The 273166-nt window shown below is 40.4% G+C and overlaps 12 protein-coding genes across 32 annotated transcripts; 6 read left to right on the forward strand and 6 right to left on the reverse strand.

Annotated features, from left to right (window-relative positions):
- Positions 1-271: 271 nt before the first annotated feature.
- SEC23A (SEC23 homolog A, COPII coat complex component) lies at positions 272-28541 on the reverse strand. Of its 4 annotated transcripts, XM_082761643.1 has the most exons (22): positions 28369-28541; positions 27994-28161; positions 26394-26763; positions 22463-22704; positions 21129-21186; positions 20799-20885; positions 19938-20174; positions 19756-19835; positions 18901-19045; positions 18412-18570; positions 17507-17622; positions 15634-15757; positions 14428-14508; positions 12213-12302; positions 10905-11011; positions 9732-9885; positions 8889-8966; positions 8483-8644; positions 6831-6917; positions 5192-5347; positions 4543-4608; positions 272-761 (listed from the first exon to the last, which is right to left on the reverse strand). In XM_082761643.1, the coding sequence occupies exons 4-22, from the start codon at positions 22681-22683 to the stop codon at positions 672-674; spliced, it is 2298 nt and encodes a 765-aa protein (XP_082617769.1). In that variant the 5' UTR covers positions 22684-22704; positions 26394-26763; positions 27994-28161; positions 28369-28541; the 3' UTR covers positions 272-671. The 4 variants fall into 4 exon arrangements, with proteins under 4 accessions (XP_082617769.1, XP_082617771.1, XP_082617772.1 ...); XM_082761645.1 differs by lacking the exons at positions 26394-26763; positions 27994-28161; positions 28369-28541 and adding an exon at positions 26218-26300; XM_082761646.1 differs by lacking the exons at positions 26394-26763; positions 27994-28161; positions 28369-28541 and adding an exon at positions 25945-26164.
- An 896-nt stretch (positions 28542-29437) lies between these two features.
- Positions 29438-37227, forward strand: GEMIN2 (gem nuclear organelle associated protein 2). Its single transcript, XM_082761647.1, has 10 exons — positions 29438-29620; positions 29952-30036; positions 31252-31341; positions 32963-33022; positions 33196-33306; positions 33901-33945; positions 34684-34752; positions 36063-36173; positions 36379-36437; positions 36766-37227. The coding sequence occupies exons 1-10, from the start codon at positions 29499-29501 to the stop codon at positions 36803-36805; spliced, it is 792 nt and encodes a 263-aa protein (XP_082617773.1). The 5' UTR covers positions 29438-29498; the 3' UTR covers positions 36806-37227.
- Positions 31368-42927, reverse strand: TRAPPC6B (trafficking protein particle complex subunit 6B). 4 transcript variants are annotated; one of them, XR_014317618.1, is made up of 7 exons: positions 42628-42807; positions 42474-42541; positions 41452-41569; positions 40719-40802; positions 40144-40237; positions 38731-39576; positions 31368-31811 (listed from the first exon to the last, which is right to left on the reverse strand). XR_014317618.1 is itself a non-coding variant. In XM_082761649.1 (7 exons), exons 1-6 carry the CDS (start codon positions 42706-42708, stop codon positions 39545-39547), a joined length of 477 nt encoding a protein of 158 aa, XP_082617775.1. In that variant the 5' UTR covers positions 42709-42808; the 3' UTR covers positions 31368-31811; positions 39528-39544. The 4 variants fall into 4 exon arrangements, 3 of the variants coding, with proteins under 3 accessions (XP_082617775.1, XP_082617774.1, XP_082617776.1); XM_082761649.1 differs by having other exon boundaries at positions 39528-39576; positions 42628-42808; XM_082761648.1 differs by lacking the exon at positions 31368-31811 and having other exon boundaries at positions 37287-38879; positions 39528-39576.
- A 565-nt stretch (positions 42928-43492) lies between these two features.
- On the forward strand, positions 43493-93679 carry MIA2 (MIA SH3 domain ER export factor 2). Of its 4 annotated transcripts, XM_082760473.1 has the most exons (37): positions 43494-43689; positions 43921-43992; positions 44789-44857; positions 46410-46482; positions 46578-46672; positions 48721-48796; positions 50525-50680; positions 50767-50905; positions 51924-52070; positions 61636-61769; positions 63063-63149; positions 63478-64642; positions 65153-65392; positions 65527-65627; positions 69023-69154; positions 70813-70834; positions 70939-71027; positions 71385-71456; positions 72214-72324; positions 72668-72739; positions 73149-73253; positions 76889-77011; positions 77604-77727; positions 78449-78495; positions 78721-78811; positions 79975-80113; positions 81632-81733; positions 82940-83000; positions 83352-83387; positions 84339-84406; positions 85083-85165; positions 85517-85648; positions 87570-87728; positions 89095-89226; positions 91642-91718; positions 92111-92336; positions 93133-93679. In XM_082760473.1, the coding sequence occupies exons 1-37, from the start codon at positions 43577-43579 to the stop codon at positions 93282-93284; spliced, it is 5022 nt and encodes a 1673-aa protein (XP_082616599.1). In that variant the 5' UTR covers positions 43494-43576; the 3' UTR covers positions 93285-93679. The 4 variants fall into 4 exon arrangements, with proteins under 4 accessions (XP_082616600.1, XP_082616599.1, XP_082616602.1 ...); XM_082760474.1 differs by lacking the exon at positions 85517-85648 and having other exon boundaries at positions 43493-43689; XM_082760476.1 differs by lacking the exons at positions 43494-43689; positions 43921-43992; positions 44789-44857; ... (4 more) ...; positions 50767-50905; positions 51924-52070 and adding an exon at positions 56312-56416.
- A 3400-nt stretch (positions 93680-97079) lies between these two features.
- Positions 97080-114854, reverse strand: FBXO33 (F-box protein 33). Its single transcript, XM_082761428.1, has 4 exons — positions 114235-114854; positions 108963-109073; positions 103198-103883; positions 97080-99465 (listed from the first exon to the last, which is right to left on the reverse strand). The coding sequence occupies exons 1-4, from the start codon at positions 114837-114839 to the stop codon at positions 99194-99196; spliced, it is 1674 nt and encodes a 557-aa protein (XP_082617554.1). The 5' UTR covers positions 114840-114854; the 3' UTR covers positions 97080-99193.
- Positions 114855-116373: 1519 nt separating this feature from the next.
- On the forward strand, positions 116374-133965 carry ZNF410 (zinc finger protein 410). Of its 2 annotated transcripts, none has more exons than XM_082762349.1 (10): positions 116374-116510; positions 117175-117370; positions 125533-125668; positions 125964-126197; positions 126503-126694; positions 127526-127685; positions 128544-128725; positions 131452-131541; positions 132679-132804; positions 133339-133965. In XM_082762349.1, the coding sequence occupies exons 2-10, from the start codon at positions 117206-117208 to the stop codon at positions 133521-133523; spliced, it is 1470 nt and encodes a 489-aa protein (XP_082618475.1). In that variant the 5' UTR covers positions 116374-116510; positions 117175-117205; the 3' UTR covers positions 133524-133965. The 2 variants fall into 2 exon arrangements, with proteins under 2 accessions (XP_082618475.1, XP_082618476.1); XM_082762350.1 differs by lacking the exon at positions 116374-116510 and adding an exon at positions 117016-117086.
- A 241-nt stretch (positions 133966-134206) lies between these two features.
- Positions 134207-143079, reverse strand: FAM161B (FAM161 centrosomal protein B). Of its 7 annotated transcripts, XR_014317655.1 has the most exons (10): positions 142948-143079; positions 142761-142832; positions 141683-142245; positions 140519-140856; positions 140000-140127; positions 139541-139708; positions 138948-139047; positions 137388-137518; positions 136943-137227; positions 134207-135678 (listed from the first exon to the last, which is right to left on the reverse strand). XR_014317655.1 is itself a non-coding variant. In XM_082762344.1 (9 exons), exons 2-9 carry the CDS (start codon positions 142802-142804, stop codon positions 137050-137052), a joined length of 1563 nt encoding a protein of 520 aa, XP_082618470.1. In that variant the 5' UTR covers positions 142805-142832; positions 142948-143079; the 3' UTR covers positions 136143-137049. The 7 variants fall into 7 exon arrangements, 3 of the variants coding, with proteins under 3 accessions (XP_082618470.1, XP_082618469.1, XP_082618471.1); XM_082762344.1 differs by lacking the exon at positions 134207-135678 and having other exon boundaries at positions 136143-137140; XM_082762343.1 differs by lacking the exon at positions 134207-135678 and having other exon boundaries at positions 136143-137227.
- Positions 143080-143128: 49 nt separating this feature from the next.
- COQ6 (coenzyme Q6, monooxygenase) lies at positions 143129-151565 on the forward strand (the record flags this gene model as incomplete). Of its 2 annotated transcripts, none has more annotated exons than XM_082762347.1 (12): positions 143129-143381; positions 144662-144796; positions 145554-145612; positions 146004-146127; positions 146576-146706; positions 147063-147170; positions 147272-147334; positions 147534-147641; positions 148066-148268; positions 149259-149374; positions 149757-149923; positions 151060-151565. In XM_082762347.1, the coding sequence occupies 12 exons, from the start codon at positions 143129-143131 to the stop codon at positions 151087-151089; spliced, it is 1497 nt and encodes a 498-aa protein (XP_082618473.1). In that variant the 3' UTR covers positions 151090-151565. The 2 variants fall into 2 exon arrangements, with proteins under 2 accessions (XP_082618473.1, XP_082618474.1); XM_082762348.1 differs by having other exon boundaries at positions 146112-146127.
- ENTPD5 (ectonucleoside triphosphate diphosphohydrolase 5 (inactive)) lies at positions 143434-173235 on the reverse strand. 4 transcript variants are annotated; one of them, XR_014317659.1, is made up of 15 exons: positions 172378-173028; positions 169219-169496; positions 168069-168148; positions 165940-166083; positions 165484-165559; positions 163894-163929; positions 162912-163000; positions 160200-160279; positions 158584-158645; positions 157050-157151; positions 156324-156464; positions 155920-155976; positions 154751-154866; positions 154416-154566; positions 143434-143748 (listed from the first exon to the last, which is right to left on the reverse strand). XR_014317659.1 is itself a non-coding variant. In XM_082762352.1 (15 exons), exons 3-15 carry the CDS (start codon positions 169478-169480, stop codon positions 154480-154482), a joined length of 1332 nt encoding a protein of 443 aa, XP_082618478.1. In that variant the 5' UTR covers positions 169481-169496; positions 172378-172577; positions 173099-173235; the 3' UTR covers positions 151771-154479. The 4 variants fall into 4 exon arrangements, 3 of the variants coding, with proteins under 3 accessions (XP_082618479.1, XP_082618478.1, XP_082618477.1); XM_082762352.1 differs by lacking the exon at positions 143434-143748 and adding an exon at positions 173099-173235 and having other exon boundaries at positions 151771-154566; positions 172378-172577; XM_082762353.1 differs by lacking the exons at positions 143434-143748; positions 172378-173028 and adding an exon at positions 173099-173232 and having other exon boundaries at positions 151767-154566.
- Positions 173222-183306, forward strand: BBOF1 (basal body orientation factor 1; the record flags this gene model as incomplete). Its single annotated transcript, XM_082762355.1, has 8 exons — positions 173222-173515; positions 174373-174438; positions 175199-175342; positions 176275-176355; positions 176739-176809; positions 177210-177354; positions 177783-178282; positions 179072-183306. 8 exons carry the CDS (start codon positions 173222-173224, stop codon positions 179178-179180), a joined length of 1410 nt encoding a protein of 469 aa, XP_082618481.1. The 3' UTR covers positions 179181-183306.
- On the reverse strand, positions 182223-191994 carry ALDH6A1 (aldehyde dehydrogenase 6 family member A1). Its single transcript, XM_082762346.1, has 12 exons — positions 191909-191994; positions 191699-191761; positions 190639-190713; positions 189129-189290; positions 188463-188541; positions 187615-187917; positions 186854-186975; positions 186420-186609; positions 185527-185708; positions 184074-184253; positions 183845-183943; positions 182223-183582 (listed from the first exon to the last, which is right to left on the reverse strand). The coding sequence occupies exons 1-12, from the start codon at positions 191972-191974 to the stop codon at positions 183478-183480; spliced, it is 1626 nt and encodes a 541-aa protein (XP_082618472.1). The 5' UTR covers positions 191975-191994; the 3' UTR covers positions 182223-183477.
- A 190-nt stretch (positions 191995-192184) lies between these two features.
- On the forward strand, positions 192185-237406 carry LIN52 (lin-52 DREAM MuvB core complex component). The gene is made up of 6 exons (XM_082762354.1): positions 192185-192218; positions 192292-192366; positions 192448-192485; positions 192833-192899; positions 193907-193990; positions 232464-237406. Exons 1-6 carry the CDS (start codon positions 192200-192202, stop codon positions 232517-232519), a joined length of 339 nt encoding a protein of 112 aa, XP_082618480.1. The 5' UTR covers positions 192185-192199; the 3' UTR covers positions 232520-237406.
- The last annotated feature ends 35760 nt before the right edge of the window (positions 237407-273166 follow it).

Below are 273166 nucleotides of genomic sequence, written 5' to 3' on the forward strand. Positions count from 1 at the left end.
TATTATTTTTATTTTTTCATTTGAAATTATTCATGTGGAAAGTAAGAAAAATTCTGTTCCCAAAGAATCAACTATAGTAAAAATGGGGAAAGGAAATATTTGAAGTTAAATACTCCTAAAATAACTAACGTGAAAAATAAGATCACTGCAGAAAAGTTCAGCAGCCTAAGTCAAAAGACTGAGTTAATACTATTTTTATAACCTTTTTGTTGCTTCTTTGTTCACTTCGTGCTCAGATTGAGTAAGGAACAATATCATATGGCAGTCTGGAAAGCCTGACATCACCAAAGATTTCCTTTATTGTTCAACGTGCCTTTGTAGTGCAAAGCAGAATCAACCTCAACCATTTAAGAAAAAAAAGAGAAAACACATTTCAAAGTTGTTATAATTGATCTCAAAGTAATTATAGTATCATGGTAATCAAAATGACTGTGTTTTTTTTCCCTGTAATTATAACTTAATCTACTACTTCTCATTTTTACAAACTGCAGTTCACATTAAAACATTTGCCAATAACAAAAGCTTTTCTTTGAAAACAACACTGTTTTACATCTAGTCAGGCAGCTTGTGCATATCAGAGCATTCTGTCAAGAGAGACATGGAAAAGGGCAAAGGAGAAAAAGCTGATATATGGCTACAGCTTATCTGTGCCTTTCATACACTACAGAATCTCAGGCAGCACTAGAGACAGCAAGTTTCTTCAGATGATCCATAAATACTTGCAAGCTGACATCATCAGTAAGAATGGGTGCTCCAGACTCCTATAAAAGAAAACACGGAGAATGGGTTATACACATTGTGAAGAAAAAGTATTTTAAGGTACAATATGTTCCATTAAATAAACACCTCTGCAGTGTTTATTTAACTGCATACTGCAGTTTAGAATGACCTTCAAAGCAGATCATTGCTGAAGTTCTCTGACAAAAATAAGTACGTATTTATTTAAATTTTCATGTTTACATAAATTCAGGCATAAACCACAGCTAGGACATGAGGAAATGGCCTCAAGTCGTACCAGGTGAGGTTTGGACTGGATATCAGGAAGAATTTCTGTACAGAAAGGGTGTTCAGGCCTTGGAACAGGCTGCCCAGGGAAGTGGTGGAGTTGCCATCCCTTAAGGTATTTACAAGATTTAGCACTTAGGGAAATGGTTTAGTGGTGGACTTCGTAGTGGCAGTTGATGGTCAAATGATGACTTTTTCCAGCCTAAATGATTTTATGACTACACCCTTCCCATATTAATGCAGAGAGGAAAAATATTTACATCAATCATACAAAACTCGGTGTTTTTGACAGCTCCAAATCCTAACTTACAAATCTGTAAAAGTAAATAAAAACTTCTGTACCACAGCTCCCCTGTCATTCCTATCACAATGGCGCAAAGGTGACAAACAAATGTGCAAGCATCACAACTAGTAAATCAGCATTTGCCACTGAAACTCAGACACATCAAAATGGGGAAAGAAAAAAAAGTCCACTGAGAATCTGATCTGATACTGAGTGAGGGCCAACCAGCTTTTTTTTTCGAGGAAATCTGGGTTAATCCTTTCCTACAGCTCTGTGCAATCTGAAGAGGCACACACACATCTGAAGGTCATGCCAATGCAAAATCTGAGCACAAAAGATGAAAGCCATTTTGGAGGTATTTTTGTAACTTAATTTTTCTCCCCAGAACTCCAAAAAGTTCAAAATGTTCTTTTTTTTTTTTTTTTTAATTATCTTTAAGCAAATTTCCAATCTAAATACAAGAGTAAAATTACATAGTAACTCTCTTCAGTCATTTGAAACAGATTGTCATTACTCCCATTTACAGGTGTATGAAGAATTCCTATAAATCTCAACAAACCAACCTTTTCAAAGGTAATAGACACCCATAATTCCAAATGAAATCACAACTATCTAAACTTTTACTAAGTGCTTCAAAACAAAGACAGGAAATTCTTAATGAGGATGAGCTTCTTAATGAGAACTGGCTAAAGCTGCTTTTCAGTTAATGGCCAAGGGACAAATCCAGGAGCAGTAAGATTTTTTACTTCACTACGTTACACTTGATACACTACATAGCAACTCTGAGGAAAGACCCACTAAATTGTCTATCAACGTCTGGAGGAAGGATATGAAGAAAGGATGTTACGCTTCCAATGCTGCCACATGCTAAGCCTGAGCTCTCCTTGTTTAAGAAGCCACAAGGGAATTACAAATAGGTTAATTCTGTGGCAGGATATGATTTGCCACCTTGTGTCTTATGCATGGAAGCAGATTGCATCATCTTCCAGAATAAAATAAAAAAAAAAAAAAAAAGCCAATGGAGCTGTTAGATATCTAAGAGATTTTTCCCACAGTGACTGCTGGTGGTAATCCAAGATATTTAAAACACACAAACTCTGATCCTGAAGCTTAACACCTTATTCAATACATGCACACAGGCTGCTGCCATCACCACTGCCAACAGCAGTAGCTTTGCTCTGAAAAACTAGGAACCCTTCATTCTAGTAAGTAAGGAAAGAATGTTTTATTTGCACATGGAATTCAAAGAAAACCAGCAAGGGCTCACTGTACAATGTACGAGTCTGAAAGGCAGAAAAATTAGCTTTGATTTCACACAGATAACTTTAAAGTTAGTTTTCTGTTCATTTAAAAATTTCAGCTAAGGCATATAGTGAGAATGTAAATGTAATTAATAGCGATTTAGTGACAGCTAGCTGGGCATCTGTAAAATTTGTGCCACTGACCTCCTCTTTCACTTCAAATTAAAAATTCCCCATAGTTACCGACACAAAGATTAAAGGAAAAAAAAATAGAGCTGAAAATAAAGGTATGCTCAAAAAAATGCTATATCCAATATAATCTGAAAATTTCAACTGCATCTTCAAAGACTGATCAATACACACTTTCAGAGTAAACAAAATAGAGCTGTATGAAATGAGTTTACCATTATTTTCTGAAAATGGTTTAAATATCATATAAGGCATCCATCTGCTAAAGCTTAAAAATCTTTACTTACAATATTAAAAACTAAACTAGTCAATTCATCACCTCCTGAAACATGGTTTCAATAGCATGTGGGTGCCCTCTTCAGGTGAATGGGGACTAACATTTTTTTTTCTGTAGACTCAGTTATGAGCAGAACACATAAAACTACATGAAATAATTCAGGAAGCTCAGGACAAAAATAAGAGCAAAACCAACTCTGTTTAAAATTTTCCCCAAGCAGTTATATTTTTCATTTCTCATTGATTTTTACTTAGCTCATCTTTCTTCAAAAGAATAAAATAAAATAAAAGCAGCAGGTTATTATGTAGAAAACACATTACAATGCCTCTGGGGAGATTAACACACAATTCCTTACGTTAGCCTGAACTGCATTATTTCCAACATTAAAGGGAAAGCTGCTTTTTCTAATACGCTTCAAAAAGTCTCACTGAGACTTGTCCAGCATAAACAGTTTTCTTAGAGATCAGTAATTGTTTTGAATTTGCATTTACATTTGGAATACCATTTAATTTGCTTAATAATTAAATGAGCAGAAAGCATTTGTCCTATACCATTAGAAACATCAAAACTTCAGAAATTTTCAGGAAACAGGGAAAAACCTTTCAAACTACATGGTTTGCATGTATGTTGTGGTGGGTACACAAAGACCAACAGATTGCTGGCTACATTATCATCTTTGAAGGCAAAGGAGTTTTAAATGGGGCTGTCCCTGACTCAGTACAAGGTTTTCAAGCATTTTCACTCTGGATCTTAGTGCTCTATCGCACCAGAAGTTTCATTAGAACCAATACATCTCTATGAAAATGTACCCTGATAAAACCAAACTGACAAAAATCACTTCCATAGAATTGCTGCAGAGCCCTTTTATTCGTGACTTGAACACTGTACGCCCTTTACAAAAATACTTTAAAAGTGCAGTTAATACGTAGATCCAACTGTTTGATGCCATTATATTTTCATGAGAAAATGACATTGCACCAGTATTCACCCACAGCAGTGTTTCTCTTCCCACTATAAAAGCTAAATTTGGAAGGAGAACATTAAATGGGATGCAACATTTAAGAACACAAGCTGCCATAGAAAGTTTAATTTTTGAGCTTATATGTAACTTCCTTCCCAGAGACAAAAATCTGAAAAGCCTGGTCAACTGGTCCACAAAAATTCTAGGAAATGTCAGTACGTAGGTACTGGCGTATTTTTCAGTTCTTAAAAGAAGTTCAAAATTTATTTCTTCTACTGCAAAAAAGTTCTTCAGTCTTCATTTGTGGTAAGCGCCCTCATTCTAAGGGCCATATCTAAGAAAGATGGCTGGACATGAAAGTAGCCTAAAAAAAGCTTAAAAGAGAAAAACAGATCATTTTTGTGTGAAGAAATGAAATCCCTTCTTCTTCAGAAATCTGGTGGTATTAGGCCATAACTGCATTTTCTTTCAGTTTGAAAACTTGGCATTATTACTTCTATGTAAACAATGTCTCACTTGATTTCTGAAATATGGAGAAGGAACATAAAATTATGTCTACAAGCTTCATCAGCAGATTCATACTTACCTGTCCCCATGCATACATATTGTTGTGAGTCTGAGAGGGATTTACTTTCGAGAGCAGGAAACGAGCCTTTTAAAAAAAAAAAAAAAAATAGCACAGGCAATAGATTAATCTTTTCAAGCACACATTTCTTACACATACCAGTTCTTATCTGTCAGTAAAAACAAGCACAAGATGCCTAGCTAGAAGAGAAAGTATCCTCTCAATAAAAGCCGTTCTCTGGATTCCAATTCCACCATAATGCAGAATTGCTAACAGCTTCTCAAAGCAGCAGGAAGTAATTTTTCTTTTTCTAAGTACTAGCTAAACAAATCTGAACTTCAATAAAATATTAATTAAAAGTATCAAAAAAAAAAAAAAACACAATACTTCTGTTATTAATCCAAAGACAAGTACTATTTTTTCTCCTACACATATTACACAAGGAATCTGAGAGTCTAAGACAGTATGGCAAAACCAGTACAAAATAACAGGATTCACAAATTAGATGAGAAGATATTAAATATCTGGCTTTGGTAGTTTTAAAATTTCAGATGTTCATTTGCAATGTATACATATTTTTAGCAGAAAAATGCATGCCTGCTATAAAAAAAAAATAAAAACATTATTAACACATCACTTTCCAGATTATATAACATACACTTTACTATACCTGGCTTCCTCCATGCTCTGTATCAATATATCTGGGCATTGGAAATCTAGAGTGAAGAATTTCTTGGGCATCATCTATTGGAGCTTGAAGCAAATGATGAAAGTTTTCATATTCTGGCATATCTTGGTAACCTGATTTCCGCCACTGAGCTATGGTCTGGGAATAGGAGGAGGAAGTTTAGAACTGATTCACCAATCTTTCTTAGAGAATAAACAGGGTTCTTCAGAGAATGTGCCATTGCTGGCCTCTATTCCATCACTCATCGCTTTCTGCCTTAGAGTATATAAGGTCATTTTTTTAAAAGCCTCAATAAATATTGGCTCTAATAAGGTGTGCAAGCAATATACTACTAGTTCTTTTATTTTTTAAAACTCTAGAAACGTGTGGTCTATCTATGCTTTTTTTTTTTTTCATTCTTTGTATACTAAGCACTTACTCCATGAGGACATGGTATTATTTATAGTTCTCTAATATGTATATCTATGACACATAAGAAATAAATATTTATACTGATATTTATCTTTCATGGCCTATAGTGCAGCCTCCCAACCTTTTAGCAGTAAAACTGGCTGCTCAAGATTAACTCAGTGATATGAGCTGTTAAGGAAAACTTGGAGGGAATCTCTAGGGGTTCCCCTTATCTGCTTGGCAGCTGTTTTAAGGTAAGGCTCTTACTCCTGGCTCCTAACTAAACTACACTGCAGCCGTGCCTGTACCTGGCCAGGTACCCCACTTATCCAGACCCCTGCTTGGGGACTTGACTTCCTGGCCTGAATTCTGACCTGCCTGATGCCCATCAACTTGTGATGATCTGGCGAGATGGCTGAACTCGCTATTGTCTGCAATTTGTTCTGCTGCCTTGCTCAGGGACTGTGGGGCCAGGTCCTTGCTGGTAAGGCCTCAGCCTGCCGTGTGATCGTGCTCAGCTTCTAGCTCCCCTTTCCTCAGGGAGCAGCCCACCTGACGGAAAGAAACCCTTGCTGCTTTCTGACACCATCTTACAAAAATGCAAAGAACATTTTTCTACCTAAAAAGTGTTGAAGTTTAGTTACTATTTTAAAAAGTGCAGCTATGAGGACACGATCCAGAACAGTATTTCCCAAACTCTCTGCTGGGAACCACTTACAGTTGCAAAGTAGTAAAAAAACAACAGCTCAGTTCCTCCAGGACAAGAAAGTCACGTGCCTTTGTAGTTACATTACTAGGGATTGTGTATCTACTCAGCTGCCAGGAGGAATTTCATTCCTCTAGGACAGCACAGATGAAGGGAGTCCCTAAAACATGGCATTCTGTCTCCTTATCACAGAATACTTCAGAGGTGTAAAGTAAGTGAAAAAGCAGGGGTAGGAAGAAATAACATTCTCAAAAGCTTGAAAAATATTGATGTAGAACAAATAATCTGCATACTGAATTCACCTTAAACCTGTCACAAGAAACAGGACTAGACCAAAACAGCAAGTAATGCCAGGTATCCACATACAGGCACATTGGCAGACCACCGAACTACAAACAATAATCATGATTTTGGTACTTCACAGATGAAGTCAAGCATTGAAGTGCTTTAGAACTGGGGCTTGACTTGCACAATTTAGCACTCCTACAGAAAAAGGAATATTTATGTAAAAGTGACTAATCTTACCTCTCCGTGATAAATAAGGATCTGGAAAAAGGTGTCCATAAGAAGAATGCGATCTGGTAAAATGCTGCTGCTATCCAGAAGAACAGGCTAAGATTTAAAAATAAATAGCAAATTACCAACTGATGCAAAACTGAGCAATCAGATGGCATTACAAGCTCTATGAGTAAGTCACTGAATCACAGAATTTCTAGGTTGGAAGAGACCTCTAGATCGTCGAGTCCAACCTCTGACCTAACGCTAACAAGTCCTCCACTAATCTTAGGAACCTTTTCAATCACTTACTAAAGCTCCCTATTTGCTCATTTTCATGTTACATGTCTGCAACCCACACAATCTCATTGTAAAGTTATCCACCTTGATTCTGAATATATAACTTCATTAAAGTAATAAAAACAGAATTCATAAACTGAGACTTCTCTCATTATTAAGCATTTTACTAGCCTAAGTACCTCCACGTTTACCCACGCAATGCCATTAACTTTAATGATATTTCAGAGTGTAAATTTTCAGTGGTTATTCACATATGGAATTGGGGGTAGATTTTGGCTTTTTGGTTTTAGTCTTGTCCTTGCAGCTATTATTACTGTGTATACATACATGTATCTTCCAATGCTATATACGGTAAATATTGATGGTTTATGAGATCTGATTTAGCATCTGAAGGTTTTAATCCATGTTCTTAAGGGCTGTTTTAGTATGTTGGCATTATATGACTTTATTGAATCAATACCATGTGATTCAGTTGTATCAATCATATTAGGGAAAACAAAAATATTCATTATTCCAACAAAAAGAAAAAATAGATTTATTACATATTGTACACTGAGGAGTCAGCTACCCCTTTAACCAAGTGGGAGCTTGATCATGCTTCCTTTTGCATCACCCATGTGAGTAACTTTTATTTATACATGGAAGAATGATCTCACACTTCTGAGTATTTGTTCATAAACCATCTCAATACTTTAATTTATATGCCACTATTCAAAGTCTTCATCTGCACGACATAGTCTAAAAAAATCCTAACAAAAGTTGGAGTCGCAGCCTGTCAAGATCCTTATATATTGTGTTTATTTTTACTGTCTCACAGTTTCCTCTCACTCGACTACTACTACCCAACTACTTTTGTTGCCTCCTATCTTACCCTTCTTTCACAAGTTTCTTTAAAGATCATCTTTTTATTTTAGGTTTATGCAGAATATGCTATGATACAGTCAATTGGGAGGTTCTGTACCAAATATGGTAGCCACATCAAAATTAGAAGCTTTGGATGAGAGCATTAAGGTGGAGGGAGTTTTATACATTTCAAATTAAACAACTCTTCTTTCAAAATCTACTGTAAAACTACATTTTTAAATAAAAACATTTTTGTCAATGTTTACATTCTGGCACCACAAAAACAAGAACTGCTCTCAAAAACTGAAGAAAAAATTATCCCTTAGTATAAAACATTATCTCTTAACAAAATGACTTATAGCCTAAAGACTGCTACATCAGAAGTCTTAGATATACCTCATTCATAGTTTGTTCTTTATAAAATTAATATTGTTTCTCAAGTAATAAATTATAAAACAATACATTTTATAACATGTATAACAATAAGGACAACACGTCTCTCTCAAAACAGGATCTTTTAATCTACATATAATGGATACCTCTGGAGGTCCATTGAAGGAGTAGGCATAGAGAATTGGCTGAACCATGATAAGTGACTGGGTTAGATCTTGACGCATAAAATGGTGACGATAGTACGAGCTCTCATCTGGACTGTTGTTAAAAACTTGTAAGAAAGGAGATCTTCTCAAGTGAAACATGAACTGCAAAACAAACATAATTTATTTGAATATTCACAAAATACAGTTGTACAAGGAGAGATTTTTTTTCCCACAAAACAAAGTACTTTTGAATTCCAAGTACCACAGTAAATCTGAATTCCAAGTCACAGAAACACAGAATGGTTAAGGCTGGCAGGAACCTCTAGAAATCCCCTGGTCCAACCCCCTGCTCAAGCAGGGACACCTAGAGCAGGTTGCCCATGACCAGGACCTTCTTTCTACTCACCTGTGGGTAAAGTGAAAAGGTTTCTGAAAATCTGAAAGAGCTTGGATCATCCTTGTGATACTCTCCGAATTTCTGACACTGGAGTAAAAAGAAAAATGTAAGTAGCTTGATCATGCCATTATTGTAAGTTTTTGGTTTTTAATAGACATATGATTTGAGGTGCCTACACTTTGTAAGGAAACCTGGCAAAAAAAACTGACATCAGTTCTTTTCTTACCAAGCAGTGATTTCCTTGCACATGGAGCTTTAATCTTTTTTTTTTTTTTCTGTTTTTTATTTAAATCATCAAGGAGAGTTAGATGATTAAACACCCCTAAAGAATGTTGGAAATTAAACTAATAACTTATTAATAAAAAATAACTAATTACTTATTAATAACTTAGTTATAATAATTACCATTTAAAAAAATAATTGAACATTTGAAAATAAATAATGGTTTTCTAGTGTTTTGGTTTTTTTTTTTTTTTTTGGGGGGGTGGGGTTGTGTTGTTGTTTTGTTTTTTGCTTAAAATACTTAATGTACAATATCGCTAGAAGCACCAGAAAGTACAGAAAACTTTAATTGCTGCTAGCGTCATGCTAGCTTTTCCCTCAGTTGCTGGCAGTGACCAGCTGCTGAAGACTGAGGAGATATTAATAAATGGACTAAAACCAGAGATGTTCTTGCATCATTTAAAATAGAAACTCTCAGTTAACTCTTGTGGAAATGTAGCCTTCAGTCCCACTGCCCCTCCCAGCCCCAGTCCTACTTTTAGGAAACAACCACTGAACACTAGTCATTTAAGAATTATATTGTCTAGAGATGAGAAACCAATTTAATTATTTTAATAGAGTCCTTTTTACCAGTCGTATAAGTTGTCTGTCCAGCCATCTAAGAACATCAGGTCCCTCTTCTGTTTCTGCTCTATACACTGCCAATCTAGCCATGAGAATTGCAGCAGCCTCCTGGTCAAAAGATGCAGCAATGTTTTGAATCTGTGTCTGTGCATCTGCCCAGCTGCAAAATTAAAATACATATATCTGCATCACAATGAAAGGAAAGGTGTCCATATTCAAAATATCCCTTCAAAATTAAGGCAATGAAAAGTGTTAGCAGTTTAACGTGTAAACTGATGCTGTATCTTCAAAAATCTACCAAGTATCAATGAGCAGCCTCTCAGTTAACTTATTTTTTTTTTTTTTTTTTTTAAACTAGAGATGTCCCTTATCTGCAGAAATGCCATGGAAGAGAAAGCAATGACAATTATAAAACAGTTATTGTATTGAAAAATTGACAAATTATAAAAAGTTAAGTTACAGAAAACACTGCAAAGCTAATCACACATTTCCACACTAACAGCTTTCTTGTATACGTGTTCTGGAATCTACTTTTTGTTCTTCTCAGTTTACAAGGTGTACTGTTTCTCTGTTCTTTTACCTTTCATTAAGATGATTTTGCTAATACAATGAACATTAATGTGATACTCCAATTAACATCAAGGGTATTGCTTTTTAATAAACTGAGTTTTCCAACAAATTACCAATTAATAATCTCCTTCATCTTAAAGGGAACATCATTTGACACTGCAAAATGCCTCTATAATATTAAAGATGACTTTCCAAAATTAAGTAAATTGACTCAAGGAAGCTGCAGGTAAAGAACATGTAAATTCACACAGAAGAACAGGTATATTCAAAGCCCCTGAACTGCAACTAGCACTCACAAACTAAGGTATGAGGTGATGTTTATCATTCCTTTAGTCTAACCATTTCCTCAGTTTAGGCCACAGAATTTCACCCAATGTTTCCTCTTCGTGTTACCCCAAATTATTTGGATTACTTCAGAGCTCTCCCATAGCACGATTACACAGCCACTGCAAGCTCTTGGAAAAGAAACAGGCCACAGAACAACACAGTTGACTGTGTTGCATCCAATCGAAACAGTTGACTGTTTATAAAATCTGAAGATTAAAAGGCAAACACATATCCTCTTTTTCAGATACGATTCATCACAGGAAAAAAAAAAAAAAAACATACTTTCTGGCAACTGTGGTCACTCTGATACGTCTCTGTCCACTGGAATGCTGGTACTGAGTCACAAACTGGATTGCACCACGTCCTCCTTGAGGAATTGGAGCATTGTGCTAAGAGTGGAAGGAAAAAAAATACATGGAGGAGACTTTAAAGATCTTGCAGCATAATTTGAAAATTGATAAACACATTATTAGAAAATGATAAAGTTCTTAACAAAAGGCAGCTGTAATTCTGCATATGAGTTGACTGATGCTTTTATCGTACCAAGTATCTCTACCAAACATGGCATGGAGTCTGTCAAGGCATACCAGGAGCAGTTGCTGCCCCCACCAGATACCCTTCGAGGAACAGATGCTCTCTCCTTCCACATACCTACAGAGATAATCCTTTCAAAGGGACTGTGTTACAACCGCTCATTTAATTTGATTGTTTGAATGCCAAGTGATTCACTAGAATCACAGGACAATGAAATTGATACTATTCTAAAAAAAATTGACAAATTATTTCCGTAAAGCAACATCAAAACTTGTATATTTGAAGTTTCAGTTTACACCTGGATCCCAAAGTCTATCAATCAGTAGAAACGCAGGTCTGTATACTGTCAACAAGGTAAGTCACTTCAAATAAGGACAGTTGAAATCAAATATGACATACCATGACCAGACCAGTTTGAGAGTTAGTAATAAATAAGACTAAAATAAATATACGAAAAGCAAAGCAAGAATTGGCTAAGGTAAGCTGAAGTTTTAAAACCTACACCCTTCCAATAAAGTACACAATAGGGTATACTAAATATATGGAGATCATAATCAACACACTACTTCCCTAGCAGCAAACATTTGGAAGAAGGGACAATACTAGAAGGGAACAGTACATTTCCTTGTCCTGTTTTTTATCCTGTTTCCCAGTAACCCCCATGGGAGAGAGGAAACCTGACTGTATGGCTTCGCTGAAACACATCAGGGACAATCTTTACTTACTTTACTTACAAATTGAGCAATAAAAGCTTAATTAAAATGTAACATTATGGAACAATTACCTTGTAACTGAAACACTAGAGAAATATTGAAAAATACTTTAAAATAAATGGATTACAGTACTTTCATATGTTCCAACTGACATATTTCATTAAATAATACTCTGAAAAGAAAGATTTGGGCTTGGATTATCAGCAACACAGAATAGCAACATCAGTCATATCCCTGCTGCTGTGGTTGATAGAATGACAAAAAAACCCTACTCATAGGTTTCAGAATTCACATAAAAATCTAATTATTGTGCTTACAAGAGAAGTAGACAAACATGTAATACCTGGTTGACCACCTCAAAGTAAAGTGCAAGTGTTGTAGTAGGATTAAGTCCACAAATCTTCCACTGACATGTACCTCCTGTTCCAATCTCCTGTAAATAGATTTTATATAATACTTTATAAAACAGAATTATTGTTGTGTTTACACCACAGCATCTGGCTATTACAGGTGATGTTTTACAACTGTTCTGTCACAAGTTTCCTCCCTGCTCATTCTGCCATCTTCTCAGACAAAGAGAACACTTGTAACAGGGGAGAGAGAGAGAATGGGAAAATTGTCAGAAGCAAGAAAATCATAGAGCACTTGTGCTGGGAATTGAGGATTAAGCAAGGCAGAGATATCTGTGCTGAAAGAAACTTTAAGGGTGTATCTGATTAAAATCCTAAAACAAGGAGAAATACTTGTACATCAAGGCTGTCCTGAAAGTATGTGACAATCTCCAGTAAAATCAACAACCTTTAAATATTTTATGTATTTTGAAAGAATTAAAAAGAGTGATACGTATCATCATACAATCATACAAAGATTTGAGAAGAAAGAAGGTTAATTTGTTTTTCTAAAAGCAGCATGTATTTCAGGAATTCTTACATCCCTGCTTCAACTTCCGTTATGGTAGAGATCAGAGAGACTGAACGGCTCATTCATGGTTATTTTTTTCTTATTACTTGGCTGAAACAGGATTTGTATTTTATATTAAAAAAAAAAAAAATGGCAGCTTTCCATTTAGTGAATCACTTTAAATTACAACATTAACAACAAAAAATGTGCTCAAGTGAAACACCATTTCCAATGCACACCATCATGAACTTCTAGTAGGTAGTTTACATTTTAAGTATATAGTCACATAGTCTCTAGTAACTAATGGGGTATCTGTATACATATAGTGACCTATTTGAAATGACATTTCCTTTTTGTCATCAAAGCAATACAAACATCCAGAGAAACCAATTTTAGAAAGCCAAATCAGTCATTCATATGCGAACAATCAAAAATAAACAAAATATACATTCAAGGAAAATTATATTGTCAACAGTTATCACTGTGCTTGTACTCAAAGTATTAGGGCTAAATCAGTTGTCCAGTTACCATCTTAAACGAGCTGCATATACTTATATTTTATTCATACATTTTACCTCTAAATATTAATTCAGATAACTTCAACACAAGGTTTTTGAAATAGATATTAATTATGATGTAACTGCAAAGCAACACATACAAATTCACAATTAAATTTTCTATTACTCCCTATAATTTAAGTATGTGGTTTAAATATTGAGATGTACTTTGGGGAGGACTTTGGAATTGCTTTGGGAAGGCATTATAACTTTTATTGCAACATACACAATCATTCAGAGGATGATGCAAGAAAATCTGTGCCAGATCACTGAGAGAAAAAATGGTTAATTATATTGAGATTTTTAAATTCAAGAAGATGTAACCACAAATACAAGAAAAAAAAAATCAGCTATGAAAAATGCTTGAGAGTAGGCCACTTGTAAGCACTTGCACACTGTCAAGTGCTCTATTACGCAGAGATTTTTAGGAACAAAAACTGAGACTTTTGAAATTTAAGACATCTGTTTACTTGTAGGATTTTTTTTTTTTTTGATTGCTAATCAAATATACAACTAAACTGCAATAATATTATTTGATAAGAAAATAAGTGATTATTTAAGTCTGTTGTAAATTTAGAGGAGTTACTTCAGGAGCCTGTAATAGCTGGATACTCCGAGCAATTAATTAAATGAATATTTGGTGACATAGCTATATAAATAGGAGTGGGGAGTAAGATAAAGGGGATGTTCCCATACTTGTCTCCTCCTGTTCTCTCAGTCTTTCTAAAGAAAATATTTTATGGCTCTCTGTTTGGATAAAAGGATAAGCTTTCATTTTAACAATAAAATCACTCGCTTTTTATTTGGTTCCTGCTGTAACAGCTTATCCATACCCATTTTAAAGCAACCAATCAACTGACAAACATAACCAAGTAACAAGGGACCTGCAAGGTTTAATACAACTCAAATCTAATCTAGCAGTGAACATGAGCTTACCCAAAGAGCAGCCCTTGAGTGCATTTAATTTAAAATTCTAAAACATGAACACAATTTATTCCACTTATGGAAGAAACTCAGCCTCTCTCTCCTCAGATCTAAAAGTCCTAAATCTGACTTGTCCATAATGGAACATTACCTTCAATTTCAGCAAAATTCACTTACGTTTTCTGAGACACAAGGTCCCTTAGAATTGAGAGAGACACAGGGCCCAATAGCTCCAGAAATCTTTACTTCTCTTGAAGTCTTCAAATTTTAAAGAAAAACATACATTAATATGCCACACTAAGAACTCAGATTTACTTTACCATTAATTAATTAAAAACTCAATGCATATCAGACTTTTTATACCTTTAGAAAAGATTATACACGTAATGCTTGATACATTTAGAGAAATTTTTCACGTGCTCACACTGAACACTGAATTATGTATGTTTGCTTTAACATGAAATAACAGCATGAATGTATATTAAAATATATGTTTATAAATAACAGAAGTTCTTCTCTGAGAACCTAAAACACATAATGTTCATTTTCTAGAAAAGTCATTACAATATTCAAAAGACATTAAAACTCGAGACTTGTAGGATAAGCCTGTACATATCCCACAGTGAATTCATACACAGAACGTGTGGATCTTCTAAACATATATATCTTAAAACAAAATCCACTTATTTACATTCTTCCAGTGTAATTTTCCTGTTTGAACATTCCTCTATAACTGAGGCTCTGTTACCACATTTCCCAGGATCATCCAACAAATTTCACAATAACACTCATATGAAAAAGAGTTTGATTATTTGTCCAGGTAGTTAAAAATTAAACAGGCTTTTGCTGAACAAGAAAATAGTCCCATATTCTTCTACAAGGCACTGTTGCAATACAATAAAGATAATGGCAGCCTACATCTTAACCTAGAGCACATTCAGTTCTAACCTCCTCCCAAGAGAGAAGATAAAAATGAACATTGTTGAAGTGCCCAAATGGATTCTGATAAGGATGGAAAATTAAAAGAAAGTTTTCCTGCACTATATAAAGAACCTGGATCTAATCCAAGAAATGCTCACTATTGATACTAAAATCTAAGCACATAGCACTGTGAGTTTCTAACACAGACTAATTTTAGTTCAGTCTCCCTTTCAGCTGTCATTGAATGCAGGGTAAAAAGGAATTAATGTTTTATCTAACTCACATTTACAGAATCATGAAACTGCAAAGAGGTAACGAGGTAGTAACGAGGTTGGCTGTGTCCAAGCCAACCATGAGGAATCTCTTAATTGTGTTCCTAAAAATTCCTTAAAGGACAGATTCTGAAGTTCACAGCCATTCTACGCCACGGTTTCCCTAACACGTTGCATTTTTTATTCTTACCTTTATTTCTAATGTGCCACCAAATCCCATTTTAAATTGTCCTTGCATATCTTTTGTGAATACTCTCTGAAAGGTCTGTTTGAATAAAGATGTATTGAAAGAGTCTCCCATTACCATGTAGCCTCTAGACAAAAACATAAAACAAAAAACAAGAACTTATGTGCAAAATAATTGCATGATAACTCATCTATTTTAACCTAGGATTTATATAGCTTATTTCTATTAAAGCCTAAGACAGTTCATGGTGAGGTATGTTTTTGTCTTCTTGACTATCATGAAGTTAATACTCTGCTAAATGTTAGGGATGAATTTAAGTGAGCTTCTCATCCAAACAGTAAATTAAGGTCACTGTGATTATAATATATAATAAAATCTTTCACTGGGAAAATACTACATTGGACTTGAGCACTACAAATATCTCATAACCTTCTCATGCAGTCAGCTACCTAATTCTAACATTCAATATTCTGAACATATTTCCACACCATTTTATTTTGTATATGCACTCATTCAGGCTTAAATCTATGCCTAAAAAGCATGATTTGTTTTTATGTTTAGCAGTCTTCTGTGGATATTGCAATGATTGCCACTCACCCTGAAATATCATATACTGCATTCAGGAAATAATAATGGGAGATACTACTATTATTCAAGAATATTAATGAATAACATTCTTAAAATCTGTTAATAGGTCAAAAGAAGTCTGAAAGAAGTTATAGAAGTTTTCACAAATTTTTCTTCATCTTACTTGAAGATGGAAGACAACAGACATGGGCAGAATCAGAAACCCCTCCCTGTAGGTAGAACGTAACCAAATAGAAAATTGGAACAGCTATAGAAGGAATAGTCAAACTACACATGAAGCCTAGTTTTGCTGTAAGAGCAGAAACAGGGTATGGTGAGTCACAAGAGCAAAAAATAAGAGCAAAATTACACTAATATACAGAAAAATATAGCTTGAATTTAATGCAGAAAAGTCAATGCAAAAAATAAGTCATATGTACAGGTAAAGTCAACACAGAGCTCCTGAACAGTGGAAACTCCCATGTGAAGGCTATACATACGGCTCTGAAAAGAAACTATTCAGCACTGGCTTGCATGGTCAAGCTGGCCTGAAACTCAGTGTGGAAAAAAAAATATGGAAGAAGAATTTGCAGGATTTACAAAATGAATGAGGTGGTTAGAATACAACCAATGGTCAAAAGCTATCCCAGGCTGTAGATCTGCATAACAGAAAGGGAGAGTGTGTCATCCACAATGACAGGAAACAGAGGAGTGGTTCAGGAGAAAGACTTGAATTGCTTTGATCAGATTAAAATGAACAGATGGCAAGACACGCTGGAGGAATATAAGAGCATGTGTAAAACACAGAACTGGATAGATGAGCAAAATTCAGGAGCAACAAGATGCATCAGTTATGCAACCTGATAATCACCTGAGACATCAGTTGAAGTTATGTGCAACAGTATCGAGAAGAAGGGTATAAACAAGACAGAAGGAATAACAGAGTTTTGTACCACTCTGAACAGCAAGAAAAAGCATAACAGGTCCTTATCTTTACTGAAACCTAAGACTTACATACACACACACACCAGTACATCAGATAAAGCGTTTAAGATAGTCACGTTATTTAAGCCTCAAGCAGATCATACAAAAGAAAAACAGTACAAAGCCTGCTGATAAACACACAATTATGGTGACAAATTTCAGCACAAATGCAACCGTCACAGTAAAACGGAGTTTAGAGGAAAAAAAAAAAAAAAAAGCAGAATGTTTTTGCTAAGTTTTCCTGTTAAATAATTCAAAAAAGTAAAAAAAAAAAAAAAAAAAAAAAACATCTTCATATGCTACTTAAAAATGAACAGGCACATACCCAGTGTAGTTGGGACAACACTTCATCTCCAGAAGACCAGTCTGATCCAATGCACATGCATATATGTCAACAACATGACCATTTGTTGCAGCCCGATTAGCCAGGGCTTCAAAATGCTAAATCCAAGATGAAAATACAGTTCATAGCAATTTATGACGTGAACGCTCATCTTTACATTAAATCCTAGACTCCACAATTTTCTCTAAAACATCATTATCTGACTTTACTCACATCATATCCTAATAAAAGACTTTTTTTCCTGAATTTTAGTCTGGAATTTTCAACATCTGTGTTTTATTTTCTGACCAGCTGAGAATGTGACACACCCTAGAAGACCAATTGTTGCTACTTAAAGTAAAAAATGACCTTGATTTTTTCATTTTCAACTGTGCATTAATGACCAGTTCTGTGATTTGGATCTAAATTTACCTCTCTAATCTCAAGCATTTACAATGGCAGGTGCCCATGACTGAGCTAATAATTTGGCTTTCATTATAATCAGTCAAGATTAATTCAATAGGTTTTGGATGAAGTTCACCTGCCCAAATGTACCTTTAGGATGAAGTGAAATTGGCCTAAACACTACTGACTAACTGTCCTTGAAACTACAGAGATGCTCTTGAGGCTGTCTTAGAAGCAGACAGCCTCACTCTAGATTTAGTAACATGAATCTGCTCCAATGTAAATCAGGGAACTACTCCAAAGAACTTTAATAAGAGCTGGACAAAGTTCTAAGTCAATATACTGAAATTTTTGGAGAAGTTTCTGTTGACATCCAGAGACATTTTGACAAAAACACGCAATTCCCACCTTTGCTACCACTGCTAACAGTATCTTACAGTGCCAGGCAACAAATGTTTACTTAAAAGTAGGTACGTAAAACATCACCCATTATCTTCTCTTACCTTTGTGCCCTTTTTAACATATTTAGCATTGTCTTTTTCAATGTCATGCCAGGATCTTATAGGTAACTTCAGTTCATCCCCTACAACCATCCCAGGTCCTTGTGTAGCTGGTCCTCCAATGAACATCATTATACGTGCGCCGGTGTTAGGGAAAGTGCACTGCAGGAAATCACAGACAAATGAAACCATCAGTTTTTGAACTGAAAAAATAGCTATGCAGGTCTTTACCACACTAATAGCATTCTAAAAATAATTGTATTTTTTTCCTCCAGAACCCTACATTCCTTACTAATTCAGCCTCAAACTTGCCTCATTAAAATGTATATTTAAACACCTGCAATATGCTATGCATGTATGGGATGATATTCATCAGAATCATCACACAAATCTAATATGCATCAATTACTAAAGTTTTTACATATTGACTGGGACAGCTTTTCTACAAGATATCTATTTACATATTAGCTCAACTGTAGTTAAAGCTATTACCTCAAGGAGTCCTACAGCTATAGAAAGAGCCACTCCAGAAGAACGTAAGGGCCTTTTCCCTTGTGGAACGGGCCAAGGATCCCGCTGCAGTTCACCCAAAAGATCAGTAAGATTCATATCAATCTTCTGCACTGGTTGCAAGAATCTGGTAAGAAACAGACGGCATTGATTTAGATTGTAATTTTAAGATAAAAACGATACCAGTTGCTCACCCGCAACAAAGAAGACACATATTACAGTATGAGACATTCTAGTCTGGATTCAGAGCAATGCCTCTGCTTCACCAAGAAAATGCAGTTTTCAACACAGAGCTTGTAAAACAAAGATTTGCTGACTTAGAACTGTAGCCACTACCCAGAAAGAACCATACCTAGCCAAAAGAACACAGCAGATAATCACCTAAGAATCTCAAAAAGACTTTCTCTCATGAGAATCAAACATCAGCGGACAATTTCCAGCTGAGAGACAACAGGGGAGGGGCAAGGAGAAGAATACAGAAAAACGGAAGAGAAAACTGGACATAGTTTTCGACATAAAAGACAGGCATTAAAGCAGTCATTAACACCTTCCAGCATACCAACCAACAGGGACACAGGATTACTATAGATCCGTAAATAACTACGTAACACAGAACATTTCCAAAATGTCATCTAGATAATTTGACTACCACACCTTATGTCTTTTCTTCCCAGTACAAACTGCCAGGACAGAAACAGGCTACAGCCACAGGTTTCCAAGTGAATTTGTGACCAACCAGAAAGTTCAACTCTTGGTTGATTTTTTCCATTATCACATAACTTAAATTCTCCAATCAGTGTAGCCAAGATGAGTTTTTAAATGTTTTAAGCACATTACCTGTTAGAAGGTGGTGGCTGTTGCACTTGAGGACCCCGGCCGACTTGTGAAACAGCTACTTTTGTCAGTCCTAGCATTTCCTGCAGTCAAGTACATAAGATTTCAGTAAAAAATTTGTTCACAGACTATTTGAAGTTCATCATCATCTCAATAACTTCTTTTTCTTTGCTTTTGTGTGTTACCTGAAGCTGCTTTGCAGAAAGGTCCTTTGTTCCTCTGAAGACATAACTTTTGGAAATTCCTTCACAGCCAAGCTCATGAACCTGCACCATTCGCCCGAAGGTAATGAGACCCACTAATGCAGTTGGTGGCAGAAGACTAAGTGACATTTGCATGGATTCTTTCAGAGCTTGCAAGTCTTCGTCTTCCATGCATGTGTCCACAACATAAAGAAATATCAAAGGCATCTGAGGACCTCGCTGTAAGAAATAAAAATATCATCACATGAAAAACAGATCTTGCAACATTTACAGGATCAAAAATGAACAAATAAAGTACACAATATGTAAGTTTTGTTATTTTATTCATACCAATAATGTCAGTGTACCATCTAATTTACCTCCCTCCTCCCTCTCAAGTAGTAATCAGTATCCAAGGCTGAAGGGGAACAAAATCCAAATCATAATAAACTCTGCACAAAAACTAAATGAATACTACGAAAAAAAAAATCCTTTGTGTTGAAATTGTTCAAGATAGCAGCAGCAGTAAGAAAACCCTTAGCACAAACACAAATTAAACTCCTAGTTTAAGAAGAAACTTAAAGCAATAGACCTAAGAGAAATATTGTCTTTAAAAGAAACCAATTTTTGGTTTTTTTTGTTTTGTTTTGTTTTTCATTTTTTCAAAAACAGCAGTCTTATTAGCTATCTTTGTGTTCTGATAAAAACTTGTTTTCCATTTCCAATTGATGACAAACTTTCAATCTACTAACAAGCACATATACTTAGTCATTAAAATGCAGTGAAGAAATAAAATCAAAATTAATTCATTTTGTATACTGTTAGCTTATAGATAATATTAAAGATTTTATTTAATGACTTTACCTGTACTACATATTCAATGCTAGAGAACTGAGGCAAAAGTTCAGCCGGCTGATTCATTTCAGATATGCCAGCATAGGTAGGAGGAAACTGCAAATAAAAACAAATATTAAGCATAAACAGAAGATTAGAACTTCAGCAAAAACATATGTATGGGCTACTTGCCTCTACAAAAGAAGCTCACTATTGTTTGCATTGAGATTTTTTTAATGACATCTCTGATGATATAGTTACATACTAGTGTTATCACTATCAATTTCAGTTCACAGCTATTATTTGAAAAATGAGAATTTTTCACTTTTACTTTACAAAATGAATGTTTCATTTTCTTACCTGATTTCTCTGGTAACAGAAGTTGCAAGCCCAGAGTTTTGCTCGATAATCCACTTGGCTGTAAAAATACAGTAAGAAAAGTTTAGACTGTATGAAAAATTTGTTTTCTTCCAATGACCTTAGAATACATTTGATTTTTCAAAAACATACTGGCTTTGAAAAAGCTTCTTCCTAAATATCCCCATTAAAAATTCAAAATAAAATTCAGTCTTACACACATATGAGGCAAACTGTTGTCTTTAGAGAGGAATGACAGTCTTCAAGAAAAGGGAGCAAGTAAGAAACTTACAAATACACAGCCAGCACTTTTATTAGACCTTTTCTGCATATTGTTAGGGAAATCATTCTAAGCCTCTCTGTTTTTGCATTTTTCTCTTTTCTGAGTTTATTCCCGTTAAGAGTCTGGGACTCTGCTGTATATTAGGGCATATATATTATGCCCTAATAAAAAAAGGTTCCAACTTGACAGCTATTTCCCTTGTGCAAAAAAGATTTTTTTTCCAAAGGGTGAGCCCCTTTCAGCTACATCTTTGTTTGCATTCAAATAGCTTTAAAAAATGCAACTTGTATCTTCATGCCATACAGATATCTTACAAAGTCCTATTCACATCTTATGGGAAAGAAAATTTTATATGTTTTCAAGGTACACTTCTTGCTAGGAGACAGGAAGTATATTCTGTCTAAAATAGCAAAGGGTTTTAAACCTATCATTACATCTTTCCATAAATCCAAGCATGCTGTAAACACACACAGCTCTATTAAGATCAAATGAGCTATGCTAATTCTAGGGGCTGCAGATTAGCTAGCCTGATACACTCTGATTTTACCCTCTTTCAGGCCTGCTTCTGGTGTATTTATTTATTTATTTATCTATTACATCTTATTTTAGCTTCTGTTTTGGTAAGTTAAATCACCCAGCCTGCTTGGGTCTACAAATTAATTAAGGTTAGTAACAAACGTCATTTATTTTACTTGCAAATTAAACTATACCAGGGCCGAATAATTACAAGTAGATAGCACAACTTTTCACCCAAGTGATTTCCTAGAGGTGAAACGCAGTAATATACTAACTCACAAGACACATATTTCCAGAAAAAATAATGTACTGAAGTACGCTGAAACAATTAGTTAAGTGAAAGCCATGTTTAAATTACGTTACACCTTAAAAGTTTATGATTATAGATTTTCACATCTAGAAGTCTGAACTGTATACAGATGTGAGGAATATTTGAACTCCAGCTAACTGCATCTTCTGCACAGTTCAACTGGCACTACTCTAAATATTGGTTTGTTATTGGAAAGATATTGACATAACATAAATACATTAGGTTTACCATAAGGGATTCAGAACAGCTCGACACGTGGTCCTACTGCACAAAACTGGCTCATACTGAATAGGAGGCAAGTCTGGCCGCTCTTTCAGTGGTGTGAAGAGGGCAGCCACTGGGACTACCATTCTTGTGGCTTCAAGACGACTTGAAGGCCACACATTCCAGCTGAATCTAACTCCATCTCTGTCCTCATTCTGCTGGATAAATTCCAGGAAGGTTGTCATGGTCAGCTTCTCTGTTTAGCGCTAAAATAAAAAGATAACCATAAGCAGAATGTGGAAATATAAGCATTGCAAATACTAAATAGTGAATGTACTTGATGGCAGTGATCTTCTGATCAGTTCTTGATTTAAGCAACAAACGGGCAAGAAATGTTATAACTAAAGCAATAACTCTAGGGTAGGTCAGAGCAGAGAATATACAGAACTTCAACATGCTATAAAAAAGACATAGGGAAAAAAAACACAGTGCTTTAGACCTTTCGCTAATCTATTTAATTATTAATTCTGCTCATTCTTGAAGAATCTTTCATTCTTGCAAACTACTCCAATTTCTTTTAGAAATCAAATAGCAAAAAAAAAAAAAAGTATTTCTACTCAGTGTTACTACATTGTTTCCTGCTGTAGCAAATTTTGTAAGAATTTTATAACCATACTTAGCCATTTTCAATAAGCAACATATTTGTAAATATAAAGGAATAAAAACTGATATAAAATGATACTCCACAAGGGTACATTCCTGTAGCAATGCTGGGAAATAGCTCTACAAGAAGTACACATACCATATCCCACTACATTATTTATCAAGATGTGCCTTCAGCAATTTTTTGAACTCAAACTTAACATTTTGGACAGCAGCCTAAGGTTTTCAAGACTTTCAGCAACAGTAACTCAGAAGCTGGAGCACTGGGGAACAGAGATACATCTGAAAAGTTCAACAGAAACCTGTGAGCATATGGGGAGGCCAGCAAGCAGTGACCCACTCAAGAAACTCAGCTATGCTCACACCATCTCTCAACTTCTGCTGTTTGTTTCACAGTACGTTTTAGGATACCTAAGTTGTACAGTTTCTTTTCCAGCAACTATAAACCTCCACTACCAAATCAATAAGAATTTACTGTAAAAGTCTACGTGAACCACCTAACAGACAGTCTGGGATAATACTCCTAGGTCTCAATTTAGACTGCACTAAGTTAACGAACAGCTTTAGACAGGCAGGCATCCTCCTGCATGGGGATGTAAATCAGGAATCACAAGCACGCTGACCTTCTTAGCCCAGCAATTACACGAGCTGTGGCAGACTCCTATAAAACTCTCCACTTCTAAAGACCTAGCTCTCTTTGCAAAAACAATGTAATGGCATTAGACCATTTGACCTTTAGTTTCCACAATAATTAAAAAAAAAAAAAAAAAATCAAGTAAAACTTCAATCTAAAAACTTAAGAGCTTCAATCTAATGATGACTTGTAACCAAACAGATTATTGCCATGCATAAAACAAAGAGAAACCCTACATTCCACAGTTAAAGCAACAGGGAATTAATCAGCTGTTAGCATGTCATGAAAGCTACAAAGAGCAATCAAAAAGCTACAAAACACAACAAACAAGCAAACTTAACTACAAAGTATCTCCTCTCTTGTAGTTTTCCACTAGTCTCCATGCTGTAACAGAAATATTATGATAATATTGTCTGTCAACACTTCCATGAGCAGGTCACCTCACTGACACTAGCAGAAGATCCCTATGTCACAGTACTACAACACTGGAAGCCAGAGCATTTGTGCACAGGAGCTTTTCCACCACTGTTACTCACAGAGCTGCAAGGCCATCAGGCAAGGAACAAAACTGAACAAAAACAAGGAGAGAGTAATACCCAGAAGCCAGAATTAGAACAGAGGGATCAGAGAATGAAAATAACTCCACTAAGGTGGAAAAGCCAGCCTGGTATCTGAAGCAGATGGAGAATGTAATAGGTTTCCTAATACATCAAAATCCATCACTGTTCTATGCAACAGGTGAAAGAATATTATCCCTGAGAAATGGGATAGTGGTACAACAATACGTATGAGGAAACAGCCTTAGCTATAAGCACAAACCAAATAACTGAATCATCTCTCCTTTTAAAATTATCTCCTAAAACCACTGAGAAAATTGCAACTTAAGAGACCACTTCAGCAGTTTCATATGAATCTGCTACAAAGTCCACCAGCTCCAGCTCCAACATGAATTCCCAATTCCTGTGCTGGACTTTGAAGTCTCTTCTCCACGTTAATCCAGCTACATTTGAAACGGCTTTACATGAACGTTATTTTTACTAATCAGTCACTGCACCACAGAGGGCAACGTACAAACACCACTGTGCAGTGACAAATGAAGTACACGTACATATATGGAAAAGAGTTATTGGATTTAATAAGTTAAATACTGTTACTTTCTAACAGGCATTACCTATTCAGAGGGCAGAACCTCCTAATAATCAAGTTTTCCTCCACCTTTTCTTCCATCCTTTTCTTCCTTTCCAAAAGCCATGAAAACTTAGATATTTGATCTTACATTTTCTGGGATAGCTGCGAGGATGCGTGATATGAGACCAGAAGACCAAACCCTCCTGATCTACCTAACAAAGGCTGCATCTGCCTGAGAATCACAAAACACATACTGCCCACCTCGGAAAACCACAGAGAACTGATTTTCAAAGCAGCTGAACAGCAAAAGCTCTGTGTTGGGGTGTCACTGCTCCAGCTGGGCTGCAGGATAAGACACCCAGCAGAGACCAGCAGTCCTTCCTGGCTTGTTTCTTCCCACTGCTGAGACTGTTCACCTCCCACTCCTGCACCACAGCAAGTTCACCCTGTATCATGCTCGAAGAAGCCACACCTGAATTGCATAAAAAGTCACAAGCTGAGTATAAAGGTTTCATTCTCAGGTAAGTAATAGTATTGATGCAATTACTCTGACTGGATGCAAGAGTGCAGTTAGGACTTTCTAACCACTATACATATCAAACACGCTTGACACACCACTCAGCAAGGATAAAACTACCCTATAGATGAATGAACAGTTTTGAAATACCTTACTTTGAAATCACATTATTTTAAATAGCTATTCTAGAAGTACAAACACTAATGATGCAGTTTCTTCAAAACAGGTTATTCTAAATGCTCCTGCTTCAAGCTCAGCACCTTTACCCACCACTTATGAACGTGTCCCAATACCAAAATAATATCCACTAATCCTTAGAAGCACATACAAAACCAAAACATTTCTCTCTACAGCCATTAGCACTTCAGATACAAATCTATTCCAGTTCCAAGAGGTCTGTATGAGGAGAATGATTTAATACGTATCGAAAGCAACCACAAGCAGTCAAAGTGACAACATAAGTATCTAGTTGTCACATATTTACTCACACAGGGTCATCAGCCAAACCTACCCTCCCAGTTCTGTTTGACTTTTTATAAGCAATCTGAGTACATAACAACACACCTAAAAAATAATAAAATAATAAAGAGATCCGAATGCACCAGGGCCAGCCTGAGCACGACGTCTGTGTATCTTCAGCCGTCTCTCAGGGCACCACGGTCAGTCCCCGGGCAGCGTCTTCCCCCACCTTCCACCTCAGCGGGTGCCGGGGCCCTTCCCCAGAGGACGCCGGGGGGCTCCCGGCCCAGCAGCCGGCCGGGGGTTCCCCCCAGCCCCACAGAGGTGCCCCCGCTCCCACCGCCCGGCTCCAGCCCAAGCCCTGCCGTGCCCGCTCACCCCGCGTCCCGGCCGCCTCCCTCACGCAGCCGCGGCAGCGCTGCCGACGCAGCCAACATGGCTGACGGGAGGGTCCCCGCCACGTCAAGGGGCAGAGAGCGGCGGGACGGGACGGGCCGTGACGGGGGCGGGCTGAGCTCCGCCGCTCCCCAGCCCCGGGCTGTGCTGCGCCTTACCGGCCTCAGGGGCTGCTTGTTTTCCAAGTATTCGGCTTGCAGCTTTCTTTTAAAGATCTTCCTCTGAAGTGCGTGTGGGAAATGTTGTATCCATGCTCCCATCCGCCAGAGGGAGTTTCGCCTTCTCTCCCTTTCACGCGTGGCACCGGCTGGCTGAGGCACCTCCTGTCCGCACCTCCACCTGCGTGTGAATCTACCTCTCCGTTACCTCGCCCTGCTCGTCTTCTTTTTTTTTGCTAGGGTCTGGCATAAATCCTCAGGACTGAGCCAGCCAAGGTGCTGAGAGTCCCTGAATTCACTCTGTGTGACACCCATTTTCCAAGTGTTTGTGTCAACTACTTAATCTGGAAGGGTTTTTTTATCAGATTCCCTGAGGAAAAAAAAAAAAAAGTGTATATATATACACACACACACATATATATGGTGTTTTTCATCCTGACATAATATTTCTATCTGACATTTTGAAATATTTAGAAATAGAATGTGTTTATTTAATATCTGCACAGAAAGCTTCATGTAGCCTTAACTTGGCTCTTTTTTTTTTTTTTTCCCACAAAACCCAAGTTATAGTGATATCTAGGTCTCAGGGCTTTTTAAATAAGCCTGCCACAAAAGGCTAAAACAACAGCTTCTGTCTTTCCTGAGAAATCCTAGTGACAGTGATACAGACAAGAGGGAGGACTGAGAAACATCCTGCTGTATATACCATGTCCTCCCTCACTGTGACTCTGAAAATGCTATGGCCATCAACCAAATAACGACTAAAACATCTTTATCCTAACTTATTACATGTCAGATATTTTTATGTAGAATTTCTATGCCATTCCATCTCTGATATTGTTTGCCCATCCTCTTTAGCCTAGAAACATGAGCAGATAAAAATAATAATTAAAAAAAAAAAAAAAAACTTAAAAGGAAACTTTTCTTAAAGAAAACTTTAAGAAAACTTAAAACTTAAATTTCCACGTCCTCAAATCTCACTCCCAGCTGTGGGAGTATTAAACTGATAAACTGAAGACCGCCAAGGACATGTAACCTCCTCAGTTTGGAAGAAAAATAACAGCAGGATGACTTTCAAACAGATGCACTGAAAGTAATTCAGTGTTTTAATTTCAAGAGTAATCAAGTACTGTGTTGAACGTTTTCAGAAAAATGCAATGAAAAGACACAATTCCCAAAGTCAGAACTTTAGGAGGTCTAAGAACAACAAGAAAAAAAGAGACAGCTGAAACATTTGAAAATGCTTAAAAGGGAAGAAGGAAGAACTGGAAAGTTTAGAGTACATATAAAAGGTATACAGTATTTTTAATCAGTCATTAGCACAATTAAATTTCATTATATAGTGACTCAATCCAATGTTTTAAATTACTTTTAAGTCTTGCAGCTGCCATGATGGCACAAACCACAAAAAAGTAAAGAGAGGCAATAAAATAGAGCAGAAAATTGGGTCCTAATACTGTATGTACACATTCTGAGAAAATATATTATCTCCCATTATTAGTTTGTACAGAAATAGTATTTTATTTTTCTTAATGAAGATTTTTTAGTTTATGAGTCAGATTTTTTAGTCAGCAGTGCATATCCACTGACGGCAACTCACCTTTTCTTTGGGAAAGTATTCTTCCATAATGCCTAGGCAGCTGAGAAGAAACAGTATTCCATTCCAGTTTCTTTTTCCTCTTCTTCCAGTGAATCATATTGACTAGCCATTGCATCAACATTGTGGTAAAACTTGTAAGTAACAATTTTGTTGATCTTGGAAGACTATCTGTAATAATTTAAATAGTTATTTGGCTTAAACAGTATCAAAAGTTCCAGAAAAAAAAAAATCTCAATACAGGAAGTATATTTAAAGTACATTTGTATCTCTGGCATCTTGTTCTGTTCATAGTTCTTGACTTCACAACAAATAAAAAGAAATAAGTTCTGAATATTACCAAAGTTTTAGAAGATAATTTTTTACAGCTTGACTCACCAAAGATTTTTTCTTGACTATTGGTCAACCTTCCCAAAGAGAAATCACTGTGGTTTTAGGTTAGCAGGTTTTATTTCAAGTGATGGCTACAATGGTCACATACTCCACCAGGATGTTAGATCCGGAATTCAGCATTAAATCTCTTTGTTACACGTACGTGGTTTTGGAAACACCTTAAAACAAACAAAAGTCATCGGAGAGGAGGAGTTAAGGTTGATGATTGTTCAGAACTATGTTAATACAAAGGAGAAAAAAAAAAAAAAAAAAAGCTACTGCTTCTTAAAACTTAGAACTATTTAGAGCTACTCTGATCTACTATATGGGTGGTGGGTAGCACTAAACTGATCTGGCACATTATTAAGAATTATTAAGGAAAAATAATATACAATTTGAAGTTTTGCATAGCAGAATTTGAAAATATACAGTCCAAATTATTTAAACAGTTACAGCATTATTCTTCTGCTTTTCATCTGGTTTGCACAGAGTAACCCACTGTTGTGCTAATGGTACCTCAACTTTCACTTGGGATATGGACACTGACAGGCAATAGTATTTGGATAAACCCTTACAGCAACAAAATGAAAGTTTGCCGGAGTCTTCCAAAACTCAGCCTACACTTACAATTACAATTAACTGTTACAATTACGGTTAACTGTTAGACAAATAATTTCAACCATAGATTGCAAAGCATTTCAAGGAAGGGTTAATTCTTATTACTACCACTTGTCCAGAGATGGACTAAGTATTAACGGGTGAGTTTGACAGAACCATTTGCCAAAAGTAAGGTATTTGAGAATGAAAGCACAGCGCCTGAAAGGGGTTGTTACAGGTTTACAAGGTAGCACAGGAAGATTTGACGGGCAGTGAGCTGGCACTGCTATTTTCTACAGTGCTCTGGGGCTGAATTCCTTCGGTGTGCTACCGGGACTCGCAAGCCGGGGTTTCCTCAGCGAGCAGCCCCGAGGGGTCGAGCGGCTTCTAAGGGCCGGCCCCGGCCCCATGCCGCCGGCTCCGGTCAGGCCGAGGCCCCGCCGCCGCTCCGCCTCCCTGAGGGCGCAGGGCCGCGGCTCTCTCGCGAGAGCGGCCGCTGAGGAGGAGCCGAGCGGAGCCGAGCGCGGGCGGCCGCAGCCATGGAGTCGGCGGTGGAGGAGCTGATGCCGCGGCTGCTGCCCGTGGGCGACTGCGACCTGCCCGAGGACTTCGACCCCAGCGTGCCGCCCAGGACCCCGCAGGAGTACCTGCGGCGGGTGCAGTGAGTGGCGGCGCCTCGGGGGGCGGCGGGGCTGGGCGGCTGTGGCAGCCGGGGGGGGCTGCAGCCGGCGGTGCTCGGCTGGCCGCTGGCATCCCAAAACCTGCCCGTGGGATGCGCGGTCCCGCTTCGGGGCGGCTGAGGAGTAAGCAGGCTTCAAGGACGCTAGTGCTGTCGCGTGTACAGCCAGTAGTAGTTCGTTTGTTGTTTTTTTTTTTTTTTTTTTTTCCGCAAACTTCAAGATTTGTGCAGGTGCCATATCTCGGGGATATTCAGTATCTAACCACCTGTTGCAATGACGGAAAAAAGGCAGCACTACAATTTGATTTTGTAGGATTGAAGCGGCTCGGTGCCCAGATGTGGTCGTGGCACAAATAGACCCCAAAAAACTGAGAAAGAAGCAAACAGTGAACATTTCAGTAAGTCTGGGCTCTTCAACACCTTTTGCTTTGTTTTAAGGAACAAATAGAGGGAATTTGTTAATATTATATGTGTGTGTTAATTTGGGGGAATTGTTGGCATAAGTAAACCAATAGCATTGCTAGATTTTTAAAACACACACAGAATGAAATTGAATGAAATTGAATTTCTGGGTTTGAAGTTGACTGAAGTTGAACCTGTTGAATTCCTGGATGACAACAGTCTGTGTAACTGATTTTAAACTGGTAATATCCATCCATACCACCTGATGTACAGCAGACATTTACAGCCTGAAGAAATCAGATGTTGCATTACATTTTACAAAAACTTTATCGTATCAGCATAAGGTTTGGAAGAAAGCGTGTATTTGAATTCTAATATATATCTAGGGTGAGGTAGTAAGGATAGTAAATACACCTAAGATTTACTGAAGTTGAAATTCTAGCACCAATTTTTCCTTTTTAGTAGAATATTTTATTGAGATTTACCATTACAAGTAGATTTCTGTTGTCATGTTGACCTGTTTGTCTTTTTTTAATCTGCTTTCAAATAGTTCGAGTGACCAAGTGTGTCTGTCTTTAATAAAAACTGTGTCATCTGAAATTTAACTATTCAATTGCTCAATAAAAGTTTCTAATACTGGTGTATGACTATGTAACTTGCAACCATTCTCATAATTTTTCTCCTCTCTTTGTAATGGCATTCCTAAAAATTTGTAAAAAGACTAAAAAGACTTCTTTACATTAATTCTCTTGTGCTAATCTTTAAAGAGGGTGTATCTACTCAGCTGTCAGAGTTAATTTCCTAAAACATATTTTTTCAGTCTTTTGTCTTGCTCAATTTATTATCTGAGCAAGTAGAACTTCTAAGATTTGTAGCATCTACCCAAGATAAGGAAACAGCACCCTTCTTTTTATTTACAGGGAAATTAAGGCAGAACAAGTGCTAAAAAGATGACCTTAAGTAATTCTTTGACAGCACACTTTGAATGCTTGGTTTTCCTTCTTTTGCATATGAAGAGGAGTCAAACAGGATAAATTTTGTCTAGACCAACTGTCAGATCAGTCTTGCATGTTCTCCTGAAATTACCTTTTTTTAAGTGAGTACTTAAATCCTATTTTTATCTGCTGGTAAACTTGACTAATTCTCTTGTTCTTAAGAATTCTTTTTATAAAGCTTTCTTTACACTGTAATTATTGCCAGTGTTTCCTTAGATTTCCGGATGTCAGCCTGCTCCTGAAGGATACTCTCCAACACTCAAGTGGCAGCAGCAGCAAGTAGCCAATTTCTCAGCCGTTCGTCAGGTACAAAATGGTGTGTGTGAGGGAGAGTGGGGGGATGTTTTCAACTTGCACTGTCTACATAGAGCACGTGCTTTTTTGGGAATGACCTTATCTCTTATCTAACACAAATTGTAACATTTCTATACTGAAGTTGTTAGGCAACTGTATTAACTTCTGAAAAAAAATATGAGTATCTACTATGAGACTTTTAAATTTCTGATGAAACTTCTTCCTGAGTGTCATGTTTAAAGATTTAAAAAAAAAATCTTCAAACACAGCATAAATGTCTGTGTTTAGACTGAATGATACAGACTAGTTGAGGGAGGACAGAAATCACTGATGTTTTGCAGTTACATTAAAACCTAAGCACTATCAGGAACGTTCTGTAAAACGCAACATCAACTGAATAACAAGTGGATTCTAATGCACTGTGAGATTTGTGTACGTAGAACACACAGTCCGTTTGGGATCCTGTTGGAATTTGGGGGAACCTGTTATGGGGAGAAATACCAAGTTGGTAAAATGTTATTTGTAAGGTTGCAGTATTAGTGCAGACTTAATCTTTCCTATTGCATTTGTACCTTGCTTTATCCACAGTTCAAACAGGGTGAAATGCAAAAGATAATAACGACATGTAAAGTACATCTCCAGTACTGCTGAAGGAATGTTTATAATGCATTGATACTGAATTGCACTGAAGCTGCTGTGGCATTGAGCTTTGTATGAGCTCATTTACCGTTTTTTTTTTCAGGGAGATAAATCAGTGAAGGTGGAGATGTGTGCTACCGCATCTATATTGCAAACACTAACTGAACTAACTGAACTAACTCCTATTTCTACAAGGTGTTGCGTTACATACTGTGTATTAGGCACAATCTTAGAGTTTAGCAGAGCTAAAGAAATGGACATCTAAAGACGCATTCATGCTACAGATATTTTTTTATACACAAGTTGTCCTCTCACCTGTACCAAAATTAAGATGAAATATGAGACTATCCTAGAAAATACTTAAGAGAAAAGGGCATCAAAAGTCACTTGTCACATAATGCATCAGGTGTTGTTACTTACAGCATTTTTAGAGGTCATTTTTACTGCTAGAGTAAAAGTTGGGTTGGGTAAAAATATTTCCAGTATCAAAAGTTTGCTCTGCAATACAGAAAACCATCAAGCAGGCCAATTTCTACGTTCTAAATTGTTTTACATGGCATCCCTGTCAGAGGAAATATACAAGGAAAGTGTGTTTGCAATTCTGTAGGCATCAGATACAGAGCACTGTTTGAAGCAGGCTATTGGCTTTGTTTGCTCTTTGACTAATCCAGTGTTGTTTTTTTTTCTTTTGGTAATAACAAGCATAAGAAAAATCTGTAAGACTAGTAGAGCTTACTACTTCAATTTAAAGCTTTACGCAGCAGTCTTAAAAAAATCCTTCAACTTTAACATTACTTCAAAAAAGCCTTTACAAGTAACAATTACATTTATATTAAGAAGATTGAGGAATATTTAGCCAGTACTGCCTTTAATGATGTATAGAACACCATAAAAATACTTATTTATGAAGATTAAGAACAATGAAGAGCAATTATGGCTAGGAGATAGTAACTGTAAAGTTAAACTGTGATTTGGCTTTGTTTTAATTACTCAGAGTCTGAACAAGCACAGAAGTCACTGGCGGTCACAACATTTGGACAGCAATGTTAATATGGTGAGTAGAATTCATAACAGTTCTGTGTTTTTTCTAGTCATTAAATTTAATTGTGTTTGGTTAATCTTGCTGTACTGTTTAATGCAACAGCTTGTGAATATTACCATGTTAGTTCTTCAGTGTCTTCAAGACAACAATATTTCACAGTTTTAATTTATTTTTATTTACTTCAGCCAAAATTAGAAGATGAAGAAGGATGGAAGAAGTTTTGCCTGGGTGAAAGAGTCTACTCAGAAATAGAGTCACGATCTGATAATGAAAATCTAGGAATTGATTACATGAAGGTGAGTATAGGAGTTCCATCTAATTTTCAGCTGCTACTTTCACAAATAACTACCAGGAACAATGCTACTGCTTACTACCAATTTGTGCTAAGTAAAAGGCAGACCATCCTGCGAGCCCAGTTAAGACCCATTTTTCTTCCCTTTTAAGTGGAAGCAGAGTGAAGCAGAGAACAAGTCTATCCCTTCAGTCAAGAAGTAGGAAGAGTTCCCTCATTTGTTCCTAGCTAAAACACACTTCCTAGCTAACTGACATGAACAGAAAGCTTTTTCCACAGTCTGCTTTAGTGTTTTGTGAATGTGGTTTCTGTGCTTGTATGTGCTACACTATGAACATGCCCTTCACTGCATCTTTGTTTAAAAAAAAAAAAAAAAAAAAAAGCTTTACAAATAACAGCAAAAGCAGTGTTTTGATATCAAATTTGATTGGACCTTATCTTAAACTCGCTTGAATATTTTTTCCATAAGTATCAAAGCTCAGAATAGAATTCAAAATCTTTACAAATGTCTGAATGTCACATTAAAATGCCATTTTTAATTTAGAACTAAAATGCAGAAACATTCTTATAAATACTTTCCAACCTGACTTTTTTTCAGGTGGGCTTTCCTCCTTTGCTGAGTATTGTAAGCAGAATGAATCAGGTAAGCCTACCTCTTAAAATAGCATAGTGGCCTAAGTTATTACTTCCCATGTTCCCTCTGCTGCATAAATCTTACCTATTTTTTTCAGTGTTAGAGGAAGTAATTGTTTATTATAACTGCTATTCAATGTACACTTACAAGGAAAACACTTGATCTCACCTTTAACCACAAACACTTACAACCATTCATGGTACACGTTCACTAGTAAAATTGTATTTTCTTGCTGTAATTGCTCTATAGAGCATTTCAGTGTTTGAACTGCTGTTGAATACCCCTTTAGGGGCTTACAGTATTTTAAGATTTCTCCTTTAGTGTTTTAAGTGCAGTTCTTCATGCTGATTGTCAACTCTAACATACATTGCAAGACTAGAAGAAACACATTTACTCTGTTGCTCGCTAGTCACCCTTACAGAGAAACAGTCAGTCTGTCTTTTTTTCTAATTTGTAGTTATTTATCCATAACTTTTTATTAACACAGAAAATTGCTTTATATAAAGGTCTTTATTTTTCAAAAAGCTTTTTTCAGGAACTGCTGCTATAACACTTGCTTCACCCTTAGGTCTAATTTCAACCTGAACTAAATACCATATAGAATTACATTTAAGTGGAAATGTGTAATGTCCATATTTAAAGACAAAAATCATGGTTGTTTTTATATAGTATAATACATTGGGTAGAAGGATAGCAAAACAAAACTTTGCAGGTATTAGATTGTCTCTTTCTGTTCCTCTTTTGAAGGCAACAGTAACCGGTGTCTTAGAATACCTGATAATCTGGTTTGGAGAGAAAAAATTTACTCCTGAACTGGTAACTATTTAATTTATTCTAACTACTTGCATGTGATTGCTTTAAACAAGGGATAAATTGTGCATTGTTTTCCCTGAAGTTATTTTATTTTCTAATGAGATCTCTAGATGGATGTACTGTATTCAGTTGCTTTCAAAACTCACTTGATTAGATACTAGGTTTAACATTCACACAACTTTTTGGAAGGCTAATTGAAAACACAACAGATTCGGATGTTTTAGGTATTGCTAAAACCCCTCCGTTTCATTTGTTTTCCACACTAACCTAATCTTCAAGGTCAGAGGAGTATTAGTGCTGTGGAGAGAAGAGGGCCAGACTCTAGCAGCTTTGAGTCTGACCAATTTAAGTTGTCAGTGTGCTGCACGCTGTATTTGCCAACATCTCCATTTTACAGTTGGGACATGCATGGTAGTCTGCAGTAAGAGATGCATTTAGTCTTCCCATGCGCAGCACAGACCAGAAAGCTTATCTGTGTTAGCATGGAAACATCTAAAACATCATGGAAAAATCTAAAATCTAATTTAAAAAAGAAAAAAAAAAAAAAAAAAGAATGATGGGGTACAGTACCATGTAGTTGGCCAAAACTAGATTAACTAGCTGTGTAATGTCATCTTACCTACCGAAGACCTTGGTAGGTGCATCTCATTCAGTACCACAAAGTAAATGAGTAATAAAAAATTACTTTGATAATACTAAACACAGTTTCACTATTTTTGAGTTACTTAAAAGCTTTTCATGTTCTGTCTTTGATTCTTAGTTTATTCTCATAATGAGAGCCACTAGACACTAGAATTAGTTTGAGAAGTTAGACCGACAGAATTTAGGTTTGTAGGGATGTGGTAAAATTCAGTCAAGTATAAACAAAGAATTCATTTTCACAGTGGTATAAATCTTAAGTCTGACCTAACAGCATTAATACCGTAAAGATCTGGCTTTATATGTTCACTCTTCAGGAATATTTTTCTATAGTTTGTGAAGTTAAAAATTAATAGCTATGTAATAATCTTTAGATGTTACTAAACGCTTCCTTCAGATTAATAGTCGAAGCTGTATTAATTTATATCTTACTCCAGAAAAATAGAAGGAAATCCAGGACTGCTGTTCACAAGAAGCTTATCTATAGCCATGAGATGCTACGCTGCAGTCTTTAATTTGGCTTTCAAACTCTTCAGTTCTGGCAACATTTAAAGGAATCTTCAGATTCAGGTTTTTGAGACCTACGCTCCAGACCTGCTACGTATAACAAATTTCCTTGTGTAGAACTTAAGAAAATACCTGTAATTAAAATACTCTTATTTAAATTCATACAGGGTAGGTGGTTTTATGCATTGTTGGCATGCCTTGAAAAGCCTTTGCTACCTGAAGCTCACTCCCTTATTCGACAGCTGGCAAGACGGTGCTCAGAAGTCAGAGTACTAGAGGTAAGATTTAATATTGTGCAGAGGACTGTTTCAACTTAGCAAACTATTAAGAAAACGATTTTTCAAGTCTTGGTAAGTAATTTTTCACGTCTGAAACCCGCTTGAGAATGAAGGGATTACTACAAGCACATAACACAGCAGGTAACTGTTTTTCTATTGGACATGGTTATCAGCAGAACTGTTTTGGTATTTGTTTCTCTTTCAGGAGAACAAGAAAGAAGAGCAAGTATCTGCTCTGAACTTGATAATCTGCTTAGTTAGCAGGTAATGCAAGTTACAGATCTAAAATGTATGTCCAGAATGAATGTGTGATTACCCTTTTCCTAACCCAGATTCCTTTAAAGTGGAAGTCCATCCAAGTTCTCTGGGTGTATGTAGCAAATATACTCAGCTAAAAGGACTTAGGCTAAACCTGAGGGTAAAATGAAGCTAAGTAAAACGGTCAATTTCCTTGGATGAGCTCCCTGAACCATGAAGCTATAAATATGACAGGAAAAATAAGATCTAGAAAGCAAGCAGTCTAACAACTCAAAGCAAAGTAAGGAGTAAGTTGCATTAGAGGTTCTCACCATATTCCATTTCTCTCCACTAGGTATTTTGATCAACGTGATTTAGCTGATGAACCCTCCTAGACTGTTTTTGGAATACCAACTATTTTGTGTTGCTGTGGTATAAAGAGCGTTACCAGACATTGTGCAGATCAGACCTGAAGTACAATACAAACCCTTCAGAACACCCTCAATGTAACAACATATTTGGCACAGCTAAGAATAACTTAAGCTGATCTTTAGCATGAGATTGTTAGTATCTCCAGTATCATCATCATAAAATGGTCAGTGAAGTGTTTGTCATCATTTCTCAAGCTACTGTCTCAGTAAACTACATTCTCCATTAGAATTTTCTACCATCTGAGTGTTCCTGTGGACACTGCCTTAGATAAAGACTTCTAAGTTTAAAAAAAAAAAAAAGATGTTACATTACAGATGAATGTTCTTTATCTAACACACACCCCTTGAGGGCTTTTTTAATAAAACTGAAGCATATTTTAAGTGTTCTTAAATATTGTGGCTGTTCTCATTCTTCATAGTATTTAAAAACTGCCTTAGTATAAAAGCCTACACAACTAGGACTAAATCTGATTTTTCAGGCATCAATTCCTGAGCTTAAGTTCTGCTAAGCAGTTCAACTATAGCCAGTGACTTATTGAAACAATTATTTTAGTAAAATATAAAAGACTTCTTGAGTAATAATACTTATTACTTCTTAGTAATAAGCTACAGAAACCTGGGAAAACAGCACAGTTGTATTCAATGCTCTTTAATAGAAGCATTTATTAAACAGAAGGAACAAATTTATTTTCTGTTTAGTATCTTGACAAACATATTAGCTCATCATTTTGACTTGACTTCATATATACTTAACATGGAGTGATTTGCCAATATCAGCATCTTCTTCTGGTAAAATCCAAGGTAAAAGAACTCTGAATTCTGCTGGTAACAGCAGACACTATACAGTATTGAATTTCACAATATACAGGAAGCAGATGTCAGTTAAGTCCCTGACTATTTAAAAAAGACAGATCATTAAGCACAACATGTTATTGATAAACCTTTAATGCATCTTGAAATTATTGGTATTGTTCACAGTAATCTCAACTATCAAGTGAAAAATTAAAGTGCATTAATAGCAACTATAGGAGTTTTAATTCTGGAGAAGCAAATTACAAAATGATTCTGTGTGTTGATACTGAATATCTACCATGTTGCATAGGCCTAAAATGGGCCTTTGAAGTGTCCATCTATTAGGCACAGTGCAAGTTAGTCCCTTTAGTAATAGTTGTAGCATGTTAAAAGCAGGGTGAGTTGGCAACTGAAGAACCCATTAAATGCACTCAGCAAGAATTAGCTAATTCTCAAGCCTTATAATTTCAAACAAATCTGAATGTGGACAACATTCAGGTGGACAACAACCACAGCCTTCCTGTAAACTACCCCTATAAGAGCCCAGTATTTTCAGTCACACGGCTGATCCCTGGTTACTCTTATCTTTGCTAGGTCTATAAACAGTGGGACAGATTGAGTTTGCCTTCAGATGTTTCCGAACTGTTAAATTTTTAAGTTATAACTATCCTGAACTAGCATTCACAGTACATGAAAAGATCAGAACTTGGTCACATATTAAGCTCAAGTATAATAAGCCCCTGATTATCATGTTTATAATATACAGCTTGTAACAGCTATCTGGAAAAAGCTCAATCCATTATAAACTTCAGACCTCCCTTAGAGATTAAGAAAGAACAGCTTCCACTGTTCCTGCCCAACCATGCAATTGGACAACATACACTTATTCCAACACAGAAGGTAGTTAAAACAGACAAAAGTTTTGTTCAAATATATTATTTTGTAACTATCTTGTTAGTTACTGGTCTCAAAGCAGAAACTGATTCAGTATCATGAGGCATTCTCACATTTTGAAAGTATAAGTCCTGACCCTGCCAGCAGAAAAGTCTTACAGCAAAATTCATTAAAAAGTTTAAACAAGATGTTTTCATGCTTACCTACAGCAAGATATGTATTGTTATACAAATCTTGTAACAAGTAGTATCTAGCAAACCCCAATATCCTCAAGAGTCTTGGTGATGTCTTTATAGCTTCTTGCAGGCCTAATCATCTTCCTGTACACACTCATTACAGAAGTGAGTTGTAGCTAGCAATTAAAAACAATTATGTTAATATTGAATTTATGCACAACAGGCTAAAACAAATTGCCATCTTTGCTGAGTCGTAGATGACCTTGTTTGTAAAATTCTGATGCAAAAAACAGATTTTTAGGTAGGGGGGATATGCTGTTATTGTTGTTGAAATAAGTGTTCTTTCCTACTGCCCTATGTGAGTCCTATAAAAGAACTAATCCTCCATTGAGCACCATTAATGAAGGCTGTAGCAATAATTGCTTCCTCGGAATAATAATAAAAAAGCAATCACTGCCTCACAGTTAGGAGTGCATATGCAAAGGCAGCAGTTTGGCATTCATGTAAGGTGACACAAAACACAGTTTCTTTTTCCAATTGAGCCTTGATTGTTTTTCTTACTCAGTTCTTAAAAAGTGCCCATGTTTTGGTAACAGAAATCTTTTGTTGAAAACTTTTGAGTAGACAGTTTTTACCCAGATAGACATTAATACCTTGGTATAGAATTGATTTCATACCAAGATACGAGGATAGCATTAAATTATTTTGATGAACATTTATTACATGCTTGGGAATTCTCCTGCACATTGCTATAATTTACAAGCTACGTACAAAGCTGAACCAAGATACCAAAACCACAGACAAAGGATTTTTAAGGTAGATACCCAGATTTGAATGTGCCCTACATCTTCTGTATCATCACCTGGAATTTACCTGCAAAGAAAAAGCCAAGTTGGATCAAAGTATCAACATTAGATTTATTTTTCCAAGTGATTAATACCTTATAACAATTTTGTTAAAAAAATACTACAGAACATTTAATTCTTACAGCTCAGTTGTGAAATATCTAGCCATGATTTAAATTTAACATTTAAAATCAGCTCTTATTGAACAATTTTTTTTAAGTTGTTGCATGTCCCACACTACAGCAGTTTTGTCAGCTAAGTTCGTATTTTTTTTGCTAAGCCTATAGAAATTTTCAAATCCATCTTAATCAGCTTGTGTAGTCACAACAGATTTCAGTTACTACCCTTCTTAATGATTTCTGTAAATAAAAAGCACATATCTAGTTGTTTTTATCTTCAATTACTCCAATAGCCTCCAGTACCCTTACGTATCTGATGCTTCCAAACGCAAACGTAACTTTTAAATTTGGTTTTCCACTTAATGTCATGGAGGTTCACCATCCATCAGTATTATCGTAACAGTAAAGCACAGTCATCAAGTCAGTAAGGAAAGTTACCAAGTGAGCTAATAACCTGAATACTGAGAACTACTTACATGCAGGCATTGATGAAACTTCAGCTGTTACAATACTCTTTATTCCCAAATTCGATAGGCCGCCTCTGATTAGTCCACAGGTAAATGCTAAAAACTAAATAAAAAGTCACATTTTAAAGAAGTTTGAAGGGTGAAGCTTGTTGCAAAAGGTTGGAACTAAGTAATGATTAACTGAAGATTTAACATTTTGACATATAAAATTATGGAGGTTTTGCTATCCTCTATCAGTGCATTGTGACAGTGGCAGAAGTTTCTCCCTAACTGCATGCAAAATACAAACACCAGTTCACTGACTTTCCACCTGCAGTCAAGCCAGCTCCCACCATCAAGTAACTCAAACATGAAAACAGCAAGTTTCAAAATCGCTATTACTGTTTCTTGAGACATAGATCAAAAACACTGTACTGAAATAAGGTGCATCTCTAAAATTAACACAGTTTTTGAAGATTTTTGAAGACTTAAGTTCAGCCTCCCTTTTGGAGAGTTTGTATCCATCCAACTACAAAATTTCAAGCTAATAAATCAAGATTATTCAAATTCAACTCATAGATCCTAAGGATAAAAATAAAGGGTACCTTTGGTGCATGTTCTAAATACTGCTTTCCTGCAGACATTTGTGTCAGGAGTCGAAATTTATTATCCTGAAGGACATAAATACCCTGTTTAAAAAAAAAAAAAAAAAAAAAAAGGTTTTAGTAGAATATCCAGTAACGCGTAGTCTGCATTTTACCAATCAACATCACCAACAAGCAAACCTTGCGAAGTTTTTCAGCTGTTTTGTATACAGTTATATTCAGCATATCCAGCAGTGTATAACTAAGTATCTTAACCACTGAAAAATGAAAATATTCTTCAAAATAAAAATGACTTAAAGGTGGCCATTTAAATGCATTTAAATGCAATCCATCCTATTTAAATGCATGTTAAGGCAGCAATATCATTTTCCCACACTGGTTTTCTACTGAAGTGTATTGGGAGATGCATGAAAAAGTTCCTGTATGTGTTAATTAACTGTAAGCATTACTGTCCTGTCAGTTTCTAACTCCACAACAGTACATATGAAATTGACAGCATTTAGTCTTTTCAAACAGTGGCAATAACTAAATCATAAGCAATTATTAAATTGTATTCTCCAACTATACACCAACATGAACCTTAACAAATGCTTTTTAAAAATATATATAAATAAAGAACATTTGGGGTTTCTTATCAGGTAATTAGTTTTAGAGCAAGACAAACACAAAATGCCGTAGTAACTCAAAACAGTCTTACAGATTTTGTCACTGAAATATTCTATATCACTCGTACCTGATGATTGGTCCTGAGGTTATCTATTTGTTTTTTGAATACAGTTGTCCAAAAATCTTTGCAAATGAACTTCATAATATCTAATTCATCTTTGAATCTGGCAGTATCTTTTGTAAACCTAAGAGAGAAGCGAGAAACGTATCAGTAATGAAGGTACACCCAACAACTTGACAGTGTCATTCTAGCATTGCTCAGCTTTCATCATGTATAATAACTTAAGAGTAACAAGGTGTTATCTTAATATCTGCAGCAATACAACAGAAAAGATGTGTTTGAATTACATGATCATTAAAGACAGAGAACACTTCATAATGTTTATTTTCAACTAACTATCAAAACATACAGCTCACACCTCCACTACTGTGTGGAAGGTCTCCTTCAATACTAAAAGGAGCACTAAGACATAGGAACAAACATGTAAAACTTGTTCCAGTTTCCTAAAAAGCAACCTCTTTCCCTTGTTCATTTCAGAATTCTCCCCCTGCATCCTCCTTGAGGATCTTCATGTGGCACTAAAGCTTCACTTTAGTCAAGGAAAACATGACTTCAGGAGCTCAGGATCCTCTACACAACCCCTGACCAAGGGCACTGAAGTGAGGTGTGCAGCAAGTCACTGTGCACCCTGAAAGGGCCCAGGGAGATAAGGAGGTTGTCACAAAGCTCCAAGGACCGAGTGCTTTAGGGAAAGAAAATCCTGGAGTAGCCATTCATGAAATTATGTTTAAAAGAGAGAAAATCATGAAAAAATCCTACCAGAAGTAGGAAACACGCCGAACAACTAGGCCTACAAAGAAAAAGTGCACTTATAAAGGATTATAAATAACCGTGAGCCCTGTGTGATTGCTTTCATGACAGAAACACATAAAAAAACGTGGTGTACGAGCAGGGGCGCCAGCAGGAGCGAGGTGTCAGGAGGCGCACAGCGCCAGCCCAACCCTCGCTGTGTCTCAGGGAGCGGGCAGCTCCTGGCCCCTGCAGGCTGAGGGGGGACAGGGCAGAAAGCAGGCGGGGGCCTCGCTCACCTCTCGATCAGCCCCTGCCCGACGCGGAAGCCCATGCTCTCCAGCTTGGTGGTGCAGCGCCCGTTCTCCTGCAAGACACAAGGCGTCAGCCCCGCGCTCCCCGCCGCCGCCCGCCGCCGGCCGGTCCCTGCAGGCGGTCCCCGTCCCCGCTCACCCCTTCGCCCTGCTCGGCGGCGCGGTACAGCCCCGCCACCATCTCGCTGTGCAGCAGCAGGAACAGCGTCTCGTCCGCCATCTCCGCTCCCCCCTCACGCACACCCGGCGCCACAGCAACGGCTCCGCCGCCGCCGCTGCCGGGCCCCTCCGAGCCGAGCCGCGCCGCCCTACCCTGCCCTTTCCGGCTGCCGCCCGGCCTCCCCAGCGCCGCCCCGCGGCCGGACCGGACCCAAGCGGAGCCGATCGCCCGCCGCCGGCACCGCCTCAGGGCACGGGGCTGGGAGGGTGCAGCGAGCGGGGCGCGGAGCCCCGGGGGGAGCCCGCTGCTGAGGGGGGTCAGGAGTCAGAGAGAGACGGAGACCGCTTTTTATTACTAATAAAAATGTACGCTTATGGTTTTTATTATTATTTTTGTGCGTGATTTGGGGTGGTTTGCTCAAAAATGGATTCTCGAGGCCCACGGGGCGCTGAGGCCCGCTGCAGGCGCTGAGGCAGGGCCGAGCCGCGGACACGCAGCCCGCACCGCAGCGCCATTGCTAGGGCTTGCGCCCCAGCCCGCCCGCCCTCGCCCTTCAGTAACGCCCGCTCTTATTGGTTCGCCCGGCATGGCGGCCTCTCAAGGGGAGAGGCGATTGGCCCCCGCCACGGGAAAGTGACGTTGTTGCTTCTCGTTAGCCGGGAGCGACGTCGCTCTGGTGGGCCCCGCTCGGTGATTCGTAGAGCTGGCGAGATGAGCCTTCCTTCGATTGGCTCACCGCTCCGTCAATCCGCCTCCGAGCCCTCTGATTGGCGCGTGCGCGCGGCGGGCCTCCCCCGAGGGGCGTTCCCTTTCCCCTTACGCCTTTCTATTGGCTGCGGGCGGACCCTGCGGCCTGGGCGGGGCCTCCCCGTTACCCAGCGGTGCCTCGCGCTGAGCCCCGGCTAGGCCGCGACGCGCTGCGGGCGGGATGGCGGTGGCGGTGCGCGCGCTGCAGGAGCAGCTCGAGAAGGCCAAGGAGAGCCTCAAGCACGTCGATGAGAACATCCGCAAGCTCACGGGCAGGGACCCCAACGATGTGAGGTGAGCGGGGCCCGGGGGGGCGGCCCGGGGACAACCCAGTTGTGGGGGGGTCCCTGAGGGGCCCCCCGGTTGTGGGGGGGGCGAGGGAGGTGATTCCGTGAGGGGCCACCCGGGGGGTGCCTGAGGAGGGGTCCCGGGGAGGCCCCGGTGCCCGCTCCCCGCGGGTTCTGTGGAGGGAGGGTCTCCGGGGGGCTCCCGGGCAGAGCCCGCTGACGGTGCTGTCTCCCACAGGCCCCCTCAGAACAGACTGCTGGCCCTCTCAGGCCCTGGTGGAGGTAGAGGGCGAGGGAGCTTATTGCTAAGGTAAGGAGCCGCGGGAGGCGGCCGCCGGGTTCCTTTATCCTTCCCTACGGCGATGGTTTGCTCTCTTCCCCGGTCCCTTTGCTCGCTGTGAGCTCTGAAGAGTCGGTGTTTTAGCAAGCAGGCACGAAAGCTGGGTGGGAGGCCTCCAAGGGCATTTGGAGTTCTGTATCACGCACTGAAATTTAAAGGATCCTCTCGTTCTGAGTTGCACCAGTTCTGAAGCCTGTTTTTCCCGAAGCTTTCAGCCCTTTGCCTGAAAATTGAGGTGGAACTTCGAAATGAGGAGGGGCATTGTGTGGGGTATCTGGGACGTTGTCTGTTTGACACATCTCTGTAATGAAGGAATTGATAGCTTTTCTAGGAAGAATATAAAGAGTTAAAATCAACAGGAATTTCAAAGCAGTGATAGTAAAAGCACTTGTGTTTTGTTGTGGATTTTCCATTTTTTTTCCTCCTCCCTCTCCACCCCCAGTAGAGTGAGAATGAAGGACTGATTTTTGTTCAGGGATGCCTACTTAATGCTTTATGTGGTGGATTTTTTTTTTTTTTGTTAAATTTCAACATTAGATTGTTGTATAGGTCATAATTCTGAAATTTGACAAATGGGAATACTTGAACCTAATGGAGCTGCTTCTTTGAGTGTAGCTACTCATTTGAATAAGTGTAGAAATTCAAATTTAAATTAGTTTCTCAACAAACATTATGTTTAAATACTTTATTGTAGCAATTGCCATGTGATTACAGAGCTGAGTAAAACTTATGGCTTGTTCTGAGGTCAGGAGTGGTTGTTTTTTAGGCGTGGATTCTCGGATAGTGGAGGAGGACCCCCAGCCAAACAGAGGGATCTTGAAGGCGCATCCAGTAGGTAGGTGCAAAAACTGATGTAGAGAACTTGTGTTATTAGAATGAGAGTTTATAGCAGTAAACTTAAATAGCAGTTCTTAATTCTAAATATCTTATAACTGCTGACTTTAACATGTAATCTTTGAAGAAGACAGTAAAAGACACATGAGAAATGTTTTTTGATTATAGCAATTGTCTATGGTGAAATCTTTCCAAATCCTATGGCACTATAAAGATTCTTAGTAACGTAGAGATTAGAGTGTCAATATATAGATATAATAATTCAAATACTCTTGCACAATGGAGATGAGACGTAAATGCACAATTTAGTTTGCACCAGATTCAAGGCTTTGTGCTGTCTTTAGAATCACTGGGGGAGGGAACTGTGTGGGGAGTTCAAGAGCTTTGTGTGTTTATAATAGATTCAAAATTCAAAGGTGTTAAAGTCTTCCACTTGCTTTAATGAAGAGTGCTTTTCTCCTGTGTATTTTCTCTAATGCAGTGGTAAAGCAGTTTTTGTCCCTTGTCCCTCCTACTGATAAGTCCCCTTTTAACTTACTAGACCTTTTTGTTGCAGGCTGTAGTGTATTGGGCAGAGTTTTCTGAATATACTTATGGAACTAAGTGCCAGATTCTAAAAGCGTGATTAAAAACTTACGGAATTCTGTTTTACTTGGTGTACCATCTGCTTACATTTTGCTTAGTAGCCTGGATTTGTTGTACAGTAGACACAAATCGAATCATTACTGAGGTTTCCCTTTTGCTAACCTTAATGCGTACAGTTTGACAACAGACTCAGATTTCAAGCTTTCACAACTGGATGCAAATCCATCGACTGTGGCTTTGATTATAGTGAATTGCATTCTCAGACCACTTACATGCAATGGTAGTTCTTGAAAAAGCAAGGCTTGCATTTGAATTTGAGTTATACAAAATGAATATTTTGAAGTGGCTTTACCAGTAATAAAGGGCTATGCCACAAAGATGAGAGTGAAGGCTGAAAATAACTTTTATTTACAGATTGCCTTGTTGTTCTTTGTTTAAAAACTTCAGCTTTTCCAAGTACTCAATTCCCAACTAAGTACTCTGTCTGCCCTAACCCATTTTCCAGGTATTCGGGTAGATAATTTCAGTAGCATTTTGAATTTGAAAAAAAAATCATACTGACCTCTTTATCTTAATGCATTTAAATACTTCTTATATTTTCCTTACACAAATAACCATTTTAGAGATTCTGGAAAAAAAGAAAAAGGGAACTATTCAAAAGTTAAATAAGGTCGTAATGTGGGCTCTTCCTTTTTTTAACTTCACTATGCAAATTGGATCAAGAGTTAAACCATTTTTTCTCATTTGTCACAATCTATCATTTTTTTTTTTTTTTTTTTTTTTTTAAACACCAGCAATAGATCCTGTCTGCAAAAGCTCTACTTACCTCCTCGCTGCTCCAATGACAGATTTTACTGGAATCATTGGTTGTACTAACTATACACGCTGACTTGTATTTTCTACTGTTAGAATAGGTGCAGTCCTTAAAATATGTTTTCCAATGACCACTAATGCTTTTTCCTCCCCAGGCTGGGCGGAGAACGCCGGACAAGACGAGAATCACGCCAAGAAAGCGACGCAGAGGATGATGATATTAAAAAGGTAATAGGTGACAAAAGGGGCTGTACAGAAAAGAAAAAAAAAAAACATGCTTACCTGGAACATGAACTAAGTAGTTTTTGTTGTTGCTGTTGTAGCCTGCGTTGCCATCTTCTGTTGTTGCTACCTCCAAAGAGAGAACACGTCGAGACCTAATACAAGATCAAAATATGGATGAAAAAGGAAAACAAAGGTATGTAGAAATTTCTTGTAAGAACTAATGGTGGTGCTTCTAAGTGGTAGTCTAGAAAATAGTTTTAGATTTGAAAAGAAATATACAAATGGTGTCATATATCAAAATACGGGGTTGAAGAGGAACCAAAATGGTATAAATTTGGTTTCAATTAAAAAAAAAAAATAGTAACAATGCATCATTCATTTCACGTAGTTGGCAGATAGCCTGAGGAGCAGAATCTCTAAAGGAATACATGTAAGTTTGCTAGTGTTATTGTAATGGGTCATCTTTAAGACAACTTCATTGGCAACTTAACATTTTGGAGAGCTATAATAGGAAACAAAACGGGAATTTGAATCTGGGGACATCCACTCTGTTGTGCTTTGCACTGTAGAAAATTCTGTAAGCGTGTCTTGGAAGTAACCAATTGTTCCTCAAGTACCTAGAGAACCTAGTGAAGATGCATCTTAAAAGACCAGTTATAAAGTCAGGACAGGTGATTCTTCAGTACTTATTTTGTTGACTGAAGAAAGCTTTGGGGTGTGGGGTTTTCCTTTTTGCAGAGTAGTTCCATCATGTGTTTCTTTTCTCTTAATACTTTCAGGCTTGTTTTTGTGCATACAGTCTGGCTTTCCTTTTGCCTCCTTTTCTTTAGATTATTCCTACTTATATAATTTTTCTTAGATTTTTTTTGTGTGTGTTAAGGTAGCTCACTGCTAAAGTTCTTATTGAGATGTAGTTGTGTTGGGAAGAGGTGCTGGAGAAGCAAGCTTGCAATTGTATCCTACATCTTGGACTCTGCCTGCTTCAGTCTGCAGCTCACCTTGTGCCATATTACCTTATGCTTCAAATATAGTGAGGGCTGGAGTAATGAACTATAGCAAGCTTCTCTGATAAGGACCAGAGATTAATTTGTACAAAAAATGGCACTTAAGTTGATTTTTTGCAGTTTACAACATAACTAACAGACTGTTGCTTCCATCACCTACTCCCAAATGTTTTCCTTACAGAAGGATTTCAGAATCCTTAGTGGACTTCATAGAGTTTCTGGCACATAAAGTTTGTTTGGAATGGCAGGTTTTAGCATTTTCCATTTCAGTAGTCTTCTGGGTAGATAAGGGTAAAAAAAATAACCACTTGCTCTGTGTATGACTTATAGTAGAAAGAGGTTCTTCAGGAGGACAGCATCCAGTGGACTCTGGTTTTGCTCAGGTCCATCTGGGATGTCATACTCTTGCCCAAGTAATCCATAGCTTTCCATTCTTTATCCATTATTATTTTTGTTTCTATTAAAGTACCTTTACCTCTCCATGCTAGGTATGTACCACTGCAGTTGAGCTTTGTGGTACTGAGAGAAGAGAACCCTTTTCTTTTTTCTAACTGTGTGAAAGGTCAAGGCAACTACTAAGAAAGTCGGCTTCTTGCTGTAAAAGCACTACTTGAGGTTAAATAGAAAGAAAGAGAAGGTGAAATTCAGCAAATTAGTTGTTTGAAAGAAAGGAATTCCTTAAGAATTTTACTTTAAATTTTCTCAAAACAACTGATAACTTGATGAGAGCAATTGTGGTTTCATCCGACAGTTCAATGTCTCGTTGTATAAGATATTATTAGGTAGACTGTGGCAGATAATCTTTTGCTCCCTTGTGGCTCCTTTTCTCCTTAATCCTCTTAGTGGGGTGGGAGTGTTCTTCCTCACACTGTATTTACTCAGTCTTTTTGTCAGTTCTCGCGTTTTGGATTTTTTTCATATTTACTTAGTGTTGTTTTTCTCATATGTGAAATGTGCAGGCTCCTGATTTTCCCAGTGCTAAGTGTGCTGCGTTACGAATAAGAGCTGTGTCTTGCTCTTAGGCAAAACATGATATGTCAGTGTAAATTATATCTTCAACTGTTGGCACAGTCAGTTTGTGTTCTATTGCTAGCAGCCTTGACTGGTACTAAGCCTTTAAAAATAAACATCTCTGAGGTGGGAAAGTTTCTTTGATTGTGTATACAAAAAAAAAATCTTGGTACTTGAACTGAAACTCAAACTTCTTTTTGTTGTGTTTTGTTTTTTTTCCCCTCAGGAATCGACGTATATTTGGCTTGTTGATGGGCACTCTTCAAAAATTTAAGCAGGAGTCCACAGTTGCTACTGAGAGGGTACTTATTCTTAATTTCATCAAATTTTTGATTGTAAATAATAAAGCAAAGTGGTGTGATTAAGCTGCTTTAAATAGGAATGAAAATTCCTGTGGTGTGGGTCACAGGTGTAGCAAATTGCTAAGAGTGCAAAAGGGTTTTTCTTTTCTTTAATTTAGTGGAATTAGGGGTGGGAAAGCAGGAAAGGCATTCTTAACATAATTTCATGACCTTACAATGCCTTCTGACCATTGCAGAAGTGGTAAGGCAATATTTGGGGTTTTATTTATTTATTTCAGTTCATCTTTAAAACATTTAAAATACAAAATAGATTTTCTTTTTTATTGACATTATTTTAGGAACATTTCAAAATAACCTGGAATTTAATCAGGTAGACTACTGTTCGTAGGCTATTTCTGTGACTAATGGTATTGCTGAATCAGTGCCCACCCTGATGTGTTCTGGGTGTTTAAATTATAGCCAAGTATACAGAAAGGCATGGCATTGTTATGCCTTCTGTTTGACTACAAGTGGCTGTTTGCCCCATAGTACAGATAATAAGCATTACTCTTTTTATAAATGAATATATAATTGTACAGAAGCAAAGGTTTTGCATAGCTTAGTGGTAACTTCAAAAAAAAAACTTACATCTGGGATGGTGGTAATTTTATTCTTAGTATGACCTTTTGAATTGTGAAGGTCATTGTATTTCTTACAGTTAAACTAAATGGATTATTCAGTTAACAGTAACCTATAGATTATAAACAGTGTTTTAAATGTTTATGGAAAAAAAAAAAAACTACTTTCAGCGGTCTTGTGGAAGCAGACACAAATCTGTTTAAAATCTCTTCTGTGTGGCTTTAGTGTAGCTGACTTGCAATGTTGATATTGATTACCCCCAGATTCAGTATTTGGATATCCAACTGCTTTATCTAACTAGCACTGCAGTGCTTGAAGAAGACCAAAGTTCTTTGTTGCCTGTTTGCCTTATAATAGGAAGCTATTGCAAGAGATGGTCTGGAAATACGGAGTCCTGGTATACTTCATATTAGTTTGTTTGCATAAAAAGATTTTGAGGAGTTCCTCTTCATTGCAGCATATTTCTGAGAATGTGTTGCTTTCTTCATACATAAAATCTTGCTATAAGTCAAAGTGGAAGCCCAAGGAATTTTATGACACAGCTGTTTTTTGTCCAGGCACTAAACTATATATATAAATTTTTAGGCAATTATTTTATAATCTGGACATATGGCTGTCTAGGACATAGAGACAGGACACTCCTCCTGCATTACAATAATATAATTAATATCCTCTAATTAATGACAACAGTACTCAGAGTATTTGCAGTGTCATTTATTTTGTTGGTCACAAACATCAGCCTTTAGCTCTTCATTTGCTTATTGTCTTTCTTCCCTCCAGGCAGAGTTCCTGAAATCTATTTTTCTCTACCATTTGAAAAAAAAAATCTTACAGGTCATGTTGAAAATTCAAATCCACAGTGAGTGATAGAAAGGCAGATAGCCATAGGGGCACATTAATTTATAGTTAACCACCACAAAAAAATTACGCACCAGCAAACAATGGTGCTCTTCCTCCATTACATGTAATTTAGTAGACTTCCTTATTTGTTTTTTTTTGTTTGTTTGTTTTTGTTTTCTTGGAATGCCCTTAAATAATTTTAGTTAGACCAAACTAGAATGCTTTTCTTGATTTAGGAAAAATATTAAGGTAGTTCTTTATTTATCTTAGCAAAAAAGACGACAAGAAATTGAACAAAAACTTGAAGTGCAAGCAGAGGAAGAAAGAAAGCAAGTTGAAAATGAGAGGCGAGAACTGTTTGAAGAAAGACGTGCTAAACAGACAGAGCTGCGGTTACTGGAACAAAAGGTTGAGCTTGCTCAGTTGGTAAGTCCTAGTTTTGCTCTCAAATCTTTCTCTTGTTTAGAATGTATTTTCTTTGGTGTCTTAAGGTCTTTTCTTTAATTTCTCAGCAAGAAGAATGGAATGAACATAACGCCAAAATAATTAAATACATAAGGACAAAGACAAAACCTCACTTATTCTACATACCTGGCAGAATGTGTCCTGCTACACAGAAGTTGATGGAAGATTCACAGAAAAAGATGAATGGTAAGTGGTCTTTAAGATACAAGACTGCCTTTGTTCTTGCTTTCTTTTGGTGTCTGCACAAATTTAAGTCTTTGTGCTTAGATACAGTAATTTCATGCTCAGGACAAAGTATATATTCTTGCATGGATGGTCATCATAAATAACAATATAACTTTTTCAGTGACTTAATTTTGTTGGTTGTGCTCTGATTCTCTTACAAAAAGTCAAGAGGAATATACATAAACTCAGAAGTATGTGTTTAAAATGTCCTTATTGTTAACTTTAGTATCTAGGTGTATGCCAGTGCAACAACTTCCATTTTAAAAAAGGCTGTTTTGATGGATTGGAGACCCGAGGAAATGCAGGTTTCTTTATAGAGGGCTGGGAAGTTTTGTCTTGAGCACAGTACTAGAAGTTTATGATTAATTTTTTTTTTTTTTTTTTTTACCTTTAATGTGTGTTCATTTCTTTGTTTCACAGGACGACTATATTTTCCTTTTGCAAAACAATTTAAAACACTGCGGGTGATGGTAGTCCTGTTGTTCTTTTGATTAAATGGAGCTTATCTTTTTTTTTTTTTCTTTAAAGAAGTTTTCTTCATTGTCTGGGATGGGGGATAAAAGAAGCTAACTCACCTGTCTGAATAGCTTACATTATTAAAACTTTCTGAATGTCTAATCTGCTTTCTGCTGATTTTTAGTGTCCTTTGATCACCTTAGGAAGAATAACCTTTTTATATACCAGGGAATGTAGGTATTGTTTTGACACACTGTTGGAGTGATTTTATTGAAGTTTAAAAACTGTTAGCTTAGATTTAGGATTTTACTGTTCTGATACTCAGCTAAGACAATTATTCAACTTGCTTTGTTTTATTAAGTTAACCAGTGGTCTTCTTCATTATGCATGAATGGCTTGCAGAATGAATAACGATGCAGTTCTTAAGTTAAAACAATTTGATAACTTATTAGCTTATAGTTAAGGAGAAAATAGACTTCAGCTTCTCCAATTACCTGTCTGAAACTGTTATTTTATCCCCCAGCACTATTTGAAAGCAGGCGCAATGAATTTGCAGAGCAGATTAACAAAATGGAGGCCAGGCCCAGAAGACAATCTGTGAAGGAAAAAGAACAGCAGGAGGTGCAGAACGAAGAAAAGAAGCAAGAACAGAACAAGGAGCAGGAAGAGGGTAAGGTGGCTCAGCAGGTGGAAGAGTTGGAGACAGGTAATCAGCACAATGATGTAGAAATGGAGGAGGTAGGGGAGGAAAAGGGAAAAACAGGTTCAGGGCATAGTGATGCAGAGAAAGAACAGGAGGAGGAAGAACAGAAACATGAAATGGAGATTAAAGTAGAAGAGGCTGCTGAGGTGAGGGAAAATGACAAGCAACAGGATGGTCAGCATGAAGAGGTCACAGCTGTAAAGGAGGAAAATGAAAATACTCAGCCAGTGGATAATGAGCAGGATATGGTTGAAATCAATGAGGCAGATAGTGTAGAACCTGTAGAAAATGAAAATGGCAAAGTGGAAACAGAAATGGAGTGTGATGCTCAGCCAGAAAAATCGGGTAATGCTCTTTCTCCTGAGAAGGAGAAAGGTATCAAAGCAGAAACTGAAGCTGAAACTGAAGAAAAACAGGAGAAGGCGTCTGAAGCTCAGCCAGAATCTGTGGCTGAGGCCCCATGTCAGCCGCAGTCTGTGCCACTGCCACAGTCACCTCAGTTGTCTCAGTCCGTTCAGGATGCAGAGCCCCAGGCAGACAAGGATGAAAATGCTGTCATGTCTGTAAAGGTGGTCGAGGCACAGACAGAGCAGAGTCAGACACTGAGCATAGAAATTAAAACTAAGACTAGGAGTAGAAGCAGGGGTAGGGCAGGGAACAAAACTAAGAGTCATAGTCGTAGTAGCAGCAGCAGTAGTAGCAGTAGTACTTCAAGCAGTACTACTAGTGGGAGTAGTTCCAGCACTGGCAGCACTACCAGTCGGAGTAGTTCCAGCAGCAGCAGCACTACAAGTGGAAGTACTAGTAGGGACAGTAGCAGCAGTAGTTCTAGCAGTAGTGAAAGTAGAAGTCGGAGCAGAGGAAGAGGTCATAACAGAGACAGAAAACGCAGGAGGAGCGCAGATAGGAAGCGAAGGGATGCTTCAGGAGTAGATAGAAGTCACAAGTCCTCAAAAGGTGGGAGTAGAGATACAAAAAGCTCAAAGGATAAAAGTTCAAGATCTGACCGAAAGAGATCTATATCAGAAAGTAGTCGGTCAGGCAAGAGAACTTCACGGAGTGAAAGAGACCGTAAATCAGACAGGAAAGACAAAAGGCGTTAACAGAAGAGACCAAGCTTCCTTAGCCTAATCTTTGCAGCAGAAGATTATTTGAGTTGAAAGGATTCCTTATAAGGAGGAGGAGAAGGCTGCCTTAAGAATTGCATGCTGTAAAAAATCTTTTGGAAAAATGCAGACTGTTTACCAGGCATTCTTGTACTTTTTACATAATTTTGTAAAAGGTTACCTACCAAAATTATGTGAAGTTCCTGAAAATGTAAAAATAAAAGATTAACACTCCTTTGCATCTTTTTTTTTTTTTAAATATCCTGTACTCATTAAGATCCTCTGTATATTTTAATAGGTAAATCTTTAAGTTGGTGTGATCACTTCTTCTGTATCATAAACTGTTTTTTTGTAGAAATAAATGTGCATTTTAAATAAATTGAGATGTCCTGTTGACACTTAAATTCCCCTTTTAGATCATATGTAAGGAGGCAGTGTTGCAGGAAACTTAAAATTTTGCTTTTCCCCTCTATTCCTTGCAAGAATGGGAATCTTAAGACTCCTCTAAAGAGAGTAATCTCTCCAGTGCTAGATAGGAAGGAAAAGTATTTGCTTTGAATCTATGCCTTTTTGCTTTCTTCTGTAATCACAAATTTTTATTCAACTCTATGTTCCAGTTATGAAACTTTTTCCTACCCATAGGCAAGCAGTGATTAAATGTGAACACTTTATGCTGACCAAGATAGCTCATGGCAGTCTGGAATACCACTCTTACCTGCCTTCTGCAGGTCCTTTGGTAGTGTTTGCATCTATGTTCTGGAGGTAGTTACTATGTTTAATGATGTCCCTTGCTTTGATGGACAGTGGAGGAAAGACTTCAGCTTGCTTCCCAACAAGGAGTCTCTTTTTTATTTACAGTCTTATCTTTGATCCCTTCATGCCACTAGGAATAATAACATTGCAGTGTTGGAGTTACCTGGGACTACCTAATAACTAATGTCGTGTGTGTGACAGAATGTTTTCTGAATGTATTTAATACAATACAAAGTGGTATGGTGTTATCTATGAAGGTGAATACTGTTTTTATATAATTTTGTATGGAAAACAATAACATCTGTTGCTCTGTTCTGTACATGTGCAAATAAATGTGGCTTTGTAGACTACTTTCCTGATGCCCATGTCTTTTTCTCTAAGATAGGTGTACTGCCTTTGTACAATTAAAGATTGTCGTACCATAGGTCTGTATCTAAAATCATTCTTAAAGATTGTAATTAATGCCTAATAACTGAACGTGAAGCACTGTTATAATCTGGACTGTCTGGGCAGTAAGAGAATTAATCTGATGTGCCAAACAACAGATCAGGAAGTCCTGGAAAGATTTCAGAATTGAAATGAGCAATAGGCTGGCTTTAATGCATCAAATGCCATGTGTATGCCCTTTTTTTCCTGAAACACGGTGTACTTCTTTATAGTTCTAGTTTGGGAGGATGTTAGTTTTTGGACTCTTCTTCTGAACTCAGAGTAGTGACAGACTTCTGAAGTGCTGAACTTCCTGGCTTACAGAAGTGTGCCTAGCAAGGGATGAAGTGAAATGTTCTCTCATGACAGATTTAAACAGTGTGAAAGCTCTTTGGGTTTTCCTTCTCTCAACCAGTTATGTTACTCATTCTTCAGTCCATTTCCTGCTTTGATATCCTATTTGCCTCTGCAGCTCTACAAGTGAGATTGCTTTTCACTTCTTGTCGGTAGGCTTCAACCATGCTTCCCTTCCCTTCAGGGGAAAGTGGTAGATTAATGTATTTTTGTTTTTTTGGAAGCAAAATGTTCAAGTTTTTTATTAAGATGTTAAACACAGTGGTTTACCATTGGGAAAAATTCTTACACTGAGTAGTTGAGTAAATGTCACTGGGTGTGAAATGTGAAACATACGAATTTCAAGTTGCATTTGGAAATCATTTTAATTTACTTGGTTGTTGATATCCCTAACAGTATGTTTTAAGGTTTCTTACTCTGAGCTTGAGTGATCCAGTGTTAAATGATACCTTTTGTAGTTTTATTGTACAGGTTTTAATAGCTAATACCGTAATTATACTAGGCTGGAATATAGAGGTATTTATATATGTATGTAATTATACTAAGCTGGAGTAGGCGGCTGGTCAGAAGCTGCATAGGTTTATAATAAGTGTGGTGGGTGCTGGTAACTAAACTAGGGAATGGATTGATTACATTCAAGTTTCTTGTTTCAGGTTGTATTACAGGCAGGAATATATATTTGACAAGGTGAAAATACAGGAATTTTGTTGCCAAGTTACAAAGCAGGTGATGTATTTGATAGTTTAATGCTTATTTGAAGAAATTTAACTGCCATGGTTACGCTGTGCTGTAAATAGTTTTGCCAAATCCAAGCAGCACAGTGCAACATATAAATGTCAGTGTATGATAAATTTATAAGAACCAAGTTTTCTAAAAACTACCTATATTCCAACCAATATTCTGTTACAGTAGTGGTATAAGATAATACTGTACTATTAGCACAATACCACATAAAGACCCTTGTCTTTAAAAAGCAGTTGTATTTTTAGTAATTTAGTTACACTCAATGTCACTTCATCTGAGCCAAACAATTTTAAAGCATTGGATAGAGATGTGTTTCCTCTTACACTGAAACAAAGTTGTGGATAATACTGAGACCCTGAGTACAATTTCCTTTCTGTTCCCAGTCTATTTCAAATAGCAGTAGAAATGTATCAAATGAGGTCTTAAAATTGAATGTAATAGTTTTGTGTCTGAGAATTAAGTGCAGATACCATCCAAGTAGGAAATTACTAAAATGTTTTATTTCACTCCCACATAGTGGTGAGTAGAGATCAATGGAAAAATACCTTGGTCTCTTTTCAGTCAAGTAATACAGAAAAACAATCAAAGAGGCAAAAAACTAATAATGAAGTTGAGATGTTTTATACGAGTGGGTAACATGTAAGATCTATGCGTGTCTTGTGGAGTGCTTGCATCAAATTGTCCACTCTAGCTTTAAATGAGAATTTAGAGGAGTTGGATTGGTGTATTTTGTTACAGTGCTGTTATACTACATGTATGTGCACTGACTATACCATTTACCTGTCTCAATTTTCTTCACTCCTGGCAGCAGTAAGCTGGAAGTCTCCAAGAATGTGTTTTTCCACGATGTTCCACGTGGAGTCCTTGTCAGAGTAGATTTTATGCAGATTGTTCATGAACTGTAAGCTGAAGCATGACTTTGCATAAAAGGTACACTTCTTCAAATTTGTTCTTCTTTATTTGAAACTTACATGTTTTTGTGCTTAGAACAGCTTCATTGTAAGTAAGGAAATTTGAAAGTAATTTTTCTGGAGAAAGAAGGTATGGGTAAACTTCAATAATTTCCAAGATCAGTAAATTTGCAAATAGATAACTCCAGCATCGTTTCTTCCTAAGGAAATGAAGGTCTTGTGGTTAGGCCACAGTTATAATTCTGGGATCCAGATTTAGCTGCTCATTTTGTAATAATTGCTGTTGCACAACAGGACAAACATCTTCATTTTGTGTGTCCCAGATCTTTAAAATGAGCTTCCCTGCTCAAAGAAGCATTTCTAATCCTATATGTATTTATGATGTGATCAAATGCTGCAGCAGTGGTGTATATGCATAACATAGAGATCTGTGTTTTGGAGAATACAACTTTGCTCTTTGCCTTTTTTTTTTCCCCCTTCATCTGAGTTGCGTAGAAAATCCCTGTTTTACACAAACCTCATTCAGGCAGTTCTTATTACGTGAAGCCTTTTAATGTATAGCGAAGCGTGAGGCATTCAAAGCTTAGGAAAGTACTATCAAGATTCAAAGTAGTACATCACAAGTTCCATGATTTTCAAGTAACACACGAAGTTGTCATGTTTGCAACCCTTTTTGTAATAGGGAAGCAATAATGGCTTTTTCTTACAATTTATTACCCTGGCTAAAAATATGGTTTAAATTTGAATAAAGAATGTCTGTTACATGTTTATATTTAACTAGAAGAAGAGTGAGTGAACTAGTGTTTCTTCTCTTCCTTTGTTTTACTAGATTTTAAAAGATAGTTGTCATGCCAAAAAGTGTTTTGTTTTGTTTTGTTTTTAAAAAAAAAAAACAACATGAGATTCCATATTAAAGTTGATCTGCATTTTAATGCAAACATCTCAAGTCAAGAGAACTGTGTTTCAAATGTTTTTTGTTATGAATTGTATCCTTCCATGTATTTGTGCAATATTATACACAGTGAAACCTTACATTCTGTATGTAACCTTTTGGTGCTATCATAAAAATATAATCAAAACTGTATATACTGTTATAAAATAGCTGTTGATTTTTATGTACTTAAGAGAGTTTGTATCTGCTTATGATCTCCTTTGGGATCTCTATGGTTCATGCAGATCCTGAATGGTCTAGGAAATGCAACATCTCTGTATTTATACAGGATCATATCTTGAGTCATTCAGTGAGCCATACTAATCAGTTGATTTAAATCAAACCGTTAATTCTGACTTGATTCTTCTGTGAATTTTAGTATGTCAGAAGGAATTTATGACATGTCAAGACATGTAATGTTATGTATTTCTAGCTTAATGCTTAAAGTTACTAGTTACTATACTACCTATAACTAAAGTTATAAGCTTAATGCTTATAGTTACTAAGATTTCCAACAAAATAGTTTCGTTCTAAGGAAAGCTGTTCAAATTAGATCTTTTTCATTAGCATTGTTTGTTTTTGCATATATAATAGTCTTCACTTCTGTTGCTTCAGTTCTGCAGAAGTGTCCAACTTCTACTCACTAAACAAATAAAGTGAAATCTTGCTCTACCTGCTGTAAAGTTTTCAACTTTGTCCTTTGGGAGGCAGCTATGATAAACCCCCTGTATCTTTAGCTTTGACTTTAGTGCAAGGGTGATTACAGCTTACATTTGTATAACATCTGCAAGTGTGAGTTTTACACCCTGAAGAAAAGAATATTTGATATGAATGTACTTTGTTATTGAAGTTGTATTAGAGGAACAAATAAAAGAGAGAGAGAACACTGCTAATCAACCTTTCAACAGCTTCAAACCTAGAATGATGATTGTTGAGACTAAGCTACACAATAACCAGGGCCCAGAATAATTTGAAAACTGCAGATGTAGATGAAACACTGCAATTCATCCTAGCTACTCCATTTATAGCATCTCCATACAAAGACCTGAGAATTTGTTTGTGTGTCCATATGAAGAGTCAGCCATTCTGAGAGCTATTTTGACAAATGTAATGTGTAGATCTCAAGGTGTGGGTCCTTCAGTTTGCCCTCTGACACAAACTTGCTGACCTATGTAGTTTTAGATGTTAGAATGTCTGGCTTTACCACTTTTTGTGAATCACCTCTTGGTTACCAAGGCCAGAAAGGGACTATTAAACTTTCTAAGACCATGATTGTTTTTTTGCCTTACGTTCCACGGTCGGTATTCAGCATTATGAAAGACTCTTCTGACCAGCTTATAACCTTATCAGGATAAAAATTGTCCTTTTTTTTTTTTTTGATTTTTGTATGACACTTGGTAATAGACAATCCCTCTAATATAAAATTCTTCTGTAGTTCTTCCTACTCCCCAGTGTAATTTTTTATATATTCCTTCTCACTAGTTTGTCCTACTCTGTACAGTTTGGGGAACCAAAAACTTGTCCATCTTTTCACAAATGCAAAGAAACGGCCTGATGTTTCAGCTGCCTGGCATTCTATTTTTCCTCCCCTTCACCTCCTACAGATAAACTTGGAGGACCTCAGGAAAGGTTCTCAGGCACTCTAAGCAGCAGAAGAGGAGTGGAGGAGAGAAATAACTGGGGATGGGACTCCATCAAAACTATTCCGGGGAGAGTGCTGGGGTACAGATCTATCATGCATTTGCCCTGGTGGGTGCGTGCAGCGGTTCTCTGGTGGATTACCTAACAGCAGGGGCAGCTGGCGTGCTGGGTCATAGGAGAGGCCCGTCTGGCTATCAGGTCATGTGGCAAAGGAAGGGGACAAAGTGTTAGATTGCAGCTGGAGGACGTCATCTACTGTGATTTCTTTGTTTACAGGACATTGCTGGTCAACGCGTCTCTGGCTGCAGCGCACTTTGTGCCCTCTCTCCCAGCCCCCTGTAGGCGATTTGTTTGCTGGCTCATAGATAGTGAGCATCCATGTCTGGCAGGTTTGGGTTGTGGAGCAGGAGAGAGGGGAACTATGCTGCAAGTAAGATACAGCTTAGGTTCACGGAAAGAAAAAGCAAAGCAAAGTCTGTGTGAGTCATGCTCAAGACAGAAGGAGGGGCAGGATTGCTAGGAAGCATACATGTATAACAGCAAATATTATCAGTTTGGGGGGGAATATGGTTTCTTGGGATGCTATCAGGAACGGCGAGGGTAGAGGCTACCCCATGTCGGAGAGCTGGAAATGAAAGGTGAAGGCCCTAAGATGTATCGTGCATAGTCGACCAAGGATGTTTGGGGCAATGCTGTGAAGCATTTGAAGCAAAGCTTACTTGTAAAGCAAATCATTCTGTAGGATTGCATTTATAGTGTAACTTCATATCTATATAAGCTGTGTACAACTTCCTGCACAACTACCACTTTAAAGCATAGCCTGTATTTGAGAAAATTATTTATAACTCCGTTGGGTAATAGGTTGCTTAGAAACAGAAGGTATTTCTTATAAAGCAGGACATATCTGCTTAGATTTGATGCATTGCTCTGTGCTATATGATGTGGAAATGATGTTTAGAAATGGTAGTTCAACTTAAAAACGGATGTTAAAAATCCCATAATCCAGAAAAAAATATTAGAATTGATATTGAATTTCCCTGAACAGAGCCTTCTGTAGACTTGACAGCAAAAATCCTCTCTGATGGTGGCTGAATTCTTATGTGGCTAAAACTAGTTTGTTTGTATTCAAAACATCAGTCTAGCTATCAGAACTAAGTTAATTATTAAACACATGCGTATAATCAGGACAACTGACTTGGCAGATTATTAGCAGAGTTAGCATAGTGTACTTTTGCTTTGGCAGATGAGAGAAGGGAAATGGGATTATAACTTCAGTTGCGATTTTTTTTTGTTAGGCTAAGAAAAATAATGTAGAATATTCTTGTACTCTGCAAATGAATTAAGTTTTCACAGTTTCAGTGCATTCTAGATTTACTCAAAAATGTCAAGAATATTGGATCAGAGAATTTTGCTCCTAGTAATTTCATTTATAACAAGTCTGCAGAGTACAAAGGTACTTTCAGAATGGAAGAAGTGTGGAGATCGGGAATGTGAGAGTAAGTAAAAATCTTTTTTCTAAAGGATTTTATATATATGTAGCTATTACAGACCGTGATGTTGAGATTAGGAACGAAGCACTGAATGAAAATGAGTAGCCATAGAAAATGTTTGTTGTCTATATACTAAGTTTATGAAAAAAGACTTAAATTTTTCAAATGACAAAAAAGATATTCCTGAAAAACCTACTTAAGGGATCGTGTTGTGCAAGTATCTAAAGATTGACATTCAGTTAAAATGAAAAACTCTTTAATAGCTATTTTTTCTCAGGTTTCCTCAAAAATTCAGCATAAAACAACTTTAAAGTATTTTAACTCATTCCTTACAGGGAATTAATTACAAAGGTAATTAAACGTACATGGTAGTCTATATACTAATAAAGAACATATTTTTTGTTTACAGTAGGTTCATAACCTACTCTCCAATACGGTATTTTTTCTATTCTAAGCAAACTGGTGTTTTTTTGTTTGTTTTTGTTTTTTGTAATCCTTCTCTAAAGATACTGTAATGTAGCTTTTTCTTTAACATGAAGAGCAGTAACTAGTTATGGAGTTCCTGGGGATTAAATAGCTCTGCAGGAAGTTGTCAGACCAGCCCCTGAGACACCGGGGCGGGGCGGGGGGGGGACACAACAATAAATAAAGACATTTCCATACAGAATGCTGAGAATTCTACAGAATGCTCCTGGATTTATTTCCTGTTGAGCCATTCCAACTTCACCAGGTTCTGGGTGCTCAGGGATATCTGTCTTAGGGCAGCACGTGGAATGGGCACCAAACTGATTAGAGCACATCAGTAGAGGTTTTTATGATAGATAAACCATGATTTTTATGATAGGAGACAACTAGAAGGTGGAGACAACTAGAAAGCAAAGTCATTCAAATTGAATTGTAAATTTTGTTTCTGACAATGTGTTTAGGTTTCTGCTTAACTATTTTATTTATAATATTAATAAATTCAAAATAGCAGACAAAATCCCTGCAATTACAGCTAGATTTAACTTGCAATTTCTGAAATATAATATTATAAATGTGTATATATATATATATATAAATATGTATATAAATTATATAATGTTTATCTATATAACACACTTCTTCAATAACATATCTAACTTCAGACAAAGTGGCTACAATACTTACTTGTTTCTTTCTTCCTACATATTCCAGCGGCAATGAGCAGAGTTCAAGCCACTACAGACTACTCGGGGCCTGATTGCCGGTATCTTAACTTCAAAACAGGGGAGGAGATAATTGTGTACTCCAAACTTTCCAGGAAAAATGAAAATTTGTGGACAGGAAGTGTAAGTACTTAAATCTGATAGACTTTCTGCATAAATAATTTAGATAGCATTGTAATAGCAGTCTGCTTGCTTCTAGGGATATTCCATCTTTTTTTAACATTAACCAGTTGTGGATCAACATCGTGTTTGGGAGATGGGTCATTGTTGATGTCTTTCTATAAAAGGGAAAATTAAATCTGTCCATAGATTATTCATGGAGAAACAAAGTCAAGATCAGAATCCAAGTTTTCTGACTCCTTCATCTAATCATTTGGCTGGAATGATTACATCTCTTTCCCTTAAAAACCTTCAGGTCTAGTGAGCCAGGTACCTACCTACAGGTCTGCAGGTAAGGAGATTTTACAGTTGCTTGATCGGCAATTCAGGATTGGGACATGACTTCACAGTTCAGTGCTCAGGGAAAGTTCCCAGAGAAGTTATCACACACATTTAATGGTTTGGAACAATTGACAATGTAGTTAGAACAGCTCTGAAGTTATGCTATAGTTAAAGTTATGGTATAGATAAAAGGCAGTGGATGCACCAATCCAAATCCAACTGCTGGTAAAACAGTGTAAATGTTTCAAAACCAGAATACATCAGTTATGATGGTGGTTTTTATTTTGTTTTGTTTGTTTTTCCCAAATGATGTATGACATTTATTGGTTAACAGTGGCATTCTGTCATTCCTTCTGCGTCTTAGAGTATCTTTGCAGGTACTTCATTCCTTCTTGCTGTCCAAGGTGTATTCCTCCATTAAAGGCTATGTGCAGTGCTTTGTTGTAAAGCTAGTGGTTGGTTTCATTGTCAGACTGACTCTTACTTATGTTGGCATTATTCTTTTGGCCATTATCATCTATTTATGTTCTGCAGTGTTGTCTTCATTGCCATTTTCTCTTCAGCAGCACCTGGTCTCATACCTGGATTTCACATCGTACTTTCCTTGTAACTTTTTATGGGTCATTAGTTATTAAGGTGTTATTGTTCTCTAACTTGAGTAAATGGAAATTTTGCATCTGATCCTGTTAGGAGCTAGCAGAGACCATCTGTGTACATAACACTGTGCTCAGTTAAGGACTGTTAAGACTACAGAAAATAATAGTTGGAATAATATTCTTCTTGCTTTCTGAAGTAGCAAATGGAACACTTTAGTGAAGGAAAAATAAATCATTTTTAACCAAAAAAAAAATGAAGGAGGTGGAGGACAGTCCTATAAACTTACTGTTTGTTCATACTTTTCTAGCATATATGCAAGCATATCATATACTTACCACTACCGTGTAAGTGCTCTCACTCCTTTTATATTTCTTACAGAAAGGAAAAGATTTTGGATATTTCCCAAAAGATGCTGTGAAGGTTGAAGAAGTTTTAATTGTAGAAGAAGTTGAAGTGCTCACCAAGGTAAATCAACATCACCAGATTCTCCAGCGTAGTTCACAACTATTGAAAATCTAATACCCAGTTAGAAGCTCAAGTTTCAACATATATTTTTTTTCAGATAATTCAAAACATGGTTCCTTTCTTATTGCACCATTTGTGTTCATTGTTCTCTAAGATAACTTTTTATCTAATAAATGTTATAGAAGCATTAGGAATAATATAAATACAGTACTTTGTGTAAGACTATACATACACACAGAGGAAGAGAGTAAAGATGCTTTACTTTGTTACACAGCACTGTAGAAAATTATATGTTAGAGCATTTTAAAAGTTAATATTGTTCTTTTAGGAAACTGATTTCCTTTGTCTTGATGGAGATGAATATGTTTTTGAAAATGAAGACAGTGCATTACATGACCCCAACAAAGAAAGTGAATATTCAGCATCTGATGCAGAATCAAAGCTGCAAGAAAATGAACTCTTAAATCATATAAGAGACTCCAACCAAAATGAAGAAGGACTTGAATCAGCTTTTGGAAATGATTCCAAGGAATCTCAGAGTCAGGAGGAGTCTGCAAGCACAAAGCTGGTTACTGAAAATGAGAATAGAAACGAAGACGCTGAGCAGCCAGAAATTCAAAACAGTCTCCCATTAAAACCCATTCCAGCTCAGTCTAGTTGGATGGTTTCCAATATTGCAGGATGGTTTACCACAGGAAGTAAAAATGATGAAGAGAACTTAAAAGCAATTACTGAATCTTTAGAAGAAAATAGTTACCGAGGCAGAAAAATAGTAACTGCTGAAAATGAGTTAGAAGAGACAAATGATAAGGAGGAACAAGAGCCTGTAGCATCTGGTTGGTTTCAGGGTGGACTGACGGACTTTCTGTATTTTGGTAAAGAGAAAGAGGATTTTGGTCTTGTATCAGAAAAAAATGATCCAGAGAGCCGTGATGTTTCTGGTGTGGATGGACATCCCGATAATGAACATGAAACAGCAGTCACAGAGTTATTGATAGAAGAACAAAATAGTGAAAGCCAGCAATACCAATCAAATTGGTTCAATTTGGGTTTAAGTAATGTTCTAAATTTTGGGCATACTGAGAAAGAAACAATTGCTATGGAAGATCAGCAAAGCAGAGAAACAGAAGATAAAGCAAGTAAGAATGAAGAAATGCAGACTTTAAACCAGAAAGAATCACACATGGACAAAGAATCAAAGGAGACAGTTAAAGCAGTGACAGATGAAGATGAAATGTATACAAAAGAAATAATAGATTCAAACAGTAACATGCCAAATGCTGGGGAGATACCAGAAAGTGTGCATACTCTTAGTGACACCAAAAGCACCTCAAGTAGCATTGGATCATATTTTGATATACTAATTGGTGGGAAAAAAGAGCCAGTTGAACCTTACGATTCAGAACAAGAACTGATATTGGAAAGGCAACTGCTGGAAAACACTGAAGCTAAAATGAGAAATCAAGAGTCAGAAAGCAGCTATGGCCATTCAGGTTGGTATGAAAATCTGTAATTGCTCTATTAATTATAAAACAGACTGTGCAAGATACAAAAACACAGAAAATGAATCTGAGCTCTGGAAAGTATCAGAAAAAATTTTACCCCAGAAGCCCACAAAATAGAAGATAGTTTTTAAAGAAAAAAATATCATTACAGCTAGCTTTCTAAAACCCCTCAAGCTAGAAAGCCAGGCTGCTGTTTAGAAGGAAAAAAAAAAAAGAGCATAATATTTCTTTAATATTTATGTACTGCACTGCAATACCAGTTTTGCTTTAAAGCTCTGTCCTCCAAACTCCACTCTGAGACGATGATTTGAACTAGCATAGCTTAAATTATAAATCTGCAGCACATTTTTAATCTAACAAAGCACTCTGATGCTTTAAGTTGAGGAAAATGTTTAAAAAATGTAAGATCAAAATCTCAGTGGAGGTTAATGTCTTGAGGGGAAAAAAACTGTGAATGGGTAGTTGAATCCTCTAAAAATAAACATTATGTCCTTTCAGAATTATTTGCAGGAATAGCCAGTAAACGAAAACTTCTAGAAGAAATGCCAAAGGAGAAATATGTAATGAATGGAGCTGTTGACGGTGAATGCAACAGTGATCAACATTCAAATGGAATAGTAATTCCTTCAGTAAATTCTGAAGAAAAAATACCTAGCTCAGTAGATGATTTACCACTTGATGGTGAAAAGCCTTTCTCAGATGACGTTTTCCAAGTTCAGAGCTACATCCCAAGTAATGGTATGTGAAAAACATCCTAATTTGAAGGAAAACAAATTTGAAATCTCAAAAAAAAAATAGTTGGAATTGTATTAAGCTGACCACTGTAATACAAAATCTTCTTTGTTTGTTTGTTTTCCTTATAAACAAACCAGAAGGAAGCTGGATATATCAGATTCTTCAGTGCTTGGATGCTCTTGAGATTAAGGAGTTGATAAAGTCTGTATTTTCAGCAATGACAAGTATTATCAAAAAGGTAAGAGTTCTTTATGTGATAGTATTTTGGAAATTGGTGCAAAATTAAGCCAGTTGTTAGCCATGTTCTGAAATGCACTTCTGACAGAGGAGAGAAGGAAAGAAAATTTATTTTTAATAAAACCTTTGCAGTCCCCTTGCTTCTAAGAATATCTGATACTAAATAAGAGAGCTGGAAAAAAGAAAATGTCAAGGCAACTGCAGTTCATCTGCTTCTGTTTGCAATTCAGAATCTGATGAACTCAGCCTTTTTTGCCCTCTTCCTCCCCACTTTTTTTTGCTTTAGGGAACCATGAGTTTCATTAATAGTTCTCATGGCAGGACTGATTTGCATGGCCTTAGAAAGCTTGGTTGGGATAAGTAAAATAAACAGAATACTTCCATCACTTTTAAAAATATAATTTCAAAGCTTTGATTTCCAAAGATTCACATCAGCCATGACCGCATTAAAATATTTCTCTAAGGAAATATTAAAAATATAAATATGATTTATATTATGATTGTTATGGGGATGTCTTAAATATCAAAATGTAAAATTTCAGTTACAAGGATAAGATTTTTTTCTTTAAGATGAAAGTCCTTAGGTTGCCTAAATACACCCTCCACAATTAGGTTAACCTAATTAACCTATTACTTGGTTAAGGTACAACTGGAAAGAGGAAGTTTTAGTCTAGCCTCTCTCCACTATGACCTGCCTATGTCCTCTGCTAGGTGAGCAGAAAGCTCCTTTCAGAATTGCCTCATCTGCTTCTCCACCTGGAAATTAGCCTCTTTTCTGCCACTTTAAGCTAAGGCAAGTTTGCCTCTCCAACCCAGCCCTAATTTCTATATTTCTGCTAAGAAGGAAAAAAAAAAAGGGGGGGGGGGGGGGGGAGGAGGAGGAAAGGGCATTCTTCTGTGTTCAGCTGAGGAATGTGTGGTATGGTTAAGGGGTGGAACAGAGAGGGGACTTCTGCAGGAGACAGGAATTAGAGATAGGATAAAGGTGAAGCATGGTAAACAAGACTGGAGGTGCCTGGGGTGGAAGGGGTGAGTTTCTGGAAGAGACAGCTTTGGAAGAGGAGGGGAGAGTTATGATGGCCTTGGGCTCTTGTGATTTAGGTGAAGGGAGATGCTTGAGGATGGTGGAGCCAAAGGATTGATACCAGGCAAACACAGGGAAAGGAATTCAGTGGAAACCTCATGGAGAGAACTTATATGGGAAATAATGTCTGGGAAGGAATAGGTGAGAAATATGTACAGGTCTGCTCTGTACTCTGCTAATGGAGTGAAAAGTCATGAAAGTTAAGGCCTTCTAGATGAGGAGATGATTTGGAGTGAAACTGGAGAGGGTGGGCTTGGGGGGGAATCAAAAGCAAATTAATTAATGAAGTGGGATTAAGTTTAGCACTAGGGACAAAGTGAAGGGGACTTTACCAGATGTTAATTTCACAAAAAACAGTGTTGCCAAGGGAATGTGAGAAAGGGTAGACAATGTTGCACTATCCCCTCTAAACAGAAGGGTAATATCAGATACATGGTATCTGGTATATATGGTAAACTTTATCAATGTGACACTTTGGTTTTAACTTTGTTTGGGTTGTGTGATTGAAGTTTAAAAACCACGCCTAATTTTACCCGATTTCCAGGTAAAAGCAGACTTTAATAGATTTTGGCCAAGTCACAGACTAGGAGAAAAAAAGCTGAAGGGTTTTGCTTTCTTTCTAGTGAAGCAGGCTGGATTTCAATGCTCATCGACAGTTTGCTGCTTTGGCGACTCTCATTTTTGTGGTGTTTGATGTGATCAGGACAGGCACTTCCACCTTCTACCTGTCAGTTTGTTGGCGGTAGTTTCACATGCAAGTCATTCACCTTGCATTGTGAAAACAGACTTAGCATACGTACGAAAATAAATCGTAGTAAGTTTATGTGAAAAAAAATAAGATAAAATGTAATTAAAAACAAAAACTCATGGAGAATGAGGTGGCCAGGAGCCCTGTGCCGTGTGGCCCGGCGGGCGTGCGCCGCCGCCTGTCACCGAGCCACCTGTTGCCCCTCCCCGCGGTGCCAGGGTCACAGGAGCGGGGACAGCGGCCAGGGCGAGCTCTCCGCCGAGGGAAGCGGCCCAGCCGCCGGTGTTTTTATTTTTGTAAGGCTGTGGTGGTACACGGGGCAAATGGAAGGAGCGGAGGTAAAGGTAAGCCTCGCCAGCAGCGGCCGGCCTCTCACGAGGCGCCGGGGCCGGGCGCTGAGCCCCCCCCCCCCCGTGACTCTCTCATCGCGGCCCAGCCGCAGCGCCCCCCTTCACGCCGCAGTGGTTCGTCCCGCGGCGCTGTCCCGCCCGTTCCCCTTTCTTCCTTTTTTCCTCCCCCCCGTGCCCCGCGGCAGTGGTAGGGGCCGGTTGCCAAGCGGCGAGCCGGAAGGGGGCCGAGCCGCTGGTGGGCCCGCGCCGCGCCAAGATGGCGGCCGCCGGCCGCGGGGGCGCCCTGGACTTGGCGGCCGCCGGGCTGTGGCTGGGGCTGCGGGACGCGGCGCGGCGCTGCTGCCGCTCGGCCCTGGAGGGGGCGCGCAGGGTGAGTGCCGCAGCCCCTCAGGGCCGGTTGCTGCCCGCTGCCTCGGCGCTGGGGAGCGGCGGGGACCGGAGGGGACCGGAGGGAGGCGGCCCCCGGTACGGCGTCGCCCCGGCCTGCCTCAGGTGGGGCTGGCGGCGGGTGGGGACCGAGAGCACGCCCGGGTTTCCGCACGCCCTGCTGCGCCCCCCGGTTGTCCTGAGGTAGCGGTGGGCTGAGCGATTTGTGAGAGGAACGGGGGCTGAGGCTGCGTGGCGCTGCAACACGTTGTCAAGTTGTTAAAGCCGCGCTGCACGTAGTAAATGGCACCTGCCTGAAGCAGGTTGTGTGTTTGCTTTGAGAAAACAGCGATATCCCTTTACGTACAAAACGCGAGTGGGTGTAAGTGCTTACAGCGACCGACTCATTGACTGTGCGTTTTAGCGTGAGGTTGGTTGAGCAGATCTTCCTACTAAACAATTTTTCTAACAGCAAATCATAAAATACTGGCTGGTATTGACTATTTGAGTACTAAAACGTAGACAGTCTGAAGAAAGAAATACCATAATTGGCAGGTTCAGAAGGAGAAGTACTCAGCGTTATTTCATCATCATCATAATATCTTGTTTAATCTCTACTATTTTTTCTTCACTTACTAAATGTGTACATTAAAAATCAAAAGCTTCTGTTAACCAATTTCATGGAGTTTTTGGAAAAAAAAAAGTACAAGCCTGTACTTACTGCCTTGTGTATTGATTTAATTTGCTTCTAGTGTCTATTTCCATCACTCAATAATGTCTGTTTGCATCACTCAGTGTTAAATATGAAATTAATCTCCTTAGTTAAAACTTTTGATTTTATTTTTCAGGCTGTGGCTTCGCTGCCAGAAGAGATGAGACCTGGTCCTGATCTGTATGGTTTTCCTTGGGAATTAGTGTTTTGTGCTGCAGTTGTTGGAGCCTTTACAATTTTCCTGTTCCTGTATAGAAGTTATCAGTCAGTAAGTGTTCAAATTGAAATTGTTAGTGTTCAGGGTATCTAATGCTTCGGAACTTTGAATCTGCTGTGATTTAATTTGGATTCCCCCTAAAAAGGAGAAAATTTGGGAAGTAGCCTGTTCTGTCAAGATGGGAAGTGTTTGGATGTGTAGCGAGTGGCCATTGTCAGTAGAGGAAATGAAATAAAACTCAAAACAGTAAGACTTCCTCTTTCTTTCCCTTTTTATATCTACCCCAGATTTTAAAAGTCAGTCCTTAAATTATTTCCATGGGATGTGGAGATTTGATGGATGTACATATCGCTGTATGTACTGATCTGACTGTTCTGGCTATAGCTAGATCAACTCAGGTTTTCCCAAGGTAACTTAGCAAAAGCAATCTGGATGGAGTCCCATCAAGGCAGGTATTTTAAAACATTTCAGCCAGTGACCTTGATTCTGTTTCTTGGAATACTGAACTGATTTTGCTGTCAGTTTGTGAGAATTAAGCTGATGTGTTGGAGAAATGTAGTACTGAAACCTCTTAACACATACATCAGATGATATTTTGAGGTATGGGTTGGTTTCAGTCATGAGTGGGTAAGGATGTGAGCAATAACACCTGCCTACCAAACTCTCCCTACTAAAGAAATGTATTCAGTGTCCATAATTCAATATTTAGTAAACTTCTTAATTTTTTTGCATGCTCTTAAGTAGTCAGAGGGTGACTTTTTTTTTTTTTTTGTGCTGGGTTTAATGATACTTTTGTTTGAAAATAGGCTGCGTAGCATTTTATTTTTTTCAGATAAGAGCAATTGCATTTTTATTTCAGCTTCTAACGTCTCCTTAGATCTGGAAAAACAACACTTATTCTGCAGCAGCAATTCAGATTGTCTGGAAGGGGTAGTCCATATTTGTTTAAGCTAACAAATCTGTAATTTGTGTTACTCCTTGTATCTCTTAGCAGTTTGTTTTGGTTTTTGATTTTTAACTATGTTTCATTGCTTTAGATGCTTTGAAAGATGAGTTTCAGCTGATACTTGAGTCAAGCAGCAACTCTAGTTAGTGTTGTTTTCCTCTCATGTGTTACCTGATCTATCACTAAGGCCCAAGATATTACAAGTTACTGACAGCTTTTTCAGTTATCCGTACTTAAAACTGCACTGAGTGGTCTTCTGAAGAATGAATAGTTGCTTATTCAAAAGCAGTGGGGTTTGACTTTTTGCTTTTGGGGTTGATAGGATAGGCATAATTGTGTCTTCACTCTACCCTTCTTACTTGGTCTCCTTGTCTTTGAATAAGAAAGAAACAGGGAAAATCAAAGACTCCTTATATGTTAGAGACATGATCCAGGCCCAGCCATGAGAGGAGTCTTTTGTTGTAAAATCTTTGGCCCAGCCAACTTCTGCATCTTTTGTCCAGGCCATTTGTAACAGGCTTTGTCCCGTAGTTTGATTCTAGGGCACTAGACCTCATGCTGCAGCTGCTGATTTGGCACTTCCCACAGAGTTGTACGTGGGAAGTGTTGGCAATAGTGGGTTGTGTGACAGGAACCTGTATTTATATTCCTTAAATTCCATGTTTAACCTGATCATAGAACCATAAACTAAAAAACTTGTTCTCAGTTACTATGCAAGAGTGATTAATCAGACGTTTTCAAGTATTTATTCTTTTTATTTCAGGTTAGAAGTCGACTTTATGTAGGTAAGTTTATTTTTCATAGTTTGGAGCATTATTATCTTAAACTCGTTTTTTTGCTACTTGCAATTATGTGAATGCTGCAACATTTCGTTGTCTATTTGTTATAGGAAGGGAAAAACAGCTTGCCAACAAAATTGCTGAACTAGTTGAAGAGAAATGCAAAATTCTTGAAAAACTCAGCCTTTGCAAAAAAGAGGTAATATTTCTCATTAATTGCTTTCACATGTGTCATTTGATAAACTGATCCAATTTCTGTATTTGAGTTACTAAACTTAAGCCTGATTCTGTGACTAAAAAAGGTTTAAAATTTTTAGAAGTAATTCTTTAAATGCTTTTTATGTCAGTGCTTTTTATTGTGTATCACATTGTCAGTGTGATCAAGGGTTTTTTTTATACCTCTCTGATAACGTACTCAGGCTAAGATTGTCCTGATTTCTGGCAGCGTATATTTGTGAGGTGATGGCTATGTTTCAGACTAGAACATCATTATTTCTATTATTTAGGCACTTTTTTTTCCCGATGTCCATTCTGACATAAAGTTTTTCTTTTTTAGTTTGAAGATCTAGAATCTTCTCTAAAGGACGACAACATTACAAAAGAATCAACAGATGCAGCTTTTTTTGAGGTAAAAAGATAAATAGAAATTATCTAAGCAATATAAGGCAGTACTTCAGGAAAATACTATGCACATTAAAAACATAATTGCGTAATTGTGAGGATTGGTTTTCTAATCCTGCGTTACTGAAAATAGCACAGAAGTAAGACTAACTAAGAAAAGCTTTTGTTACAGCTGAATTAAAAGCAGAATGGAAACAAAATGATTGATATTAGAGTAAATGACATTTTAGACAATATTTAATTACTTAAACAGTAAACTGTTCCTGTTTCTAGCAGAGAGAGCACTGCATTAAATACGTTCTCATGTGATTCAATTCAAGTTTATTTTATAAGCTACTGGAGCACAGTTTAAAATTACCAGTGCTTTTCAGTGACACATAAGGAGAGAATAGCTTCATGTTTTAAGTAATAAAATCAGGTGTAATTACATTGCTTATATCCCCCAAGCTTATATTCGTAAAAGAGTTCCAAAAAAGTGAATCAAATACATCATAGGCTATATAATATCAAATCCACTGTATAAAAAAACAGATTTATTTTGTTCTGCAACTCAGGCTGTATAAATCTAGTTGTTACATGCTTTGTTAGCATACAAGAGTCTAGAGAACTTTGAGATTTATCCTTGATATTGTGATGTTTGTTAAATGTACTTTGTCATTTTGCATTAAAATGATATTTAAAACGTACTTATATTCTTCCTACGTAGTCAGGTAGGAAGTAAAGTCAATGTCAAGTGTCTTAACTGTCAAAACAATTTGATTTAGGAAACGCATGAAAAACTGAACAAGTCAAACTTAGAACTCAACCAGGCAATTGCAGATCTAGAAAAAGAACTGGAAGAAGAAAAATCTAAGCAGACAGAAAATGATAACTTGGTGAGAATAAAAATAATCCTGTCTTTGTTGCTCTTACTCTTCTTACTGTTTTTTTTTTTTATTATTCCTATGGAATTATACTGTCTATTGTCTTTTGTCTATTGAGAAGACAATATGTATATATTTTTTTTTTTTTAAACAAAAACTGTATTTCCCCTTTTGGTGTCTTCAAACTCCCTGTGCCGTACTGGCAAAATAACACCCATGTGAGAAAATGTTCAGAAAAAGAACTCTTTTCCCTGATTTGGCAGTATCAACCTTCTCAATTTGAAAAATAAAGTAGCTTTAGCCTGGACTTTCAGTCAAATCTGTGGAAGCTATATTAAAAACTAATAATTTTCAGGTGGCTGAAATTGAGGAAAGATTGGAGTCTTTAGAGAATGAAGCAAAATCTGTTCAATCACAAGTTGATGAGGTATGTCTGATTTTTATCATTTGTTTTCAAATCTCCATAATTTCTCTATTTTCCATCTAGTTACATTTTTAAAAATTTGCCTACTAAGTGTGCAGAATTAATGTGCTCTGTAAACTAAGAGATGTGCTAAGGCTTCTTCTTTGTGATTTGATTTAACAACTTTTAATTTCATGTAGTGATTGGCATTTAGTGGGGAGTACCTTTGTCTTTTCTTTACCCTTTTAGTCCACAATGATACAGTGTTGCAAAACTTCAATCAACAAAGGCTGTTGAAACTGTGGGAAAAATGTGAGAATGTGTATACAGTAAGGATAGAAAAGTTAAGAATGAGTACAGCAATACCATGGTGCCCCTGCTTGTTGTATCTTCACTTACGCAGTTGAAACAATGCTTCTTTCTTTCAATTTAGGCCAAGTCCACCCTAAAAGTGTATCAGATTAATACAGAGAGACTCAAGACATCCGTTCAAGATGCAGTAGATGAAAACTGCCATCTTCAGGAAAGTGAGAAACAAGTAGGTTCTTCCTAGTTAAATTCCTTAGAAATTGTATATTTTCATCCAATGCTGTGTAAACATGACTTTTGTAAGGAGCTCATTCTCCGTGTGTTTGTTAACACTCCCTGAGTGTTCTAGTAAACGGAATGAGGAAGAGGACATGCCTTTAAAATGAAGTTCTGTAGAAAAACTTTGTCAAAGATAGTCCTATATTATTAAAAAACAAAATTAATTGTAAAGAAACATCCATACAGATCAGTGAAAAAGTGAGCATGTAAGTAATGTGGGACTGAGTTTTGCTGAGACCTAAAGGAAAGCAGAGAGATTTGAGCAAGTCTCCAGCTAGGATCCTCTGCATTGGCAGAGAGCAAATGTTTGTATTTGATACAGAAAACAAAACAAAAATGAAGAAATTGCAATGTATGCAAAAGGCAGGTAGGAAACTACTGTAGTGTCACTATAAATAAAATAGTGGAAAGTCAGATCAGTAATATGAAGATACAGAAAGGACTGTTACTTCCCAAATTTTAGCTGTTTTCCTTAACGCTGTAGCTAGATCACAGAGTGGTTTGGGTTGAAAGGGACCTTAAAGGCCATCCAGTTCCAACCCCCCTGCCATGGGCAGGACATCTCCCACCAGACCAGGTTGCTCAAAGCCCCATCTAGCCTGGCCTTGAACACTTTCAGGGATGGGGCAGCCACAACTTCTCTGCACAACCTGTTCAGTGCTTCGCACTCTCATAGTATTTCTTCTTCATATGTAATCTAAGTCTTCCCCCCTTTTAGATTAAAGCCATTACCCCTTGTGCTATTGCTACACTCCCTTACAAAGAGTCCTTCCCCAGCTTTCTTGTAGGCCCTTGTAGTACCCTTTAGGTACTAGATGGCCACTGTAAGGTCTCCCTTTGGCCTTCTCTTATCCAGGCTGAACAACCCCAACTCTCTCAGCCTGTCTTCAGAGGAGAGGCATTCTAGCCCTCTGATCGTGAGAATAGATCCCAAAGAATGCTGGTTATTTTTAAAATGTTCAATGTATGCAGTAGTCATTCGGTGCAATAACTTTGTTGAAAAAAAATCTCAGAACATTAAAAGTTAAACAGAGTGTTTCATTTTTATGAGTACATGCTTCTTGTCCTGCCTGATGGATGATTGCTTTTGTTGTCTGAATTGTATCAAGGAACCTACCTTGCAGAGCTAGAGGCACAGGACTTTTGGTTTTGTCCTTTCCTATTGAAACATCTTTATATATCATTATATATCAAACTTACTGATTCAAGGGGTAAAAAAAAAAAAAAAAAAAAGAATAATTTTCTATTGGAGGAATATTCCAATTCTGCACAACTCTGTTCTCAGTAAAACTTTTTTTAAAAAAAGGCGGGGGGGGAGGGGAAGTAGAAGATGATGTAAAGTCTCAACAGGGTTTTGTTTTGTTTTTCCTGGTAAATTCTTGGTTTTAGACAGAAATAGTCTATTTCTTTTTGTTAAAAAGATTATTCTTTTTTTCCTCCACTTAATAGGGCTTACAACGAGGTAGTACTGAATGATGAGAATTGCCCTACATTTTATATGCAATAATTTTCTATCAAGCAAGCCCAGGAAAAAATCAGGAAAAACAGCCCCCAGGATGTAAATAACTTGTCAGGTTCCTAGATAAATAAGTTTTTTTTTGTATTCCTTCCAGATAAAATAACTTGGGTATGGTAGTTCCTTAACCACATTGTTTAGGATGAATTTCCTGCACTTTGTCATTAACTGAGCTTTGTTGCAGTGTTAAGTAATTTGAGAACATTTGTATGTGTTGTGTTTTGCTCTGCTTTTTAGTGGATACAGAACCTGGAAAGAGTTGATAGGACCTGATATCTGCTTTGTTTGTGTTTTCTTTTATGAGGTGGTTGTAAGCATGTAAATTAGTTTACTGTGTTAGAAGATCTATATCCCTTTTTTCTTTTTTCTTTTTTTTTTTTTTTTTGAAAGATGGAATTTCACTTATGCTCAAAAGGTAACAAAGATGTTATTTGTTTACAGAACTTAGAGTGCTTTCTTCCTCTGTCCATTGGCACTAATGGGTCGTAATCTTCTGGCACATCATAGCTTAACCATTATAACAGATGTGCTCTCTCAGATTGATGTGTCAGAGAAAGGATTGGGCCTTTTAGTTTGAACAAGGGAACTGTTAATGAACTCATAGACTTCCTGCTTTATGTGTTTTTTTCCCCCTCCATTAGGAACATCAGAAATAAATGCTGCTTTAGCTCTTTGCAAATCCTTTCTTGTAATTCTTACAGGCATATAAAGTCAGGTCAATTTATTTTCTCTTTGACTTCATGTAGAAGGACTCTCTTAAGGTTTAGTTTCCCTTTGAGGAATGACATTTCATGATAAATGTAGTTGCTTGTGTGTGTCTTCTGAGCAGCATTAGCAAAGAGAGTGTTTTTGCTTTATCTGTAATTTCTAGTTTGATGCTACAAATTCATATATGGCTTTTACTGCTCGAAAGGTGCAATTGTGTGCCAAGTGGTGTTCATCCAATTCTAGTCACATACTTTGTTTTACACCTTTCATTTTATCTTTGATAACAAGTGTCCAGACTTGTTTGTCTACTTGCATGGCAGTTCCCCTGTTTAACTCCCATTTTCTGGTTTTATTTTTAGTATAACTTTCACTTACGTTGCTCAACCTAGCTATTCCTTTCTGTCCACTCACTGCTTTTAAATTGGTTGCCCGTTGTACAACTTTGAACAAAATTCTTTTGACATTCTCTTAAAACAAATAGTTCCCCATGTTTTTGTACTGTATGTTTTATCTTTAAAATTTGCATGCATATCAGTTTTTTCTTACAATGTGAAAGCATGGTTTACTTAGACTAATTTATTCCAGTGTTTTTTTAATAAACTAAGTGCTTACATGTGCTAATTGCTTTACTACTGTAAAGTACTTTTGTGAAATGAGATTTTACTAGGGAATATCTATCAAAAGTAACCTTGGAATATGCCTGTTGTTTAGTTAACCACAATGACAAAGATACATACCATTAAGTAGCGATTACATGCAGTTGCTGTGACTTTAATTAATGGGAAAGCTCTTTAAAATAAAATTTTGAAATGTCATTAAGAAATGTGGAGGAGAGGAAGGGAGATAGTGTAAATGTACAAGTCTTGTGAATTTAAGCAGCTGTCTGAAAAGCTTCCAGATTTTCCTTACCTCCCCGACCTCTCCTAGGTTGAGAAGACAGGTATAATTTCAAAAGTGTATGTGCGTGTTGGGGAAGGAATCTTCTCCCCTCTGTCTGCTCCTGCCCAGTGTTCATAACTGTTACACAAATTGTCACTTTTTATATGCGTTGCTGTTGTCACATCGTGTGATTTTAAGTGAGTGGAATAGTAAATGAACCTTTTTGCTATTTTTTTAAATGTTCTAGCAACTAATTACAAGAGAGTTATTGTAGTTATATCAACAGGACAATAACATAGAAGTCTTATATTTGAATCTTGAGACTGTCTTGTAGTCTTCCTGTTTAATTCATATTGTAGGATGAGAGGTTAAAATTCTGCTTTTGTGTATGTAGATAATATGCACAACAGGCTGAAGTGTTATTCATCCTTGGTTCTATGTTATAATGAATAATCACACTAATCTAGTATTTCCCTTTTTAGCTTTTAAAAGAAGCTGAAGGATGGGATGAACGATTTAGTGAACTAAATGAACAAACAAAAATGTTTGAATCATCTAAAACAGATATAGAAGAAGTATTGAAAAATAAAGAGAGTCAAGTCAAGGTAAATGATGACAGGTAGCACTGAATCGTATTATTCAGTCTGATGCTAAACCATTAAGTTTCAAGAAGATCTAACAAACTCTCCTTTTCTTAGTATGTGTTAAGCTGTTGTTTTTTTTTGTTAGTGTGTTTGATGTGTCCATCCTCAAATGTCTCCTTTCCTGCTAAGCAAAAAAAGGTTGCTTAGCAGCACAGTGGAGCAGTCTGACAGCCTTGGAAGCCCACAGGCTAAACAAGACCATAGCACTTTTGGTTCTAATAGAGTATGTACTCTTTTGGGAATTTGGAGCATGGGGTTTGGGGACTTACTGTCATGTGTTTGGGCATACCATATATGCCCAAGCCCTGTGAAAAGCCTACTTACTTGGGTATCTGAGGAATCTTTGCCTAGAGCATACCTGTTAACCTGCAGGTATATGTTTTAATGAGAAGACTAATGTTGGACATTTGGAGTCCTATAGATAAGGCTTGTTAAATCTACTAAGGGAAGTAAATTAAGATCAGGAATCCTGGAAAAGTAATTGGGAAGCTAACCACATTTTCATTGTTTATATTTATTTTACTGTTCTTGTTTTGTGTGGGCTTTTTCTTAGTCGCTGACACAGTACTTGCTGAAGATGAAAGATTGGAGTTCAGCAATCAGAGATGATGATGACACTGAAGATGATCACTGGGACACTGATATAAAGGGTGAAACAGAAAATGGAGAGCATTTAGGTATAATATGTTTTAATAGATGTTTTAAAAATAGAGAACCAACAAAATTCTAGGAGAGTAGAAAGATCAGCTTTTTAAAAAATGGGTTTTTAAAACTCACCCAATTTTATTAATGTCAGACAGTTAACTGATGCTTGGAAACCTCTGGAATAGTAGCCTGTGCTATAGGGTAACGTGGGTATAGATAAAAGTGTATGCATTGTCATAGGGAAATGTAAAGACTGAGTGCTCAGTCTCTTGCAGGATGTCTTGGCAATGATTTTCATGCATTTGTAGATGGAAATGTTGCTTTGGTTTCTTCCCAAAGCTCCTCCAAGCAGTAGCCCTGTAGGTCCATAGAGCCTTATTTCTGTTTCCTTGTCCTTATGCAGCTGTTGCAAGCAGTGTAGTAGAGGTGGGGATATAGATGTAGGTCCTTTCAAAACAGCAGCACAGAGTAGCCTTTCCTCCTCCTGATTCTTGCTGCAGGTTCTTTTTTGTTAGTGCTGATTGTACAATAGCCCAGTAAGTCCTACAATGTGTGTTCACCATCTCACTCTTAATAAGTGCATTCTGAACCTATTTAGAAAATAGGCAAGCCACCAATTTAAACTATGCCTATCATGGCATGTTGGGGATTGCATTTTTTATAAGAGCAAAGTAAAATGATATGTTTGAGTAGTAAGCTCTGTCACAAACCTTTCTGTGCTTTTTATGTGACGTGTTCTATTCTGTCAATCAGATGATCAGCAAAAACGAACTGTAAAGAAATTGATCTATGCTGCAAAGGTACGTGAGTTTAAGAAACTTGTGGATGGAAGGGGGGGAGGCTAAATGTACTATGTGCAATTTCTTATGGTAAGTTTAAGTGCATATAGATACATGTGTGCACTTAAGGGTATCAAGACCCAGCATTTTTTGATACTTAATTAAATATTTTTCCATACAAACAGTTTCTAATAATCTTAAGTTCCTTTTTTTTTTTTTTTTTTTTTTTTTTAATTTTGACTGTAGTTAAATGCTTGTTTAAAGACCATGGAAACAGAAAGAGATCAAATGTATTCAAAATTGTCTGATGAAAACAAAGCCAAAGGAGAACTTACAGGTAATTAAATGATGTTACAGGCTGTCTAGTTTCGACTAAAAACTGATTTAAGTTATATTAATAGATGTATTCAATGTTTAAAATGCCTGTTTGAGTTGCTTAGCTATTTTAAATATTTGATTCTAGAGGTAAAGCAGTCAAAATATAGTGATTTTATATTATAAAGCACCATTTGCAAATTTTATTGTACCCTGTTACAGTATAGAAGTTATATAAAGATTAGCAAAGTGATGTTAATAAATATATAATACCTTTACATAAATGCTGGACATGAAACAGTGGGGTTCTACTCTAAATTTTAAAACTCTATTAAAATTTGTAGTTTAGTTGTAGTAGGTGGAAGCTGAATAATTAGTAAAATCAAAAATACTGCATTTAGAGAATCAAAGCTAGAAGTATTTTTCTCTAATTTTTCCTTTGTTGTGTAGGCTACACTGAATTAAAATTTATAAAATGAAAACACTGCCACTTCAATTAAAAAAAAGTCTGTAACTACCAATTGCTTTTATAGATAATAGCCATCATTTTTGAACGTACTGTGCTTTGTTATTTGAATGATGATATGCTCTTTTTTAATGCATGAAGGTCATTTAGCCTGACTCGTTTTCCAAATTGATTTTAACTCTCTCTCATAAAGGTATTCTAGCTTACTTGAAGTTTTATATCTTTTTTGAAAAGAGGCATAAGAATAGTAAATAGGAAGGAAAACAGGACTGATTTTAATTCGGATAGATAACAAATCTGAATTATTCCTTCAGGCTACTAAGCAAGGCTTTGTGTGGCTAAATCTGCAATATAATGGTAACGATTTTACTCTTTTAGAGTGGAATAATTACAATAATAAAAGCTCCAAATTAAAATTGTGAATTATAAAACTGCAGTGTCTAGAGGAGCTATGCCATTTAGAGGGAAAACAAAGACTAGGCATTTGCTCAGAGCTGCACTTGGTAGAGAGAATAATGCTGGCTTCCCATCAAAGGACCAACACTGTTTCTCAATCTTTATAATTTACTGAAATGTATCAATACATATTACTGCATACATTATTAAATAAGTATAGTAGCAGAGGCTTCTACAGACTTTTTCTGTCCTAAAATGTTACAAATATTTTAATTTTGTAAATTGTATGTTGTTCCCAATATAATTATCTCTGCATTTGACAGAGCGTATAGAAAACCTCCAAAGTGAACAAGTTTCCTTGCAGTCTGAAAATGAACGCTTTGAAAGTGAAGTTCAAAAGCTTCAGCAGAAACTCAAAGTAATGACTGAGCTTTATCAAGAAAATGAAATGAAACTACACAGGTGCTGTTTTTTCTTCACTTTTATGTTCAATCCTTACTGTATGAGATTCCACGCTTTTTGATTTGGGTGGCTGAAAATTATTAGAAATTTGAATACTGCTTTCCAGAGTTTCCTGAAGTAGGGAGTAGCAGGAAGACCCTGTTACATTGCACCTTCATGTGCATTTATGATGACAGTAAGTTTATACTAACTGTTACCATGGAAGTAGTGGTATATTAAGTTAGGACTTTTCCACAATTAAGTATAGGGAAAAAAAGATAACATGAGAAGTAACAAATCTTTAATCTATGATGTAAGGTGGGTGAAGTTGGAAAGCTTGACTTCTAAATTGAGGTATGATATAATACATGTATCAAAGTTGCTGAAAGAAAGAAAATCAGTAGCTTCTTTAACTATGGGGTATATTTTATATAGTAAAGGGAGCTACTAATGTCTGTGGAAGAGTGGCGCTATATGTAAAATTAAGCTTAAGAGTGAAAACATGGACAGCTATTATCAGTAAGCAATGTAGAACCTGTGTGATTTTGTCTTTCCTCACTAACAAAGACGCAATGTGAAGGCTGTGCCATCTGTCTCCCAGTAAGGATGTCAGTAGGTAACGGGACTTGCTGACCAAAATCAAACGCAGAAGGACTGGGGTGGGATGGAGCATGTAATAACTTTGAGAAGTGTGTGTGTCTGGCTGTGGTGGGATCAGGAGGGAATAATTTTAAGGCACAAATTTACATTTTTATTAGCCAGAAATTATTTTTTTAAGGAGCAAACATAATCTTGAAGGCAGCAAGAGAAGCAATACAAGTCTTGATTTTGTACTGAGCGGTATGCAGGATGTTTTTCAAGTGTTGCTTTCAATGATAATCTGCTTTGTAGTTTGTGTAATACACAGGTGACTGTCATCCTCATAGATGCAGCAAAACCCCAGATCCACTACCTTAACATTTGATTTTTATAGGGGATGAGGGATAGAATGGAACTTAATGAAAATAAGTTATTTAAAGATACCATGCTGAAGTTCAGCAAACACATGCTTCTTGTCAAAGACTGCAAGAGACAAAAAGGAGTGGAGAGAAGCTGTTGTGGTGGAGATAGCTGAATTAAAGAGGATATTAGTACTAGTGGGACATCTTTTAAATAGTTATTGAAATAACACTGAAAGATAGTGTAGTTCTGTGTGTGGTTGTACATTTTTGCAAATATTTCCATTTGCAATACTAGCTCCCTAGGGCAGTAATATTTTGCAAAAGGAAAGCTGGAGTATTTGGGAGCTTAAATTGTCTTCCAAATTGCTTTTAGGAATAGTGATAATGCTTCATTAAAAACAAAGCAAAGCAAAAAATAAACTGAATAAAGACATAAAAACTAGTTCTGTTTATGCCGTTTTATATGTTACCTCTAAAGTTCTTTATCTGGATAAGTATCATCTACACATCGTGCCTAAATAATTTGAGAATTTTTTTCCTGGACTGCCAGCAGAATTGTTGACTTAAAATTAAGATGAATTTATTAATTTTCTTAAAGGAAACTGACAGTAGAAGAGAGAGAACGCCTACAAAAAGAAGAAAAGCTCTCTAAAGTAGATGAAAAAATTAATCATGCTGCTGAAGAACTAAACAGCTACCGGTAATTACAAATTTTACTTACTATTATGACTTTTAAAGTGAACAGAAGGCAGTAGAGAATAACACCAGCTTAAGTGAATGTGTTTTCTTCCAGATTCTTTGGTTTGCTTTTTTTTGTGTTGTTATATGCCAGTAGGTGTGTAATAATACATACTATTAGAGTTTCTGTTTTATTAAAAAATATATATAAAAAATAAAATGAGAATGGAAGACCACTGAGAGCTTTTCCATTAGAATGCTGTTTGTATTGAAATGTTAGCTTTAATGGAATGGTAGAAGTGGGTCTCTATCTAGTTCCCTTTAGTGAACAGATTAAAAATTTAAAATAAAAAAAGAAAGTTAAAAAGAGAATACTGTAAAATAAATGCAACATTCAGCTTTTCCATAGATCTGAATATATTTGTTGTCTAGTTTTAGTATTCTATTTCTGTATCTCTAAGCTTTTAAATAGTATTACTGTAATGTGGGAATATTTTCTGTAATTGTTTTGTAAATGTTTTGTGTTACACTAGCTGTGTACATATGGGCTTCTTCAGTAGCTTCTTGAGCTACAGCATAATTCTTTGATTTGTAATATGTATTTCCTGTCTTCCTTCAGTGTTCATGGGAGTATTGACACTTAACGATACGGATCAGAAATGCTTCCTGAGGAGCATTCCTCTGGAATGTGAAGCCCTTGTGGACATTTTTCAGTATTCATTTAGGAATACAGAATTCACTCTTTTTGATTTACTCGGAATGTGTCTTTGGCCCACCTGCTGAGAGGGTGCAGAACCTAGAAAGTCTGTGCACCAGGCAGCTGGCAACTAGGTGGCATCATACTTATTGTGGTCTTAAAATAACTTGAGTGCAAGTACCTGTCCCCCAGAACCGACTGCTAAACTGTAACGGCATGAGGTTCTAGCCATGTCACTACAATTGCTGAGCTGGGTAAACCTGGCTGTTAGGACATACTGTAGGGTGATATCCTTCATACTGGAAATATATCACAGACCACTGAGCAGTTGGGGAGTGGTTGACTAAGGATCACGTGGTACACAAAAATGACTAGCAATGGAAATTCTAGGCTTTAGGTGATGATACTTCTAGATACAAAAATTATTTTTTGAAAATAATTATACTTTGTGTTAACCATTGTGTTTACCATATTTAAAATTATTTTCCTCAGCATTTTATTACAGTGTCATAAATCCTGTTTTTGTTACAGACAGCGAGCAAAAGATCTCGAAGATGAGTTAGAAAGAACCATTCGTTCTTATCAGAATCAGGTATGTCTTTATGTTACTTGGCATTGATGCCAAGTAGGGATGGATGTTAATGCAACTGAAATACCACTTTCCATTAGGTTGTTGTACTGAATGTGGCTTGTTCTTTTGTTTTGTTTTTCTCCTTGTCTTTTTCTTTATTACCTATTTTATGTCATCTGTTTTTCGTAGACTTACTGTCTTAGTAGAAATCACTAACTTCATTTAAAAATAAGTTCAGTTTAAGTTTACATGTCTCATAATAATTTACCTACATATTACATTTATGAATGAGAGCATATATTCAATCTTAAGTTTTCTTTTTCAGATGAATAATACACTTCGGTAATGATCTAACAAATATCTTTTTCACAGATTACTTCACATGAGAAAAAAGCTCATGATAATTGGGTAAGTTCCAAACAATAAATTTACTTAATTCTGTATGTCAACTATTGTCTCACTTTTCAATGGTCTGAATAGCTTGGTCTGTCACTTCTAAATTTGTTATTAAACACAGATCATCAAAATTAACCTGTTACCTACTGATTTCTTGCAGAAATACACAAAAGCATGTTAAAAATACTTTTGTCATAGAACAATTGCAATAATTGAGTGAGCTCTGAGCTCAGTAGAATTGAATACTACAATATTGTTTGCTATAGCACTAAATCTGCTTGAATAACATGTTGCCATTTAAAAAGTGCGTGGCATTTTGCTAATAATAAAAGCATTTGGCCTTGCTTTGGTGCCATTTTAATATTTTTCCTGGATGTACTCCATTCTTTTTATCTGCTAATAGAAGACGTTATGTCCTGCGAGAACAGTATGTTCCGTTGACAGCTTCCTAAGAATGTTGCTACAAAATGCTTTTTTTTTTTTTTAACCTTTTTTTTCCAAACAGGAAACTTTAAAATATCTCCTGACTAATACATTCTTCAGTTTCACTGAATGGTCTGTGTGAGATAGTCCTGTCAAAAGTTATGGCACTTCATGGTCATAATATTACAGATTTGAATTGTATTATTTTAAAAATAAAACTTGCATATGTAAAATTGGAGATTTTAAATCTTGTATGTGTTCCATAGATGCTTCAAAGCAATGAATTTAATTTCTGCAGTGTTAAGAATCTGCAGGAAAACTGTATTGTTTCCCAAAAAATTGGGTAGTAGAACTGCTAGTGTCATTTGGTGACGTTTTGAGACTGTTTCCTATGCTTTCTATATGAGTCATACATAATGAAAATACAATCTGAACACTTCAGATAGAAAAATGTATTGGATCTAGGAGCTGTCACATTTATGAAGCATTTAATTAATAAACAGCAATATCTAAGCATCTGATTTTTGTTCTTCTTGAAAGCTGACAGCCCGAGCAGCTGAAAGACACCTCAATGATATAAGAAAAGAAAATGCACATAACAGACAAAAGTAAGTGCAGTCCTCATCTGATTCTAAACAAATGTGATTTGTAATGTGAATATGTTTTGGATTTATGCAATTTGGTATTTTCTAGCCACATGTTAATCAATGGTGAATGAGACAGAGCAGAGAGCAGTGCTCTGCTGTAGCTCTGAATGAGGGGGAGTCATTTGAGGATTCTTGTAATGATACTATGCAAGAAAAAATGAACTATGTAAAGCATTGAAATATTTCAGAAAAGAAACAGAATGTAGGTCTAGGACTCCAGGGTTTTGATGGTACTGGTTTTTTTTAATAGGCATGTATTAACCAGAAGTCATGATTACTAAATAATCTTGCAGTTCTTTAATTCAGAAGTTTATACTGAACTAGCAGTTGAGGTGTGTAAGGGGGAAACCTTCAGATGTACAGCTAACTAACACTTGAAGTGCAACATATTCATGAGAATAGTGTTGTGCCTGGGAGTTAGGACATCTAGCATGCCACTTCAACTTATGAATTATAGCTTACATGCAATAGCATAAATACTTAAAGGAATTCTTAAATTCAGAGTTCTGTGATATCTCGCCTTTTTATTTAAGGAATGATATATATTTGTCTATTTAGCCCTTTTAGTAGAAATGTTACTAGTAAGCAGTGCAGCCCAGTAAAATTTTTGCATTTCTTTTTTGTTGTTTGTTTACAGATTAACAGAAGCAGAATTTAAACTTGACCTTTTAGAAAAAGATCCTTATGCTCTTGATGTTCCAGTTAGACCGTTTGGCAGAGGTACAGTGTTGAACTGTAAAATAGACTCTAATTGTTCTGGTTTCTGGTTTTGTTTCCCAAGACAGCACATATGTAGTCGTTTGAAAACTATCCTGGCCATGTGTATGTAGTAGTCATTAAAAAAAAAAAGTTACTCTAGGTCCTGTCAAGTATTTTGTTGAAATTAAGAGTGTTGGCAGTATTGCAGCATTGATGAGAGGAGAGTGGAATATGACACACATGGTAACTGGAACACAGTTCTTGTTTCACTTATACAATCTATTTTTAAACTTCACCTGAGAAGTTAATTACTTTATACAGTTTGCTGAACTAAGTATTGTGAACTTGAGCATTTTGTTTTAACTGTTCCAGAGCATTCCCCATATGGACCCTCACCAATGGGCCGGCCTTCATCTGAAACAAGAGCTTTTCTTTCCCCTCCAACTTTATTGGAGGGTCCTTTAAGGCTTTCACCTATGCTTCCAGGTGGAGGAGGAGGAAGAGGTACAATTCTTAAACTTGAAAATCTATCTATTCTGGATTTCTCTCTCCTCTGCTATAAACCTGTCACACCTTTTCCTCTTGCTGGTGACAAAAAGTATTAAAACCACCAATTCAGTACAAACAGGTCCTCAGACAAACTCTTCCTGTTTTTCAACTTGTTTCTAAAGCTGTCTAGTGTATACCAGCACAACGGAAAGTTTTGTTGGTACTAGTGGATTAGTCAGTAGATTGCTTTCAGAAGCATAAATTGAGAAAAGTGAAAAGCCAAGCTTAGTCATGTTTTATTTTTTGGACAAATGCAGTTCTGCTGAAATAAACTTCTGATTTTAAAGTAAACAAGTTAATTAGTTTTCTCAGGAGAGAATGTTGATACTTCTCAATTGTCTAAAGATGGAGAGAGAAGAATGGGGAGTTACATACATCAAAAAAAACACAAGACACATCGACGTATGAAAAATGTTTCTATAGGAAGTTACTGATTCAGTAATGTTTTCCTCCCCTTGGTTTCTAAATTTAAGGTAGTCATTGTACATGGAGGCTGTTTCATTCCTACTGATGAAAGAGAACAGAAGGGTAAATGTAAAAAGGAGTAAAATGTAGAGTTTGAGAAGTAGGTGAAATAAATCCATAGTGTCATGGCTGATAAGGGAAGGAAACACTACTCCTTTGTAATTTTTTTTAAATGGAAACAGTGTTGATGAATGTTAGAGTAAGGTTCAGCATCTATTACAGATAATGAAGAAGCTACTATTTAACTTAATACCGCTGTTAAATCTGTTGGTACCTATATTTGCTTCACAGGAAATACATCTAAATATGTTTCATCTATAAGGATGTCACTAATCAACATTGATTTTTAGAAGACTGTTTCTTTACTTTAATTCTCTCTAAGTGGTATACCCAGTTGCATATGAAAGTTGATTCACATTCTAAGTCAAGAAAAAAAAAAAACAAAAAACTGAGATCAAATGTTCAACCATAGCACACATACCACATGCAGGTAAAATCACATATTTGATAACTGCTTGCTTGAATAGAGACAGTATGTAATGAAACTGAGATGTTATATGAATCTTTAAAATTATAACTCAGCTGTTACTGGTGGGTAAGAGTGAAAACTGGATTTCAAAATGCACTCTTAGCAAGGAAAGAAATTATGCAAAGACGTTACTGTTCACTTTGCAATGGAGCACTAATCTAACTTGGGAAGATTAAACAAATGATGTGTTTAGTCAATGCTAACTATAGAGCGATTATAGTGCTTATCTCACTTTGCACAAGATAGAAAATGGCTTCAAATACTAAGTTGGATTTTAGGGTAGGGAATTACAGAATGATACTGGAATTCTGCATTTATGCAGACCAAATCTTACTTCAAAGGAAACGTGCAATCTGAAGTCACTCATCACATTTGTCTTCCACTTGCTTATATGTTGACCTGGTCTTCTCTATTTTTTTTTTTCTTGATTAAAGAGTTAGAACGAATGAGAATAATCTTGAATGTAATGCAAATATTTTTTTCAATGAGGTTGTTAACTTTGAGTGCTAATTTTTAAATTGATGAAGTCTTGTTAATGACAATTATTTTAGTACTAAGAATAACATTTATCATGAAGGCACCATTTTTATTTTTTTTACTTCAATGAACAGAAACTCTTAAAATGATTACCAAAAAAATCAGGTACTGTAGGCTACGCTCCCATTGAACTACATTTTTTTTCATTCCAACCAAACCTTTAAACACTTCTAGTAAGTCATCAGCAGCAAACAGCTGGAGATTCCTGGGGAGCTGTGCACCTCTCATGTCTTGAAAGTGTTGGCATTGCATGATATATTTTATTGTTTTCAGGCTTAATGAAGAAAGACACGTAATGTAGGATTTGAAAACCAGAGTAAATAGTTATCTCATTTCTTCAATTAGGATCCAGAGGACCAGGATCTACTGTCATGTATGAAGCTAGTAATGAAAGAGGAGAGCTGAGTTCTGATAGATTACCTGATCCCCACAGACCACCATCAGATACTGGATCCCTGTCTCCTCCTTGGGACAGAGAACGCAGGATAATTCTGCCTCCACCAGGTATAGAAATCTGCTTAGCTACTAGAATAATGGAGTTTCTGACTTGCAGCATAATTTTTTTTTTTTTTTTTGCTTAGCAATATGAGGTGTTTTCTAGGAATGGCATGTGCAGTCACACTGATAAGGTTTTTTAATAGTACAGTTTTATCCCCTTCTTGAATAGTGCAGTTCATTTGCACTTCTTCTGTGCTGTCTGTTAAATGTATATTGATCCTAGCAGTGCATAATCAGCTGCTTAGTTTCATCTTTTACTAGGGGCTTATTTAGTGCATCAAAAGAGCTGTCTAGGCTAGATGATGAATGAGAGATCTGAGAAAGTCATAATTTTTAATGGTACATTAGCTTAAAAAAAAAAATCCCCAAAGCTAGCTGATTTTTTAATGTTTCTGCTGGTAGTAGGGGAACACCATGGGACAGTCATCCTGGCTGAAAACGTGCTGTTTAGTACTTATTTTCATGTCGATGTTGCCTCTTCCATAAATAACAACAGGAACAAAATAAGTCATCGCTCTCACTTTAGATAAACGTGTGTTACGCATCATCACTCAAGGAAGACATAGATAAAATGAAAAGGATACTGATGTTCTGAAGTAAACTGAATTCAGGGGAGGAAACAACCTTCCTGTGTACTTGTAATAAAGAAGCAAAAATACTACAATAAAAAAAATAAAAAAAAACAGGTGAATGTACTTCAGTTTTCAGATGCAGCAAGCTATTGTAGTTGCTGTGCATCTGTGTGTAAGCCTGATCATAAAACTCAAAATTCCCTCAGGATGCAGTTTTCCATTTGTCAGATCTCATCTATTTACAGGATACTGCAGTCCTGTTTTCTTGTCCAGAGCTGTGTTCTTATCCCATCCTTGCCCAGCATCTGACTAATACTCTTTGCCTTGTAGCTGCATAATTGCTAGATTCAATGCAAGGAGATGGGAAATGCAGTAGAGTGGTAAGAAATGTCATGGGAAACAGCACTCCTACATTAGCATGGCTTCAAATGTACAGTAACTTATTTTGACATGAGCCTTCGTTGCTGTGCTGAATCTTTGTTTCAAGGTCACTTATGTAATCACAACATAAAGAATTCTACTGTATATAAACCAAAAATCAGGGAGCTTTCTCTTTTGCAGCTCCTGAAATGTCAGTTTACTCCAAATGTAAGCTGTATATATGAAGGTGGGATTCCTACGGTCTGTTTTTTTTTTTTTTTTTTTAATTCTAGGATTGTTTGCCTACCCTGGTTAATAGTCACTTAGAATATTTACAGGAGCATAAGATATCCAGATAATTTTGCTGATATAAAATTACGTGAAATGAGGTAATAAATCTTCACTGACTTGTTTTGTGACTTTTTTGTTTTCAATGATAGGTGAGCCCTATTCTGATGCAGTTCTTCCTCCTCGAAGACAAGAAAGATTTTTCCCTAATCCTCCAAATACTGGAAGACTTTCTGGACCAGCGGAGCTACGAACGTACAACGTGCAGTCTTTTGATAAAACAGGTGGGAATTGCTTTACCTGGCTTCCATGACATGATCAGGAGTCTCAGTATAGGGTGACCATATGTACTAGGCCATGGGAGGAGGGCAGTTTGACAGCTACCCCAGGCCTGATATGTTCTGTTGCGCAAAAACATTTTAATACCTGCTGGCTTTGATGCAGTCTTTCACTGTTCTCAGCAATTACAGGCTCTTCTATTGGGTGGATGGAATCCAGTGAATGGTAACCGTGAGGTATTTTCATTGTCCACCTTCACTGATCTGGGTATTAACCATTCAGACATGGCCTCCCATATCTTGTGGTTCCTCCCATGAAGCTCAACACAGTGTTAAAGTTTCACAAACCCTTACTTGCATTTCTGTGTCATTTTTTATAAAGTTAGAGTAAATGAAACTGAAAGAACAACAGCAACATTTTCAAGTATTCACTGGCTTTGAGTAGAAAGTCCTGCAGCCTCCTTCAAACTGTTTGTAATACTTTGAGCTTTTTGTAGTTCACAGTGCAGTTGCCCATCAATTTCATCATGTTTCACTGTCTCATTACCATTTGAAATGGCCCAATTTTGTAAATTCTTGTTTGTGACACTGAGCAACACACAGACGCTCAGAGACAAAGTTGTGGTGACTTAAACCTTATCACTAACAATTTAAGAGCTCAGAGTCTTAATACTCATTAAACAGTTTTCATCATTATTTAATGCCTACTAAGTGACGTGTCTGAGTCGTCAGGAATAATGAAACCTTTAAACTCTTGACAGAAACTGTGCCAGGCAGTGTTCAGGTACACGTGATTAGTAGTAAGTTGCCATCTTTGCTGCTCAGTTCCTGGCAATAGAAGAGAAACCCTTTGTTTACTTGGTGTCATAATGTCAGAATGCTGAATTCTGTTTTGAGGTAAAGGTTTAATAGGGAATTGTTCTCTATTGGAAAATTCTGTACAGTTTTGTTCCTGTACAGCTACTCACCTTCCTACCACGTTCCCCAAGCCTGTCTGTTTCACTTCTGCTTCCTACTTCTTTGTATTCCATTGGGGAATTCCACTTTCTTCAAAGTGCCTGGTTGCTGACTGAAGGACAGGAGGCGCATGTGGTCTTTGCACTCAGTTCTTGCATTCATTTTTACCCATTTATTTAGCTGCTAAAAATAAGCTGCTTTTAAAAGTTTTTTTCTTAAAAAAAAAAAAGCTTATCTTCTTCTTGGGCAGTTCAAAACCAGCTTAATGGAAACTGTTTTGGATAACCTTGCTGCCAAAATTCACATGTAATTAAGCACATGTGAATGTTGATTTTAGAGGCATATAATTTCACTAGACTTGGGTATTTGTAAAAATAAAAACAAAACCAATACACCATCTGATTTCTGAAGAGCAGCATCTTGCAGTAGTGAAATCCAGACTCCAACTCAAATTAATTACGATTTCTCAGCAAGATGATCAAAATGTTATTTTCTGTGAGCAAGATAATCTGCATTTTCCTAAGCTGAGGTAGGTAACTCCAAAAATTTGAGGCAGGTACCTGGAGAGCAGGAAACTTTTTGTCAAAGGGTTAAAGTTTGACAGATTGTGAGCAACTTGACAGATTTAAAATGGAAAGTGTTTTGCAACTTAAGTATCAAGGCAGGAATATTCTCTGCATGACATAAGTAACTGAAATTCTTCAGATTGTTAAGTAACAGTATTTCTAACATAAGCAATGTAGGCCTGCTTGAAATGACACAATTTAGGTTTTTGGAAAGGACGTTTCTGTTTATTGAGAAAAGAGCTTTATTGCTTAAAGGAGAAGAGATGCAATTAATGTAAATGAAATCTATCACTTGTTAGCAGTATTGTTCTGGTCTTACGCTTTTTATTATTAGTGTCTTTGTTGATGCTGAAGTTTAAGGAAGCAGTATTTTTTCAAATCTCAAAGTGCTGAGTTTTTTGTTGTTGGTTTGGATTGTTTTGAAGACTGGAGTAAATTTAATATGTATCACTAGTATATTTATATCCACTTTGATTCTCCTCTGACAATTCTCTTCAATATTTTTCTCCATTTGTTTCTAAAAAATAATTGTTCTCTGGGGGTAGGTAGAGGTAAAAACACTGAAGTTCATATTTTTCTCTTCATTTATAAAGAGTACATCAGTAGGAAAATGCATCTGTAATGTGAGAAAAACATACTAAAATGGGAGAAAAAACTTTATTTGAGTTAAGGATCCATACAAGAAACTTGAGTGAGAGCTATAGCCTGCGTATATTCATGTGCAACCTGAATGTTCAAGCATAGCTTTGTGTTCCTCTGTTTTCTTCCAGTCTGCCTGCACAATAGTTGCTTCATACAGCAGTATATTTATTTTTCTTGCCTGTATCTTCTAATTTAAGACAAAATGCTGGTGATGGGAAGGTGAACGTTGAATAACTTGTTTAACTTTTGCATACAGACGGACAAACATCTTCAGAAAATAGCCCACGGACAGAACCAAGTGGAAATGGGATGAAAGATCATTCTAATCTTAGTGTAAGTAGCTAACCAGAAACCTGATCTAAAGAATCCTTAATTTTCTGCAAAGTATATAGGAAAGTTTGTCTGTGGTACTTGGTCATGATTTGGACTGCACAGTGCAATGTAACACATAAAAATGAATGTAGACTTTTTATCAAAGCAGGTGCTGCCTTGTGAGTTAATTTTGAGATGTTGCTAATGTAATCCCCATTGCAAATTAGTTAAGGCCTGATTATGAAGCTATGGCCAGTGCACAGAGGTAGCCTGCTCAGAGTTAAGCTGTTGGGAGCTAGCTTGTAGCTAGTTCCAGTGGCAGCATGCATCAAAATGGACCTGATGGGATTGAAGATGCTCCCTCTCCTTATCTCTTTCCTAAAGCTAACTTCTCTGTTCTTGTTGTGCTACAGGACTCACTGCCTGATCAGCCACTGGCCTCTGAAAGCGAAGCAGTCAGCTCAGGGTTTGCTCCTCCACCTTTCCCTCCTGTCAGACCTCCCTTAATGCCTATGGATCCTAGAGGACCTTTCATGAGACGAGGACCTCCATTTCCTCTCCCTCCTCCTGCTGGCATGTACGGACCACGTGAATGTTTTCCAGTACGAGACTTCGGGCCACCACGCCCTCCAATGCCAAGTATGTAACTTTAGGGAGCATTTACTTCATATGATCATGAGTTATCACATGGGGTGAACACTTAAATCGTTACCTGCACATACTACTACTCAGTTCAGCTGCAGAGAGCATCTGTGTGCTGAAGGTGGTGGTGTGTATTTTCATCTTCTCAGTTGCTCACAGTGATAGTGCTTTTACAAATATTACTGTTAGAAAACAGCATATAAATACCGTTCAGCACCTGAAGGGTTCCTTTTCTCGCATAGTAAAGCAAGTAGATGCGAGGTTGCATCATACGTAAGTCTTAGTGTGATAAATCTTTAAACTCCATATCTTTAAGGTATGCTAACGTTCATACAGAGGCATGCATTTATGACATACCTGTTAATTGTTTCACCTTTCACATTTTTGGAGCAAGATGAAAGTATCAGACTGAAGGGCTTCTTCCTGGCTCTTGCTGTTCTGTGATTGACCTGGGAAGAACTGAGCTCTTTATCCCCCACAGCACCTGTGGGGTATGGCAATGAAGGTCTACCAGGTCATCATCACACTGAAGGTGGTGGCCACAGAAGCCCCTTACCAGGCACTAACTTGGCTACTGCCATGAGCCTGTCACAAGATCACTAGTGAGAAAAATATCACTTTGTCCTTCCCTTCCTAGCAGCTCTGTCTCACCAGAGCACCTCATCTAACATAGTTCTAATTTGTGACTTCTATTTCGGGAGGCTGTTGCTGAGCAATAAGATGCGTAGGGTAAAGAAGCAGGTGTGTGTGCTGTTTGATTGTTATTAACTGGGCTACTCTCCTTGTCTCACAGTGAGAAATCCTTTCCCAATGAGATCTTTTCCTCACTATCCGCCTCAACGACCTGGATTCTTGCCTCCACCGCTGCCTCCTGAAAATAGAATCGAGCCACCTCAGTCAAATACAGCAGCTGTAGAACAAACGGACCCACAGCAAGAGACCTGACAGTCATTTGAACAATGTCTGTATTCTGCTAGTGGCATTTTCCCTTACATTAAGTAACCACTGTTACTTAGGTATATATATAAACTACTTTGCTCAAATTGAAGCTTAATAGAGAAGTCTCAGGATAGTATTTTGTAAATAAAGAATGAAATATAACTATGAATATTGTGAATAAGTGATTTCCATTGTACAGTAGTCATTTTAAATTAAGTATTTCTAATTTGAGTAATCTCTTCAGAGGTGTATAAAACTAAATCATGAATCATCTTAAAAGTCCAGCTGCTTTGTGCTTGTCTAGCTGTACAGGGACTCTGCATGCCAAGTGATGCTTGCTTTATGAGTAGAATGTGAAAAAATTTGAAACAATAAATGTCTACTGAAGATGATGAAATAAAGCTTCCCTTGCAAGTTCACTGTTACCATGATACTATAGAAGTAGTTGAGGAAGTAAAGAGGAACTTACATAAAAAATATATATATATATATTTTTTTTATAACTGCATGTGATGCTTCAGCACCACCAGACTATTGCCTTTAGAGATGCCTAACCACAGCAAATTGAAGCCCTTAATTAGCATGTTTTTTGTTTGCTTTTTCACTGTCTCACCCCAAGTACAATTAATAGTGTTTAGATTTTAATATTGCCATTAGGGAAGGTGCATGGGACAAAAAGACACATTAAGTTTCCAGTCCTCGCTCTTCCAATTCTCCAACTCTGGAGAACCATCAGTATTTATCAACAAAATGGCTGTATAGTGTAGTGGGAGACTTATGTAACCATGCTCATCCTAACACATTACAGATAATTAAAAGAGCAAGGAAAAAAGTAAAATTCCTTTCTTGTCTAAAGCAAGCATACCCCATAGACTTAACAAAAGTAAAGCAATAAAAGTAGTCAAGAATATGCTGTTAGAGCAAACATGCATTTAAAACAAGCCCAAAGATACAGAAGCATCGTAGAAGCTAGAAAAAGGTTTTAGACAAGTGCCCACACATAAGTTGTAGTGTGTGCTAGGCTTCACAAAGGACGAAGAATCAAACAACAAAGAAAGCAAACTGCAAAATTGATAATCTTGTGTCTAGAAGTTTGGTATGTCATTTAGTTCTCCTCATTCCTATTTGCTTCTTACCCTGTGATAATGGCTGTTGAAGCAGGCCCAGTCTCTGCAGCCAGGGCACAGGCATTTGGGTGAGATCTGGACAGAGCCTCACTCTAATTTTACCTGCCATACACTCTAAAGACTTCTGTTGGAAGCTGCTGGCTGTTTTGTCAGTTTGTTTTGTTTGAGACCAGCATGCTTCAGTTTAAAAACCACATAATTACTCACAATGCAGTCATTTGGTACAGAACCCTTTAAAAAAAACAGAAGGAAACTGTTTTTAGACAAGCCTCCAGTTACAGTAGCAGCAGTTCAACTGCCATCCCCCCCTTTACACACACAAAACACAGTTTTTAAATATAAACTTAGTGTGTACACTTGTTCTACTCTCACAGGCCACGACACCCCATAATTGGAAGTTACCAAAAAGCTCCAGAACACTTTTTTTTTTTTGTAATTGCTGACTCAGATCAAGTCTGCCAGCTGAGCTTTTACTTTTGCAGCTCAATACTCCTCCTCTTAACCTTATTTCCCTGTTCTTATTTCAGCTGCAGAACTCTTCCACAGCTCTTTATTGCCCTTTCTTTCTTCCTAGTTTAGTCAGAGGTATTTAGAAAAGCCTTTGTACTGAAGCTAGTCACCAACAAATTCTGGCAACTGCTACTTTAAAGGCTCACATATGTTGAAATTTTTAACTGCTGTTCAGCTTAGCTCAGCTGTTGCATCACTTTTAGCCAATGATTTGCCTTCTGGAGTCTCCAAGTTTGCCTGCCAGACTTAACCAGGACCATACTAGAAACTATTGAGTTTTTACCCCTACCCTTACATCAGCCCCTAGAGGAACCAGAAGAGCAAACTACCAGCTTGACCCTGTCTGTAGGACATGGTTGATAGCACAGAAGCGCTTAGTTTGATAACACCACCACACTTTAAAGGGTTGCAAGCTACTTACAAACGTAACTACATTTTCTGAACAAGTACTATATTTTCTCTGTATATGCTGAATATTTGTTCTAGCTTATAATCAAGTTAATTGTCTTCAAAATACAATTCCTCCACCAAAACACTGTACTCTGAGCCCAGAATGATATTGGGAGCTGCAGGCAAACAAAGTTGCCAGAACTAAGACACATCCTGCAGACAGAATGAAATAATTTCAGATACTCTTTTTCCAGTGACAGCCCAGCAATAGATACCATAGGTATGCAATAGGAAGTAGGGCAAAGTAGCCCATAAAATAGGTTACAGAAGCTTGACTGAGCAGGATCAAGCAAGCGTGTATGCAGGAAAGCCCCTGCTCCCCCACAGAGAAAAAGCAATCCAGCTTTAACAACTGAAGGCTTGTGTTTCAAGTTCTTGCTGCTAAATCTAGAATGAAGCAAGACTAACTTGACATTGCTGTCTGCTCAGGAACAACAAAGGGAAACAAACAAGTTCCATTTGGGATTATGCAAACTCAAAGCAATTCCACACAGCTTGTAAGACCCCACTCCAAATACGATTGTGTTTTCCACATTAGGACTGCCTAAGTTCCCTAACACTTGATTGTAAATTGCTTCAGTTCAAATCCCTTCATCCCAACATCACTAATCCAAATTACTGTTAAAAATGCAACCATCAACAGCTTTTACTTATTGCTAAGAAACAGAACAGTTAGACGGGTATTTAACCCTGCTCAAGGTATGTTTCACTCACTCACACCTTACTGGACTCCCCATACTTGGGAAGCAAGTGTTTATTACAGTAATCTGTATGTTTTAAGTATAAAGACTCTCTGTACCTAGAACACAAACCTTATCCATTCTTTAGACTTGCTTCAAAGTGAATGTACTGACATCCAGTACTCACCCTGGGCACCCACAGAGATGGCCTATTTTAAACGGAGTGAGAGGCCTGAACACCCCGTACCATAGCCAGGAGGGGTGTTTTTCCTGCCCCCACCCTACCTTTCAATATTAAGTTAATTAAAAACACAGCAGAAAATAGGCTATATGAAAAAGAAAAATGCATTTAGGTAACAAAAGTAAACAAGGTACTTCCCAACTGAGGTAAATCCTGCAGCTATCCATAGAAACACCGTAGTCTGCAGAGGTAAAATTAACATCCTGCAACTGTTTAAACCAGAGGATGCAACATTTTTAGGAAGTTGCACGGAAATGGCCAGAGATGTGGTCACTTTACAACCCCATTTAAGGTCCAGATGATGCTGAACAATCCCTGTCAGATATAACTGCTACATAAACCTCCCTCAGGAGGCTGAGCCAGCCCCAAAAGGCACCATGATCCAGTCCTGTTATTTCACTTTACTGGAATATAAAGAGCTATAATCATACATACCTTATCTTTATTACCCACCGCAAAATCTACTCGTCCTCTCTTCAATAAGTCATTAAGCGTTGTTGCTTGCCAGATCTACAAGCTCTAGGAGACTCCTTAAACAACAAGGAGCGCAATCCTCATGCTCGGTGGTGGTTTGAGCTGTCATAAAATGAAGTTCAGAAGCTCGAGTTAAACCTGTGCTTGGCACGCGCACACCGAACAGCCACTCCGACAAGTCTCACAGCACAATCAGCCATTGCAGGGCACAGCAGCTCTTGGGCAGCTTATCAGCCATCTGCAGTTTTCATTCAGAATACACAGCTACGTACTCTGAGTACAGAGAAAAGGTCAAACTGAAGCGTTGCGGGTATTCATAATCTATTTAATAGTGGGACACCAAAAGAAGTACTACACATTTTTCTAGCGCACATTAGGTTTTGATTTAAGCAATTGCAACGGATGCAAGAATTTCTCAAAATAGTCTTCTACAATCCACATTTTACCGTATCAGTCTAGTAAGTCATACCGTGATATACTCTTTGTGCTATCGGGTCTGGTGGTCTGATCGTTACCAAAGCATCCTTCCGCCCCCCACCCCTCCCCACCCAAAAATAAGTTGACAAAATTCAGCCAAGAAATTACTGTATGACATTTTAGACTCTTCCGTTGACCTAAACACAATGGGAGCTACCAGTTATACACAACTTATGAACGATTGCTGCATTTTAAGTCTAGAAATTCTCATGCTGATACAACAAAAATATTTTATACAGTGATCAATTTTTAATGCTTTATTCATTGATTAAAAGAATATACATTTAACATAAACCATACAACATCAGTCATCAATTCAAACATTCAGCTGGTTTCCTTACATTTTCTGTCAGGAGTTTATTTTTTTAATCTGATCACATTTATAAGATAAAATCTCACCACATCTGGCATATACACACACTGTGCCAGTGGATTCACTCTACTGATGTACATATAAAATCCGCATGGTATGTGCTCACTGGAGACAAAACAGCGCACACCTGTCAAAAGGTCATTTTAATATAAGATGGTAAAACCATTTGTAAAACACATATAAACTTTTTCCATAAATAGAATCATATCTGGACATCTGTTGCATAAATTGTGTTTTCCAAAGCTTACAATATAGCAGCCAGGTCTCAGCACTGCTGGGCACCCACGTTGGCCACTTACTTTATTATTGCAGACTGTCCTTTAAACATTAAATGCACAACATTCGTACCACTTAAGACTGGGGTCAGGTGGAAGTCTCACAGAGACCACGTCTGTACCGCGGTTGCCCTGAAACAGTTAAATCGGCTTTTAAAGCCTCTCAGATATAACAAGATTTTAAAACATACTTCATGGAATGTTCTTCATGCATCATAGCAGCTCATACCTGTGATAGAACAAGCTTTGTATTTGTTTCCTTTCCTTCCTTTACATTCACTATTCACAGTGAAACAGGTGCATGTTTGTTAAGAGTTCTGAGGTTGCTGACTGAGCCACAGCACAGCTGTGTACCACAGGTCGAAATTCGACCTTATATATTACAATCTAGCAGTATCTGGCTGGCCAGAAGTTGGCCTGCCCCTGCCAGCATGTGGGCACTTCTTCGTTTTTAATCTATTCTTTGGCAGCTGACACAGGCGCTGACAGAGAAAATCCAGTGACTTGGTTGCTAGGGATTTCACGACTAACGTTTGTTTGCAGGTGTATACCTTTGTATTGAAGTCTTCACTGTTACGCTTTTACCTCATCGGAGCGCACATTCTTGGTTTTTTTCTCTTACACTTTGGCCCAAAGCTAACTTTTAAGGAAGATAACAGAAAATGAGAATAAACTAGGACGAGTTTACAACGAATCTGAAATACTACAGCTTATGGAGTGCATCTGGAAGTGCAGGTATCCAAAAAGCTAGTGTTTCGCACCACTGCTTAACAGAGCTAAGAAAAACGGACATCGGCAGCAAGTCATGCTTCGTAAGCTGCATGGGAAATGAAGCAAGGTGAGAGTCTAAGAATGAACAGCCCTGGATAGACTTCTCTTCCTTTTAAGCCTATTAAGTTGCACACTACCAGATTAAGCAATGACAGCAGAGAAATCTGCTGGGCTATGGATATGGATATTAAAAACAGTTGGCTCCTGAGCGCAGAACTCCGATATAATAGTAAAATCATTCAAAACACAGTTACTCGATAAAAGTAAAGTTAGCCGGCAACCTCAGACAGCCTTTGGCTGTATCCCGGTAAGGTTTGGTAGACAAGTCCATTAACCGTGAAAACCCTAAACACTGCCACTTTCAGCTTCTAAACCAATACCCGACTACGTTCTTTGATCAAGAAGTAGAATACACATATGTAATTCTATATAGCTAATACTGATTAAACACAGCACAAAAGGGGTTAATTCACGCTACTGAAAAAACATAATAGGACCCTACTTGCATATGTAACCACAGGAATTGTAAATAAGGAGCTAAATGCCTTCACTGAAGCTTTGCATCTCTCTGTAAAAATGACGAGTTGGCTCAGTGAAGACACTGAGCAGTTCTATGTCCATCACTGCGTGCCAAGGCCGACCCAATCCGAGAGATACTTGCTCAATGAGATTATGCACCGGATCCACGTCCTGATCAGCCAGTTCTCCTTGGTCGAAATCAATGCTTTCTTCTGTGACTTCAAGAACTTTCAGATCAGAGCCACGAAGACGAGCAATTGCAATAAGATTATGAGCCCAAACTGTGTAACCTATGGGGAAATAAAAAAAAAAAGTTGCTCTGTAACTTCACTCAAGGCATTTTTTACACAAGTATTTAATGCCAGAACATCAAAGCATCCTTCCCAACTTCTTTCGGCATCTTCTGTCTGGCAGAATCATCTTCTGTCTGGCAGAATCCTCCTCATGATTTTTTTTGTTGTTGATCCATTAAGAAAAAAAAAAAAAAAACAAAAAAACTCCATTTAGATCTTAAATAAGGAAGTATCAAAAAGTTTTTTTTTAACAAAGCTTTTCCACATCTATTTTTTTCCACCATTTGTACCAACTTCTTTGCTACAAAGTAAGTTGTAAAAACAACTTCAAGCCTTCTGTGATCTACTTATTTATAAGTCAAAGAAGGGACTAATCAACTATTAGTTATTATACAACTATATAATCAAGTTGTATCAACTACTCAAGTTAATATATAAAAGAACCACTTTAAAACTGTGTTTCAGCTATAAAAAGTTAGCTTTTGTTGCATTAGAGGTGGACTTAATAGAGGAAAAAACAAACAGAAGCCTCTCCAGGAAATAGGTCATACCAGCACCAAAAAAAATAATCTACATATATCTTGTTATTCTAGCTGGAATTAAACATAATTATAAGGCTTCCCTCTCTTCCCATTAGCATATTAGCACCCCTTTTTCAAAACACTCGCAGCTACCTGCTCTTTTCCAACAGTTTGCTGTATCCTCGCTAAGGCAAATGTTGAGCTCCTCCCTGTCCAGGCACAACGTAAACTATTTGGGAATTTCCCCTATTTTGGGAGCTCTGCAAGCCAACCCTTCCCTTGCAAAAAAAAAAAAAAAAAAAAAAAAAAAAGGCTCATTTCTGCCTTCGTCATCATTGTCACAGGCACCATGCCTCCTGGTGGAGTGCCCACTCGGAGGCTAAGGCAAGCTGCAGTCTGCACAGAATCTGAACTGGGAAAGTTCACTGCTGAAGGAATCAACAAGGCAAGTACCACGCTCTACATGCTACTGAATCAAAATAAGACAGCTAATTAAAGAATGAGAAAAACTGAAGTTAAAGGAATAGATTAAAGAATTTTTCATTCTTTTTCCTACTTTTTTTTTTTGTCGCTAAGGTCTCCTGTAAATATGCTGCTCAAGGTACTTTTTTTTTTTAAACAAGAAACCCTGCAACACCTAAATGGCTCATTTCTAGGATATTAACCACTAAAAAGGTATGAACTCCTGTGATTTTCACTGGCTGATACTTTACCTCTAGCACAACAGTCACGGAAGATGAACCTGCAAGGTTGCAGGATATTAAATGCAATGGAAAACTGCACCTCTATGAATTACATTCCTAGCAGACTTGGAAGGAGCTCACAACACCTTACAGTTGTCTTGACTTTTTCCTTGCTGGTAAAAATGTCAGCTTTAGTTTTGCTCAGGGACAGAATACAACAGAGGATAGGTAATACAAGATGTTTACAATACAAACAATCTTGGAACCCCACACAAAGTGTCCTTCTCTTAAGAAAAAAGGAAAAAGGGCTCCAGCATGTCTGGATGGGGTGGCTCCTGATTTATAACTCCTGATGCCTCTGGCTATCCTATTGTCCCCTTCTCATCCCAAAAGACCGCACACTCCTCACACTGCTCCTTCATGCTGCAACAAGTATTGAATACCTTTGACTCTGCCCCTGAAGATGGGTTCCTTGGTGGAACGATGATACGACTTCCCACAGGAGACAGGAAAGAATCGTGAGCTATCCAAGGAGAGCATCCTTAGAACATTTTCTTCCTTCCTTCTTTGGTCACTGCCAAGTGGCAGCCAAAGCTATCTGCAAATTAAAGACTTCTACAGAGCAAACTAAAAGCATAAGAGGGAAAACCAAAAACCTGTGGAAAATATTGGAAACTGAAGAACAACCATTTCTTGTCTAAATATAGATGAAACCTGTGCCCTTACAAATAGAGCAAGTTATGGCTCCTCAAACAAATACACCTATTTGGTTTTGCTTTCCTGAAGAACACTTGATGGTATCACAAAAATACAAGTAGCACCAGAGACCACTGCTTGGTAAGTCTCAGAAAATACAGACGTGAGGATAAGATGCTGTACTGAAGAGTCACAGCATTCTAGATCTTTCCTCCCAGCCACATTTTTCTCACCATAACTACTCAAGAAGAAAGGTGCTTGTGCTACACCACCTGAGAAGTCACATTCACAAATTAAAGATGAGGCGTTTATAAGGAGCTTTGCTACCTTCTACAAGGAAATGGGAAGAACCTGGATTTCAAAATCAGAGCAAGGGTGATGTCTGGCTGTTCTCTCCTCCAGGTATACAAAGAAGCTCTCCAAAGAAGGAAGATGCAGTAAGAATTATTTGATTACATAGAACTGCAGAAGATGTTTGCTTTCCCAATGCTCTGCACAGAGTAATATATCCTACTGAATAGACGTGTTTTGATATTAGAAGATACTTACACTTTATGATCAGGTATTTTATCATCTTTTAAAATTTGGATCAGATTAGAAGAACTTCCTATGGTAGAAGGATAACTTAAGTTTTAGGGTGTTTGTTGTGTTTGATTATTTTCTTTCCTTTTAAAAAGGTCCTAAAACTTTTATCCAAATGTTAAAGAAACTGTTAAAATCTACTCTTTACAAAGTGGCACAGTCATATGTCAATCTGCAAAGTCTGTCAGTGAAACTATAAAGGGGAGACCACTGGATTGATTCTTTTTCTCCACTGATTTTCAGTAGAAGACGGCAAAAACCTTTTCCTAGCAGATACAACAGAACCTTCTGCCTTCAACCGAGATCCAAATGTACTATCTCTGCTGCTGCTGCTGATCTCTCCTGTTTGTGCTGAGTAACTGGGAATTCACTCCTGCAAGCTGCCTGAGGAAATGGGCACTCACTCTCACACAGCAGAGCACGGAGTCATCACTTAACTCCTTCATGTAGCAACAAGTTTGGTCTCGGTAAGCCAATTCCAGCACAAAAATAACTACTCTGCATTATTTCAGTTTCAGGTGCCTCACATGTGCCAAATGATTCTATCTTCTAACAAGTACTGTAGAGTTCACAGAGCTGAATATAAATGTGCCATTATTTGATTTGCAATTATACAGCAAATAGGTGGGATAATCCTAGCTCTGTATACTAGTGAAACCAATGCACTCAGCAAGGCAACCTCCTCTGCATTATTTTATTTCCCCACTCTTCAAGTAGAGAAGTCTCAAATTTTGTTCACCACCTTCATCTGCTGCCAAGGCCTTACCAAACTGGTAAGAGACTTCCTCCCTTCAGCCCTGGGGCACTTAACCGGCGTTATTTACACAAACAGGAAGCACAATTATCTAATCTTAACAGCCCATGAGCTCAGTACCCACAGCAGGCACCTACAGTGCTCACGTTCACATGCCTGGCCACCTGGTGGAACGGCAGAGTGCAGGCCACTTCCAGGACAAGCCTCCTTGAACGCCCAGTTCTTCATTATCCCCTGTTCTGTGAGCAGCCTAACAAAATCCTGAGTGACCTCTCATGAAAGGTTAGCAAGCTACAAGAATGTTTAGAACACATACACAGGAAAAAAAAACTTCCTATTTTCAAACAAAAATACCAGTAGAAGGTACAACAGCTTGTACAGGAACTGCATAGCAGGCTTCTGAACAGCATTCTTACTAAAACACATCACGAGAAAGGATGAAGCATTCTAAGGATATCAGTCACATACTAAGCTTGTGCAATGTATTACCTACCATGAACAGCTAGGAGAGACAGTCTTGTGCACCTCCAGGCTAGTAAGACAAGTGGATCTTCATTCCGGTTGTCGCTAAGATCTGGGAAGCCAGACATATCTATCACATCATTCATTAGTATAAAGTGAGTGAGGAACTTGTCATACTGCCTGGATATGAGGTCAACAACAGCTCCTGAAACACAAGTGATGTAGCTGTCAAAGTGAATCCTCTCTAGGGGGATACTGGGCTTAAGAATCCTTAGCATATCATCACTCTTGACATCAAAAGCCATTATGTAGACCCGAAGATTGGTGCTGTTGCGCGTCAGCGCCTTCCAATTCTCATCTTCTGGCATACTGTCCAATGACTTGTGCATTATGGAAACACTGTGGACCAGGAGAGACAGTCGATGCAAAGGCACATGGTTGCTATCAGCCAGGACTCTTGCCATTTCAGCTGTAAAATCACAGAAATCCAAAGCGAGTGAACGCAGATTCACAAAACGCTCCAATTCGACTGCAGTGATAAGAGTGGTGTTACCAGGGATGTGGTTGTCCAATAAGCTCAGGTGTTCCATGGTGTTGGCTATGGGGTTTGACAAGGAGGCCAGTGATGTGGGAGTTACTATTTGCAGCATGAACCCACAAGACAGCCATTTCAATTGCCTGCTGTTGCCTAATATCTCTTCAAACAGCTGTTGTATTCTGCAAGGAAACAAAACAGACAATGATGCTGTTAGACATGGTTTAGTCTTACCAATTGCTTACCACTCTTTTTATTTTTTTGTTCAAGAATTAGTCTTCTTTCATTTATGGCCTTATTCTGCAGAAGCTGCTACTGTTGGAGTTCTTGTGAACTACCACAGTTAGAACCTAACACACTGCGAACTTCCCACTGTGCTTTAATCACCACTGCACTTAAAAGGTTAAAAACTGAAAACTGTCTTGAAAAAAAATAAGTACTTTGCTTTTTCCAAAACAGTGGTGCACTACGACCCTTCATTTCATACTTCTCAGCACAGATCCCAGCACGCACTAACACCCTCCCACATACACGTTAAGGTCATGCAAGTAAGAAGACCTGTAATGCATTAAAAACAGTTCTTAATTTTTTTAAAACAGCTCTTCGTAGTTGCTGACCTCCCTAGTATGGCAAGTTCAATATGGAAAAAATAATTTTCATTGAAAAGTTGGAGAAGATTGCCTTTGAACATATGTTAGAATGATAGAAACCAATTGCTTTATTTTCCTCACAGGGTAAGGAACAAACACCTAAGAAGATTCTTGAAGTAACTCTGAATGTACAGCTGACTGGATTCTCATTGTCAACAGCTTCAAGTTTTACCGACACAGCTTGGACATGGGAACACAACAAACCCAGATTACCAGTGCCAGAATCACTTGGGACTGTTGGAGTCCTCATGTGATTTATCGCACTGTATGATTATACCATGCTCACTGTGATGCGTCCCACCTCTCCTGCCCAATTATTGTTTTAATGCACAAATGTTCTTAAATTTAGCTATTTAATTCAAGAATGCATGAAAAGTATTTTAAAGTAAGAATTTGAATAAACAACAATAGCATGGCCAAACCCTACCTACTTCCTGGAAAGCAGTATTTTTTCAATCTTCATCCCTCACCTACTGAGGCTCCAAAGAATCCTCTTGCCCCAATGACAAGTAATCTTTGAGCACGTACATTTTAGGATGCATATACAGACATATTTGATCTCAAACCCCAGCCAGCCAGAAGGAACACCCAGCATTTAAAGGAGGCAATTGAGCCAGGCTACAACAGGTTCACAAAACTTCAAGGAATACGGTAAAAAATAAAAAAAATCTAGTACAAAACTAGCAGAAATCTTTGTGCTTCAAATTTTTACAAAATTGTTATTCTTATCCACCTATCTTTAATCAAGATACCATCCAGACAAAATTAAAGGCTCTGTATCCTGACTGACAGCAGAGAAACTAATACCTTAAGAGGGATAGAAAGAGAGTTGTAATTCTCAGAGATTTCCTCACATTTCCAAACACTTGTAACTTTGACCTCCTAAGCCAGAGGTGGCTTTCTGTCTTTAGTAACCCTCAGGGACCTCACTTCCATGAATTTACCTAGTCACCTCTTTAAGAGGAGCTTTTGCAACTGTAAAAGGCCTGCCTTTTCTTTGTACGCAGAACAGTTGGCGTGATTGTCATTTATCAGTTATATATCTCAATAGTTTCCAACATTTTGCCTAGTACAGTCATCAGGTTTATATACACTGCAGATCTTCTAGATTGTCTCCAAGTATTTTTTATTTTTTTTTTTATTTTTATTTTTTAATTGAGGACTGGCAACAAAAATTAAACAGTTTTAAACAACAGGTCAAGAATTACAAATAACGCATTTTTGCTATTTTACTCCTAAATTTTTTTGGAGTTCAGATGAGAGCTATTTGATCCTGGCAATGTTTGTTTGGGGTCTGTTTCTGGCAAAGCTTAAATTTAAGACAGATCCTCTGATGATCACTCAAAGGAAAAGGTTCTGCCACAGGAACCTCCCTAATTTCTCCCACAACAAACAGAGTCTCTTCTCTCCCTGCTCTCATTGCAGCAGCTTGGAAAGGTGATGTAACATTTACAGCAATGGAATCCTTTATTTTGTAATAGCCCAAGTAATCAATCATAATAGGAATTTTTTAATAGATGACAACTCAATTTTGACATGCTCAGTAGAACATCTATCATCTATGCCTTACTGCACTAAAATTTTGTTTTAATTGTGCTTCTGTTATGATTTAAATAATTAGGCTCAGAGGAGTACTGTTTGAGCACTCTTCTTTCAATACAACTTAAACTATGAGAAATAATACCAATTTAATGCTAAGTTCGCACTGACGTATTTATGCTCATATTTAGACTTATGCTGGTAGGTTACCCGTCCATATATCCTAGGAAAATTTTTAAGACTCCTTTCCCCACCTCATTACCAATTTAATAAAAATAGATAAGAGACTCAACACATCTGTGTAGAATATTCAACAATGACTGGTTTTTGGTTTGCTTTAAATATCTGCTTTATGTGAGGCTGGACAGGAAGAACGATAAAACCCACCAGCTATTTATTCATTTCAACAAGTTTTGAATACATTTTTCAAGCACCTAATACGGGTTTTCCCTCCCCTGCAAATTCTTATGCGAATCCTATTTTTCATAAGCAGACTGCATCTAACAGGAGTCTGCAAGAACAGCTTGAATTGTGTCAGTTTCTAAAACACATTAAGTGAATTCTTACTATGATCATAAAATAGGTGTTAACTTCTAACTTTCACTTGAACTACCTAGCTCATAGTACAATATTCACTGTAACATACACAGGACTACCTTAAAGCTCATTTACAAAATTGACATTTTAGCAGGGTTTAGTACATAGAACACAAAATATGAGCAAAGCTCAGCACGTGCAAGACAGCAAGATAGCGTAGTGATACCTCAAAAGTGTACTTAATCAGTCCCCTTTGCTCCTTGTAAAGAACAGTTAATGGGATGTTCCCCATCAGCCTGAAACCTACCACACTGGGGAAAACTACCTCAGCAATAAAAACCTCAAAATAAATTACTGTTACAATTAATGCCAGAGGTGGCACTTTCAGGCAGAGGACAGACCAAAGGCTGACTAACTGTTTAAGCCCCAGAAGTCCTGACAGGTACTGAAGTACCTTGATGGCCCCAGACAGGAAGCAAACCTATTAGTAAGGCCCATTTGTTTAATTAAAGACCACCAATCAATAAGTTTAGTTTAATATGAGGAGCTAACCTGCTTCTTTTGGAAACCAAACTATCTAAGCCACGTGGATCAATCATGGAAACATTTCAGAAAACAAAACTTTTACACATATACCCCTTGCTCAGCTCAAGACAAATGCATTGTTTCTGATGAACTTCCACACAGTAATGAACTGAGGTCTAAAGAGAATTTTAGGAAGCATCCAGGGACACATACACAATACAGAAAGAGAAAAAGCATTACAAAGCCATATATTGTACATGCTGATCACTACAAAAGGGTGATTTTGGAAACATAATCCAAGGCCTCCTCTCCCCGAGAACAGCCCTTAGGACGTTCCCCCTGGCAAAGACCAATGGCTCTGTGCTGGCTAAGATTTCACCCATGGCCTGTGACACTCATCTCAATGCTTCGGACTTGAGGAAGTGCTGTGTTTTCTTCCCTGTTTGGACTATAGGAAGTTCCTGAAACAGCTACTAAGGTTTACCACCATTTGGGTTCCTAAATCTTCAACCACCAATAACATTGCCTCCATAGGTTGCCCAGTATTTTGCAGTGTTAGCTGTCAGCACCCACGTTTTTCAACTTCAGAGATGCAAACACCTTACATCTTCTTAGTCTTGCCTTCTGCACTTGGGATTTACTTCCTGAAGTATATGCTGCTAATGCTGATGAACTTGAGAATGCTGAATAAAACACTGCCAATTTTCTTTTAATTTAGAAAAGAGCTAGTGGGTCCCAAAAGACACTGCTTTATTCTAGCAAAACAAACATAAGCAAGGTAGCATTTATTTGCTCATTCCAGAATGTGCAAAGGTCAATATTCATGTAAAAAACTAACCTTGCATTAGATAGTTATTTTTTTTTTTTACAGTTTATGGCTATGAAGTATGCATAGTAATTTTTGTTATTTGTTTGAAGAAATATTTGTGTGCTCAGCTGAGTAAACATCTGCTTAGACGGTTCTCTTTAAGCCCCTTGGCCATGATTTGATTATGTATTTATGTTTTCACAAAGGATATGAAAATGGGGCTTTTACCAAATTGGCCTATTACCTGCAGGCAGCACTATAATACAAATCTTAATTTCAAAATGAATAAGTTAGAGTAATTTAAAGAAAATGGGATAACAAAGACACATGTCTGCATTCACATTGATGTCCAAGTTTAAGTCAGGAGCAAACATTTAGTTTGACATTTGCATTCACATATGTACATACAGCTGATAGTATATCTAGGCTAGTTCTCAAAACCACTTAAAAATAAACAGTAACAGTCTAGAGTGGCTGTACTTACGCCTCTCTGCAGCTACTGGGAAGAAGATATTTAAGCTGGCACAAATTAAAGTGATCTATATGACAAGTTCTGGAATTACTAAAACTTGTTCGCTTAGTTAGCATCACTCTTCAGGGGCAACTTATTCCAGAAGTCAGTAGCTTTTTAAACTGTATTTCACCACTTCCAAAAAAAAACCACAAACTAGTTATTCAAAGTAAAGACTGTAATGTAATTATGGCAAGCTAAAATACAACTCTGAGACTAAACAAGCATGCCGTGAGCTAAGATCTTTCAGGAATTCTACAAATACCTAACCTAGTTTTGTGACATAACTTAAAATAAGTTGTCACTGCTTATGTCCTCTTTCAAGTTTACTTCCTACACATATTTCACAAAAATTGAGGACATCGGATTACTTCCTTTTCTCGTTTTTTCACATACAACAATTCTAGAAGTGCTGGTAACAAATCCCTGTTCCTCCTCCTGTTTTGTTTTCATTAAGTTAATATTGTTTCTAGAACACAATGAAAAGAAGAAAGAAGAGATCCTCACCCTGCTGAGAAGGGGAAAAAACAAGCCACAAAACCAGACTACTTCATGAAAATACTAGAAACAAAAAATCAACTCAATTTAAGAATTACATTCTAATCCTATTAAAAAAGCTTTCTCAGTTACGTGTTTCAGACAGGAAAAAACATTATTTTAACATACTTGACAATTTATAAATATAACTTACTGCTTAATCTTTTTGCCATCAGGGTCAACCTTTCCGAGGTATGTATTTGATATACTTCCGTGCTGCTGCAAAATGCTTATATCCCCAAAGAGACTTAACTTCTGGAGGTTCCTATGAAACAAAGAAACAAAAAGGAATCTTTATACAAGGTTAAAGCAGTGTAAGGAATCATTCTGGATAAAACAAGCACAGGCAGCAAGAACACATTATTGCATGGAACATGTAATGTCTTCTGGGAAGCATCCTTCTGCCCTAGAGTACAGGCACGTATGGAACTACAGGAATTGAGGCTGAAGCATAAAGGGGAAGAGGGATATACAAAGTGCTGGATCCAGCTGTAAAGCAAATGCCAGTTTTTAGTGACCACAGAGGAGTATTTTCAGCAAGCCATCACTATCAAGAAGTTTTCTAGCAGCACTTTCACATACTCTTAGAACATGTGTGTTACATTTCACAGATGGAAACATCAGATACCTACTTCTTTTTAACACTTAACACCAAGCTTAACACCCAAGTAGAATTCAACTGCTAGAAAACCTGCCTGAGCACTTATATATGGCAACTGGGTTATAAATGGGGGCCCAAACCTTCCTCAACTGAGGTAACACAAACTTCATGTGGAAGCTGAGCAAAAGCTCCTCGCCCCCCGAACAGTGTTTGATTTCTATCACGCTGAAGTAGGAAATATCAGAACAGCTTCTATCATCAGTCAACAGAAGAGAACAACTGGTCCACCATGAGACAATTTAAATTTCTAGAAGGAATACCTAAAAAGTGAAAGAAGAACCTCTAAGTTTACCCTGGACTTGTCTCAGCGTGCTAGACAGTCAGTTTCCCTTTCCCCAGCACAGTTTGCTTCTGATTCGCATCTTTGCTATCCCCTAAAAAAAGATCAAACAACAGATATGAAAATGATAGCAGTTTTAGAGGAGCTGTTTGTGGCTTTTTTTTTTTTTTTTTTAAACTGACTACACATTGTATGCTAATACTTCAGACCGGCTTTTAGGAAGATGCAAAACAATCACAAATCTCAAAGCTAGGGAAGCTCTGGTGCCAGTTCGCTGCCCCCCTAGTACGAGCAGATGTTCTACCAACAGAAGAAAGCTGTCAAGTAGTCAAGCTTTCAGTTTAAGTATGAATTGTAGGCTATAATTGGTATCGATCATAAATAACCATTTACCTGTTTTGAAGTATTAAATAACCATAGACTAGTTCCCTGAAATCTCTCTGCTGTCCCACCTGCTACTTTTCTTCTACAGATGAATGAAGATCCACAGGCTTCCTATCAAGTCAGACAAAATCTAGGAGTTGCTCCAGTATTTACAGCCATTTCAGAAACTCTAACACTTCAGTGTTTTAAATACAGGACTCCTGTAGTGATACTGGAATATAACTGAGCCCCGACCACTCGCACAATATTTGATAAATCTGACTCAGCCAGTGTCTGATCCTAGCTGAAGAATAAGGTTGGCAAGGAAATCTGAAGACACTGGCAACACCACCGGGAGTATCTTGTGCTTTTCTGTCGCCTACAGCTTTTGAGGAAAGTCTGGTGTGGCAGGGAAAGCAGCAGAAGCATCCACCTGGTGTGCAAGGCAGTGCTCACAGCCAATACTATAATTAGGCTTTTATCTTCTGATCTCAGGGACTTAAATCTGAGAGCTCAGACAAAACGCAACCTTCAGAACAATTCTGATTCACCTGCGTATTCACATCCCACACAGGTTTTGTTTGGTGCCACCCAGACCCCAGCGAACGTTGCTGCAGATGAATGTCAATTTTAGAGCTACTGAGCTACAGGACAGACAAAACACGATTTATTGACACCCTCCAGGTTTCCTACATCTACCTGACTGCTATTTGTGCACTACAGAGACCCAGATAAAGTTTTCCACCTCAAAACTTGGCCAATTAAAACATCCAATTATTGTTCCATGCACAGCACAGTTGTTAGCACCACAGTCCAAATCAGTATTAGATTTTTGTTACTATTTGTAGTACCCTATAATCTCCATGGCATTTGGCTCACCTCTCATCCTTATTTCATGGGGTTAGCGAAGTCCATTGCTGCTTAAACAAATTTATTTAGGCGTTAACTGTCATCTTTTGCTGAAAGTCATAGTGGCAACTTAATCCTACATTCTGTGTATAACCACAGCTGGGGAAACATCCTCTTTTGTATTTAGTATTTTTATTCAATATTAACCATTCATTTTCCACTAGCTCAAAAAGCATACTACAGGTACCAAGCCTCTTACTATGCTCCTTCTTCAGGTTTGGTGGGTCTTTATGAACATCCATCCTCCACCTTGCAATGCAAAAGGAAGCACAAAGGGCCTTGCTTGGATTCAACAGGAACAAAGTGCTAAGGCACATATTGCGTTATCAGATTCCTACCCCAATTTCAGCTGCCTGCTTAGGATGACAGAAGCGAGTTATTAGAAAGCCCCAAACACAGATGCAGTCTCCTCTTCTGAATGATTCACACAATTCTGGCAACTCCAAGGTAGATACCGTACTTCACTTAAACTCCCTGGTTTACTACAATCTGCATTTTTGTTTCCACAGCACAGATCAAACAAATCTCACAAACGAACACGCTGCAGATGAAAGGGGGGAGGATCAATACCTTCCTGCCCTCCTCTTTAAGCAGACAGAGGAGAATCTCTACTTCAGGCCTTCAGAGTTACATAAAAGAGCAGTCTACAGCTGATGATCAGTCCCTGCCTATTAGCTACTGTACACACTGAAATGACTCACGGAAAGTTTGTCACCCTCCCACCCGCCTTCCTGAACTTAGTTTTGAAAGACCAGCTTGTGAAGGCACAGATGATTAGGATCCCTTAAGAGCCAGAGAGAAACAACTTGTCCCTCCTGATATTGTTACAGAAACGAGGCACCTCCACTTTTTTTTTTTTTTTGTAATAGGAAGTAGAATATCAAGTGCTTAAATAATACATTTTTATTTTGCTTCGCTTGCTGTCAACAGAACTGCTTGCAGAAAAGCTAGAGATGGCTATAAACATCACGTTAGTACACTTCAATTAAAGAAATTACAGAATTACAAAACTCATCTTGGTTTCAGTGCTATTAAAGCAGTATTTAGGAGTAATACTCTGTCACTTGCAGAACAAAGTTTGTGTTGATTTGAGCTCTACCTCAAATGCATGAGGGACCTTGAATGTACCTTTGTGGATGCTGAGTGCCAGCAGAAATACCTATCATAGTATTATCAGGTGTTTTGAACTGCGTGCCTGCAGCTGAGTTTACTTCCTTCATTCCATCAGAATTAGTAAAGACTGCTCCAAAGTATTTTTCTAGAGACTTAATGTGCAGAGTTGATTAGAAATCAGCAGCTTTGTACTCTACAGAAAGTACTTTTATTAGCAAAAAAAAAACCCACCACATCATCATTCCCCTGTACCCAAGAGGACATCCAGAAATTGCATTACTTCTAGTCATTACTTTAGTCTTCTCTTAGGTCCTGTGGTATTACAAATCCTCAAGGAATTCTACAGTCATTTAAAGAACATTTTTCCTGAAAGGAGGGGGTTGTTACTGTATTGTTTAATAATAGATTTAAAAGCCTACAACAAGATTACACAGTTAAGAAACGGCACACCATTTCACAAAAGCAGATTTTTTCCTCTCTAGTTTGAAGTGCAAGATGGAAGTTCTTTGAATTTCTCTGCCAAAAAAAAAAAGCTATCACAGAGGCTGACAAGAGTTATGAAAGAATCATCCTGTTTTAAACTTAATTCCGAAAGGAATGCATTTACTGTGATTCAGCCACCGGCCAAGTTAAAATGCTGCTGTTTCCTTTAGTTTGGAAATTACAATCCCTATCCCATGTACGAGAAGACATGAAGGAATTAATCATTACCCTTGTGATGCAGAGCAGAGAAATGATGTGAGCGGCCTGCAGTCACTCCACAGATAAAATGAAAAAGCATCAAGGCAGGTGACGATGGCTCTGGCTTAGAGGTGAGAGCCAAGCAGCAACTTGGCACCTTACCGTTCCTTCCCACCATGTTTCAATCTTAAAACCCTACCTGAAAAGCTAAAGCACAACGTTCTACACACAAACTAACCAGTTGCCTTGCAAGGAAACAAGTATCAAACTTAAAACCTTTAGAGAAAAAAAAAGTGTTATTCAAAATGCAATTCTGAGTAGACTAAGTGCTTAATGTAAATCCCCCACGCGTTTTTCAGTTGCTCACCAAAAAAAGACCCCGCTGTAATGACAAGGTACTGTGTGTTCCCCAGTCAAACCTTATTCATTTCAAAACAAAAGAGCAGCGTGCAAGCGATCTGAAGACATCAGGAAAGTACAGTAATGCAAAATCCTATCCAAGTTGGTGACTTTCCACCTCTATCTTACCGCTGAAATTATACTCATCTCCAGAGAACAGGTAGTGGAGAAACAACTACTGCTAGTATTTTGCTGCACTCTCAGCCACGCTGTACGTACAAAATCTGTAAAAACAACTCCAGAAAGCAGTGTCCTTGCAGAAGCTGCAGATAAGACCGCAGAGAATGCAGAAAGTAAAATATGCCAGGAGCCTTCGCACAACACATTTGACAGCCTTGCATTTTTGTGAGGCAGCGGAAAAAAAAAAATCTTTTTTTATTATTATTTTCCCCTGTGAAACTCCTAGGGGACACCTCCTGGGGATTTCAACCTTCCAAGTCCATTTGGCAGAATTTGCCTATGATCTGATCGTCGCCAGCACCACTTAAACACTTTTTTCATTCAGGACGTCAGTCAGACTTCCCAAAAATACGACTGTTAGGCAAAAGCTCCCCCTGCAAGGCAGGAGAAGGCTGGCGGAGGCGGGTGGGACCCGCACCCCGAGGACTCACAGGGCAGGGACTCCAGGCGAGCTGTGGCTTAGGAGCAGCTTTCGGAAGCCAGCCCCAGCAGCTGCCCCTGGGGAAGTACCTGCGGGGCACAGCGCCGGAGAGGAACTGAAAGCGAGACCTCACACAGCCCGTTTGCATCGGGCCCAAACGGGCGAGGAACCGCGTTTAAAGCCCTCTGGGTGCGCTGCAAGCCCGAGGAGAGGGCAGGGAGGCCCCGGCCCGCTCCACAACCCCTCCACAGGCCTGGAGGAGCTGGGGCTGCCCCTCAAGCATCCCCCTCCCACCCCCCCAGCTTCCAGCGGGTACCAGCACACCCTGCCCCTTCACCCTACGGCCGCAGGGGTTCGGGGATAAAAAATAAAAATAAAAATAAACCCTTTTCTGTGAGAAACCCCCCCCCGGGCGCTACCTGTTGTTGCGGACGCTGCTCAGGACGCACAGCACCAGCTCCAGGTATGTCCGCAGCAGGTCCAGCCAGCGGGGGCACAGCGGCGGCGGCGCCTCACCGCCTCCCCCCGCCGCCGCCGCCGAGGCCGCCGCCACCACCGGGCCCTCACCGCCGCCTCCTCCCCCCCCAGCCCCCGCCGCCGCCGCCGCCCCCGTCACGGCAGCCCCGGGGGAGGGGGAGGCGCTGGGGTAGTTGTCGGCGGCGAACTGGACGCGGAGCTCGCGGACGAACCAGCCGCACTTGCGCATGAGGAACTCGAGGCGCGGGCGCTCGGCCGGCGAGACGCGGAGGCTGAGGCGGAGGCGCGGCCACAGGGCCGGGTAGAAGAGGCACTCCCGCCAGTGCGAGCAGGCGGCCGAGGCCCGCAGCCGGTCGGGGCCGGCCAGGAAGGAGAAGATGTGCACCACCAGCTCGCTGGGCAGGGAGCCGGCGCCCACCGCCTCCCCGCACACCGACATGCCTGCAGCCGGCCCGGGCCCTGCTGCGGCGGCGGCGGCGGCCACGGGCGGCGGTGGCGGCGGCGGCCCCGGCCTGGCCTCGGGCTCCTGCGACAAAAACAACAACATCAATGACAAGGCGCAGGGGGCGGGCGCCGGCCGGGACGCGGCTCTGCCGGCACGCACCACGCCGAGATGGGGAGGGGGGAAAGAGGGGGAGGGCCCGGCCCGGCCGCGCTTTGTGGCTGCGGGGAGGGATCGGGGAGGCCCCCGCGGGCGCGGAATGGAACGCGCCGCCGTTCGAATGGCAGGCGGGGCCGGCCCAACGGCCTGCGCGGTGCGGGGGGGGGGGTTAACCCCTCGCTGCCCGGCTGCCACACAGCCCCGCCGGCAGCGGGCGGGGGGCGCGTGGCGCTGCCCTCAGGGCGCTGGAGGCGGTCGGGGGAGGGAGCTGATTGCGATCATAACGCATAAACTGTGCGGTTTTCATCGCCCAGTAGATGCAGGGGGGGTGGAGGAAGGCGCGGGGCTTGGCAGAGCAGCGCGCTGTAGGGAAACGCAGGCGTGAAATGAAAATGAAATGAAAATAAAGGCGCGCCGACACGCACCGAGCCCGGGCTCCCGTCTGTGCCCCAGCAGGGTCCCGTTGTGGACAGATTTATCCCAACCGACCCTGCAGTAGCTCCAGCTCGTTCCTCCGGGGCTGGCTGCTTCCCCCGCCTCGCAGCAGAAGTGAAACAGAGAAAAGAAAAAAGAAAAAGAAAAAAAAAAAAAACAGCTTCGTTTCCATTTCCTCACGTCTCATCACGGGGAAACGTGACTGAGCCTGGTTTCTCTGACGAGAAGGAGGGATCCCAGCGGGGCAGCTGTTACTGTGGGACTGAAACCAGAGGAAATTCCCCACTGGATAACTCCCAGCGGGGCCAGGGCTGCTCCTCGCACCTGCCTGCATGATCTGGACCCGCACAAGCTCCTCGTGCAGATCCCCTGCTCAGATTAGGCCACGTTTCCCCAGGCAGGCAAGATGCTGGAGATGAAACCTCCGAAGCAGCTGAACTCAGCTGGCCTGGAAGGATGCAAATGAAAGGAACCTGTGCTCCTACACGTCTCCTTATTTTAATACCTACTCAACAACTCCCCGTCGCTGAGCTCATGACGAGTCAGCGCACTTTCGAGACTACCCAGTGTGTTAATGTAGCAGAGTCAGGCTTCACAGCTCGCTGCCCTGGGCTTGCTGAAGCGACACGGCGAGAAACTGATCCGTGAAGCTGGTTGGGCTGCACGGGGTCAGCACACGCGTGCCGGGATGATGACTGGCACAATGCAGGCAGCTCCCTCGGCCGTTCACTCAGCTCCAGCCCATTGGGGTCACGTTGAACACTCAGAGCTGTAGGTTCATTTTTGTAGGGTTATGTGAATAAACGGGCTAAAGCTTCAGCTCGTCACAGCTGAAGGCTGGGTGTGATGAATGCCTCATGAGTGGCTGCGTGAGGCCCCTGAACCGGTCAATCTGCACGGCCATGAGGCACCAGCTCCCTGGCTGCTGGTTCGGGGCGTTACAGCAGTTCCCCGAGCCTCGGTCTGCAGCACCGTGCTTCGGCTGGGCGGGGAGCAGCCCGCGGCAGAGAGGGACGGATAAACCCTAAAAAAAGACGCCTGTCAGCGGCTCGCAGGCCCCGGCCCCCCCCCGAGCACCGCCCCGGGGCCGGGGGCCGGGCCGGGCGGGGGCCGCCCCCTTCTCCCCGCTCCTCGGCCCCTTCCGGGCGGCGGCCGCGTCACATCCGCGCGGTGGAGATGCCGGTAAGGCCGGGGGGGGCCGGGGGCTCCGCCGGGACCGGGGGGGAGCCACGGGGGCGGGACGGGGACCGGGGGGGCGGCCCCGCTAGGCCCCGGCTGCCCCCCACAGGGCTGCCCCCGGGGCTCGGCGCCGCCATGCCGGGAGCCGCCCGCTGCCCGGCCCGCGGGGAGGGGGGGCTGCAGGGGCCCGGCCCGGGTCGCCCGTTATGTCGGGAAGGTGCTCGCTGCCTTTGTGGTAAGGGCTGGGAGAAGTTCGCCAGGGAACTCCTCAGCGGCAGGGCAGGGGAAGCAGAGGCTCCCCGCTGACAGGCTCGGTGCCTGCGGTTACCTCTCAGCAGCCATTTGGGTAACCCCGCTGGGGACGCAGCCTCCCCCCCCCCGCCTCGCACGCTGTGTGATTTTTCAGTCGATTCCATAAGTTTGCAGGTAAACGCTTCGTTTTCCTCGCTGCAAAGTACATATTGCAAAGAAAAGGTGGGAAATAGCCTCTGACAATGAGTTTCACGCTGTTAGGATGTTATTTTGCTGACTCAGTAACAGAAATGCAGGAACTCGAATGAGTTTCCCCAGTACTTCAAGGTACATTCTGCAGTTATGTGCAACACCTGCTGACTTTTTTTTTTTGGTTCTTACCTCTACATTCGTGTTTGTTGTTTTATCATTTTAGGTTAAACTGAGTATTTGCACAACACAGCTTCATGCAGGAAGACCACCATACAGTTGTACGCTTAGGAAAATATGAGAATAAGCAGGGAGTGTTCTCTCTGAATTTAAAAAAAAACAATCTGTGCCTTGCTGAGGACAGCTGCAGGAATCGGACACTTGAATCAATGTTATCGGATGAGTTAGAATCCAAACCAGAGGTGAGCAATTATCAAGTGGGTTTGGTTCCCAGAGAAGTTTATGGGCAACAGCCAGGAAAAAGTTTAGTGAGACTACTCAGTTTGCTGCCTGGATAGTAATTCTCAGTGTTGTTTTTATTCAGTGACATTTTCTAACACCATTTGAATGGTAAAAAATTAAAGATTATTGCAGGCTTTCCTCCTTCCTCTCAATTTCAGCCAATACTGTTGCCTATTCTCAGGTTACATTTTTTTTTTCAGTATTACAATGTGTTTTTATTTCTGTTACAAGAATAAAATAAATTACTGTACTGACTATTTCTTTCCCTCAAACCAAATTGACTTTATTCAGTTTTGGGGAGTCTGCATTATTTTGTTTACATCAGCCAGTTCTGTTTTTTGAAGTCCTCATGTTTCCACTGAGGAGCTGGCAAGAAGCAGTGGAGGGTTGCACCCAGGGGATCCTGGTTGCTCAGCGTGAGGCTGCTGTCCCCCAGGTTCAGCCAGCACCATGCCTGAGCAGGAATGGCAATAACAAATATATGTGCACATGAATGTGCACAGTGCACACACCGCTGGCCACAAAGAAATACATACACAACTGAGGTACCTTTAATAGCTAAACACTAACAGCATAAACAACACCAAAGGTCTTTCTTGTAGGTTAATCAGGCTTAAAGTTTGTTAGCAGAACATGTCTGTACTCTCAGTCAACTTGCACACATACTCACAGTCACAGATGTCTTCAGCCTCTGCCAGGCCTGAAGTTCTTCTGGTAACTGTGCCAGACCCACAGCTTTTTAGCCAGCTTCTGCCTGGGATCTTGAGTCTTTCTAGACTGCTGTTTCCTCCTATTCACATTAGTTGGCTGAAAGTTCACTAGCAGAACACTCTCTTGCAGGGGAGATATCAGGAAGAGTGTTTAGTAAGTAGATAGGAGGAAATTCAGCAGGCTAACATAGAATTGGATTCTCTTATCTTCTCCTTGCCCACAGTTCTTCCACCACACACCTACCTTGATTCCTCCTTTGATCCTCCCTCTGAACATTGCATAATAACTTGTTTTACACATCTTGTTCTCCCTGTGGCATCCTATCCATTTGGTCTCTCCCCTGAGACCTGTTCAGATAACCTAGTAGGCTGTTTTCTTACAAGTTTCTTACATTTCACTTGAGCAGTGGCCCATTGATCAGTATCTGACTTCTAGTCTTTGTTACTCTTTCTCTGTAATTTGCTAGATACAAGTCTGCAGTTTGTTACATTCAACACAAAGGTGTCTTAAATTTTTTGCTTCTCCCATTCCTCTCCTTTGTCTTTTAGGCAGAATAGCCATTAACCAGCTATCCTTATACTCCCAGATTTAAAAGTGCAGAGGACTGTATCACTCTCTTTGCTTGCTTTTATACTTCTCAGCTTTACCTCTTCTGAAGGCTGTGGTCCTAGAGCAGATGACTTAGTACTGCTTTGAAATCAGCTTTAGGGAAGTTCGCAGGTGGAAAATAGAACTGGTTTTGTCAAGTCTTCTTTCATTCTTCAGTCCACAAGCAATGTAGCATGTATCTTAAACTGCTATTTTAAAGAAAATGATGATTATATCATTATATTATATATGCTGGTAACTCATCACAGCCTAAATAATGTAGTAAGGCATTTCCTTCTTAATAAAGTCCTTCCAATTACACCATTCAGAAAGAGTAGCTGCAAGCTCACAGTAGCACTGCATAATCTCAGTTTGGTGGGCCACAAGGAGGTTTTTTCCCTTGCCTTGTGGTTGAATTCACAGAAACTGTTGTTGAATTTTCTAAATGATAAGGTGGGAAAACTTTATGACCTCAGTCTATGAGGGGGTGGATTCCCTTAGATTATTTCTGACAAACAAGAGGATGGAATATTTGGAATATATGAGCAGGCATGTCTTCTCCCAGCTTAAGGTATTTATTTATTAGGTGCGTTTACCTAATAGCCCTATTTTCACATAGAGTTGCATTTTTCTTCCCAGCAAATGCAAATAAGTCATTTTCCAGTAAGAACCGACACGATGCATGAGAACTACAGTGGTTGCAGAGGCTGTTCTTTCCGTAGATGCTGTCTTCTGATTTATGTTCAATCAAGAGCCTCAATCTTCATCAAAGCTTGATCAATACTATAAACTGAGATTCATTTTTATTGTGAAATACCAAATCCTATACACACCCTCTTCCTTGTTCTGATTGTGAAAGTTGATTACTAAGTTAATGCCATTTTCCATTCATTTGAGGTGAAAGTGGTGAAATGATACCCCATTTATCTCTTTCCCAAATAGCAGTTCCAGCATCTCTGAAAGTTTGTCATAATTTTTTTTTATCATCTGGTGAACCATGGCACCCTAATTCTCGCAGCCACAGATACCTTTCTTATAGTCTACTATGTGAAAAAGGTATTCACTAAGATTCAATTGTATTTACACACAAGTAGGATCTAGAATAATATTAACCAAGGCACTACAGATGGATTGCATAAGCTTCTTTGGTACTCTTTTTATCCCTAAAGAAGTCACTAACATATGAGCAAATGTTTAATGCTTGCACAGAGGTGGATCTTCCTTTGATGAGCAATCACAGAGCTGCTTGGAGAGAGTTTATATGGGCAAATGTATCTGCCTTTTCTTCTGAATTCCCTGCCCCCAAAGCTGCATTGCCTGCATTCCTCAGAAAGCCGATAAGATCTGCATTTTGCATGTTTTAAGCCTTCAGGGTGATTCATTACAATTGCAAATATTTCCAGGCACCTCCACCGCACTGGTCAACTGCAGAACTGCAGCGAGCTTTCTGCTTCCTGCGTAGCATTACCATAGTTAATCAAGTGAACTTAATGTAAATGTTATTTTGACCATTTTGTAGTGGTTTACTGGCTAAATTTAGAGCAGAAGCAGTTTCAATTAAGAACATCATCCCTGCTGTTCTGGGAGTGTAGCCTGGCCCTCTGTGGGAGGCCAGATCTGGACCTTAGTACTGGGCCAGCCTTCCTTCCCTTTCCCTTCCAGCCACCCCCACCACAAACAAAGCAGCTGTCTGCCACTTCTTAGCATATGAATCATCTGATGGAGGGAGTCTGTTGCAGAACATCTGTCCCAGACAGCTATATTTTTGTTTCTCTACTGTGTTGTGGTTTTTTTTTTAAGGGCTCCCTAAGAGGGATTCCCAGTTCCTTTAAACAGATTTTTTTTTCTCTCCTCTCTGAGGTCAACAACATTATCCAAGCCTTCTTGGTAACATAAGCATTCTGCAATGCTTGTGGTGATAGACCTTGAGATCTTTTTTTTTTTAGCCAACAGGGCTGCCGATTAAGTGACAAGAGCCAATAAATATTTTACATTTAGTACATACACTGTCTGTGTTAAAGACATTTCAGAGTTAAGTGGTGTTTCAGAAAAAGGGAAGGAGAATATATTCAAGAAGGTGTTATGGCAGAGACAAAAATTCTTCCTAGGAAGATGTAGCTGAACTTTGTTCATCCTGTATTGAGAGAGTCTATGAGCCTTGGAGGGACAACTCACATCTGTCCCATAAGTTTGAATCTACACTGTGGGTGCCCTTTTGCAATTATTATCAAAATTCACATTGAATTCTAAGGGACTTCTTTTGTGCAGATCTCAGCCGTAGAGTAAAGCCACTTTACACCTCTAATGATTTCTTTCATGGTTTGGTAATACTCTTTACATTCAGTTTCCCTTACTATTCCTGCTCAGGTACCGCAAAACATTCTGTGGGTTTGGTTACAAACTAATGCTTTGGGCATATTTGCAGAAGAATCAGTCCCCTCCTTTCATAGGTATTCGATATCCACCATCTCAGGAATACTTAAAGCCCGTCTGGATCTTGTCAGTGATGCCAGATACTATACAGTTAGAAAATTTGCTGAACTGTTGCATCCAGGAAATTCCTCCCCTGCTGATCCCTTCAGATTAGAGACCCCTAGACTGTTCCAAGGTCTGGTCAGAAGCAAGGCTGAACCTGCTCCCATGCATGCACACAGACAGGTACAGCTATAAACACTAATACAAGTGGAAGGACAGTACCTTTACAGACATCCACAAACATGAACAGCATTCACGTGGAGCAGGAAGATCACAAACAGCCTAATCCTCTTCCTGCTCATCAGGTAACCAGGCTTGAAATCTGCAAGCATATCATGCCCTCTTTCAGCTGACATACTCACATTCATGGATCTGTCCAGTCTGTCAGACCTTGAGTCCTTCCAGTATCCATATCCAGCCATTTTATTATATTTTTTTAATCCAGTCGCTGGTCAGGATGTTGAGTTTCCGGATTGTGATTTCCTCCAGTTCACGGGCTAGTCTGACTTGAAGTGTATTGGACAAACTCACTTGGAAACTATTTAGGAGCAAGCAGTGTTGGAGACGATGGGATGAGCTACCGTCATGAGGCACAGCAGTGTCCTGACCTGTATGTAGCCTGTTAACATGCAGTCAGCCCCTTTTATCCCCATCCCTTCCCATTCCCCATGGTTGTTCCTCCCCTATCCACCTTGATCCCTCCCTTTCCCCGCCTTTGAACCTTCCCCTAAATATCTCAGTTTTTCCACATTCCCACATCCCCTGCTTAAGGCATCCTGATAACTTTTACCCAGTCTCACAATTCCTCTCCTATCCCATAAGAAGCTTGCTGTTTGCTGTAAGACCTGTGCTGGTAACCCTTAGTAATGTTGTTTTCCTACCTCTTAAAAAGTTTCTGGTTGAGTTTTTTCAAGGTCACACAAGTCGTTCACACTCAAGCCCATCCATCAGCATCCCATGTGTTCTTTCTTTGTTACTCTCTTATCTGCAGAGTGTCAGAGGATGTGCATCTACATATTTAATTACCTTCCTGTTCCTTATTTGTCCTTTTTGCTGAATAGCCAATTACCAAATATTCTTGCAGTTTCCTGTTTACTTTCATCTGTAAAAACAACTTAAAAGACAGTTAAGAAAGCTGCACATAGTGTTTGCAATGATCTCCCCCCCCCTCCATATTTCAATTGCTCTAATTATCACAAAAGTTTTTGGTGATTTTGGGGAGGGAGGTTTCTGAAAGTACCTAGCTGTTTAAATGCAAATGTCACTTTTTTATTTTCCCTTTATTATTTGATGTAGAATTGGGAGGGGTATACTTAATGATTGGTTTTAGTTTGAGAGTTTTTTTTTTTTAATTGGGTATTTTAATAATGAGGATGATTCATGGGCTTTTATTTTCTTCTGCTTCTTTTGCCCCTGTAATTCTCCATACTGGCTTCTTATTACTTCGGGATGAAAATTAGAAGGATCCCTTTTCTTTTGGGTATCTGTTTTGTGGCTGCTGCCTTTTGCTTCTCCTTAGTGGCTTAATGTTGATGTGTGGGAGTGGAGGCTTTAAAGCAAAGGAAAAGTTCTATCCAAGACCATCTGTATAAAAATAGAAAAGTCCATAAAATTTGTATTTCATGGTAGAATAGATAGCCGTTGGGATCAAGGATAGCTTTTAAATTAAAGACAGCCCCATAATTTAGAACCATTTTGCTGCTTATAGGTTTTAGTTTAGCTTCTTCTTGTTGCTGTACTTTGCTACTCTTATTTCCCTTCTCTTTTTTCTTTTTTTCTCTCCACACTGTGTTTTGTCTTAAACTGGAATGCAGGCTCTTCAGGGTTAGACTCTTACCTCCTACATATTTTTTGACAACACAAGAGTAGCTCCCTCTTCTGACTGGGGCTTCTGGATAATCTTATAGTATATCTAATGGAAGGAAAAAAAAACCAAACCATTAATGTTTCAAAGTGCAGTCTGGCTCATGACCTGGTTCCATGTGGCTTACCACCATCTGGGTGACCTCAAGGTTTAATATTTACCTTTGCAGTTGATGCTGAAGACAGGTTGCTGCTAAGGGAGGTGAGCTGGGAGCAGGGGCTGACTCAGCCCCTCACCGACCAGGGCACGTTCCTGAGCACCTGAATACAGCAGGCAGAGCTGGGTGCTGGTAGCAGGGCCCATCGACAGGCCCAGGTAGGGCAAAGCAGTGAACCTGGCCCAGCAGCCATCCAGGGAGCATGGCCTGAAGCAACAAAGGATGGGGCTGAAGCAACTGCTGTAGTATTGGTGGGAGTCCATCCAGAAGGAAAAGCTAGAGACACAGCTGGAGACACAAGAACTTACAGCAGGGCTCAAGAAGCAAGTAGGACCCCCAGGCTGGGCTTAAATAGGCCCATGGGGGGGAGTGCTCCAGGGTGGGGGGAGTGCTCCAGGTGAGACCACTCAGGGCAATTAAGGCCCTGGCAGCAGTATTTCTTAGAGGTAAAGCTGAGGAAGCCTCAGTATTTCCAGTGTTTTTATGTGAGGAAATAAGCATAGAGAAATCAGAGCCCAAAGGAGCTTGTTTTCTTTGTAGTTTCTTAGATGGAACTCACTTGATCCTGGTGTAGGAGAGGCTCAAAAAGCTGGTATTTAATGTAGAAATAATTTGGAATGGGGTGCCAGTTTTTCTGAAAGTTAAATGCTAAGACAATCACAACATGCTTGTACAAAATAACGATCAAATGACTAGCAACTCTTTTTTTTTAAGGAAGTAGCGTTGTGATTAAGTGAACAGAGCGTGCCTTTTTTTTAATTTACTTTCTTTTGAACCATCTCCCTGCACAGACAATTCCATCTGGGCTCTGCATGAATACCTGTTAAAATGTGCAACAATGAGGGTAGTAGCTTTTGAATACCTAATTTGGTGCAGTTTCCTTCTAAATTTCTCTGACTTCTAGCTCCATTTTGAATTCCAGGTTCCTTTTTTATAACTCAAAGTTTTCATGAGTTAGCCAGAATTAATTTTGACACTGGCAGAGCTGGTGATGTTAAGAATAGCAGAATCTGCTGGACTGAATGACCTGCACATTCCTCACCTCCTGGGCCCATTAGGATGAGAGCTGCTCCCTCTTTCTGGTCTCAGATCCAGCCAGTAATGAGGTTTAGCACAGTTTTCAATAGGTACACACACAAACAGATTACCACAGGTAGGATGCTGGCACCTTCCCACATAAACACAGACGGCAGAAGTAGCCTGATCCTGTTTCTAAGGGTTGCTGCTCAGGGAAAACCTTTCATGGGTGGCTCCAATACCTGGCCCCACACCTCTCATCCTACTTGCCAATTAGCCTGGCTTGGCGTTCACTATTATATCACACACAAACACACATACACACTGGGGAGCGTGATCCCGTAGGAGATGGTTGTGAACAATTTCATGAGCAGACAGAACATACCATGATGGTTAGGCCCAGAGTTTGGCCAGATCAGTGAGTTGACCGGCTTCCTGCTTACATGTAATAGCCTTCTTTTATCCCCCTTTCTCCATATTCCTGCGTTTGTTCTGCCCTGATCCACCTTGATCCCCTCCTTTTCCTGCCTTTGGCCTTTTCCTTACACAATTCATGAGAAGTCCCCGAATTTCTTGTCAGGAAGCGCAACCCAAAGTCCTGTACCCCTTTATTCAACAGCCCCTTTTACTTTGTATAGTATTCTGGAGTTTCTTCTGGTGAATCCCCTTAGTGGTTGGGTTTCACACTAAGGACAATGGCTTTAATTGTTCACCTTTGATGGCTTTAGCCGTGACTGATTTGAACAGACGATGCTGTTTGCCCCCCCTCCTCTTGTCATCCCAGTCTTGTTCCTCTGATCATTATCTGCCAGTTTTGAATAGTCATTAGCTAGATATCCTTGTGACTTTTCTCTTGCTTGCTTTTTTATTTAAAAGGCCAACTTTCTTTGCTAAGTGTCTAAAGCCAGTACTTTAAAAAAAATACCTATATCAAAGGCTGAGCATGGAAAACACTTACCTGGAAGGTGAGAGTGCAGTAAAGTATTGAGTGAAAAGATGAATTAAAAAAGAACATATGAGATAGCGTAAGTAGCCTTCAGTATAGTCTTCAATGATCTAGAACGTGTTTATTTGATAAAGAAATGAGACTTTAATCTGTATTTCTCAAATGACAAATAAAATTAATACATTCTTCGTCGTTAATGTAAGCTGAAAAGCTTCCACTTACTTTGATGGTAATAGTTGTCTTTTGCATCTCCTACAAGAGACGGGTAGAGGCTACTCCTACAAGGAGGGGATAATGAAGTAGGTTTAGTACCTTCTTAATGATGTATGCTACTCTTCACCTAATCTTCTACATCTCTTTCCAGCTGCTGGTTCAGTTTGTTCAGAATACTTCTATTCCACTGGGGCAAGGGCTGGTGGAATCGGAGCCAAAAGACATCACCTGCCTTTCTCTCCTTCCTGTTACTGAGACCTCAGAATGCAACAGACTCATGTTGCCAGGTAAAGCCTATGCAGCAGATGTCTGTGAAGATGCTGTTTATAAAGGTGTTTTTATTTCTGCGCTGTTGTGTGTCATCCCTGCCTCTTGCTGATAATGCGTTCCAACAAGTTCAGAAGGATGACTGAAACTTTTCTAATTAACAGTGAAGTCTGATTAGTTAGAAATTTCATTCTTCACCCAAAATCAGTAAAGCATTTTGTTTTGTTTTGTTTTCTAGGAAAATAATTCATAGGTATCTATTCATCATAGTATTTTCATACATTTTATTTTCTTTGGTTTGACTTTCTTCGCTAGATGATGAAAGAGATCTCACTTCTCCAAGTCACACTAATTCTTCCAAAGATGTTTCTTCATCTGCTGTCTTGAGGAGCCTGCAGGTAAATGTGGGTCCTGATGGAGAGGAAACAAGGGCACAGAATGTACAGAAACCATCTGAACTTCTGTCATCATCAGAGACTTCCAGTTTATTGCAAGACCTCCAGCCCAGTGACAGCACTTCATTTATTCTTCTCAACCTAACAAGAGCAGGTAATTCTCCTTCTGTTTGTCACCTGGCTGGATATGTCTCAGACAACAGAATGCAGGAGATACAAGTACATCTCTGTCCCTGCTGCTTATGAAGGGAAAAGATCACGAAATTTGCTGGGCATTATTGGATATTTCAGCATCATTTAATCATCAACAGCTTCCTCCAATGCAGAGGTCAGTGAAGACTTTTTCAGTGCAGCTATTACATCTGTGCCATGAATGCTAGCCTTTGGGAAGCAAAAGAACTTTCCGTCTTCCCACTATTACATTATAATTCTGTTTCATGAGCTTGTCTTTTTTTCTAGGGCTGGGCTCCCCAGCAGAGCACTTGGTATTTGTTCAAGATGAAGCAGAAGATTCTGGGAACGACTTTCTCTCTCATGATAGCACAGACAGCAGTACACCGTGGTTTCTACGAGTGCAAGAATTGGCCCATGACAGTTTAATTGCTGCCACTCGGGCACAGCTCGCTAAGAATGCCAAAGCAAGCAATAATGGTAGGATATCTCCTGATTCTGTCTCAAAAGTTGAGTGTTCCACACAAGACCTCTAGTTTCATCTTGTTTCTTCCTGTGTCTTTCACTCTCTCTTGCTCTTAAGCTATTCTGATGTGTCCTCAAACTGTCAGTGACAGAGAGTTATACAGAACAATCACGTAATTTTTCTGTAACATACGTAGGCTCCTCAGTTTTTCTCAGGGAATGAGCTTCAGTGGAGCCAGCAGTCCCCTTGTTCTCTGGTACATGTAAAGCATATCTTCTTTCTGACTGCAGTTGTTTGTATTTCAACTTTCATTTTCACTTTCAAGTGTATTTTTAATGCATACTGTAACTCAAGATTTCTTCTTAGCTCCACTTGGTTTCAAGATCAGCTTTCTGAAGAATACATAATTGGACTTAGTCACATACTTTGTGACAACTATTTCAATAAAGAATTGCAAACAAGTGCAGTATCTCTTTTTTACCTAAGGTGTTTTTAAAAGTAGTTATCCTGGCTGCTACTTGGACGGTTGCTATTGACACAGAGACTATTTTTACATTTTCTGATGCATTGGCTTTCTATTCTTTTTGTGATAAGCCTCGTCTGGTAGTGGCTGGTCTGATATGGATAACTTGCTGGCAATAGTTTATGGGCCTGGTAAGGTTCACAAATCCCTGATCCCTGTTGTGGGCTGGGTAGCTGTGTGTAGGACATAGTAAACAACCAGTAACCAGGCACTTATCTACTTTATAGTCCTGTATCACATATGATGCTGCTTTTATCTATTAAATTTGACACATCTTAGCAATACGGAACTTTTTCAGATTTTGGTGGGCTTTTTCTTCCAGGTGAAAATGTTCATCTTTGCTCAGGAGATGGGCAACCAAAAGACTCTAGCCCCATTCCTCATTTATCTCGTGTGGAAAGGAAGCTGAAGTGCACAGTTGAAGGCTGCAATCGGACATTTGTATGGCCAGCTCACTTCAAATATCATCTGAAAACACACCGGTGAGCAGAATAAAGCTATATGTTGTTCTGACTTTGATAAAAACATGCTCTATTTGGGACAGCATTATTTTTTGACATCAGCAAGCTGTGAAAACCTGGTATTACTCTTAGAAATACTAGGCCCTTTGCTTGCCTCAGGTGGGTTATGTTGAAACATTTTGGCCAGATTTAGATTATTTTCTCAGGCTCTTGTTAGTGTTGGATTTATAATATTTGTATTTTAACAGGTGTTCAGTAAAGACAATTTACAGTAGCTATGTGCATACATTACTCCTATGGTACAGTGAGCATTAGAACATGTGGGATGCTGTCACATTTTATATATCCATGAACAGAGTTGCTTGTTCTAAAAAAAAAAACAAAACGACCATCATCTTTTCTGGCTGAGAAATGATCTGTCAGTAAGGTAGATGAGAAGCTTGAAAACTGGGAAGGACTCCAACAGATATGTGTCCATCATCTTGTCCTGAGGCAGGGCCAGCAGTAATTGCATGTGTTATATGTACACATTTTTGAACCTCTAGTGACTGAAAATCTATGGCCTTTGTGTATAATCTGTTGCACTGCTTTGCTACATCTTTCCAGGTCAATGTACATCTTTTCTAGGCAAGGCAATATGATGCAAAGGTATTACCTGAATTACTTCTTCTGGTGGAAAACCCAAACTCTGGCTATATGGTAGTTCCTTAGGACTAATATAGGTCAATCACTTTGGTTGAGTTCCTTCATTTTCAGAAATAATTCATTTTGGATTAAACATTTCTGCTTGTTATTTCATCAAAGATAAAAAAAGTTGAGTGTTTGTGAAAAATACACTGAAGTAGGTGATTATGAAACAGCTATTTTGTTGCTTTGCAGGAATGACCGCTCCTTCACCTGCCCAGCAGAAGGCTGTGGAAAAAGTTTTTATGTCTTGCAGAGGCTGAAGGTGCACATGAGAACTCACAATGGTGAAAAACCCTTTGTGTGCACGGAGCTGGGCTGTGGGAAACAATTCACAACAGCTGGAAATCTGAAGAACCACCTGCGAATTCACACCGGTGTGTTTTAGACTTCACCTATTGGTGGTCTGCAGTGGTGGGGTCTTTACTGAGGATTAAACCACTCCCTTCTCCGTCCTCCAGCTCTTGAGAATCATATGCTTGTACATTTCTGTCGTTCATTAATGTTCCTTTTTTATCAATTCACATTGATCTGTAGGACAGATTAATCAATAGTTTACCCCTTTTTACTATCCTGCATAATTTCATACAGGAACTATTGTATGATGGTGCTGTGCTCCTCTCAGACGCATGCTTTGAAGATCCCTCTTCCCCCTTTGAGTTGTTTGATTGTGGGTGGGGAAAATCTCTCTTTGTTTTGGGAGAAAGTAGACCATTCCTAGTGGAATAGCCAGTGAACACCACTGCTGTAATTGCTTTTATAAAGAAGCTGTTTTAATTTCCTGAGAAGCACAATAACTTAGATGTTTCTTCAGTGTGAAGTCCTGGTAGGCAGTTGTAGCTGTACTGACATCTGGCTGGATCTGACTACCTTATGTTATCTATGCTGCTTGGAGAATGATAATATTTGGGAAATTTAGGGAGTAAAGAGTACTGTGGAATGAGTATTAAAAATATAGCAGCAAAGTCTAATAGAAAAAGGCAATAGTTAGAAGATAGCATTTTGGCATGCAAACTGTTGTGTTTGTGCTAATGCTAATCTGGGATGTCACCATATATTGGAGCCTGTGTACTCTTAACTCATACTCAGCTTTTTATATTAAATAAAACAAGAACCATAATTTCGTAGTGCTATATTTATATACAGTTTGCTCATGCTGTCTCCTGTGCAGAATTTGATTCTGCCATGTCAGTATTTTTAGAGGTTGGTGTACCAGCCAAAGTCTTGACAACTGCATAGAGTGCTTTAGGTGCTTTTGTCCTAGGAAGGTGTTTGAGAGAGCTGCAAAAGTTCCTGCTGAAATGATCAGAAATTTTAGTCTAAGTTAGCAAGGTTGGCAGTGAATATTCTGGGGGTTTTGCCTGTTTGTTTATAAGCCTTGGGGTTAACACACCACTGAAATAAATGGCTCAGTTCAAGCCTCTCAGGACATTGTTAGAGATTCCCTGATGGCCTATGAAGGTTGCGTTAGAGCTGGTTAACATTTCAAAATAACCTTGACAACTGTGAGAGCACAAGGCATCTCTAGTAAAATGAAAAATTATGTGGGCTGCCAACAGCTGTGTATGCTTGCTGCCTTGAACACTACCGTATGCTAGGTACTTTGTAGACACACATGGAAAAAAGTTGCTATTTTAAAGCATTTGCAGTCTAACTAGAACACATGGTTTGGGGGCAGATGTTGGGATGTAGTAAAAAGTGATATATGCCAATAATAAAATTTTGAAAGTGTAATTACAGTAACATAGTTTGTACAGTTTTCTTTTGCACTTAAAGCTCCCAGCCAAAGCACAGATGAAGTAAATAGACCCAGCTGACACGATCCTCCATGACAGAGTGTTCTGCAACCAACAGAGCAGTAGCTTCTGGAAGAATAAAAAATAACTTTCTAACCTGCAATCTGTTCATGTGCAATTAAGAGTTTCGTCAGACCAAAGGTGTTAAAAACTGCAGATGTAAATAGATCTAGGGTTTCTTATAGATGGAACTGTGTGCTGTTATTTTTGTCAGTGGTAGTTTTTCTTCCTTCTTTCGAAGTTTTAAGTGCTTCTAACAAGCCAGAATGTACAAGTAGCGTTTGGAAATCTGCTGTGTGTTTCAGTTCTGTAACACCAATCGATCTGTTGAATGCTACCGCAGATTTAAAGCTGAGAATAAACTCTAGGGAGAGGACTATTAAAGACAAAATCAGAGTAGAAACACCTTTAAAAACAAGCTTGCTCTGAAATGAGAGCTATGTATATGTTAGACAACAGAAATAGTTCAGGTAGCTTGCTTAATCTGCTATGGACTTGTTGTTACTCTGATACAGTAGTGTAGAAAAAGGCTTGAAATCATACTGTTAAATATAGTATATTAAATTCTTTAGTGGGATGTCGCAAGCAACAGTTAGCTCTAGTTTCATTCAAGACTTTATTAAAAAGGAATTTAGAACAGGTTAAGTATATTACATTGCATTAGTGTAGTCATATTCCAATTTATCATCATGCAGAAAAATGCAAACATAGCTCTGGAGATATAAACAAGTAACAAATTTCAGGCTATGAGAACAAATTGTGCCTCGAATTGCTGTTTCTTCACAGATAAATATAAATGACTGACACATCTCTCACAGATTTTTGCCAAGGTCAGCCTGATCTGAAATAAAGTGTAGAATCTGATATGAAGATTCAGTTAATAATACATACAGTTAATGGGATTTTTGGCACCAAGAGGCAGAATGGGAACAGGATCCTGGGAGTTATTGAAGCAGAGAGATGGCTGTTAAGAACTGCATATAAATGATATATCATATTCCAGGCACTTTTGTATTACTCTTTTGGTATTTAGGCACTTGGAAAATCTATTTAGAAACAGAGGATCTTTTCTTGCCTTTCAGGTAATGAATATCTAACAATCAAAGAATTTAAGTGTTTCCTCTTAAAAGCTGATGAAGTGAATGCTTTAAAAGACTCAGGAAGCACGTATATTGTTTCTGTTGAACTTTGTTGCATGTAAGGCCAAAAGAGAGAATGGGGTAGAGTTCTTCAGGCTGTTCTCAGGGGCTTGGACAATCAGATCAAGTTGTGATCCCAAAATGTAAGAACTTACTTTTCCTTTGTAGGGGAAAAGCCCTTTCTGTGTGAGGCACAGGGATGTGGTCGCTCCTTTGCTGAGTACTCCAGCCTTCGGAAACATTCGGTTGTCCACTCAGGTAAGAGTTTTCATCTGACATTCTGTAACCTATCTGAGAAAATATCTTTACTGTAGGACTTAGATTTGATTTTCTTAAGAAAAAAATCCCTGTTTTCTACAGAATTTCTGGCTATACTGTTTGATAGCTTCCTTTGTGGTACCGGTGGCCTGCACACTTCAATTTTTCTGTTGTTTGTGGTTCTAAATGTTATGTTTCTGACTTCAGATTACAATTTTTAAATTTATTTTTTAAAATTAAGAGTGTTTCTAAGGTATCATAAAGTTGGATATCTGTTTCATATCTTCATTTTCTTATTTAAAAGAGAGAATCTAGCAGCTCTTTACAATCATCAAAATCATTCAGTCTCTCATGAGTGAGAGAGTTTCTGCCATGGGTAGGGTTGTGTTTTTTTTTAAGTACTACTTACTTGTAACCTAATGCCAAAGAGCATTAGATAGGCATTTCACAAGTGTTTCAAAGCTTCTACCTTCTGTTTTGATTGATCAATCTTAAGTATCTTCAGCATGTGATAAATATGGCTTTTTTGAGGAAGGGGAGTAACTTTTGGGGACTTCATGAGTTCTCCATGCTTTTTTTCCCTTCATCTATTTGGCTTCCATGCTGCTAAGCTCACACTTAGGGATTTCATACTTGGTTATAGATGGGGGAAATGATAGACTCTGCCTATCCTCTGTGGGAATCCTTCCACAGTGACAAGTTATCATCCAGTGTCTGCTCAGTAATATAAACCAGATATTGCAATTTATGGTTCATCTCTGGTTCCTTGCTTCTTGTCAGTTTGTGTTCTAGGCATAAGACATCAAATATTTCCATGTCACTGAGTAAGAGATTCCAAATAATTTGAACCCTCCTATAAATCAGATCTGAAATGTTATGTTACTCTTCAGACTTGAGGTTTCCAACATCTGGCAATATTGGTATCTAAAACTCTTCTGTTCTGGAGCCTACGAAACAGGAGTGTTTCTCACTTTTTTTTCTTTTTTTTTTTTTTTTTTTTTTTTTTTTTGTTTTTCCATGGATAATTAGCATGAAGGGTATCAACAGCCATATCAAAACATGGTCATGATTCTTTGGTTGATGAGATTTTCATTCCCAATTTGGTAATTCCTGGGATATTTTTCCCCCTTCTTCAAGGAGTGAAGCCCCATCAGTGCCAAATTTGTGGAAAGACATTTTCCCAGAGTGGCAGCAGAAATGTGCATATGAGGAAACACCACTCCAGAATTGGAACAGCTGGCAGCAGGGAGCGAGAACAGCCAGGTAAGGAGGGCGTTCGTTCATGGTGGGAAGGAAGTACAGGAAGGAAGTAGTGGATGGATGGTCAAAGAGAAGGGAAGACAGACCAGAAAACAGTAAAGAATAAAAGACTGTTCCTCTTGGAGGTAGGGATGGATTGCTCACTCTCCCCTTTCTAGGATAGAAGACGAAGGTCTATTTCTGTACTGTAGTCAAGGGGCAGATAGGTTTATTATTTTCAAAATCAACGTGAATCTGATATCTTTCTTTTTACATGTTTTTCCCTTTGTTATATATTCTTGTTGTAAGAAGCCTGTTTTTTAATGCTGTGTGAATTATTTAAAGAGAAAGCTGAGTCTGCATGAGATCCTGTCATACTAACATTGGAAACAGTACATACAGGAGTTATCATCCGTTGGAGCTTCAGATGCCCATAGAGTAGGAATTGATAAAGTAGATGTCTAATAAAGTCTATGTGATTTGGAGGGGGGACAATGATTGTACCATGTGTTCCAGTGTCCTTACATCATTTTGTTTTACCCTTTTTTTTCACAATAGAGTCACTGATGGGCAGCAGTTTGCTGGAAGAATCTACAGTGCATAGTAAGAATCTCATCTCCATGAACTCTCAGCCCAGCCTTGGTGTTGAGTCCCTGCATCTGCCAGACACAGAGTCTATTATTGGAGTGGAGGAGGGTGAGACCAGCTGCTCTTTCTTCCGCCCTCTTATATGTGGTGACTGAAGTGGGATTGATCGTTCCTCCTAGAGACTCATCATGTTGCAGTGGGACAAGTGAGCATTGCTTTAAGTGTGCACGGAGCAGGTGGGTAGATGGAGAATGAATCCTAAAACTGGAGTTGGAGAAGACCTGCTGGACCAAGTTTCTCTCTTGCAGAGCTTAAAAGGTGAAGTCTGCTGCTTAGATGTCATTTAGCCCATGTTGTGGAACGCCATTTCAAAACTGCTCATGCAGTCCATTCTCCTAAAGCCTAAAGCGTTTGTTTTGCTGGAGCACTTAGAAGTCCAGTTAAGGACCGGGACCTCATTGTGCTAGACACTGTGCAAACACCCAGTATCTTGAGGAACAGGCCTTCCATCCTTTACCTTCAGAGACTATATTCTAATACATCTCACTGTCAGAAGCTGACTTAATATCTGAAATAAATGTACTACTTGATATCATTTTATTACATTTGCTGTGTTCTTTTCCAGTTGCTTTTTCCTTGAAAACTTGATTGATATATGAAGCACTATAAATGAGTCTACCATGTAGATGTTTTGACTTTTTGTTAACTTAGAAGACTTTCTTCAGAATTAGCACTACTAAGAATGCAGGAATTTGTTAAGATACTATGCACCTGTTATTGCTCCTATGTGAAGGTAATGCTTTGAGTTTATATTGATCCCCAGCTGAATGTAAAGGTAGTGCTGCTGTTGGTAAAGGTATTGTAATTTAGAGGTTCTTGCAGAAGAACTGCGTGTCTGTGATTCAGGATCTGATGTAGTTTGGCTACCATTAGTTCATTAGCACCTTAACAGGAAGATCCTCTAGTGAGATGTCCTCTTTCAGTTACCCAGTTGAACAGCCTGTAATTCTTTAACTAAAAACAACAAACATTTTCATATGATGCAAATTCCAGAACAAAAGTGGGAATTCTTTATTTCCATACCATTTTCGAGGTGTATTAAGAGATTAACTATCAGAGATGTAATAATCCTACTTTCAGAACACTTTGTTTAGCAAGAAAGGTGCCTCGTGAGTTTCAGTTACTTGGTTTGATGCTTTTACTTTCTAAGTAGATTTCATCAGAAAGATGAACACTCCAGAAACTGCTGGCTGAGGTGTTTATAGTTAAGGTAGTTATGAGCTTGTACAATATGCTTTAACTTTAGTCTTACTGGAATAAGCTTGATAAAGCCGGCTAGCAAGTCAGTTGCTGATGATGAAAACTGTACACGTTAATGCAGTATACAGAGGATAGGATAATCTTTATATATAGAATCAAGCATCACTTGGATGCGTTGACTTCGTGGTTTCAAAAGGAAGAAAACTTTCAAAAAGTGGTAAAGTAACTGAATATGGAAGCCATAAAGTGCAAACAAAACAAAACAACAAAAAAAGAATTCTATGTGCAAGACCTCTGGAAGGATATGTAAGTTTTGAATGCTAAGCACATTCTGAGCAGGCCTATTAATTCTCATATTGTCCCGGACCAAAATTCAACTGTAATGCCAAAATGATCTAAAAAAATGCAGAATGTGACCACATTTCAGTCACCAGGAAGCTATATTCAGGAGGTGTGAAAACAGCACGAGGCTGCCTAGGTTTGTCATTAGAAGGTTTCTGGTGGTAGGAGGCTGGGATTATACAGACTCCAGTACTTGGAAGATACTAATTACTACTCAACCAAGTACAATTTAGTCTCTTGCTGGGATTTTTTAACGTTAAACTTGCTTTTTTTTTTTTTTTTTTTCCTGAATTAGTACTTTCCTGTGATGCAGGTACTAGTAAACACAGATCAAAATGTATGCTAATTTCCTCCCACTGCACCACATTTTTTCACAGAAACCCAAGTGGACTGTAGACCGGAGACTATTAGCATGGGAGAAATCTTTCCTTCCTTCTTCTTTCAACTTGACAGGGCACAGTGACAATATGATTATATCTCTGCTTTTTTCCATGGGATGTAGGGGAAAGAACAGCCTTTGGGTGCCCTACACAACTAAACCTATGTAGAAACTGGAGTACTGGTAACATCCTTCCTTGAACCTTCCCAGGTTGTTAAGTCTCTACAGGAAAGGAAGTGGCTCTCAAACACTTGGTAATTTCTCTAGTGAAGGACAGTATTTGAATCTGGGATACAGCACTCTGCAGATGTGTTGCGTAGAAAGCTCAACTAGAAAAAGAGAGGAAAAAAAGGAAAAACACAAGCCTACGGTTAGATTTGTCAGAGCTTGTTTGGGTCAGTAAGGATTGCTGCAACATAATACAGTCAGCTATGTACCAGCATGAACTGATCTCTGTGGAAGTCTAACATAGCAGCCTGAAAACCAGGGACCCAAAATTCCCAGATCTAATGCTGTGTTGTGATTTGAAATGCCATGATCTCAGTTTCATATCTTTAATATGCTAGCTGTTACTGCTACCGTGTTTCTGATGTGATGATGAAGTGGTGTTGTTGTGATGTAAGGAGAAATAGTTAGAGCTACTGAAGATGAAAAACACAACAAGACACAACTTCCATTTAAGCGAGGAAAAGATTGGTAAAGAAATTGGACAATGCAGAAAAACTGATAACCATTTAAAAAACTTTTAATCTCAAAGTGCTTTGACACCATGATTCTCAGAAAATGGGTGGGAGCGGTTTGTATTTTTGACACTCATTATTATCAGATACAGGAAGATGATTAATATGTGAACCATACCATTTAAGATATTATACCCAGGCATTTGAGTGGCACATTGACAAGCAATACATTATCTCGCTTACACCGAAGTCCATCTTTGATGTCACAGTAATAGTAGAATTAGGACAATAGCAATCCCAAGTGATGCATGGTTTAATTATAACCTTCTCCATACTTTTGGTTGTTGTTTTTTTCAGGCCAAATTAATTACCTAAATTGGTAAGAAGTTAAAGCAAAGCTTCAAATTGTGGCTTACGTGAGATGTTTTAATATAGAAAGACTATTGCTTTTTCCTAATGGGAGGAAGAAGCAGATATGGTCAGGAGTGAATGAAGAGTTAACAGGCTCGAGAAGAAATTCCCCACAAGTCTTCTCCCAAGGTAGGTCAACTCCTGGTATTTTTGTAGAAATACCTTGTTTAAATTCATTCTGCCCCAGTTATGTGTAAACCAAGGCTTAGCACATTGAGAAGGATGCTTCCCTTTCTTTGCACTTCTGTGGCATGAACACAAGCAGCTGACATTAGAGAATGCACCTCTTCAATCTTTCATGTCTACTTTTATCCAGAGATAGTGCTTCAACCTTTTTAACTTGGTTTGTTTCATGCAGTCCTTTTAAAGAAGGGGAAATGGCTCACATGAGGAACACTTGTGAAGACTAAGGGAGGCTGCAAGGTTTGCTGGGTTGGACAAAATGTGCTCTAAATGACAGTCAGTCTTTTTTTCCTTTATGAAGTTCTCCCATCTCACTTACCCCAGAGCAATTATTGTCAGCCAAAACCAGAAAGATCCTGAGGATTAACCCAGAGAATCTTGAATTCAAAGAATCAAGAGATGATCCATGGATTCTTCTGTTAGATCTTACGTTGCCTTTTTCTCTCCTCTCTGTTCTTCATGAGGTTCTCCTTCCTGTACAGTGCAGTCGTTCTTTTCACTCTGAGGCTGAGGCACTCTGCAGAAATAGTGGTTGTCTAATATTGGAAATGGTTTGCAGGGCTTACTTGCTGCTTGCCCCATGCATAAGAAATAAAGGGCCCACCTAGCAGTCATGGAAGTCAAGACAGAGAAACCATGATGCTTAATTAAATAGGAGTAACATTAATGTAATTTTTACTCCACTACATGTAGGAATGCTTCTGTGAAAAAGGAAAAGATTTCTGATCAAAGGCAAAAGAGTTCAATTGCATTGTTATTATTACCTGTGAATGTCAGATTCTTCTTCCAGCAAGTCAGTAGCATTTTCTCCTTTTTTCCTTACAAATTCTTCACTTAGCCCAACATGCTGGAGGGTGTGTCTGTAGCGACGCTCTGCTCCTTGACGGGCATCATGCTATGAAATTGAAACTTAAACAGTAAGAATATAGAACTGGGGCTTTCCTGTAAGCCAAGTCAAGTTCTTTTAAAGTTTATGGCTGACACTCCTAATGAGAACAAGAGAACAGCAAAGCCCCTGTCCAGAATTTTTGTTCTTCGTAGGGTACAATATCAAAACTGAATACTAGGAGAATGTCCCCCACATCTTTCAAAGCTGGAGCTCACCTTTTCCTGCTTCTGTTCTTTTTCACTTTGTTCTTCTGTTCTCCTGCTTCTACAGTATTCCAGTCTTAATGCAGTAGCACACTTGTGTCTGAATCCTGACTCTGACACTCAGATTGAGAATATGTGCAAAAAAGGGTTGTGAAAAATTCTGGAAGCCCGTTCGTTTGTAATTTGTAAGCACTAACCACAGTGGAGTTCAACAAACAGAGCTTGTGAAGTAGCTTCATATCAGCTCATATTCAAGAAGCTGAAAACCAAGCATCCTTTATCCTATATCCTCACTGCCTCCGCATAAACCTTGCGAATTAATGTAGTTTCAAATGAGGTTTTCCAGAGGGAGTGGCTGATTTCTGAAGATTAAGGCATTCTGGATGGAGGACAGAAATCTTGTCTCCAGCTAAATTCATGCTATCAGTACTGGTTAATCTTTACCAACGTGACGAACAGACATGTTACTAACATTTATCAGACAAATGTGTTCTCTGCTTCCGTTAACTACTCACCTGAACAGAAAGTTTAAGCAAAGAGGATATTGCTATTGAGATATCTGAAATCAGCACATAGCTATATATTGTCAGTATGTCTCTAACCAGGTATCTATCAACTCTGCAAGGAGACAGAACTGAGAGAGAAAACCGAGGGAAATATACTTTATATAAAGTAAAATTTGTATCTATGCTTAAGTGCACTATAGATTTGCAGGTGGTAGGTACTGTGTGACGGTGAGATGTGCTGAATGCAACCACAGGCAGCTGAGCTTGCAGGTGATAAAAGTGACTTAACAATTATTCATGTTTTTCCAGTAGAATGGGAGTTACACAGTAAAAGTGCTCAACTGGAGAGGGTTTTAAGAAAAAAAGTTTAAAACTTCTAGACTGTAGGCTATAGTATTCAGGTGCAGAATAGGCTTTCATATAGTTTCTGGTGTGATAAGGCCTTAATTTTGATCAGACCATATATGTGGATTGCAATAGACATTAAGGATTGGAAAGCTCTACAACCAGTAAGTAAATATAAGTGTTTTTCAAGTCATGGGATGGAGTTTAAGTAACACTTGGGTGGCTGTCCCATGTATTATTTTAAACACAGTCCAGAGACTATATGAGCATTTGCACCCTCTCATTAATGAATAATTTGAGACTAAACTTCTTAATGCCTGTCTTAAATGAAAGACAATGAATCCTGTCACCCAGAAACACTCTGGAACTTTGACCAGTTACCTTGGTGACCTGTTCAAAGAGGTATGGTCTGTTCTTGACTCGCAGCTGCATTTCTTCCAGCTCCTTTCTGTATTCCTTTGTTCTCTCTCTCATATTTTGCCTGAAATGGAAAATTTCCCTGTCTAATACAGGTTCCCTCTGACTGTAGCTGCTCAGGAACTCTTAATAACCATTTTGTCCTTTAAATAGTTCTCGGAATTGTCCTTACTCGAAATACTGGGCAAAACACTGCTGTTGCTAGCAAGCTGTGCACCCTCAGCAAGCTTTACTACTGGAGTGTAAGAAGAGAACCAGTGTTCAAGTTTTGACAAAATCTTGCCTTACATGTTTTATGTGCTTTACCAAAGGAGACATTTCAGTTGGCTTGTTTGTACAAAATCGTCTCTACCGATGTTAATCTAAAGGAAACTATTCTGTTTGCAAAGAGTAGCGTGGGACTGTGAAGAAACCCAAATGAATGTGGAATAGGTGTGGCAGCCAAAAAAGTCAGGTTAGGAATGAAGGCTCTTAGACCCAACTCCTCTTAAAAAATCATCTGATAATTCCCAGTTACCAAAGCAAACAGTTATCTCTGTGCAGAAGAGGATACTGACCAGTTCTGTTTCAACTTCTCCTTGAGTGTTTCATCCAGACTTCTATGCGGATCCAGGGCTTTTGCTCGGCTGTTCACTGACTTACGGATAGCCTGACATTTCTTTTTCTGTTCTTCCAGCCAATAAATTCCTTCTTTGTCTCCTTCCGTTTTGCTTTCTTGGGAGCATCTGTACAGAAGAAAGTAAGCAATGAGCTCGCTTAACAGTGCCAGACTGCATGCTAGCTGGCAGTTCCAGTTTTGTAATCCTCTAAGGAGAAAAGCAAAATTCCAGACATAGATGTATGTAGCTCTCAAATCAACTGGGAGGCAGGATAAGAACTAGCAAGGAAAGAAGACTGGCTACAGAGAAACGTTTAGGAAAAGTATTGTTGATGTGATGAGGGAAAGCATTAACTTTTTTTTCCCCATTTCAGCCATTAGTTGGTGTGTGGTCTTGCAGACAAACTTTTCTACTTACCTAATAGCAGATTCCCTTTTTCTTGTTGCATCTGTAATATGCACTGGAAGGGTGTTGGAAGAGAGAGAGGAAAGTGCAGTCAAAGAACGACTTTTTTGCATTGAAACTTTGGAAAGTTGATGAGAATCCTGAAAGAAATGGAACTTTATTCAGTGTGTTTGTTCACAGCACAGAATGTCCTCTGTTCTTTGTCTACTAGAGAGAACAGTCGGAGGTATGTGGGCAGTGCTCATTCTTCTCTCTTCCACCAGTAGGGATTTACATGGGGAGAGGCTGAGGGGTGAGAGGGAAGGAGACTTGGTTAGGAGTATGGAAGGGTGGCTGAGCTTAGCTGCCAGAACTCATCTCTTTGTGTAGAACTTTGTTCTCTGATTTGTCCTAGAATTCTGCAGTACTCCTAAGGCAAGGGCAGAGGTCTCACTAAAGCATGTGAAATATGCATAAATAAATGCTATACATTTAAGAACTCTCCAACTTGATCACAGAGAAAAGTACCACAGGAATATCTGGTCATCTCACCTTTATCCTTTCATTAGCCTGCCTCTGCCTGCTACGGAGATTGGAGGTTCGTAGCTTGAACGGCTTATTACGAGTTGCCTCTTTGACTTCTTGCCTTCTTACTGCTTCCCTCTGAAATGCCCAGTAAAGTTCTTCAAAATCTGGTATTGTTGGATTAATCCTTGGTGTGAAGCTGAAGCTTTTGTCCTGCAAGAAGCCAAGTTTTTCCTGCTTAGTTTTAGTGGCAGTTCGGGACTGAGGCTTCCTCCGACAGTTGCTGGTATCTATAGGAGCTACAGAGCTCTCAAGCAAATCCTTGGCTCTCATCTGAATGCGGATTTCTCTGTAGAGTTCAGCTTCTAATGAATCAAGAACAAAACAATGAGAAGAATACGAGTGACATAAAAGACTGCCAAATTGTCACTGGACAACTCTAAACTTTTCTTTATGATGGCAGCCACTCACAGAAGAGAGAACAGGCATCTGGTGTCCTCTTTCCACACTTTCTACCTCCTCTTTCCTCCGCCTCCCAGGAAAGAAGTTTGAAGAAACATGAAGAACCATGGTCGTGTCTCATTCTTAGGCATTAATCTCTAGCTATCTCTTTCCGTTCTCACAGAGTAAGTTACTGAACTGGCCTTCTCCTCCTATTCCTTTTCTGAGGAGTAGCAGGTAATTGTGCCCTTGTCTTGGAGATGTGTTTTTTTTTCATAGGGGACTCTATGTCCTTAAACTGATGGGTGATGCTTGGGTAGGAGTAAAATTACCAGTTCCAAGATACTGCGTGGACCTTGGATACTTCTGGCACTACATATGTTTTCATGCTTGAACACACACACACACATCATGCAAGTGCCTTTAGTCTAATTAAAAGCATGGAATTCAGTTCAGGGAAGGATTCTCAAACTACCACAATATGCAGCAAAAACAGCACAGAAACCTGTCTGAAGAGCTCAGTGTACCCACGTGTGTTTGGGAGTAGTGCAGAACTGCCACAGCTGACACTACCACAAGACTGCTAAATTTAGGGCATTCTATTTTAAGGGTCTCTAGATGAAATGTAATGAGTGGTGCTACACAGGAGACCAGACAATACCAGAGGAAGTAACGATATTGGCTTTACACTCCCAGACAGTAAGGGGCAGTCAAGGAGCTGTTTTTCCAGGAAGAGCCCTGGCACTTTACCTTTGAGTTTATCTCCAAGAAGGGGGTCATAAGTGGATTTAGGAACTTTTCGGCTGGCTTGCTTCGGTTTGGAGCTCTCACTTGAGGTTGCTGCAGCCAGGAACTTCTGTCTGATAGCTTCTTTCTTTTTCTCCTCCTTCTCCAGGAAACTGAAGGGCCGCTGAGTGGAAAGCAGCAGCTCCTTTCTTTTCTGCGTTGCTATTTGCCTGCGAATCTCATTCTGTTCCATTATTTCCTGATAAAGGGGTAGAAACACGTGGGCAGGTACAGGCTGTGCCCGGAATTGTTTCTGACATTCAGCTTCATCCTGGCTTTGCCTTTTGTCTCTTGGTTTGTCTAGTTCAAGAAACAGGTACGACTTCATCAGCTGGGACTTTTTGCGAGCTTCCCGCAGCGTCATTTTGAAGGGCTGAGGGATGGTGATGGAGGGAATCCAGGGAGATGAAGCACTTTTTGGCCTCAGGCAGGATTTAGGAAACAAGGGAGGTTTTTGCTGATCCCAGGCACTGTCCGAGGTGAGGTCAATCAAAGACCTGGACTGTCTTTTGTTACCAGATGCATGACTAAGACAAAGACATTATGAAGGGGAAAACAGGGGAAATTATTACAAATTAGAATTAAAAGATGGGAGGAAGACAGACCTAGGCCTTATCATTCTCAGGCTTCGTATTTTCCTTTGCTACTTAAGTTCATGAGCACGGCTTTGCTCGTACTCTGTTTTCTACACAGGGAATGGCAACTGGACTGCCTGGATCTCTAACGCGACTCTTTGTGCTGGTACTCTATGGCTGGTGAGGCTGCGGGTTGAACAGGACATTATAGCTTCAAGGATACTCGGGAAGCGACTGTTCAACATCACAGAATCACGAGAGGCAATAAATTGAGCACCCAGGCGCACCTCACCAGCCCTCCTGGGCTGTTTGGGGCTGCCAGGGGACCGGGTGAGACGCTGAGGGAGGGATCAGACACAGGGCAAGCGAGGGGTGCGGTGGGGCGCAGGAGAAGAGGGAGATGGGGACAGGGGCCGGCTGTGCGCAGGCTGCTGCCCGCCAGGCGGAGCCTCCCGAGGGGGCCCTACCTGCCCGCCGCCGCCGCCCGGCCCGCGCCCTGCGGCCCCGCCATCGCTCGGCGCCTCGGGTCCCGCCGCCACCTGCAACACAGAACCGCCCTCAGCGGGCTGCGGCCCCGCAGCGCGCCCCTCAGCTCAGCCCGGCCCGGCCCGGCCCTGCCCTGCCCTGCCCTGCCCTGCCCTGCCCTGCCCTCACCTGCGGGCCGCCGCCGCTGCTTCAGCTCCCGGCGCGGCTCCCGCCAATCAGCGAGGCGTTGCGGCGCCCTAGCCCCGCCTCGCTGCCTCAACAGCCAATCAGACTTCAAGACGGGCCGCCCGCACCGCGCGCTCATTGGTGCTGAGGGAGAGGTGTTCCCTTGGGGAGCGGCGCCGTTGCCATGGTTGCCATGGCCGCCATGGCCGTAGCGGGCGGGGCGGCGGTCGCCATTTCCACAGCCATGGCGGCGGCCTGCGGCAGGGCCCTGCTGGCTCCGCTCGGCCGGCGGCGGGCCCCGCTCCGCTCCTTCACCGCTCCTCCTCCTCCTCCTCCTCCTCCTCCTCCTCTTCCTCCTCACGGCCCCGCCGCGCCGCTCTACGACGTGGTGGTGTCGGGCGGGGGCATGGTGGGCAGCGCCATGGCCGCCGCGCTGGGTAAGGCCGTGACCTTCCTGCGGGCGGCTGCGGCGGGCCTCGGCGTAGCTCCGGTTCATTTATTTTTTAACGTAACTCGTGCTTTAAGTCGTCTAGAATACTTGTAGTATTTGTGTAAAATATTCGCCCTCAGATCGCTGATGAATAATTTCAGCCGTGGCTTTGTTTATCTGGGAAGTTATTTTTTAGGCTTAATGCCTACATGCTGCTCGGACCCGAAGTTTTATTCTCTAAGTCTGTATTTTAAAGATCAGAATGCTAAGTTACAAAACATATGCAGTTAGTTTGGATAACTGGAGATCCTGGGAGTACTGGCAGCTCCTGTATTTGCAGCATTGATTCAGGAGGGCGTGATATGGACAGAAGCCTGAACAGAAGAGATTTTAAACAACAAAAGAGCAAAGATGCTAAGAAATGTGGTTCTTTGCAAGTATTAAAGATTCACTTCACAAATTTACCATTGTTCTGTATGTGTTGTTAAACGCCACAACCATGACACTTGAGACAGTTAGCACCAGGAGCCCCTCGGGCAGTCCTTAAGGCTGAGGAGCAGAGCTGGGGCCCTTCCAGCCATGAGCTTGTTACAGGGAATCTAGAAAACATGCTCAGGATGTGGCTGTTATTGGGGCTGCTGTGGCAGTAAACCTGTCATGATGTAAGGACATTGTTCCTGGTCTCTGTAGGTTGTGCCACCAGAGCAGTCAGATGCAAGGAGCGCTGTCAGTTTGGGGTGATTTACTCAGTACTTGAGTAATTTCTTCATTTTTTTTTTTTCCAGTTTTCTTTAAGTATGTGGGAATTCTAAACTGCCTGTGCTATTCCACTGTAAAAATATACGAACATAACCAACACCAATGCACTTGCTAAATACCATGGGAGTTTAAATTTTTGTTCTAGTTTCTGTTCTAGTTAGTGAATTTATACTTAAGCTCTGAAAACATGTTCTGTACTTGTAGAATTAATTCATTAGTAATGGACTTTCATAACAAAATAGCACAAATTTGTGCAAAAATGAAAAATTTGTACAAAAAGTAAAGGTTAAATCCTTGCTTTAACTGCAGAAGGGTTGTCAGTCAGAGTTACAGGGTTGTAGCTATAAAGCTTCAAAATACTAACATACACCTGTGTATTCAAAATCTGCCCTGTAAATGTGTTTCTTCATGGGGTTTAGTTTGAATTCTCTCTTCTTACAAAAAATTCATAGGCATTATTGATGTAGAAATGAGAAAAAGGTCTTTTGGCAGGAGCATTCTAACAAAGCATATATTTGCTTCCTTTAGGGCATGATATACACTTCCATGACAAGAAAATCGCTTTGCTGGAGGCCAGTCCTAGGAAAGAATATGGTCAGTTGCCAGAGAAGTTCAGTAACAGGGTCAGTTCCATCTCCCCAGGGTCAGCGACCCTCCTAAGCAGTAAGTGTAATTTCTATTCTTCATGTTTCTAGCAGCATGTATGACCTGTTTGTATTTGGTTTAAACAAAACCCTTCTGGGGATGCATTGCCTTCATCCTAAGCGGGATGGGGTTGCTTGGCTTTGCCTCTTAGTATTCTAAGTACTGAATTGCCATGGTTAAATCAGAGTTTTTATCATAACGGGGATTCATGTTCTGGTATCTTGGTCTGATTGCTTATATAAATATATATAATGCAAATGTTTGTGTTGTTAGGCTAGCAAAAGGTTGTAAGGTGCTCTCTACAGCATCTGGAATGCTCTGTTCACAAAATAAGCAAGTTTCCCATATATTTAGTGCTCTGTAGTCTGGTAACTCCTGATCACAACACTTCTCCTGATCAATGTTCATTTCAAAGGCAGATTAGAGCCTTGATTCCTTATGGAGAAAGAAGTATTATAAATAGTGGTTATGAATGTCTGTTTCTGTTTTGTTACCCAGTGACAGTTGACCATATAAGTCACAGCACTCAAAGAAAACTCATGTCTTTTCTAGTGGCTTGTGTTAATAGCAAAATAAGTAATGTGATGCTTGTGCTGTAAAAGTACTGGGGCAGAACTGCCCCTGTTGAGGGATGGTGAAAGTCTGGGCAAGCTGGAAAGGGGTTAGTGGCTCATAGGGAGAGAGGAGGAGAGCATGGAGTGAGCTTCAGCTTTGTTTGGGTCTCGGTGTCACTTGTAACCCTGTGTCCCCATGCATTTGTGTCTTTCTCTTTCAGGTTTTGGTGCCTGGGATCATGTCTGCAGCCTGAGATTCAAACCGTTCCGGAGAATGCAGGTGCCATACTCAGGGATGGGAATGTCCTGTGTGTTTGTCTGCTTTGAATTCTCAAACATCCAAAGTTTGTTTATTTGGCAAAGGGCGGGCCGTGCTTTTCTGTGAGGAGATACCTATCAGAGTCTTGATGTCACAGGATGAAAACTTGATTCCTAATGGAAGCTGTAGATATGGAGACATGGGTACTAGTCAGGAAAGCCAGAAATAAAGGTAAAGGAGGTAGGGTAGCATTATATGTTAATTATGTAACAGTAGTCCTGGACATTTCCTCTAGTCATGTATTTCTAAATTGACGTACCCTTTGGCTGTTAAGATAGACATATTCGTGCTCCATAAAAGGAACTGCACTTATTTATCACATAGCTTCATATCATGTATTTTTTCTTTGCAGGTATGGGATGCTTGTTCAGAGGCCATCATTGTTTTTGAGAAAGATGACTTAGATGACATGGGTTACATAGTGGAGAATGACGTCATTATGTCTGCTCTCACAAAACAGTTAGATGCAGTAGCAGGTAGTGGACGACTTCTTTAATATTTTATTGCCTGCAGAGAGCTTTCAGTTACTTGTCTTCTGTTGTGTATGCTAATTTATGAGAGGAGAAAGAGAATTTGTCTAACAAATAACTCTGGAACATGGGCAGCTTCTTGTCATGGGGTGGAGGGAAGGAAAAAATCTGTCTTCCATAGGCTACAAAGCATGAAGACAATTGCATATGTACTTCTCCAGAACATAGTCTCTTCAAAATGAGACTTAATGAAAAGGTCTGTAGCTTTCTGTCCAGAGCAGACTTAGCAGTGACAAACAGTTGGCCAGATCTGTTCTTTCTGAGTGCCTAGAAAATTGTAGGATCAATTCTTAGGGTGCCATTAAGACACGTGTGGCCCTTTGCTACTGTAGCGATGTTTCATTTTTTCATGTCTGTATCATGCTGTGACCCTGGTACTTTGTGTTCCCACCAGACCGGGTGGAGGTTTTCTACGGGAGCAGAGCAGTCGGGTATACCTGGCCCCTTCCCTCTCACAGCTGTGACACAAGCCCTTGGGTCCAAATTGAGTTAGCTGATGGACGCAGACTTCAGACCAAATTGCTGGTAACTAAACTTTTTATTTCTGTTGATCAGGCATCATCTCTTGCCCAAGTCCTTTCCACTGGATTTGGTTCTGATTCCGTGTGTGCCGCTCCACCCACGTGGAGGGCTTGAGTGAGGTGAGTGGCTAACTCTGTCAGAGCTGCTAAGGGACACAGTGCGTAGCCTTTTCTGTACCTGATGCAAGAAGGTTATGAACTGGGCAAGAGCAGAAGGGGATTACTTCTTCTGTTTTGGGTGAATATGGATATATATTCTTATATAGAAACAAAAAATATAAGCAAAAGAGAATTATAGACTTGGAATATTGGCTTTCTTAGGAGATGCTCAGGAGGTTGTTTTGCATCTGTCTTTCGCAGATTGGTGCAGATGGCCATAACTCTGTAGTCCGGAAGGAGGCTGAAATTCAGAACATCGAGCATCGGTATGACCAGTCAGCGGTGGTGGCAACTCTTCATTTGTCTGAGGTGAAATTCTGCAGGCTCTCTTCCATAAGCAGTAGAACGGCTTAAGCAGATGATGCCAGGGCACTAGTTTTTAACTGTCCACTTGCTCCTTTCTGCTGTAGCCCACAGAAAATAACGTAGCGTGGCAGAGGTTCCTTCCCACAGGGCCGATTGCGCTTCTTCCGGTAAGATGCCTTGTGGTCTCTACCTTTTTTACCTTTTAGTCTGTTCTTATAGTAACTTTTCTTCTGCCTTGCCTTGCTACCTTCACTCTATTCTTCTGCCTTTTACTTTTCATTTATTAAAGTTATCCTTGCAGTGGTTGCTTTTTTTATTTGTTTATTTTTCCTGTTGATACTTACCCTTGAAATTCTCTTAAACCAGCTGTCTGACACTGCCAGCTCTCTGGTTTGGTCTACATCTCATGAACACGCATCAGAACTTCTCACTATGGATGAAGAAAGTTTTGTGGATAGCATCAACTCTGCCTTTGTGAGTATCAGCCTTGCAGCAGGTATGGGGGTGACTGTTGTAATCATGAAAAGTACAATGAAATCCTACAGCTTAAAGGATAGCAATAGGAAAGGTGGATTCTCAAGTTTCTTCCTCTGGTGAGGATGATATTAAAAGGACAGTTAGCAAAGGAAGGATGACCCTTTGGCCATTCTTCTATGTTAGTTCTGAAAGGCACTGGAAGTTGAACTGAATTTCTGAAAGATGGGAAGAGTAGACTTATCCTAGTTGGAAGCTTACATGTCCTAAAGTGATGAAGGTTGTTTCTTATGCTGCATATTTTTGTCCCGGTGGTTAAAATTCAATATTTGGAGCTAGTTCATTTCTTTTCTACTGGGTTCTTTTTTATGTCTCATTTGGGTTAACATCTAAAGATCTCTCTTCATTTGCTTGCATGTTTCAGTGGAGCAACATAAACCACACTGACTTCATCGACACTGCTGGGGCCATGTTTCGGTCTGCTATTTCATTCCTGAAACCCTCGGGGACTGCAGTCCGTCAGCTGCCCCCAAGCGTCGCTAAAGTAGACCCAGAGAGCCGAGCCATGTTCCCCCTTGGAATGGGGCATGCAACAGAGTATGTCCAGCACCGCGTGGCTCTCATTGGGTAAGGTCCCCGCTGGATGAGTGGGTGGCATGTGGTTAGAAATGATGTGAGCATAGTGACTCCCAGTTAACAACTGAGGGTGGTTAGAAATACAGTTATACTTGCAGTTTGACTTTATCCACACCCCGTTTATATCATTTGCTCTTGTGTCAACAAAACCCTTCGGTGTGAGGAGCTTTTTGTGCGCTTCCTATGTAAATTGGGTGATAATTATTTTTCTTTCCTGGTTTGCGTAGTTCAGCAAAATGATGCAGTATCTCATGATGAAGCTGTACTTCCCCAACGTTGTAGCAGTCATTCTGTGTACCAGTTTGAGTTTTAGCTCACTTTTCTTGAACACAAATGACCAGACTTACAGATAATTCTGGATAGAATGTCATAGGCTTTTGTACGGTGATTTATAGAAAGAGGAAAATACCACAGTGTTTACATTCTAAGGCTGAATGTACTCTTCTCTCCCACAGCTGCAGTACCTTGCTAGTTTATAGTAATTCTTGGATGCCACATTGCCTTTTAGATACTTTCCTTCTTTCTAACTTCTGAGTCACTCTGTGCTTACGAGCACACTGTACTTTGTATCTCATTAATGTTTTAAGTGTGTCTTACATTTCATAATCAAATTTTATTTAATTTCTTTAGGAAACGTGTTTGATTTTATTCTTTACAGATAACCCAATTTTGATTTTATTATAAGTAGACTTACTTTCATAGATAAACCACTATCTTGTGTTCACGATGGCTGTCTACTTTGTGTTGTGAAATGTGACACATCACCTCACACCTGATCGAACTATTGTGAGACAATAGTTCACCCCTTTTTCTTGCACCTTTGAACTAGAGAGGTAGTCAGGCAGTTCAGCATAGCATACAAGGAGAGGTACTGGATAAAGTTGTATATGCTGCTCTAGGATCAATTGCATTGCAAAGAGTTTGACAGCCTTTTGGCTTTCTTCAAGAAAGGGTCTAAATTTCTGTCTTTTCTTGCTCTAGGGATGCAGCACACAGAGTCCACCCACTTGCAGGACAAGGCGTAAACCTGGGCTTTGGTGATATTGCGTGCTTAACTCATCACCTCAGTGCAGCAGCCTTCAACGGGCAAGATCTGGGTAAGGATCCATGAGGTGTCAGTGAGATGTTTACTCTTACAAGCCTTTGTTGGTAATATCAGGACAAACATTGTCTCTGTTTGCAGGCTAAGTATGCTGCTATTTTGTGTTTAAAAGGCACAAGCATTTTTGAAGCAAAACTGTTGGATGCATTTTCCATCCTTAAAAACCTCAAAGATGCTTTAAACACACAGAAGGATGGTAGTTAAAGAGGTGGTGAGATGAAGACCACTGGCTGATGGAATGAGGTCTTTATTAAGATAGACCATTTCTCTGGTGTTTCTGTGGTTTTCAGTTGTCTGTGGAGACTGATATATAGACAAGATGCACAACTTTTTCTGGCAAGTCAGTTTTAATATGAATATTCAATTATCTCTTCCAGGATCCTTAAAGCATCTCTTAAAGTTTGAGACAGAACGGCAGAGGCACAATGTCTCCTTGATAGCTGCTATTGATATATTGAAGAGGCTTTACTCCACGAGCCTGGCTCCCTTGGTGTTGCTGAGGACATGGGGATTGCAAGCAACAAATGCCCTGCCTCCTATCAAAGTAAGATTCTTACTTTAGTGAGGGCTGTACAAAGATTCCAGAATTGCTCAAGTGTACACAAGCTGTTGAAGTAAAGAAAAACACTTTTTGGTTGGAAAACAACTTCTTCAAACTGAGGTTTTATGTTGTAATGAGCCTGAGGATTTCCTAAATAATTTGTGGCTCAGTGGTTTTAAGTTTCTCCTGCAGCGCAGGGGAAGATGCAGGATAGGGGTGTCTGCTGTACCTCGGTAATTATGGGTTAAAAGTCACGAGGAGTCTCTGGCTTTATTTTGCTACGGAATGCAAACATGGAACTTTGAACTGCATTCCAGAAAGGCACCATGAAAAAACAGCCCTACAAAAAAACAAATCTTTACTAAAGAGCAAGACATCGGGTGACTTGACAGATACAGTGTGCAGCTCAGACAGGTATCTGTTTCCGTGCTGGTCTGCCTTGTTAACTTGTCCTCTCCTGGCTGAAGTGCAAGTCTTTAATGGAGGTTACCTGAGGAAGGTGTTGGCAAGCAGGTTCAGTCTTAAACGCAGAACCTCTATTTGCAGCCCACCTCCTTGAATTTTGCTCAGTCTTAAGTTAGTTGTTGGACTGTCGTGATGTTCATTCACGAATTCTCAGAGCTCCCAAACACTCTCAAGTTAGATTCTTTATTTCTGGATTTGACTGTTACGGCACAAATCAAGTCAGCTTCTTTCCTATTAAGTACAGGTGGCCAAGTTTCCTATGTCATGTCACAGTGAGACACTAGGCTGAAATGAAGAGCAGTTACTTCCTGAGATGGAATAGTTGCCACTGGCAAGGTGTCTCTATTAGTTGTACTAAAAAGAATGACACCCTGCTGCTTCAGGGCTCAGCATTTTTACAGTTTGTTTAAAGCAGAAAAACAGATGAAGGCCTCTTTTTCTAAGCTCAGAATCTATCGGTTGCATCTCTGCTTTGTGCTATTTGAGAAGGAACAGGATGCTGCAATTTCTTTAATTTTGTTGCATATATGGGTAGGTGCTCTGCACTTGACAAAAAAAGGCTGACAAGGAACTGTTGTCCCTGTGGAGATGGGAAGGAGATTATAGCTGCTTTCTAGAATGTACACATCTGTACCAGTTTACAAATTACTTTTCTTTTTTCTCCCCCATTTTAGGAGCAAATCATGGCTTTTGCCAGCAAGTGATCTGTTTTCAGTTTGGAACAGCAGCTTGACAGTGAGTGAATTACCCTTACAAAGACCGTGACTGTTGTGAATCTTTGAATCGTGTTATTTTAATTTATCAATAAAAATGAGGGATTGAGCTGTGTTTTACACCATCCACTGGTTTATGCAGCACTTGTCTCATCTGCTCTCCTCAAGAAGATTTAGGGTCTCTTCCTATAGTACGTGGTGTCTTAAGCCACCGAACTGTCTATGCAATGTGCTTTTAATTTGTGCCTTCTGAATACAAGACTGAGCTGGAAACAGCATTCTGGGTTATCTCCTGGCATATGCAGTGCTAAATTATACTAGTTACAAATTTTGCTGCTTAATTACTTTCAGTTTTCCCTGATGTGACTTCTGGAAGTGTTATTTTGTTTCTGGGTTCTTACCACTTCCTGGACTCAAAAAGGAGGGGTAACTTTCAGCAGCAGAGAGCCACCTCCTGATGGTAGATACCTATGTTTTAAAGTTCTAATCTGTCTCCTTCATTTTTCCCCCTGCCACTCCCTTGGTGCTTTATTTAATAATGGTGTTTCTTGTGGAACTGTTTAGTCTTAAGGGCTCTCCAATAAAAAGAGATGCGAGAGAACTTCTAGGAAAGAAGACATCACCACAAAGTTATGAATATTGTTAAAAATGCTTTAATTACTAAAATAGAAATTCAAGATATTCTGTCTTAGGTTCCAAACACCAGCCTCCTGTGTTAGACATCTGAGACTCACAATGTTGAGTGAGTACTGCTACTGGGCACAATTTACATGTACAGTTAACCAGTATCAGGAATTAACACCACAAAGAATTCAACATAAGTTTTTGACTGAAAATCATTATTTGTGCTTCTTCAGTCACACATACTAGTCAGTTCCTGTTAGTGAGGATAAAAGACATTACGAAGAAGGAGATAAAAATCAGTGATGCAAGCAAAACTCTTCCCTTAAAAGGCTGCTTAGTCTTTAAACAAATAAATAATCTCATTGCACTAGGGTAAGTATGAGGATGTGACTGGCTTCTCTATATCCTCAACCCACCTTTAGTAAGTAAGATGTAAACAGCAGGGGCCCAATTCTGCAGTTTCTTGCAAAAGAAACTTTGAGCTGAGTTCTTGTTTCTCTTATGACTACAGCATCAAGCCCCTGACAGAGAGCAGCAGTTAAGCTTCAGTTAATGAATTGTGCCACTGACAAATGAAGGCCCTGAGCATTCAGATTTAATGCAACTTTGGTACGGGCTAGCAGATGCTCCCACCTAAGATTTGTAGTACCGGAGTTTGAGGCAAAGAACGCAGAGAAGAAGCTTATTCTACATGGTACCTATCTTGTTCTGGGCATCCTCCCTGCAGACAAAACCACACCTCTAAGTACTCCTCAGGGCTTGTGTATATTCAGTTGGCAGATACGCTGCTGCTTGTGCTTTACACGTGATGTCCCACTGTGCCATACTGTTAAGATCTAGCCTCGCTGCATATGGCTCTTGGCCCCAAGATCTAGTAAGAGGGTTTGTCGTAGCACTGGCTCAGACTGGAAGGCTTTTAGATTATTACATGAGTTAACTTTCAGGAGTAACGCACCTGCCAATTAACCACTGCAACCTTCTTTGTATTTTCCAAGAATGCAAAGGTGAAGAAAAATGTTTGCTCAGAAGAAAATGAACATGTTTTCAGTCACCTTGTTGTTGAGACCTAACTGTATACTAAGTTTTGTCAAATATTAAAGTGGGGAAGAAGAAAGGTTTGTGTTTGAGAAGAGGCCAGCATTGCGGCTGGACTCCACAGTTAACTTTCCTCGTGTTAAAACAGAAGCTCCTAGTGAAGATGGAACAGAAGCTTGGTCTGGCACTGAGGAATTTCCCAACATGGATCTCTTAACAGATTCTGGTAAGGAGCATAGGTAGGATGTTCACTTCATGTTTCAAAGAAACAGTCTGAATTTACAGCAAGCTGTCAGGTGGGACAGGTACAGGCAGCTCCATCCCCACCCCCGGACCCCTATTGCTGACTAAACTTGTTCACTCAAAAGCAGGCCTTGTATCCTAGTGCCATAAAACCTGAGGTACAAAAATAGGGTAACTTAATCAGCCATAGTCAAATTTGCACTGCTAACAAGGAAGAGGACTAATGTTCACAGTAAGGCAAAGTTCTAAGTCTCCACTGCTTGGCAAGATTAACATCCTTGGCGCGTTAGGATGTGAGTGCACTAGTTCCTCCCCTGGCTAGGCATTACCAGTTATTTTCAAATCCAGTTTGCAGAGAAGGTACTGTGAGGGCAGTCTTGTGTTTTACAGAACTGGAAAAGGTGTGTGATAGCACATGGGTAGGTGCAGATGCCTGACAGGAACAAAGTGTTCATCCCAAGACATGGGTGAGTAAAAGCTTCGCTTAGTCACAGGGTAATACCTCTCTCTTCCTAAAACTTGGGTAAATTCATCTTTAAGTTACATGTTCTGTGTTGAATAGAAGATGGTCATAGCAAAGTGAGCTGTTACTAGATCAGACATTTCATCTGAATGCATGCTTAATTTCCTTGTAGGTATAATGCGACAAGCATTTCTTTTGGCAGTGGAGTTTAAGTATCTGGCGGTGGTGACTAGTTCTGTGCCAGCACAACTGTGTGTTATGACTAGATGGTAAACGAACCAAGTTATCAGGTCTGGTCGCCAGACATACTGTATGGCTCCAGACTTATAAACGGCAGCACAAAGGTAGGAACACAACAGTAGGTCACACTTGCTGTTTAAGAAACTCCTGCTGCCTAAAGAAATATGTGGTATGGTACAACCTATGTTTCAGCCAATACCTTTCTGAAAATCATACCCAAGGAGTGCTTATAGCAGGCCCCTTGAAAGACTGGAATCTTCCTGCAATGTATTAGCTAACCTAACAGCTGGATATTTGGAACACTGAGGCTGGAAGCATCCAGAGTTGTTCAATTTCCTCTGAATGACTGCTGGTGCCATCTTTAATTCCTGTATTTAATGTCTCCCAAGCAAGCATCAATTCTGTATGCCTTAAAATAAAAGGGAGGAGAAATCACGTGTATGTAGTTTACCACCATGTGCCAGGTATACTGTGCTTTTAGCAATGGGATGCTATACAAATGTGCTGGTGAAAGCTGGCTTTGAGCCCCTTGCAGATACTCTGCTGGAGTTTAGGCTTTTTGACTTTCAAAAGGCAGCTTCTGGATCATTTACGACAATCACAATTATAGATTATACTTATAATTTCATTATGTGTGATGCCACTCCCAGGTGAAGATCTGTTGCATAGCTTTGGTCCATGCTCTGTGACTGATTCCAGCTGAACAACATACCTGGAGATATCAATTTGCTTTCTCAAACTTTGAGGAATGCTGAAGTCCACAGGAATGTCTCAGCTCAATACGTTATCCCCAGAGACTGCAGTAAGTGAAAGGTAGCACCCAAAGTCCAGCTTGTCTCTATGTTGTTCACTTTCTTTGTTAACTATGAAGGAAGAAAAAGTAGTTCTCAACAGTTTTCTAGAGTTGTAGGTTGCACAGATAATAGCAACTACGACATAACAACACTGGAAAGATGTGGTAAATAGTTAGCCAGAGAAAGGAACTAGCGTATGTTGATTGTTAAAGAAAGAGGAAAGACGGTTTTAGGATTTAAATCTTTTTCTTACCTGTAAGAGTGTGTTGTCCCTAAATCCAAAACCTTCCTTTAATAAAGCAGTGATGTACGTGAGATCCATGCAGAGGAAAGGACTTGCTGAGTTGTACCTCTCCATGTTATCACATACTAAAGAAGGAAATAAAAAAAAAAACTTAGCAAAATAAAAGAGCTTTTCTCTACATTATACACTTGAACTGCCCTCAACCTAAAACCTACTAAATCAAGCCACCCACTTCTATTAATGGGTACATATAATGCAAGATACATACTACGCAGCTCTTCTCTAAAGGTAGACTTTACCTTCTAGGCTGGCAGTTGTGGTTTTTTTGGTTTTTTGTTTTTCTTAATTTGCCCTCCCGTGCTACTAGCATGAGAGGGAAGAGGCTGTTGCCCAAACAACCTCTCAGTCACTGGAGCTGATTCCACACTAACGTTCAAGAACACCTATCCAAAATCATCTGAGTTTCTAGGGAAATTATCTGAAATATCATTGAACTGAGGTGATATTTTGGAAAAAAATCTGTCCTAAGCTACATAACTAAGCAAATCTGATGACAAAGATGGTCTACTATTATCATAGGGATGATCATAATTGAGAGGTACTATCTTACCCTGTAGCCTAAAGGTTTAGCCATAAGTAGCATGGAGAGGTTTTTTTTTTTTTTTTTTTTTTAAGGAGGAGGTATAAACTAGAGCATGCATTCAGAAATAAGGTTGGGGAGGTAAGGAGATGCAGAGGAGGCTGTCTTAACTTAAACAATCTCTATTCTCTTTCTCTATATTGTTAGAGATTAAAAAGGACTTAAGGTGACAGACTAACAAGTCAGCATTCTACTAAACTCAGAGTTGCAGTTTTACAGATGACCTTCATACAGCAATTATAGGAAACTTATGCCTCTTTGCACTGACGTCTATCAGCTACCTCCCTTCTGTTATTTCCTGAACAGAACTGCAAAGTTGCTAGCACACTGTCTCTTGTTACTGTTCTTCAATACCTTCTTTTGCAGTAGTTAGAAGTGTTGGCTAACAAAAGGCAAGTAACAAGACATGGGCATGTAAGTGGAATAAAGGCTAAACAGTCTTTTTCTGAAGCCGAACACATTAAGTACTGCCTTATGGACATAGGTATTTTCAGTGATCTCTCCTCCCCACCAGTATCCCAAGTCTCACGTCAATTACCTTCTTTGGCTTTTCTTTCAAAATCTCTCACTTCCAGAACACCTCCCTGTTCATAATCTGAAAAAGAAGAGGTGAGAAAACATCATCATAGACCTGAAGACGTTTGAGTTCTAAATTTAAGTTGACTCTAGAGTACAACTCAGTGATGCTGTACTAGGAATGAAATCTGTTGGTAACAGGGAACAAAGCTGCAAGTCTAACTGGAGCTCAGAGCACAAGTCTCATCTGCCAAATTCTGAACATCAAAGCTACACTGAGGGATACATGTTTATTCCCTGAATGCACTTGGTGCATTTCTTCTTTCTGAATACCTTGCCTTTTCCCTGCTCCCCACAGCTCGTCTCCATGGTTCTACCTTCTGGTTGACATGCTTGCATTTAATAGATTACCCCAAACCAATTTACCAATTAGGTTGGTGTCAACTGCTCGATCATAGTAATAGGAGAAAGCGTAGAAGGAACTTCCACGAATCTCATCTGGTTGGTGCAGTTTCCCTTTGACAACCTTAAGTACTTCCAAGTAGCAAGGCTTGAATCCTGTTTCTCCTGTCAGGACAAACACAGTCAGGGTGAGCCAAAGAGGCACATCCAGCAGATGGAAGAATCACTGGCAATAGCACTAAAAGGGAAGAAGCAGGGATTAAAGAATCAGAAGAGGTCAGAAGAGTTTAGGTATCCTCTCCATAATCCAGTGTGACACCTGCATGCAGCAAGGACTCCAGATCACCATCATCAAGTGGAACTAGTTAGAATAGCTCACAGCAATGTATGAAAGGTGCGTTGAGCATACTAGAGTAGGTGCATTAAAAGCTTTCTCTGCTTCAGGCAAAGCTCCCATTGTTATGTTCTGCGGTCAGCAGAATCTCATTTACATTTGCTACCGCTTGCTAGATAAAACTTTACTTTCCTTCCCCATCATGTTGTAATTTACCAATCCACTCCACACACACCAAATCTGCAGCTCAGCAATTGTGTTCCACCCCACTGTAAGGCAAAGCAGTGTCAGTCACTAAATGGGTCTGTTCTAGCCACTGATGGGAGCAGCTTCACGTGCTATTTGCAGCATTAGGGATAGTATCTTTAAGAAAAAAAGATTTGTTTTACAAGAAGCCATAATTTGCCTTATTTTACCTTCTTTGTTGCCACCATACCGGTACTTCACTCCCCCAAAGTGCCACTCTGCTTCCAATTGCTTTGGCAAACAAGAACTGCGGAACATTTGTCCATCCACAGCTGGAACAAAACCAGAGGGGAGAGTCAGAAAGGATAAAATTTAACACAGCTGTCAATCAATGTATAGAGATAGAAAAGACTGAAAGATCTTCATTAAGGTCATCAAGCAAAAGTAAGGAAATCTGAATTGATATATCGCCATAAACTATGAATTGAATTAAACTACCGTTATGAATTAAGGTGTTGTCTCGGTCTGGAAAAGTTGTACTCATTTTGCCCTGCAAGCTACAGAGCAGTTAGGCTTGTCATTTGTTAACGAGAGATAAATGGTAGAAGGATATCTGGATAATGGCTTATCAGCATAGAAGACAAACAATCATGAGAAGTAATTAATTAAACACACATACACAAACCATAACAAACAGCACGTAACTGACACAAGCAAAACAACCGAGCAAGGAAGTCAGAAACTTGTAAGACACTGATCAGTGGCCACTACAGGAACTGCTAAGTATAGCCTCGAAGAGGTTTAACCAGAAATACTGTAACTGACAAGAAAACATGTTTGTTGTGGCCAGCACAGGTCTCATAGGAAAAAGCAGACTTCTGTGGAACATTTGAGGGTGACTGGACGAATGTGCAAAACTTACTACAGGATGTTTAGAGGAAGGATCAAAGGCAGGGAAAGGGGATCAAAATGGTTCAGGGAACAGAAAATATTGGAAAATGGAGAGGAGGATAAAAGGGGGGCAATCATAAGCCCCTGTTCAGCACTTTTTTCTGACTGAGGCCTGTGACCAGTCAGTGTAGTCCGTCCTATCTTCTTAAAACCTATTCCCAACTGTTTTTGTTTTTTCTGACGCTTGTTCCAGTAATTAACACAAGCTTGTCTATCCAGCAAGTAAGAAGCCAGGTGGGAAAATCCCAGGTTCTGGCCAGAAACCAGACAAAAGTCCCGAGGTCTTGGCATGGGTATTAGAATGACTTAAGGTCTGGGTCAGAGACTGGAAAGACTCATGAATCTATGTGTTTGGTTTAGTCAGTGAGGGTGTGTGTGATATGCCTGTGGACTTCCAGCTAGTCAGTAAATAGGAAAGGAGGTCTGGGGGAGCCTGAGGAGGCAGCGGACACCAGAAAGACCTGTGAATTGGCTTGGCCTAAGCAGTCCCTGGGAAAAGAACCTATTCATGCTGTTTGCATTTATGTGCGTGCTGGTAAAGCTGTGCATTTGTGGCTGGCTGCGTCTTTAGGATATTTGTGTGTCCACATGTGCAGTTCTGGAATTTGCACATTAGCTGAAAATGGAAATATGGAAAAGCATCTCCCTCACAAGACACTCTTTTTAAAAAGTGGTAGGCTGTTTTTGGACAGATCTATAGCAGGAAAAGATGTATGCAATACAGAAGTGAAGACACAGGAAATGGGCTGCTGACACAAGACTAAACCTACCCATCTCTTCAGAAATCTTAGATGTTCTGTCATCTGAACGTACCTTCCATATTCAAAGCTCCGAGAGTTGCTAGTCTGGCAGCTTTTAGTCCAAAACCCAAATAGCTGCAAACAAAGTAAGACATTACAGTTTAAATTCTTGCACATTTGGTATGCTTCAGCAATACCCTCCTCTTCCTAAATCATGGAACACCCAAAACAAATTTCCTTTCTTTGCTTCCCACTACTCTACCCTCTCTAAAGTAGTTGCATATGCAAGAACAATTCCAAGTACCAGACGTACAAATGCCTAGACACACAGAGCTGTAAAAGGGGTAAATCTAAAACAGTAGAACGTGATTAGAGATGGTGTGATGTTTCTATGAGACATTCACTGAAAAGCATTCAAATGAAAACATTCATTCAATTAGTCATAAAAACAAGGGAGAAAGAAAGATATGTGAGGAGTGCATGGGGAATAGTATGGCCTTTCGTATGTCGCGTAAGACTATGTGCACTTAGGGCAGAACTAACTGAATTGCAGAACGTCCCACTAAGAGGAAGATGTGCCTTCATCTCTGACTCCGCAGAATACCACTGTACTCACTGCAAGCTAGGACTGAGAACAACTTTTATGAGAAAGTCATTACATGTTGCTGGCTTTAACAACGCAGTTAGATAAAAAAAACCTGTTGGCCTTTCATTTCCTCCTCTGTGTTTGGCTGTCAATCCCTTTAGTCACATCAATACAAGCGTTTACAGAATAATCAAGGTTAAATTAACCTTTATCTCCCTCATTTTAAGGAGATAATTTTTAATGTCAATTATTTCAAGTGATATAATTTATTGCATTGGCAAATAGAGCAATCAGTTACCTTGGTAAATACAAGCAGTAGGAGAGGAGGACTTTTAAACCAGCATTGTTGTCAAGTAAACATATTCTGCAATTAACTGAGTTGACATTCTGCACCCCACTAGTCATGGGCTGAGACCAAATCCCTACTATACATAGTTGAGTTCTCACTGGACTATAAGTCATGCAGGTAAACTCTCTGGATATCACTGCAGACATCTCAGAAACTTGTTAGCTTAACTCAATAAGCGCAAGTAAATTCTTTCAGGCCAAGACTCCCCTCAGATGGTTCAAGAATCTGTTGTGCTCCATGGTGTGTATTAGCTGCCTGTGGTTGTCATGTTGGTTTCTATCAGTCTAGGTTTTAATTTTTTGTCTAGTTACTGATGAGATAGGCTATTTAGAACTAAGAACTAAACATAAGAAAGCCTCAGGTGGGTTCTCTTTCCAAATATAACCAGGTTTAATTCTCACTGCTGGCATGGTATCTGCCTTTCTGCTTAGTCCAAAATATTTGGTTTGAATCCAGTAATAAGAATTCTCCTTAAATATAGTGACTCATAATGCATCCTCTTGATCTGATGGACTAATATTCCCTTACGGTGATATTAACCATAATCCTGGAACATTTCCAGTCTACTAATATCTTGTTCCAGTTCAACTAAAATATCAAGCAGATAAGAAATGTAGTAAAAAAAAAAAAAAAAAAAAAAAAAAGTCACGGTCCCAGCGGCTGGTCATAGAATAACACAGACATTTCTGGTTCGCTCAGGGGCTGTAGAGAGACTGATTCTCCCACTGGAGACAGCAGCCTTTTTGCTCCTCACCTGTGGGTATAGAGCTTGTAGGTGCTATTAAACATTTCAAATGAGGTAAGAAAATCCCCAGGGCTTTCCTTCAAAGTTTCCTAAAAATTAAGTAGAAGAAGAAATCTTTTAGTTTTTATTAGGCAACAAAAGATAAATGATGAAATATCACAGATATACCCATAGGGTTTACTGCATGCTCAGCTGATCTGCTTTGAAAACAAAAAACAGTTTTCCAATGGTGCCCACTGCTGTAATATTTGCAATATTTAACAATGAGTTTATTTATATGCATCTTCGTGTTACTGCAACGTATAATAGGGAAGTGAAACAGATCAGGATGAAAATATTTTCTAATTCAGGATACCTGATTTTTTCAGAGTACTTCTGTGTTTGTCTATATATACACACACACACAGACCCCACTGAAATCAGCTGCACTAGCACTGTGAACTTTTGCAAGTCAGACTAGCGATCTCAATTCAGGAACTAGGAATAAAAAAAATAAAAATAAAAAAGCTAAGTAAAGTATATGCCAGATTTTCCCCAAGTCAAACAACTTGCTGATGCTTAAAGAAACACTGTGCCTACTCACTCCCAGTCTTAGTGCTGCCTTACCTCTTGGTTTAAGTGCTTCCCTCTAAACTAAGCTCTTATTTCACCACCTCCAGCCTTCCTTTCAGTGTTCCCTTTGTGTGCACCTCTGCCCCACTGGTCCCTATTTCCTTGCCAGACTGACTCTCATATTTGGTAAATCTGAGCCAGTTTCAGACTCTTTTACTGTTCCTTTCTCTTTCCAGTTCCTGAGGCCTCAGTCCCAGTTTGTGTCTTTTCTTTGCTGGGGCCCTCATCTTCCCATCCCTTCTTGGCACTGTGCATTCCTATCAGTCACTCTGCTATTCTGGGCCAAGCAGCAGAACCTGAGAGGACTGAACCTTCAGAGTTCCTGCTGCTGCCATTCAAGGAAGCAGATACAGCAAAAGCCAGATCTGCAATCATAGAGTCCTAGACAGAAGCCTGCCCAAACCTGAAAGAGATTTGGCAGTATTTAGCTTAAATCTCTCCTGTACAAATAAGAACTGAAGCTTATTTTGGTCTTTGGGTAGATAGGGTGCATAGGAGAATCAGTGACATCCTGGACCCAACACATCGAGATCTTGCCAAATTTTGAGTTCTGTTCCTAAACCTTACATCACAAAAACTTTTTAAAAAAGGAGAGTGGTGAAAAAAAATCGTTTGGATAAACAACTGTCTTCCAACCCTTGCTTTCAAGAAAATGTAAAAATCTTCACACACTCCCCAAATGAGGCAGGCAACCAGACAGATGATTATGGAGGTTTTTTTTTAAATGTTTCTAACTTTGGCAATAGCCAAACCATAAAAAGCGTAACATGATTTTAAAACCAGGTCCTTACAGTTACCATTATATGTCCTCTGTTTACCTGTAAACCTGTATTGCATTAATGAATCCCCTGGTATTACAGTGTTTTGTCTAAAATAATACAAGAGCAAACATGCAAATGCCTCAGATTATAGAAGGGAAAAAAGCCTCTGCAAATCTAAGGACAAAATTCTGTCAGATGGGCAAAACTCTTCAGAGACATCCTGAGCTTTGTTTGTGCTTTTTGGTGTGAACTTGACAATAGAGGCTAGCAGTAGACATGTGCTCTACTCATTCACACCATTGGTCCCGCAGCAGCAAACCCTCAAGGCCTTTTCCTGCAAGGCTGCAATAAGTTTGAATCCTGAGCTGCAACCCAGCATACTTCACAGCTCCATTTAGTCTCTAAACCCCTGATAAGCAACACTCTTTCCTGTTGGTCCAGTGCCCACTTCAGCAGGTGTTATCAACACAAAACAGAGGACAAGCCCAGCATCCTAGAGGCTCTGCTGAACACGATAAGGTTGCACATCAGGTTTCAACATGACCCACCACAGGAGAACTAAAATATCCTGATATGAAAACCATGTGTTTTGTGGTCCCCAAACACCTGTTTGAGAATTTTGATTCATGTAAACAAAATATGTTAAACTACTTCAGAAATACCAAGAGTAACAAAGACAACTTGACAACACTGAGGTACAGAATGCTATATTGCCCTTCCACTGCTTAACATCCATGTTATCTTTTCAAGCAAACGTTGGACTTGGATCCCAGTTCAAATTGTTTCTAAAGAGATACAGAATTTCTGACAAATCCAGCAGAGATGCACTTGGGACCAAGATGGGGATTCTCACAGGAAATTAGAATAAATAAGAAAGAGAGGTTGGCTGTGCTATTATAAATAAGAACATTCACTCCATGAGATTGCAACCTCCCCATAACGCTATTTAGGGAGGATCTGCTACCAGACTGGGAGGAAAAAAAAAAAAAAAAGAAAAAAACTCAGAAGAGAACCTAAATTTCTTGTAAAAAGCAAGAATACTCCCTGGAAACACCCTACATTTATCGAATGAAAAGTAATTATCTGCATTCAACGGGCTTTCCCGGCCTGGGTCTAGAAAATAAAAACTGTTTCTCTTTGGCTTTACGTATTTGCTTGCTTTCTTTTTCCTTCGTCCTTATCCATGCTCCTCTGTCTGCAAAAGCCTATCAGCCAACTGCTGATGTCAAAGCATACAGATCACAGTACATCACAGATGCTCTGCTTGTGCCAGTGCTGACAAAATGAAAGCACAGAGCACAGCAGTGCCCACATCTCCCCACTGGCCTTGAGGTCCCAACCCACTCACCTCGAATCGTGGCAGAAATGTGATTTGTGTTGAGGCTCCTCCCAAGTCCAGGGTCCCAACAGTGTGCTGGTTCTGGCCAGACAGCTGCCCTGCAAACAACAACATGCTCAGAACACCCCAAAGTGGCAAAATGCTAAAACGTGGATACTGCATGTATGTTCAGGCAACCGAAATGTTATCACGTTAGCACAGCAATACAGGAAGGCTGAGCTGGCCTTCAAAGACAAAAGCCATCACAAAGAAAAGGTTGGCAAAAAAGACGATATTAAGAAAAGATTCATAGGATTTTTTTCCCCTTGATTCCCATTTCACCTACAAAGAGACAAAAGCAGATAGATCTTTTGGTATGCAGCAAAGGCTGAAAAGCAAGAGAAAACATCTCCTGTAGAAGACTGCTGGAGAGTACATAAATTCTGTAACTACCATATAGCTGGTGAAGAGCAGTAGGAGAATAAGGGTACAATAACAGCAGACCAGTTATCATTTGTCTTCATCCAGAACAGCTTTTTTTTTTTTTTGCTTGCTCATGTGGATACTGCAGTATTGATTTTTTTTTTCTCTTCACTAGATTGCACTCTCAGACCTTCCTAGAGCCAACAGGGTTAAAGCACCATGGTGTTCCCTGTTAGGCCATGTTTGTTGCGTAATTCACGCAACAATGCTGAATGAAGAACATCGTAAAACCCTGTTTCCCACCCCCTGGCAGATTGCAGTACCAACCCCCTACATACATTACAGCTTGCCAGTGCCTCCCAGTCCTGAGTAATTCCCGGCACCTTCTGGATCAAGATGCCTTCATCTTGCCACAGTTGTGGCTCAGCCTCCAAAACACAGTTTGCCCAAGACAATCCACTGCTTTTGCATTGTGCCAGTGTGAAGGAAAAGGAAGGTATAGCAGCCAAGGCAGAGGAACTTAGGGTGATCACCATTGCAGAAAAGACTCAAGTTCATGTTTAAAGTGAAGTTACACAGAATTAGCTACCTGTCAAAAAGTTCACAGTGATCCAGGCTAAAATTCCTGCAAAGAGCGAAAAGGAAAAAAAAAAAATCACTACTGAATACTCTCATGATCTCCTGCTCAACTCTTATCACCACTCCACGTTATTTATTTAGTAATGATTTCCAGGTAATGCAATATAAGCACCCCAAGATTTCAGACACTAATTCAAACTTACAAATAAATGATATGATGCATTACTGATGTATTAAAACCTCATAAGGTGGGATAGGTAGAACATTCCTAATATCTATGCACAAAAATCACTTCTAATATCCAAACAACACACAAAGAAGCAATGAGCAGACACAATGTACAAGTTTCCTTGGGCACTTTTTTTGTCAGCATTTCAATTTCTAATCTGAAAGTTGCATGGACACTGCTCTGTGTTTGTATGTTGCGGTTTGTGTGATTACACTAAAAACAGTAGCAGCCAGTAGAACACAAACAACTCCTCTTGGACTCCAGCAGCTTTCTTAATGTTGGGGTGATTATCACCCAAACACTGGCAAACGTGTGACAGCACAAGAGGTGGGATTTTTAAATAAACCTTGGCAAGCTACACTGTGCGCTATTATGCCTCCTTGGTCCTGCTCCCTGTTAATGCCCCACTTCTCCCTGACACACACTTCATCTGTTCATCCTAGTGGCATATTGTGCATTACACCATGCTTCATCCAATACTTGCAGACTTTTATGTTCCTTCTCTTTTTCTCTTGGCCCATATGGACAGATTTTGCTCTTTAATCTGTCTCCATGTATTGGTTGTTTAAGCTTCATGATAATTCTTTCTGCTTTCCCTGAACACCCTCCAACTGGCAATATACCTGCCATAACGAAGTGTTCAGAACTGAATGTAATAACACAGATGGCTCTTATCAGACATCCATACAGAATTATTACCTGACTGTTCTCCAAGGTAATAAAACTGGATATGAAGCCAAAATGCAACATTGGTATGTTCTGCACTGCAAATTCATTTACTAATTATCACTCACTCCAAGCCTAAAACGTTTTTTTTGTATTTTAGATTATTTTCTGTTACTTTATTAGTTGCATTTTTACAGTCTGATTTATTTTTATTATTATTATTCTATCACCTATTTAGATTTCTGTTATTTTAATGCTTGGCAATTGTCCTTCATTCTTCTCTAATAGTCACAACGCTTCCAACCTTACCTCAAAATTGATGAGATAATTGTAACGGATTATTTTTAATGCTGACATTGCAAAATTTACTAGGCGCTTCCATAAGCTTCCTAGCTTGCTTACATCCATCATGGAACCTTTCAGAAGTGGACACCGTATTTATTTATTTCCACTAGTGACCACAAACAGGCTTCCACTGGTTAGCCTGCATACTTGGAGATGAGGTTCTGATTGGGAATCTCAGAAGGTTTTGGAGGAACCTTCACCTAGCTAACTCATAGAACTCTCTGTGTGGGGCTAGAAACTTTTTCTTCTTTCTTCCAATTTAGGTGACCATTTATCTCTCCCTCTCACATTCATAAGACCTTTCTCTTGCTTACTCTCTCCCCCTCTTTGCTTTTGCTTTTTCCTCCTCCTAAAACATACCTTCATAAGACCCATCCATGATGCTAACACTGTCTTCTGGAACAAGAAACGGTGATTCCTCAAAGACTTCTTTCACCTGAAGAAAGAAATAATGATTCAGTGCCTTGGTCCAAAGAGTCTTGCTCTGCTCTGACAGCGACAGAAAGTTTTCTTTTTTGCAGTGGTAGAAAATAAGACAGGACTGTGTGGTAGACAAAATGCTTCCTCTTCCAAGGGCCGGTAAAGAAAGAAAAAAGAATCCTAGGTCTGTCTCCCTATGCCTCCTATCCACAGCAAAGCAAGAGGATTTCAGGACTATATAAAAAAGCATGAAACTTACAGACTTCACAGACTGTCACGGGATTACAGTCACTTTTCATAGCTGAAATTTGCTGATGGTAAACAGACTGGAGGACTCAGGCATGAAAAATGAAATAGGGAGAGCAATACTGTTGCACCAAGAGACCTTAGTATTACCTCTAAAAGTAGAGCCTGAGCCTTCTCCTCTGACAGTAAACGCAGTCCAGCTGTGGCTTTTAACACTACCGGCGTCTTCTTCCAGAGATGAGGAGGCACAGCATCTATGGCCATGTCCAGCAATTTTTTGACAGATTCAGCACCCTAGAAGGAAAAAGAAGTTGTTTTACTTACAGTTACCTCCTACAGGCCATCAGGAAATGACCTTCCCAATTCCCCCTCAAAACCAGTAAAACCAGTATTCAACAGCAGAAAATATCTCACCCGCAACCAAAAGAAGCATAAAAACTGTGCTAGGCATCTCATACGAGGAGAAGAATATCTGCATTTCAAGGTCATATATATTCAGAGATGGAATTGAATTTCATTGTTTGTGGAAAGTATTTCTTGAGAGGATGGAGGGAGGCAAGGGAACTGAGTATCCGACAAACCTAGACATCTTGTAGTACAGTGAAACTAAATGGTGCAGTTACTGACTGAAGACGCAAAAGTCAGGGGGAATGTCTGCAGATTTCAGTAAGTGTAATATAAGAATTCCAAGTGAGCCCACAGAAAGTAGTTTAATTATAATGACAGCTGTAGAGAGGTTACCACATGAGGCACAGGCATCACTGCTGGGCTCCTGATTAGTTACACTGCTCTAATAATTACAGTTTGGCATTAGCAATAAACACTGTCCTATGAAATTTCTAGAAATGTCTTCTGGGGAAGACATTTCTCCTCTCCTACCCAATAAACAAGACAATTTAGTGAAATCATGGGAGATCTCATCAAAATTAAAAAAAAAAAAAAAAAAAAAAAAAAAGAATCTCAAAGCCATTCACTCTTTCCTAACGTTTTGCACTCAAATTCCTGCAGCACTGAATGCAGCTAAGAAAACTGAGAAACCTGCTGCTCTCTCTAAGCACTGAGATTGCTAAAGCACACAAGGGACAGGATCTAATCTATCACTTCCCTGACACCTCCTTTAGCTTGTGAAAGAGCTTGCTGTCAGCACAGGGGATCTGGGAAATGGCAACTTAGTTCAGGACTGGCCCTGTGCATCACAACAGGATTCTTTTAGCTCTTTTTGCCTTGCTGGTCATTTCTAACTCCTGATTCAATGGAGTGGCCTGGAATAAGTGTATTGCATTCACAACCATTCACATTTGAAAATAAAGAGGGCTGCACTTAATTTACAATTGTAATAAGAAATTTAAGTTAATATACTAATTAATACATCTGATTGTGGAAGGTGGAACTGTCCAACTGTGTTTTGAAACAAGAAAATCAAAGTCCCGAGACAGTAGAACAGTAACTGCCCATAGCAGAATTCAGCTAACATGGTGATCAAATACCTGAACTGCTCACGAATGAATTGCGTCCTACATATGTCACTGTGCAATGGCTTCCAAGATAACAGCTAAGAATCAAAGCAAACGAATTACTGAAAGTCTGGTGACAGGGGCAGAGAATACACCTTGAAAAATATTAAGGCCTGACTTAACCAGCTAATTGCATTCTGACTCTTCGCCTTCTCCCTAACTGATTAACAAAAAATAACTTCTGTAAATAGGACTATATACACAAAAAGTTAAACATTTTCAGCAGTCAGAGAAAATCCTATTTGCTAGTCAGTGTAGCATGACTAAAAATGAAAAACCCAACAGTCCTAACCTCTAATAGAAATCAAAAGAAAATATGCACATTCTGAAAAATGACCAGCACTGAAAATTTCAACCAAAAGTAAAAACTGAGAAAATTTTTAGTATATGAGCCAGGAATATATGCTTACATACATTTGGGGTAGCTATAGGGGAAATAAATATTGAATACGGATGCTGCTAGAACCCAAAATCACTTTGTCTTTGAAATTCTCAAAGGCATACAGCCTAGTTAGATCTAGGACTGAAGCAATTAAGCAAGCCATCATTCCACTGACGAAATATGTAAAGCAACAGCTCCCATTTCACCGTGTAAGAATTAATTCACAAAAGTAGAGCAATAGATTTAGAGAGACAGTAGCAGAACCTTTACCCTTTTTCTTGACTCCCAGCAATTACACTTAGCAATATTTGAACTGCTTGATCGAGTCCAGCTGATGTTAGTAGCAGCAAGATCAGCTCAGAGGGAAGGAGGGAGAGCCTTACCTTTTCAGGCTGATTGGCATAGGCAGAAAGGCCTGGCTTCACAGACTCAAAGATTTCTCCTTCCAGCTCTGGAAGGCTTTCTGCAGAAATGAAACATTACACAAAGCAGTCAACAACTCAAATCTTTTTCATTAGCTTGGTTGTCTTCAACACTGGTAAAGTGCCTATCCTTGATTTCCCTTTGCAAATGCTATTTCCTTCCCAAAACAAACACTGCTCCTTCATTTCACAAACATATTCAACAGAACACTACCCTTATATCTTCCATATTCATGAACAATTTATTATGAACACATTGTTATAATTAGAGGTTATAATTCTATGTTAACACATTTTTCTAATTAGAATGTTGCCCAGAGAAATTGCGAATGCCCCATCCCTGGAAGTGTTCAAGGCCAGGTTGGATGGGGCTTTGAGTAACCTGGTCTAGTGGAAGGTGTCCTGCCCATGGCAGGGGCCTTGGAACTAGATGATCTTCTAAGGTCCCTTCTAAACCATCTTATAATTCTATAAGTACGTTCATTTTGCATTTGTGAACCACAAATTATAGCAATGTAATACGACCATTGCCTAATCCTAATGAAATTTCTTTCTCTTTCTGTCTCCAAGCTAATTGTGAAACTTTAATTCTTATTAAGGCACATACAGTCAGCTCCTGACTATCCTTAAGTGATTCATCTAGCTCAGAAACACACAGCTGAACAGAGCTGGTTGGCTTCAGGCGTTTGACTGCAAAGCCAAACAAACGTGACCGTTGCTCCCAGAGTGGCTTGGGTCTAAAAGCTGTCCCTGAGTATTGTGTATGAGAAGTCAGGGTGAGTCCCTGAGAGCTGGACATTGTACCGGCCCTTCCCAACTAACACTGAACTCATGTGAAGCCACACAGGAACTACGTGTGGCCCTGAAGGGCTTGTTGGCAGAGTTTCACCACCAGCCTTTAACCAGTGCAAAATTTGCTGAGTCACTGTCCCCAAGCTAATTCACCCTCTTGAGGGCTGCTACACGTGCAGCCAGCTCGAGTACCTTCCTTGGTGGTTACAGCTCTTTAATTTAATGATTTTAATTTGTTATAAAATATGACATATACAGATATGTAAAATTTAAGTATTCCTTGATATAATTCAAGGTGCAGACTGACACAGGGTCTTACCTGGGCTCTTCTGCACAAAGGTGTAAATATGAATCCGTGTTCCAGTGCTTCCTGCATCGAACATTATGCCATAAAAAGTGTTGGCCTTTGCATTTATAGGGCACACATTAGGTGGAAAGAGATCCTGGAACCACATGACTCTGTTTGAATGGGAATGAACAACGGAAAAAGAAGAAAACACCAGTGCTAGAAGGATGGGGAGTCTGGAAGATGCCATCCTGCCAGATCCACTTGAGGAAGTCAAGCATGGATGAGCAGTCATAGAGCTGGAGTAGTTCCTGTAAAGAAAAAAAAAAAAAAAAAAAAGGAACAAAAATTACCAAGAGCCCTCTCCTAACAAAGTCTATAGAAAAAGTTCTGTCTGTACACATATATTTTGCCCTTTGCAAAGAAAAATGCTTTTCAGCACCTCATCCAAAAGATGTTATTTACTGTATTTTGGTGCTACAGCTGCATGTAAGTGATCTGTTCTTTCAGAGTAAACGTTTCTCCGCTTCACAAATGCAGAAGAGTCAAAGTAATCCCCTCATCTCATATTTCTAGTTCTCAATTTACTTAGTGAATTTTTTAACTTGGCTTAAAGGTTCTCAAGATTTACAGCCTCCAGAAACTCCAAAAAGCCCAAATGCTATCTGAACAGAAGTATCATCAAAGAAGAGCTCAGGGCAGAACCCCTTTGCCCTAATATTTACACGCTTGAAATGCTGTGGCAGAACACAAGTGTTATTCAGACAAACAAAGAGAATTTCATCTCAGGCCATGAACAGCTGCTGGGAGAGGTCAGCGCATGGAGCGAGGGCATATCCTTCCAGCAGCATCCTGGTCCCCGGGAAAAGCCCGTGCTGCACAAGAGGGACTGATCTGTGATGTGCACCAGGGCTCTGCGTCTCGGTATTTCTCACACTTCTCATTTCTGTCTTCATTTTGTTTATTCACTGTTTTCTTCTGACACAGTTTTCATTCTCAGGATTAGAAAACAACAACCTGACACACACTGATGCCTGAACCAGTCACCCTGAACACTCAGGTTGCTTAGACCTTCTAACATCAGCTTCTAGCAAGGTGCGTGACACAGTACTGGATATCCAGATACAACAACTATTCCTCCTGTCTGTCAACATGCAACTCTTTGCATATACTTTTACTAAGAAATGCTAACAAAGGAAAGACGTGGGCACAAAAGCGATAGGGCTCATCATTCACTTGGTTAAACAGGAAGGTTGTTTGCATATTAGCAGCAGAAATGAGCATGTGGTCAGATGCCCCACCTTGTGCCGTATCACCTGCCCTGACATCCACCTGGAACACTCGACACAGAGGGTTCATCGGCCCATCAGACACGGGTTTACCCCTCCACGTGCCCACGGTGCTGAATGTTTTACCTCATACACCTGTTCCTCTGCTCTACCCCAGCCCCTCACCTGCTTCTATTCCTAACAGTCAGTTATCTTCTAGTGATCTGTTCGGCCCCACTACGTTCATTCTCTCAACACCTTTATTTCCAACCTCTATCCTATAATTATCCATTCCTAATCCTAACCTCTCTCCTTTCCCTTATATGTGAATTTTATGTAACCTCTGTTTCCACACACCTTTCACCCATGCCCAGAGAACTCACCCTTCCCTCCCAGAGGCAACCCTTATACAACTTCCATTATTTCAGCCCTTCACCTTTGTCCCTAACTACAGCAAAATGAGATTAACTTTTACCCATTCTCACTAAACACGCCACACTGGGCCATTCTGTGAGTGCCTTTCTAACTCAGTCAAGTGTTCAGCTATCTCCGGAGCACAGAAAACGCCCAGCCCATTGCAGAAGGGTAACCTTGCTTATCTTCTGCGACCTTTAGTTGAGTCCTCCCTTTCCTAGGAGAGGCACAGAGGCATGTGCAGGAGCACTGACTCTCGATCCACTCTGCCTTACAAACACATTGTGAGAAGCGATTTTATTGTTCCACAAACATGCAGCAGCCCTGGCCATCAACTGCAACCGGTCATGGTTTCTAAAGCATTTGCATTTTATGCAGTAATAACTGAGAAGTTAGTTCCAACCTGTAAAAACTTGAACTGCTGTCCTGAACAGAGTTCATGGAAAGTGCTGAGCTGTTTGGCAGCTTCATAGCTAGGGATTTGAGTACCATGCAGCTGGAATTACCCACATTTGCTTCATCACAGTAAGGAGGTCTGCTGAAAATCCAAGCTGTATCATTTAACCAAATATGAAGCCACACAAATGAGCACTACCTTAGCTGGTCAGGAGAGGTGTTGTTACACAATTTAAGCATTTTGTTTACTGAACAATCACAAATAAAACCTGAGCACCTGCCTTAAGAACAAACTCCAGAGTCTTGTTACAGACAGTGCATGTGACACTTACATAAGCCTCACAATCTCGGTTGATCCGAAAATATCCAACCAACTGCCATCATTAACACCAGCTTTTCTTGCCAGATACCCTAATAGATGAGTCTTGGTCTCCCTAAACTCTAAATTCACTAAAATTATTTTCTGTATCGCTTCTCAGCCATCCAGCACCATTTCACACTTCCCATTCTCTACTTCTCCCCTGAATTCTTGTCTTTCTTTCCACCTTTATCCACCCAAACAACAACAACAAAACCAACAAACCTCAGGATCCCCTCTCTCGTTAAGAATGAAAAAAGTACACTGAGCCTCTTCGATGAGTGGTTCAGGCTGTTTACTAAAGAGCATCAGCAAACCGGTGTCCACGAGAGGTGTAAGTGTAGGAAAGGGGAGTAAGAAGTCAGAGAGGGCAGAGGGAAATGGGCTGAGTGTAACAGAAACGGCAATGGAAAATGTGAAAAGAGAAGGTCAGAAGAAAGAACAGAGGGCAAATTTTAGGGTGGAGGTAGACAAGAGGTAAAGATTAGTTAATGAGGAAGAGGAATACTATTTCCAAGGAAGTTGCTCTCAGAAAACATAAAGTCCTCGCTGCTATCAGAATACAACAGGAAGGATGAAACGAGGAACGCACGGAGAGGAGGAAACCGGCTAACAGCGATACGAGCACCGGTTCGTTAACACCAGCAAGCAGCTCCGCGGGTAAAACACTCGGACTATCCCCAGCAGGCTGTGATTGCCGCCCACCCCGAGGCGCAGCGCCGCTCCCCGCCAGCAGCAAACACCTGAGGCACGCACCTGCAGCTGGGCGAAGGCAGCAGCGGCTCCTGCGGCGCAGAGATCCCCAGGGGAAGCGCTGCGGGGCTGCGGGCTCCGCGCCCGTCCCTCTGCTCTTCGCCCCGGCTGTCCGCTGGGAGGAGCGGGCGGCGTTACCGGGCCGCGGGGGAGGCGCGGGGACACGCGGGGCTGAGGGAAAGCCGCCGTGCGCCCACCCCAGCCTGCGGGGGGCACGGGGCAGCGCCAAGCTGGAAGTTAAACCAGGGCGGTAACGCGGCTACACGGCCCGCGGGGGGGAAGGTGAAGGCGTTACGGGTTATACGGGGCGATAACGCCCGTCGGCAGCGGCTTCAGAGCCGGAGCAGCGAAAGCGCTGCCCGTGTAGCGGTGCGAGGCGCGCAGCCCCCCAGGTGCTCACACGCTGCACAGCGACAGCACCGACAGGAGGCAGGGCGCCTAAACGCGAGCTCCTGAAACAGGAGAAGCGACACCGGCGCCGTCACGGTACCAAACAGCAACAAAACACCTCAGCACCGCACCGCACCCCGTAACCAGACGGGGGACGAGCCCCCTCAGGGCAGGGCAGGGCAGGGCAGCACCGGGGGCTCCCCCCGGCCCCCGTCAGCAGCCGCCCGCCGTTACCTGCCCGTTAGGAGCGGGCGCGGCTGCCGTGGCGACGCGGCGCTGTCCCCGCCCCCCTCCCCTCCCCTCAGCCCGCCCGCCCGCCCCGCTCGGGGCTCACCGCTCGCTCGGGGCGCCGGCGGCGCCACATCCCGCCGGCGGCGGCGCGCGCGTCACGCCGTCACGCGAATATGGCGTCACGGGACGGTTGCCGCGGCAACGAGCCCGCGGGGCAGGAGCTAAGATGGCGGCCGGGCGGCAGGCGCCGCAGCGCCGCAGTGGCTCCTCCTGCTCCCCGGCTGCTGCTGCTGTGGCGGCCGGGGGGCGGGAGGGGAAGGTGGCGGCGGCGGCCGCTGAGGCGTTGCCGTGGGAGGTTCGGCTGGCGGCGGCTGAGGCGTCCCGGGCTGAGTACCGCGCGGCGTCCCGCCTGCTGGCCAGGAGCAACGCGGAGCTGCTGTGGCGGCAGCGGCGCCTGGAGAAGGAGGCGATGGCCGTGCAGGGCGGCCTGGCCAGGCAGGGCCGGGAGAAGGCGCAGGAGGTGCGGGAGGGCGAGCCCCTCGGCGGGCCGGGAGGAGAGGCTGCAGCCTTCCTGCGGCTTGAGGGGATCGGGATCCTGCCGTCCTCAGCCTCCTGGAGGAGGGCTGAGAGGAAATAAGCCTCCAAAACGTTTAATAAAATGAAAGGGTTTAGAGGAAATAAACCCCAAATCTGCTAGGAGTGCAGTGAAAAAATAAGCCCTACACCGGTGGCCTCTTGCAGGCTGTTGCACTTGAATCCTGTGTCTGAAAAAGCCAAGTACCAAGCAAAAAACAAACAAACAAACAAACCTTCAGTTAAAATAACAAACGGAAATAAATGCCCTGTTTATTGAATAAGAAGGCACAAACCTCTGATCCCCAGGACACTGGTAAGATTCAATGACAGGCGACAATATTCTTGCTCACAGTCCGTGGTTTTCATTCTTCCTGCATCCATCATGGAAGCCCTTATTCAATCCCTTTTCCAGTTGCTTGATACTATCTGTATATCTTTTTTCCCCTTTTCCAAACAGCTTCTCTTAATACTACACCGCCATCCAAAATGATAAGGAAGAAAACCCTCTGTCCGGATAGTTTTAATTCTTTATTTGACTTGCAGATTCCTTCAGGTGTTTTTACAGTTTAGTCTTGCATTATCTCCCATGCTTAACACAAATCACAAGTGGTTGTTTCACTCCCCAGTTTTAAAGGTGGTTTAATTGGCCCAAACACTGCAAGTGAGTGGCCCTTCTTTGCAGTTCTTTTCTTTCTGGCATCTTCTTATAATTTAAGTTTAAAGAGAAGAATACAACTAGGTTGCTATTCTCTCTCCCCCGCCATTCCCCCAGTTATTGTTTCTTAATTTCTGTTTTCACAGATCGAGAAACTGAAGAAGGAGCTGGTTCATTTGAAACAACAAGCACAAGAAGAGAACAAGAAACTGGTGAATGAGCTTTTTGTCCTCAGAACAGTGGGATCCTCTGGGCAGGCTGAATGGTAGTTTTGATTTTAGTGTGAGGAACAAGCTAGGGCAACAAACTGTTACAGGTTTTGGTACAAGAATCTTGCATGAAAAAAGAACTTGAAAAAACAGTGCTGACGTGGCAGTTATCCCATGACTCTCTAGTATTATTTCAGATAATAGGAGGAATATTTTATAGCATCTGAAATAGTAATAGGAACCAGCTGGGTAATGGTGAGGCCAGAGACACAGCAAAAATGCTTAATTTTTACTCAGCTAACCAATAACTAATTTGAATTCTTTTATAGTTATCCTTCATTCATTGCTATTGAACCAAAACAAATCTTAAAAAGAACAAAGAAAATTATTATTTGTTAATCTGGTTTAAATAAGTAACAGAACTGTGCTTATATCCACTTTAAGACAGTATGCCCCATGAAGAAGGCTCCACAAGGAACTGCTTCCCATCCATAGACTATAAAGAGCAAAAAAGGATATAAACAATGTTATTGATGTTGCTTTAAAGTAACCATTCATTTCTAGGCTTTTTATTTCACAGGAGGGTAGCTTTTGTTGAGTTAGCAGCATTTCTTCTAATGCTGAATTCCTTGTGGTTTTTAAAACGCTGCAGCTCAGTGTAATTTCAGACATTCAGTCCTGTGTGCTGTGTTTTATGTGATAATATTTAGTGATTGACTTCCCTCATTTTGCTTATTTCTTATTGATTATTTCTGATTTGCAGACAGACTATTATGCCCAACAAATAAAAGAACTGGAAGAGAAATTTCATGAAAAAGTTGGAGAAATTGGCCAAATTCAATCAGAACTGAAATTAATAAAGGAATTTCGCAGGGAGAAAGCAGCTATGGAGAAAGAACTGGAAGATGTAAGTTTGTCATAAATGCAGGTTTGCAATACTTAATAAAAAAGCAACCTTTCTGTCTGCATGGCAACACAGAGTTTGGGAGTGGATGAGAAAAGACATGGTTGACCTATTGTGTTTTTTTGTTTGTTTTGTTTTGTTTTTTCCTTTAAGCACAGTTTACATAGACTGAGCAACAGCACAAGGTTTATAAAATGCAATTTCCATAGCCAGAACTCGCTTCTATAATGGGTGAATGCTACAGGTTTGTTTTTACATTTTTATTTATTTTAAACAAAATTTACATAGAATCATACCAACATGGATGGACTAGAGGATTTAGTATACACTTTGGATCTATAATATGCTTTTTAAGTAGTGGTATTAACTGTAAAATGTTTCAGCTGTGATAACAAGCATCTCAGCTGGCTGATGGCATGAAAAAGGTGCCTCAAGCAACTTAAGTGTCTCACTGATTCAGCTTGCCTGATTTATTTTTTTTTCAACTACAATAAGTGTCTTGAAAATAAAACAAATGCTTGCTCAACACCATTTAGATTATTAATATATATCTGCTTTTAAGCTAAGACACTAACTACACTTAGTCATGCATTTTTCAAATAATGCTTGAGGTGTTGGATTTTGAATGAGCTTAATGACTGAATGAATAGACAAAGTAAAGTAGATTTCTAAAACTGAGCATTAAACAGAGCGATGGAGCGTGTGTGAATGACTGTCAGTGATGTGAAAATACGAGCAAAGGTGGGCTTTGAAGAGGAAGCAAAACAGCAATAAAAGTTAGATTAAGTGAATTTTAGAGATTGTGTGAAGATTTGATGAAGATTGAGTAGTGCCAGGAAAGACTACCAAGTACCTTCTTGAAGAATTGCATCCACACTAAGTTGTAAGGCTTAAATTAATTTCCATTATTACAGAGACTTAATTTTTTATCACAGTTAAAAAAGAGTATGAAGATCTCAGACAGGAGACATCAGGAAGCAATTGTGAGACTGGAGAAGAGGTTCCTTGAAGAGAAGGTAAAGGCTGACAACAGGCAATTAAACTTTTATTAGAAAAAAAAATGATTTCTCCCACTGACTACTCTGTCTTCTATAGTTCTAACAGTTCTTTACTCAGCATTTTACAGATTCCTACATCAACAAAAGTATGATGACTGGTTGGAGGATAGGTGAAGCTTTTTAAGGAAGGACATGGGATGTCAGGATCCCAGACAGGCCTTATTCTCCACTTCTGTCAGGAACATCAGTACCCTTGGGAGTTCATTCAATTTATTCTTTTCTGAGCAAGAAGTTGCATGAGCTGGAAACTGGAGATGATTTTAGAATTTACACTGTATCAGGTTTTAACTTCAGTACCACAGTTCTCGTACAAAATTTAAACAGGCTTTTCTCCCTTTCAGAAAAGACTGGAAGAAGATACTGAGAAGAAGCTAGTGATGATGACAGAGACTGCCCAGCGTGAGGCTGTTTTGTAAGAAACACTTTTCATGTTTTCTATTTTACTAATCCATTTTAGTGGTGTGTTTTAAAGAACTAGTTGCCCATCTTACTCTGTGACCTTTGAAAGGCAAAATCAGTTACAATCTAAACTGTTTGCCCTATTTTAAATGTCAAGATGATGGCAGCACTTAAACTGTAGAACTCTTGCTGGTTCTAGGGGAGATCTGGAGGTAATAATCACAATCACACTGCTTTTTTCTCATTCTCACAGTCCAAATGTAGGACTAAAGATAAAGCTAGGAAAACTTCGTACAGACCCATGAGAATTTTACAGCTTAACTCTGAAATTAGGGCACTGAAATATTGATTTTCATGTAAAAAACACTAAAGGTTGTGATTAAAGCTCTTGGATTTTATTTCCCTTTGTCCAGGCAGCTGAACAGCATGGGGAGAGAGGTGTTTAAGGAGAATATTCGTCTTCAAGGTGCTTTCTCAGATAATCTGAAAGAGAAGATGGAATTGCAGAAAACAAAACTGAAGTTAGAGGAGGACAAAACTCTTCTGTTACTGGAGAAGGTTTCTGCTCTGGTTTTAATTCTGTTTCATTTCCCCCCAGGAAGGGGTCCCTGAAGTTCTGGGAATAGATGTAAGTGTAGTGAGACTAATTTTTCCCTAGTCAGATCTCTCTGCAGCTATTGAGTTTCAGAGTTGTCTGAAGAAAGCTCTTATTCTCTCTTAATTATGGAGGAGAAATAAGGAAGGATTTCCTATGATAGCCCACTGAGAATAGGTCTCTATGTAGTATACACTACATGCCAAGCCTTCTTTATCTGGCTTCTCCTGTAAAAAAAAAAAAACAAACAACTGACCCCAGAGAAGTATTCTCTCTTTGGTGTGATGGTGCCAGCATGTTTTACTACATCGTCAGTGCTGGGGAAAAAGGAAACCTCCAGATTTGGTGTGAGTGAAACAAAAGCCCAAAAAATTTCATCTTACCCTTTTAGGAAACCAGCGAGGGTTTGATTCGAAAAAAGATCCTACAGATCAACCACCAGAAAGCACAGATTAGAGATCTGCAGTGTAAAGTGGAAAAACTGGAGATGGCCGTATCTCACATGACCAGAGAATTTGAGACAAAGACTCAAAAAACACAGCATCAAGCACTGATAGAAAACCAGGCAAGCATGGTGGAGATCAAAAAACTGCAGCAATTACTAGAAATGAAGGACCAGGAGATGAATCGAGTGAAGAAACTAGCCCGGAATATTTTAAATGAGAGGACTGAGGTGGAAAGGTTCTTCCTAGATGCTCTGGAACACGTGAAGCAGGAGATCAGAGCAAGTAGAAAGCAATATTATGAAAAGGCACGGGCTGCCTATTACAGGAAAATGATGGAGGCATGTGCAGGGACTGAAGAATTTCCCAAAATCAAGACATTCAAAGGCAACATAAACAGCACAAACTGTGTGTATAGAGACCTAGAGGAAGCAGAGAAATGCTACGGGTATTTTAACACACAAAAAAACCAACAATCTATCATCCCAGCACACCTTAAAAAAAAAAGAGACCTGTGTGATGATATTGTCTAGATTTGGAGTGTTTGTGGAGACTGCTGTAGTGAGAATAACTGTATGAGGTCAATTAGTAAGGACTCTGTGGGCACCTAATCTCACTCTTTGATCATTATTTATATGAGTACTTCTCATATTCTGCCATGTGCTATGGAATTACTTGCAGAATTTCCAGTATAGATGCATTTCTGCAGTTTCTTTTTTTTATAATTATTGTAGCATCTCTGTTTTTTGGAGGTTGTGTAGGCATTGTTCTTCTGGCATTGCTCTTTTGCTTTTCATTCACTCCCATGACCTAAAAACATTGGAGTCTAAAAATTACAATTAACATTTTAGGAGCTCTTTACTATGCTGCTGATCATTTTAACAGAAGCAACCAGTAGATGGCAAATAGTCTTTGTTCAACTGTTCTTCCATATGCCAGAATAAAAAATTATGAGAATAAAAATTAGTTTGATATATATTTAGCTTCTTATGTTTGAACAGTGAAAGAAGCAAGGAAAGGGAAATGTGCTTGAAATGAATATGTTTATGTCTAGTTTAGAGACCCATATGTTTAGAAGTTGGAAAGACAGTACTGATTTATTTTCTGAATTTACATGCTATGAATAGCTGAACAAGAGCAATGCAGAAATAAGAGTTTAAAGCCCTTTTTACACATAGAGAATCCAAGAGAGAGATGCCTTTTCTCCTAATGCATTGATCTTTTCTGTGTTTTTCAGGGAAAAAGTACAGTTTGAAAAAGTGGATATCAGTGAGTTGACATGGGAACAAAAAGAACATGTTCTGAGATTACTTTTTGCCAAAATGAATGGCAGAAATCCATGGTAATACTCTGTTTCTTCAGTAGGGGAATGCAGGGCTTTCCCTGTTACTAAAGCTTGGCTGACAAACTCCAGAGTAGGGGATTCCCAGAGATTCTGCGTCTAGCATAAAAGTCTAGCTGTGTGGCTTGGTGTGAGATACTGTAGCCTTACAAAAAAGGTGATTTATACAAATTTCGACAGGCAGCAGGCTATACTGCTAGTTCTTTGTGTGTAGTATCAAAAGAAAAGCAAGTGGAAATAAACTTTTGATAGTACCGAGGAAGACAGAATTATTTTTGCTGAGTGCAGTGGGATTAATTTTGTTCAGTTATTAATGAAATCCTATCCATTTTTATCAGACAAGTAGATAATGCATGTTGTGACAGTACCACTCCCTCTATATATTTTGTTTTAATAAGAAAACCATAAAACAATCTAGCCAGTATTACAAAATACAAATATCCACAGCCAGGTTATTGAAAGGGTACTTACCATATGCTGGTTGCAGTCAGCATAAGAAACCTGGGAGCATGATATGAAAGATGTCTAAAATAGGGTTTACACTGGAAATTCAGAAGTCAAACTGCATTAAATACATTATACACTGTTAACAGAATTTTTGATGGAATGCATGAGTGCCCACAGAGAAGTCTAAAATGCTACAGTTTTTTATGTAGTTTGAGAGCTAAACGGGGTGGAATATCATCTTCTCTGTTATTTTTAAAAATCTTTTGTTTAAATTGAATTTAAACTTTATTATGTTAATAGAGTGTAACAAATTTGGTTAAAGTTATTACAGCAAGAATAAGAAATGCATAATTAAATGATTAATCTGTTAGCTTTTATGGTCCCAATTTAACTCCTCTTATCAGTATTTGCCAACATACAAAAATACACATAAACCTGTATGGTAGATACGCTTAAGGAATGGGATACAAATACTTAATTTTGATTTGTGATAAAAATTATTGTTTTGTTGTTAATTTCAAAGATTTCTATTATAAAATCTATTTTGTGTGTGCATTCTAAGTGAGATATTATTGAGTAATATTCTAGGATAGGAGGCTAGAAGTTTTCTTCCACGTTACTTCCTGTTGTATGGAAACATAAAATGCTATTTATTTACCAATAATTTGTCTACATGTGCTGACAGCCTTTCTTACCCTAAAAAATAATTACACACAGTTCTGATATATCTATTAGAAGAATAAATCAGGCCACTGGGAATCAGGAAGGAAACGGCCTAATATTTTGGTCAGTCTTTGATAGTCTTCACAGTGGTAGAAAGGATTATTTAGACCTCTGCTTAACATGAAGCGATAGTCACCCCTGTATTTGTAAAGGTAGCGGTGAACTAAAGGGCAGAAACAGCACACAGCAGCACTGACCTCTGCCTATGCAATTTCTGCTTGAGTGCTCCTTGTTTACTTTTAGTTGTAATGATTTTTCCATAAATACAAAATTCAGTAGCGAACTGAACTCGCATTCAATTCGTAGTGCTGATTTCAGAGAGTGTACTGCAATAGCTCGAGTGTCCTGGCACTTCTTGCTTGCTGTTTATTGTAAGAAACATCAGGAGTTTGATGTGGGATTAGAAACCTGGCTGAGCATACCACCTTTAGATGAGGATAACTTTATTCGTTTCTTCCCTACAGGAAGTACAGCAGAGTTCTGGCTACTTCAGCTCCAGCTGATGCTAAAGAAGAAAGCGAAGTTGGGTAAGATGCTAAATTATGCTGTACTATTTAACAACTTGTCAGTAGAAAGCTGTACCAGCAGTGAGATGAAGCAGGTACATCATCAGTGAGCATCTGCAGCTTGATCTAAAAAGGCCTTTCATTAACTGAAAGGCAGATACAAGTTGTATTTCTAGTACATTTAAAATAATCTGATTTAAAAATGCTGTTGGAAACGCAGATAATCAGAAAAGATATTTGCACACAAGTGAAAGGCCCCTACAAATTTCTAGAACACAGGTGTGGGGAAAGTGCAGGGATACTCCTCCAATTCTTCAGGCAGCAGGTAAGCTTGAGGTTGTCATAGAAGTTTAGAAGGATTTTAGAATTTTTAAAGGAGATAGTGTATTTTAGTAAGGCAACAGAAAAGTCAGAATAGCAATGCTGATTAGGAAGAAGAATGAAGGTGATTTGAAAGTGAATGGCTATAGACAATATTAGAGGCTATTATTTAATATTCCTTTCCCTGGTGTATGAAAGGATGCTCATGTGTTAATGGTGATTTACCTTAAATATTTTACCTTTGCAGCACAGAAAATGTTTCTTCCAACCTAGTATTTGTTACACAGCAAGCTGAATTATCAGAGTCATCTACAGCAATCCTTCCACGTATTCAGATGTTAACAGAGTAAGGCAGCCGTACACTTCACGTGAACAATATCCACAGCAATTACTGACTCATCTGCACTATTCATTTTGGAAGTTACCTTGTGAACAAAGCTGCAATTCTGAATCCTCCATCTGTTAAAGCTGCTGCTTTGACTACAAACTTAAAATTCATCTGAAATACACCGATTTTCCTCCTCCTTAAAATAAAGATCTTATTCTTTCCGAAGCCAGGTGCTAGGATGACCCTATATACAGCACTGAAGTGGTTAGAACTCTGTGTAGGTGTTGCTGTAATTTGATTGAGATACTTCTTCAGTTAGGATTAGAGTTGTGTATATGAAGTTTGAGAGCTTTTGTGATCAAGTATGTGGGAAATAGAAACAAGGCATTCCTTGAAATGCTGTATGAAGATACTGGTGCAGAAGTCCTTGAGATACAGTAAAAAGGAAGATGTGTACACTGATTACAGGAAACACAGACCAGCCTCTGTGAAGGGGAACAAAGTCAATGTAACACCTACAGAATATCTTACCAAGGAACAGTCATTTTCTCCAGAAATGTATTAGCAAATTTTTTTAATTCACAATCAAACTGCAAGGTGAGAATTTCCCTCTAGAGTATAGCAGAAGAAAAAGTAAGATACAAACATAAGAGTAACTGCTGTGGATCCACTAAATACATAACCGTCACTTACAAGGAATCTTTGTCAGAAGGCAGGATACAAAGTCTTCACATTCAGGTTGTTTAATTAGAACAAGTAATGATTACAATCATTAGAATAATACTATTTTTCATGAGTACTTGAATGAGTTCCCTGCAGATCCCTCATGGCTGCATCATCTTCCAGGATGCAAGAATAAAAGTAGAGGCTCTCCAGCTCTAAATGCACATATTCTTAAGAACAGGGTATCCCAAGATGTACCCTTCTCTTGTCATGGGACCTGCAGTCCCTAGGGAACATTAGTGTGTTTGAGCAAATGTCGCAAGGTGTCAGTCAATCACCACAAGAAATATAGCGATAGTCAGGAAAAGAAACAAAACAGGCCTGGCTGTTTTGTGATTAAAACATGTTCTCCCTTCCTACTGACCTGTCTACTTTTCTTACCACCCAGACTCACATGATCCTGTGATGCAAGACATACAAACACGTTTCTGCTTCCACAGTTTCATTATCTTACAGGACCTGTAGGCACATTTCTGTTAGCACAGTAAAAAGGCACCAACCAACTTCTAGGTATAATGAAATTGACAGCAAGCTGGAGAATACAGTCTGCACGCACAACAGGAACAGAAGTTTTCAAGCTGTCAGAGGCACAGTGAAGGTCACTGTACCATACAAGAATTTCTTTCATCTTCAGACAAGCAAGCAAAGATGCTTTTCTGAAAAATGCTTAGCAAGCCATTTCTGAAGTGTTTTGGGAACTGCTCGACAGATGAAAGACTGACGTTTTCAACTCCCAAACTTGCTGTCTTCGTTGTACGTAGAAGTCATTTCTATGAGACATCCAAGATGTCCCAGTTATGTCACTCAAACTGAGTACTCATCTGAGTAAGGTTAGCTTAAAATCTTAACATGTAAGAAAGTGGTAAAGAAAACTGCTACAAGATGTAGCCAGTATTGAGTCACTAAGGCTAAAGACATTGCAGTGGAAAGCAGAGTAGTGTTCAAGTTCAGAGGGTCTGGAAAGAAACACAAGTTAAGGCCCATCTGTCTTCCCTTTCAATTAGATTTTTTTCCTCTGACAGGTTATTGAAAAAAAAAAAAAAAAAAGTTGTGTTCAGCTAGCCAAAAAACACTGACAGCAACAGAAAACTCAGACTGTGCATTACATGAGCCTGCCTGATCTAGACAGAAAAAAAAGGCCCATAAAAAATGGAGCTTTCTGTTTCCCAAGGAAATGATGACAGTCAGAACAAAACTGGAAAGTGCAACATGGAAGGAGAAGGGAACCAAGGTCAGCATCTGTGAAGGCTGATTTAGTTCCCCATAGTTGGCATAACCACAGCAGGCTTGGTAACAGTGGCATCTTCCTCTTTCCATTGAGAAATGATTGTTTTCAGCTGTGTGTAGAACTGCACTCCCTGGGAGAAAGGAGAGACACATGGGTCAGATGTTTGGCCTTAGGAATTCTTCAGATCTGCACCACAGATCTATCAAGCAGTTTTTGCTCTGTCTGCAAAGGTTTGAGTTTTCCTCTGTAGGAACAATTCCTGTCAGTCTGTTCCTTTCAACAGCTCCCTAAAGACTCTGGTCCTGTGAGAAAACTTGATTGACCATCTCCCCACTGCCATTTCTAACCTGATTTATCACAAATCAAGAGAGTACTCTGAATCCGCAAGTTACCTGTTTGCCATAGAAATTAGTGTCTCCTCTGAAAGAAGCACGAGAACCAGTGAAAGAGAACATGGGCAGAGGTACTGGGATTGGAACATTGACTCCCACCTAAAGCAAAGGAAAACGGCCATATTAATCACACGATAAAGAAGTAGCAGAGAGTCAGTGATTAGTCACTATAGCTGGATGGCTGATGGTGTAAACAACAACTGTAGGAACAAATCTAGCTTGAACATACCTGCCCCACATCTACTAAGTGAGAATATTTTCGAGCTGTGGCTCCATTGGTGGTGAAGATTGCAGTTCCGTTTCCATAGGGGTTATTGTTCACCATCTTAATTGCATCATCCAAAGTGTCTGCTTCCAGAACCACCAAGACAGGCCCAAAGATTTCCTCCTTGTAGCAAGTCATGTTTGGCTGCCAAGACAAACAGCAGAAAAAGCAGACTGTAGGAAACAGCATATAGTAAACACACATGCTGCTCATCCTCAGGATACTCCTAGGAACACCCATCACACTGCATTGCTGCAGGACATCCATCCTTCAGTCCTGCCTGCCATTCCACCATTTCCCCTGCCCTGCTATCTATCTAGTCCACTATAGAGGGCACCATTTGTAATTGCCAAAATACTTTCTGCTTCTACTGCCTGCCTGATCTAAGTTAGGCCTTTGATCAAGGCTGATTAAAGCCAGGATTAATTCAGGATAGTTTGTTCCTCTATAAGTCAGTGCCCAGGATTTGTGTCTCATAATTAGCAGTATTTGACAAATACAAAAGCACCAGTTAGAGTACTTTAATCATTAATAACTAACACAACAAACTACAAAAAATTCATCTGATGAGTTTTCTGTGGCTACTGATAACCTTAATAGTGTATAAAAAAGTACAAATCAAAAAATCTCGGTGAAACTTTTACTATTGAATACCTAAATATTTACAATGCATCAAAGGAAAGTGAATTATTTTAAGATGCTTAATGAAAATAATGAAATTAAATTAGGAGATAGATTAAGAGCCTCAAATATATGATAGCACTTAATCCATAAAATCCTAATAAAAAGTACAACAGAAGAACTATCAAGATCAGTGCATTATCATGTAATCACTCACCAAAAGGACCACAATTAATATTCCCCCCAGTAGCATCCATCTGTTGCACACCATGCACTATATTGAGAGGCTGTTTCAGTAAAACTGTGAATATATTCAATTATTCAAAGAGCTTTTGTACCTTGTCCCATAATTACTCTTGCAAAGACTTCCACAAATATTTAACTTCTGTTTCTACAAGTCCTTACATTGCAAATTGCAGGAATGTGTAATGGAAAAAGGAAAATTATGTTTGGCTGTTAGTCACGCTCTTTTTAGACATCTGCTGCTGGCCATTACTACAGAAAGTACACTGTGCTCGATGGATATTTAGTTTGACAGAGTACGAACTGCCCATATATTCTTTTAATTGGCTGCATTCCCATAAAGTTAAGATTATCAACTCTATTCAGTTTGTTCTGCTCCCCTGGATTCTTTCATCACCTCCACAACAGCATTACAATCATCACGTCACTGGGACTGTGCAAAAGAAGGCTGAGCTATTTATGAGACTTCTGCTTGGTGATTCTTGATTGATTTTGGCTAACCCATTTGTCAAGTGACCCTGCAGTATACAGCATCAAGTGTTGGTTATATTACCTTGACATTGGCAAGGATTGTTGGTCCAACAAAATTGCCATTTTCATAGCCCTTCACTTTGATATTACGTCCATCCAGAAGAAGGCTTGCACCTTCTTTTACTCCTTTCTCAATCAGATGGCAAACACGTTCCTTAGCCTGGGGACTGATTAGAGGCCCTAGATCTGCTCCAGGCTGGTCTCCTGTAAAGAGGCAGAGACAAAAAAAATAAATTAATTCTTACAGCTTCCTCTTTATAGGTATGATGGAGGTAACTCCACTGGCAGAAAAAAAAAAAGAGATATATGATGTTTCTGAGAAACAGAACAAAGATTTGAGGTGTTAATGAACTGAGGTAGTAGTCTGCAACTTGTAATCATAATCAAGAAAGAAGAGAAGGTATAAGCATACTTTTAGATCACCAGAATGCTAAAATTCAAAAACAGATCCTTCTTAGAAAGGAAAGTTTTCCTCTTTGCATGGCTTTATTGAAAATAAATGAAAGTCAGGATAATTATTCTAGAATTAACAACTAGTTTTTCTAAAGTGCTTGTTTCCATTTTTAGCTCTTATTGCATGCTTACTACAAATTGGAAGGATCTCTAAGACTGTCATATAAATGGTAGGTTTGTGTTCTACATACGACATAAGCTCAAAGTTCCAGTTAAAACAAAGCCAGTCCTATAAACTGTGCATCATAGTTATATTGTCAAGCTTTCCTACAGATTCCTAACTCCAAGTCTAGGGCTTTGTCCCACTCCAGATAATGTGCTAGCTCCCATAACTACAGATCAAACTGATGGAGCTAGCAGCTTCAAGGGATAGATACACCACAGCATGGCAGATACACCAACCTAAAAAGCCACAGCTGTACAGAAGTGAAGTACCTAATAAGACATTATCTGAGCCTGTACCTGCATTTACGCGTAGATTTTTGGCTCTTTCCACCAGCTCTGGCAGCCATTTCTGTGCTTCTCCCACTAGAATTGCTGTAGACAGGGCCATGCAGCGTTGGCCAGCTGCTCCAAAAGCAGCTCCAACCAGCTGGTTCAAGGTGTTCTCTTTATTGGCATCAGGCATCACCACACCATGGTTCTTTGCCCCCTGAAATATAACACACATAAGGTCTCCCATCATTAACCACCCCTGCCCACTTCTTTTCTAGCTCTCTGGCAGTATCTTGATATAGTAGCTCTGATGGCTACCAGCAGGCTGGCGAGAAGTGCAGCCTCCACACTTAACTATCAGCAACAAAGTCAGCTTCTGCTGCTGACAGGTGTGTGCTGTTTCAACACGCATAGACAGAGGCAGTCTGTGTGCTGCCGTGTGCTCCGTTCGGTGGCATTACCATGTTAGCCTGGACTCTCTTGCCATTCCGGGATCCTCTCTCATAGATGTACTCGCCAGCCTGATTAGATCCCACAAAGCTGATTGCTCTGATATCCGGATGGTCACAAATGAAATTCACAGCTTTAAATAGAAAATAATATATTACATATCGTGGTGCACAAACATTTCCCTCTGTCCCCATCCCCACATTGCTAAGTCTATGCATCTTATCAGAATTCTTGCCTCTGTTTCCTACATTTGAGTCACATTTCAGTGCTCATGGTGGCCTTTCCCAAGGTGCCCAAGTGATGTTGAAACAGAGTTACCATTGGTTATTTGTATCCTTGGGTTGTGAATTTAATTGATAAAAAAAAATTGATAAAAGATAATCTGTTTAGGAACTAAAATACTGGTGGCCACTGCATAGTCAGCGAGGCATTTAATTTTTGTTTAGTCTTCCTTGGTAAACACCAAGATAATTTATCTGCTTATTTCAGTTGAAGCTTAGGTAGCTAAAGAGAATTTGAACACTTGCATACCTTGAAAATTCAGACACTAGCTCCCAAAATTCTTGCCACCGTATCTCCCAAAATATTTGACGCAACATGCTAGAGGATCTCCCTGTCACCCCATTTCCCTTCCATCAAGGGTTTTGAGGCATCTTTACAAACCTATCTATCAGCAGTAGGATCAGACACTCCAACTTGTTTTAGTACCTCCACTAAACATACACCACAACACTTGCATACTCCAGCCATCTCCCAGGCAGGCTATTATTACCTTCATGCTGTCCATGGATGATATTCAGGGTCCCGTCTGGGGCACCGGCATCCTGAAACAGCTTGGCAAGGAACATGAGTGCTCCTGGTACACGCTCCGATGGTTTCATCAAGAACGTGTTCCCACAAACCATAGCCATGGGGAACATCCACAGAGGAATCATGGCTGGGAAATTGAACGGTGCAATGCCAGCGCACACACCCAGAGGCAGACGGTAGGTGTAAGTGTCCATGTCTTTAGTGATGGAGGGCATTGTCTCTCCCAGTATGAGGGATGTCACACTGCAAGCATGTTCCACCACCTCTGCAGCAGAAAGGGCAATATGCCACAGGGTGATCTGTTAATGGTCAGTCCCCAAACTCCCTTCTCACCACTGCCTTGACCCAAGTCTTCCTTCCAGCCTTTTCCCACAACTTAAAACTCATTGTGCTCCAGAAAATCCCTTTGCTCTGCCAAGTACCGTGAGCTCATTGTGAATGGATTCTCTCCTGAGTACATTATATGCCACTGTGATAGGAGCACAGACACAACAGCCCCAGTCAAAATACAGATGTGGTTTTAGTGTACCCACTGTGATTCAGTTGTAGCCATTTGAGAACAATCCCTTTACAGCAATTTGTATTCACTCCCAGGAAAAGGAAGGATCTAAAAATTGGAAGTGATTTAAGGAAGTTCCATCTAAGGGAACATTTCAGGTTAAGAGTTACAGTTGCCCTTTTTCTTTCAGAAGGAGGCTATGAAGGGCGCTACATGTACAGACACCTGGAGCAAACAGTTGCTCAGGAGACCTCCTCCCTTCCTAAGGGATCTGAAAGCCCCTTTTGTAACAGGAGGAGCCAGCAGCTTACGGAGGCCTCGGAACACATCTCCCTCAGCATCAGCCAGGGTCTTCCCTTGCTCAAAGGTGATGAGTTTTGAAATTTCTTTCTGAAAATGGAAAAAAAAGTTTACGAGTGTTACTGGAGAGCCTGACATGACATAGAGTGCAGGGTTAAGTTTACAGAGTGCTGAACATCAGCTGAACAGTCTGAGTAGACCCTGGGAAAGCCTGCATGGGCTGATTTGCTCTTTGTGGACAATAAGCCATTAAGTTGCACAGGCGATAGTTAAAAACAACAAGAACAAAAAACAACTGTAGGTTGACTTATACTCTATTGCTTTCACATGTTACAACAAGGACACAAAAATCTGTGGAATCCAAAAACATTTGAACATCCTTTTCCCACTTGTCTTTGTCAACTGGCACATTCTCCATCCAGGCTGAAAGTCCCTCCTGTGTTTTTTTGGTAAAAGGAACAAATGCAGAATAATACTCCTGAAGAAGCACTGCTTCTGTGCCCACATCTGCCTGGAAAGTGCTTTGCCTCACCTCTAAATGAGGGTGACTCTGTCAGCTCAATTATGGTAGCAAGACCTCATCAAGAATTCAGTTAAAGCCTGAGTCTCTCAGTTTCATTCACCAAGTCAGCTACAAGGCATTCAGCAAGTCATCACACACAGATGTAGTATCTCACCAGATTGTCTTTGATGAGCTGTTGGTAACGCAGGAAGATTTGCTGGCGACTCAAGACAGATGTTTCTGACCAGTTCCAAAAAGCCTTTTTGCAAGAAGCCACAGCTGCCTCCATCTCACTGGGTGTAGCTTTCGGTACGCGAGCAACCACCTCGTTGGTGGCCTGATGGAAAAGAACAAATTGCATCAAAACTCCACTTTTTCCAGCTGTGCCTGACAACCATTCAACAGTACCTTACACCACATGCTTAATATCCTTATTCTAAAAGGAGATATACTTCTCAGGGGGAAGGAGAAAGATTCCTTCCCTGGAACAGGCAAAAGGCCTGGGCTACAACAGGAATTCTATGTATCTCCTCATTCTGAAAACCTGCCCTCTCACATCTCAGAATAGACATGCAGAAAGCTGTAAATGCAGTGCTGGCTTCCAAGTTGGAGTTGAATTGACTTGTCTGATATATTTTTCAGCTTTTAGAGAGCATAGGATAGGTTTCTGTGGCCTACAGTCTTTTCCCTCTGTATCGTCTTGGCTCATTTGCTCTTGCGCATTAAACAAAGCAAGGTTGCTTTGCAAAGAGCAGCACGTGATTGTGCAATTGACACTGATCTTAGTTTACCTAGGTCACTAGGCTGAAAAAAAGATCTTTATGAGTAACCTTAGTGCTATAGTATTTTAGCTTTTAAGGCTTGTCTTTGTTGGTTTGACCTCCTTCTCATGCACACTTAAAAATTAAGTCTGCTTTGACATGACAAAACCATCAGGTAGGTCACTAAGAGAGAAACTACTTAGGAAAAAAGAACACTGGTTGCCCCAGTGACCAAATGAGCTTCAGGAACACAGCTTGCTGCCCGTAACACTTCCACAAAGCACATCAAAATAGGTCTTTATGGAGAAGTTTTAAAAACTGCTGTCCAAATGCTTACTGCAAGGGTCAGGATTCTGGGCCCTTTGGTGCAGGACTCAGGCAAGTGCAAGTGCTACTCATCTAAGCTCATTTTGCACTGCACAGCATCCAGCCTCTAAATCCACAGTGAATATCACGGCACAGAGGTGGAAATTTTCTCAAAGGAGAGAAGCTTCAGCTGCCAAGATTTTTACCTAGGACTGAGAGTGAAATCGATCTCTATCAGGACTTTACATGCAGCTGGCATCAAACCGTATCAGGTTGCACACATACGGGGTGAAAGGAAGCCGCCTGAAGTTCTGACATACTAATCACAGAGCCTTTCCATGAGCAAAATACAGTAAGCAGGGTTTAAGCTTCCTCTTCAGAGATCAGGGTTTTACTACACAGGGGAGATAAAGAAGGTCATCACTTTCCTAAGACTGACATTTCATGCGAAGAGGAAACTGAGAAGCAATTACACGGTGCTAAATCCATCTTAAGCTCCAAGACTAAGCTTTCTCAAGACAGACATATACTTTCCCCTTTCGCCAGACGATTCAATGGAAGCACAGACCCTTGCTGCACAGCGATCGTTAGTATATAAGCAGCGGCTGCTTCACTCACTGGGTTGTGGATATCGATCCATTCTGTAGTTTTGGATTCAACAAACTTCCCATCGATGAACAGTTTGGTTGTTGGCTGTGGAGGACAAAACGCAGGCCAGTGAGTGATCTTTGTCTCAAGGTGCCCACGTGCCAATGTGCCTCCTTACATGTAGGTCTTCACTTACCATTAAGCCTCATTTTTCCCCCACTTTCAAGCAAAATGGCTAAAGTTCTTTCAAAAACCAGTACAGAAAAAGTACATTGCTACTTATGTTCAGAGCTGTTTCGATCTATTTAAACACTATGTTACTAAGAAAATTAAAAACCTGCAATTCATAAATGTTTAGAAAAAAAACAGTTAATAATTCACTTTGTGAGGATTCCACCCACCCGGTACACACTGTACTACGTTCCTTTCCCATCAAACCACTAAGCGGGTTCATCTTTCAACCTCATAGCTGCAGGCACTAAGTTGGCCTTTCCCTGCCCCCCTGTGGTTCTGCAGCTGTGGGCAAGGAACCTGTGGGTGCTGAGTTCACAGCGATCGTCCTGGCAGGCAGCATGGAGGGAGGACACGACTTCCCAACTCACGTGCAGGGGAGAGGAAAAGGAAGGTTTGGGGTAAGGGAGGGGGAATGAGAGGGTTGGGATGCTATTCGTGGTGTAATGAAGGGAGATCAGGGGAAGAATTCGGAAGGTAAATGGGGCTGGCTTGGACAAGTGCTGGCAGTGAAAGGGGATGAGCGGGAAGCAAAAGGGCTGCGAGAAGCTGACAAAGTGGGACTGAGGTGAGAGCTGTAGCGAGGCTGGTAAGGGATAAGCAGGGCGGTAACAGCAGGGCAGCGGGTGGGAAGAAAATCCCACTGCAGGTGGTTACGGGGGTGGCTGCGCCTGGAGGAGCCGGGCAGGGCTGCGCTGAGCAGAGCACAAACCCCGCAGGGGAGCTCGGGCACCCCAGCACCTGGCTGCCAGGCGAGGCCCCGAGCCCAACACCTCCTCGCAGCGCAATTCCTGCAATTTCGGGTTATTGGGAAGGAGCAGGAGCCCCCCCCACGCCCCACACCCCCCCGGGCACTCACCACAGCGGACGAGGAGGAGGCGGCGGCTGAGGCGACCCACGGCGCCCCGGCTCTCCGCGGCAGCTGCCAACACACAGACACGGCGCGGTCACGGCCAGCTCCGCACCCCCTCCCCAGCTCCCCCTCCCCAGCTCCCCCTCCCCGGCCCCGAGGCCCCCTCAGGCTCCCGGAGCCGCCCCCGCGGTCCCGGTCCCGGTCCCGGCCCCTCACCCCCAGCGCCAGGCGCCGCCGCCCGCCCCAAGCCCCCCGCGCTGCTGCCGCCGCCGCCGCCGCCATGCCGGCCGAGGGTCCCTGCTCGCCCCCCACCCCTCCGCAGCGCCCCCTGGCCCCGCCCCCTGCCCTCCCATTGGCCCGCCGGGCAGAGGCCTCGCCCTCTCCCCGCCCCTCCTCCTCCACCGCCCCCCGCTCCGGGTCGCTGATTGGCCGCGGGGGCGAAGGCGGGATTTTTATCCCCCCCCTCCCCTCACTCCCCTCTTGGCTGTGCTCACGTGACGCGGCAAGATGGCGGCTGCCGCGGACGGTGAGGCGCGGGGCGGGGGGTGGCGGGCGCGGGCTCCCCCTCAGCGCTCCCCCCTCACCGCCGTCTCTTGCAGGCGCCGACCTGGAGGCCTCGCTGCTGAGCTTCGAGAAGCTGGACCGGGCCTCCCCGGACCTGTGGCCCGAGCAGCGTGAGTTTTGGGGGGCTGTGGAGGATTTGGGGTTGTGGGGAGCCCTGCCCGCCCCGCTGACGGCCGCTCTCTGTCTTGCAGTGCCGGGAGTCGCCGAGTTCGCCGCCTCCTTCAAAAGTGTAAGCCGCCCGCTCCGGGTCTCCTCTGCTGCTGCCCGCCTCCTGGCCGAGCCTCCCCTCTGGAGCCTGGTTTGGAAGGAAGGGCTTTAAGCCTTAGGGAAGTCTCCTCTGGGTCCTCTCCTTGGTTTGTGGGTGTTACTGCCCTGCTTTAACCCCTAAAACGTCCAGGGGAAGGTAGAAAACAAGGTTAAGCGTTAAACTATCCCCACAGAGCTCCTGGAACCCTCATCTTTCCTGTCAGTTAAACTGGCCTTAACTTCTAGGTCAGACTTTCTTGTATGTTCCCAAAGATGCCCTGGTCTGAGCACGGTCTGTTTTCTGCTTCTTCTTTTTCTCTTCCAAACCAGCCTATTACGAGTTCTCCTCCCAAATGGATGGCTGAGCTGGAAAACGACGATATAGATATGTTAAAGGGTGAGTATGGGTGCTGGGGGGAGTAGGGTTGTCAAAGCAGGTGGGAATTCGGTCCTTACCAAAAAGAAGGGTTGAAGGGCTTGCTTCTGAACCCTTCCGGAGGTGTAGGGATCCTTCTGTGCTGCTCAACTTTTCTTTCAGAGTTTTTGTCCTGGATGCCTAACAGTTCGTGCTTTTATTATTTTTAGTTTTAATTTCATTATCCCATTAATTTACTTCACTTCTGAAAGCAAGAAACTCCTATCAGTGAGCCCTGTGGCCTCTGATCTCTAGCCCTTATATTTGCAGAATCTCCAGCTGAAGATGCTACCTTGTCAGTTACCTCAATTTTTTGTTACTTCTGTCATCTCCAGGAAAATATCCTTGCATCAAAGGCTGTCTGTTTTCTTCAAAACAAGCAAGAAAGAAATAGTTAAACCTGTGTAACATTATATGTTATGTTTCAGCTACTTCTCTTACTAATAATTTATTATAGAAATACAGTAGGTGTCTCCTGTTGTTGAGAAGAGGCATGAGGGTGGTTTTTTTTGGTAGACCTCAAATGATTAAGCTTGGTGAGCAGCTGAGATTTGTTGAGTGGCTTGTTGAATTGATGATATGTGAGTGTGTTTTCACTGTTGTACCTGAGATCTCCAGTAGAATGGTTGTTCGTAAGGCTGTATGAAAAGCTACAGAAAGGCTAGCTAGCATATGGATTTCCAGTGTATTACAGGCATTTGTAGTAATCTTCCTTGAGCTTGCTCTTCTTTCTCATATGAATTCCAGCTGAATTGTTCTGTGATAGAAGTAGGACAAATTGCTTTTTATATGGCTATAACTTTTTGCTGGTTCTCATGTCTGAGTTGTAAGGATTAAAGAACACAGTCTGTGCAGTTCAAACAAATTGTAGAAAGTATTATTTGAATGCTCTGTGAAATAGTGAACATATAAACTGCCAGACTAGAGGTCTGTAAACAAGCCAGAGGTCTATAGACAGTGTTAAAAATTGTGGTTTTCTCTCTTTTTAGAGTTGGGGAGCCTCACTACAGCTAACCTGATGGAGAAGGTTCGTGGCCTGCAGAACTTGGCTTACCAGCTGGGGTTGGATGAATGTAAGTTCTATGCATGGATGTGACCGACTCTGTTGCAAATCTTCCCATTAAAACATCTGTTTGTGGTACACCTCTAGTTGGAAAAGGGTTGACAGATTTGGCAAATATCTCACAGTTGTGGAGGTACAGTAGGAGATCTGATGGGAAAGTGTGCTACCCTGAACAAGTCTACCTTGGGTGCAGTGAAGCCTAATGGGGTGCATTTAGAATTTCTTATCTTTGGGTTTTGACTTCTAGTTTGAATGTTAAGGTCTAGTAATGTGATAAGATAACACAGTAATTTGTGACCTTCAGAAACAGGGAGGGGGCACCTGCACAACAGAATGCCTACTGCTCCAGCTTACAGTCTACCTGTGTGGGGGAAAATATCTTAGCAGGAATTACCAGATATCACTTTGACTTACATTTGACTTAAATAAATCAGGTAACTTTCCTTCAGTTCCTGTACAGGTGCTGAAGGTATTTCTCTGAATATTTGTAGCATTACTTTTGTGAATCTTTGTGTAATGCCTACACCTTGAAAATGGTGTGTAGGATTTTGCTAGCAATTAGTGCTCATGCTTCCTGTTTCTGTACTTGCTGTATTTTTTTTATAGTCGGCTGTAGCAGGAGGTGCTGTCGCTGCATTCTAAAATTGACTTTCATCCCACTTAACCAACAACCATTTTTTATCAATTTTTTTGAAGCTGCTGCTTTCATAATCACATTTAGAACTGATGTTAACAGGTTGATCCAGCTTTGAAGATTTCAAGGGGATTGTGCTTCCTTTAAGCACTACCTGTGCATATTGACACATTTAACTTTCTTTGCTTAATTTTGGCCTTTCATAGACTTTAGCTGCAGTTACTCTTGTTCTATGCACAGAGCTTTGAAAGCTTACCAACTGTAAGCCTAGAATGCTTTGATGCTTTCTTATCAACAGGTCATTAAGACTGAACACACTCCATGCACTTAAAAGTTTATTTTACTTTCAGTGCTAATATCTTCTGAGATTGTAAGAAGCATTTAGGGGCGTAGAAGTTATACTTTAATGATGGAAATCTTAGTCAAATACAAAGACTGGGTGATTGGCTCTCCTAGTTAAGCTGTAGGCTTACACATCAAAGAGCTTTGCTATACTAAATGGAGTTTAAGCAGAGTATAAGTTACATTAAGTGCACAAAGCTTAGAAATTTTTATGTTGCATTTATTTTTACTGAGAACAAATAAATACGAAAAGACCAAGTGAGGAAAAAACGTTCGAGATCTGAGATTTAAAACTGTTAGTCTATGGTAACTGAATTCCTGAATTTTTAAGGCTTATGAACGCTCTTTTTGTGTTTGTAACATAGTTAGTTGTCAGTGAAGTCTACTTTCCTTTAACCTGTAATATACGTAATGCTTTGTAAGTCATAACATACGTTCATCTTAGGAAAATTTTCACAGAAAATGAAGTACTGAGTTTGAACAGGGCCTCTCAGGACCATTTTTTCCAATACTGTCTTTAAGTTTTCTCTTGCAGATTTAGGTAAGTGAGAAAACAAGAAGAAATGTACAAAAGGTTCATTTATTAAAGTTAAGAGACTTGTGGTTTTGGTCCAGAGGTACATGATTTGATTATACCTTTGTACATTTAAATGCATTACTCCACGTTTTATGTGGCTGATCATTGAAACTGCTTATCGAAAACAGGATTAAAAAAACATGCTGACCCATCTCCTCTAGATGGCAGCATGAAGCTTCTCATAGAGTTCTTGATACTTTTTAAAATGTACAGTTTCAGTCATGATTTGAAGCTTCTTTTTCCCAAGACATGTTTCTGTGACACATTTCCTGTTGTAGTTATGTCATGAAGTCTGTTAACTGAATCAGTTCACAGCACCCTTCTTGTAAATTTGTATTGTAGTTCATGAGGCGAAGTGACATGTGGGACTGGGTACCTCTTCAAAAGCTTTCTTTATCAAGGCAGTATTCTGACGTTAAAATTGAGATCTGAGCAGTGAATTTAACAAGATACAGTTTTAAATTAATAATTATATGCCTTTTTTCTTAAATTCTGATGAACTGCCTTAGTATTTTGCCGGGGATCAGTGGAAGGCTGATATACTCCTAATCATTTGGGTTATTCTACACATTCTTTAAAAATACTAGCACAGGCTTTTCAGTCTTTGGGAGCATCTTGAGTGGTGCAGCAGTTACTGGCAGTGAACATTACTGTCCACAGAACTATTTGGCAAGATATTTTAAAAATACAGGATGCAAGTTATCAGGATCTGATGACATAGAGTTAACTCAGAAGAATGTTATAATGTCTACCTGCGCTGTCAAGAATGTTTTCATTTGTGACATAACTCTATAAGCTATATTTCTAGATAAATACAGGAAAAAAACCAACTATATTGCATGCTTTGTCCATCTCTACTGCATTTGTCTAGGAATGGCTGAATACTACATGGATTCCACATTCTTATATGTAGTACCATTTGTCCCTAGCTTTTTGGCCATGGATTTCTGTGTCTCTTTTGCTTTCCTGTGCATCTCACAAATGTATGCTCTTCGTAACTAACTTTCCTCCTCTTTTTCCTATAGGCTTACCTTTACTTTCTATAACCCTGGCTATTTTGTTGAATGCCCCATGGTTTCTGTGAATTGAATTAAATTGTTAACATGACTTGGTTTCTCAATTGGGTGAAACTGAATAGACTTGCCATGCTTTGATTGTAACACTAAGTTCATCAAACAGCAACTAGAAACTTCAGAGGTGACCTTTTAATGTCAGAGGTCTTTGGATGCAGCGAATGTCATTTGAACTGGGATAATGCTAACAGAGCTTCCTGCAGTATTTTCTATGGGCATTTCAGCAGCTGAGCATCTTGCCCTCTGTTAAGATTCTGTGCAGTGTGGCATGCATCTGGACTACACTAGCTTTATTTGATAACACAACAGTATCAGAGTTAGGGATGATAATGTCACAATTTGAGAGAGATGTTTGCCACCTGAAATGGTTATGCAGTATTTGGTAATGCCAGTTCCCTCCCCCTCCTCTGAGGGAACAGTGACTTCTCTCTGAATAAGGCAGCTCTTGATCCTTCCAGCTGTTTATCCAATTCCTCCAGCTTCAGTAGTACCTAATAGATTGAGTTCATACTTGTGCAAAATCAATTGCTGACTTGGCTTTTTTCTTCATAGCTTAAAAGGTTTATGTTTGGCAGATACCTTGTAACTATCCTAAGTTTGTTTTAAACAAATAAATGATGAGTGAGCATGTGTTTTGTCAGTTTCTGACTGAATGATCTCCCAAACATTGATTTCCCTTTTACTAAGATACAGGCCATTAAACTACCTATTAAAGACGGACTGATCTTCCATAACTCAGCGCTTATTTGCACCACAGAATAAAGCATAGTTTTCTTATTTTTTTTTTTGTTGTTGCTGTTTTGCCAAACTTTGGAACAAACCAATTTGTGAAAGGATAAAGTAGGTAGGATGGAGAATCAGAGAAAGCAGTGCATCTCTGAAGGAATGTGGCTGTCCACAGACTTCTGGAAAGCCCTGGTATGAATTTCCAATGTCTTTGGGTACCACTTGCTAGACTAGTTCAGAAGTTCTGTAGTGTGTATATATGCCCAGTATCACAACCATGCTTCCTGTTTATAAAATCTCACTGATGCTAGAACATTTATCAGGCTGCTGTGCTGTCATAGTATAGCTTCAGCAATGAAGTTCATTAGTATAAGACTTCCTGAAAAGCCTGGTCTTTTAAAGGCCTGATGTATTTGGGAAGGGGAAATAATGGTGCTTGTATGCAGCATCTGTCTTAAACATTAGAAAATCTGGCATAACTAACAGCACAAACATGAATGCCTCTTACAATTTCCTTACCAGCAGTGTTAGTCTACTCTTCTATATTAGATTATGTTTTTATTTGGAATTGAAGCTGTTCGTGCTCTTCTTCCTGTAAGATAAGGAATGTAAGAGACTATATTTTTCAATGTCAAATCCTCACACTTCAAGAGCAACGAGACATATATATGTATAAATAAATATAAATATTCAGCCAAGTGTCCCCCATAGGTTTGTGTGCCATGGTTTTCACTGAGCTCTATCAACTTTGCTTCTATTTTCTTTTGTGCAATGCCTGTTTATTTTCCATACATGTTCAGCATGTGTAAGCAAATTGGGTAGCTTGTGTACAGTGGAAGAGCTGCTTGATGCTGGCTGTCAGGGGTCCAGGAATTACACCTGGCTGCTGTGGGGGATGTCAGTCAGGATTAGTGATAAGCAGCCTGGGGGTTTTTAGCATGGAGGTGGACAACTGGTGCAGTATGTGAAAAAGGTGTGTGAAACTGATGAATGCAGAAGAAGTGGGAATGGGGAACAACTCCTCACTTTTTCTCAAAGTATGGGAGCCAGAGAGAACAAAATGTCAGGATAAAATCACTGTCTGGTGTAGTCAAGAGCTCATTGCCTCTGAAGGTTGTGTGCCCAGAGTTATCTTATTCAATAAGTGAGACAGATTATTGGATGATAAATCCATCAGGAGTGTCTGACCACAGAGAGGTCACCAGTGGCTTAGATAGAAATCTGGGAGATGTAAAAAGCTGGGAGAGATTACGAGGCAGGTTGGGCTAGGTGCTCACCCTGGTCTTATGCTCTTCTGTAGATATTTGCCATTGGCCTTTTGGAGATGAGATGGTGGGGTGGAATGACAGATTTTTTTTTTCCTTTTTTATAAGTTTAGTAATAGGCTGGACTGTAATGCGTGGTAGTTTAGCATCTGCTACCAGAAATCACTGAGGTGTCCGTATAACAGAGAGAACTTTCCAGAGACTGATGGAGATAGGAATGAGGAACAGCCACCCTGCTCCCAAGTTAAGCTGTCCTGGGCTGTGAATTGTAGCCCTCTGCAGCCTCACAAACCTCTGAAATTTCTGGAAAATCATACAGGGAGTCCCTCTGAACTCCAGGCTAGTTACAGATTGCCATTCTTTCTCAGATTGGTAGTCTTCACTTTTTCATTTCTCTCAGATAAATGCTGTCATACGTGATCTCTTGCCTGCAAGTTCAGCTTTGTTGGAGGTTTGGAGAAGTAGAGCAGTTCCATCTTTTTCCTCTTTCCTTGAGCAGAATTTAACTGTGGCATGTTTTGAAACACTTAGTTCTGACTGTGATCCTTGCAGCCTGCTGTTGACACGGATAATTTCAAAGCTATTACAGCTCTTCCCAACATGACTGAATGTGAATTCACTCATTGATGCTTTTTTTTTTTTCCCCTTGATGTTGATCACAGGATAGGTGTAAGTCAGGGACTTGAAGACTGTCTTTGGTAGATTGAGCTTGTGTTATTTTTAAGCTTTAAAAAACAGGACAACACCTCATTTATCATTAAACTTGGACTTCGTGTAAGCTGTTGGATTGGAATGGAAGTAAGGAAAGGAGGGAGGACCATTTATCACCTTACTAAAACATCTTTCATTTTCTGTAATGGATCATGTTTTCAAGGAGTGTCTACATGTAGTACCAACACACATTGCATCAGGGTTGGACCAGATGATCTTGGAGGTTTTTTCCAATCAAAATGATTCTGTGATCTGTGTGCGCATTGTATGGATACACACATTGCCTCTAGGCTCCATGCAAAACTAGTGGCAGTGTACTCCAGAAGACTTGATGTTAATGATGTAATTGATCAAATTAAAAATATGTACTGACCATTACTGCTCTTTGTTTAGTCCTGAGTCAATTAACACGGAGGCTTTTTAATCTCAGAAGCCCTACTTTACATTTGCAAATGTGCCCCCACCTAGTGCAGTACAGTTACTAGTGTCTTTTCTAGTTGGCTAGTGCCTTTTCTGGACTGTGTGCACACTTGTTTGTAACAGAACATTTCAGATTCTTACATTTTCAGGAAACCAACAGATTAACAGGCATGTGTAAATAAAGAGGATTTTAATATTGAGGTGTCAGTGGGGAGTCTCATACAATCACTAAGGTTGGAAAAGACTTCCAAGTTCATCTGGTCCAACACCAATGTCACCTGCTAAACCATGTCCCTAAGCACCATGTCCAGCCTTTCCTTAAACACCCCCAGGGACGGTGACTCCACCACCTCCCTGGGCAACCCGTCCCAATGCCTGGCTGCTCTTTCTGAGAAGAAATGTCTCCTCATTGCCAACCTGAACTTCCCCTGGCACAACTTGAGGCCATTCCCTCTTGTCCTATCACTAGTTACCTGTGAGAAGAGGCTGACCCCCAGCTCCCCACACCTTCTTTATAGGTAGCTGTAGGGAGCAATAAGGTCTCATGATATATTCTGGAATCTCTCATGTCAACCCATTTTGGTAAAAGCTGTATGTTGCCAGCTTTTGCTCCCTTTCTGCGGTCTGGGAAGTTGCACAGAAAGGGAACTGGTTCCTCACTGTTTCTTATTCACCAAAATGAGGATTTGGAATCTATCCAGAAGAGGAGGCTCTTTGCTGAACATGACTGTTTCCTTGGAGAAATAAGAAATGGTGGAGCTAGGGAAGGAAACCCAACTTGCAGAATGAAGGAGGAAGTGAAGGAGGATCGCGTGATGTGGATCCAAGACAGCAAGAGTCTTGGTGCCCGTGGTTAGGAAGATGCAGCAATGTTCTCAGTATCTTGACTGCTGACAAGAGTAAGGAGGATGCTCGCTTTCTTCTTGTTAAAAGCCGGCATTTCCAGAAGCATAGTGCTTCTTGAGCTAGTGTGTTTGTGTTCATCTAAAATGAGGAGGAAGAGAACGTGCTCTGGAATCATCTATACTGTTTCTAAGTACGTCAGACTCGGAAGAGGTATTTTATGCCAGGTCTAGTGCTCATTATGTCCCTAAGGTTAAAATACACAGTTTATTTGTTGTTGTGATGTGGGCTATCCTGCTTAGGAGGGAAACGGTTTGAGATGCATATGGTTCGATATGCCCCCATGTAATATTTCTGCTCTGTGAAGAATTTTCTTTGTAGCAACAGTTTTTCTTGGTCAGTTCCCTTACATTTTGCTGCCTTGCTGAATGAATTTTCATTGCATTTCAGCTTTGCCTGAAAGCATATTTCTCTCTTATTTTGTTATTTAGTACTGTGTTTGCAAGGACTTTGTGAAATAGTATATATGTCGTGCTTCAAAGCTTGAAGGCAGATTTTTATAGCTGGACAATAAAATTATGTTCTTTGGACACTGGATTTCTGTAATATGCAGTTAGCATAAGGATTTACTTAGTTGAATTAGTAGACTTCTCCCAGAAAATGTCTCACATTATGGATGGTTTGTCTGTGGGTTGGGAAATGATCAGAGGGTATTTCTGGAACTATACAATCGATGGAAATGCTAATGCTTGGTTTTGTTTTCCTTACCAGGTGTGTGCTTTCTGGAAAAATACAGAGTTAGTACAGGCTGTTTTCGATTTACATTCATAGTAATTCTCAGTCATCACTTGGCTGTTTCAGAAAGGTGAAAAGACCACTTGGTATTGCTTAGGGTATTTATACAACCCTGTCACTGTAATGTCCAAGCTGCCATGATTTCCATGTGAAACCTTGGCCTTTCTCCTGATTCTCTTTATTTCCTCCTCCCACACCGTAGATCTGCTTCATTTTAATGCACAGTGATATGGTAAGAGGTACTCTGCATCTCCAGGGGGACGAGGAAATCACCTTTCCTTATACTGCTCGCTGGGTGGTTTATTTACTGGCAGGATTCTTCGTGGTGGAAGAGTGAGACATGAGACTGCCAGCCTGAGATTGGCACTCATACATGATCTGTGAATTGGCTAATTTTGACATGTAGGTAGTTAAGAAATAATTACAGTCAGAGGAGTCATGACCTCAACTTTTCATCATCTCCATTGGCTTGTGCCCCAGTTTGGAAGTGAGGAAGGTATAGGAAGTTTTAATTGTACCTGTGTGATTTATCCTCAGTCAGCTCTTTAATTTCTTCTGGCTGTCTGAGGTTTCCGACATGCTGTAAATTTCTCCAACTTTTTCATTATCTGCAATTTCTTTATGACTCATGAATCGGAGTGGAGAGAGAGTGTGGATTTACAGCAGAGATAAACATGTCCATAAAGTCTGTATCTGTGTCAGTAATTGTACTGCTGTCAGTGACTGTCCTGTTTTACAGGTCTCTCTTGGGAGAGGAACACACTTTGCTACCAGTGTCAGAGAAGTGTTCGCTTTGATTTGCATTAACTTGCCAGGAGATTAGGTTGCAATGGTGAGGATGGAAATTGAGTCTGGACCTTGGCTGCTATTGTTTTTTTTTAAATAAGTGGGTGTGCGGTTGCCCTCTATGTGCAGAAAAAAAACCAGCAGGTCCAGACTGTTCCTAAATACAGAACCAGGGAGATTCAGTCTACTGATGATATAAAATATGATATTAACCATATGCATAAATTGTGCATTCTTACCATAAAACAAATGCACTATCTAGGTAACTGTCATATCATTTAAAAAATGGAGAAAAAAAAAGCAACATTGCAGGGATCTTCAGGATGTTTTCTGTCTGCTTGTGAAGTAGAACAAATATTTCTCTAAGCTTCAAGAAATTTCTGCGTCTTAGCTTTCTTCTCCCTGCCTTATTGGGAAAAGTGCTATTGTGGACTTCGATGGAGGGTACTAATATAGCACCCGAATCTCCAGGCATTGATGGAGATGCCAGCTCGCTGCAGGAGGAGGTATATGCTGGTGGAGCTTGAAGAGGAGAAAATTCAGAAAACTCTCTTAAATATGTCAAAGTTAAAACTTCTGCAGTTTCTCTCTGCAGTTACTTTCTGTTTGATGTCTCTTGCTGATACTTGTATCAGTATGTATTTACATGCTGTATGTAGAATCTTCTTTTGTTAATTATGTGGTTTGGATTGGATTCTTTGTCCATGATTTACTAACTTCTGTTAACATTAAATATGCAATTTTCTCTTAGAATTAATTTTAAAAATTGAAAGTGGCTATGAATACCCAACTTTCATTATGTCAGGTATGTGCAGCTCACTGATACTTTACTAAGTCATCTGGACATGATTTTCAGAAGGGAGATCATAATAAACAGTATCTGTGATTGTGCAAATAGTTTTTGACTATTTGCTGTCTCATAGACGTAGGAGCATTAGAAATGTTAAGATAATATCTGCCTTTGCATGGCTGTTAATCCTGAAGCCTAATGTTGGAAATACAAAGTGAAGCTTTTTGAGTGTTTGACAATGTCCACTTAGGTCTAGTAACTGGGTTGCCAAAGTTACGTGTAAGGACCATGTGCTAAGTGGCCAAATATCTGGCAGATAACTGCTGTTAAAACTCCTCTTGATCTTAATGGGTGGTGCTCAGTACAAAAAAAAAATAAAAGCTGAGTTACTCTGCTCTGCTTTTTACCTGATCTTTATTGAAATGTCTGGGATGTTTCTTTCCTTTCCCTCTCCTTGTTTATGTTCCCAGTCGCTGTTTGTGTAGGTGATTGATTTTTGTAAAACAAAGGTACTTTATCCACTACTTCATACTACTTGCCTTAATTTTAATTATTTGATGGATGGATCCTTAATTTTACATTGATGGAGTGAAGGTTGATACACATACTTCCACCAGTTAGGAGAAAGGAGCCTTTGCAGTGTTAGTGGGGAGGAAGAGATCTGATTAATCTGGAGACCAGCTGAACAAACATACTTCTTTGAAAACTTTGTGCGCATTCACCAGATCTGTCACCATTAGTTTTCAGAATGATTCTTAGTATGTTTATCACAGTAGTAATTTGTGCTTTGTGAGGACATCTGGAGTATTAGTGTTGGTCAGCCAAGCAGTTGAGGATGATGTTCAGCTACCAGGGTGACTGTGCAGCCTCCATTCTTGGAGATCTTCCAGGCTTCACTGAATAAAGCCTTGAGTGATGCAGTCTGACCCTATCATTGGCTCTGCTTTGAGTAGGAGACCTCCTGAGCCCTTGTATCCAAAATCATCCAGTGATCTGATGATTCTCCGATGTAAGATCTTTTCTAGGAGTAAGTTAACTCAAAGCCTGCATTCCCCAACATCACCTGAACACAGCACCAGGCAGTTGGTTCAGCTCAGCAGCTTCGAGCAGGAGATCTCAGGTGGGACTCTTCTGGTGTGCCTCCACATGAGCAGCCTGCTTAGGAGCAAGAAACCTAAGGATTTTTTTAAGGAAGTGGTGGCTTTCAGACTTTTGGGGGATGAGAAATGGTCTTTCAAATACTTCCATCCACAGAGTGGATTATGTCTGGGCAACTGAGGCTGGGGAACCTATTTCTCTTTAGGTGGAGGTACAGTGCATTCAGTATCGCTCTTTAAGCAGAGGAAGAGAATGATCCTCCATATACACAAAGGTTCTTGTGTGTCTCAGCTCAAATGAACAGCGTAACCAATATCACTCGTGTAGACAAGCAGGGGGGTCAATGGGGCTTGACTGAAGAGCTTTTAGCCACAAAAGTAAGGGAATGGGCTGTCACATTAAAGCATTTCTACCTGCCACATGCTTGGCACAGAAAGAAACATGACTACAAACAAAATGTTCTTACATTATACTGTCAGAAGCCTATTTTTTGCTACTCTCATTCTGACAGGATAACTTGTAGACTACTGTCAGTGGAGGAATTGAAGATGGGGAAAAGTTTGATCAAGCATAAGGTTATGTGCATTTTTCCATTATGGTTTAAGAAACACAAAAATGCCATACAAATCTTGGGAGATGCTCTGGCAGGGACTTTAAAACCTTTGCAACTGCTCTGTATCTATTATTTAAATTTCTTTTGCCTTTTCTTCCTTAATCCAATTATGTTTTTCTACTGCTTCCATGTTAATAGAACATTTCCTCTGTATTAACAGATAATTGAATTATTATCCCTGTATTGCTTCTGAAATATTTTCCTGTAAATTTTGACTTCTGGCAGGAGTGAAAGCTACTTCCTTCCATACTGGGCAATTTTCTTCCACACTATGGTAGTTGGGCCTATTTGCTGCATGGTTGCAGCTGATCCTAGTGAAAATCTCACCAGGACGTGACTTTGGGGATCTTTGTTTAGTTTCTGGAATGGCCGCTGTTCTGCTTGGCCTTTTTATTTGCCTTCTCACATGCCCCTATTTCTACAACTGTACGGTGGAGTTCATGGTAAGGTAACTTTCTTTTGCAAGACAGTGGAAACAGAATTAAAAAAAAAACAAAACAAAAAAAACAGCATATGAAGCCTGTGTCATTACATATTCTATTCTGTATGCTGTTCTCTATCATCCCCTGCTTGCTCCTATTAAATGCCACAGGAAGGCATGATTAGCATATTGTGTCTTTACTAGAAGTACAGTGAGAATGTGATAATGAAACAGAGCCTACTATCAAGTATGCTTTGGCCTGGAGCCTAAGTAAGGTACCTAAGAAAAACAACCCTATTTCTAGCCGTTTGCAGACATCATATATAAAAATATTTCTATTTGCAAGCTGCATAAAGGTTAAAAATGGTTAGCATAACAGTTAGTCTGTACTAATACCAGGCATTATTTACCTGTTTGTGGTACATTGACCTACCTCGGAGGCAGTGGAGTTGCTCAGTATGTAAGGATCAGTCCTGCTGTTTAGTTCTGCCAGCGTTTGTGCAATGAGAAAGAAAATATGCTGTACTTGTGGAATAGGCTGGGATGTTGGTGGGGTATTGCTCCGTTCCTGTCCAGTTTCCTCTGGTTTGGATCAGGTGATAATATGTACGAGGCTATGTGAAAATCCTCCTAGCATTTTATTGTTTTAGTGAGGGTTTCAGTAGTTCTGAGCTTGAAGTCTTCTTCTGCAGGATATATCAGGGACTTCCCTCTTGCATCACCAGGAAACACTGTGAACATCCCCTGCGTGTAGTGTTGCTAGACCATGTCTGATAGTGTCTGTCTCTTATTGCCTCATTAGCTTGTGAGCATTAGAACAAGATAAAAATGCCCTAAAGCCTCTTATCTGATGATTGTCGTAACCTTCTGAGTGCCATTAGTTTAAGTTTGCAATCAAACGCTTCCCTGGAGTATAAGGAGCGCTGATTAAACCTGAAGTGTCCCGGGGGGCTTTTACAGCTGTCGTGGGGGTGGTGGCTGCCCCTCTCCGAAAGGGGAAGGGGGGCTGCAGGTCCCAGTGGGGCAGCCGCTCCGCAGACCTCCACGTGGCTGCCCCAGCTGTTCCGCTTTGCCTAATGAATTGTTTTACAAGGAGAGGCTGGATATTGTCATCACAAGCTGCCTTCCCCGGGGACCCAAGCCAGCCTGATAATGACTAATGTTAGTGATAGTAATTGAAGTGTGATGGCTCTCCAGGGACTCGCACACGCGTCGAGCTGTCAGGCACTTGTGGCTGGTGCAGTCCCGTGAATACCCCCGAAATGCCTTTTAATTGCTTGACTTTCATAACTAGTTCCCATATATCTCCTGCAGAAATACACATTTTATGGGGGGAGGGAAAAGAAACGGAGGACTCTGCTCAGACTCTCACGTTACACATCGAGTTTATTGCCCTGATGCCTTGCGGATGAGGATGGCTGCGTGTTCTTGTTCCTCTCCAGTTGCAGTGTGAGCCTATAGCTCTGCACAGGTGTGTACAACTGATTTCACCTGAACATACCTTTTCTTTCATGTCTCGGTCCCATCCTCTCTTACACTGATCTTCACTCATGGAGGTTGTACTTGGTTAAAAAAGGATACAATTTTATTTCAAAAAACTAAAAGGATCACTGGTGTTAATAGTGTGGAAATAATGCTGGCTATTTGTAGTTTGTTAGGCATCAAAACAAAGGAGTAAGATAGAAAAACAATCTTGTAATAACCTGGTGTATCTGTATGTCTTGATTTTATGGCCATGAGCTTTTGGGGTTTAGGACAGAGAGCAGACCAACCTACATAAACCAGTGAAAAATTTCTGATAATTTTCTCCTCTAGAAATTCATTATTGAAGATAGGTTTGAGACAAAATATAGTAATGTAGTAAAATATAGTAATAAATATATATATATATCTCAGTGGGCTCGAGATAAAAATAGCTGGAGGGGGGAACTGTGTCCCTCACTGCCAGGATAGCAGCTTCTGTTTTTTCAGCCTTTTTTTTTTTTTTTGCACTGTGTTGAGGTAGGCAGATGAAGCCCATTGGGTCAGAGGAATGTTCTCTGCCAGAAGTAACAGATTACAACATGACATCAGTTCAGGAAACAAGTTCTAAGAGGAACATAAGGATTGCCACCATCAGACCAGTGCCCTTGCAGTATTCTGTCCCCTGACCACAGGCGGCAGCCATGTGAAGACCTGCTCGTTGTTCTGCACAGCCGCAGAGGAGCACAGAGAGGTTTCTTCCCAACCCTGCCAACAGTGGTTGGTGCACTCACTGAAATGTGAAGCTTCTAGAGCTTCATCTGTTAGCAAATATATCTGTTCTGACATTATTAGGTAGTCCTTTTTCAGGATCTTGTTAAATGTAACAGGATAATGCAATATGATTTTTAATTAAAGAGCTAATAATTGCTTGAAAGCTTACTGATTTTTTTGCAGCTATATCCATTAGTCTAATAATGTAAGACATAATCTCCTTGTAAAACTTGATTTGCTTTTATTTCATCTTACGAGTTTTTTTAGACTAACTTCATTATTTTTCCTCTTTTTTTTTTGGTATTAATTCCTATACAATTTATTCTCATTAAAGAGATTTAACTTCACTGGTTATAAGAAAAAATACCAAACTTCTCCTCTGTGATTTCATTGTATCTAGCGTGATACTATTGCACTGGACTGAGAACTCTTGTGGCTTTGATCCTTTCAAGGCTGGTCTTTTCTAAGAGCCTGTAGAGTGAAAATAACAGGTCTCCTGTGTTTTGGTGCTGGCTGGGACAGAGGAAGAACGTCTGTGCCTTGAGGAAGCTGTGATGAACGAATGGATTTATTCACAGAGCTGAATGACCAAGGAGAGGAGATAAAGAACAGTGAGACCTCGACAGTTCTTTTGCACGTTCTCTTTAGGAATGAAATAGGAAATGGAAAACACTTTCCCTGTTAGGGTTGTTGAGGGTGCTCAGAAGTGTGTATTTACCAGACACATAGCAATCACACAATACTGGGAGATCCTTCTCAAGTTCCACCTGACAGCTGGGCTGTTTGCAGTAGACTATCTTTTGTGTATACTCCTGGTTGCTGGGCTAGTTCTCTATCAAATATGAATCCAGCAGATTATATTCCCATTTTTTACCATGAAAGTGAAGCTGGAATATTACTTTTGGGCAATCTGATAAAGACTCTAAAACCTCGTTAGAGTGGTGAGGCGATTCCTGTCTCTTTCTCTTTTTCCTGAGTTTACATGGATTAGGTTAGAGATAACGGACTTTTAAGAAGAGTCATATTAGGGAATGAAGTGGCAGATTATGGTCATGCCTGCAAGGTATGAAGAGAAATTAAAGATGCTTACAGCAGTTCCTCCAAAGGATAAAATAGCTGAAGGTAGATTTTTTTTTTTTTGACAGGATCATCATGCGACAGTGGAGCAGATGTTTAAGGTCAGAAAATAAGGCAGGAATGTGCTGGGAGGGGAAGGGAATGAACTGAACTTCTTGGTGCCAACTCTTTTTTTGGTTTAAGATCTGTTTTTAGAAGACCCAACTCGGCCCAAGTCAGTGTGAAGAACTTTGGTAAATTCAGGACAAGTTATAATAGGTCGTACTAATTCTTTCCATCCACGTAATGAATTTTAAGTGGTGACGGTGACGTTATTACTCTTGCTTGCCTGTTATTCTTTAGGTGTAGCAACCTCTGGTTTCAGGTTTGTGGGCAGTCTTCTGAAAAGACTGATTTCAAGACAGCATTTCTGTTTGGGTTTTAGAACATCCTAAAAATGGCATTCTAGGAAATGCAGCCTGAAAGTGAAACCCAACCTGAAATGTGGGAAAGAAGTACAGTTTAGAAGGTCAAATGAAACCATTTTGATCATGTGGCTAGGGGGCTTTGAATTAATTTCTTGTCTGAATTCTCTTGTTTTAAAACTGTTTTTTAGGGGAAAAAAAAATCCTGTCTTCCTAAAATGAATTAATAGTGTTGGAGAATTCACTACATGCCTCTTTTATAAACTGCTACCTATCGCCTGCTTCCCTATTAAAAATACAACCCAATTCAAATGTAAATTTATCTGGGTGCTAAGACATTTTGAATTGTCTCCATCTGTACAGGAAGGTTTTGTTGTGTCTTTTTGAGCTCTAACTGGAGATCAAAAAAGGGTGCTTAATGCCATTGCCAGCGGAGTAAACATACTACCTCTTCTCATCATATTCATTGCAAGTTTGTTCTTCACCTCCCCCTTCCAGTGAAGTGCTTGCTCTTAGAAATTTATTTTAGTAATAAAACATTACTTTATACATCCCCATGAAAGCATGTTTGAAGGCTGTTTGTGGATTTTTTTTTGAAAGTGTTCAAGAGCTTGTTCCCTGAGCACACTGCAAACTCTTATCATGGTAAGTCTGAATTAAAACACTGAAATTTATGAGCCTAACTTTCTGTGTGAACTCAAGCTCTTAGGATATGGCAACAGACTTGTGGTTGGTATGCTCTGCTTCAGATATCTGTCCCCAAATGCTGCGTATTGTTGGTTGGTTCTGAAAAAAAATGGGTGGCTTTATTCTTTCAGAAATGTTATTGTTACAGAAATCTTTGCTCACAATGAGGAGAGAATAAAGATGCATTTACTGCTCTTCAGAGTTGTAAGTCTTGACAGTAAAGCTAAACGAGATGGTTCAGTTACTTTCCTATGATTTATCTGATGGCTTTTTACTGTAATTGGAGAGATGGGAATAAGGAACACCATACTGTGTAAGCGGAGATTTTCCATTATTAATTTAATTTTGAGGAGATATATTTATTTATTAGCTGCTACAGCACAAACACAAGAATGTAGATAATGGATGGGGGCCTAATACTGATTGGCTAAATTTCACTCATGTGTTGTTGTTGAGCACTGTTTTACTGAAAGCTAGTGAAGCTTATTACAGCAAGTTTCAGCAGAACATATTTTAGTCTTCTGTGTAGAAATTATCTTACACTGATTGTGTGCTTCCACATGGAGAGCTTTCTGTACTGCAGGGCACATATATCTACAATGAAGTGCCAATTAATTGCGTGCCAGTACACTTTACTCTAAAATCCGGATTTCTGGATATTTGGGGGTGTTCTAGCAACACCTGTATGATTTCAGCCTCTCTGTATGTACATGCATGATATTTCTGAAACCTCTTGTTATATTTTAAAACCTTCTATGTCCAGTGGCAATTCAACAAATAACTACTCCATATTTTCTTCCAGTTAAAATATGATTTCTGTTTTCTCCCTCTAGATTTTAATCTCTGTTCTGCTAAAGCAGGTAGAATCTGGTTTGGTCAGTAGTTGGAGGAGAGTGCCAGAGAGCCCAGATGTTGCAGAAAGCAGCCTTGGGTTCCTGAACCGTTTTCCTGCAGTAGCTCTAGGGGGCTCTCTGCTGTTGGAAATGGTACATTTCCGATGAGGTATATGATAAAGCTCTTAATAACCTGTTGTCATTAAAGATCTCATAACACTTTTTTTTTTTTGCAAACGCTAACCTCATTGTCATCAGCAAAATACAGCATATGCAATTACAATCTAATTTTCTCTGCAGTGCCAATTAGAGATTCTCATTTTTATCCTAAACTATGTTCTGCTGTGCGTGTGAACTGCTGCCACATAAGCTACAGTATTTAAGGAGTGTAGGAAATAATTTTTCTAGATGCTGTTTGCAGAGTTCCTTGTGTAAGTCACTAGAAGTATGTTGTTATCAGCACTGACCATGTGTGCAAGAAAGATGGGAAATAATTATCCTTTCCTTGATTATAACCCTGCAGTTCATTACTGTAGTAACCTTAGAAGTATATGGGCTTTGTGGGAGAGCTGGAAATGAATGGCTAAGATGGATGACTGGATGAGGCAGGACAAAAGTGTGAACAGTAATTTGCAGGAGAGTAATAGGTGTTCACCATCAGTTTGTGTCCAGTGGCATTTAGAAAAGACTTAATACCTATGTATTATTTTGGGTTCTTTTATTTCCAGACCCTTCCTCTGGGTTTTATGCAAGGACAAAAATCGTAGCTCTGCATTGAGCTCGCTGGATGTGCAGGATCATATTGGGTTCTCCTGGGCTTCTTGTATGAGATTTTGGTTCATTAGTATGGACTTCTAATGACCAATTTGAAAACGAGTTGAGCAGTTTAAGATTATAATGCTGTGTCCTCTGTTGTAATGCTAAATTAGCTGGCAGGTAAACCCACTGCCTGTGTGCATGTGCTAACATAAGCAGCATTGTGTAATAATTCCAGTGCTAGTGCTGATGCTTTCAGCATAACCAAGGAAGAAGCATTTGCTGATATAAACGACACCAGTTTGCATCTTCTGGAGCAATTGAGTTCAGTTTTAGGAAGACTGCTGCATTGCATTAACTTGATTGTGTTTTGAAAGCTTTCTTCCTATTTGTGAAGACTAGAAATAATTGCAAAGTAACTATAGCTCATCGTCTCCAAAATGTTTGGGCAGCATGGGGTGGACGTCTGTCCTGAATGGTGCTGCTCTTTTCTGTGTAAGGAACTTATGTATTGAGGCAGTGAAAATAACATGGGGTTGGAAGTTCAGTGAGCTTCACAATGAGAACATGCACAAGTGCCCTGTTTAACCTGCTCAGTGGTGTGTTTGCTCTTATTTATTCCACAAAGTCATAGCTTGAAATCGTTACTGTGAATTTACTGCTGAAGAGGGAAAAGGTTGAAGTATGGCTAGATGCAGGAGGGGAACAGGTTGTTTTATTTTCACAGGTAGCATTGGCAGTTCCCAAGCAATGACGCTTGGAGAAACTGGCTGTTGAGAGCCACATCCTGATGAGATGTCTGGGCCTGTTGCACAATTGTGTGATGTCTGCCACTACAAATCCTGTTTTTTCCCTTCCTCTAGAAGCTGCTCTTCATAGTAGGAAATCTACATTGAATTACCCTTGTCTGCATAAAACACGGGCTGATAACAATTAGGCGATTGATTACTTTTTCAGGTGGTGAAAGATGCCTCTTCCAGGATTCGTTTCCCCATGCCACCCCTGACTTTAAACACCTGCAGCGTTCAGCTTCTGGAGAATTCAGATACTCGTTCCTCCCAGTGCTTGGATGTATTTATTGCATGCACTACATCTTTCCATGTCTGACCACTGTAGCTTGAGAGGAAATCATCTTTTTATTTCAGCGTGTGGGTTGCACTAGTTTAGGTGAAGCGGGATTTTTATATAGATTTTAGCACTCTAGTAAAATTTCTGCATAATGAGTTTTTAAGCAAATTAAAACCTTGTGTGTACCAATTTAGCTTTTGCTTGTAAATTCAGAGGGTAGACATAGGCGTAGCCAGTTTTAAGCCATGTAGGATTTTGTATTGCTATTTTAAATAATTTTTCAAATAATCGTTATTGAACGGTGGTAATTTTTGTGTGTAATGCAATATTGTTTGGTGGCATCTGCACCCTCCATTATTTATGCTCTGGGTTGTTAGCTTTAAGTGCTTTGCTAGCCAGTTAATAACCAGATTAGAGTACTGAAACAACTGAACAAAATGTCTGATAAGCGTCTCAGAATTAATATTACAAAAATACAGCCTTTTAAAACATGTTTCTGTCTGTAGTGCACATAACACTGTAGATCATTAAATCTTGTCAGTCTTGAAATCTGAAACACTAAGGAAAAAATGAATTAAACCCAACCTTTTGGCTGTTGCACCCATCTGAGGGACATCCTGCTCGTGTGCAGGGTTAGGAACACAATCCCAATTTTTACCTGCCAGTTGAACTGTTCAGGAAAGTTGCTAAATGCAGGGCAGGAAACAGTGAAACTTGGCAGTTTTGTAGGGGAAGAAAATCGAAATAAACATTTTCTGTAGTCTTCCCTTCCTAATCGGTTTATATTTGAGTAGCTATGGTTGGTAAAATTCAGATAAATCTAAGTTTCAGAGATGACTGCAGATTTGAAAGGAATAAAAAGGTGTTTTTTTTAGCCCTGGTGGCCTTGAACCTTTAGAGGCAGCCTATATATAAGCTTTATGTTATTGGCAAATGTGTCCTAGGTGCCTTAAGATGTGGTACATATGTGCATAAGTCTTTTTGCTTTATTTTATCAATTTCTCCATTTTTCATTTAAACAATAGAGAAGAATGATTTTTTTTTTTCTTATTACCCGTTTTCCCTTTCTGGTAATCCAGCAGCATCGTTGAGCTGCTGTGTCTTAGTTGGAAAACAGAGTGGCAACGTTTGTTGCATTTTAAAAACGGCTTTGATTGGATTGATGATAGCAAAAATAACTTTTGAAATGTTCAAAAAGCTGAACTTTTTGTGTAAATGTGTATATTTGTGTTACGTGGCAGTTGTCTTCAGCACTGTTCTGAATGTTTTATTGAAACTTTTCCTTAATACTTCTATTTCTTCATTATTTCTACCCAGTTTCTTAGTGTTGCTTAACCATGTAACTTGCTCCACTTAAGGACTTTTCTCTGGCTGCAGCGGGTGGCAATGCCTGCTCTCTGAAGAGCTGTTTTCTGAATGCTTCTGTGAGGTTCTGGCCCTAAATCTATTGATCAAGGTAGTGTCACTGTGGTGTATTTCCCAGGCTGAAGTTGCAGAGTCCCCAGTCCCTGGGTTTTCTGCTGCTTTCCTGTTAGAATTCAGTGTGCCAGGCCCACGGCACCCCGCTCTTTCATGAATGGAATTCAAAAAGACACTTACATTTCCATAAATAAATTAGGAATTCAGTGGCTTCTTCCGGCTAATCAGGGCAGGCTGATAAACCTTGCTAGCTGTTTAATAAATGAATTGTGACTGATTACCTATTAATATGGACGCCTCAGGAATTCACCCTGGGGGAAGCAGAGCAGTGAAATAGAGAGGGGCATGGCCCCCTGGGAAATCAGGGCTTCATGTTTGCAGCTTAAATATCTCTGTGAAGTATCAATAAGGAGGTAATTGAATTTTGAACACAAACATGAGCGCCGGATGGATGAAGGAGAGGGGGGCTCTGATCATCTCTTCATGCCCCTTCATACTCCCCTCCCCTTTCCCTTAGAGACCACTCTAGTGAAGATAGATGCTAAATCCATTAAATAAAGATTAGACTCTGTCGTGGTAGAAAATGGCAGCTTAGCTAGATCCCTGGGCAAATTGGGACCTTTAGCAATACAGAAAATTAAAATATACATTTTTAACAAGTGTGCTGTCGACACAGTAATAATGACTGTGTGGCTTGTGGGGTTTGCTCACCTTTCAGATCTGCTTTTGTTTGGTTATATCACTTGCTCTTGTTTTGAAACCAGCCTACTCGGTCTCTCTGAAGCAGAGGAGGCTTGGGGGGAGGAATTTTTTTTTTTTTCCCCATCTTGCTTTCAGTCTTGGGCTCTTTTTTTTTTAGGTCCTTATGCTTTTGATAGTGTAGAAGTTCAGTGTTCTTCTATTTGAATAGGGAAATAATTACCTTTGGCTCCAGCATGCTCAGATGCCTCTCCTAAAAAGCAGCTGGAAATAGTCTAGAGGAAGCATGGAGATGATATTGGATATTGAAAGAAAAATGTGATTGGGCTTTTTTCAAATCAGGATTTTATTCACTAAGCATGTGGCTTTATTATTTACTCCATGTCAAATTTTCTGAGTTCTGCTAATGTGGGAAAGGTTAATACAAGGATGATCATTGTAAAATATCAATGTTATTTCTCGTTATGCAATGCATTGTAGAAATATAGCTGAAGTGCGCTTTAACAGGTGACAGTCCTTCTTTATGATACTGTGCTAGACTTAGAACATGATCAGGCCTTCTTCATGACTTCGCATGCCCTATTCTCTGTTGCAGGAAGTCAGCAGATCCTCTTTTGCAGGCAAAACCTCATCTGCCAGTGTAAGTGGGGGACAAATTGCCATTCTGGAGGGACTGCTCCTGTTTCTCCAAATAAACAGGATAATACCAGATAATCCATCTGCAGAACAAAATCCAAAATTATTTAACGTTTTTTAATAAGAGATGAGCCTCAGCTGAGTGTGGCTCTGAGGAAACTTGATGTTGCTTCCTTCTAAAAATTTTTCTATTGATTTTAGAGTGTTTTGAGACTGCAAGCAGGAGAAGTAAAAAATAAAAAAAAAAATTAAAAAAAAAGGTGTTTTGCTGAATTAGTGTGGACTGAGACACTAGTAGCAGGAAATCTCCTGTCTGTTCTTCCATGACAGCTCCTTGGTAACACTACTTTCCAGACTCCTCTTACATGTTAGGAATCATGCCTGGGAAACCCTGAAGCATTCTCAGCTTCTGCTGCTAAGTTCTCTTTAGCTAATAAAGAACAAAAGTAGATATTAAATGGAAGAGAAGTATTAATGTATACAAGTCCATTTCAGAGATAGTAATGATAGCACTGGGAGTGCCTTGGCTTCCATTAACCCTGAGCTGCTGCAGACATGGAAGAGGTTTTCCATCTCAGTTCCCCAGACTATCATCTGCTTCCAGATTCCAGCAGCTTGACCACCTTTTTTTTTTTTTTTTTTGTAAGAGATTTTGCATGGGAATATGGGTGTTCTTTCACCCAACCATGCTTCTAGCAACGAAGAAAGTGTCTACGCTTGGCTCAGCCTCATGGATTCTCTTTGATAGTGTTGGCACCAAATTGAAAATGAACAGGTACCACCCTTTAGCTAAATTGCAATAATTAATTGTGTATGCACTGTTGCTTGTCTCAGTTGAAGAAGCCAGATCTCAAACCTCCCTTCATAAAGGTAGATTACAGCATTGGGCTTACCTCTGGCCAAGTGTGTTGATCGTGGGCTGTTTCTCTTTGGGGACTTCCTGGCCTTCGTCCCCTCATGTATTTACAGTCTTGGATCCTTGAGTCATTGAAGCCCATCCTTTCTCAATCTCCAAACTCAAGGGCAGTTTGCATTAAAGCTCTTCTCAAAAGCACGGACCATGGTGACTTTATAAATGGTTTTGAATCCAGTCATATTTTAATTGGTACAGTTGCCAATTAAAGACAGATGTAGGTCAAAAAAGCCCTGATCTGTATGTGCCTCTGCCAGTCTTTGTGCTCTCACCTTTCTGCAGCGTTCAGTACAACATGAGAACATCTAAGGACTTTGCAGTTCCTCTCCTGAATCTCTCTCCCTATCAACATGCAGACTAACTTTATAACCCATCTACTTTCCTTTACCTTGGCTGGCACCTTTCAGAGAAGCCCCCAGTGCCTTGACAGCTTGTTCCTCTCATTCTACTGTCATCCTTGGTCTTACTCTACCACTTGTCCTTCTGCTTGCCTCTTTTGGATTTTTTTCCTGCTCTTTTCTTCCTGCATCTAAATTAGACCGATTTTCTAGTTCAGGAGTCTTCCTTTGTGTATCCCTAGTTAAAGAGGAGAGATTCTTGCTGGTTTGTTCTGCAGCATCTTCTGAAAACAGGCATGTGCCAGGAGCCTCACAAGCTTATGGCTTTCTACATATTAAGGCACTTAGTGATGCAGCATTTTAATTAAATTAACCAGAATTCGTAAATTGTAGATAGATTTTCCCAGATCATCTCATGATGAGCTTTTAGAGTGATCACACTGCTGGTGTTTAATCCATCAGATTGCCATATGGAGTGTTGAAGAGCAGAATATCTGTTTATTAACAATTGCTGGTTTTTCATGTCAGCAAGTACATTTTTTTATTTGAGGGCCTGGGAATACAGTCTGTTGCTGTACCTATTATACCAATTATATGGACCTCATGCCAGACCCTATTTCATGTCTACCTCTTTTATTTATTTATTAATCCAGGTGATTCAATAGACTGTCTAAAAGGCAGGATAGATGATGGGAGTCATCCCACCAGTGTCCAGAAATTCTTTGATTTCGTTACCACAAGAGGAAAGGCCCAGATGTCCTTTATAAGAAATTATTGGTATCCTTAGCATTGGAGGTTTCTGGAAACTGTTAAGACATTTGATGAAGCTTTGCAATTTGATCAACCACAACATGTTGTTATTCACAAAAGTCACAAAGTTGTTGCTCATGTTAGAGGTCAGCTGACTTTTTATTCCCTCTGTATTAATAAATACCTGGCCTCAAATTCTAGGATATTTGCTGTGTTGGCCTTCCTCAGGAATAGAAGTTCCTTGTCTCTTCAGAGTAGTGTTCTGTTCCATTTCATTGTGACAAATCAGTTTTTCTACCACTTTAGCTATGTGTTGGACTTTCTAAAAGGAAGAATATTCTTTGGGGCAAAGGAAAGAACTTCTTGTATTATGACTTTTTCAGTGTACTGCTTCCTGCAAAAAGAAATATTCACCGTTCTGGGATAGAAAATATCATGGGCCTGGTGCAGAAATATGTTTTGTACCTTAGACATCAAGTTCTTCTCATCAAGTGTAATTTAAGATAATGTCCACTGTCAGAACCTTCTCAGTTCTCAACAGTAGTAACAGGTGGGCATTTTTACTCATCCAAACATCTTAACTGTTGGCTCACTTGCTTTCTTGGATAACTTGAGAGTCTGGGGAATAATAAGTGCTTATTAAGGCAACTTCAATTTTGATCTGCGTTTAGGCAGTGTATGAAGAGGAGGGAACTGTTGGTATGTGTTGATGATGATAAATGGAAAACAGCGCTTTCTAACCTTCATTAGAGTGGTCCATTGTATCCAGCAGATGGCAATGAAAATGTACCTGCTGCTCTCTCTTCTTGCTGAGCAGTGCCTTAACTAAAAATCTTAAATCCTGCAGACTGTACTCTTCCCTGTTCTCTGGTGCATAGCTGCAGATCACTTCCTAATGAGGATTTTGAGTGCCCCCTGCCTAGTGGGTAAAACAAAAGCCAACGCATCCATGGATTAACGAGAAAGGAATTTAATGCTGGCATGCTGTACCCTGCAACAAAATCTGTTTTCAGGATTTCAAAGTATTCTTTAAATGTTCAGCACTTGGGCGAGCCTTTTTAGTAGTCTTCTCTTTCCTGGCTTACATTGTTTGTCTGTCCATCTGCTTGTCTGCCAGTTATCTTGGTATTTGTGTCATATGGGCAAATAAGCAGTGATCTTTCAATAAGCTCGGCACGAAAGGCAGCGTTAAGCACTCATCCTTTTGCGTAGTCCCGCAGTACTCACCAGCTTGGACCTGCTGCTGGTTTGCCAGGCAGGATGCAATTTCTTCAAGGCAGCAGCAACAGCATCTGTCCTGGAGAGGGGAAAACTCCGAGGCTGTGACAATAGGGATTTGTAGGGCCTTTGCATATGGGGGGAGGAGAGACTGTGGATGCTGATGATATTTAGAGTGGGTGTCACTGCTTCTAGTTAAATCATAAGGACAGTGGGGTGTAGATGGAGTGTAATGATTCAGATGGTAACTGGCTATGGCAGCAAGCTGAGAAGTGAGTAATCTTTCCTGTGCAAGAAGAAAACTTTGGTTCTGCTGGACTTTGTTTCCTGTATTTCTGTGTTCTTTTATCTTTATTTCTTTTTAGTAAATATGCAGTTTCATATAACTTCTGTACAACTGTTATTTGTACGAATATGCAAGGCAAGGTGCTTTGTTACTTCTAAGCTGTAGTTGTCTCCAACAAATTATCTGCAATCCCTCTTTCGTGGTGACTCTGAACACTACTGCTCTTCCGTCCCTAACTTACCCCTGTGAGCCAGGTATAATGGTTGACACTCCGGTAAGTTGGCATCCAAGCTATAATCTAAATCTTCCACACACGTGGGAAGCATACCATATAAACACCCAGGGAGCAATCTCATTTGTCTTCCACTTGTTGTACGGTATCTGTAGAAGTCTTGATGACCGGTTGTTAATGATGTGTTGGGTTTGAGACACTGTTCTGTGTTGTCTGTCTGTATTTGTGTAGTGTCTCTTCTGAGTGCCTTAGGACAAAAATCCCTTGCTGTGTGTTTGTACACCCTGCAGCACCATAATAATAATTCAAGATGTACATCGTGGTATTTTAATTTACCTGTCAAGCTAACATCCCGGCAGTTTTCTTCTTTTGATGTTGGCATTTGGTTGAACGTTTTGGCTTCTGCTGTGCTTTGGCATTCCAAGTTCTAGCAGCAGGTAAGTATGGAACAAACTCGAGTGGAGTATTCCTTGAAGGGCTTTGACAACATAAAAATGGTTTTCTGCAGGAGCATCCAAGGCTCTTTTGATGGATTGCTTAAGAAGCAGCTCTAGAAAATACCACAAAAAGGTGCACCTGATGTCTGGGACCAGTTTCAGCAGCTGTTACCTTTTAGCATCTACCTGGACTCTCCAAATTAGAAATGCAGTCACTCTGAGCTGTACAAGAAGCCATGTCTTAAGCTGAACGCCTGTTCTGGAGGCCGTTGTTTCTTTCTGTGGATCTTTATGAGATTTTTAGGCACCTTAGTCAGGAACCTTAATTTAGTTGGCATGGATCTAAGCCTTAGACCTGAACCACTCACTATTCATGGAACTAAAATGGGATTATTATGAAACAAGGAAATCCTATTCCCTTAGTCTGGGAACTTGACAGAGAAAAGTGTGTACCAGTTACTGCTGGGGGAGCCTAAGGGATGGAGAAGGCACGTAGCAGGAGTGAGTGTGTCAGGAATACAAACTAGGTTTCCTCTTACAGGCTAACGTCCTGTCTCCTGGAGCTTGCTGCCATTTTAGCCCAATAATTGCATCCATCAAGCAAAACTTTACCTCTAAGTAGCACGACTCTTTTGTATTTGAGGTAATGCTTTTTGACACCAAAATAATATTGTTCAGAATTACGATCAGAAGCAGAAAAGGAAGTATTTGAAGTTCAAACATGGCAACAATTAGTCACAGCCTTGCTTATTATATTGTAAAGGAAGAGAGACGGTGTAGTAACGTTTGCTCTCTAGACCTTCACTTTCTGTATGAACTGCAGGCTGCTTGGAGGGCCATAATGCTGCCAAACGCTTTGTCTTGTATGTAACTTGCAAAATCTTTTGATCCAAGAAGTTGTAAAGTAGTTGTAATTTGCTGTCTTCATGCTACAGATCACTGTGCTGTTTCCCACCTCCTCCTCTGCTTGACTTCTCTCTCTTGCAGCTTCAGGTACTCCTTTGGCAGGAATAATTTCAAGATGGTGTGAAATACACCATTCGTTTCTAGAGAGCTGCTTGTGAATCAAGAGGTTTCTTCATAAGAATGTGAGGGGGGGAAAAAGGGACCTCTGATTTTTGAAAGGTGACACAGTTGTTATTTTACATCTCTGCAATTGAGAAGATAAATTGAAAATTTGTATTGACTCCCAGCCCTGAAAAGCATGAGGGGGGTGGAATTCAGGAAAAAAGTAATGGAAGCCAGTCATATTAGAAAAACGAAGAGGAATGCTTTTTATGCAATGAATAATTTCACGTAGAACTTTTTGCCACACTGGGATTCTTTTTAGAGCGACTACTTAGCAGCTATTGAAAAAGAATCAGGCAATTAAATGGCTAAGAAAATTTCTAGGTGTATCAAGGTAAAATATAAAATGAAGTATGAAATATCAACTGCTTCAGAACCAATTATTCCATTTGTCTTCATCATGGGGTTGTTGTTTTTTCTTCCTGTGATGTTTCTGATACTGGGTGCAGGCAGACAGGACACCTGACCAGATAGATCACTAATTGTTCCTGTTGTATCAATTCCTGTGTTCATTTGCATTTTTGTTTGCCCACAGATGTGACACATTTGTGTTTAGGAGGAAATAAATGTCCTCTGTATTCTGTATTTTCTAGAGACTGGTCTTAGATCCTGTCTGTTGATGGGATTTTATATACAGGTTTTCAGTCAGTGATATAGGATGTACATTCAAAGCATGCTTTGAGGTGCATCTCTGGAGAGAACATTATTACTAAACCCATTTGAGGGTGTCCCCAGTGGCAGCTCCATAGAGCAGGTGGCCTGCGTGGCACGAGCACACAGGGATCCAGGAGCCTGCTTCTTATCAGAGCATATAATCTAAAAATCATTCAGCCTGTTTTTCTCTCCTGGGGAGATGACGACGATGACACAGGGCTCTTATGCTAAAAACTAATTCTTAACCTGCAGAAGACGTCATTCAACACAAATCCCAACAGAAAAGGGCTGGGTGATGGATGTTTCTGGGTAGCAGGCCAAGCTGTCGTATGCTTTTCAACAGATAGTTCTGAGGGTTGCCTCAAGATTTTCATCCCTAGTACCTGGCTTACTTGAAAAGAGAGAGCATATTAAATTAAAAAAAAAAAAAAAAGCTTACAATTTCTGCCTGCTAATGTGTGTATATACAAAACTCAGAGGACAAAGCAGCTGCTTCCCTCTCAGAGACTCCTGTCTCTGGTTCTCAGGCTTCCTCCAACAATAACCAAAGCAGTGGCTGGGTGAAGGACTGATGGTTAGGAAATGGTGTTGAATGTGTAGCAGGTAGGTAATGCTTTGGAAAGAAATGAAGAAATGTAAGATTGCATGTGCATCTGCTGATAGGACCGTAGCCAGCAGTGACTGTCCACCTCTACTCAGCAGTCGTTGAGTAGAGGTGCACCTGTAATACCACATCCAGTGGTGTCCTCCACGCCCTGGCATGAGAGAGACATTGGTGAGGTGGAATGAGTTCAGTGGAAGGTTTCTTTAGTACCTTTCACCCATCAGAGCAATCGCACCAGACAGTAAATTATGGGGACGCTTCATAGCCATCACCATCTTTCTTCTGCTTTGCATTTCTGAGCTGTCTTCTAGATGGTTTCCTTTTCACTTTGCTGCAATACCCTAATTTTTGGTTTCCAGTAGTGGATGAGGAACACTAACTAGTCTGCTATGGCACTGTTAATTCAGCTTTTACAAGAAGAGAGTAATGGTAGACATGCTCTCAGAACAGTGCTATGCATGGATTGTGAATAAACATGAAGAGATTTTTGGAAGCCAAAGAGTACAAAGAGTGATAAGGCTAACTGGGCTGCTCTCAGTAGGTCTTCTGGAGAGAAAAAGAATGAATGGTTTGTTTGTTTTGGCTTTTTATCCCCCCTTAGGGATGACAGTTGACTAGGATGCTTTATTTCTAAGCTTCCAGAAACTGAGGTTTCTTCTTTCTGCTGTACTCAGGAGGTATCAGCAGACCGATACCTCTGTATTTCTTTTGAGTCATGGCTTCAAGGTTTTCTTAAATCTCATGGGGACCAGAAGTGCAAGGGTGTTTATGCAGAATGTTCTTGTATTTGTTCACAGGTCTTGGGAGGGTTTGGTTTTGGCTCTATTTTTTATATCTGGGCCTTGCCTCGTTTTGTTTGAGCTCATTACCAGCTAAAATGTTTTAATTTAGCAGAGTCTGCATGTTTATCTGTTAATATCTATTCCAAGCAGCCCTGAGTGGTATTGCAATTTTTTATCAAGTCAGTCGGATTAAACTTAGTGTTATTTTCTCTGAATAACACCACTCTTTCTGTGATTTTTAACTCTTCCAAATGTGTGTTTTTTTCCCTGTATTTATTTAGATTTGACTCTAGTGGCATTTGAATGCTGTGAACACCGTAGCAGTTCTAAATCAGTGCATTTCCTGAGATGTTCTGTGACCAACTGGGAGTTGGTAAAGATGGTTTTGAATTCCCTGAATCCTCTTCTGAACTTTCAAATATTCTAAGCTCAGGGTATTGTTGCCAGGAGAAGAGGCTTGAGAGCTTGAAATGAGTCAGTAGAATAACTGAAAAACAGCTGGACTGAGGCAAACAGTGTGTATGCTGGGGAGGAAGAGGATAGGGATAAAAGAACACAATGAAGAAAATGTCTTTGATTCATGTGGAGAGAAGAATTAAGCGATGGAGGTGATTGTAGAGGTTTTCTTCTACAGCCAGAGCCCACAAACTGCGTATTGCTGCCTTTCCATAATGCTACTTGAACTAAGGTTGAGATTTTTGCCTTGGAACAATGAGATTTCAACAATTTACTTGAATTTGTTCATACAGACTTGTATTTTTAGGAGTTATAGAAATCCTCTATGTAGTTCCATTGTGTTACATTATTTTACTAAGGGCAAAAGGAGTCTTAGTTTACTTCATATGTAAATCAAGTAAAATTGTTCAGTCATAAAAAAGCATAAACCTTCTTGTGGAGGCTATCAGTGTCGATAATTCGTTGTTGTCTCAATGGCCTCAGACATCTACATGGAAGTTTCAGTAAGGAATCTGAGGATTATAAAACACTTGAAAAATGTGATCTCTTTTCCAAAGAAAAGACATATCTGGCGAAATAAATACAGACTATGGTAGTATGAGCTTCTTTCCTCCAGGTACCTCTGATCATGAAGCTTGTTGACAGAGCTTCACAGCTCAAGCCATTAAATAACCTACTGGCAGGGACTCATTTCTTCCTTTGGAGGCCAAGGAAGCCATACTGGAAACAGGACTGCAAGCCTCCTGTGAGTGTGCCTTGTTGTGTTCTGAGTGGATTTGTTTGTCCTGACTTGCATAACCATACAGCTTGTATCCCAACATTATTAGCCAAAAGGAGTAGAGGGGCTTACATAATCACTACACGATTATTTTTCAGTAACTGTACTGTAAATATGTAATTCTCTCTACTCCTAATAACTCTTAATCCCTTTGTTCCTATTGGCTCTCGGGCTGAGATTTTTCCATGGCCTGTGTGCCCTGGCCACTGATAAGACTTGACAAAATGGTGACTTTGAAGATTCACCTGCTTTGCTCCCAGCCACTAAATGCCTGCTCCCTGCATAGGCAAGGGAGGCCACATCACAGGGCGCTGTTTTATGGGGGTTTAGATGTTGCTTCTGCCTGCATGCCTTCTGAGAAGGACCTGCTCACCTTTAAAACCATTTCATGCCTAGCTGTATGCAGGTATTCAGTGCAGGCCTCTCCACCTAGTTTTTTCATGTGTTTTATGCTCAAGAGTTCTCAAGCAAGCAGTTTTGATCTCATTTCTGCGTGTTACAAGGTAAAGAAGATTCCTTTTAGAGATACAGGGGTAGGAAACCCTAAATGATCAAGAATTCTTGGGCTTCTGCTAGGGTTGGGAGGGCATGAAGAAGTTATTTACTTTTTGGTATGAGCAGACAAAAAAAACAACTTTAGTGTGCTTCTTGTTAAAACATTCCCCTTTCTATCCTGCTGTTTGCGTCCAACATCTGTGGGTCTTTGTGGTCAAAGTTTTTCCAAGCTGTATCTGTTCTAGTGATAACTTACCCTAGTCAAGTCCCCTTCAGGTATACTTGCCACTATTTTTAACTGTGGTGTAAAATGGGCTTTCATACTGCCCTTAACACTAGAAGCCTAACTTGAATTTATTCCTTTAAGCTTTATAAAATACTTGAACATCATTTTTCTGTGTGTAATTAGCTTCATGAGTCAGCGCCTGGTCTTAGGTCTTGACATTTTTGGCGTGTGAAGTTTTTTTGTGTGTACTTGACCTTGGCTTTACTCCAGAATAAATATTTTAAGCTGTTAGTTGTGTGTTGTTTTTTTTTTGTCTTCGGTCTGAGACTAGGGGGCAGGCATAACCAGCACGGAGAGAAGTGAACTGTATAAACCACAATTAGAACTGCAGTGCACAGGTGTCTGAAGATCTTATACAATTGCCAAGCTATTTGTTTCTCAAATGAGAGGGGCTTTGGGAGTATATTTTGGAGAATAAAAGGAGCAGAAGGCCTTCCTTTTCAATGTTAGATTTTTGTTTGTTTTGTTTTTGAATCCTAGCTTGAATTCTTCCAGACTTATCCATTTGATATCTCTGCAGAACCAGCATAACGAATGGTTGAAAGTAATCTACTGCAGCTGGTGATGGAATTTAAAACTGCTCTCAGATAGGAACCTGCATTTAGGAATAAGAATTTCTTGCACTCTAGCTTTTCTTTGAACATCAAATTAGGTCTTGTGGTTGAAAAATCTGAACACCAACATGCAAAGAAAGATGACTTGTAATACTAAAGGAGAAGGGTTATGGGTGAGTTCTGCTGCAGATACTTGAGGATCCTTTTGGGGAAGGTAGGCATCTTGAATCTCTATGCTAGTCATATGCAGAGTATTATTGTAATGAAAAAACAGTGAAGTGAACAAATAGCTCACAGTACACGGCACTCGATGCATCGAGAGCCCCAGCGTTCACTGTATTTTGCAATTTAACGCACAATTTTTTTTTAGTTCTGTATTTCTGTATGCTCCCCTGTGTCAGATCTGTATTCTTGGGATGTGCGGTTCCATTAAAAAATAAATAATAATCGCAGCCCCCTCTCCCCCCACGTACACTCATTTTCTATAATATGGTAATGATATCACCGTAGCAGTAATTACGGGTCATCTTCATTTCTTTCATCTCTGCTGGTTCTGATGGCTTCATTCCTTTGACGGAGAAGATTTGGCTCTGGGTGCTGTGATTATTTTGTTAAGCATTATTCGAATAGACAGGAGTGAGAGAAATTAATCAATCCAAATGCAATTAGCATCATGTTTAACCCAGTGATGGACGTCTCAAGGTGAAACAGCCAGGGGAGTTTCAGACATTATTATTCAATCCAGTGGCTCTTATCTAAATTATAATCAAGAGAGGTTTTTATTGGCTTCACAGAGAGAAGATGTAACTCTTTCCCTGCTTCGGGGGTCAAAGGGATCAGGTCTTTGGCCTCACAGGGCGTTGACTGCAGGCAGTTCCTGGAGGTGGGAGGTACTGTAGGAGTTTCATTTAAAACAGGGGTCACGCAGGACAAAATACCTGCATGTCCTGGTATTTGTGACCTGGAACACAAGTTTAGTAGCTCCATGGGCATCGTCAGGGATGTTACTGCCCCTAGCTCCAGGTATTCCCACTGCCTGGCCTTGCCCACCTGTACGTGAATGAATGCTATGTGGGGGTTTTTGTGTTCAGAGCTCTGCACATCATTGCTTGCAGCTGAGTGCAAAGGGATTGGTGCTGCCTTGCAAGGTGGGGATGTCTGATTAGGAGAATTAGGTGATTGTTTTTGCAGAGATGGAATTTTTTTTTTTTTTAGAGCAGATGCAATTTTAATGTTCATTGATACTAACAACAACATTTTTGAGGAAATCTCAATCTACATGAAACAGATCTGTTATCACCACTGTGGATAATCCTGAACGAGCTCTTGAGTTGTCTTATCAGGTATACAATAAAACACAACTATTGTGCATGGAGAGAAATGAGACCAGATGAGGGCACATTAGGATTTCATGATTCAAGAAAGCATTGGGTCTTTGACTCCAGGTTCTTAAGGCTCCAGGTAGTAATCACTGAAGTATTTCAGTGATTTAAAACTTTATCAGTCTCATCTGTTTACCACTTCTCTGTCAGAGATGACCGCTTTCATTGCACGCAGGGAGGAAAACTCCATGCTCCTCACCTGCTCTGGTTCACAGTAGCTTTTGTGCAAGCCCACCTTCTTCGGCATTTCAAAACAAGTCATGCCAAACTATGTACTGGAGCTGAAGTAAGGGTAAATTCTGCTGTCTCATCTACCCAGGGAAGGACAGTAATGTTTTGTACCAAGGGTGGTATTAATATTTTAAAATACTGCAGCAAGACTTCACAGAACTCATCTTTCAGAGCCCAAATTCTAGCACTGTCGCTGACTCCTTTAGCATACATCCGTGCGTCATTTCTTACTGACGCTGTGACCCCAGCTGTAAGATGGGAATTAAATCACCAGATGTCTCAAGAATATTATGAAGCTTCATAAACTTTGCAAGTGCTTTGATACTGATTATTGAAAGATGCTATGGTATCGCAAACTTATTTCACCTGGAGGTTTATGCTGAGTCTCTGTCATCTTACCTGAAAATTGTGCTTCAGGCGTTCTAGATGATTATGCTGGTATTTAGTAAAAACAGCATCACGGTTTCTGAAGCACAGGTTTGAGTAACTATACATTGCTTTTATCTTCTTTAAAGGCAATTGGCATTGCTTCTGCTAGCCACTGCTCTCCTGGGCTGGCAGTTCCAGCTCTGTGGAACTGGGCCTGGTGCAGGATTCACTGATTCATGTTTGACTGAGGCCTACAGTTGTCAAACAGTATTTCATTTGACAATTACATTAAAAGAGTATGAAGTTAGCAGAGTAGTTAGAGATCTTTTTGTGAAGGAAGAGGGATAATACAGTGCCAACAGGCATTTTTGGGGTCTGTTCTTCCATAAGTATGCATTGAGCCTGGGAGTCAAGACCAAGTCAGAGACAGAGATGTGAACATCTTGAGCTCTCTGATGATAGAAGTTGAGATTATGTTGGCTTGCTAATAATATTTTCCTGATTTTGGCTAATAAAGACCTCGTTTTCTTTTGGCAGTTGCTTAGTACTAATGTCAATCTTAACATGTTTTTGCTGTTTTTAGATTGCCTTCTTGCCTTCACCCCCGGTGATTGATTTTATTTCCCTTCCAAATGCAATGGTAGTCGAGAGCAGCCCAGAGATTTGGCTTTGCTGTTGGCTTTCGCAAGTCCTGTCAAGCAAGCCTCCCACAAACTCCTGGCAGAATCCTCTATGGCTTTTTGTACATCCTACCTACTAAGAAAAAGAATTGTTGTCTTATCCTCATGTTGTGTTAAAGGACGAAAGAAGTAATTGCCTGAAGCATTATTCACTTGTGATGGAAGGGCTAAACCAGAGAAGTATTTTGCTGTCTCTGAGCAATTCATGTTCTTTTCCCTGAACTGGTAATTTCCACTGGTAGCTCTTCACAAATAAAGCCCTGCTAGTTTTGTTGGCTCTGTAGTGCTAAGACACAGCAGTTTGAGTGCATGATTGGCACTTCAGGGGAATCCTTCTGTGTTGAAAAAACAAGTTATTTCGTTACCCTAAGCACAATTGTAGGGATTGAACAGGAGGAATATTTCAACTGAAAAGCTAACAAAGTATGTCATTGCCCAAAGAATGTAGCATTCAGTGTGATCCTACAAAGCATTTTACAGCTAAAACTATTTTCTGTTCGTAGGGTATTAATTGCATTTCCATATTTTCAGTAGCAAGGCATTTAGATACTAACATGGCTACATTTTCAGGTCAGAGGAGGAGCACAGTCAAATTTGCTCAAGTTGTAAATTGTGGGGAGAGCCAGAAAAGTGTCTTTGGCAGGGTGACTTCATTTTAAAGCATCCATGATTTGAAGATGCTCGCAGGCTTTGTTTTGAGATTTTTAGGATAAGCCCAGAAACAGTAAGCAGTGGAAGGGATCACAATCATGATAAATGTAAGATACAGTTTGTAACACATCTTTTGTGTAGACTTTGTCACCAGGTCTACACTTTTATTTGAACGTGTTAAGAACATGTGTACGTGTGTGTTTGTGTTGCTTAGGGATTCTCCTCATCAAAAGTTGCTTATATAAGTGAAAGTCACTATTTTTGTTGCTGGCTTTATAGCAGTAAATCCTTCCATTATTTCTTGGCTATCTGGACCTTATGACACAGTTTGTCTTGTGCTGTCATATGTATGAGAAGGCTTTTTATGGGGAGCAATCAGCCTGGACCCCAATCTCCAGGACAGTGTTTTTTCTAATTAAATTGTCACTGGAAGGAGTATCTGGAACAGCAGTTTTCATTTTCTATCAAGGAAAAAAAAAACATTGAGTCCTTGTCATTTGATTAAAAGTTACTTAACCTTTAAATTGCTACAGATGTAAAGATAACTCTGAGTTTCCAATGTAATCGCCTCCAAGTTAAAATCAGGAAAATCTTCGTGTAATGAAACCCATATGTCATAGTGAAAGGATGCAAAGCACTGGCAGAGTGGGCTGCTCTCGCAGGAGATCTGCACCCAATCTTGTTAACCAGGACTGCTTTTGGTAATCCCTCATCTCCTCACTTGTAGGAAATCAATCTGTACTACTGAATCTTTCAACCAGCAACCACAAAATTTACTGCAAAGAAGCAGCTTGGGGACAGTTGTAGTAGAAAAGGAGCCCCAGGCAACAAGACTAAATGCAGGATTGAGGGATTGAAGTTCTAAAGAGGAGATTATATTAAACCTTATTCTGCTCCCCTATCAAGTAAAAATCTCTCCTTCTCCTTTCAGCCTCAGTCCTCCCTGTCCGGTACCTGTTCTTGAGATCTCCCAGGCAGCAAACTGACTTCATACTGCAACATTTTCTGTTAATGATAACAGCCCGATACCATTTTCCAGTATAATTCTCTTTCAGAGAGTCTGTCCAGCACTCAACTTCCATTGGAACCAGTGCTGATAACGTCTTAAGGTGTTTTTTTTTTTTCTTATGGTCTTTGGTACCCTCTTCTTCCCCCATAACATGTCTGATTAATTTGTATCCAAGCTATTGTGATCGTATCCATTGTTGATTTCCTATTGTTGTAGATGCACAGCCAAGGCAAGGCTGTAAATCGTCCCCTGCCATGGAGATTCATGTTTCTGTGCCGTGCTGCACAGCCTCTGTAGTGTCTGTTCGCTGGGACAAGGAAACCTGTGCTGAAGCCCTCTCTTCGCTACAAGTCCGTAGTTTAAGCAACCATTTTAAGGAAAAATCCCCAAGGTTGTCTCTACAGTTTTGTCCAACCTTTTAATTAAAAAAAAATCCACCTCTGTCTACCATACAATGGGCTTCTGCAGGTCCCTTGGGGTAGTTGTTTAACACAGGTCTTGCTGTCTCTCTTGGATTGTGATCGTATTTAGAACGGGGGCAATGGTTTATTCCTTCACAAGCTCTTCCTTCACTCCAGCAAGCTCCAAAAGGCCCAGTTGGAAATGATATTGCCATTTTTGAAGATTAATTTCTCAGAAGCGACGCTGAGTAGAGGAGTCAGTTTAGTATTGGAGGCTTTTCAGTGCAAAACCCAAGCTGAAGGCATACCCCAGTGCAGATCAGAGAGGAACAAAGGGGAAGGAGTAGCCAAGACGTTTGAACGCAGCACCGTGTAATGTGTATTTGGCCTGTGTTTACCAGGAATACATTGAGCTGGGGTTCCTGGGCAGACAAGAGAAGCAGCTGAAGCAGGGAAAACAAGATTGTTAATGTTTGTGGAAACTTGCCCTTAGTTTGGCTGGGATTTGTTTGTGGTACGAGGATGTTATTTCCCGGCCATTTTCATACATATACAAAGACGTAAGGTCCTTTCTTTCAGCTTGGCATCATATCTTTAAAAATAAAGCCCTGTTGCGAGCCTGAGTATGTGAGGAGAAGAGGAATACAGAATAGCAGAAGGCTGTCTCCTGCTCCTAATGGGATTTTGTAGCAGCATGTGCGAGTTTGTTTTAGAAGTCAGAAATGAACAGATGTTGGTATAAATTACCTCTGTGTCTGATGTCTTGCAAATTAAAAGCGCGGTTGGCATCACTAAACAATTTCACCAGGTTGGGGGGGGAAGCGGGCGGTGATTATTGTAGCAGGTCGGTAAGAATCTTTAAGCTGCGGCAGAACAGGATAGCAAGGATAAAGGAATGAAGAATAAAATGAGAGGTCTGTGAATTAATCAGAAATGTTAACATCTCCGATGACAAGTGAACAGGAGGGCACGTGCTCTTGGAGCAACCCCCAACCCACAGTAATTTCGCTCAGCGCACAGAAGGAGTCTATGCTCTCTGCCTGATTTATAGGGTGCAGCCTCTTTGGGGGAACGGAATTGTCATGCATTCGTATATCTCCTATATGGGACTTGCGCTCAGAAAAACTTTCCACTCTATCAGCTGTAGGTGGGTTTGGTGATTTTTCCGTAACAGCGTTTTAAAACCCTGCGCTGTCACCGGTGCAAGGCAGGGAGGTGTCAAGGAACCGGTGGCGAAAACCTGTTCCTAGCTGAAATGTTGAGAAACCCGGATTTTTATTTAATCATTTTATTCGTGCATTAAAATTTAGTTCTTGATAAAATAGCAGTCCACTCCCTGCCCTTCCGCAACACCTTCTACCAATGTGTCGTGTTAGCAGGACTGAGAACTGGAAGCTGTCTTGCAGATGGGGAAGTAGAGGAACAAATGAGTAAATGATGTTTGTGGCAGCTCACCCTGAATCAGAAGCAGAGTTGGGAATGGATCCCAGATGACATAACTCACAGCTGGAGGCATGAACCAAGGGAATAATGAGGTGATCTGCTTGAATCTGCAGGCAGCCTGAAGCAGTAGCTGCCTGTGGGGCACGTTCCCAGCAGGGCTGTGGGCTTTGCAGCCTGTGAATATCGATGTGTGCTGGGCACTTCCTAACACTAATTGTTTTACAGCGTTATTGTCCGTGATGACCACACCTCATGCTACAATTTTGGGTGGTCAAGTTAGAATGTAATAACAGACCAGGCTTCAAGGCACAATTTCTAACCTTTATATGTAGAATAACAAAATGCCTTTACCTGATGGTATTAGAGTATCTTAAGCTAAACACTTATTATTACATTTATTTCCATTCAGACAGATAGCGAGTAATGTCAAAAGAAAACCTAACATCAGCAACAAACCCACCTCTAGTTTTTTATGCTAATTGTCATTGCTGTTGTTCCTCTCAGTAGAGAGGTCAGGAATTGAATGAATAAAACAGAAAATTAATTCCTGTCTCCGCCTTTCAGAGTCTCTAGGCTAGGTGTGGGAAACATGCATGCTTTCATCAATCCTGTGAATAAAAACCTCCAGGTTTTGATGGCTGTCGGTCCTGCACAAAGCTCACACCTTTATGTAAAAGAAATGAAGGGAAGCTCCAGTGGGAAAATTGTCTCTCTCGAGGATTCGGTCACTAATCGTGCTGTCTTTAATGCATTGTGTTGTATTGTGAGACAAAGATAGTGTTTGGGCTGCTCTGCCAGCTTGTGAGCTTATGGGCTCACGAGTCAGAAATGTCTCATGCAGAAAAGTGGCTGTGTAAACCCTGCTGTAATACAGCTACCAGAGATTGATGGTGCCAAGAGAGAGAGAGACATATAAACCTTGCCTTGCTGTATTAAACATCGAAGGAATGACAATGCAGAGAGAGCGAGAAGACCAAAGCTCTATAAACTTTACTTTATTACACCATCCATAGATGAACTGCGTTGAAGGAATATAAACCCCATTATATTACAGTATCCAGGGACTGACAGTGCTGAGAGAAAATGCTGTCTAATTTCTGTTGAAGATCATAGCACCCAGGGACCAATAATCCTGAAATGGAGAAAGAGAGAGTTCCATAATCTCTGACGGATTATAACATCCAGGAACAATTGCTCTGAGACGGAGTGATGGAGATCTGGATTATACCATTCAGAGAAGGATAGTACAGAGACAGAAAAGGGATGCTGCAAGAGCATAATGCAGTAGGAATAGAAAGAAGAGATTGTATGTAATGAAACACGGGAATTATTGCTGGGTTTAGAAGATTCTAGGTCTTGTCGGCATTTCTAGATTGTCAGGAATTCAAGCTGGAATGCAGATTTATTTATTAAATAAAAAGTCATTACTATTTGTATAAATACAAATTAAATGAATTTCTTACCCTCTGGTTAAATACTGCAAATTATACAATTCTGTTTGGATTTCTTGACTGCTTTTCAATATTAATCTTTTTTTTTTCCTCCCTTGTGATTTCAGCTAGAGAAATGACTCGAGGAAAATTCCTGAACATCCTAGAGAAGCCCAAAAAGTAGCTGCAGCATCTGGAGTTGGGACCAAAAAAAAAAAAAATACCCCAACTGGATCCTTCTACATACTGCGGATCCAGATGGACCCCAGAACTTCTAAAGAGAAGTACAAAGCTCTTGCTCCAGACCTTCAGAAGCTAACACCTCTTGATTCCACAGCTCATCTCTCTGCGGGGGAGACGCACAGGTCACAAGGACTGCGATTGATTGCACTGGAATTCAGACTTCATCCAACCTCAAGATACCCAACAGGAGGATTCGACCCTGGCAAAGTGAACAGCCGTGGTGTCCTTATTCCATTGTTCTCAGTGGCAGCACCTCTTTGAAGTACCCAACAGCTCTTTGACACAGGCCAGTGTGCATCGTGGTGCATTGGCCTTCTTGTGTCTCTTATCTTATGTGCATTGCTTTCCTACGTGCAATTTCTGTGCTGAATGACTTGAGCAGAGTTTGGGGTGTAGATTGATAGCATTGGTTCTGCAGGATCAGATGCTTTTAGTTATGTAGGCCAGTGTAGTCTGTGCATTAGATTCCAGTTGCTCACTGCCTTCAGAGAAACATGCCTGGTACTCTTAGGAAGGATCTTTAGTACATTGGTCCATGCGTTTCACGTGGCTTGTATCAAGTGTCGTGTGTACCAGGAGCTGCATCTCGGTGCTAAATGGTTTTCTAGTGAAATCTAGACTGACAGACTGCAGAGAGTAAGAAGTGTTACTGTACCATGAAGGAAAATGTCCCTCAAGAAACTTGAGCCTATACAGGAAGAAGCAGCTTTGTCAGTACCCCTGCAATTCTCAGTGTGTTTCTTAGAAAGCCAGAAACTGAGGGAAGTTAAGAAGTTGAAAGGCAGTAATGTTTTTGGTACTCCAGGAAGGGACAACAGGCGTGTTAACCCCATTGCAAGGATATTCTGCTCAAATGGAGTCTTCACACTTCTGAAAGTAATCTTTCTTGGTATTTTCATTACTTAGAAAACAGCAATCTCAAAACTTGCTTCACCTGCAAAAATAATATTTTAAAGAGAATTTTCTGTGACCCGGTCTCTTTCAGCACGTTATCTTGGACTTTATTTGTCCTATAGTTTAATGTATTTTCCTTCTGTTAATGCACTTCTGCATGTTCATTCGTGAGAAGTGGTAAAGAGCATGCTGAGATTTTATTTTATTTAAGAGAATAACTTTTTTCATTTCAAACTGTTTCCTTTTCCTAGGAAACTGCATTTTAAGCATTAAAAAATATGTTCCTCTTTCTAGGGTAAGACATAATATTGAAACGTTGGATAAAGAGCAGTTTTTTCCCCATTTAGAAATGTTATTTTTAGCACACAGGCTTTTCAAAATCTGACATTTCCCAGACAGTAGTCACATGTGAGAGGAGAAATGACTTGGAAATAGTACTTGTGCCTCATCATTAACAGAATGTCCTTAGAGCATTGCAAATTTCTGTCTTTGCAGAGAGAGGAGACTGTTTTCAGGTGCATGTGCAATAAAGAGGGGGAGATTTTTAATCAAATAGACTACTCTGAATTTTTACTGAGATGATTGTGGCCATTTGCTTTGCAGTCTGTGGCCTTGGTGATTATCAGCGAGAGAGAGACTCATTTTTGGACAGCTCCTGTTAACTATTTTTAAGCAGTTAAATTCCAAATCCCAGAAGACCGTACAGAAATACTGAATATTTAGGTGCGTCAGGAGTGTGATTTTAAACTTATTGGATTTATTTCTATACTTCTATTTATGCAGGGCTCAGCTTAACAGGACCTCCATCCCTTGAGAACATGAGAGATAAGTTGAATGTGAAGAGAACCTAAAAGTGCTAATTCAGAGACAGAGGAAAACTGTTGATGCAAACCAATGTTGATGTAGCTTTAAGTATTAAATTACGCATTTTGAATGCAATTTTAAGCTTGTATACTATATATAATATATATACACACACATATAAAATAATAGGATACTTGGTCTGTATCACTAATACGAGTTCATTTTATAGAGGTTTGATGATCCAACACATTAAGAAATTGAGATCTGAAAGGAGGAGGAATATGAGAGAAGATAACAAAGCTTGGCATGGAAGTATATGTATATTTTCTAATATGTTCAGCAAAGAACTTCAAACTTCTAGTTTTTGGTAACGTATACATATTTTAAAAGGAAACAAACAGAAAAGCCTTTACCATGCAGTAGTTATCCTCTATAGGGCAGCAAACAATATATGCTTTAGAATTGGTATTTATTGGCTTGGTACTTGTCATCTGTTAAGAAGAGTCAGTGCTGTATTTTTTTATTGGTAATATTTATATGTATTTTTGTGTGTTAGCTGGAGAATTGTAATCTGTCTGTTACTGCTCTGTGGTCTGATAGTAAACAAATGCAAAGCTCAAAGAGTAGTCTGGGTTTCCAGAAGAGCCCCCTGAGATGCAGAATCTGTTGCTTAGTCACCTAGGCAATACTCTTCTATAGGCTCTTCTTCACTGTTAAGACGTATAATAAGGAAAACATTGCTTATCACCACCTCAGTTTTCAGCCTGTGAATGTTTCATCCCCATCAGTAAATGAATAGATGGCAATATCCAAATGGCACTAAAGATTTTCATGCATATTGACCTCTTCCACTTTTTTTCTTCAGTGATGTCCTTCCCAACATCACTGTAGTCTCTGTCTGTACAAAAAAATCTGGGTGACTTTCTAGTGCTGATAAACTTTAAATATTTTGAAATGACAACAAAAGGTTTTGATAAATGATGTGAATGAAGAGTATAATAAGATCAAAATTTGGTAATAATATTTGAGCTCATGCATTGCTTTATAAAGTGTTTTTGTGTATTGGTATGTTAAATGTTGTTGTCAGGCTCTTGGAAATAAACCCAATGTTTTTAGTTCCTATTAAATGTCAGTTTTGTATTAAATGCTTAGTTGTAAAGGCTGTTCAGTTTTGGAGTACCAAATGCTTTGTTTTTTAATCCAACTGAGAATAAATTCTCGTCCTATTAATCATTATCAGAATAAAAGTCTAATTGCACTGGCAATGGAAGAGGGCGATACTCCATTCAACTTAGTGCTTTGCCATTGCAAAATTAACAGTTCTGGAACAATCCTACAACCCAGTTTCTTGGTTTTACTTCATGTTTCCCTGATCAAGTCACCTAAAAATAACAGATTCTTAAAAACTGACTAATCCAATGCAGAGATAACATTTGAACGTTATTCTCTTTTGTCTTATTTTTGTTATATAAAAAAGTAACATGCTATTACAAGGCAAATCACAAGCCTGTCTTACTTGTAATGTTCCATCTGATTATAAATGGTTGTAGACACATCGGGAAGGATATAAACAAAGGGCTTACACACAGATTTTGCTTTAGGTTAGCTTCTCCAGCAACCTGTTTTAGAGACTTGCTGAGCTAGTAGTTGAATCTGGTATGCAGTAGGCCCTACCCTCATCCATTTGTCTTAGTCCTAATTTGTTTGTACTTCTGGCCTCTAAAATGCCCTGAGAGTGAATTCCATAATTCAGTTATACAAGTCAATTGTTTTAATGTTATTGTTAGTTTTAAACCTGCTTATTTGCTAACCCCATTTTGAACCTTTCATTTCTTCTATTGTCAGAAGCAGGTGTGTTGTTTGTTTTTGTTTTTGTTTTTCTCCTGTCTGTGCACTATTCATGGTTTTTCATCTGTTATGCTTTTGTTCTGTGGTTATTTTAGTCATCCTCCAATTGTCTGTCTTCTGTTACAACTGTTCTGAGATGCCTTAATAAAAACTGCAGCGTGTTCAGTGGGGGCATACTGTGGAGGGGTATAAGTCGTAATTACAGCTTGTATTTTGTTCCTCCACTCTTTTCTCCCACATCATCATGAGCTAAATCCTGTTTTGTGTATCTCTAAGAACAGGATCATCACTGAGATTTGCAGTCTGTGCGTGCAGCTGATCTCATCTACTTCATCTTCACCCACAGTAACTTGTCTTAGGTAAACAACACTTTTTTTTCCAATCATGATGACAGTTGTGCCAAACGTTTTGTGTTAAGGAAGTGATACTAGGTAATTCCATCATCAACCTCTGTGATATGTAACAAATAAATTATATCTATGTATGGTCTAAAAGCCTGGTCTCTTAGCCTATCACAAATTCAGTGGCATTGCGTAAGTATTTTTATAATACTTCTAAACTAATATTAACTTCTAGACATCCATGATCAAAAGAAAAGGCAACTTGCAGATTGTAGCTACAGGAAATACACCAACTAATGGTTCCTCTTAAAGATGAGCCCCTGGCACCACAGAGAATCCAAAAAGAGAAATACATCTAGTCTCTGTGTGAGCTATCTGCTTATGGCACACAAATTATATAATATGAAAAAATAATCCTCACTCTCCTTATTCCTTAGTGTTGTGTACCCATTTCATTCACTATTCTGTATTGACACTTTTTAAAAAGTCATTCAATAATCAGTCTATACTGGAAAAAGATAATTCATTGAAAAAAAAATTCTCAGAATGTCCTGTCTGCATCTTCCAAATTGCTGTTGGACAGAAACTTCCCATGGCCCAAAAAAAATGAACGGAATGGATGGCATTAGAATAACAAATGCAAATTCTGTAAATATATTTCTATAGTCAATGCAGTAAAAACATCCCACAGCAAAAATACCGAAATGAGTGGTTCCTACGTGCACATCCCAGCCTATACATCAGCCAGTGTGCCAAATACTTCCGAAGATACTGTATGTATGATGCCAAGTGTTATCTATCTGAGGAAACATACTTGGAAATAAAAATAAAATGTGTGAGATTATATGAGTTTTCTCAAATTTTACTAAAAGTCTTTCTTGATTTTCCCTAGGACTATTGTGGCTACAGCTAATTAAAAAATAATAATAAATTAAGTTTGTCTTCCTTATTTTTGCCTGGTCTTTCAGAGAACTGCCTGTAAGGAAGGTCTCTTTCCTGCAAGAGAACAGCTCACACGGAGCCCAGTGCTTCTGTACATCTGTATTTTTACACATTTTATCATCTCATTACCCACTCTGTTTTTCTGGATCATTGACAAAGATGCTGACTAGTGCAGGCCCCATAACAGTCCTTGTGGGACAAGCTGCCAACCTCCCTATTTTATGAAAATAGACCATTTATTCTTGCTGCTCATTTCCTATTTTTAATCTCTTATTGGTCTACAGGAGGACATTGGCTGTTATTTCATGACAGCTTAGTTTCTTCAAGAACCAGAAAGCAGTTTTAGTGAAATCCAAAATAATATCATGAAGTTTATATGCTTTATCCATTTGCTTGTTAATGTCTTGTAAGATACACAACAGATGTGTGAAAAAATATCCTCTACTATATGTTTACTTTTCCCCCTTATATACCGTGTATCCTTACATCTATTCTACTTAGACATCCACAGCTCCTACCAGTTTGCACAGTCTGATGCTAAGGGTTAGTGGTCTGTAGTTTGAGCAGGAGCCCTTTGTAAGGGTTTTTGCCAGTTTTGTCACCTGCCATTCCCCTGATGCTCAATTTAAAGTAGAGGTATTACATTTTATGGTTCTTAAGGTTATGTATCACATTTAGTATTTCAGCAATTTTATACCCAGAGCTTTTCAGCATCCATCTGCTGGCCTCACTGACTCTTGTGGCGTCTCACACAACTGGAAGTGAGTTTTCATGCTTTTTGAATGCTTCAGTGTTTCAAATTGATGCTGCAAAAGATGCATGTTTTAGTTGCTTTTAGTTTCTTTTAGGAAAACACGAAATGCAAAATCATGAAGTGAAATGTGGACAGTCATTTGAAGTCCACATGAAGAAGATATATAAAAGCTTAAGTAGCCAGAGAAGTATGGCCTGATCCAAGCGTAATCCACATTCTACATAGAATATGGGCAATTTTGCCATGTTTAGATTGTGCTAGATTTTCAGCATGGAGGAATCTCTTCACGTTTTGACTCCCATCGTCTGCTGAAACTGCTGGTTTTTAGACTTGACCTTTTCCACCATGTCCCTTTGAGCAGGATGACTGACTCCTGGCAGCTGATGCGTGCACAGAATAGGCGTTGTCTTGTTGGGTTTGTGTGGTTGACCTCTGGCCTGCCTGCTGATTCCTATAATACAGATCAGTGACCAGTGAAGCCAGAACGCTCCCTGCCTGTCTCTGTTACAGACACCTCAGTGTGGAACAGAAAAGAGGAAGAGGGGTGAGCTTGAAAGCGCTTACTTAATTGCTAGTAGAAAAAATGGGTAATAAGAATGACCTTGCCCCTTATTTATTGACCAGATCTTGGGAGGGACAAAGTACTTGACTTGATTCTGTATCACTTGAAAGGCTCTCTCTATGACCAATAGCTGATGAGTAGGTGTAATAATATGGGGTAATTAAATTTTGTGCTTCCAGGCATGTGGATGCCAGGGAGGATTCCCCTCCAAAAAGATACCTGCGCATCTAACAACTTTCCTTGTAATCACAGAATTGTAAAGCCAGTTCTGAAGCATCAGAAATTTGCCATTTGACATCTTCCACTTACCTTAATAACCCCAAATGCAGCAGGTTATGTACAGAAAGTCAGTAGGAAGGCTTGTAAGATAAATAAGAATGAGGTACAGGAGATCAGCAGAGTGACACAAGTGGGCATCAATGCTCAGCTGCCTGATTCTGTGGCCCTTGTATTGTTTTCCTCACTCTTTCTTAAACTTTTATTAGTTATTGCTAATTTTCACTGATTTACTTAAACATATGTATATTGATTATCCTAAATTGCCTTCTAAGGTAGTCACCTGTGCCTTCCTCTTCGACTCTGCATGTATTAGTTTTCCCCCTGCCTTTCCACCCACCAGGGAGGGTTTTTCTTCCCGGCATAGTCCACCTAAGCCAAATAGCACAATATAAAACTGAGGGATCTGTCCTTCTGTCCCTCAGTTCAGGCCTTGTTGGCTTGATTTGCAGGAGTGATCAGTTTGTAACCAGCAGCGCTGAAGGCAAAGGGATCTCCAGGCTCTGAATATCTTTACTAGAACTGGTTGGACTGTTAGACTCAAAGTGGGCTTGTCGTCAAAAACTATCATTGGATTCTGGACAAAATGCTTTGCTGAAATATATTTGGTTGATGACAGTTTCTCAAGAAGGGGTTGGGCTGGAAGTCAGAGGGAGTGTGTGTCCTCCCTTTACCTTGTTCAGGGAGTTTGAGCTGCAGTCTCCCACCCACCTCCCAACTTGGGGAAGTTCGCATCTGGGGGCCATCTTCAGAAACCCGTCCCGTGAGACTCTGCACGTGTTCCTCTCCACTGGATCTCTGAGGATCTCATTTACATATGTGCTCCTCCTGAGTCTGAGCTCTGGGGGAGACCCAAGGCATGGTGTCACTGGAGAGAAGCATGTGCCAGGTGCTGCACTTCTGTCGAGGCAGGCCCTGGCTAGACATGGGGAAGGTGTTGGTAGGTAGAAGGAGGATAAGGGGTGCTCAGGTGGGCGATGGTGACGGAGAACTAGAGAGCGGATGGAGAAGGCCTTTGGCCCCTGCAACGAGTGGCTGCTGCCAAGCCACCGGCCCCATGCTGCGAGGCTGGGCCCCAGTGCCGGGGCTGCTTTCCTCGCCGTTTCTCCACGTCCCCCTTCTCAACTCGGTGCCCGAGAGGCGGCTCCCGATGCAGTCTGTGGCGCGGGGAGCGATGGCTGCCGCTCGTTAGAAGCATTCCCCCAAGTCAGACCTATGGTACGAGCCGTGTGAAGCGGAAGACAATTAGGGGCTTATTAGTGTCCTGGGGAGACGTGTAACTTGTGTTGCTGGGACTTACCAAAACAGCGAGAGTCTTACCGGCAAGCTCCAGCCGAGAAAAGACTGAGGGATTGTCTCACCTAATTATGGGGAATGGGCCTCTTTGTGTTTGTGATTCGGTACGGTTGTCCGATCGCTTTTCTCTGGCTGCTGGCTCAGGCCGAGCTGGAAGTGTGCTAATTAGAAGAGAAATGGACGTAGTGATCCTGTCAGCTCTTGTTACCGGCGTGGACAAAGCCGAATATTATTCTGAGGCAGTGTTTTGTGAGTGTCCCCCTTCCAGCTCTCATTAAGGGCAAGGTTGGTGGACGGGGAGGGGACCTGCCCACATGGGTTGGCTAATGGAGCACAGTTACCGTTACTGTGCTAATTAACGGGCTCAGGAGGCAAATGTTTCTCCAACCAGCAGTCCCAGCAGCTGCACCTGGTGCTTCCAAAACCCAACCATCTCCCTGGGCAAGCAAGGCAAATGCTGTGTGTGAGGGGAAGGAGCTTTGCTTATGACATCCAGCAGCCATCCAAAAGGGCCAAAGGACCATTATGGGGGTCAGCAAAGAATGGGAAAGGGCAAAGAGCTGCAGCAGTAGTAAGTCAAACTCCAGCAATCTCTCCTCCCCAACACGTATTCATGTAGAGTGCAAGGTGTTTTCTACCCTGCAGAGGTGAGAAGTGGGCAGCAGGGAGAGACCTGAGGACTTGCAAGGGCCTTCAGGTGTCCTCAAGAAATTTATTCCCTGTTGTGATCATCACAGGCCTCGTGTAAACAGGAAAGGGAAGACTGGAAAGATGAGAGGTGACATAGAGGTGAATCAGACTGTCCTTCTGCATGCTGATAGGGGGACACATTGCCAGAAGTGAGGAGCAAGATGTATGTACGTATCAGGTTATTTCTGTTGTCCCAGATTGTGAAACCTTCTGCTAAGCAAAATCAAAATGATTCTCACAGGTTAAGGCAGGTGAAGATGATGACTGGAGGAGTCATAGGAAACACTATTAAAAACACATGCACTTTTCATGCCATTAGCTTAACCCTGCCAGAGTGAAAGTAGGGAGAAATAGAAGACAAAACAATATCCAGGGCAAGTCTGTAGTGTCATTGCAGTTGAGATCCCTCAGCAGAAGGGAAAAATAATGAGCATGAGGGCAGGTGGCAGTGAGTAGTTTCATTTACTTGTCACACATTTTATTTTTTTTTAATACATAAGTGGTTTTGTAAAGGAGTGTAGTAACTTGCACAAGTCGTAGCTGGTTGAGGTTTCAAAAGTGATAGGACTGTATTGGTGATTAAGCCTGAGTTGGATGTTATGGTCCTTCTAAAGGTCCCTAATTAATCAGTGTCTTTGGGCTAGATATAGTAAAACAGATATGGTATTGTCCTAAAACTTTACATTTTCTTTCTCTGTTTAAACAAAGTTCTTGTCCTCTTTCAACCATTTTTATTCTATGAAGACTCTTAATTCCCTGGACAGAAAGTATGTGGGAGAACCATTTCTTTCTCTCTCTCTCTCTCTCTCTTTTTTTAATGATCACAGCAGATGCTGAACCCTGCCCTTCTGTCTCATGTAGTCAAGTCCTTGCCAGCAGGCCTGCAGATTTTTGTGGTGGCCAGTATGCATTTCTTTAGGGAGTTTTAAGAAGTTTCATCTCCTTATGGTGGAGAAGGGGTAATGCGACTCCTCTCACTGGAAAATGGTCCTTCATGTTCAATAAGCTCATTTTATGGCTTTCTGTACTCGTTCTGTATCCTCTTACTGTTTTGAGAGCAATTGGAAAGTATATCAATACCTGTGCTTCTGCTGAGGCTTCAAAAAGAAGTTACATGACCCTGTTCTGAACTCTTACTGAATCATGTTCAACCTGGGGCTAGGAGGACGGAGCAGCATGGAGCGAAATCAGCCGTGGGAAAAAGTGCAAAAAGGGATTATTAAAGATGAGGTTATGTAAAAGTGGAAGTATTCAAGGTGTTCTGAATCTCCCATAGCTCTCTTTAACCATACAGCTATTCCAGTAAGGAAGAGAAGGGGGCATCAGCATTTTTTCCTGCAGGAGGAGCCTGGACGGTTCTTCACATTCCAAAAAAGATAAAAATAAATCATTTGGAATGTGTGCTTGGAACTGCTTCCCAAAAGCAGTCTTTGGAGATAATTGCCCTTCCCTCTTTAGACAATTCTCCCAGTTGCCTTTCAGTTCCTCAGACTTCAGAGAAGTGATATACTCCAAGCAAGGGTCTGTCTTTGACGCTGCCCTTACAATGTTGCCCCTTCCTCCATCCCACATTTTGTCAAGTTTTAAAGGTACAAAGTGTCTATGATTTTTTTTCCTGGGTTATTTGCCCCTGGTGTTGTAACCATTCTAGTGAGGTCAGCTGCGTCTTTTCAAGGCTCCAGCAACAGTATGCTGTCATGTGAGATGAAGCTTGAACTCTGCTGTCTGCTTGTGCCTCCTTATTTTTCTGTCTCCAACAGCTGTGATCCCAGCAAGGAGCCTTTTCCTGCAGCAGTATATACCCTGCGTCCTAGCCCTGCAAGCCTGCAGAGCTGTAGAAGCCTTTCCCTTTTAACCGGGGTTCATTTCCTACCGGCTGCTGTGATGTCTTGCATCTTAGGAGTCTTGCCCAGATAGATCTCCAAAGAGGGCTTGAGAAGTATCTTCCCTGCAAAGAGGTTTATTCTAGAAGGAGGAGATATGTAATCCTCTTACTAAGGCCCAGAGAGCAAAGAGGAAAACCTTTATGGCTCCTGCCTTGCTGCAGCATCAAGCTTTAATGCTGCCTTACAAATAGAAAGAGGCAGATAAGCATTTGAAGAGGAAAAGTTACTGTTACTTTGAACCATGCAGATGGCTCCCAAGTGCAGCAGATCACTTCCTTGCTTTCCAAATACTTCAGTCTTTGTCTAAAGAGGCATTCCACATCAATGGCAGATAACTAAAGACCATCACCATCAGCTTCATTTTTGTGCTCTGGAAGCTCAGGGATGGAGAGACCTCCTTGAATTAGGGCTGATGGCATTTCCCATGTCAGGGCTCCCTTGAGAGACTGTGTCTCACTGGCAGACAGCAGGAGAAAAGACTCGAGGAACACGTTGCTGTCATGATGCTGTATAAATAATTTCATGCTACGTTTCTGACTTCCAAATGCAGATAAGAATCAACCATGTACAAAAATCGTTGCTTTTGTGTTCTCCCAAGTAAGATGTCCTGGTGAAGAGCATCATACAGATAAGCAACACTTGAGAATATTGTGAAGACAGGTGATAAATATGCAGAATGCACATGGAGGAAAATGGTGCAATGGCTTCTTATGTTCTTCACTAAGACTTTCCAGCAGGAACATACCATTTACTAATAGTACAGTAGCTGGTCTGGGGGCTGGAGTAGTGTTTGGAGGACATCTGTTTTGTAGTCTGAGTTATCAACTGCATAGTAGTAATCATTTAAGGCACAGTGACCTCAGTATCCAAACATGATTGTGCTGTGAATTCTAGAAACACTAACAGGTGAAGGTCTCTGTCCTCAAGAGCAGAGGAGGCAGTAAAAGACTGAGAAGAGAAAAGGTGACACCACGATGGAAAGAGACTTGTTGGAGGTCATCCAGCAAACACTGTGATGTCTTAGCCCCAGTCAAGTGGCCCTTCCACTGCTTGCCATCAGCTTTTTTGTATCATTAAATAGATGTGCTTTTTCAAAAATAAATAAATAAAAAATGTAGGCACCTAAGCAATGCACAGGCATTAGTAATTTAAATAATAATAAATTGCAATGCAATACTAGTCATGTTAATCTTTTTTTTTTAAAAAAAAAAAAAAAACACCTGAAAGAACTATTCAGAGAATTTTTTTTTGAAAAGTCACTTAAATTTAGTGTTAAAGACTAAGAATTTAAAAACAGAATACTAAAAAGGAAGATTTTTCACAGTGCTATTAACTGCACATTGTACACATGCATTTAGGAGAGCTGTGAATATTACAGAGATTCTAATAATAATTATAACATCTTCACTGGTGTAGGAGAGCTCATTCTGACCTTCCAGAGCCTTTTAGACTCATGCAGATAGGGTGTAAGTACTGCTTTCCAGATTTTATATCATTCTGCACTTGTTTAGTCCAAATTTTTGCTGACAGACCAGGAAAGGGAAGATAAAGCTCTTCTGAAAATGTAATTTTCCTAATTCTGCCATGTCATAACAGAGAACATTATTAAAATGACCAGTTACTGAAGCTTTCTTTTCAGCTTTCCAAGGAGCTAAAACTATTTTCCCTAGCACAAGAGATTGCTTCCCTCATTTACTTCAATAGATTCAGAAAGGAAAGAACTTTCTACAATGAATATTAACCTTTCTCATTAGTGTAATGCAACTATTTAAGGTTTACAAGAGTTTCACTAACAAGCCAAGTATCAAAGTATCATTAGTAAGCTATTTTGGAGGGAGAGGAGTGTGGAAATTGGGTGATATGGAGGTCTGAATAGAAGAGACAGGAAGGGGAGAAGAAAAAAAAAAAAAGATGTAAAAACAAGGGAGAGGAGACAGCCTGGAAGATAGCAAGGCATGGGTGGGCACTGGGGAGAATGCAAAAGAATGAAGAAGGCATACTCTTAGAAATGTAGTTTAACAAGAAAAAATGTGAAAAACGAGCAAAAAAGAGGAGGAACTAATAGGAATACTGTGTTTCAGCAAAAACGAGGTGATAGAAGAGCAGAAGTTTCATAATCAGTGGAACCAGCCGGTGAAGTGTGGCTTTGCTTATGGATGTTTCTCTCAAGAGTACGTCATGCGTAGATTCTCTGATGTCTGACAGGATGAGCTCATAATTTGGCAAGGGCAGCCATTAGGTTTCTTTCTTTTGTCAGCTCCTTAAAATGACAAAATTTACACAAGTATATTATCTACCCTCCACAAAATTATCTACAATTGGCTGGCAAGATCCACAGTTATTTGAAAATCCACACATCAATGGGTAGTAAGATAAAATGGTGAATAGCTGAAATTGCAAATGGATTGAGTGAGAGATAGGGAAGGCTAAAGAATTAGGAAAATAGGGATTTATATCTGTTATTAATGCGTTTAATTTATTTTACGACTTTTTTCTTTCCTAGTTCTACATTAAAAAAAAAAAAAAAAAGGAAGAAGAATTAACTAAGATCCATTGAAAGCCCTCCTCCCAAACCAGGGTAACTTCACTGTGAGTGTCTGCACCAGTCATTTCTACAAAGAAAATCTTTTACTGCAGTTTTATGTCTCTAGTGTGCAAACAGGTGCTCCCCTACCAGCTACTTGAGCTCTGCTGGAGTAATTCAGTATGTCAGTAAATTGAAAACCTGGTGTCTTTTCCCTAGAGCCTGCATTGTTTCTACCATCACTGGAGTGGAATACACCACCAAAACCTGCCTGGGACCTCACTGACCACATCTGTGTGACACAGATACTGCAAAGACATTGTGGTCTGCTGGATAGTTGGGGTGTTTCTTATCTGGTGTTTTCTAGGGACCTCCCCACAACTGGATACTGTGGTTTGGATAATACTTGAGCTTTTACAAGAATCTCATTTTATTTTCTGCTGGTCTATCTCATATGTCTCTCCACATTTCACTCTCTTAACAAAATTTCCTTATTTCCAGGCAGAAGGTGTCAAGAGGTGTTAAACAGGACAGAACTGAACGCTAATCTCTGTCACTGTTAAGACCTCTCCCTCCAACACAATACCTTTTTATGCATTATTATCCTTTATTTGTGGATCTCCAGCCAATATTTCATTCCATGTGGTGGTGTAGCCAAGCCAATTTGAATTAATTTTGAGCAGGATTTATGTATCAAATCTTTACTAAAATCCAAACATATCAAATCCATCGTGTTCCCTTCATCCACTAATTTTATAATTCTATTAAAAAAAAAAAAAAAAAAAAAAAAAGCAATCAGGTTTCTCCAGCACAATTTTTTCTTTATAAATCCCTGTTGCTAATAATAGTTTTCTTATCCTTATCCTTAGGTGGCTACTGATTTTTTTTTTTTCTCATTTTTTTACTCTATTATTTTACTGGCAATAGATGTTCCTGACAACTCTAAATTTGCCTTTTTCCTTCTTTAATGAACAGAGCCACAGATCCTCTTCTCTAATCTCCAGACAACCTCCTAGTTTTTTTAATTTATCAAATCCATGGTAAAAAAGTGTGTTTGTCATTTTCCTTATAGGGAGTAAATAGACATCAGAAATCCCAATCCTGAACACTTGACTGCATAGGCAAAGTGCTATATATTTGATTAGCCAAGAGTGCTGTCAGTGAAACAAATGTGTGGAAATCATTAACTTCTTAAGTGAATCCAGTCAGGCTTTTTGCCTGCTAATATCCATTCTGGACAATTGTTATTGCCTCCTGAAGAAGTATCAGGAGGGTATTTTTACGTGATTTTCATTATAATGTTCATAAATGTCTTTAAAATTAAATAAAAATATAATTCAAATAAGCTACATACATATATATATATATAAGCTATACATATTATTGAGGGAAGCTAACAAAAAGACTGCTATCTTATCCGATCAGTAAATGTATTTAGTCTCAGTATTGGATAGGAGATCAGTCTTCAAATTAATGCCAGAATAAACAACCCCTATAAATTCTAAGACCTAAATAGGTTAAAATCCCAACTTAGAGTTTTACCGAAGCAAACAGAATCTGTACTTTGAAGGAGTGAGTATCTGATGCCTATTAATGTCTAATACATATGCAACTTCAAAATGCCTTTATGTGGGAGAAGGTGTGATTAGATACTGTGAATCATCTGTCCCCTTGCTCCTTCTTCAGGCTCACTTCTCTGGAGTTGCAGGAGGTACGGTCACCACATTGGTCAAGAGTCCATGCAGAGGCAAGCCTGCTTGCACCTGACTTCTGTTGGATAGGAGATCATTTGGCATCCTGATACCAGTCCCATGCTTACCAAAAAGCCCCCTTTGTTCTGGACTTGTGGTTTTTGCTTGGATGCACAGAGACATGGGTCCTTGAGAGGAGAAACTTGCTTGGTGGCTTACTCTTTCCAAGGTAACCAGCCACATTTGGGGACTCCAGGAGACTAGTAATCTTTGTCACATTCTGATCTAAAAATAAAGGTTTCTTTGTATTTGATCCTTGTGTTTCATACTTACTGTCTTGCTACACCTTGAAACAAATCAGATATGAGATCTCCCTTAGAACTCCTCAGTTAAATTCAAACAAGTTTGCAACAAGTCAGTACCACCGCACATGGACTTAAACAATCTTGTGTAAGCTAACTGTTCAAATGTTCCTTATTTTCTACAGCATCGAAACTAATACCTTTTTGTTCTCCTCTCACTCACAATGTTAAAATGCAGATCACATATCAATGGTTTGTTCTTATTTGGGTCAAATGTTGTGAAAAAATCCAGCGTTTTATGGAAAAAATCATATAAAATCCCTATAGAAGTAATGGGAAGAATATTAGCACAAAGGCTGGTCATTCGACATTCATTCATCAGCAAAATAAATAAAAAAAAATTGAGGTAATGATAAATTTCACAATTGCTATTTCTCCTGCTAACCTAAAATGAGATAAATGTTCTTATTTTTCTTGCAAACAAGATAATTACAGTAACCCTCTTCCTCCTGAGCAAGGCAATCGATCAGGCAGCTTCTCTTCTGAAACCCAGATATTGATAGAGAATAGTTACTTAAAAGCTCTTCAAGATGAAATATGTTTGGAATTCTATAAAAAGTCTGTGCACCTGTGTACACTCTCCTGCTAACTAGCAGGCTTCTCAGGCACATTAAGTTAAGCACATCTATCAGTAATTTGTGCATCATGTACTGTGTTTGGGTTGGAAGTATAAAAATTCAATCCTTCCAATTTAAGCTTAAAATAAGGGCTGGTTTGCTGGTGACTGGGAGCTCTGTAACATAGGCATGTCACATATGTAAGTAGCGTTTGAAAAATATCTTTCCTTGGACTTCAGAACTGGGAAGTTGACCTGACTGGTGTAACTTAATGGGACAAGGATATTTGTGGCAGTTTTTGAAGCTGTTTACAAGAGTCTTGACCTAAAATTCAGCAATGCCAATAGCAGACCTCATTCATCTGGGAGAGTCATCATTTTAGACACTGCATAGTATGTGCCAACATACATATGTACAAACCTGGCTCTTACATAACTAAGTAGCTACTTATATAAATTAAAAATAAATAAAAAAAAAAAAGTTACTTATATAAATAAGCTGCTTAACCATTCCCTCAAAGATACATGTGTCACTACACAACCCCATAGCAAGGAAGTTGTCCCAAAGCTTAGTTTTTGGAAGAGTTCTGGTTCCCACAATACATTCCTTCTTCGGGAAGGCACTCAGCATTACAGGGTGGTGCTTGGTGGATCAGACTTCCTACAGAAAGAGAGAGGTCTAAAGGTTTAGTGAGTTAAAACTTGGAGCATGTGCATTTCCTGTCCGGTTCTACCTTAAGCATCCCGTTGAACATGGGTAACCACTTAATCTACCCAGATCTTGGTGCTCCATCTGTAAATTGTTGATAACAATAAGTGATCTCACAGACAATGCATGCAATTAAATGTATCACTGTTTATGAGACTTTGATGTGCTATTGATGGAATCTGTGTCAATACAGAAAAGAGGAAGAAATTCACTACCTAATGCCTAATAGTGTTGTACCCACACACAGTCTTTGTATTTACACTGGAAGGCAACAGCCTTGTAGTAGTCAAGATGAGAAATGGCCAAGCTTTAGCCAATTTCAACAATGGATCTAGAGAGAAAAGGAGGCAACTACCTGTCTGGGCTACTCCATATAACTCCTCTCCCAGGTTCTATGTGATAAATGCCATAATAAAAGTTGTTGGGGTGTTCTCCTCTCAAATACAACTTAAATTATGTACACCTTCTCCTGAAAGAGACAGACACAGGAGAGGTTCTGAGCAGGTGAGCAAAATTTATTCGTCACGTAGGGCCATTTGGCCTTTGTGCCATGAATCATCTCTGAGTGTGTGTGTATATAGGGTAGAAAGAAGCAGCAACAAATAAGAGGAGGGCATTAAATAATGATTGCCATAGAGACCAGGCAGATTTACCCATCTCCATGAAATTTAAACAAGAGAGCTTAGAAAATTAAAACCCAGTACATTTCTAAGAGATAAAGGGAAGTGTATAAGCTAGGTGTAAATGGAATAGCATGAACTTGAAGGAAGTTGTTTAGTCAAGTCTCTCAAATCCACTCTCAGCGATATGCAGAAAAGACACCTCTAACAATTTTTCATCCCTTTGGATCACACCAATAATGTGAGGATTGCACAGCACATTCATAGGAAACATACACAGCTGTAGAGCCCAGGTAAGGCAGAAGGGTGATGCTAGTGAGCAAAGGGGAGTGTGTGAGAGGGCTGCAGTTGTGATGCAGCTTCCTTTGGACAAAGAGCCCCAGCAGGCTGGGTCAGACTGTATTTGAAAGTGATTTTTTTTAATTTTTCACCAGACTTCCTTATGGGCACTGACAAAGAGCTGCCTGCACTTTCACCAAGAATGAAAGTGCATCCCATTCCTTCAACTTCAGTAATCTATGCCTGCATCATCTGTCTGCTAGCCAATTAGCAGTGCAAAGTACTTTGGTATGAAGCCTGTGGCTGCCAGGACAGGTCAGCTGCCATGGTGTGCCACGGTCACTCGGCTCATTGGCATGGCTTACTATTACTATTACTAGTTCAGCCTCTCTACCGCTTTCTCTACTGCCTTACAAATGAATCCTGAACCAAGCTTAATAATCAGTTGCTTGGGTTTGGAGCAAGACTTCCAAAAGACGAGATAGCGTTTAAGGGTGGTGAGCACCCCCAGAGTAACAAGAAGCCATCACGAACCTTGGCCACCATCCCTTTGTGATCCTTCAAGTGTATTTCCTCGGCTACATCCCGCCCAACATAAATACACAGCATCCAGGTATATAGTTTAAGAAATCCTCCTCTGCTCTTCTCCTCAGCATATCTTGTTACAACCAACAAGTACATGAAACAACCCTGTCTGGCAGTGGGCCCTGCTGTAGAGTAAGCATGTGTTTCCAGTCTGCTCTGAGCTCCTGGGTGGGTGAGGACTGGTGGCACCCCCTCGGCTGGCACTGCCTACCCACCTTGCCCCACAGGGACACCATGTCCCCTCTGGCTCCTACCAGCCTCTTTGGCCTTCTTCTCCACCCCCTCGCCACCCCATTACTGATCTCCAACCCCCCTGTCCACCTGGAGCCTGTTTTATTTTCACGGGGAGCTTCCTGTCCACGGGTGCCCATGCTTGTGCCCTGCCCTGGGCTCAGCCGGGGCTGCCAGGTGAGTGCACGGCCCCAGCCCACGTGGCGTGAGGGCGAGGGGAGCCCTGGGGGGCTGCACATCACCTGACCCCCTCCAGCCAATTCACGGAGACAGGACGTCAAGTTAATGAGCCCTCAGGCCCGTAATTAGCTGTCAATTACCTCAAATTAATCAACTCCTCGCCTAATTAAGCATAATCGGCAGGTGGGCAGAAAACGGGCCATTGTGCGGGAGCCATGAGAAAAGCATGGCTGGCAAACTTGGTTAGCATCAGCGGTGCATCCCCGGACGCCGCGCCACCGACACCCGGGCGCCCCGGCCCCTGCGTGCCCGTGTGGGGCTCCGGGGACGGAGGGGGGCCCATGGGGGCAGCCGTGAAGGGTGTTCGTCTGCACCCAGCAGCACGGGGCACTGCCTGCTACGAGCCATGGCGCGGTTTTGTGTTATTTATTTGCCTCGTGTTTTTCTTTTCTTGCTTAATGTTCGTGTCCCTAATGCGTGTGGACAGCGTGGAGGAACCACGGATGGTTAGAGACTGGTAAAGGGCTGGACAGAAGAGAAACCCCCGAGAGGTGCACGGAAAGGATCGAGGCACAAGAGGGAGGAGGAAAAGCAAGTGCAGTTGCTGAAGAAACCGCTGCAGCAGGGCCACGCTGCAGACCTGTTGGTGCGTGTTCATGGGCAGGAGGAAGGGTCGAACCAAGCAATGCAAAAGGGTTGCGTTTAGTTTTTCACTGGGACAGGAGATGCTCATGGGGAAGCAGGGGAAGCCCAAATCATCTCACCCTCCCTGTTTTCCCTCTGTAGTTGCTGCTCTGTTTGCTTTCTACACTCCTGTTTTTCATTTTTCTCCGAGAATGGGGAATAAAATGCTCGTTGAGCCAGGCCTACCTTGTTTCCGAGCACATCTTCTTATGGTGTGGAGATATATGTAGATGGAATATGGTGTTTCAACGGGTATTAATTACTACCAATAAAAATGAGTCATATTGCATTAATTTTCATGTGGAATTAACACAACAAAAAATCCTCCAGAGCTCTGTTTGGCGGAAAGGAGAAGTTCCCTGCCGGGGCTGGGGAGGGAGCAGGTCTCCTGCCAACTTTCAGATGTTACCAGAATGCAGACGCAAACTGTTCTCTGCTGCACCAGGCAGGATCCTGCACCCTGCCTGCTAAATCCGGGCATTTACACACCCAACACCAGCTTAATTTAACTGCAAGCAGACCTCAGGATCTTTCTGAGCCACAGACAAGAAGGGCTGAGGGAAATGCAATTTCACAGTAAAAGTATTGTGTGCAATATTAAAGTGAAAGGTTTTGATTATGCCTAGAAAGTCCTTTTTTTTTTTTTTTTTATGTAGCCAGATTATCACCCAGCGTGCTGGATTTACACTGCATTAGTGATGGTCAAGATTAGAGCAGAATCCCCAGATAACAAACAGGAACACAAGACGTCAATTTATGACATAATAGCAATAGTAATACAGCAATAATCATATTCGGCAGAAGAAGGCTGTGGCGGAGGGTGAGTCAGATCTCTTGGCTCTGAAGACAGGAGCTGCCTGCTTTGAGTGTCTTTGATTAAAAATCACTCTCTTGTGTCCAGAAAGATTATTTTATGTTTTATTCCTGACAGAAAGGAAAAGCAACAGCTTGGCACATGTCTAGAAAAGTGGGTGTGAGTAGCAACCAGTGATTATAGGGTCAAGTTAGGAGATGCAAGCTGCCCCTTTGGCTTTGCTAGGTGTCTGTGCAGGTCCCCAAAGCCCCCTGGACCTCTAAAGAGAAGGTGCACGTTGAACTTGGCGTTTTTGTGCCTGCAGCCATTTGCAGCACAAGCCCTGAGATGCGGGGCTGTGGGAGTCCCCACCCTGTCAAGGGTGCCATTGTGTGATGAGAGGGGATGGGGCGAGGGGCTGTAGGGCTGCCACGCTGAGAAAGGAGCTGGGTCCTGGCACCTGGCCCGGCCCTGGGGGATTAGAGATGCCCCCACCTTCCTGGCTCACGTGGTGGCACAAGCTAACCCAGGCCCATGAGGCCCCTCTATTATTTTTTTTCTATGTTTTTTTTCTGCCTGTCCTGTTCTCAGTTGAGTGCTAATTACCACAGCAGGAGGTTTGGGCAAGGACACCCTCTACGCACGCAATGCTGCAGCCCATGAGATGCTTGGGTACTCAGCATCCCTCCTGTGCCATAGGCATAGGCACTGCTTTCTAGAGCTTCTCCTGCACCTGCCACCTCAGGACAGATCTCTCCACCGCCCTTCTGGTGGGACAGCTCTTTTTTGGGGAGTCATGGACCACCACAGTACTGTCACTTCTCTCAATTTATGAGTGTTTTTCTTGTAGACCTCTCCCTCTGTATTCTCCAAGGAAAACTAGTGTCTTCCTTTTCCCGAATCACTGGTCCTGCTCTTTGGGGCCCATCAATGTGTTTCTGGGAGAGGTCTGCTGTGTGCTTGCATCTTGGATGGTGACATGAACTGCAGCGAGCAGTGCTCTCTTACAGCTCTGTGTTTATTTACAGGCATGCTGCAGACACACATCGATTTCAGTGGCTCATTCGCATTTAGAGCTGGAGCACTCAAGTGACTTACATCAAGGTTGACTAAGCATTTCTATTATCAGCTCCCTTCTTAATCACTCATAAGTCTTTCAGTCTGGAAGTGTGAAGTTCTCCAGATCTAATCTTCACCCAAGGAAACTCTGGCTGCTTTGATTTTGCTGTGTTTGATGAAAAAATGGCTCAGATGTTTATGAGGATAAGTGCACTAGCAACAGATCCCTTATCCCATTATAAATCCAAACTCTATCTTTCTAGAAATAAAACAAACAAACAAAAACAGTGAAGCAGGCAGTAGGGATGCGTTAGGTCTAGACTGATGGAGCAGCTTTCAATGATCCACTGAAAATCAATTGTGACAGGGCTGAGTTGTTACAGGTGGAAAAATTGTGCTTTGAGAGGCAGCTTTATTGCTGGTGGTGCGCTGCTGCTGTCTTGAGACCTCACTGAGGATGGTGGTCCGGGGCAGGCGAGTGTGCAAGGAACCTTCCTTGCTCAGGAAGCCAAGGACCTGGCTGGGGCTGCATGTAGCCACCTCCTGGGGGAGCACACCTAGAGCTCAGTGGCTGGCTGGGAGGTGCCACCTGGAGAGGAGCAGGAAGGATTGCACCAGAGAAGATCAGAGGAATCCAGTGGCTGTTCTGACAGACAGAAAAAAAGAAAAGGTATTTCTGTCATAGCCCTGACATTGAAATGCACTGCCCAGTCTGGCTGTATCAGACCCTGCTGTCCTGCAGGTAGTGCCACAGCAGGAAGAACACTCTTCCCCTTGGCACTCTCCAGACTAACATGAATAAAGCTGGGTGATCAACAAGGCCATTCCCTTTTCTTAGTTTCAAAGTAAAATTGTAACTATTTCATTAATTTTGACCAGTGAGTTAGGAACAGCAGTAGGGAATTCCCTACAAGTCATTGTGACTGTATGAAATACTGGGTGTTTGTAAGAATTGTGACACACACCATGCTTACTTCACAGCCCCACAGAAGCCTTGGCTCGCTCTGTACCACACTAATATTGTGGCTGGCAGTGATTTTTTTGGGGCATTTCTTGCTGTTCTGCCCTGACTGGTAGCAGAAAGGATTTTAGTGGAAGGCAGTGCTGCACTAAATGGTCAGTCCTAGGGAAGTCGTGGGGTTCTCTGGCCTCGATAGTTAATTGGAGCAGCGTGGAGCGTGAGCTTTTCCTGACTAATTGTGCGGCTCTACCCCAAGATTATAAAAATAAAGCACTTGGGCTGAAAAGTGCTTTTAATGCGCATCTTGATTCTCTTATGCCTGTTCATTACAATGCAATCTGCAATCGTGTATCTGCAGTGCTGCAGTCTCTCCTCGTTCATGCGTGAAAATAACTTCAGCAATAACTGGGTAACCTCGCTGGAAACAGCAGCCAGCCCCCCTGCCAGGGACATCAGGACTGCGTGCTAGCTTAGAGTGGGCGGGCTGTCCCCAGCTCCTGATGGCTCTGGGCACCATGAAGGGTGTGCAGTAACTTGTCAACATCAGGCCCTTAAAAAAGCAGTCAACGGACGATGAAAGAGGGTCACAAGTCTCAGAGCCGTTCAGTGTCATATGGCTGCACCTGATGAGCAGCCTCCTCATGGAGGAGGACCAAGACCTGGGGCTGGGTGTGGAGGTGCTCCAGCACAGCTCCACGCCACAGCTGGCAGGGCAGGCAGAGCAAACCCACATCTGTCCACGCTTGTCTGTGTAGATGTGCACTCAATAACCATTACTGCTTCCCAGAGCAAGTTTCTAGGCTTCATTACATTTTTACTTGTCTTACCGAAGACACAGCAGGCATTCTGATAAATGAAGAGAAAGGGCTGCTTGATTTTCAGGGGATTTATGTGGCAGTTTCTCAGACCAGGATGCCTTTTGTGCTGTTCTTCATGGTTAGTATCCCTGGCTGGCTGCAGATAGAGTGCGCTGGACTCAGCTGGTGGGCAGCATGGAAGTGCAACCACTGCTTTCCCTTCAAAGGAAAGCCACCTTCAGATAGGGTCCAGCTGGAGCCTGGCAGCTAAAACCCTAAACTGAAAGGGACAGAGCAGCCTAGGTGCTCTGTGTCAAGTGCTCTTTGAGGCGATGCTCAGAGTACCACCTCAAAGGTGCTGAGGATACCAGCACCAGCTCTGGGCCCTATCTACCCAGCTGAGTTTGTGTGCCTTGAAGGACAGATGCCATGCCATTTTGTTCCCAGTTGCTCCAGGGACTCCTGGAAGGCTGCTGGGGAGGAGGCACCTCACCAGCCATGCCCATGAGCACAGCCATTGCATGGTCCCTGCGTGTTTGAGTCCCTCACCTACCGCAGAGGCTAGCGGTGGGGACACGACGCTTGTTGGAGACAACACCTCTAACAGAGCAGAAAATGTGGAGGTCTCAGGCTAGGGTACATGCACATGCAGGTGCTAGTCCATGTGGGGTGGGAACACAGGAGCTCCTTCCACCCACGGTCTTGGAGACAGGCCCAGCGGCCTGAGACCATTGCAGGGAGCAAGCAGGGGCCATATGGAAGGTGCCGCCAAACAAGACCATTGAAGCAAATGCTGCAAATGAGTTTAGCAGACAGCCAGACATTTTGGGGAGGGGGGAGGCAGAGGGGGGAGCAGAGGAGAGCAGGAGAAAGAGAGAACCTGGTGCTGTGGCTGAGAAGGACGTGCACAGGCCTGATGGGCAGTGCTCCTTTTGCTGTCACTCTGTGTGTCTTCTCCCGGTGCCCTAACTTTAAGACCCCTCAAAGGGAAGAGGGAACCAAGGTGTCGTGCCCCCTTCTTTGTTTTTAATTACTTCCCATTTTAATCTTGATTTGCACGTCGATCTCTCAGAACTGGGCCAGGGACTCTACAAAGCCCTCGTCAGCAACTCCCCCAATAATAAACAGGAAAAGGCTTAAGGGGCAAATCACTTGCATGTTAATGAGACTGTTTGCTGGAGTCAAGAGAGAAAACAGCAAACAAACAAATGGACTGAATTCCAGCGGCAGCTGTTTGCTCCTTAATCTCGGCTCGTCAGAGCTGCCCTTTGATGGGACACAATCTACACAAACGATTGTGCTAAATCTTCTAATCTACGTCCTCATTATTACATCCCTTCTTACGCATGTAAATCAGGGACAAACTCATTTTAATATGTAGATAGATTATGGAAGGGAAGGGGAGGGGATTGGAGGGGAAAGGAGCTGCTGGTGGTGTCTGTGCCTGTCTGTTTGGAGGGGTGTTAATGAGGAGCGTGGGGAGGGGAGCTGTCTGCATAGGTCCCCATGATGCAAGGAGGAGGAGGACCTGTTGTCAGGACAAAAGGAGGGCTATAAAGGGGCAAGGGGAGCAGGGCTGGGATGCTGGAGAAGGCACAGGCACAGGGCAGCTTTGGGGACAGCCCTCTGCCTGCGTGTTCAGCCCTCTGCTCTGCTGAGGTTGGGTGCAGGAGGAACAGGCATACAGGAGGGTTTGGTGGTGGCATAGCAAGAGGTGACAGGGTCCCAGCGATGTCCCTGGGTGCCTTGCAGAGCAGGGACTGCTTGCAGCACAGAAGCACAGTCTCGTATCCCTCACACTGCCCTGGCACTGTTGGTGGACTGAGGAAGGTTTAGACCAACCAGCTTCACCCAGACTGGAGTAGCAGGGTAACATCTCAGGCTGCCGAGAGTAAGGATCCAGCATACACTGCCTTCACATGAATGTCACTGAAGTTACAGTCATGATCTTTAATAGCATTCTAAATAGTTGCTTAGATAACCAACACGACTGTGGAAAAAACAGCTCTGCTGCATTTCCGTACCTCTGCCGTCTCCTCATCCAAATGCCAACCTGCAACCTACTCTTTAACCTCCGTTCACTGAAACAACAAGGTCATGCAGAACCAGCCTTATTTATCTGAGCCACCTGTCCTCTTCTGCTCCAGAGGAGGTTGTTTCCTGGTAAAATAGAAAAAAAATAATTTAAAAGAGCCTGGTTAAGTCATGATTTCCCCATGACCTCACACCGGTGAAGGAAGGATGCAGAAGATGAGTAGGTTAGAGCAAAAATGATGAGTACAAAAGAACACCAGGAGCATGCAAGAACATAATCTAAGAGACCAAGCATAAAAATAAGTTTGCAAGCAGCAGGATCATTCAGAGGAACAAGAAGTCATTCTGTAAATTCATTAGTAGCAAGAAGAAGACTAAGCAAAATATTGGATCACTGCTCAACAGGGAGTGAAAAGTATTGACAGAGGATAATATTAGTGAAACTAATAATAGTGATAAAGAGGTAAGATCTTGGCTTAAAATAAGGGAAGAATATAGTAAAGGTCATACTATTGAGTTAGATGTATTCAGATTTATTGGGTGTAAAGAGCTTCACTGTAGGTACTTAGAGATTTGGCTACAGCAGCCTCAGAATCACTAGTGGCTGTCTTCCAGAACTTGTAAAGATGTGGTTGTACAGGAAAACTACAAAAGGACAAAACAGACATTACTCTTTAAAAGGCAAAGAGAAAGGTGCTGGGTAATTTTGGACTGACCAGCTTAATTACCATTCCCATGAAAAATTCTGAAATAAATATCCAAGTTATTTTGAAAGTTATTTCAAATAAAAAGTTGGACAGTCAATTGCATTCAGCATGGAGTTGTCAAGGATCAGTCCCTTCCAGTTAGTTACTCTCATTTTCTCCTGTGGAAAGGCAACAGGTCTTGTAGATAAAGATGGAGCACAAGGCGTTTTGTATCTTGACTTCAGTAAGCTGTTTAGTCTCCTTTAAAAAGAAAATCTTTATAAGTAAACTAGAGGAATATAAATTACCAAAAACTAGTTAGATGGGTACAAAATTAGTTAGAAAACTATGCTTAGCAAATAGTCTTCAGTGGTAAAGGATGTACTGAGAAATGCTCCACAAAGATCTATTCTGGATCTGGTTCCATACAGTGATTTAATTAACAACATGGCTGACAAAAGACAGTGGGCACATCAGGAAGACACAGAGCTGGAAGGTGCTCTAAGTACACTGGAGGACAGGCTTAGCATTCAAAATTATGTTGGCAAATGGGGAAAGTGATTGAAAAAAACATAGTAAGAAACCATGCAAAGAATATCAGTGATGCAGAAAAAAAATAAATAAATGTATAAACAGGAGTTGGAAAAGAACTTGTTATGCTGCAATTCTTCCAAAAAAGAGTCAAAAATATTATGCTGATGCAAAAAGCATACCTCATACTGTGAGGAATAAACAAGACTACAGCTGTCAAGACCTCTGGAAATTGTCTTTCATTCTAATCAGCACTGGTGAGACTCTGGTTGGTGTTTTCGGCACAGTTTTGGCATTGTCTGGGTTGATGACCACATCACTGCTCTCCTCACTAACACACAAACGTATATTTACTAACTAGGAAGGATAACAGGATGGAGACCTGAGAGACAACTGAACCCTTGAGATGAACAAACTTTTTCTTTGGGAAATCTTTTGAGGGTAAAAATCTATCTTGCTGGAATGAGTGCCCACCTCAAGCAATGGATTTTCCTTGCTCACTTCCCTCTGTTCCCGTATTCTTTCAATCTATATGTTTGTCCTTTGTCACCTTCTTTCCTTGGCTCTGTGCGTTTCTGCTCTATACAGCCTTACCCATCTGAGGAGCATTTTGTACTTTCTTTTGGGATGAGTGATGGACCACGAGCAGGATCAGGAAGAGGCCAGATAGGTGTTGAAACTTAATTTGGACACATTTCCACCTTAATCTGGGCTGAAAGGTGGACACGTTCCCAGGTTCCATCTTTCTTCGGACCACTGTGAGCAGCTCACCATTTTGTTCCGGCATCTGTGATGAGTCTCACATTTCGTTGCCTGCCAAGCCAGGATATTAGCTTTGGTCTTCAAAGCTCTCTCAGAGTCAATTATGTCCAAGTCTGCATTTTCATCACGGCCCACCTGCTCCTGTGGGAAAATGCAGTTGACTAAGTCCATGATGAAGTGAGTGAAACTGGAGATGAAATAGAGATAAATGTCAAGAAGGTTTGGCTACTGAATAAGTTTGCAGAGGAAAAGCACTACTCCAAAGTGGATACACTTAGGAAGCATAACAAGGCTTCCTTTCTCAAGAAGCTTTTCTACTACAGCAGAAAAGAGGGATGAATATTTTGAAATACAATTAAAAACAAACAAAAAATGTGATAGTCCTTTCCTAACAGACTACAGGGAACTTGGAATTAGCAGCAGCCAAAATGGCTTAATGGTCACAAGGAGAAATGTTCTGAGGCCCCACAGCACCACCAAGTATGCTTAAGGAAGAGCAGTATCAGGAAAGACACAGAAGACTGCAGGAAAATGTCAAAGAGGTTGGCAGGTAGGTGAGGAGTGTGGGGACAGGACATGGTATGTGGTATATGAGTTGCCACAGTGCAGATGCCTTCTCCAGGATGCATCAGAGGGATTGCTACTCCCCTCCCCTTAGTTATCACTTAAGGAAGCCAGGCACATCTATGCTTGCAGACCAAAACCACAAATTCCCATTCATTTTCTTGCCTCTTCTCTAGACTCTGTGCAGTTTGTTGGTATTTCTTTAAAAAAACAAATGCGTAAATCTGTACAGAAAATTTGAATCTTATCCTTACAGCAATATAGCATTAATGGGCTGCTCTTCATTGTCATGTTTCTGAACACGTACCTGTCTTGATCTTATTTAGAGCTTTCTAATATTGCAAATGTACATTGTCAACACGCCAAACTCTTACTATTTTCAGCCATTCTCACTGTACACTCATCTGTCTCTCAGAAATAATTTTGGATCTGGAATTTTTCCCCTATGACAGTTTGCTGAGTCATCTATGTCATGTCATCTGTGTTCTCTTTGCCACAGCATTCTGGTTCTGTCCCCCAATGACACAAATTTTTCTAACTCTGTAGTATCTGCAAGTGGCATTAATATGCAGCTCGGGCTGCTTTCTTGATCATTTATTAAGACCTTAAGAAGGGCAGACTTAAATTCCTCTAGCTGGAGAGCTTCTGTTCCTGCCTGGCAGTTATGCTCAGAGCCTATTATTTACAGTCATCTGGCCGCATTCTCATTCTCATTGATAACTTCTATCTGAAAATTCACAATAATTTTCCCAGGGGCAATTTCATGTTTTGCTAATTAGAAGTTCAAGAACAGACCTGAAAAGTGAATTTACTAAAGATAGTAAAAGAACCAACAGTAAAAGAACAAAATGAACCACAGAGCTGAACAAAGCCCAGTGTATTTCAGACAGTGGGCAAGAAGGTCACTTGAACCAGTTTAATTTCATTTGGATTGTGTCCTTGGCAATTCAACCTGAATTTATTTTGTCAAACAAATCTTGTGAGTAGTTTTCCCACAAGTTGAATGCATCCGTGGTGCTCCCTAACAGTTCCATAATGCTAAGACAATTCAGTATGCACAGCAAAATTCTTCCTGTTGTGACAGAGTGACGGAAATTAGATTTTTGCCATAGCAATTGAGTCCAGCATTCTTTTCCCCCTTTGGAAGATAAATTTATCTATCATGCTTTTTTCTTCAGCACCTAGCTCTGTGGTATGCAAAGATAGCAGAAAAATAATACAACTGCAGCCCCAAGTAAGAACTTGTTTTTAATCTTCACCATCATTCTGGAGCACAGGAATATGCATTTGTGCTGTTCCATTACTGCAAAAGCAGAACAATATCTCTTCTCCCTTAGGGTGGGATCCATCTCACCTAACTTCAGATGCCTACACCAGAACTAGGCATGGATTACCTTCGTAGTCAATAATAATCTCATGGACTACCTTTATGGTTAATACCGATCTTGTCAATAAAGGCAATGGAGATGTAATTCCTCTAATTCAGCATGGGCAGTTATTTCCAGGTAAGATGAGTTTTGCCCTAGGCTCATTGAGCCTGTTGACTAGATCCCCTCTGACGAGAATGGGAAATTGCTCAATGTGGGCTCCCTGCACTGCAGACATTCATGCTGGGGCTGATAAATGCCATTGCCACATTATTGTCTCTCAGGAGATTTGGCTTCAGATTCACTAATTCTTAGAGTTCCCATATGGATGACAATACATAGAAGTTTGTGGGATGTTTTTCCTACTGCTGCTGACATAGTGTTTTAGTCCAGATCCTCTGAGGTGCTCAACTCTTACTTTGATCGTGATGGCTCTCTTTGAAGGCTACATGACAAGTTTTTCCCTTGTGACATGAATTCAGGTTTCAGGACAGGCAATGAAGGATTTGACCATCTCTGTCAAAGAGCACAGAGGCAATCTGGGGAGTAAGAAACACTCACGGCTCTGGGCAGCCTGCTCTAATGGTTGGCAACCCTGCCCAGAGCAGGGGGGTTGAAACTAGACGATCTTTAAGGTCCTTTTCAACCCAGGCCATTCTATGATTCTGTGAAATAGTCCCCAGGGTTAGGATGAGTTCTGCATGATGTTCTAGGTTTGGCAGCTGGCTGGCGATTTGGCCAGTGTCTTGACCCTCGGGAGAAGCGATGTTTGATACAGGTTGGTCCCTTGGGTCAAGTGAGAGCATTCGGGCACAATGCCCTCTTGTACATGTGTTAATATCCAGCATACAATATCCAAATATCCACAGCATCTCCCCCTGCACCTGGGTCCTCCCAGGGAGCGTGGACAGCTCTTGGAGGCTTCTCATTAGGTCGCCGGCCTCAGGAGCCCAAATATCCCCTCCCCCACCTCTGTACACAACTGTTCCTCATTTACATAAATTATCTCTATTCAATTATCTGTCCAGATGTCCGAATTGTGCCACCAATGATCTGTGAATGAATTAAAAATGGAATATAATTTAATAATAACTGATTAGAAGGAGATTAGTTGTTATATAAAAAGGAAAAACCAAGAGACAGCTAGTTGCCCTTAATCCGAGCCAATCCACAGTAATTATAGAAATAGTCTCGCTTGCTCTCCTTCCCCATTTCTCTTCTTCCCCCCCTCAATTTCCTCTCTTTCTCCTTTTCCCTTTTCTCTGTCCTTTCTTTCCTCTTTCTCCTCTCTCTTCTTTCTTTTTCTTGCTTTGTCTCCATCCCTCCTGTGCCTTCTCTCCACTTTCTCTTCCCGATTATACAAGCCTACGTCAAGCGAGTTAAAGCCCCCCCGGCCGCTGATACACCCGCCTAGCTGGGGATGTTCTGCTAGGGGCCGACCAACAAAAGCTTTCATCTGCATTAAGGTCCTGTCTTTCAAGCCATGTTAATGATGTGCCTTTATACTCTCACTTTTCTCTTAAATAATTTTGGAACCTCTGCCTTTTTCTGGTGGTTCCAAATCCAGACTCTTTTTGGGCTTCCCTCCCTATGTCTTCTGGTATTGTGCAGAGTGATTTCTACAGTGTGCTGCATTTAATAAAACTATAAGAAGCAAATTGCCTCCATCTCCTCCTCTTGCACCAGGAAGAACCAGCAGCAAGCCCCCAAGCCACCAGTGGTGTCAGCACAGCATCCCTGGAGAGGCATGCCCAGACTTCCAGGAAACTCATGGGTTTATTTTTCAGTGATATTCTTTCCTCTCAAAAAATACAAAATACAAAAAATACAATACCATGCTACCCAAATACTCTGTGGGTCTCCTCCGCTATCCCATGCCATGTGTACTGGAGCTCCATCCCAGCTGTGACCCACCTACATCATCTGTGGCTCCCAGAGAGAGCCCCCAGCACTTGCTATTGACTTGCGGTGGCATTACGATGAATAACAAAAAACTCCTCCTGTAAACTAGAACAAGGAAAAAAAAAAAGTCATTTGTTGATGTTCATTGTTGAGCAGGAGCAGACTGTTTCTTTCAAGTAATTTCCTGATATGATTTTGAAATTATCAGTTAACAACTTAAGTCAAATTACCACCTAGTTCGGCACAGATGCTGGTGTTTGTGGGCAATGATAATTACAGATATGGCTTTGAGAAGCATTCTTTTACAAGAAAAAAGAAGCTGAAAAGCCAAACATACTCACTATCATGGACTCATCTACCCATTCTGAGGTACTAGATATTTGATCTTTCAGTCTTGGCTCACTGTATGAATGAATCTCTCTTTCCTGCTGCCCTGTTTCTGAGCTAAAAGCTCTGCTGCCCCTTCAAACATTGCCCGTAAGAGCACTGCTCATACCTGTAGGTCCACCTTTCCCTCTTCTCATCACTACGCCATCTGCAGTAAGTGCTTCTTCCTGCAAAAGCAGCCCACAAATGGGTCCCTTCTCAAGGACTGCTGCAGTATTTGGAAAGTCACCTCAGCCAGCTCCTGTGCTCCTCCACCATCATTTTACACCCACACTCCCAAGCCATGTCTGTACTATGATCTGGCCAGAATCATAGAAACTGGTGCGATCGAGAGCAGGCTCAGCAGCACTTGCACACGAGTTGGAGACTGAGACGTTGGCTGTGCTGCAGAGAGGTATGAGCTAACAGGGAAGGAAGAAGGCCCAAGAACAGCAGAGGCTCCAAAAATTTTAGATGGAGCAGTGTTGTACATGGAAGTGTTTGCACATAGTTATGCTGTGTTCATTACCATGGCATCTGAGCATCCTATGAATGTAATTCAGTACAAATCAATTGATATAAATAACACTTTGTGTGCTTGTGTTTTTGTTACCTCCTATACCATGTAGTCAAAGAAAACTTTAAGAAGGTGTTTCTTTTAGTGTTATGTTGATCCATTCTCCGTCTTTTTAATTATTACAGACTTCCGTAGCTTAGGTAAAGACTGTGCTGCCAGTGTTACAGGAACTGCTGAATTTGCAGGTACCTGGAGTGGCTTTGTGCAGATGGAGAGGGTAACCCCAGCTGCCCCTACTGAGGAGGAGCAGAGGCTGGAGAGAAAAAAGGTCCAAAACCTGGACAGAAAACAACATATGATGGGCTGCAGATCATTTTGCTGAGGTCTCTCTAGCACTGTAGTGGCTGTTGGAGGTTGTTTTACCCTTTAAGGTATCTTTTATTTCTTTAGCGAAGGAATACATTTCTAGACAGAAAGGACTTTGCTGTTAGCACTTAGTTAAAGCTGCAGCTGCACCAACAGCCAGCAAACATTTCACAAAGTTAACATCAAAAACAAAAAACAGAAAAGAGCCATTTTAAAAGTAACAGAAACAATTTTCTATGATATGTGTACAGTTTATATTGCCCTGCCATTTGTATCCATTTGTTAACACAAATGTAAATGCGAAGATTTACTTTGTTGTTTCAGTAACATGCAGTCTGGCTCAATTACCTTCTTTTTTTTTCCTTTGCAAAATCTACCCTGACCCTCAAACATATTTGCAAATAGGATGAGCTAGGCTGTGTGAGTGCTGGAATTACAGGGCCCATATTTTTTTAGTTCAGGGTGGATTGCCACCTCCAAAGGAAGCTGATCATGGTCTTGTTAAGGTAACATATCTCTTTAACAGGTCTCTGCAAGCAAAATGATTCTTTAATTACAATTTCTATGTTCTTGCCAAACTATACAATGTTGTCTTGCATCTCACTGTATTTGTGGTTTTTCATGATGAGCCAGCTCTCTGAATCAAGGGATTACAAGAGAATTTCAGCTTTTAATAGAAAGTGTTTCTACCAACAATGCTGCAGAAGAGGGTTTGATAACACAAACTGGAGGCATTCTGGTGCTTAAAAAAGAAGCTTAATACATTATTTAAAACCTTCCATAATTTTCAACCTAATATATTTATTTTTTATGGACTTAATTCAAAAACTTTGGACTCTTGGGGTTTTGCAGTGAGCATTTTTGTATTTTGATAATTAAAATGTTAGCGCTCTGTAGCTAGGAGATGTGTTCAGTAGGCTTTGAAGGATATTATTTACATATGATTTGGTTTTGATAGTCTTACTTTTTGAGTAATATTTTACTCACAAGTAGTTCCGTTGGCTTCTCTGAGTATTGTTCAATATGATAATATGAGGAGAGGTAGCAAATCTGCCCCTCAGGTTAATGCAAGACAAGCCATAGTTAGTGAAGGTATATTAATGCTTTATATTTTGAAAAAAGTGTCTTGATTTGTTTTATAACTCCATCTCTGAAGCCCACATGAAAGTGCTATGCACCTTCGTATTTCTGTTGCAGAGATTCAAAGTTAAAGAGATTACTGAAATATTTCTCTAATGTTAATTTTCCCAGGTTTAGATTTATGTCAGGCGATGTGTGAACTGGAAGCAAAATCAACCCCTTAACACACTGTACCTGTTTATTCCCCCATTTTTTCACTGTTTCCATCAGGGTTCTGGTATGTGTTTTTCTAATGGTTATTAACCTCTGGAGGAACTTCAGTTTGAAGCTGTTTGTGCTGATGGTTGTTAAAGAGGTTTTCAGGGAAAGGATGTTCATTTACAGCAAATCTAAGAGTGTGTTGTAAAGCCCTGAGTGACGTTCAGCTTTGTTTTTCCATGTAGGTTTTTGCTGGGAGTCTGAAGACCAAGGGCAGTGCCATAGCACAAGGAGAGTACTTTGTACTTTGGTGTTTCTTCAGCCCATCCTTAACTAAAAACCATGCCAATGTCCCAGCTCGTTCCTTCAGCTCCACCTCTTCCTGGCAGACCAAAAGCCTTTTCTTAACTGGGTCATTTGGTCATTGCCAGCTTCATGGGGAGCTCCCTCCCACCATTCAGGAGATGTGGATAGTACACATCTCAGTGCAGAGCTGTACCTGTCCCTGTGGTGTCTGAGCAACTTCCCTTGGTGGCTTTGGAGAAGCAGCCACCACAGTCACATGTGCCATCACAGCAGCAGCACTGAGAGAGGCTTGCCCCCTCCCAGACTGTCTGTTAATTCTTCTAGGGAGGGTTGTAAAGAGCCTGGACAGTGAGACTGTGGTGTTTTCAGAAATCCATGCTGACCAAAAGGTGGGCTTTCATGGTATCACCTGGTTACACCATCGTGGGGTCACCTGGCTGAGGGATCTTTTGGCTTTGTCCCTGCACCCTGAATTCCCATGAATGCACTCCCTGTTGGTTTGGTGGCTTCAGTACAGCATTTTGAGTCTCTGCCTGCTCCACAGATTATTAATTCATTAGAGGAAGCCAGGAAGCATCGAAAGCAGCCCTAGCTATACCAGCCCTAGCACAGTGAAAGAAGAGGAGATCTGAAACAGTTGGTTTTGGACACCTGGCATCCCACGGCAGGTATTTTGGGGTGATTTCTTTGGATTAGCTCTTCTCTGTCCCCATGGACTGAACACCCCTTTGCAGCTGTAGTGTGCTGGGGAGGGCTCCATCACCTTCCCATCCAGCTTCATCCAAAAGGACACAAGTGTCCATCCCCTGAGACCCCTGCCCAACGCAAAGCATAGCAATGCAGACCATTGGCATCCTTGAATCCAGAATGCACTCTAGATCCAAAATGTTGAATCTAGATAGACTCTTCCATTGCCCAGTCCAGCTTGTGCCAAACCTGTAAATTTTGTCCATGCTGAAGCATGCATCTTAGAAAGCTTAAAACTGAAAGAACATTGCTTAGGTAAAGAGTTTCAGTGCTTGTATACTAGAGGCAGCTGTAAATCAGAGTTCCTGATACTGTGGGAAATTTTAACATTTTAAGATATTTTCACTCCATCAAGAATTAACTTTGTAACTTTAAAGTGCTGTCTTATAACTTTGTTTGTGTCATATTTTGTACTGGCCTTGCACTTTGTGCTGACAGGTCAGCAGATGAGAGGCACTGCCTGCAGTACACACACACCTATTGCTGGCAGCAAACCACGATGGACAACTGAAATAGTTCACTCCTAGTTTATATTTTAGAATCATTAAAGTCATCAGAAACTTCATTCCCTATCAAATAATTCACAATTTTGGCAGCACGAAGATCCTCTGCTCTGTTATAATGATGGAATTTTACATCAATTTGGTATTCACTCAGTACTATGTAGTGAACGCGCTTAGCGGTTTGAAAATTAAAATGAAAATAGATTTCAACGATTTGTCATGATACAGTGTGATAATAGTACAATGATATAAAATGAGAATGCATAAATTAACATGAGAAAATACATTTCAGAACAATTTTCTAAAACAAACTGTTTCAAAATATATTGCTGTAGGAATTTCTATAAGAAACTATCTATTTTTCTGTCAAACCCCCAAACATTTCCATCAGCTTTTTCCAACAAGAAGCTCTTTAAAAACTGTCTGGCCTACTCTATTAATTATCTTCACTGTTAAAAATCCAGGCCTTATATTAATTTGTATATTTAATTAAATTAATTAATTTAATTATGAATTAGTTAGCTTGACCTTCCAGTGCTGAATCCTGTTATGCCTTTATCTAATAAATTAAAGAACCTTCCACCCTCAGAAAGCGTCTCTCCTAACGACTTACAGAGGTTGACCAAGCCACCTCCTAATTTTCTTCCTAACAAGCTGAATAGATTGAGCTTCTTCATTCTCACTACGGCTGGTTTTCCATCCCATAGATTGCTCCTGAAGGTTCTGTCTGAATAGTTTCCAGTTCTTTGGTGTTATTTTTGGAAGTACAGACACTAGGAATGGACACTAATAATTTGCTGTGGTCTTGGGAGGCCAATACTATCCTCATCCTGGTATTTAATATTTTTTTTTGCCTATACATCCAGGAAGTGCATAGTTATGATGCAGCGGATTACACCAAAAATCCATGTTTAGTCTTTATTATCTGTCACATCTCCTACATCCTCCTCCCAGCTACTGCTTCCCATGACAGCATCCCCATCCTGTGACCTTCATTTTCTGTTCGGAGATATATGATCTTGCATTTGGCTATATTAAAATCACATATTGTTCAAATGAGCAAAGCCTGCCAAGTGATCCAGATTGCTTGGTATAACTGACCTGCTCCCATCGTTATTTATCACACCACCAATTTTTATGTCAAGTAGGAATCGTTACCAGCATTGATTTCATATTTTCTTCCGAGTCGCTACAAAGACGTCACGCAGCAGTATGGACCGAGAAATGATCTCTTGGCAACCCGTCTCCAAAGCTTCTCCACTGGTGGGTGATTCCCTATTTAATTTTCAGAACCACTAATTAGTTGGTTTGTAATTCATTTAATGGGTATATTTCCGATTTTACATCAAGCTAATTTTATTGTTTAAAACGAGAAGGTCACATACTGCCAAGGGACGTGCTAAAATGACAGCAAAGTGTGTAGTGACGACCAAAGCCACCCCCACCCACTGGCTTTGTCATCTTGTTGGAAATGACACGGAGCCTGCATGGCAAGAGATGTTTTCTGTGAACCCAGCCTGATGGCCAGACCCTGCCCTCTCCCTGCAGCTGACCCCTGTGCCCAGCACCACCGCATGGTCCCATGTGTGGTGAGGAAATCCTCATCTTTCTACCTTCCTATCAACATTATTGGTCAGGGAGCACCTGGTCTAACACGTGCCGTCATGGTTAGGGCTTCCCTTAGTCCCCGCTCTTTTTCTCTAGAGCTACAGATTTCCACGACTGCTGGCCAGGGGCCTGGGTGAAGCTGCTGGTGTCCACCTCCATGGGAGACCCACTGGTGGTAGCAGGCCCCAGGGCAAACGGGGGTCCCTGCACGTGGGTTCCCTCCTCACTCGACGCCGGAGCTGCCGCCGGTAATTAGCGGCATTAGCGGAAGGAAAGTTGCCTGCTCTGATCTCCTGTCCCGAGGCCACAAGGTCCCCGGGTGCGCTCCTTCCCTTTCCTCACTGCTCCATTGCACGCCGAGCGGCCCCCTCCCGCCAGCCCCGGCAGCCGCAGGAGGCTCCCGCTTGTATTTACCAGCAAATGATTAATTGCGGCTCTGCGCCCGCCGCTAATGCTGCTAATCCAGGCGGCTGCGTGTTCGGCCGCTCGCCCGGTGCCAGGCCCCACGGGCCGAGGGGCGCAGCGGCGGCTGGGGGGCCGCTCTGGGCTGTAATTACTCCCCAGACAAATCTCCGCCGACGGAGGAGCAGGGAAATCTCTGCCCATATTGCACGGGGCTGCAGCCCCCACCCGCGGGATAATTTGAGACTCAAATCCCAGCAAAGACCTGCTACAAATTGCTGCAAATTAAGCTGATTTTGCCCCGAATGAGGGATTTTCTGCTGCAGATCAGCCCTTCCCGGAGCTGATGAGGTGGGGATTAGAGAGGGGACTGAAATCAAAGGGACAGGATGGCACGGGAGGGGGGAGCGAGAGAGGGGAGCCTAGCAGTGAAAGTCCTGGAGCATTAACACTTATTGATTTCTACTTTGCTGACATTTTATTCTATTACCAAGTTTCCGATTAGCCTTACACTGGGATCCATGACAGCCAAAGCAGGGTGCAGGGGCTGGGGGGCAAAGGGGAGCCCACTCTTTGGGCTGGCACCAGCCCAGTCCTCCAGGCATCAGCTGTGAGCAAATGCCTCCTTCTGGGGACACTGGTGCTGGGAGGGCTGGAGGCGAGCTGGGCTTGTGGCCCTGTGAGCTCCGTTTGCTCACCGGAGATGCTGGTGACTTCTGTCGGAGGAAAGGAGCTCCTTCCAAACTCCAACTCTTTATAACCCACCAAATCTTCCCCATAACAAGCGATGGGAGGAGCCAGTTTACCCCTTTTTAAACATCCGTCTGTCTGTCCATCTCTCAATCCCTTCCTCTCCTTCCTCCCCCCCGTCTCGGGATCCTCATTTCCATCTGCTTAAACAGCAATAGCAATGTATGTTGCAGGTATTTCAAATTGCACCATTAAAGATTTTATGTAGTGGATGTTAAAATTAAAAAGATATATGTGCAAATAGTCACTACGAATTTAATCAACTTGATTTAATACTAATAGGAAACAGCAAATGGAATTTATGACTCAAAAAGAAGTGAATTTTTTTTTTTAAATAAATACAAGTACTTTGTGCAAAACAGAAAAAAAATCCCAATCTGAAGAGTTTATTAGAGTCTAATCCCCCAACAACAACCGAAACCGGGGCTGCCCACCCAATAATCCTGGCTGCCATTAAAATATTAAAGATAAATCTAATCGTCTCTTTATCCAAAATAAGCGACTTTTATGTGGAGAGAAAATGTCTAACCCTTTGGGAAGAGAATTACTCCTAATGCATCAAATGGAATTCAGTCAGGATGGCAAAACTAGGTTTAAAAGCAAATGAGATGGTAATAGAGATAAAGGCCAGTATAACAAATTAAAAACACTCATTTACACGAATTAAAATCCCTCCTGAAGGGGTTCTGAGTAAGGAGGCCACTGGACGGTCTTGGTCCTTCTTGGAGCACAGGGGCTGAGGTGGGCTCTCTGGATGCAGGGGAAGGCAGGATGCAGTGCTGAGCAGCTGCAGGGAAGAAGTTTTTCTTGTGATCCCACATCCCACAACCAGTTTTTAGCCCCGTCCTACCATGGATGTGTGCTGCAGCTCCAGACCCACACATCAGAGGTGATACCAGCCCACATCTTCCTAATAGCTGCCTCTGCCCCCAGCAGCTCTGCCCCAGCAGGTGCCGTCTTGCCGGGATGTCTCTTTCCACCCGTGCTCGTAACACACGGTGGCAGCCCCTGGTGTCACCCTGAGCCCATGCTGTTAGATCATTTTGAGAGTTTTTGTGTGCCACAGCTCGGAAACCCCAACCAATTTGCAGGTGCAACGAAGGGAAAATCCCACCAGGAGTACTTCTGTAAGTTAAACCCAGCCCACGGCGCACTCCCAGGCCAGGTACTGTTTGCGATGGGTTACAGCCAAGCACATTTGCCAGAGCTCGGAAGGCACTGAGTTCTCTCACAACCAGCTTCGTGAAAGATACCTGGTAAATCCATAAGAATAGACCTTTACCTGCTTAGATTTCTTCTTCCAGTACGAAACACTGTAGTGGGTTTACGTGGCAAGGTTTTGGTAGCAGGGAGCCATAGGGGTGGTTTCTGTGAGAAAGATCTAGAAGCTGCCCCATGTTTGGGAAGGGCCCCATTGTTTTCCAGATCCGAGCCAATAAGCGATGTTGTTTTGCGCCTCTGTGAGAGCATATTTAAGACAGGGAAAAAACGCTGCGCCACACAGCAGCCGGGAGAGTCAAGGGAGTGGGAGAACAGCCTTGCACCAAGGTCAGTGTAGAAGGAGGGGGAGAGGTGCTCCAGGCGCCGGAGCAGAAGTCCCCTGCGGCCTGTGGTGAGGACCATGGTGAAGCAGGATGTCCCCCTGCAGCCCATGGAGTACCACGGTGGAGCAGGGTTCCACGCTGCAGCCTGTGGAGGAGACCACGGTGGAGCAGGTGGCCCTACACCGACGGAGGCTGCTGCCTGTGGAAGACCCCTGCCGGAGCAGATTCCGGGCCGGACCTGTAGCCCGTGGAGAGGAGCCCACGCAGGAGCAGGTGATCTGGCAGGAGCTGCTGCCCGTAGGGGAGCCAGGTTGGAGCAGTTTTCTCCTGAGGGATGGACCCCGTGGTACAGACCCATATCTGGAGCAGTTCTGGAAGAGCTGCTGCCTGTGGGAAGCCCACGCCGGATCAGTTCATCAAGGACTGCATCCCGTGGGTGGGACCCCACAGCACAGGGGACGAGAGTGACCGAGAAGGAGCGGCAGAGAAGAAGTGCTGTAGACTGACCATAACCCCCATTCCCCGTTCCCCTGCGCCGCTCGGGGGGAGGAGGTGGAAGAGGGTGGATGGGGGGGGAAGGTGCTTTTGGTTTTTTTTTCCCTTTGTTTTCTCACTTCTCTCGCTTGTTAGTTGTAGGCAATAAATCTTACTATCTCCTTATGCCGAGTCTGTTTTGCCCGTTACAATAATTATTGCGTGATTTTCTCGTCCTTATCTCAATCCTTGAGCCCTTTTCACATATTTTCTCCCCATTCCTCTTTGAGGAGGGGGAGTGAGAGAGCGGCTGTGGTGGAGCTCGGCTGCCCACTCGAGCGGAACCACGACAAACACAAACTTGTTTCTGTGGTGAGAAAGTGAATGGCAGAGAAATTTGACCTGTCACAATTATCAACATAGGACTTGAAAAAGGGCAGGTCTCCGTAGAGCTGGCGCTTCAGGCTGCTTAGGTTTCCCAGCATAATTTAATGATCGTGTTATAACTTTAAGAATATTGATGAAATTTTATAGGCAAGATAATTTTTTCTTTAGTCAATGCTTAGGGCCTGGCAAACAAGGATGCTTCCTTTAGGAAAACCAAAATGAAACACTTGTCTTTCCAGTTCTGATCTTTAGATTTCAACCATAGTAGAAGGCTTTTGTCTTCTGAATGTTCCCATACTAATGCCTATCCCATGAGGTAGGCATCCAGTCCTAACACTTTCCTAACACTCTCACATTGTTAGAGAGTTTCTCCTACTGTCTTGTTACAGACTAAGCCATTTCACCTGACTCTCAATAAATAAAATGGACAAATTTGGCAGCTCATCACTGCTGCATTTTTAAAATGTGTTTGAAGACTTGATGGTATCTCACCTCAGTTATCTCTCCAGAACAAAGAAATCCAGGCTTTCTAGACATCTCATTATTTTTCTCTGGTTCCTCACCAATTAGCTCAGATCAATCTTGAAGTTTGGAACCAAGGATGGATACAGTAGGATGCAATCCAAGCCAGCAACTGGCTAGAAAGTTGCTTTAGATACTTCCCTTTTTATTGTATACTGTTCCCTGTATAGACATTCACTTGTGGACAGAAGCTGGGTCTGATAATGTTTTCCTGTATCTTTATTTTCCTGAAAGGCTCCATGCCCTGGAATAAAACTGGATCTCCCTGTATTTCCCCCACAAACCCAGACTCAGGCTTTCCCCTAAACAAGGCAAAAAAATTTGTTACATGGCAATGGAAAGGATTAATCCATTAAATGGATGAGAAATCCATTAAATGGATTCCCAAATTTCCTCTTCCTCACAAACTAAGAAAGGGGACCACTTAATGCAGTTAAAGGACAATGCATCAGAGAAAATACTTAGCACAAGTCCTGTGGTATTTATATGCCAGAACATTATATAGAACTGAGCAGCACATCCTTGCCCCCAAAATTAGTACTAGAATAAACAGGCTACTGAGGTGGCCAACAAGCAAAATGGATCAAGCAAGACTTTATGAAGGCTCATGGAAACTTGATTTAGTTTGTCCAGGTCAAGTCCCATTAC

The sequence above is a fragment of the Aythya marila genome (genome assembly GCF_965140915.1).
Source record: "Aythya marila genome assembly, chromosome: 5".
NCBI classification, from domain to species: domain Eukaryota; kingdom Metazoa; phylum Chordata; class Aves; order Anseriformes; family Anatidae; genus Aythya; species Aythya marila.

Excerpts from the sequence above, each read along its gene's own strand:
- SEC23A (XM_082761643.1), bottom strand. The coding sequence starts at position 22,683 with ATGACAACCTTCCTGGAATTTATCCAGCAGAATGAGGACAGAGATGGA. Across the intron at positions 19,836-19,937 it reads TTTCTGCAAAGCAGCTTCAG|GAAATGCTAGGACTGACAAA; the intron begins GTAACACACAAA and ends ACTTGACTGCAG. Across the intron at positions 9,886-10,904 it reads GTGACCACAGTTGCCAGAAA|CTGGGCAGATGCACAGACAC; the intron begins GTATGTTTTTTT and ends TTAATTTTGCAG.
- GEMIN2 (XM_082761647.1), top strand. The coding sequence starts at position 29,499 with ATGGAGTCGGCGGTGGAGGAGCTGATGCCGCGGCTGCTGCCCGTGGGC. Across the intron at positions 33,023-33,195 it reads TGGACAGCAATGTTAATATG|CCAAAATTAGAAGATGAAGA; the intron begins GTGAGTAGAATT and ends TATTTACTTCAG. Across the intron at positions 33,307-33,900 it reads TAGGAATTGATTACATGAAG|GTGGGCTTTCCTCCTTTGCT; the intron begins GTGAGTATAGGA and ends ACTTTTTTTCAG.
- TRAPPC6B (XM_082761649.1), bottom strand. The coding sequence starts at position 42,708 with ATGGCGGACGAGACGCTGTTCCTGCTGCTGCACAGCGAGATGGTGGCG. Across the intron at positions 41,570-42,473 it reads GGGCAGGGGCTGATCGAGAG|GTTTACAAAAGATACTGCCA; the intron begins GTGAGCGAGGCC and ends CTTCTCTCTTAG. Across the intron at positions 40,238-40,718 it reads ATTTAGAACATGCACCAAAG|TTTTTAGCATTTACCTGTGG; the intron begins GTACCCTTTATT and ends CTTTTTATTTAG.
- MIA2 (XM_082760473.1), top strand. The coding sequence starts at position 43,577 with ATGGCGGTGGCGGTGCGCGCGCTGCAGGAGCAGCTCGAGAAGGCCAAG. Across the intron at positions 46,673-48,720 it reads GATGAAAAAGGAAAACAAAG|GAATCGACGTATATTTGGCT; the intron begins GTATGTAGAAAT and ends TTTTCCCCTCAG. Across the intron at positions 77,012-77,603 it reads ATAAAGAGAGTCAAGTCAAG|TCGCTGACACAGTACTTGCT; the intron begins GTAAATGATGAC and ends GCTTTTTCTTAG.
- FBXO33 (XM_082761428.1), bottom strand. The coding sequence starts at position 114,839 with ATGTTGTTGTTTTTGTCGCAGGAGCCCGAGGCCAGGCCGGGGCCGCCG. Across the intron at positions 103,884-108,962 it reads GATGGCAAAAAGATTAAGCA|AATACAACAGCTGTTTGAAG; the intron begins GTAAGTTATATT and ends GTTTCCTTGCAG. Across the intron at positions 99,466-103,197 it reads GTCTCTCCTAGCTGTTCATG|GTTACACAGTTTGGGCTCAT; the intron begins GTAGGTAATACA and ends ATTTCCCCATAG.
- ZNF410 (XM_082762349.1), top strand. The coding sequence starts at position 117,206 with ATGCAGGAAGACCACCATACAGTTGTACGCTTAGGAAAATATGAGAAT. Across the intron at positions 127,686-128,543 it reads TATCATCTGAAAACACACCG|GAATGACCGCTCCTTCACCT; the intron begins GTGAGCAGAATA and ends GTTGCTTTGCAG. Across the intron at positions 131,542-132,678 it reads ACATTCGGTTGTCCACTCAG|GAGTGAAGCCCCATCAGTGC; the intron begins GTAAGAGTTTTC and ends CCCTTCTTCAAG.
- FAM161B (XM_082762343.1), bottom strand. The coding sequence starts at position 142,804 with ATGGCGGGGCCGCAGGGCGCGGGCCGGGCGGCGGCGGCGGGCAG. Across the intron at positions 139,709-139,999 it reads AAAAGGGAATCTGCTATTAG|ATGCTCCCAAGAAAGCAAAA; the intron begins GTAAGTAGAAAA and ends TCTTCTGTACAG. Across the intron at positions 137,519-138,947 it reads TCTTTGAACAGGTCACCAAG|CATGATGCCCGTCAAGGAGC; the intron begins GTAACTGGTCAA and ends TCAATTTCATAG.
- ENTPD5 (XM_082762353.1), bottom strand. The coding sequence starts at position 169,480 with ATGACTGCTCATCCATGCTTGACTTCCTCAAGTGGATCTGGCAGGATG. Across the intron at positions 158,646-160,199 it reads TACAAGCTCTATACCCACAG|CTATTTGGGTTTTGGACTAA; the intron begins GTGAGGAGCAAA and ends CTTTGTTTGCAG. Across the intron at positions 157,152-158,583 it reads CGGAGCTTTGAATATGGAAG|CTGTGGATGGACAAATGTTC; the intron begins GTACGTTCAGAT and ends GTTTTGTTCCAG.
- ALDH6A1 (XM_082762346.1), bottom strand. The coding sequence starts at position 191,974 with ATGGCGGCGGCGGCGGCGGCAGCAGCGCGGGGGGCTTGGGGCGGGCGG. Across the intron at positions 190,714-191,698 it reads CCTCCTCCTCGTCCGCTGTG|CCAACAACCAAACTGTTCAT; the intron begins GTGAGTGCCCGG and ends TGTCCTCCACAG. Across the intron at positions 187,918-188,462 it reads AGATGTGTTCCGAGGCCTCC|AGGTGGTGGAACATGCTTGC; the intron begins GTAAGCTGCTGG and ends TTTCTGCTGCAG.
- LIN52 (XM_082762354.1), top strand. Across the intron at positions 192,486-192,832 it reads TCGCCGCCTCCTTCAAAAGT|CCTATTACGAGTTCTCCTCC; the intron begins GTAAGCCGCCCG and ends CTTCCAAACCAG. Across the intron at positions 193,991-232,463 it reads CCAGCTGGGGTTGGATGAAT|CTAGAGAAATGACTCGAGGA; the intron begins GTAAGTTCTATG and ends TTGTGATTTCAG.